This window comes from Bufo gargarizans, chromosome 6, assembly GCF_014858855.1.
Source record: "Bufo gargarizans isolate SCDJY-AF-19 chromosome 6, ASM1485885v1, whole genome shotgun sequence".
Lineage (NCBI taxonomy): Eukaryota > Metazoa > Chordata > Amphibia > Anura > Bufonidae > Bufo > Bufo gargarizans.
Genome location: NC_058085.1, coordinates 194,070,602 through 194,339,636, shown reverse-complemented (window position 1 = coordinate 194,339,636; position 269,035 = coordinate 194,070,602). Strand labels below are relative to the sequence as shown.

General features: G+C 45.4%; 1 protein-coding gene across 1 annotated transcript; it reads left to right on the top strand.

The window, feature by feature from the left end:
- The first annotated feature begins 31,048 nt into the window (after positions 1-31,048).
- On the top strand, positions 31,049-248,845 carry LOC122942326 (collectin-46-like). The gene is made up of 7 exons (XM_044299885.1): positions 31,049-31,152; positions 31,282-31,454; positions 71,877-71,966; positions 72,084-72,128; positions 127,174-127,212; positions 181,559-181,645; positions 248,325-248,845. The coding sequence occupies exons 2-7, from the start codon at positions 31,289-31,291 to the stop codon at positions 248,396-248,398; spliced, it is 501 nt and encodes a 166-aa protein (XP_044155820.1). The 5' UTR covers positions 31,049-31,152; positions 31,282-31,288; the 3' UTR covers positions 248,399-248,845.
- Positions 248,846-269,035: the final 20,190 nt, after the last annotated feature.

Here is a 269,035-nt window from a genome sequence, read left to right as displayed (position 1 = left end):
AAATTTCGGCCGAACTTCTCGAACCCGAACATCCAGGTGTTCTCTCAACTCTAGTTATAACAATGCTTTACATATTTAGAGAAGACAAGATGGAGACACATTTCTCTTCACTCCTCAGCTGAATAAACTCTTTTGGATAATTAGGATTCATTTTTTTCCAAAGAGGTGTTTAATATGTATGATTCAACATATGTAAAGTGTGTATACATTTTATTTATTCACAGGAGTGCATATGTAAAGCTGTTACACGTGAAGTGGCTGCAATAACTTCCATTCCGTGTTTCTCAATTCACTTCAATAGAGAAAATGCACCCAAAAACCTCAAAATCCAGTTGTGAATTATTCTTCTGCACTCCATATCACAGGATATATATGATATACAACTACAATACCAACACCTTCTCATAGCCAACAATGCATGCAAATACAGTTTGCATTCATCACAAAGCAAGAAAGCCTATGCAGGCTTGGACTGTCCCACAGGGGTACAGACAGGGGCATAACCACCATGGCGACAGACCACGCGACTGCTATGGGACCCAGGGCAAGAGGGGGCCTAGTCTTAGTTGGGATTATCTCCTCTTCTACTGGAGGTGAAAACTTGGTTGGGACTCTGGCCTCTAAAGGAACAACAAGGAAATAAGGCAGTGGAAAATGGCCCAAGGGTCATTGAAAAGGGTTTAGGCAGAAACCTTTCTGTCCTATGTGGGGGTTCTGTACTTCTCTATGTACGCCACTGGGTACAGGTGAATCCCTGGTGTGCCCCTGTACAAGTGGCACATAACACAGCAGATTTACTGCACTACATATAGATAGGCTGGTTGATGTGCTGTATACTGCCTATGTTAATATATAAAAAATATAAAAAACTTGGTAAATTATCTTAGAAACCATCAATTTTATTATTATAGATGCAATGAGGTGGCTGAGATGACTTCTAGGTATAGAGGCCACCAGCCAGTATCTTCTCTTCTCCCAGGAACGCACCTTCTCAAAGTCACTGCAGGGACCTCCATAATCAATCAATCATGTAGCATCTTGCAGCGGGGGGTAATATCAGGAGCAATGCCAGGAAATATTATTTTACTGAAAGAGTGGTTGAAGCTTGGAACAAACTTCCAGCAGATGTGGTTGGGAAATCTACACTCGGTGAATTTTAACATGCCTGGGGTAAGCACACACCTAGGATAAAAAGAAGTAATAAAAGTGCAGACAAGATGACATAGGTGGTCATTTTATGCCATCAATCTTCTATGTTCCTATGCTATGTAAGCAGGTAATATATAAAAGTAACCCTAAAGTGGGCCCCCAAAATAAATTTTACTGGTGGGCCCTTGGCATTCCAGTCCAACACTGAGCCTTTGTGCTTTCAAATGCTCTCTGCTATGGGACCTCTCTCCTCTGTCTGGGTGCCGGGGCCTAAATATCTGACAATGGCCTGTTCTTGTGGTGGGTGACGTGAAGCCTGATTCTCTGCTATGACATGAAGCCTGATTCTCTGCAATGGGACCTCTCTCCTCTGTCTGGGTGCCGGGGCCTAAATATCTGACAATGGCCTGTTCCAGTGTTGGGTGACGTGAAGCCTGATTCTCTTCTATGACATGAAGCCTGAATCTCTGCTATGGGACCTCTCTCCTCTGTCTGGGTGCCGGGGCCTAAATATCTGACAGTGGCCTGTTGCAGTGGTGGGTGACATGAAGCCTGATTCTCTGCCATGATACCTCTCTCCAATTTATATTGGTTAATTTTAATTTATTTTATTTTTATTTTTATTCATTTCCCTATCCACATTTGTTTGCAGGGGATTTACCTACAATTTGCTGCCTTTTGCAGCCCTCTAGCCCTTTCCTGGGCTATTTTACAGCCTTTTTAGTGCCGAAAAGTTCGGGTCCCCATTGACTTCAATTGGGGTTCGGGTTCGGGGTGAAGAATAAATTTTACTGGTGGGCCCTTGGCATTCCAGTCCAACACTGAGCCTTTGTGCTTTCAAATGCCAGGGCGCAGTACCCCCCCCCCCCCCCCAAAAAAAAATATATAAAATTAATAACCAGTATTAGTATATCACACTGTAATATTTAGAATTTCTCAAACAATTGAATTTTTTTAACTCGTAAAACATCATAAAAACTTGTAAAACATAATACAAAAATTGTATATCTTTGTATAAAAACAATATAAATCATACCAACCCTTAGTATAAGGGAATCATTAAAGTTGAGCAGACACCTGGATGTTTGGGTTCGACGGGTTTGGCCGAACTTCACAAAAAAGTTTGAGTTCGGGACCCGAACCCCGCTGAAGTGAATGGGGAGCCGAACTTTTGAGCACTAAAATGGCTCTAAAAATGTCATGCAAAGGGCTAGAGGGCTGCAAATGGCATCAAAATGTGGTTAAGAGCATGGAAAGTGCTCTTCAAACAAATGTGGATAGGGAAATGACTTTAACCCCTTAGGGACCCATGACGTACTGGTACGGCATGGATCCCGAGTCCTTAAGGACCCATGACGTACCGGTACATCATGAGTTTAAAGAGAGATTGTGGCACCCCAGGGGTTAATCCGCACAGGATGCCGGCTGAATGATTTGTCCCAACGCTGTCCCAACGCTGTCCTGTCCCAACGCTGGGGGGGGGTCATATGACCCCCCCCCCCTGTATCGGCGATCGCAGCAAACCGCAGGTCAATTCAGACCTGCGGTTTGTTGCGATTTCTGCAGTTTCTTATCACCGCAGTCCCTGGTTTAAACGGCTGACATCTGTGAATGGATGTCAGCCGTTTAAACCTTTCCATACAGCGGTCCGTACGGACCGCTGTATGGAAGGAGTTAACAGAAAGATGCGGCTCCCTCCCTCTCCCATCGGGGGGCTGCTGTGCCTTTGCAGCCCCCCGACAGGATGGGGTCACAAAAGGAGGGAGCCCCAGTCCTTACCCTTCCCCATCTGCGAAGTTCTGGCCACAACTTCGCAGATGGGGAAGGTTCCCATGGCAACAGGACGCCTTCTCAGGCATCCTGCTGTCCATGGTGCTGAACAGATCTGTGCTAAAGGCATAGATCTGTTTAGACAAAGTGTAAGTACAATACAGTACAGTACAATATATATTGTACTGTACTGTATTATGCAGACATCAGACCCACTGGATCTTCAAGAACCAAGTGGGTCTGGGTAAAAAAAAAGTTAAAAAAGGGAAAAAAAAGGAAACATCAAAAAACAAATTTATCACTGATTAAAAATGAAAAAAAAAATTCCCTACACATGTTTGGTATCGCCGCGTCCGCAATGACATGATCTTTAAAACAGTCATGCTACTTTCCCCGCACGGTGAACGCCATAAAAAAAAAACTATGAGAAAATTGAAATTTTGCTCACCTTACTTCCCAAAAAAGGTAATAAAAGTGATCCAAAAAGTCGCATGTACGCAAAAATAGTGCCAATAATCAAACCGTCATCTCATCCTGCAAAAAATGAGACCCTACCCAAGATAATCGCCCAAAAACTGAAAAAAACTATGGCTCTTAGACTATGGAAACACTAAAACATGATTTTTTTTTGTTTAAAAAAAGAAATCATTGAGTAAAACTTGCATAAATAAAAAAAAGTATACATATTAGGTATTGTCGTGTCCGTATCGACCGGCTCTATAAAAATATCACATGAGTTAACCCCTCAGGTGACCACCGTAAAAAAATTAAAATAAAAACGGTTTAAAAAAAGCTATTTTTTGTCATCTTACGTCACAAAAAGTGCAATAGCAAGCGATCAAAAAGTCATATGCACCCCAAAATAGTGCCAATAAAACAGCCATCTCATCCTGCAAAACATGAGACCCTACATAAGATAATCGCCCAAAAACTGAAAAAACTATGGCTCTTAGGCTATGGAGACACTAAAACTTTTTTTGTTTTAAAAATGAAATCATTGTGTAAAACTTACATAATTAAAAAAAATTGTATACATATTAGGTATCGCCGTGTCCGTGACAACCTGCTCTATAAAATTACCACATGATCTAACCTTTCAGATGAATGTTGTAAATAACAAAAAAAAACGTGCCAAAAAAGCTATTTCTTGTTACCTTGCCGCACAAAAAGTGTAATATAGAGCAACCAAAAATCATATGTACCCTAAACTAGTACCAACTGCCACCCTATTCCGTAGTTTCTAAAATAGGGTCACTTTTTTGGAGTTGCTACTCTAGGGGTGCATCAGGGGGGCTTCAAATGGGACATGGTGTAAAAAAAAAAACAGTCCAGCAAAATCTGCCCTGCCATGTGCCCGTACAGTGGTTTACAACCACAGAATAAGGGCCATAAATACAGAGTTTTGTTTGGCTGCTAACCCTTGCTTTGCTACTTGAAAAAAAATTATTAAAATGGAAAATCTGCCAAAAAAGTGAAATTTGGAAATTGTATCTCTATTTTCCATTAAATCTTGTGCAACACCTAAAGGGTTAACAAAGTTTGTAAAATCAGTTTTGAATACCTTGAGGGGTGTAGTTTCTTAGATGGGGTCACTTTTAGGGAGTTTCTACTCTAGGGGTGCATCAGGGGGCTTCAAATGGGACATGGTGTAAATAAACCAGTCCAGCAAAATCTGCCTTCCAAAAACCAAACGGCGCACCTTTCACTCTACGCCTTGCTGTGTGGCCGTACAGTAGTTTACGGCCACATATGGGCTGTTTCTGTAAACGGCAGAGTCAGGGCAATAAAGATACAGGCTTGTTTGGCTGTTAACCCTTGCTTTGTTAGTGGAAAAAATTGGTTAAAATGGTAAATTAGGCAAAAAAAAAAATTTCTCAAATTTCATCCCCATTTGCCAATAACTCTTGTGCAACACCTAAAGGGTTAACGAAGTTTGTAAAATCAGTTTTGAATACCTTTTCTATTATGTAAGCCTCGCAAAGTGACTTCAGACCTGTAGTGGTCCCTAAAAATTGGGTTTTTGTAAATTTCAGAAAAATTTCAAGATTTGCTTCCAAACTGCTAAGCCTTTTAACATCCCCAAAAAATAAAATATCATTCTCAAAATAATTCAAACATGAAGTAGACATATGGGGAATGTTAAGTCATCACAATTTTTGGGGGTATTACTATGTATTACAGAAGTAGAGAAACTGAAACTTTGAAATTTGCTAATTTTTCCAAATTTTGGGTAAATTAGGTATTTTGTTATGCAAAAAAAACAAGAATGGCCTGGATAAGTCAAAGGCCCAGATTCAAGAAGCACTTGCGCGGGAACAAGTGTGATTTGCGCCGCGCAAGTACTGATTTGCTCCTATGCAAATTTGCGGCTGATTCTGTAAACCAGTTAAGCCTGAAATGCGGCCATTTTCCCGCGCACGCAGCCTAGCTGTTCCTGCGCAATTTTCGTGCAATTTTGCGCGGGGTGTAAGTTGCGCCTTCATGGAATTCCCTCAGCGAATATGCAAATTAGGTACTGCCGATGATTCAGAAACATGCGCGTGTGATGCGCATCTTGCGCTGGAAGCGTGCAAGCTTTTTTCCCTGGGCAAACTTGCTCCTGTTAAAAGCAGGGGCAAGTTAGCAAAAGATGGCCAAATGTCATCTGAAGGAGCGCGCAACTTCAGCAGCACCTAGACAGACGATCTGAACAAGCAGAGCACCCACATTTTCGGGACCTCACATCTGTGCACCAACATGCCAGGGGCAGCTATGGTTCTTGATATTCTATTGACTGAGCCGACTCGTAGGAGGGCACGGGAGAGGATTTACAGAGGGCGCTACAACCTTTTTCAGATGACTGATACTGAGGTGTATCGCATGTTTCGCTTTAGCCCTGAAGTCATCCTTGAGTTGGTAACAATCCTGCAGGATGACATCAGCAGCCCGACCCATCGGGGACAGGCAGTGCAGCCACTGGTGAAGGTAGTGGCAACCCTTCATTTTTTGGCAACTGGCTCATTTCAGCGCACAGGTGGAGTGGTGGCGGGGATGTCCCAATCCAGCATGAGCAGGTGTGTGCACCAAGTGATCCCTGCAATACTCAGACGAATGGGCACACAATTTATCAAACCAACCACGGCTGACGTGCGGCAGAAGGCAATCAGTGATTTTTATTTATTAGCCAGATTTCCACGCACTGTGGGTGCAATAGATTGTACCCATGTGGCACTACGCCCCCCCCCCCCCGGCACCTCGAGCATATCTACTGCAACAGGAAACATTGGCATTCGATAAATGTGCAGATGATTGTGGATGCACATGGCCTCATATGGCATGTCCGTGCCAAACACCCAGGGTCAAGCCATGACAGTTTTATTTACCGACACAGCCCCATCCCAACCGAGTTTGACCAGAACATGTATGGAGACAGCTGGCTGATTGGTGAGTGACATGGGTGTCAGGTATGACTGCCCCCCCCCCCCCATGATGCACACATCACAAGGGGCACAAGCACGACTAACATCCTCCTGTCTTTTCCCTTCCAGGTGACTCTGCCTATGCCCTGGGACCTCACATGATGACCCCATTTCGTAACCCTCAAACACCAGGAGAGGAAAGATATAACGAAGCCCATGCACGTACCCCTGCGGTGGTGGAGTGCACATTTGGCATCCTTAAATCTCGATTCAGATGTCTGGATAAATCAGGGGGGACCCTATTGTATTCACCCAACTTTGTATGCCAAATCGTAGGGGCATGTAGTATTCTCCACAATTTAGCTCAAAGAAGGGGCATGCACATTGAGCTACGCAATGACCTTACCCCCGAACCACGCAACCCCCCCCCCCCAAGAAACACTACCGGATCTTCTGAGGGAAGAGCAATCCGGAATGGTCTTGTGGAACGTCTCTTTGCACATTAAACACACCCTGATCTTGTCACAAGTATAATGCATGTATGTACACCACTGTAGTCCCTAGCACACACCCGACACATGCACCCCCAATTGGATTAGACCCAACAATACCCCATGGTATTAGGGAGCAGCAACGCCGCGTCAAGGCTCCAATTATGTTGCTGTTCATTCATACACCTTTCACATGGCAGAGGGTGACACCCCTTTTCCAGCAGGAGTGCCACCCCCCCCCCCCCATTCACACACCAGTCACACTGTAGTATACACTCCTCACCGTGTGTAGGGACTACAAATAAATCTAAAAACTCATATCCTAAGCATATAAAAAAAAAATAATCTCATACCCTGAGCATATCGAAAAATAATAAAAAAATCATATTGTGTTGAGCAAAAAAATGTAGACATAAAATTATTTTTTAGTTTTTTTCTTTGGGCCAAGGGTGCCCCGGCTCTGGCTCCTCAATCTCCGTGGTGCGGAGGAGGCATGGGGTGGGGATGGAGGGGTGGGGGGAGGAGGGGGGGGAGGAGCATCAACCCCTACTTCCACACTCCTTGCAGGTGGTGGCTGCATGCCCTCCATGGCGTTGGCCAGGCGGGCAAGGATGGTGTTGGTCTGGGCCAACATCCGCATTTGGCGGGTGGTGGTATCCCGCTGATGCCGGCGGGTAACTCTCGCCTCCTCCTGCACTGCAGCGGTGTTGGCCTGCACAGCAGCGGTATTGGCCTCCACCGCAGCTGTCATCCTGCTTAACAAAGCTGGTGTGGTCTCCAGAGCCACCAAGCAGGTGACTATGGCCTTAGAGTTGCCACTAATTTCCCCCAGGCTCTGTGCCACATGTTTGTCCCGGTCCTCATGCAGGGTGAGGGCATGCTGCATAGAGGTGGATGCCATGCTGTCCGCCAGACGACGCACCTCTCCCACCATGGCCCCTATATGGCGGGTCTGCAGGGCCTGCTCCTCCAGCAGACCGTCACGGAGGCTGGAGGATATATGCCTCGTTTTGGACAGAGCCTTCCTGGGAGGAGAGGCTCGGCCACGGACAGAGGGAGAAGGGGAGGGGTCCACAAGGGAGGGGCTTGCCCTGGAGGGGCTTGCCCTGGAGGGGGATGACGTGCTGGGCGGGGGGGTGGTGGGTTGCACAGGGATGGTGGTATCCTCCTGGAGGGAGCCAGAGTCCTCCTGGATGAGGAAAAAGGAATCCTCCTCCAATACCACTTGCTCCTCCATACTTGGCCCCGGTATGATCTCCTCCTGGACCAGCATAGCCAGAATGTCCATGGGGCCTGACTGGACCCCTGGCTCTGGTCTGGATGGGCTTGGTCGAGCCGCAGCCGAAGACGGCCCAGCTTCTTCTTCCTCATCACCACCTGTGGATGACACCAAAACGACATATTTTGCTGGTGCAACACACTTCTCATATGTTCACTTGTACCCCCTCCCATGATGCACAGCAGATATGAAAGAAAAATAACTTACCAGTCCCCAAGTTCCCAACAGTGGAGTCGTACCCTTCAAGTCCCTCCACCTGCTCCTGCACGAACGTTTGTGCAATAAGCTGCTCCTCCTGATTGAGCCGGATCATACATCGCGGACCACCTCCCGTGCCACCGGTATGCTTCCTGATAAGAGCCAGTTTTTCACGGACCCTGCGCCTCATATCATTTAATTTCTTCTGGATGTCATCCCAGGTACGCACTTCATTACCCAGGGCATTGATGTCCAGGGCAATGGCTTCATATATAGCCCTCCTTTGGGCAATGGTGGTGTTTGCCCGCTGGGCACCATATAGGACTTCCTTATGCTGCTGGAGTGCAGCAATCAGGATGTCCATCTCTGCAGCCACAAAGTTGGCCTTCCTTATTTTGGTCCCTTTGGGAGGTGCCATGTCTTGCAAAAGGGCTGAATTTCCTTGCTCAGGGGGGGGGTAGGAAAAAGCAGGATGAAATTCAGCAAAGAACCTGCGCAAGTCTGCTCCTATTTATTTGCTCAGTGCAAGCAGCTGAGCAGGATTTGCCCTGAAATTATGCTAGCAAACCTCTGCTGAGCCGAAAATTCCTCATTTACATAGGGGCACACCCACTTTGACTTGCACGGCCTTGCGCCCTCAGCTTTGCCTTAAACAGGAGCAAATTAAATGAACAAACGATTCCTGAATCAGGTGGCAATTTGGCAAAATTGCTCCAGCGCAGAGAAATTCAGCTGAGCGGCTCAGGTGTAAGTAATGGGCAAATCTACCTGAATCTGGGCCAAAGTGTTTTAAAGTTATCAGCACTTAAAGTGACACTGGTCAGATTTGCAAAAAATGGCCAAGTCCGCAAGGTGAAATAGGGCTGAGTCTTTAAGGGGTTAACACTTGAAAATGGCACATGGGGGGTGTTTGGCACTTGAAACTGACACATGGGGGGTTTGGCACTTGATACTGGCATATGGGGGTTTGGCACTTGATACTGGCACATGGGGGGTTGGCACTTGATACTGGCACATGGGGGGTGTTTGACACTTGAAACTGGCACATGGGGGGTGTTTGGTACTTGAAACTGGCACATGGCACATATTTTTTTTTACTTCATTTTGCCAGTGTCATGAAGTACAATATGTGACGAAAAAACTATCTCAGAATGGCCTGGATAAGTCAAAGTGACACTGGTCAGTATTGCAAAAAATGGCCAAGTCCTTAAGGTGAAATAGGGCTGAGTCCTTAAGGGGTTAAAGAACATAAAATACGTAAAAAAAATAAATAATATAATCTTGATCTAGGAGGACGAGGTCCATATGGAATAGGAGGTTGAGGAGGCAGTGGCGGTGTAGGTGGAAGCGTCGATGAAGGAGGAAGAGGTAGCCTACACTCCTTTTTGGTTTTAAATTTATTTTTTTTTTTTTAAATTAGAGTACACACCAAAACATTGGGAAATATAACCTGTGATAAAACCCTCCAGTCGTGCTAAACACACATTCAGACAATATACTGGCTGCAGGGCAGGCCAGCACCTCCAAGACATAAAGGGCAAGCTAAAGCCATGTGCCCAATTTGGAGACCCAGAAGTTGCAGGGGGCAGACCCATCAGTCAGTTCGTGTAGGCATGTGCACACATACTGCCCCAGCATGTCGCATGTCCCCGTGATGTTCACGATCTAATTGGATATCTGCTCTATTAACTTTTGATGTTCTTTTCTGCGCCTACCATGTTGATCACGGTTAGCGGCAAATCAGCGTTCCACGCCAGAGAGGGAGCGTGAGAAAGAGAGACCATATCCAAGGGAGATAAATGGATGAAATGTTATTGTGATTGAGCGGAAATGTGGGAGAAGCTATTAAAAAGGGGTAGGTAGTGACGATAAATAACAATACAGGACTCTAAAGATGCCCTGTTATTTGAATGATTAATAATAAATTATAGAGAATGTCACTGGGGTATTTTGGATTTGGAAACGTTAGAGAGGAGAGGCCCTGCTGCTGCTTTGTTGACTCTAGATAACTTCTGCCTGATCGCACGTCACCGTGACGTCCACTAACCATTTGGATATCTTCTCTATCAACTTTCGATTTTCTTTTCTGAGCCTACCATATTGATCATGGTTATCCACGAATCAGGGTTCCTAGCCGGAAAGGGAGCGTGAGAAAGGGGTACCACATTCAAGGGAGGTCAATGACAATGTGATCGAGCTGAAGTGTGGGAAAAATTATTAAAGCAGAAGGATCGAATGATAGGGCCAATTATAGACAAATTTTGCAAATTTTCTTCCCTGTCACCTATGCAGAGCAAGGGTTTTTCATCACCAGAAATGGGTTAATGTCACCCACCAATAGTGATGTCCCGAACTATTCGCAGGCGAATAGTTCCCGGCGAACATAGCTTGTTTGCATTCGCTGCTGCGAACATAGCTTGTTCCCCTATACATCATCATTGAGTAAACTTTGACCCTCTACCTCACAGTCAGCAGACACATTCCAGCCAATCAGCAGCAGACCCTCCCACCTCCAGGACAGCATCCATTTTAGATTCATTCGGAATATGCATTCACAGAGAGAGGAGAGAGAGTACTGCTGCTGCTGATTCAATAGGGAAAGCGTTAGCTAGGGCATTGTTCTGTGTCCACAGAGTCATCTGCTGTAAGGACAGCTCCCCAAAAAGCCCTTTTTAGGGCTGGTACATCAGTCTGCATTTATTTTATTTTTTCATATATATATATATTGCAGTTGCCTGGCTGCCAGTGTGTGAGAGGCTGCAGGCTCAGTCATAGACAGCACTGTGTGCATAGTGCACACCATTCATACAGGGTGTGACAGAAAATACCTTGCAGATAAAAAAAAAATTCTATTTAATATTTTTCTGTGATCTAATTACATTTGCAAGCCCGTGTGTGTCAGGCGCCCACACATACTGTATTGTGTCCACTGGCTAGTGGCTAGGCCTGCACTCATACCGTTACAGGGTGTCATTCACCCAAATACCTTTCAGAAAAAAAAAAACAATTTAAAATGTAACTGTGATCTAATCACATTTGCAAGCCCGTGTGTGTCAGGCGCCCACACATACTGTATTGTGGCCACTGACTAGTGGCTGGCTAGGCCTGCACTCATACCGTTACAGGGTGTCATTCAGTCAAATACCTTGCAGAAAAAAATATTATATTTAAAATTTAACTGTGATCTAATCACATTTGCAAGCCCGTGTGTGTCAGGCCCCCACACATACTGTATTGTGGCCACTGGCTAGTGGCTGGCTAGGCCTGCACTCATACCGTTACAGGGTGTCATTCAGTCAAATACCTTGCAGAAAAAAAAATTATATTTAAAATTTAACTGTGATCTAATCACATTTGCAAGCCCGTGTGTGTCAGGCCCCCACACATACTGTATTGTGTCCACTGGCTAGTGGCTAGGCCTGCACTCATACCGTTACAGGGTGTCATTCACCCACATACCTTTCAGAAAAAAGAACATTTTATTTTAAATTTTACTGTGATCTAATCACATTTGCAAGCCCATGTGTGTCAGGTGCCCACACAGACTGTACTGTGCCCACTGCCCACCACTTATATAGAGTGGCACAGTACCTTGCACACATAGTAACACTTATCTATTGAAAAATGAAAGGCAGAGGCAGGCCACGCCGCAGGGGCCGTCGTATTCGTGGTGCTGTGATTTCCACTGGCCCTGGAATAATGCCCAGTGTTCAGAGGCCACGTACCCTAAACCCCAAAAATTCTGAGAAAATATTTGACTGGCTTACACAGGACACCCAATCTTCAACAGCTTCCGCTAAGAACCTTGACGCACCATCCTCCTCCAGCTCAGCTTTGGTCACCACTCTCCCGCCCGCCGCCACCACCACCACCACCACAGCCACCACAGCCGCTTCACTTGATCCCTCAGAGGAGTTATTTTCACATCAGTTGGATGAAATTAGTGATGCGCAACCATTATTGCCAGGGGATGTAGATAACAGGGATATATCTCAGTCAGGCAGCATTACACACATGGACGTACAGTGTGATGATGATAATGATGTTGTACCCGCTGCTGCTTCCTTTGCTGAGGTGTCAGATACAAGTGAAGTGGTTGATGATGACGATGTGTCCGTGGATGCCACATGGGTGCCTGCTCGAAGAGAAGAAGAAGAGGGGGAAAGTTCAGAAGGGGAGACAGAGAGAAGGAGGAGACGAGTTGGAAGCAGGGGGAGGTCATCGCAAGGAGCTAGTGGTACAGTCAGACAGCATGTATCGGCACCCGGGGTCAGCCAGACAGCACGCCAATCAATGCATGCTGTTGCCACCACCAGAATGCCGTCATTGCAAAGCTCAGCATTGTGGCATTTTTTTTGTGTGTCTGCCTCTGACAACAGCGATGTCATTTGCAACCTGTGCCAAAAGAAACTGAGTCGTGGGAAATCCAACACCCACGTAGGTACAACTGCTTTGCAAAGGCACATGATCGCACATCACAAACGCCTATGGGATCAACACATGATGACGAGTAGAAGCAGCACACAAGCTCAAAGCCACCATTCTCCTCCTGGTCCAGCATCTTCAGCCACGTCAACCACTGCTGTCCTCCTTGCCCCCTCTCAACCACCCACCACTCCGCCTCACACCTTCAGCAGTTCCATCTCATCTGCCCACAGTCAGGTGTCTGTAAAGGAAATGTTTGAGCGTAAGAAGCCAATGTCACAGAGTCACCCTCTTGCCCGGCGTCTGACAGCTGGCTTGACAGAACTCTTAGCCCGCCAGCTTTTACCATTTTACCATACCAGCTGGTGGAGTCTGAGGCCTTCAAAAAATTTGTCGCTATTGGGACACCACAGTGGAAGGTACCCGGGCGAATTTTTGTTTCTAATAAGGCAATCCCAAACCTCTACTCGGTGATTGAAAAGGAAGTCATGGCATCTCTAGCATACAGTGTTGGGGCAAGGGTCCATCTGACCACTGATACCTGGTCTGCAAAGCATGGTCAGGGCAGGTATATCACCTACACTGCGCATTGGGTCAACCTTCTGACGGCTGCCAAGCATGGAATGCGTGGCTCTGCAGCGGAGTTGGTGACACCACCACGACTTGCAGGGAGGCCTACTGCCACCTCCTCTACTCCTCCTACTCCATCCTCTTCCATAACCTCCTCGGCTGAGTCCTCTTCTGCTGCGGCATCTGGCTGCACATCAACTGAATCCCCCCAGCTCCCCAGGGGCTATTCCACATCCCGGATACGACAGTGTCACGCTGTCTTGGGGTTGACTTGCCTGAAAGCCGAGAGCCACACCGGACCAGCACTCATGTCCGCCCTGAACGCACAGGTGGATCAGTGGCTGACCCCGCACCAACTGGAGATCAGCAAAGTGGTGTGTGACAATGGAAGCAAGTTGTTGGCGGCATTGAATTTGGGCAAGTTGTCACATGTGCCGTGCATGGCACATGTGTTGAATCTCATCGTCTGACGCTTTGTGTCTAAGTACCCAGGCTTACAGGACGTCCTCAAGCAGGCCAGGAAGGTGTGTGGCCATTTCAGGCGTTACTACACGGCCATGGCGCACTTTGCAGACATTCAGCGGCGAAACAACATGCCAGTGAGGCGCTTGATTTGCGAAAGCCCGACACGTTGGAATTCAACACTCCTAATGTTCGACCGCCTGCTCCAACAAGAAAAAGCCGTCAACGAGTATTTGTATGACCGGGGTGCTAGGACAGCCTCTGCTGTCATGTTACTGGATGCTCATGCTCAATGCCTGTAGGCTCATGCGTCCTTTTGAGGAGGTGACAAACCTAGTCAGTCGCACCGAAGGCACCATCAGCGACCTCATCCCATTTGTTTTCTTCCTGGATCGTGCCCTGCGAAGAGTGCTGGATCAGGCTGTAGATGAGCGTGAAGAGGAAGAGTTGTGGTCACCATCACCACCAGAAACAGCCTTGTCATCATCGCTTGCCGGACCTGCGGCAACACTGGAAGAGGAGTATGAGGAAGAGGAGTCAGAGGAGGAATGTGGCTTTGAGGAGGAGGAAGACCAACCACAGCAGGCATCCCAGGGTGCTCGTTGTTGTCACCTATATGGGACCCGTGGTCTTGTACGTGGCTGTGGGAAAGAACAGACCGTCAATGACATCAGTGAGGAGGAGGAACGGGAAATGAGTAGCTTGGCATCCAACCTTGTGCAAATGAGGTCTTTCATGCTGTCATGTCTGTTGAGGGACCCTCGTATAAAAAGGATGAAGGAGAACGACCTGTACTGGGTGGCCACGCTACTAGACCCCCGGTATAAGCAGAAAGTGGCGGAAATGTTACCAAATTACCGGAAGTCAGAAAGGATGCAGCAGTTCAAAACCAAACTAAAAAATATGCTTTACAAAGCTTATAAGGGGGATGTCACAGCACAACGGGAATCTAACTGGGGAAGAGGTCAAAGTAATCCTCCTCCTACCACGACCACGGCGGCAAGGACAGGACGCTTTACAGATGTGTTGTTGATGGAGGACATGTAGTGCTTTTTCAGTTCTACACATCGCCACAGCCCTTCGGGATCCAGCCTTAGAGAACGACTCGACCGACAGGTGGCAGACTACCTCGCCTTAACTGCAGATATCGACACTCTGAGGAGCGATGAACCCCTTGACTACTGGGTGTGCAGGCTTGACCTGTGGCCTGAGCTATCCCAGTTTGCGATAGAACTTCTGGCCTGCCCCGCTTCAAGTGTCCTGTCAGAAAGGACCTTCAGTGCAGCAGGAGGCATTGTCACTGACAAAAGAAGTCGCCTCGGTCAAAAAAGTGTTGAATACCTCACCTTCATTAAGATGAATGAGGCATGGATCCCGAAGGGACTGACAGTAGGGGATACGTTTAACTAACAAAAGGCCTGAAATGCCTTGGCCTCAAAATGGTCGCCACGCTGCTGTATTTAATCTCTGCATACCGGATGACTTTCGTGATTTCTCCGCCACCAACTAGGGTTCAAGCCGCAATGTGGACCTTTCCACAGATGATGTTGCGCAGTACACACCTGATTTTGTCCCCCACTTGGTTGTGCAGGGAAAGGATGGCACACCTGGAAAAGTAGTGGTGGCTGGGCACGACGTACTGTGGGACAGCCACCGCCATAAGGCTTTTAAAACCATCCGTCTCCACCAGACGGAATGACAGCATTTCAAAGGACAGTAATTTTGAAATGCTGGCATTCAGGGCCAGGGATCGCAGGTGGGTAGTACTTTCACTTCTGCCTCAGTGTTTGGGAGATGGAGAGCTGAACGCTTCCTTCGGACATTGTCGAGATGCTTAGTGACCCAGGTGGTGGTTTTACTGGCAGATCCTCTGTTTGCGGGGTGGCAGGTGGCACTGTCACTCCAGAGGTGGATGAATAGGCAGAGATTGCAGCAGAAAAGAACGCAGGAGAAGCCAGAGACCTTTCTTGGTTTTTGAGGTGTCTAATCCACTGCAGCTTGTGCTTTGCACTTAGATGCCTGGTCATGCAGGTTGTGCTCAGGTTGAGAACGTTTATGCCTCACTTCAGGCTCTGATTGCACAGCGTGCAAACCACTTGTGTCTTGTCATCAGCACATTGTCTGAAGAATTGCCATGCCAGGGAACTCCTTGGTGCTGGTTTTGTTGTGCTCGGTCCCTTGCTGTGGTGGGCAATAGCAGGCGTACTGTATAGGGGACCGCCGCTCCGCTTTTGCACCCTGCTCCCTATTCTGCTGTGCTAGTGCCTCTTTGTGACCACCGCCTCTTCCTCCGAACTACAAAGGTCACTCGCAGGACCTTGATTCCATGTGGGGTCGAGGACCTCATCGTCCTCCACATAAACTTCCACCCTGTCTTCACCCCTGCCCTCCTTGTCGGTCTGCACACTTTATAAAGCCACAGCAGTTGGCACATGTGTCTTATCTGAGACATGCTGCGGTGGTCCTTCCATGTACTCATCTTGAAACATAAGAGGTTGGGCATCGATGCACACAAGCTCTTTTACTTCTAGGGCAGGGCCAGGTGGATGGCCCTTAAAAACCCTGCTAGCAGAGTCATCAAAAAGCAGAAGAGAGGGGGCGTGGCTAGCTGAGGAAGGAGGAAGACGTCCTGCAGCACAGCTCTGCTGAGAGTTTTACAATCTCGGCCCATCCGTTGCATATCAAGGCTAAAAAGCTCCCATCACACACATTTTGTGACTGTGGACACCTCCACCATCATTTAAAGACCTTTTTGGGGCTGTGAACTGGTCCCCGGCCTGGACTAACATTGCGGCCTAGTGGCGAGGTGCACCCGCGGCCTAAATTTGATCTGAGGTGGTCGTTCTCTGGGTCCCACGAACTGTCAGCGGCCGTACTGAGACATACTCAGCACCTGAACAGACGCCGCACCTCTGCGAGTTACCGCCCGCTACTCCGTGGAGCCTCTGTAGTTGGCGTGACATTGCGCCTGGACCCGTCCATCAGCAAGTGAGTGCCATTTTAAGTCCGGATCGTCCATCGGCAGAGCAGCCACCAACGGGCACTGACTCAAGCCTCAAGGTACCCCCCCCTGGCCCTCTCTGCCCCGATTTACCGAGTACCCATAAGCACTCACCAGTGGGACTTGTATCTTTGCGCAGGCCTCAGCCGCAGCATCAGCTCATTGCCCCGATCCTCTGGTGTTCAGCCAGATTCTGGCGCTTCCCTCTGAGCTGATTAGTAGGGCCACACTACCTCCACTGCCTCTGAGCTCATGAGCCTACCATAGGATCATATAATATCGCTCTCCTGCAAATCGGCTGATTTAAAGGGACAGCAGCCCTTTTTCCTTAGCACACAATTTGCAGCAGCAATACTCTGCATTGAGAAAATGGTTGCACAGCTTGAACCTGGGCACTGACTCTACTTCAATTCAAGTCATGTTCTCATTGTAATGAAGCTCTTTTCACCTGAGATGTTGTAGTGTGCAAAATTCGATATAAAGGCAAGATCGAACGCACTTATGGTCAAAGTGGGCAGATATAGAGGGGTGGAACAGGACTCTCATAAACAAGCCAAAGCCCCATCTCTTTCTCAATCTGATTTAGATAAATACGTGATGAAGAAGAACACTGCTAATCAGGGGATCCCTTCTTCTACTTCCAAAAATAACCCTCAAAAACAGCTAACATCTCAGCTTGACAGAGAGAGTGAAGATGAAGATTCTTATGAGACCGCCTCAGATTTACCCATCTCCAGATCCTTCATCTCACAGGCCTTATCTAAAGCTCTAAATCCTGTTTTAGAAGAGTTATCTGAAATAAAACCAGAAATGAGACAAGTGGGCCAAAGAGTTGAAGCTTTAGAGACCACCCAATCGGCTATGGCTGAATATACTAATAAAAACTCTGCCGCCCTGTCTGTATATCAAAACCACATAAACTTCCTATATGATTATATTGAGGACCAAGACAATAGAGGCAGGAGAAATAACATCCGCATCAGAGGCGTTCCAGAGTCTGTTGCTAATGAGGCCATCCCCAATGTGGTCAGTGAAATCTGCAAAGCGCTTCTGGGTGAAGAACATCCTGACCCAATCATAATTGAAAGAGCCCACCGTGCCCTCCGCCCTTGTCATGGTCTTACCTTCTTGCTGTTCTCCTTCGTTTGACATGTGCTGGCGGCCATCTTGGTTTCTGGGTTTCTTGTAGCCTCCCACCCTGCGGCTTCTCCTTCCCACTGGGAGGAGCTGGATGCCTAGCTCATATATATAGGAGGTCTGTGGCTTCAGTTCCCTGCTTGGTCCTCCTGTGTTCACATGCTTCCAAGACTGCTGCTCCTTCTGGTTCCTGATCCTGGCTTCGTCTGACTACCCTTCTGGTTCCTGATCCTGGCTTCGTCTGACTACCCTGCTGGTTCCTGATCCAGGCTTCGTCTGACTACCCTGCTGGTTCCTGATCCAGGCTTCGTCTGACTACCCTTCTGGTTCCTGACTTCTGGCTTCGCAAGACCCTGCTTCGGTTTAGCCATCCGCTTGGACTTTTTGCCTTACAGCTTTATTTTCAATAAAGCCTTCTTATTTCCACCTATCTCTTGTTGTACGTCTGGTTCATGGTTCCATGACATTAGGACCAAGCCATGAATTCTGACGGTACAGGGCCATCCTCGCTACCTATGCTGGTTGCCAGACTTGATCAGCAGGATCACCTGTTGGGTCGGTTCGCTGTGGCGTTGCAAACCCTGCTTGAACGCACGGCTCATTTAGCTTCCGTTGCCGATGGGTCGGTTGTCGCTCCTGGGCCCGCTCCTACTGCCGCTCCGGTTGTTGCGCCAGAGTCTACCCCGACACCTGTTGCTGCGCCTGCGGTGTTTCGGGGTATGACCGGTTCTGCCCCCCTTCCACAGCACTTTGGGGGAGAGCCAACTCAGTGCCGAGGTTTCCTTAACCAGGTGGGCATTTATTTCGAGTTGCTGCCACATGCCTTTCCTACTGAGAGATCAAAGGTGGGCTTCTTGATCTCGCTGCTCTCGGACAAGGCCTTGGCCTGGGCCAGCCCTTTATGGGAGAACAACAATCCGGTGGTTGCCGAGTTTTCCGGTTTTGTTGCTTCTCTTCGGAGGGTATTCGATGTGCCGGCTCGTGCTGCCTCTGCTGCGAAGCTCCTTATGTCCATCAGACAGGGTTCACGATCCGTAGCTGAATACGCCATTGAGTTTCGTACCCTGGCAGCAGAGGTGGGCTGGAATAATGAGGCCCTGGTCGCTGCTTTCTCTCATGGTCTCTCGGATGCCTTGAAGGATGAGGTTGCAGCTAAGGACCTACCAGTGGAGCTCGAGTCCCTTATTTCTTTCCTGATTTTGATTGACACCAGACTCAGGGAGAGACCTTCCTTTAAGGAGAGCCTGCGGAGGTCTTCTAACAGATTGGCGCCTACGTTTGCTGTCCCACCCGTGCCTCCCTCTCCTCCCACGCCTCCTGGGGATGACTTGTCTGGGGGTGAACCCATGCAGCTGGGGTTTGCTCGCCTGTCCGAGGGGGAGAGGGTACTCCGGAGACGCGAGGGCCGATGCATGTACTGTGGTCTCGGTGGGCATTTTCGGTTGGCATGCCCGAACCGTCCGGGAAACGCTCGCACCTGAGATCCTGTCGGGGGCAGATCTTGGGTGGAGTCTCCTCGTCCCCGGTTTCCCGTGTTGACAAACCACTGATTACTGTTGTCCTCTCCTGGGTCGGGGGCTCGGTGACGACCCAGGCGTTGGTGGACTCTGGTGCTGGTGGTTTGTTCATTGATAGTGTGTTCGCTGCCGCCAATTCCATTCCTCTGCAGCCTCGAGGTTCCCCACTGGCTCTTGAGGCGATAGACGGCAGACCCCTTCTGCCGCCACACGTGACTCAGGAGACCCTTCCAGTGGGGATGGCCATTGGTGCCGTTCACAGAGAGTCGGTCTGTCTCCAGGTTATTTCGTCTCCACACTACTCGGTGGTCTTGGGGTACCCCTGGCTCCAGAAGCATAATCCGACTTTCGATTGGAGATCGGCCGAGATCCTCTCGTGGTCACCGCAGTGTGGGGCTAGTTGCATCCATGGGCCTGTCAAGTTGCTGTGTACTTCCTCGGACTCTCTGTTGCCTCCTGAATACGAGGAGTACCGGGATGTATTCGATAAGGTGCGTGCGGTTGCCCTACCTCCGCACCGCCCATACGATTGTGCCATAGAGTTACAATCTGGTGCCGTTCCTCCTCGTGGCAAAGTCTATCCACTGTCGGTAGCGGAGAATGAGGCCATGGAGGAGTACGTGAGGGAGGCGCTTTCACGCGGACACATTCGCAAATCCTCGTCCCCGGCAGGGGCTGGATTTTTCTTTGTGAAAAAGAAGGGCGGTGAGTTGAGGCCTTGCATCGACTACAGGGGTCTCAATCGCATCACGATCAAGAACGCTTACCCGATACCCTTGATTTCCGAGCTGTTCGATCGCCTCAAAGGGGCCACGGTCTTTACCAAACTCGACCTGAGGGCGGCATATAACCTGGTAAGGATCAAGGCGGGCGATGAGTGGAAGACCGCGTTTAACACCAGGACCGGTCATTATGAATCCTTGGTTATGCCCTTTGGGTTGTGCAATGCGCCCGCAGTCTTCCAGGAATTCATCAACGATGTTTTCCGTGACCTGTTGCAGCAGTGTGTGGTGGTCTATTTGGATGACATCTTGGTATATTCTGAATCCATGGAGGCCCACATTCTGGATGTCAGACGAGTGTTGCAACGCTTACGAGAGAACAAGCTGTTTGGTAAGCTTGAGAAATGCGAATTTCACCGATCCCAGGTAACCTTCTTAGGTTACATCATTTCCGCTGAGGGGTTCTCCATGGATCCTGAGAAGGTTTCGGCTGTCTTACAGTGGCCCCAGCCCAGTGGGCTTCGTGCCCTGCAGCGCTTTTTGGGCTTCGCCAATTATTATCGGAAGTTCATCAGGGACTTTTCCATGCTAGCCAAGCCTCTCACGGATCTGACCAGGAAGGGCAGTAATCCCCAGGTCTGGCCGCTCGAGGCCATCCGAGCTTTTGAAGCTCTAAAGTCCGCCTTTGTGTCGGCTCCGATTCTGTCGCATCCCAACCCTGGGTTGCCTTTTGTCCTCGAGGTGGACGCGTCTGAGACGGGAGTAGGCGCCCTCCTGTCTCAGCGTAGAACACCAGAGGGTCCTCTGCTTCCTTGTGGGTTTTACTCCCGGAAACTGTCTTCCGCGGAGTGCAACTATCAGATTGGTGACAGGGAGTTATTGGCCATCGTGCAGGCCCTTAAAGAATGGAGGCACTTGCTCGAGGGCTCGGTGGTTCCGGTTCTCATCCTGACGGACCACAAGAATCTGACCTACCTCTCTGAGGCCAAGAGATTGACACCACGTCAGGCCAGATGGGCTCTGTTCTTGTCACGTTTTAATTACGTGGTCTCCTACCTACCCGGTTCCAAGAACATCAGAGCGGATGCCTTATCACGGCAGTACTCCGAGCTGTCCGGGGAGGAGTCGATTCCGACTTCGGTCATACCTCCGAATCAGATCCTGGCCGCTATTCGCACCAGCCTGACCTCTCCCCTGGGTGAGCAGATTTTGGCGGCTCAATCTGGTGCTCCCTCCGGGAGACCCAACGGCAGATGTTTTGTGCCTGAGGAGTTGCGCACTCGGTTGTTGCGAACCTACCATAACTCCAAGGCCGCGGGGCATCCTGGAAAGAATCAGCTGTCCTGGGCTGTTTCACGTCTGTTCTGGTGGCCTTCTCTACGTTCCGACATCGCCGCATATGTAGCGGCATGCTCCGTTTGTGCCCAGAGTAAGTCCCCTCGGCACCTTCCGTTGGGCCTTTTGCAACCCATAGCCACAGGGGAGCGTCCATGGTCACACCTGGGGATGGATTTCATTGTGGACCTCCCTGCATCCCGAGGCCATACGGTCATTCTCATGATTGTGGATCGGTTTTCCAAAATGTGCCACTGTGTTCCTCTCAAGAAGTTACCCTCTGCACAAGAGTTGGCCTCGATTTTTGCCAGGGAGGTCTTCCGGTTGCACGGTTTGCCCAAGGAGATTGTGTCGGATCGGGGGAGTCAGTTTGTGTCCAGGTTCTGGCGCGCCTTTTGCTCCCAGTTGGGGATTCATCTCTCTTTCTCCTTGGCCTACCACCCTCAGTCCAATGGGGCCGCAGAACGATCCAATCAGGCCTTGGAGCAATTCCTTCGTTGCTATGTCTCCGATCACCAAGACAATTGGGTTGACCTCCTGCCTTGGGCTGAGTTTGCCAGGAACACGGCGGTGAACTCTTCCTCTGGGACGTCTCCCTTCATGGCCAATTATGGGTTCCAACCTGCCGTGTTACCGGAGGTATTCTCTCCCCAGGACATTCCGGCTGTGGAGGATCACCTTTCCGTCCTACGTGCTTCTTGGGTACAGATCCAGAGGTCCCTTGAGGTCTCTGCGCAGCGCCAGAGACTCCAGGCTGATCGCAGACGAGCGCCCGCTCCTTCCTACCAGGTCGGAGACCGCGTATGGTTGTCCACCCGCAACCTCAACCTTCGAGTGCCCACTCCCAAGCTGGCGCCTCGCTTTGTTGGTCCCTTCCGAGTGCTTCGCAGGGTAAACCCGGTAGCCTATGCCCTCGCGCTTCCTCCTGGCATGCGGATCTCCAACGTGTTTCATGTCTCCCTGTTGAAGCCACTGGTGTGTAATCGTTTCACTTCCTCGGTTCCTCGGCCTCGTCCGGTCCAAGTGGGCAATCGTGAGGAGTATGAGGTGAGCAATATCCTGGACTCACGCCTGGTCCGCGGTCGGGTGCAGTTTTTGGTCCATTGGCGTGGTTATGGTCCAGAGGAGCGTTCCTGGGTTCCCTCCGCAGATGTCCATGCTCCTGCCTTGCTCCGAGCCTTCCACGCACGCTTCCCTCAGAAACCGTTCTTTACTCCGCGGAGGAGGGGCCCTTGAGGGGGAGGTACTGTCATGGTCTTACCTTCTTGCTGTTCTCCTTCGTTTGACATGTGCTGGCGGCCATCTTGGTTTCTGGGTTTCTTGTAGCCTCCCACCCTGCGGCTTCTCCTTCCCACTGGGAGGAGCTGGATGCCTAGCTCATATATATAGGAGGTCTGTGGCTTCAGTTCCCTGCTTGGTCCTCCTGTGTTCACATGCTTCCAAGACTGCTGCTCCTTCTGGTTCCTGATCCTGGCTTCGTCTGACTACCCTTCTGGTTCCTGATCCTGGCTTCGTCTGACTACCCTGCTGGTTCCTGATCCAGGCTTCGTCTGACTACCCTGCTGGTTCCTGATCCAGGCTTCGTCTGACTACCCTTCTGGTTCCTGACTTCTGGCTTCGCAAGACCCTGCTTCGGTTTAGCCATCCGCTTGGACTTTTTGCCTTACAGCTTTATTTTCAATAAAGCCTTCTTATTTCCACCTATCTCTTGTTGTACGTCTGGTTCATGGTTCCATGACAGCCCTAAACCCAAAATGGGCGACCCTCCAAGAGATATTATCTGCAAGTTGCTTAATTTCGCCCAGAAAGACCTCATTATGAAAAGAGCCAGAGAAAGCGATAACATTATCTACGAAGGAGCCCAAATCCTTCTTTTTCAAGATCTTGCCCCTGCTACTCTAAATAAGAGACGTGCCTTGAAACCACTCACAGACCACCTAAGGCACAAACGTATCGCCTTCAGATGGCTTTTCCCATTTGGAATGCTTATCACTTGGAAAGAAAAGAAATTCGTCCTCAGAACACCAAAAGATCTCCCCGACATTCTGGAAGCATTGGAGATACAAGACGTGGACATCCCAGATTGGTCTGCTACGAATGACGTTCTTATTCCACAGGACATCTTGCCTCCCACTGCTTGGGAAATAGCAGGAAATGTCAGACCTTCAAAGTCCAAGAAAAAGCACGGGAAACTAACCCCAAGACGTATCATTCCTGAGGAGGACTGAATTTCTGCTCTTTACAGTTTTACATTTGATATGTTCATTCATGCCTGCCTTCATGGCGAAAAGTGGGTGACGACTGGGGGCTGACCGCGTAGACCCTTTGTTTGACACACCAGCTCTCATACTCGGGCGCTGGTGTTGGGTCTGGGCGGTTGGTGGTCCCGGCTCGTTACACCTCTATACTATGGCGAGTATCAGATACTTCCTTTCAGTTCTTGCTATGTGGTCCTAGGTAACTGTTTTCTCTTTAGTAGTCATTTAAACACTACTCATCTCTTTTCTCATTGATGTGTTCAATGTTATTGCCTCTTATGCTGGCCCTGTACTGTTTCCAGGGCATAGTACTTCGGTTCTTGACCAGAAGTACGGACCTGATAGGGTCCTATACTGGGAAAATGAAATCCCTTGTTTCCTCTTTCAGCAGAGGTCTGTTACCACAATGTTGTGTATTGAGTTTGACGTTCTTTCCTTTTTATTTTAGTTCCTTCCCACCCCCTCAAAAAGGTAACCTTTTTGCGTCTATGACACCAATTTCCTTTCCATCAGACTACATTAAAGGAGTCGAATCAGGCATCCGACGGTATGTAAGTACTGCGTCCTCTCATCTCGAATATATCCATGGCTGACATTCACATAGCAACATACAACGTCAAAGGTTTTAAAAATCCAATTAAGAGGAGTCAGATTCTACACTATCTCCACAAAGAAAAAACGAAAGTTATACTATTACAAGAAACTCATTTTAAAAATAACAAGATCCCTAATCTCTATGGTTTCATAGTTCTTCCATACACTCAAACAGATTAGGTACTAGTATAGGTTTCCATAAACATATTGACTTCAATTTGACCAAATTGCTATCTGACCCTAATGGCCGTTTTGTTTTTGTAAAAGGGACTATTAATTCCCAAACTTACACATTCGCCAACTTTTACGCACCGAATATCGCCCAAAAAGTATGGTTCGAAAAGACCTGTAAAAAGTTTGAAGATTTTAGAGAAGGTACAGTAATCCTAGCGGGAGATTTTAATGTCGCCCTCAACCCTCTACTTGACACTTCATCTGGAAAGTCCTCTGTCCCATACAAAACTCTTAACTGCATAAAGAAACTTATACATAATAGCAATCTTATAGATGTATGGCGAGCAAACAATCCTAAAGGAAAATACTTTTCCTTCTTCTCCGCCCCGCATAATTCTTATCATAGAATAGACTACATTTTGGTACCTGCACCCCAAATACATTTATGCTCTCAAACGCATATTGGTAATATGACTCTCTCTGATCACGCCCCCATTTTTATCTCTTGGACCTTAGCCGACTCCCAACCCAAAACCTTTATATTGCGACTAAACGAGACACTGTTAGACAACACACAGGTCCGAGATAAGATAGAGAAGAAGCTGAAAGAATATTTTGCGCTAAATGAAGCAGATAGTTTAGCGCCGCATATACTATGGGAAGCACACAAATCTGTGATCAGAGGTGAGTTCATATCTACAGCCTCCTTTATTAATAAGAATAGACGTGCTAAAATGGCCGAGCTCTATGATAAAATATCCAAGCTTGAGACTGCGCATAAACAATCTCAAACAAACCAACTTTTGGTGGAACTAGCCTCAACCAGAGATGAGCTTAAAGAACTTCTAAACAAGCAATCAGCGAAGCTATATCTCGCCCTTAAGCAAAAGTTTTTTGCCCATGGCAACAAACCTACCAAATTTATGTTGGCCCTGATTAGACAGCGTAGCGAAAATCTAGGATCTCGGTCATTTTAAATGATAAGAAAGTTTTAGTCAAGGATGACATAGATATAGCAAATGCTTTTCAGGACTTCTATTCAGCGCTATACAATATTGATAGGTCTGATCCCGAAATCACCCGTAGAGAGAAAGCAGATCGTTCATCAGCATTCTTGAATAATCTTTCACTCCCATCTTTGTTACCTGAACAAGCCACTGCTCTTTGCTCCCCAATTACGCCTTCTGAAGTCTTGGCCACTTTAAAGCAAATGGCGAAAGGTAAGGCCCCAGGACCAGATGGTCTGCCTCTGCTATATTATACTTCTTTTAAAGATACGTTATTCCCACACCTACTTAACTCATTTAATAATGCTCTTTCTGGCAAGGCATTTTTACCACAAACTGTTAATGCCCATGTCACCCTGATCCCAAAACCACAGAAGGACCCTAGTCTGTGTTCAAGTTATAGACCCATCTCTTTGCTAAACCTTGACGTAAATTTTACGCCAGGGTCTTGGCTAATAGAATAAAACCTCTTCTGAAAGATCTGTTACATCCTGATCAGACTGGTTTTGTGCCTAACTGTGAAGGTAAAGATAACACCTACAAAGTTATTAACACTATAGCCTTGGCGAAAAAGACCGGGTCCCCCTTGGTGATTTTGGGTACAGATGCTGAGAAAGCATTCGACCGGGTGTCCTGGGCATTTATCAAAAAAACCTTAGCTAAATTTGGCTTCCCTGAACCCTTCATTTTAGCCATTTTCTCTATGTACGGCTCACCTAGTGCAAATATTAAAGTAAACGATATCCTCTCCCACCCGTTCCAAATCAACAATGGGACTAGACAAGGGTGCCCCCTCTCACCAATACTCTTCATCCTTACACTTGAACCACTTTTACAGTTTATTAGACAATCTGAGGAAATTAAGGGTCTGGACTGTGGAGGCTTGGAGATCAAGCAAGCAGCTTATGCGGACGACCTTCTGTTGTTGGTCTCCAACCCTCTACAGGCCTTTCCTGCCATCATCAAGGTATTCGCCGAGTTTGGTTTCATTGCCAACTTCAAAATAAATCTGCCAAAGTCAGTAGCAATGAACATAAACCTCCCATCCAACTTTTTAATTAAGCTTAAGGAAAACTCTCCATTCGAATGGACGCAATCATATATAAAGTTCCTAGGTATAAATATTACATCAGACTTATCTAAACTATATGAGGCTAACTTCCCCTCTCTACTAAAAGCCATACCTGAGACCTTGAATTCGTGGTCCCCTTCCTTCATCTCTTGGTTAGGTAGGCGTAAAATTTTTAACTCCCTGATAGTTCCTAAGATCACATACTTACTTCAAGTTCTACCTATAAAATTGCCTGGTAGCTTCTTCAACTCCTTCAGGAAGATCTGTTCGGCTTACGTCTGGGATAATAAAAAACCTAGAATCGCTAACAAGATCCTATTGCTCCCCTTTCCAAAAGGAGGAATCGGCTTCCCCTCCATCACAAGATACCATAGGGCGGTCCACATTAATAGAATCATTGACCTTTTGAGACAACCTACGCATAAACTTTGGATTCCTCTGGAAGAAAAGCTGATCGGATGCCCGATCAGACCTTTGCTACTGTCAGAGACGGTGAAGGCCTTTCCCCTGAAAAAAGATAACCTATTCATCTCAACCACTCTGTCTATTTGGAATATCCCAGAAGTTAGGAATATTTGTATGTCCTCCCCTTCCCCCCTCATGAATATTAAAGACTGTCTTGGCCTTAACACTGAGAGTTTTAAAATTTTACCTTCACAATTACGCAACTCCACTCTTCCAATAGATGAACTATTAGATAGTGATGGTACACTTCTAAGTGCTAAAGATATAATTACCAAGTTCCAATTAGTCAATCTAAGCCTGATGCAATATTCGAGTTTGAAAAACATTGTAAGCCCCATTTGTAAGAAACTAGGAGGAAACACAACTCTATCCTGGTTTGAGAAGCTGGTCACGCAAACCTTATACCCTACTAAGATTATCTCCACTGTCTCTAAGAATCTATTGCAAATAGAAATCCCCCCCCTCCTTATACTTTATAAAGGAATGGGAAAGGGATTTAAACTTAAAATTCACAGAAAAAGAAACGCAAACCTTGTTGTTCGCGCCTAAACTGACATCTAGGTGTGTGTCAGTGCAAGAGAACGCATACAAGATTCTCACTAGGTGGTACTTAACCCCTGTGAGATTGAGTTTGATGTATAGCAATGTCTCGGACAGATGTTGGAGATGCCAAGTGGGGAAAGGCTCCTTTCTACATATATGGTGGTCCTGTCCTCAAATTCAAAAATACTGGGAGAAAATTTTCGAATTAATTAGAGAAATTTTGGGATTAAAAACGGACTTACTCCCTACTTGCCCCAAGATTGCCCTTCTGTCCCTTTTTTCATGTCCTTTAGCTAAATATAAAAAAGCATTACTTAATGCTCTCCTGGCTGCTGCTAGATTGTTAGTTGCATCTAATTGGAAATCCACTTCATCTCCGTCAATCTCTCTCTGGAGAGGAAAGGTAGAAGCTATAGCCAGATTAGAGGAGTTATCCCACTGGGAATCACGCTCTCATCACAAGTACGAGGATATCTGGTCCCCCTGGAAAGAAAAAAAGAAGTATATCTCCACTCACCAGATCATAGAGCTAGACTCCTCCCTCTCTAGTTCTTAAATCTCTTGTGGCCATCGTTCGAACCTTCCCCTGTCTATAATCTTGATTCCTCAGTCAGATATACCATAAATTTCAAGCGTAGCATTGCAGTTGGATGCCTGATCACTCCGGTTAGCTCACAGATGGCTACCTCCTTTTCTCATGAATATTTTGCCTCCCTTTTATACATTGGTGGTCGGTGTACGTCAGCTCTACTTTATACTCCCCCCCCCCTCCTTTTCCCCACTATTCACGGTTTACGTTAATGTTTACTCTTTCTTTCCCTCTTACCTGGTATTCCTTTGCAGCATCTATTGGGTGTTATTCTCTGTGTCCCACCCTAGCCCGGCAGATGGTGCCTTTATAGCAGTGACAGTGTTAGTCTGCATGGAATCACGGCAGCAATAGTATTAACCTGCATAAAACTGTGTTCCACGCAAGTACTGTTTAAAAGAAGATATGCCCTCTTGATTTTCCCTCTCGCTGACATGGAGGTGCCGGATAGCAGGGTATGAGGGCTGGATTACTTTTGATTTTAATGTCTGTATACGTTTATATATCACCACATCAAGTTCTGTCCTGCTTCATACCGTAATAAACTTGTATCCCAGTTTTAACTGCTTCAAATTTCGTACAGACTTGCTTGTGTACCATTGTACAAATTGTCTTTATTGCAATACTGTTTTCTGAATACCATTATCTTGTCATAAAATCAATAAAAAGATTTTGAAAAAAAAAAAAAAGCAGAAGAGACTGCTGCATGACTTGGCGCTCAGAATGCTTGATTAATTTGCAAGGGGGTGAGGTGAAAGATTGATGGACATCGGCTGCAGGTGCCAACTCTGATCTTTCAGCAGGAGACTTGGTGAGATACAATGTAAAGGAACTGTAGGCACTTTCAAAACCCAATCTACTATCGCCTGTACTTGTTCTGGACTCACCATTCATAGAGCCGCATTAGGCCTGACCAAATACCTCTGCAGGTTCTGTCGCCTACTCGCACCTGAAGAAGGTGTTTTACCTGTGCGTGTAGCTGGCACAGATCGAACACGTCCTCTCCTTGCAACAGGAGCTCCACCAGCAGCACCATGACCAGGGCCACGTCCCTTATTTGACGCCCTCATAGTTCTCAAATTTAGGATCTTGCCCAAAATGCGTGTTTTTTTATTAGCAGAATAGAACAACATTATCTAAAGGATGTATCTCACAATGACAGATGCAGCAAAGGCTGCAAAATTTAGATTTTTGCCCTAAATAGGTGCTTTTTTAATAGCAGAATAGAACAGTCGTATCTAAAGCGTGTATCTCACAATGGAAGATTCAACAAAGGCTGCAAAATTACGATTTTTGCCCTAAATAGGTGTTTTTTTTCAATGGCAGAATAGCATAACAGTGTCAACATTATGTATCCCACAATGACAGGTGCAGACATGGCCGCAAATTAAGTATTTTTCCCAAAAAGGGTGTTTTTTTAATAACAGAATATGACAGCAGCATATAACGCTTGAATTTCACACGTACAGATGCAGCAAGGGCTGTAAAATTGAGTATCTTGCCCAAAAAAGTGTTTTTTAAAACCCTGAATGTTATAGCTGTATTTCTAGCTTAAATTGCACACTGACTAATGCGGCAGAGGCCCCAGATGGAGGGTATTGCCAAAAATTGGTGTTTTTTAAAACCCAGAAAATTATTGAAGTATTTCAAGCTTGTTTTTAACAATCACAGATGCAGCAAAAGCTGCAATATTAATTGGATTCTGTCACCTCGTTTTAGGTTATAGAGATGCGAACATGCACGGCTAGATCGCTGCTAGCATGTCCGCAATATACCTGTCCTATAGGGCAATTTAATTTTACTCTATTTAATTTTCACTCCTCTTCCATGAACTTTTGTTTGACCAAAAATCTATAGAGAACACTTCACCTTTGCAATGTAGCCTGATTGTGTAGTCTGGGATGTGGTTTTTAAAGTGCTTGCCTTGGAGCCAACGACTCCTATCATCTGAACCTGTGCCCTGACACAAAAAAAAGCAGCCAATCACAAACCTTAGTGTACACATCACTCTGTACATTACTCTACAGCTGTGATGTATCGTTCAAGGCCAGATATGACCAATGAGGCATGTGATTGGCTGCAGCAGTCATGGGACCCAGCCACTTCATGGTCCTGTTGAGACTAGAAGCATCTAGGAATGAAGTGCAGCTGGATCACGGGCAGGTGAGTCTGCTTTCTTAGGCTACATTCACACTAGCGTTTTGGCTTTCCGTTTGTGAGATCCATTCAAGGCTCTCAAAAATGGTCCAAAATGGACCAGTTTTGCCCTAATGCATTCTGAATGGAAAAGGATCCACTCGGAATGCATCAGTTTGCCTCCATTCAGTCACCATTCCGCTCTGGAGGAGGACACCAAAATGCTGCCTGCAGCGTTTTGCCCTCCGCCTGACGAAGCGGAGCCAAACGCATCCGTCCTGGCACATTTTCAACGGTGTTCAAGACAGATCCGTCATGGCTATAGAAGACATAATTCAACTGGATCCATTCATGATGGATTAATGCGGTTGTATTATTGTAACGGAAGTGTTTTTGCAGATCCATGACGGATCTGCAAAAAACACTAGTTTGAAAGTAGCATAATGTTCAGAGTCACAGGGTATTTTGCAGTTTTTTTCTCCTGATCAATGCAGTTTAAAATCTAATGAGTTTATAAAAATTATAAGTATTATAAAAATAATTTGCACACACAGGCATTTTTTTTCCATTTCTCAAGTTAAGCAGATTTTGAAAACAATTTTACCTCACGACTACATACAACATTTTATGAAAGCAAAAACAATTTTTGCTAAAAACGAAAATAATCAAAAAATGTTTATTGACCTTCACAATTCAAAGTTCACCAAGATACCTCCAAGTAATCGATAAACTGCCATATAAAAAGCAATGTACACGTTGCATTCATGTCATAACTGAGTTACTGCAGGCTACAGTCTTTGTTAAAAACATTATTTATTTTTAGGTAATTTGGGGCAATTTTTTTACAGTACCTGAAAAAGGTGAGTGAACATGTGAGCAGATACTTTGCTGTTGGTAGTTATATTCAATGTAATTTTTTTTATTTCTTATAAAGTCTTAAAGACATTTAATTTGTGTGAAATTATTAAACTAGATATCTTTCTATTTAGGTAAGCCATGATTTTCTTCGTCCGGACCTTCAGCTTCACATCAGCAATATTTCTAATGTTATTCACCAGGACTCTGTCTGACACATCACCAGCATGCTCTGTAATACAAGGGCTTCCAGGTCTCAATGGACGGGATGGAAGAGATGGCATTAATGGATTAAAAGGAGATCCAGGTAAGGAATAAAGACAAATGGAGTTTAGAGAAGGCTCAACTTTATAATTGAACATATTTGCATAGTTAACTTAAAACTAAATGTCAGATATTTCAAAACTGACAGCAACGATAAAATGAGAGATAGTAGATTGTCATTTTTATTTTTTATTTCTCTTTCTACTTTAGATTTCACTAATATGGTTTTGTCATATTTTTTTTTATAAAACAGAACAGAAAAAAAATGAAATGCATTGTTTCACATGAACATTAGTTGGTAAACTAAAATAAAAAAGCTCTAAATAAAACAAATTGAGCCTTCAATGTAAGAAATATTGAGCCTGTGATATAAAATATAAAGCTATGGTCAAACCTAGACTTTTTTTTAGCACTTTTAAGCTAAAAAACAACAACTTTTGAGCTAAAGCTGTAGTCCAGAGCAGTAAATTGACTTGTATGCAATCATATGCACTGCAGCTGTTATTCAACAGTAAAAATCTATGAAAAGTGGTACAAAAAGTGTAGCTCCAGCTTTACATTCTCTAGCAAATATTGTTACGCAAATTGTGGAATAAATAGTTTTTAATGAAAAAATTAATCTTTCAGATACTTGATTAACAACAAAATGATGCCTCTGCAGTATTCAATATTTATTTTTTTAATACTCTTTTTATTAACAAACAGTAACTCAGCATATTACAGAAATTTGTCACATATAAAATAGAGACATCCAGCTGTACAAATAGAAGCAAGAAATATATGTAACAAACAAACAAACTGCTGTTGGAAAAGAAAGTCACCAATGTGAAACTAACACAAAGGGAAAGAGAAGCAGAGATGTTTGTGTCCCTTCATAATAAAGGAATAAGTAAGCAAGCGGCAGTGATAAGCATGGCAGGTAGGTTATTGCCAGCTGGGGTAAAGCAGGGTCTAAGGCACCACAAAAGGAAAAGTTGCGGGTCTAGTGTGATGGCCGTTGAACATACATGATTAATAACCCTCTCAACTGCTGATCAAAATGGTCGTACAAGCGTACCAGAGATGCAACAACAAATATTTTCCAGTGTTACACTGCCAGCACGAGTCTAGGATCTCTGCATTGATCATGTGGAGGAACACTGGTGTCTCATACCATCGAGTTAACAGTTTATACACGTTCTCTTGTATTTTAATACACCTATTAAAACCATGTGAGTAAGTAAGAATAAATGTTTTTCAGGTTCAGTTAGATTGACTCCAAGTTCCAACTCCCATTTACCCAAGAAATATAAGTTTGGGGCTGTCATGGACAATAGAGACTGGTAACAAAGAGATAGAAGTTGTTAAGGGGTGGACGGAAGAGAAATGTACTGTTTGAGCCAAGATTGCATTGTAGTACGGTTATATGGAACAGTCACCTTTCTGAAATCCCTGAGAAAATCAAGGAGATGGAGGAATGTAGCTGAGGATACTCGTGGAAGGGAAAGGGATTTCTCTCATTCTGGAATTCCAGTATCTGAGATGACCTCTTTCATGGGAACTTCTGACAACAGCACCCACACCAGAAGTCTCTACAAATAAGCTTGTAAAAATCTCATAGTTATATTAGGGTGCGGAAAGCAAAGAACCTTATGTAGCAAAGACCACACTGCTAAGGTGCCCTTCATAATGGGAGTGGCAGTTGAGAAAGGGCACAATCCTCATAGAACAAGCCTTTCTTGACGGGACTGGAGTTCTAGGGTGGAGCAAAGAGTCGGAGAGGTGTGATAGACAAGAGACAGTCCTCTGCCCACCTGCATGGCTTTATAGTATAAATGCAAATTAGGGAGTGCAAAACCTCCAAATCTCTTTTCACTAGTAAGGATGGTATAAGCGATTCTGGGTAATCCAGTACCCCAGAAGAATGTGCAGCAGAGCCAGCGGACTTGAATGAGGAAAAAAAATGGGGAGCCAAATAGGGACTGTACAGGAATAAATACAGGAATCTGGGGACTACATAGGTCTTAAGAAAATTATTTTGTCCTATCCAGGAAATAAAAGAAATTGACAGCTTGTAGAAGGGGGGAATAACTAAGAGCATAAAGTTCCCCTAGGTCCTCGGAGATCTACGTTCCTAAATAGTGTGTCTTCAGTGTGCAGGAAAAGGGGGTGGAGTGTTTCAGGGAGCTGACAACGAAAGAGGAACAGGATATATTTATTTATTTGACTTATTGTACTTAATTTTAAAATTGGAAATTAAACTCTTGAAATATTCTATATTTATATTTCAGAAATTATTTCTTCCAGAATGGTAGTACTGATGAGTAGTGTTGAGCGAATCAAAGTTGGTATAGTGGAATTCGATCTGAATTTCAGGAAATATTTGATTCGTCACGAATCCAAATTTCACGGTGATTCGTAGAAACAAATCAGATTTTTTTCTAAAATGGCTGCTGCACATGTAACAATGTGAAAGTAAGAAGCCCGGGAAGGAGGGACCCATACACCCATAATGTTGTGCAGTCAGTCAATCATCAGATAGCCAGCCCCCATGATGTCACGACTAGAGATGAGCGAATCGAATCAGACGAAGTGGAATTCGATCCGAATTTCATAAAAAAATTGATTTGCAACGAATGCAAATTTCCTCACGCTTTGTGGCAACAAATTGTACGCAATTTTTCCTAAAATAGCGGCTACAATGGCGTCTACACGTGTGAGGACATGGGGCAAGGAACTCTGGGAAGGCGGGCTGACCCATTATGCAATGCATGCAGCCAATGAGCAGCCAGCCAGCCCTGTGATGTCACAGCCCTATAAATACGGTGGCCATCTTAGAGTCAGACATTTTCAAGCAATCTGAGTGCAGGGACAGATGTGAGAAGGTGCTAGGGACATCAATTGGAAAAACCTCATTATGAAAAAAAATATGAAAAAATTATTTATAAGTGCAGGGGAAGGATAGGGAGGAATCATTTCACAGCATCTTAGTGCAGGGAGAGAGACGTCAGAAAGCACTAGGAACAGTGCCAGAAAAGCGATTTACAAGTGCAGGGAAATGATAGGAAGGAATCATTTCACAGCATCTTAGTGCAGGGAGAGACGTCAGAAGGCGCTAGAGACAGTGCTAGAAAAGCGATTTACAAGTGCAGGGAAAGATTATTTGGGGATTCCAATAGCCATTATACAGCTCTCTAATTCCAACAATTTGTTCTTGGGGTGCATGTGCTATGTTGAAAAGTCTTTAGTGGCTTATATCTTTTCAAACAAGAAAAATATATACGCAGTTCACTTCTTCAGTTATATGTGTTGAAAGCATACATAAAGAAAAAAAATACACACTTCACTGGTGTACTTATTTGTGGTAAAAGCGTATAGTGGCCTATTTTATTATAGAAAGAATAAAATATACACACTTCACTGGTGCACTTATTTGTGGTAAAAGCGTATAGTGGCCTATTTTATTATAGAAAGAATAAAATATACACACTTCACTGGTGCACTTATTTGTGGCAAAAGCGTTTAGTGTCCTATTTCGGTACAGAAATAAAAATATATACGCACTTCACTGGTGCATTTATTTCTGCTGAAAGCATTTACTGGTCTATTTCAGTACAAAAAGAAAAATATATTCTCAGGTCACGTCAGCGGTTATATGTGTTGAAAGCATGGCTTTCAGTGGGAGGTCGGGAGCAGTGGGAGGTCGGGAGCCAAACATGCCCGGGGTAGACCACCAAACCACCTGCTTCGTAGCAGGCTATCTACCCGGGAAGTAGTGGTGCAGGGGTTCACAGAAGTAGCGGCTGTCGCAGTCAGTCAGTACGGCGGTTATAAGTGTTATTTTGTATTTTAGTAGAAAAATAAAAATATATTCTCAGTTCACTTGTGCAGTTAGATGTGTTCAAAATGTTTAGCCCCCTATTTCAGTACAAAAAGAAAAATATATACGCACTTCACTGTTGCAGTTTTTTGTGGCAAAAGAGTTTAGTGACCTATTTCAGTACAGAAAGAAAAATATATACGCACTTCACTGGTGCATTTATTTCTGGAAAAAGAGTTTAGTGGCCTATTTCAGTACAAAAATAAAAAATATATACACATTTCACTTCTGCAGTTATATGTGGTGAAAGCGTTGTGTCCTATTTCAGTATTTCAGTACAAAAGGAAAAAAATATACGTACTTCACTGATGCATTTATTTCTGCTAAAAGAGTTTACTGGCCTATTTCAGTACAAAAGAAAAATATATACGCATTTCCATCCTGCAGATATTATTATTTCTGTACAAAAACAAAATATATTTAGCGTTCACTGTTGCAGTTATATGTGGCAAAAATGTTTGTGATGTATTTTGGTCGTAAAACAAAATATATTAAGCGTTCAGAGCTGCAGTTATATGTGGTAAAATCTTTATTGCTGTATTTCGGTTGAAATTTTTTTTATTCAGCGTTCAGCACTGCAGTTATATGCGGTAAAATCTTTATTGAAGTATTTTGGTCGAAAAACTAAATTTATTCAGCGGTCAGCGCTGCGGTTATATGTGGTAAAATCTTTATTGAAGTTTTTCAATTGAAAAACAAAATTTATTCAGCAATCAGCGCTGCGGTTATATTCGGTAAAATCTTTAGTGACGTATCTTGGTGAACTTTGCGACTCTTCCAGGCTCAAAGCTATCTGGACGCTTTGTCTTCTCATTGTCTGTAGCTACTAGAGGCCTGTTCATGGCAGGCAGGTTGCCCCAGAAGTATCTGGGTCGATGAGCAGCAGATACCGCACTTGCATCAATCTTGACAGGATTCGTCTCCAGGTGGAGAGAAATTGTTTTTTGGAATGCTTTCTCCATTGTACCACGTCGTCGAATAAACTGAAGACTGGCAGATTCTCTCCTATCTTAGACTCCATTCAGATGTCCATAGTGCATTGTGGATACACAATGCACCCGGCTGGCACCCCCATAGAAATGCCTATTTTTGTCTGGACAAGAATGGGACATGCTCTATTTTCTTGCGGACCAGAAGAATTTTTGGGCAATATACAACATCTGGTGAATTTGCAGGATTAGTCAGTGTGCAATTTAAGTTAGAAATACAGCCATAATTTGCTGGGTTTTTAAAAAACACCCTTTTTGTGCAAAATACACAGTTTTACAGCCCTAGCTGCATCTGCACGTGTGACATTCAATCGTTATATACAGCTTTTATATTCGGTTATAAAAAAACCAACCTTTTTTTTGCCAAATACTTAATATTGCAACCCTTGCTGCATCTTTGATTATTAAAAACTAAATTTTCAAAAATGTAAATAATTTTCTGTCTTTTAAAAACCACCAATTGTTGGTAATATCCAACATCTGGTGCCTTTGCATAATTATTTAGTGTGCAATTTAAACTAGAAATACAGCCATAATTTGGGGTTTTTAAAAACAACCTTTTTTGGCAAAATACACAATTTTACAGCCCTTGCAGCATCAGCATGTGTGAAATTTAAGAATTATATACTGATGTCATATTCAGTTATTAAACAAACACCTGTTTTAGGCAAAAAAGTTAATTTTGCAGCCTTTGCTGCATATGTCATTGTGAGATACACATTTTAGATACTGTGGTTATATTCAGTTATTTGAAAAACTGCCATTTTATGCCCAAAATGTAATTTCCGGTCTTGTCTGGATCAGGAAATGTGAGATTATTTTCAAACATATCTTTCTCGAACAATAATCGCTTGAGATTCAGAAAGCAAAATATCAATAAAGGATCTCGCAGGATCCACATTGTCAGTGGCAATCAATGTATACAATTGAAGAAAGTATGCATACAAAACAAGAAAATTACAGAGAATAGTTTCAATAAAGCGGCATTATACATATCATGCAGCTAATTAGAAACCTATCGCCCTACCACTAAGGGATGCCAATAAATCGAGTGAAGTCAGCTCGCAGATAACATTTGTGAAATATAAACCAACCAATTAGGGCCCAGGAAAAGTGAGTGAAAAAGACCCATAAATGGAAAACATTATGTATGTGTCCCCAAGGTTTTCAATACGCAAGTTAGGAAAAGGCAAGTGTAAGAGGGAGTTATGTAAGCGTGCTGCAGTTCCATTAATCCCTGGGTCTCAACCCATCTTCTATATTACTGAGTTCTCCCACTAGTCTCGAAAAATTTGCAGAATGAACAAATTCTACTAAAGAATTCCATCTGCCATAGAACAAGCTCTCCACACTATGCGAGTGTGCTGTAAGTTCTTCCATTCTTAAAAAATATCTGAGTTTGGACGCCCATGCACAGAGAGAGGGAGCATCCACCTTTTTCCACTGTTGTGGAATTACCATGCGTGCTTCTAGAAGAAAGAACCGTAGTGGGTTCTTCTTTAGACTAGCTATCGAGCCTGGGATTAGCGATAGAAGAGCAATTTTAGCGGAGTTGGGAACGGTTTTGGCTGTGAATTTGCTGCAGATGAGGAACACCTGGTCCCAAATTTTATTATTATTGGACATGCCCACCAGATGTGTAAAATTGAACCTACCTCCGAATTGCATCTCCAGCATAGGTTAAAGACATTCGGGAACATTTTGTTGAGAGTCGAGGGGCAGTAATACCACCTGGCTAGGATCTTAAAGTTCTTTTCCTTCGCGTGGGCAGCTATAGACAATCCATGAGAGAGTGTACATACCTTAAGGACATCCTCCGATGAAAAGGTACACTGGAGATCAGACTCCCATTTTTTAAAGAACGGGGCTATTTCAGAATTGCTACAGTCCATTAGAAGCCCATACAATTGTGATATGAGCTTGTAATGAACATCAGGCTTCACATAGATGCTGTCAAAAGCTGTTAAGTCAGGACATGACCTTCGGTCGAATAAACTGTGTATGAAAGATCTTATCTGGACATATGCAAGCCACATGGAACCATTCCGTCTATCTTCAGGTACAAGGGAATCATAATTTTGTAAGTGTTTTTGTGCCATAGCATCCCGAACCCTGGGACATTGGGATTTGTGCCAAATCAAAAGATTAGATGCCTTTTCCCCTATCAGAGAATCAGGGTTACTCATGATTGGGGTCATAGGACCTTTTTTTTGCGAAATCTGAAATTTAAAGGTCCAATAATCCTAACAGGCCAAGGCGTGTCTCGTCAAGAAAGGCCAACCAACCTGGGCTGGGCGGTTGTTAACCCATGGTGCCACTGATAAGTTTATTGGGGAAAGCTCCCTCTCCATCTTAATACAAAGTTTCGGTGAGTTCCTATCTGACCAATTTATGATTCTCATCAGTAATGCTGATGCATAATATACCTTAAGATCTGGTAGACCCAACCCTCCTTTATGTTTAGTCAAAACTGAAGAGCTAATCCTAACTCTACTAGAATTCCAAATGAATCGAGTAATGGCCCTCTGAAGAACCATAAAATACCCCCTGGGTACACTTATTGGGACAGTTTGAAAAAGATACCGAAATCTCGGAAGAATGTCCATCTTAACGACTCCAAGTCTTCCGAACCATGAGATGTGCTTCACATAGTATTTCTGTAAGTCTTCCAAAACCTTCTTCTGTAGGGGTAGGTAATTAATAGGGTAGAGTAGATGGAGCTGCCTTCGGATTTGTTATACTGACGTTCTGCCATTGAAAGGGAAAGTTGCCTTGAGTTTGGGAAGCTACATCTGACGGGAGTGAAATATTGAGCATCTCACTTTAAGTGGGATTCATTTTAAAGTTACTAAGTAGGCCAAACCTTTGGAATTCCTGTAGAATAGATGGAACAGCAACGTGAGGATTTGAAATATACATGAGGAGGTCGTCAGCATAGAAGGCCAATTTATCATGCGCGTTTCCCAATCGTATGCCTTTAATATCCGTGTTAGCTCGTAAGGCATTAGCTAAATGTTCCATGGCTATCACATACAATAAGGGAGAGAGCGGACATCCTTGCCGAGTCCCATTTTTTATGTCAAAAGAAGAGGCCAATATGCCATTGGTTCTCACTCTGGCAGTGGGATTCGTGTATAAAGCACAAATTTTCCCTATTACCGTGGGGCCTAAACCAATCTGTTTCAGCACCGCAATCATAAATCAACAATTAACTCTCTACGCTTTTTCTGCGTCGACTGAGAAGAGACAGAGAGGATCCCTCATGCCTTTTGCTCTAGAGATGAGGTTAATCGTGCGGATAGTGTTATCCCTAGCTTCTCTACCGGGTATAAACCCTACTTGATCTCCATAGATAACACTAGGAAGTATTCTATTAAGGTGATTCGCTATGAGTTTGGAATATACTTTGATGTCACAATTGATCAGGGATATGGGACGACAATTAGTGCAAACTTTTGGGTCTTTATTAGGCTTCAGGATTACGACTATGTGAGCTTAAAGGGACTGTTTAGGAAAGGGACACGTAGGAGAAATGCTATTGAATACTCTTAAGAGAAAACGTGATAACAGCTCTTTAAAGTCCTTAAAAAAGGGTGCAGTGAAACCGTCTGGGCCTGGACTTTTCCCCCCTTTTAGTGATTTCAGAACTTCTCCTATCTCATATTCTGTAAAATCTCCCTCAATTTCTGTTCCCTTTTCTATGGGTATCGTGGGAAGAGCTGTATCTTCCATATATGTATTTATTTGGTTATCAAGCGTCTCTTCATGCATGTCCGCAAATTGCCCCTGTATGTTAAATAGACCCTCGTAGTATGCTTTGAAGGTTTCCGCAATTTGTCTCGGTTGATGCACCAGCGCGCCTCTAGCATCCAATATATTTGGGATAAAGCTAGCTTGTTGTCGAGGGTGTATATAACGTGCTAGCGCCTTCCCGGGTTTATTGGAATGCGCAAAAAGATAGCTTTGAAAACGTTCAGTGTTCCTAAAAACAAAGCCTGAGAGTAACTTTTTAAGCTGATCTCTAGTTGATGCGAGTTTAGAAAAGATATGTGGATCCAGTGATTGCTTGTGTGACTGTTCAAGATTAGCTATCTGCATTAAAAGTTGCCGTATCTTTGCTCCCTTCTCCCTTTTGAGTCTGTCTCCGTGGCTTACTAGAACACCGCACAGCACACATTTTAATGCTTCACACTGTAGGGGGAAGGGCCGTGTCATCTAGTGATTGATTCTAAAAAAATTGTTTAATCGTAGATTCTAAGTCGGCTCTACATACACTATCCCTCAACAGGGTCTCATTTAACCTCCATGTCCATTCTTTGGCTATCAGGCCCGGCAGTTCTAGAGATAAGAATATTGGTGCATGATCTGACCAAAGTGGGGTGCCTATATGTGAGCAAGGAGAAAGGGACAATGAATGGTGGGAGATCAGGAATCTATATAGTCTGCTGTATGATTGGTGCGCCGGGGAAAAGTAAGTGAAATCTTTATCCTTAGTATCCTCCAAACATCTACCAGTTGTCTGGCATGTAGCAGATGTTTGGATCTAGTGATTATTGACCATGGAACCGAAGTTCTACCCGAGGAGGAGTCCAATAAGGGCTCCATGATCATATTGAAATCACCACCCAGCAGCACCAATCTCTCAGCAAAGATGTCTAACTTATTAAGAATACCTGATAGAGCTCTGCTGTGTCTGGTATTTGGCAGGTAGAGATTCCAAATGGTGTACACTCTCTCATGGATCCGCAGCTTCAGGAACAGGAACCGACCCAGAGGATCCAATTGTGACTCAAGAAAAGTATAAGGTAGTGATTTATGAAGAGCAATTGAAACTCCCTTAGATTTAGAATCCGGATTAGTACTATGAGCCCAAAAAGTATAGTGTTTTGACAGGATTTTTTGGACATGTTCTCTTTTGAAATGCTTTTCTTGCAACAGCAGAATTTGCACCCTCTCCCTGTGCGTGCCATATATATGTATAAAACCCCTGAGCGTTTCTCCGGGGTGTTAAAACCTCGGACATTTAGAGATGCCAGTTTCACATTAGGCGGGCCCGCCATTCTGAGAATCTTAAGTTATTCACTCAAATATACGCAAGACTGTTGTAGTGGGGGATAGTCAAGGGATCACTCAAACCACCCCAAGAGTACACGGCATCTTGAGGAGGTCTGGCGCTCTCTGACTATGAGGGCAGGGAGGTAGAAGTAGAGGGGAAAGAAGGAAAAAGGAAAGTGAAAGGAAGGGGTAAGTTGCAATGTCAAGTAACTGTCCCAAGTAGAGGGACCGACTCGTCCTATACCTGATAGAACGAGGGTTACAATAGGGGACGGACTTCCAGTGACGGAACAAGAAAGCCACCACAAGGCTGAGAAGCCCCTGAGAGATTTGACTAATAGGTGAACATGAAAACATTCTTATATAACCTTCATCATTTAGCGAAGCATTGCCTAGATACTAAGCTTCAGATCACAGATAAACTCTGTAAAACTAAGGAGAAATAAAGGTAAGTTAGCCTTAAACATGAAAGCAACACAATTGGAGAAAAGAAAGCATAAGTGCATTTTCAATCCCACCAAATGATCTCTTGTTTCTGAGATTGTCTCTGGAATAATATGAGAGATGATTACATATAAATCTCAGCCTCAAATTCACGTTCACGTTGCCTGCTGAGAATGCACCCTCCCTGAAGTTGCTCTTCTCAAGTGTAAAGGGGGAATATGAATCACTAATATTTATGCAAATATCAATAATTAATATTCATAAATAGGAGGAGCCATATATCGATGACCCCGCCTATTTATACCTTTATATAACACAATACAATACTTTCACTATACTTTGCCTTACGCTAATCACTAAACTAGCTGCATGCGCCTTACTAAACTAACTATCTAATAACCACACATTACACAGATAGTTACAAGTAGAACACAGTATTTATTACTACAATACACTACGCACGCAATACACTAACAATACAGCACTAAATATACAGTACTAAACTACACTACACGTTCCCAAATTCCACCCATAAACTAACTATACAGTTCACACATACAAGTATTAGCAGCCCACCCACCTAGTTCTACTTACTGTCCCTATGGGGTACGACGAGGGTTAACGATGGCACTGCAGGGGTGTATGCAGGCCACAGACACAAATACAGTAATGAACAATGGGGGTGATCAGGGCTGTACAACAATGCAGGGGTTAATACCCTGCAAGTGTACAGTGAGGGGGTGTGTGGCAGGGATTATTCAGGGGAGTAGGGGTTTGGATCTACCAGGGGTGTAGGGGTTGTGGGTAGGTAGGGGTGAGGTCAATGCAAGGGTTAATACCCTGCAATTGTTGGTGGAATAGGGGTGTGGGGTTAGTAGTAGCGGGTCAGGGATCGTTGGTGGGATAGGGGTTAATACAGGGGGTGATACTTAAGGTTAGCTGCTCGTTCGTCCAGGGGTGGTCTCCTGGTGGGGGGCGGCACGGCTCCTCTTGAGCGCCGATCGCGCTGTCCTATCAGGGGGGTGTCTGGTAGGGGTCTCCTCTTTGGGGGGGTCCGCTCCCTTCTCCCTGAGTGCCGATTGCGCTCTCATGGGGGGGGCGGTCTCAGTCTCCCCACCGTGCAGGGCTGCCGGGCTTTATACCCTGCAGCCCGCACTCCCGGGTCGCGTGCATGAGCTGTGCGCGCGCGCCACAGTCCTAGACACGTGGGCCGGCGCAGTGATATGACGTCACCACGCCAGCCCGCACGCCCCTGCACGCACACAGCGGGGCCGCGACTTGCTGACAGGCGGGAAAAGTCTTTGATCTCCCTCCTGCAGCACCTCGCATAGCAATCGCGTTGCCGGAATGTGCATAATAGAAGGAGGGGAGGTTTCTCCCTCCCCTCTATCAAGCATAATTATCTCCATTACATTAGCGCTGGAGATAATTACAACAAAGGACTCAGATTCTGTTGAATCTGAGTTCTTTGTAGTTCTCAGGATGACTGGACCTTAGTCCGGTCATTCTGATGCAATTAACCAGATTGCATCAGTGTGGATGCTTGGGGCACATTCACACTGATGCACCTGGTTTCAGGTATAGGGGGGGGGAATATTGTATAATATACATGGGTATGGATGCTTGGGGCACATCCATACACATGTATACACTGATATTGAGGTATTATAAGGGACCTATACACTATATATATATGTATATATATATATATATATATATATATATATATATATTATAAGGGGGATTTTTAGGGGGCACAGCTTCCAGGGACCACATATTTTCCACAGGGGCCTCCATTAGCCCCTGTGGGCCACTAAGGGCAGATGTGCCCAGCATCATCCTATAAAGTTACCATTAATGCATGCATATATATCATATATGCATGCACGTGTTTGAATGCATATATGTATATATATGCATGTGTCTCAACCCTTCCTCAACATCAAGTAACCGCCTGTGGAGCGAGATGGTAGAGCTGGAATGACCTGCCAGTCAGGTAGATGGATTGGTGGCAGATTCAATGCAGACAGGAACATGTCAAGGTCGTCAGGATCCCACAGTTCCACTCAGTGACCATTCTTACGGACTACCAGTTGAAATGGAAACCCCCAAGAATACGGGATGTCCTTTGACCTCAAGAGGTCTAGTCAGGGTTTAAGTGCCCTCCATTGGGCTAAGGTGTTCCTGGATAAGTCCTGAAGTATCGTCAGAGTGGCCCCGTCAAAATCAATTGTAGAAAAGTTGCGCGCCTTTTTCATTATAGCCTCCTTTATCGTATAATAGTGGAGACAACAGATCACATCTCTGGGCCTAGAGGGGTCTGAGCTGATGGGGGTTAAAGCTATGTGTGCTCTGTCCATTTCCAACCGGTCTGTGACAGGTTCCCCCAGAATGGTACTGAAGAGTCCCTGTAATGTAGATATCAAGTCCTCCGTCTTGGTGGCCTCAGGAAGTACTCTAATCCTTATGTTGTTCCGTCTTTTACGGTTTTCAATGTCATCATGGAGACGGTAAAGGTGACCAATGTGACGGTCTCTTACTTCCCCTTGATTCATAAGCTCATCCACCTGAGCAGCTGTGTGATCATGCAGGGACGCCACTTCCTCCAACTTCTCTTCAATAGCTTTTACATTGGATTTGATTGTGGACAACTCTTGCTTATATGAGTTTTCTAGTCGCTCCACATACTTTTCCATATCTTGCTTATTGGGCAGGAGTTTAATATATTCTCTTACGTCCCAGCTTTCTCCTGAGTTCCCTCCTTCTGCCATTTCTACGGTACCTGGTGATTGTGCTGCAGCGTAGCAGTGCTGAGGAGACAGAGCTGCGTCCCAAGATGGCGACTGCCTCGTGGTGCTGCCTTGCAGGTGATCTTGCTTGGACCGGAGCGAGTCAGGTGAGCGTTTTGCCTCAATGCGTCTCTGGGTCTGATGTCGAGACCCCTGAGTGTTCGGCAGTACCTCTGCTTCCGAGGAGTTGCTCCGGTGCACTGGTGTGAGGGGAGCCGCTTTCGGCTTGCGGCCTGTTTTGTCACCAGCCGTCCCCGCCGCAAAGTACTTGGGTAGCCCGCTCCTTTTTCCGGGGGATCTTGATGAGGGATCACCCGCTAGTGACCCTTTACGTGTACACACCATAAGAGCTGCTTCGGGTGCATTAGAAGGAAAATAGCTCCTGGTTTCTCAGACCTGTGGCGGGAGCTCCACACCCGTGCGTCCTCGTGCGGCCTCGCCATAGTCAGGCCACTCCCACGAGATACACCCTTTAGATACTGTGGTTATATTCTTCTATTAAAAAAACACCCTTTTTGGGCAAAATACACAATTTTACCGCCCTTGCTGCATCCGAACGTGTGAAATTGAAGGGTTACATACTGCTGTCATATTCCGTTATTAAACAAAAAACAGTTTTGGGCAAAAAAAGTTAATTTTGCAGCCTTTGCTGCATATGTCATTGTGAGATACAAACTTTAGATACTGTGATTATATTCAGTTATTTGAAAAACAGACATTTTTGGCCCCAAAAAATTATTGCGGCCTAGTCTGCATCTGTATGTGTGAGATACACCCTTAGATAATAATTTGAAAAACAGCCATTTTGGTCAAAAAAAATATAATTGCAGCCTAGTCTGGATCAGGGTATGCGAGATAAACTCTTTAGATACTGTGGTTATATTCAGTTATTTGAAAAACACCCATTTTGGGCAAAAACCTTCAATTGCGGCCTAGTCTGGATCTGTACCTGTGAGATACACGCTTTAGATACGGTAGTTCTATTCTGATATTAATTAAACACCCATTTAGGGCAAGATCCTAAATTTAAGAAATATGAGGAGAGCGTCAAATAAGGGACGTGGCCCAGAACATGGTGCTGCTGGTGGAGCTCCTGTTGCAGGGAGAGGACGTTGTCGATCTGTGCCAGCTACACGCACAAGTGAAACACCTTCCTTAGGTGCGAGTAGGTGACAGAACCTGCAGCGGTATTTGGTCGGGCCAAATGCGGCTCTACGAATAGTGAGACCAGAACAAGTACAGACGATGGTAGATTGGGTTGCTGACAGTGCCTCCAGTTCCTTCACATTGTCTTCCACCCAGTCTCCAGCTGAAATATCAGAGTTGGTACCTGCAGCCGATCCAGTCCATCAGTCTTTCACCTCACCCCCTTGCAAATCAGCCAGCGCAGTCTAGGCCCCAAGTCATGCAGCAGTCTCTTCTGCTTTTAGATGACTGTTAGCAGGGTTTCCCAGGGCCATCCACCTATCCTTGCCCCATAAGTGGAAGAGATTGAGTGCACCAATGCCCAACCACTTATGTTTCAAGATGAGTACATGGGAGGACCATCGCAGCACGTCTCGGATTATGACAAAACACAGGTGCCATCTGCTGTGGCTTTCAAAAGTGTGCAGATTGACAAGGAGGGCAGTGGTGTAGACTGAGCACAACCTGCATGACCAGGCATTTAAGTGCAAAGCACGAGCTGCAGTGGAGTAGACACCTCAAAAACCAAGAAAGGTTCCTCCTGCTTCCTCTTCTGCTGCAGTCTCGGCCTCTTCACCCACCTCTGGAGTGACAGTGCCACCTGCCACCCCGTAAACAGAGGATCTGCCAGCAACACCACCATCTGGATCACCAAGCATCTCCACAATGTCCCACAGAAGCATTTAGCGCTCCATCTCCCAAACAGTGGAGAGGTAGAGGAAGTACCACCCTACCCACCCGCTATCCTTAGCTCTGAAGGCCAGCATTTCTATTTTACTGGCCTTTGAAATGCTGTCATTCCGCCTAATTGAGGTGGCTGTCCCACAATACGTCGTGCCAAGCCGCCACTACTTTTTTAGACGAGCCATCCCTTCCCTGCACAACCAAAAGGGGGACAAAATCAGGTGTGCACTGCGCAACGCCATCTGTGGCAAGGAGTACCTCACTTCAGATACGTGGACCAGTAAGCATGGTCAGGGACGTTGTCGTTCCATAACAGCACAGCTGGTAAATGCCGTGGCAGCTGGGCCTGAGGTGGATAGCAGTTTGGTGCATGTCCTTACACCATCGAGGATTGCAGGGCGCTTCAGTATGCCTCCTGTTGCTTCCTCCTCCTACTCAGCTTCCTCATCCTCTACCGGCTCCTAATCTGGTCAGCGTAACACCTTCACCACCAACTTCAGCACAGCCAGGGGTAAACGACAGCAGGCAGTTTTAAAACTTATCTGTTTGGGGGACAAGCCCAACACCTCGCAGGAGCTGTGGACGGGCCTTAAACAACATACAGTCGTGATCAAAAGTTTAAGACCACTTGAAAAATGGCCAAAAATAATATTTTACATTGTTGGATCTTAACAAGGTTCCAAGTAGAGCTGCAACATGCAACAAGAAGAAATGAGAGTGAGACAAAAAATTTTTTGAGCATTCAATTTATTGAAAATAACGATTAAACTGAAACAGGCTGTTTTTCAGCTGATCCAAACTTTAGGACCACATGCCTTTAAAGGCCAAATCTGTGCAAAGATGTGTGGATTCATTGTCATTTTCTGTCAGGTAGTCACACATTGTGATGGCAAAGGCAAAAAAAAATTCTCCCTTTTTTAACGTGGTCAGGTTGTTGAACTGCATAAGCAGGGTCTCTCACAGCGCCCCATCGCTGCTGAGGTGGGACGCAGTCAGACAGTCATTTGGAATTTCTTAAATGATCCTGAGGATTATGGAACAAGAAAGTCAAATAGAAGACCCCAAAAAATTTCATCAGCACTGAGCCGGAGGATCCAATTGGCTGTCCGTCAAGACACTGGACGATCCTCGACCCAAATTAAGGCCCTTACTGGTGCTGACTGCAGCTCCATAACCATCAGACGGCATCTGAGACCTCGTCTCCTTGAACTCCACAGATCTGCTCGTTTGGACTTTGTAACAGAGCACCAAACCTGGGACATTCAAAGGTGGAAGAAAGTTTTATTCTCTGATGAGAAAAAAATGTAACCTTGCTGGTCCTGATGGTTTCCAACGTTACTGGCATGACAAGCAGATCCCACCTGAGATGTTTTCTATGCGCCACAGTGGAGGGGGGCACCATAATGCTCTGGGGTGCTTTTTCCTTCAGTGGAACAATGGAGCTTCAGGAAGTGCAGGGGCGTAAAACGGCCGCTGGCTATGTCCAGATGTTTTTTTTTTTTTTTTTTTTTGGTTTCAAAATATTTTTATTCTGAATCATGAGCAGAAAATACAAAAGATACATAAACCCCACACTGGGGTACTTGCCATACAGCCAAAAATGAAAACACAGTTAAGTACCATCAATATAGGGGGAGGAAGGGGGGAGGGAAAAGAAAAGTAGGACGGTAAGGTGAGTAGTGGGGAGGGGTAGGGGAGGGGAAGAAAAAAAACCTACGACCCCGATACAAATACTGTATATAAATACTGTATAGCCCTAAGCACTATTAGGACGAAAAGCCTCTAAATTTTTTCCATGGGGACCATGTGGCTTCAAACACATGTGATCTCTTGGTTTCCCACCCAGCAATTTGCTCCAATCTGTAGAGCGCATCACATTTCGCAGTCCACTGGGAGATAGAAGGGGCCCTGCTACTCTTCCAGTTAAAGGCTATGAGGATCCTAGCAGCGGCTAATAATTGACCCAGCAAAGCGATGATATGTCTATTCCCTTTAAAGTCCCCCAACAACCCCAACAGACACCCTTTAGCTGAAGGTAAAAACTGTATCCCACTAATCTGTGAACATATAGTACATATCCTTTTCCAGTACTTGACAATATCAGGACACGTCCACCATATATGCACTAGCGAACCTTCTGCGTTAAGACATCTCCAACATCTGGAGTCACATTCTGGGTATATAAGATGCAATCTACGGGGTGTGAAGTACCATCTTGTAATCACCTTGTAAAGGTTCTCCTGCAATTTGACACATCTAGATACCTTTGGTGTGATTGAGCATATCTGTCTCACCTCCCTATCTGAGAAATGTATATCTAGATCTTTCTCCCATTTGCTAATGAAACCATATGTGTCAGGTCTGATCTGGGAGACCAACACAGCATATAGCCGCGAGACTTTTTTCAAAGGAGGGACCTTAGCGAGGACCATTTGCTCAAATTGAGTTGTAGAGGCCGACGCGGAAATTTTCTTTTTTCCCAAGTACTGTTTAATGTATAATTTGTGAATAAATGATAACTTTTGTAATTTAGGATGGCTGTCCCAACCCTCTATTAAATGACCTGTCGGATCCAATAGGTCAACCAATTGAAATGACAACTCCGTAAGATCACCTGGCAAAGTAGAGCCAAATAGATCTCCAGAGCTCCATAGGATGTCTCTAATCTGAAGCACCGGCGACACCTCGTGGCTTGAAAGTAGCACCCCCGATAGATCGGAGCGCCACAGGTTCAAAGTGTTCTTTGTCGTGAGGCTAAGTGTTCTAATCTGCTGAGGCATATCTCTAGGGGGAGAGAGAAGAAATGATCTCAGAGGGAGTTTCCTATCACCTGCTTCTGCTAGGATGTCAAGTCTATTTTCCGGGCCTCTAATCCATTCCAAGCATCTCATCCCTTGAATCGCCCTATAGTATTCTGCCATATCCGGCAGCCCCATCCCCCCCATCTTATTAGGCTGAATCATCGTCGCATGTGGAATACGAGGTCTGGATTTTTTCCAAAGAAATCTGGAAAAACATTGTCTCAGCTGGACAAAAAAGGATTTTGGCAAGTGAATTGGGAGTACTAGCATGTGATACAGGATTTTGGGGACTAACACCGATTTTATCAATGTGCGTCTTCCAAACCACGAGGTGAAGGGAATACACCACGCATCAATAGTGGCTGATATTGATCTATGGAGATTACTGAAATTCTCCTCAAATAGTTCTTCAGGATCTGAGGTCAAGTTTACTCCTAAAAATTTTATAGAACGAGTTGTCCAGCCATATGCATATTGCCTTTCCAGTGTCATCTGTAAGTCACTATCAGCTGTAACATTTAAAGCTTGGGATTTTGAGGGATTGATAAGGAAATTAGACAAATTCCCAAACCTTTGGAATAATTCCTGTACTGCAGGAAACGCCTCCAAAGGATTGGTTATTATGACCAAAAGGTCATCGGCGAAAGCCGCCAACTGGTGAGAGGCATTACCCACCCTCATACCCTGGATTCTATCCTCCTGACGGATCGCCTGAAATAAGCATTCCACCACAAGGATAAAGAGCAGGGGAGACAAGGGGCATCCTTGCCGTGTGCCGTTGCCAATGGTAAAGCTGGGAGATAGGGTGCCGTTAACCATCACACTAGCCGTGGGGGAAGCATACATAGCCATTGTGGCAGCAATGAACTGGGGCGGAATCCCAAACTTAGCCAAGGCCAGACGCATAAAGAGCCAATCAATGCGATCAAACGCTTTTTCTGCGTCTGTCCCCAGGAGAACCAAAGGAATGGATTTCTCCCTAGCTTGGTGTATAACATTCACAATCCTAACAGTGTTCATCCTACCTTCCCTGCCAGCCACAAAACCCACCTGTTCAGCATTAATTAAATTGGGTAAGAAGGGTTGCAACCTAAGAGCTAGCATCTTGGCATATAGCTTCAGGTCTGCATTCAAAAGCGAGATAGGCCTGTAGCTGGCACAGGAGGAAGGATCCTTACCCTCTTTTGGCAAGATAGTTATAAGGGCCGACAACATTTGTGATGGTAGCGGATTACCCTTGTACACCTCATTGTATACAGCCAGCATCCTAGGTAGCAACAATGTTGAGAAAGTAGCATAGTAACCCGCAGTTAATCCATCTGGCCCAGGACACTTATGTCTAAGGACCGTACTTAGTGCCTTATTCAATTCCAGCAACGTGAATGGTTGAGCCAGGGACAGGGCTTGAACATGGGAAATGACCGGGAGGCGCAACTCTGATAGCCACTTTTTAATGTCTACTGCTCTTCCAGCAATGTCCGCTTCGCTATCATTCTTCCTAAGATTATATAGGGAGCTATAATAATTGCAAAACTGTTTTGCTATAAGATCAGTAGACATAAGAGTTTTAGCTGAGGCATCCTTGATAGAGTGTATATACGATTTGACTCTACGTTTTTTCAGGCTTGACATCATAAACTTCGATGCCTTGTCCCCATGTGCGTAGTATTTGAACTGCGCCGACAAATAAAGTTTGGCCACCCGGTTATTCAGCACATTCTTAAGCTCTGCCCTCAATTTATTTAGTCTATCTAGGACTTCCGGCGTCATCCGTTTCTTGTGTAATACTTCCAGTTTTTGAATCTGGTCCTGCAACAACACAATAGAGGCTTCCCTCTTCTTTTTTATATGTGCATTCAGTGCAATGAAATGCCCTCTCACAACTGCCTTGTGGGCCTCCCAGACCAGACCCGGCGACATATCCTCCGTCTCATTTAAACTGAAGTATTCTTCCAAATGTCTACTGAAGCCTTTAATATATTCCTGTTTGCTCAACAAGGTCTCATCCAATCTCCAAGTAAACTGCGTTCTGGGTAGGGACTTAATCCTCATTGTCAGATATACCGGAGCATGATCCGACAGCAGGATATTGCCTATTGACGTTTGAGAGCAATCACCCAAAGACCCTGGGGTGACAAACATGTAATCCAACCTCTGGTAGGACACATGTGCCACTGAATAGTAGGTATAATCCTTTGAAGTAGGGTTCATAGCCCTCCATACATCCACTAAACCTAAGTCAGCTAACTTTTTCTTAATTCTCCTGATGGTAACCTGGGACATTGCCGAGGAGCCTGTTGATGTGTCTAGCTGGGGATTTAAAGCCACATTAATATCTCCTCCTACCACTACAGTACCTTCAGCGAATTCCTGCAGTTTAGTCAATGTTTTTTCCATCCATAATGCCTGAGCTACGTTGGGGGCATACAAATTGCCTATAGTGATGTTCTGATTACCTAATGACCCTTTCAAAAACAAATATCGACCTTCTTCTTCATCTTGGAGGGTTGAATGCACCACCAGCGGCACATTTTTGTGAATCGCTATAGAAACCCCTTTTGAGGCTCCAGAAGAAGATGTACCGTGGAACCATTGATTGTACATCATATGAGAAAGGCGCGGAACATGGTCTCTCTTAAAATGGGTTTCTTGCAAGAGAGCAATGCTCACTTTTTTCCTGTTAAGAAGCTGACAAATTTGAGTACGTTTGGGTGGTGCATTCAATCCTCTCACATTATAGGTACATATTTTTAATTCAGCCATAGTTTACCCATGGTAATGTTCTCTCGTTCATAGTACCTCGAGCCGCTAAACCTACTGGTTATTGCCTAGGGCGTAGGAGGGAGGGGAAGAAAAGGGAGGAAAAAAGAGAAATGGGGATCACATACAAAACATATAAAACACATTGAGATTTCTAGAGATAAAACCTCAAAAACCCACTGTCTGCTCCCAACAGTACCTTTGGAACTAAGCAACGCTACTGTGGGCATCTATAGGGGGTAGAGAGGACCAAGAAACGGGTCCTATGTGTGAATAACGAGTATCATGACATAAATGGTAAAACATAGTCATAAAATCAAAAAACCATAGTGAAGTCACCTTAGTGAAATCACCCTGCAGCCGACCGGAAGAGAGCGCATGTAAGGCGGTGCTCACACTGCCGCACCATAGCTACAAATTCCTTTCCAACTGGGAAGGGTTAAACTTTAGGAGTAACTGAACTCCTAATTGATCAATATAACAGTCAACCCACTGGAACACAGGCGACAATACCGGCCCAGATCGGCCCATTAAGAAAGTCCCATACCAGATGCATAACTTAGAAGAGACTTCTCACTCAGTGTCCATTCCTGGAGTAGCCAGCAAGGGGTCTCCGGACCTCCTACCCCTGCGGCGTTCCTTCGGGCGGCTCACCTGGATCCACGGTTCTCCTCCTGGTAAGTCCGGTAAATCGGTCAAATCCCTGGCCGCATGCCAGTTCGGGACCTCAACCGAGCCCACTCCCAGAACATCACAGACTAATGGAATGTCCGCAGGTGATCGCACTGTTAACTTTCTGCCGGGTGCGTTTATCAGCAGGCCGAAAGGGTGAAGCCAGCGATAGGTGATGCTCTTGTTCCTCAAGATGTCCAAGAGAGGTTTCAGCAATCTTCTTTTTTGTAGGGTAATTGGTGACAAATCCTGGAAAATCTGTACCTCCACATCCCCATAAGGAATCGATTTCTTAGCTCTGGCTGCTCTCATTATCTGGTCTTTGGACAAAAAGCTAGACAGCCGGCAAACCACATCTCTTGGGGGCTCCCCCTGTTTCGGGGGGGGACGCAAAGCCCTGTGAATCCTATCCATAGTGAGATCTCCCACAGAATCGGGGCCCACCAGAGCTGTGAACATCTCGGTCACCGCGTCACGCAAGGCTTCAGGCCCTATCTCTTCTGGTAGGCCTTTCAGCCTGATATTATTGCGGCGGCCGCGGTTGTCCTGATCCTCCACCATCTCATACAGGTGGTTAATATGGGCCTGTGTTCTGTCCAAACAGGTTGCCACCGCCGCGCTGTGCAGAACATGCGCCTCTTGTCGGCTTTCAACCCCTTCCACCGTCTCCTTCACTTGCCTTAGATCTTTCTTAAAGTCCTGTAGGTCTTTTCGGAGAGGGGAAATAGTGTCAGCCAGGAGTTCCTTCATAAATTTACGAGATAGCGGCAGATTATCACCTTCCCGCTCCTGTTCATGTTCGCTGTCTCTGTCAGATTCGGCCGAAGCCTCCGATGCTGCAGGAGTTTCCGCTCTCGGCGCCATCTTGGAAGCCTGCTTGCCTCCCGCCACGCTCTGCTTGCGGACAAATTTATCCATCTCTCCGTGTCTAGAGCCGGATTTGTTCGGTCCTGGTGTGTCCTTGGACCTATCTCTAAGCGTCTTGCCCATTTTCTGGCTTGGATCTGTGCAAAAGAACCTCGTTTTCACCGGACCCAGAGCAGAGCTCACAACGACATGTGTGTCTCGCTCTGCTGCCAAGCTCCGCCCCGGCTATGTCCAGATGTTGCAGAGAGCATTCCTCATGACTGAGGGCCCCCGTCTGTGTGGTAACGACTGGGTTTTTCAACAGAACAACGCTACAGTTCACAATGCCCGCAGGACAAGGGACTTCTTCCAGGAGAATAACATCACTCTTTTGGCCCATCCCGCGTGTTCCCCTGATCTAAATCCAATTGAGAACCTTTGGGGATGGATGGCAAGGGAAGTTTACAAAAATGGACAACAGTTCCAGACAGTAGATGGCCTTCGTGCGGCCGTCTTCACCACTTGAAGAAATGTTCCCACTCGCCTCATGGAAACACTTGCATCAAGCATGCCGAAACCAATTTTTGAAGTGATAAAAAATAACGGCAGAACTACTCATTACTGAGTTCCTTTTTTAAAAGTTGGATTTCTGTTTTGGAGGGGGTTAGTTTTTTTTGGGAGGTGTGTTCCTAAACTTTTGATCAGCTGAAAAACAACCTGTTTCAGTTTGTTCTTTTCATTAAATTGAATGCTCAAAAAATGTTTTGTCTCACTCCCATTTGTTCTGGTTGCATGTTGAAGCTCTACTTGGAACCTTGTTAAGATCCAGCCATGCTAAATATGATTTTTTGCCGATTTTCAAGTGGTCTTAAACTTTTGATCAGGACTGTATGATTGAGTGGTTGGTGCCAGTGAGCCTCAAGCCCGGCCTAGTGGTGTGCGATAATGGGCAAAATCTCGTAGCAGCTCAGGGACTAGCCGGTTTGACGCACATTCCTTGCCTGGCATATGTGCTGAATTTGGTGGTGCAAAGATTCCTTAAAAATTACCACAATATGTCAGAGCTTCTGCATAAGGTGCGGGCTGTCTGTGCGCGCTTTCGGCGTTCTCACCCTGCTCCTGCTCGTCTGTCAGCACCGCAGCGTAACTTCAGCCTTCCCGCTCACCGTCTCATATGCGACATGTCCACAAGGTGGAACTTCATCTTGCACATGCTGGTCAGACTGTGCGAGCAGCAGCAGGCGATAGTGGAGTTTCAGCTGCAGCACGCACGGGTGAGTCGCTTTGCGGAACAGCACGACTTCACCAATTACTGGGCCTCCATACGAGACCTGTGTTCCTTGTTGCACGGTTTTGAATACTCCACCAACATGGCCAGTGCCAATAACGCCGTTCTCAGCGTAACTATCCCACATCTATGCCTCCTTGAAAAAATGCTGCTGGCGATGATGGAAGAGGATATGGCACAGAAGGAGGAAGAGGGATCATTTTGTAGGGTTTCAGGCCAGTCATTCACAAGTGGCTCCGAGGGTGGGTTCCTGCACCCACAAACGCCAGGTACACTATTGTCCAGCCAGGGCACAGTTCTGGAGGATGACGAGGTGGAGGATGAGGAGAAGGAGGAGATAAAGGAGGAGGAACCATGTTCACAACAGGGTGGCACCCAGACCAGCTCATGGCCATCACTGGTGCATGGCTGGGGGGATACAGAGGACACAGACAATACACCTCCCACAGAGGACAGCTTTTCGTTGCCTCTGGGCAGCCTGCCTTCCAAAAACCATATGGCATTCCTTTCCTTCTGCACGCTGCCGTGTGACGTACAGCAGTTTATGACCACATATGGGGTGTTTCTGCAAACTACAGAATCAGGGTAATAAATATTGAGTTTTGTTTGGCTGTTAACCCTTGCTTTGTAACTGGAAAAAAAAAATATTAAAATGGAAAATCTGCCAAAAAATTCTCGTGAAACACCTAAACGGTTAAGAGAGTTTATAACATGAGTTTTAAATACCTTAAGGGGTGTAGTTTCTAAAATGGGGCCATTTATGGGTGATTTATACAGTCCTGATCAAAAGATTACGACCACTTGAAAAATTGCAAGGCTGGATCTTAACAAGGTTCCAAGTAGAGCTTCAACATGCAACAAGAAGAAATGGGAGTGAGACAAAACATTTTTTGAGCATTAAATTTAATGAAAAGAACAAATAAACTGAAATAGGCTGTTTTTCAGCTGATCAAAAGTTTAGGAACACACCCAAAACAGAAATCAAACTTCCAAACATGAACTCAGTAATGAGTAGCTCTGCTGTTATTGTTTATCACTTCCGAAATTTGTTTTGGCATGCTTGATGCAAGCGTTTCCATGAGGTGAGTGGGAACATTTCTTCAAGTAGTGAAGACGGCCGCACAAAGGCCATCTACAGTCTGGAACTGTTGTCCATTTTTGTAAACTTCCCTTGCCATCCATCCCCAAAGGTTCTCAATTGGATTTAGATCAGGGAACACGCAGGATAAGCCAAAAGAGTGATGTTATTCTCCTGGAAGAAGTCCCTTGTCCTGGGGGCATTGTGTACTGTAGCATTGTCCTGTTGAAAAACCCAGTCGTTACCACACAGACGAGGGCCCTCAGTCATGAGGAATGCTCTCTGAAACATCTGGACATAGCCAGCGGCTGTTTGACGCCCCTACACTTCCTGAAGCTCCATTGTTCCACTGAAGGAAAAAGCACCCCAGACCATTATGGCGCCCCCTCCACTGTGGTGCTTAGAAAACATCTCAGGTGGGATCTGCTTGTCATGCCAGTAGCGTTGGAAACCATCAGTTCCATAAATGATACATTTTTTCTCATCAGAGAATAAACCTTTCTTCCACCTTTGAATGTCCCAGGTTTGGTGCTCTCTTGCAAAGTCCAAACGAGCAGTTCTGTGGTGTTCAAGGAGACGAGGTCTTTGAAGACATTCTTTGTTTTTGAAGCCCTTCAGCCTCAGGTGCCGTCTGATGGTTATGGAGCTGCAGTCAGCACCAGTAAAGGGCTTTAATTTGGGTCGAGGATCGTCCAGTGTCTTGACGGACAGCCAATTGGATCCTCCGGCTCAGAACTGATGAAATTTTTGGGGGTCTTCCACTTGAATTCTTTGTTCCATAACTCTAAGGATCATTTAAGAAATTCCAAATGACTGTCTTACTGCGTCCCACCTCAGCCACGATGGCGCACTGTGAGAGACCCTGCTTATGCAGTTCAACAACCCGACCACGTTCAAAAAGGGAGAGTTTCTTTTGCCTTTGCCATCACAACGTGTGACTACCTGACAGAAAAAGACAATGAATCCACATCTTTGCACAGATTTGGCCTTTTAAAGGCATGTGGTCCTAAAATTTGGATCAGCTGAAAAACAGCCTGCTTCAGTTTAATCGTTATTTTCAATTAATTGAATGCTCAAAAAATGTTTTGTCTCACTCTCATTTCTTCTTGTTGCATGTTGAAGGTCTACTTGGAACCTTGTTAAGATCCAACAATGTAAAATATTATTTTTGGCCATTTTTCAAGTGGTCTTAAAATTTTGATCAGGACTGTACTATGTAAGCCTCGCAAATAGGGATGAGCGAACTCGAACTGTATAGTTCGGGTTCGTACCGAATTTTGGGGTGTCCGTGACACGGACCCGAACCCGGACATTTTCGTAAAAGTCCGGGTTCGGGTTCGGTGTTCGTCGCTTTCTTCGCGCTTTTGTGACGCTTTCTTGGCGCTTTTTGAAAGGCTGCAAAGCAGCCAATCAACAAGCGTCATACTACTTGCCCCAAGAGGCCATCACAGCCATGCCTACTATTGGCATGGCTGTGATTGGCCAGAGCACCATGTGACCCAGCCTCTATTTAAGCTGGAGTCACATAGCGCCGCCCGTCACTCTGCTCTGATTAGCGTAGGGAGAGGTTGCGGCTGCGACAGTAGGGCGAGATTAGGCAGATTAACTCCTCCAAAGGACTTGATTAACTGATCGATCTGCAGCTGTGGATCATTGAGCTGCTGATCCTCAATTGCTCACTGTTTTTAGGCTGCCCAGACCGTTTGTCAGTCACATTTTTCTGGGGTGATCGGCGGCCATTTTGTGTCTTGTGGTGCGCCAGCACAAGCTGCGACCAAGTGCATTTAACCCTCAATGGTGTGGTTGTTTTTTGGCTAAAGCCTACATCAGGGTGAAGCTGTCACACCAAGTGCATTTAACCAGCAATAGTCTGTTCATTTTTTGGCCATATACAAAATCAGGGGCAAGCTGCGCCTGTCACCAAGTGCATTTAACCCTCAATGGTGTGGTTGTTTTTTGGCTAAAGCCTACATCAGGGTGAAGCTGTCACACCAAGTGCATTTAACCAGCAATAGTCTGTTCATTTTTTGGCCATATACAAAATCAGGGGCAAGCTGCGCCTGTCACCAAGTGCATTTAACCCTCAATGGTGTGGTTGTTTTTTGGCTAAAGCCTACATCAGGGTGAAGCTGTCACACCAAGTGCATTTAACCAGCAATAGTCTGTTCATTTTTTGGCCATATACAAAATCAGGGGCAAGCTGTGCCTGTCACCAAGTGCATTTAACCCTCAATGGTGTGGTTGTTTTTTGGCTAAAGCCTACATCAGGGTGAAGCTGTCACACCAAGTGCATTTAACCAGCAATAGTCTGTTCATTTTTTGGCCATATACAAAATCAGGGGCAAGCTGCGCCTGTCACCAAGTGCATTTAACCCTCAATGGTGTGGTTGTTTTCTGGCTAAAGCCTACATCAGGGTGAAGCTGTCACACCAAGTGCATTTAACCAGCAATAGTCTGTTTATTTTTTGGCCATATACTACATCAGGGGCAAGCTGCGCCCGTCACCAAGTGCATTTAACCCTCAGTAGTGTGGTTGGTCAAGCTGTGACACCAAGTGCATTTAACCAGCAATAGTCTGTTCATTTTTTGGCCATATACTACATCAGGGGCAAGCTGCGCCCGTCACCAAGTGCATTTAACCAGCAATAGTGTGGTTATTTTTTGGCCATATCCCAGTCTAATTCTGTCACTAAATCCATACCGGTCACCCAGCGCCTAAATACTAGGCCTCAAATTTATATCCCGCTAAATCTCTCGTTACCGCTGTCCTGTTGTAGCTGGGAAAGTTATTTAGTGTCCGTCAAAGCACATTTTTTGTTCTGGGTTGAAGTACAATTCCCAATTTAGCAATTTCATAATTTAGTGGTTTCTGCTATATCAGAGCTATTTGAAATCTATCCCTAAAAGGGTATATAATATTCAAGGTGCACATTGGGTCATTCAGAATAACTTCACACACACCCGCTACTGTGTATTTTCAAGTCTAATTCTGTCACTAAACCCATACCTGTCACCCAGCGCCTAAATACTAGGCCTCAAATTTATATCCTGCTAAATCTCTCGTTACCGCTGTCCTGTTGTAGCTGGGAAAGTTATTTAGTGTCCGTCAAAGCACATTTTTTGTTCTGGGTTGAAGTACAATTCCCAATTTAGCAATTTCATAATTTAGTGGTTTCTGCTATATCAGAGCTATTTGAAATCTATCCCTAAAAGGGTATATAATATTCAAGGTGCACATTGGGTCATTCAGAATAACTTCACACACACCCGCTACTGTGTATTTTCAAGTCTAATTCTGTCACTAAACCCATACCTGTCACCCAGCGCCTAAATACTAGGCCTCAAATTTATATCCTGCTAAATCTCTCGTTACCGCTGTCCTGTTGTAGCTGGGAAAGTTATTTAGTGTCCGTCAAAGCACATTTTTTGTTCTGGGTTGAAATACAATTCCCAATTTAGCAATTTCATAATTTAGTGGTTTCTGCTATATCAGAGCTATTTGAAATCTATCCCTAAAAGGGTAGATCATATTGAAGGTGCACATAGGGTTATTCAGAATAACTTCACACACACCCGCTACTGTGTATTTCCAAGTCTAATTCTGTCACTAAACCCATACCTGTCACCCAGCGCCTAAATCCTAGGCCTCAAATTTATATCCCGCTAAATCTCTCGTTACCGCTGTCCTGTTGTAGCTGGGAAAGTTATTTAGTGTCCGTCAAAGCACATTTTTTGTTCTGGGTCGAAGTACAATTCCCAATTTAGCAATTTCATAATTTAGTGGTTTCTGCTATATCAGAGCTATTTGAAATCTATCCCTAAAAGGGTATATAATATTCAAGGTGCACATTGGGTCATTCAGAATAACTTCACACACACCCGCTACTGTGTATTTCCAAGTCTAATTCTGTCACTAAACCCATACCTGTCACCCAGCGCCTAAATACTAGGCCTCAAATTTATATCCTGCTAAATCTCTCGTTACCCACCGCTGTACTGTTGTTGCTGGGCAAGATATTTAGTGTCCGTCAAAGCACATTTTTTGTTCTGGGTTGAAGTACAATTCCCAATTTAGCAATTTCATAATTTAGTGGTTTCTGCTATATCAGAGCTATTTGAAATCTATCCCTAAAAGGGTATATAATATTCAAGGTGCACATTGGGTCATTCAGAATAACTTCACACACACCCGCTACTGTGTATTTTCAAGTCTAATTCTGTCACTAAACCCATACCTGTCACCCAGCGCCTAAATACTAGGCCTCAAATTTATATCCTGCTAAATCTCTCGTTACCGCTGTCCTGTTGTAGCTGGGAAAGTTATTTAGTGTCCGTCAAAGCACATTTTTTGTTCTGGGTTGAAATACAATTCCCAATTTAGCAATTTCATAATTTAGTGGTTTCTGCTATATCAGAGCTATTTGAAATCTATCCCTAAAAGGGTATATAATATTCAAGGTGCACATTGGGTCATTCAGAATAACTTCACACACACCCGCTACTGTGTATTTCCAAGTCTAATTCTGGCACTAAACCCATACCTGTCACCCAGCGCCTAAATACTAGGCCTCAAATTTATATCCCGCAAAATCTGTCCTTAGTGCTGTAGCTGGGCGAGTTATTTAGTGTCCGTTCAAGCACATTTCTTGTTCTGGGTTGAAATACAATTCCCAATTTAGCAATTTCATAATTTAGTGGTTTCTGCTATATCAGAGCTATTTGAAATCTATCCCTAAAAGGGTATATAATATTCAAGGTGCACATAGGGTCATTCAGAATAACTTCACACACACGCTTCTGTGCATTTCCAAGTCTAATTCTGTCACTAAATCCATACCGGTCACCCAGCGCCTAAATACTAGGCCTCAAATTTATATCCAGCTAAATCTGTCCCTAGTGCTGTAGCTGGGCGAGTTATTTAGTGTCCGTTCAAGCACATTTCTTGTTCTGGGTTGAAATACAATTCCCAATTTAGCAATTTCATAATTTAGTGGTTTCTGCTATATCAGAGCTATTTGAAATCTATCCCTAAAAGGGTATATAATATTCAAGGTGCACATTGGGTCATTCAGAATAACTTCACACACACCCGCTACTGTGTATTTCCAAGTCTAATTCTGGCACTAAACCCATACCTGTCACCCAGCGCCTAAATACTAGGCCTCAAATTTATATCCCGCTAAATCTGTCCTTAGTGCTGTAGCTGGGCGAGTTATTTAGTGTCCGTTCAAGCACATTTCTTGTTCTGGGTTGAAATACAATTCCCAATTTAGCAATTTCATAATTTAGTGGTTTCTGCTATATCAGAGCTATTTGAAATCTATCCCTAAAAGGGTATATAATATTCAAGGTGCACATTGGGTCATTCAGAATAACTTCACACACACCCGCTACTGTGTATTTCCAAGTCTAATTCTGGCACTAAACCCATACCTGTCACCCAGCGCCTAAATACTAGGCCTCAAATTTATATCCCGCTAAATCTGTCCTTAGTGCTGTAGCTGGGCGAGTTATTTAGTGTCCGTTCAAGCACATTTCTTGTTCTGGGTTGAAATACAATTCCCAATTTAGCAATTTCATAATTTAGTGGTTTCTGCTATATCAGAGCTATTTGAAATCTATCCCTAAAAGGGTATATAATATTCAAGGTGCACATAGGGTCATTCAGAATAACTTCACACACACGCTTCTGTGCATTTCCAAGTCTAATTCTGTCACTAAATCCATACCGGTCACCCAGCGCCTAAATACTAGGCCTCAAATTTATATCCAGCTAAATCTGTCCCTAGTGCTGTAGCTGGGCGAGTTATTTAGTGTCCGTTCAAGCACATTTCTTGTTCTGGGTTGAAATACAATTCCCAATTTAGCAATTTCATAATTTAGTGGTTTCTGCTATATCAGAGCTATTTGAAATCTATCCCTAAAAGGGTATATAATATTCAAGGTGCACATAGGGTCATTCAGAATAACTTCACACACCCGCTACTGTGCATTTCCAAATCTAATTCTGTCACTAAACCCATACCTGTCACCCAGCGCCTAAATACTAGGCCTCAAATTTATATCCCGCTAAATCTCTCGTTACCGCTGTCCTGTTGTGGCTGGGAAAGTTATTTAGTGTCCGTCAAAGCACATTTTTTGTTCTGGGTTGAAATACAATTCCCAATTTAGCAATTTCATAATTTAGTCGTTTCTGCTATATCAGAGCTATTTGAAATCTATCCCTAAAAGGGTAGATCATATTGAAGGTGCACATAGGGTCATTCAGAATAACTTCACACACACGCTTCTGTGCATTTCCAAGTCTAATTCTGTCACTAAATCCATACCGGTCACCCAGCGCCTAAATACTAGGCCTCAAATTTATATCCCGCTGAATTTGAATACAATACATTGGGCCAAATAATATATTTGTTGTTGTGGTGAACCATAACAATGAGAAAAACATCTAGTAAGGGACGCGGACGTGGACATGGTCGTGGTGGTGTTAGTGGACCCTCTGGTGCTGGGAGAGGACGTGGCCGTTCTGCCACATCCACACGTCCTAGTGTACCAACTACCTCAGGTCCCAGTAGCCGCCAGAATTTACAGCGATATATGGTGGGGCCCAATGCCGTTCTAAGGATGGTAAGGCCTGAGCAGGTACAGGCATTAGTCAATTGGGTGGCCGACAGTGGATCCAGCACGTTCACATTATCTCCCACCCAGTCTTCTGCAGAAAGCGCACAGATGGCGCCTGAAAACCAACCCCATCAGTCTGTCACATCACCCCCATGCATACCAGGGAAACTGTCTCAGCCTCAAGTTATGCAGCAGTCTCTTATGCTGTTTGAAGACTCCGCTGGCAGGGTTTCCCAAGGGCATCCACCTAGCCCTTCCCCAGCGGTGAAAGACATAGAATGCACTGACGCACAACCACTTATGTTTCCTGATGATGAGGACATGGGAATACCACCTCAGCATGTCTCTGATGATGACGAAACACAGGTGCCAACTGCTGCGTCTTTCTGCAGTGTGCAGACTGAACAGGAGGTCAGGGATCAAGACTGGGTGGAAGACGATGCAGGGGACGATGAGGTCCTAGACCCCACATGGAATGAAGGTCGTGCCACTGACTTTCACAGTTCGGAGGAAGAGGCAGTGGTGAGACCGAGCCAACAGCGTAGCAAAAGAGGGAGCAGTGGGCAAAAGCAGAACACCCGCCGCCAAGAGACTCCGCCTGCTACTGACCGCCGCCATCTGGGACCGAGCACCCCAAAGGCAGCTTCAAGGAGTTCCCTGGCATGGCACTTCTTCAAACAATGTGCTGACGACAAGACCCGAGTGGTTTGCACGCTGTGCCATCAGAGCCTGAAGCGAGGCATTAACGTTCTGAACCTGAGCACAACCTGCATGACCAGGCACCTGCATGCAAAGCATGAACTGCAGTGGAGTAAACACCTTAAAACCAAGGAAGTCACTCAGGCTCCCCCTGCTACCTCTTCTGCTGCTGCCGCCTCGGCCTATTCTGCTGCTGCCGCCTCGGCCTCTTCCTCCGCCTCTGGAGGAACGTTGGCACCTGCCGCCCAGCAAACAGGGGATGTACCACCAACACCACCACCACCACCTCCGTCACCAAGCGTCTCAACCATGTCACACACCAGCGTTCAGCTCTCCATCTCACAAACATTTGATAGAAAGCGTAAATTCCCACCTAGCCACCCTCGATCCCTGGCCCTGAATGCCAGCATTTCTAAACTACTGGCCTATGAAATGCTGTCATTTAGGCTGGTGGACACAGACAGCTTCAAACAGCTCATGTCGCTTGCTGTCCCACAGTATGTTGTTCCCAGCCGGCACTACTTCTCCAAGAGAGCCGTGCCTTCCCTGCACAACCAAGTATCCGATAAAATCAAGTGTGCACTGCGCAACGCCATCTGTGGCAAGGTCCACCTAACCACAGATACGTGGACCAGTAAGCACGGCCAGGGACGCTATATCTCCCTAACTGCACACTGGGTAAATGTAGTGGCAGCTGGGCCCCAGGCGGAGAGCTGTTTGGCGCACGTCCTTCCGCCGCCAAGGATCGCAGGGCAACATTCTTTGCCTCCTGTTGCCACCTCCTCCTTCTCGGCTTCCTCCTCCTCTTCTTCCACCTGCTCATCCAGTCAGCCACACACCTTCACCACCAACTTCAGCACAGCCCGGGGTAAACGTCAGCAGGCCATTCTGAAACTCATATGTTTGGGGGACAGGCCCCACACCGCACAGGAGTTGTGGCGGGGTATAGAACAACAGACCGACGAGTGGTTGCTGCCGGTGAGCCTCAAGCCCGGCCTGGTGGTGTGTGATAATGGGCGAAATCTCGTTGCAGCTCTGGGACTAGCCAATTTGACGCACATCCCTTGCTTGGCGCATGTGCTGAATTTGGTGGTGCAGAAGTTCATTCACAACTACCCCGACATGTCAGAGCTGCTGCATAAAGTGCGGGCCGTCTGTTCGCGCTTCCGGCGTTCACATCCTGCTGCTGCTCGCCTGTCTGCGCTACAGCGTAACTTCGGCCTTCCCGCTCACCGCCTCATATGCGACGTGCCCACCAGGTGGAACTCCACCTTGCACATGCTGGACAGACTGTGCGAGCAGCAGCAGGCCATAGTGGAGTTTCAGCTGCAGCACGCACGGGTCAGTCGCACTACAGAACAGCACCACTTCACCACCAATGACTGGGCCTCCATGCGAGACCTGTGTGCCCTGTTGCGCTGTTTCGAGTACTCCACCAACATGGCCAGTGGCGATGACACCGTTATCAGCGTTACAATACCACTTCTATGTCTCCTTGAGAAAACACTTAGGGCGATGATGGAAGAGGAGGTGGCCCAGGAGGAGGAGGAGGAGGAGGAGGAAGAGGGGTCATTTTTAGCACTTTCAGGCCAGTCTCTTCGAAGTGACTCAGAGGGAGGTTTTTGGCAACAGCAGAGGCCAGGTACAAATGTGGCCAGCCAGGGCCCACTACTGGAGGACGAGGAGGACGAGGATGAGGAGGAGGTGGAGGAGGATGAGGATGAAGCATGGTCACAGCGGGGTGGCACCCAACGCAGCTCGGGTCCATCACTGGTGCGTGGCTGGGGGGAAAGGCAGGACGATGACGATACGCCTCCCACAGAGGACAGCTTGTCCTTATCCCTGGGCAGCCTGGCACACATGAGCGACTACATGCTGCAGTGCCTGCGCAACGACAGCAGAGTTGCCCACATTTTAACCTGTGCGGACTACTGGGTTGCCACCCTGCTGGATCCACGCTACAAAGACAATGTGCCCACCTTACTTCCTGCACTGGAGCGTGATAGGAAGATGCGCGAGTACAAGCGCACGTTGGTAGACGCGCTACTGAGAGCATTCCCAAATGTCACAGGGGAACAAGTGGAAGCCCAAGGCCAAGGCAGAGGAGGAGCAAGAGGTCGCCAAGGCAGCTGTGTCACGGCCAGCTCCTCTGAGGGCAGGGTTAGCATGGCAGAGATGTGGAAAACTTTTGTCAACACGCCACAGCTAACTGCACCACCACCTGATACGCAACGTGTTAGCAGGAGGCAACATTTCACTAACATGGTGGAACAGTACGTGTGCACACCCCTCCACGTACTGACTGATGGTTCGGCCCCATTCAACTTCTGGGTCTCTAAATTGTCCACGTGGCCAGAGCTAGCCTTTTATGCCTTGGAGGTGCTGGCCTGCCCGGCAGCCAGCGTTTTGTCTGAACGTGTATTCAGCACGGCAGGGGGCGTCATTACAGACAAACGCAGCCGCCTGTCTACAGCCAATGTGGACAAGCTGACGTTCATAAAAATGAACCAGGCATGGATCCCACAGGACCTGTCCGTCCCTTGTCCAGATTAGACATTAACTACCTCCCCATAACCATATATTATTGGACTCCAGGGCACTTCCTCATTCAATCCTATTTTTATTTTCATTTTACCATTATATTGCAAGGCTACCCAAAGTTGAATGAACCTCTCCTCTGCCTGTGTGCTAGGCCTAAATATATGCCAATGGATTGTTGCAGTGGTGGCTGACGTGAAGCCTCATTCTCTGCTATGACATGCAGACTGATTCTCTGGTGACATGAAGCCAGATTGTCTGTTACGGGACCTCTCTCCTCTGCCTGGGTGCTGGGCCTGAATTTATGACAATGGACTGTTGCAGTGGTGGCTGACGTGAAGCCTGATTCTCTGCTATGACATGCAGACTGATTCTCTGGTGACATGAAGCCAGATCCTCTGTTACGGGACCTCTCTCCTCTGCCTGGGTGCTGGGCCTAAATTTATGAAAATGGACTGTTGCAGTGGTGGGTGACGTGAAGCCTCATTCTCTGCTATGACATGCAGACTGATTCTCTGCTGACATGAAGCCAGATCGTCTGTTACGGGACCTCTCTCCTCTGCCTGGGTGCTGGGCCTAAATTTATGAAAATGGACTCTTACAGTGGTGGGTGACGTGAAGCCTGATTCTCTGCTATGACATGAAGACTGATTCTCTGCTGACATGAAGCCAGATCCTCTGTTACGGGACCTCTCTCCTCTGCCTGGGTGCTGGGCCTAAATATCTGACAATGGACTGTTGCATTGGTGGCTGACGTGAAGCCTGATTCTCTGCTATGATATGAAGACTGATTCTCTGCTGACATGAAGCCAGATTGTCTGTTACGGGACCTCTCTCCTCTGCCTGTGTGCTAGGCCTAAATATATGCCAATGGATTGTTGCAGTGGTGGCTGACGTGAAGCCTGATTCTCTGCTATGACATGCAGACTGATTCTCTGGTGACATGAAGCCAGATCCTCTGTTACGGGACCTCTCTCCTCTGCCTGGGTGCTGGGCCTAAATATATGAAAATGGACTGTTGCAGTGGTGGGTGACGTGAAGCCTGATTCTCTGCTATGACATGCAGACTGATTCTCTGGTGACATGAAGCCAGATCCTCTGTTACGGGACCTCTCTCCTCTGCCTGGGTGCTGGGCCTAAATATATGAAAATGGACTGTTGCAGTGGTGGGTGACGTGAAGCCTGATTCTCTGCTATGACATGCAGACTGATTCTCTGGTGACATGAAGCCAGATCCTCTGTTACGGGACCTCTCTCCTCTGCCTGGGTGCTGGGCCTAAATTTATGAAAATGGACTGTTGCAGTGGTGGGTGACGTGAAGCCTCATTCTCTGCTATGACATGCAGACTGATTCTCTGCTGACATGAAGCCAGATCGTCTGTTACGGGACCTCTCTCCTCTGCCTGGGTGCTGGGCCTAAATTTATGAAAATGGACTCTTACAGTGGTGGGTGACGTGAAGCCTGATTCTCTGCTATGACATGAAGACTGATTCTCTGCTGACATGAAGCCAGATCCTCTGTTACGGGACCTCTCTCCTCTGCCTGGGTGCTGGGCCTAAATATCTGACAATGGACTGTTGCATTGGTGGCTGACGTGAAGCCTGATTCTCTGCTATGATATGAAGACTGATTCTCTGCTGACATGAAGCCAGATTGTCTGTTACGGGACCTCTCTCCTCTGCCTGGGTGCCGGGGCCTAAATATCTGAGAATGGACTGTTCCAGTGGTGGGTGACGGGAAGCCAGATTCTCTGCTATGGAACCTCTCTCCAATTGATTTTGGTTAATTTTTATTTATTTAATTTTTATTTTAATTAATTTCCCTATCCACATTTGTTTGCAGGGGATTTACCTACATGTTGCTGCCTTTTGCAGCCCTCTAGCCCTTTCCTGGGCTGTTTTACAGCCGTTTTAGTGCCGAAAAGTTCGGGTCCCCATTGACTTCAATGGGGTTCGGGTTCGGGACGAAGTTCGGATCGGGTTCGGATCCCGAACCCGAACATTTCCGGGATGTTCGGCCGAACTTCTCGAACCCGAACATCCAGGTGTTCGCTCAACTCTACTCGCAAAGTTATTTTAAACCATAACTAGTCCTTAAAAAGTGGGTTTTGGAAATTTTCTGAAAAACTTTAACATCCCAAAAAAGTAATTTTCAAAATAATCCAAACATGAAGTATACATATGGGAAATGTAAAGTAATAACTATTTTAGGACGCATCACTATCTGTTTTAAAAGCAGAGAAATTAAAATTTTGAAAATTGCGAATTGTTCCAAATTGTTTGTAAATTAGATTTTCTTTTTTTAAATAAAAATTTCATATTTTGACTCAAATTTAACACTGTCATGAAGTACAATATGTGACGAGAAAACAATCTCAGAATGGCTTGGATAAGTAAAAGCATTTTAAAGTTATCACCACATAAATTGACACGTTAGATTTGCAAAAAATGTCCTGGTCCTTAAGGTGAAAAATGGCAGGGTCCTGAAGGTATTAAACCTTCATTCTGTTACTGGGGTGAAATTGTGGTATAATACTACAAATTTTGTCGTGTTAACAGAGTTTTTTTTCCATACGTAATACCATTAATCTTTGATTCTGTAATTGGGGTGAAATTGCGGTTTTGATACTACTGATTTTGGGGTGTTCACATTGTTTTTTTTTACACAAATTATTCCATTCCATTCGCTCTGGTAGGTAGGGTAAGCGGACGCAGTACAGAGGCAAAAAACAAGGTTGTAAATCAAAGTTCAGTGTGTATTCACACATAGCAAGAAAACAAGCCAAAAGTAAGTGTTCAGTTTTGGTGCTTGTTCACACCACACAAAGTTCACAGTGCAAAAAGACTTCACCTGGTCAGCAGATGATTTTCACCCACAGTCCGCAGCAGGCTTTAGTGCCCTGTTTCCCCAGCCTATGGCTCTCACAAATAGATTCCTCAGTGTCTCAAACTACAGACTCCTCAGCTCCTCTGTCATGGAGGATAATCCACCCCACCTGAACGGCTGGGTTTTTATATTCCAGCCAAAACCCGGGAACAGCCACCCACCCTGCTCTTTGGTTGCTCCCAATAAGAACCGGCCTGGATTGGCTTTGCAGCCATTCTAACAGTTGAAGTGTCAGACTGCACTACAGACCTGACACTTCAGGAAAAAATCTGGTTCTTACCTCACCGAGGCCAGGAACCTCGGTGACACGTATCTTCCTTCAATGACGGCTCCTTGTTCCTTCTTACACATCATATATAAAAGAAAAATCACAGAAAATAATGCACTATAGATGCAAACACAATAGATGCAAACATTATATATAGATAAAGCCCTAATTCCGATATGATAAAAATCTGAGACTCTCGGCCAATATATCTTATCTGTTTCTGTGATTTTTTTTACTAGTTTGTTCTATACTCTTGGAGGTGAATTTTCTTTTAGGCCCCTTTCACACTAGCGAGTTTTACGCGCGGGTGCAAAGCGTGACGTAAACGCATTGCACCCGCACTGAATCCAGACCCATTCATTTGAATGGGTCTGTGTATATGAGTGTTGTTTTTCACGCATCACTTCTGCGTTGCGTGAAAATCGCAGAATGTTCTATATTCTGTGTTTTTGAAAAAGGCATTGCATCCTCAAGCAAGTGTGGATGAAATGAGTTTTTTAACTGATGGTTGCTAAGATATGTTGCTTGTAAACCTTCAGTTTTTTTATCATGCGTGTGAAAAACGCATCAAAACGCATTGCACCCATGGGGAAAAAACTGAACACAATTGCAGACAAAACTGACTGAACTTGCTTGCAAAATCGCGTGATTAACACTGAACACACCCTGAACACATCTGGACCTAAACCGTCACACTCGTGTGAATGGGGCCTTATAAATGTAGCCTTATAAATGTAGCCATGCACATCCGCATATTCATTTGTCATATCGTGCAGGATGATTTTTTTGGTTTCTGTGATTTTCTACTAGTTTATATATACCCTCACCTACTGTGTCCTTCCTCCATACCTTGCTAATTGTAAGCTGTCACGGGCAGGGCCCTCTCTCCTTCTGTACCAGCTTGTAAGTCGTCTTGTTCATGCTTATTGCAATTGTCTGTATTAGATAGGTACCCCTTTTCATATGTACAGCGTCATGGAATGAATGGCGCTTTAATAACAAATTATCCAGTAAAGTAAAAAAATCAACGTGGTTTATTCACCCAGTGTCAAATAGCAGCGACGTTTCAACCGCTTGTTGTGGTCTTTCTCAAGCTATGTGAACATGTGTTACAACAGCAGTATATAAAGGTGTACCAATTCATTACATAAAATATCCAATTAAAATAAAAAACAATCACAATTCATAGGAGCTATGTTTAAATAAATACATACTCATCAACATCAATGTGAAATTGCATATAATACAGATAAAGTGACAGTGCCTTGTGCAAAAATACATAGTACGTGACAAAAGTGCATGATCAAATATAATTGATAATTAAAAATACAAGTCTTTCCCAATGTGTGGTATTGATTAAAAACGTACAAAACCAGTTGGTAAACTGTGTCAGCCGAGCATCACGGTCTCGAGAGCGTCCACATTCAGTTAATTAATGAGCATGCGCAAAATTGCTGGATCCGGCAATATCCCAGGCGCAAAGGAACTCTATGGAAACCTCATCAAAGATGGCCAAATCTGAGGATATCTACATGTGCGCATGTCTGAGCAATGGTTGCCATCCAAAACAAGGTCATGTGATCATAGTCACATGATCCAGATCAAAACAAGTAAACATGGTCACTAATACATACAGGATCACAGCGACTGACAGCGAATATAGACTGTCAGCAGTCAACAATTCACTAATGGTAGGTGGTGGAGACACCGCCATGGATCCCCAGGGCCAAGCGTCCCCCCAACTTCCTACACTCTGTATAGACCCAAAAGTGATCAAAGTAAACTAATATAAAACGCAGGATTGAAAGTGTCTCACAGTCAAAACCGACCAGGTCAGCAGTCAGGGCATCACTGTTGTAGGGAAGAAAGTGTTGGCACGTGTCACTGTGTCAAACTGTCAACGGCGCCCAAAAAGACTTTGAACAAATCCAAACGCATGGCAAATATAAATAGAAAACTGACATAGTGTAACCCCTGGATCAGGGGGAAATACCATCCCAATATTTCCAGAGAATGTCACCAAAAAAACGGAATGTGGATAGCTGGTGTAAGGCCGCGATGCTCGAATCATCACACCGGATGCCCACTGGAGTTGTACCTCGTAGCTGAATCTAAAAATAGTGTTATAAGAAAGAGAAATTATTACTCAGTGTATAATATATTTATAAACTATAAGTCTAGTTGTTTACACACATATCCAAAAGAACTACACCAGGGAAGGAGAACAACACGACACATGGGGAGAGACACCACTAGTTCACCCTGAAGTCAACTTTCAGGCTGTTTGGTTTAGGTGTCTTCAAAGCGAATATCCAAAATAATTCTCGCTTTTTAAGTAGAGCTTTCCTATCACCACCACGTCTGCCCATCTGTACCTGCTCCAATAAACGAAACCTCAGGTCTTTTTCAGAATGACCTGCCTCCTTAAAATGTTTGGAGACTGGCAAATGCATTTTCTCCTTCTTAATGGAATATCTATGTTGGTTTAAACGTGTTTTGACATCTCACGTGGTCTCTCCAACATACCACGCCTCACATGGACATGACAGTAGGTAGACCACGTGGGACGAATCAATCAAAGTTCCGCCCCCTACTGTAGGAGAAAAGTGGGGGTGTCCGAAACTCCTCAATGTGAGTAAAACTGTTGCCAATAATCTTCCAATGTTTTCTGATGACAGACGCAATCATGGTTAGTGTCAACCCACAACCTGCTCTCTGCAATGAGTTTCTTGGGATACCCTCGAACTGCAAATTTCTTGCTCATTTCCATAAAACATAAGTCCCTGGTGGATTTATCCCTCACAATCCTCTTAACACGAAGGAATTGGCTGTAGGGTAATGACTGAACCATGGAACATGGGTGGTGGCTTTCAAAGTATTCTTAGCAGTATTTTTTACATACAAATCAGTGGTTAAACCCTGTCCATCGACCTGAACCTCTGTATCCAGAAATGTTTTATATATATACACATATATATACACATATATTCACTTTTCTCTAGGTCCTCCTGGAGCAGCAGGAACACCAGGAATGAGAGGCAGCCATGGACCACCAGGAAAACAAGGACCTAAAGGAGATCTTGGGCTAACTGGTAAAGGAGTTCCTGAAAATATTCTTTCAGATGTGTTCAATGTAACAGTGGAAATATTCTACTTGACTATTATATTTACACTTCCAAATAATTTTACTTTTATGTTTATCTGCATAGGATTACCTGGGCAGAAAGGTGAAAGGGGAAATAATGGATCACCAGGTATGTATCATTATTATTATTATTATTATTATTATTATTTATTATTAGAGCACCATTCATTCCATAGTGCTGTGCATATGAAAAGGGGTATACATACATAATACAGACAATTGCACTAAGCATAAACAAGATGAGTTACAAACTGGTACAGAAGGAGACAGGGACCTGCCCGTGAGGGCTTACAATCTACATGGTATGGGAGAAGGACACAGTAGGTGAGGGTGAAGTTAGTCATGGCGGTATAGAGGCAGCAGGGTCACTGGTTGTAGGCTTGTCTGAAGAGTTGGGTTTTTAGGTTTCTTTTGAAGGATTCCGCTGTAGGTTGAGAGTCTGATATGTTGGGGTAGCGAGTTCCAGAGTGTGGGGGATGCAAGGGAGAAATCTTGGAGGTGATTGTGGGAAGAGGTGATAAGAGGAGAGGAGAGAGGAGGTCTTGTGAGGATCGGAGAGTGCGTGTGGGGATGTATCGGGAAAGTAGCTCAGAGATGTAGGGAGGGGACAGGTTGTGGACGGCCTTGTATGTATTTGTTAGTATTTTAACTGAATTCGCTGGACAATGGGGATCCAGTAAAGCGATTGGCAGAGGGGAGAGGCAGAGGAGTAACAGGGTGAGAGGTGGATTAGTCGGGCAGCAGAGTTGAAGATAGATTGGAGGGGTGCGAGAGTACTAGATGAAAGGCCACAGAGGAGAATATTGCAGTAGTCTAGGCAGGAGATGATGAGGGCATGTACAAGCATTTTTGCAGATTCAAAGTTAAGAAAACCGCGGATGCAGGAGATGTTTTTGAGTTGGAGGTGGCAGGTGGTGAAAAGGGCTTGGATGTGCGGTCGGAAGTAGATGGCAGAATCCAAGGTCACTCCAAGGCGGCGGACTTGGTTGACCAGGATGAGTGTGCAGCCATTGATCGTGATAGATAGGTCTGTTGGGGGGAGGTTGAGCAAGATGGTGAAAATATGATGAATTCTGTTTTATCCATGTTAAGTTTTACAAAAAAGCGAGAGGAGAAGAAGGATGATATGGAAGATAGACATTGTGGGATTCTGCATAATAAGGTAGTGATGTCTGGACCAGAGAGGTAGATTTGTGTGTGTCGTCAGCATAAGAGTGATACTGAAAGCCATGGGACTCTATGAGATGTCCCAGGCCAAAAGTGTAAATAGAGAAGAGCAGGGGTCCTAGGACAGAGCCTTGCGGGACACCAACATAGAGGGAATGAGACGAGGAGGTGGTGTGAGAGTGGGAGACGCTAAACGTCTGGTCTGTGAGGTATGATGTGATTCAGGAGAGGGCCAGGTCAGTGATGCCAAGAGATGAGAGCGTTTGTAACAGAAGGGAGTGGTCTACAGTGTCAAAGGCAGAGGACAGGTCAAGGAGAAGGAGGACAGAGTAATGTTTTTTGGTTTTGGCTGTTAGTAGGTCATTGGTGACTTTGGTAAGGGCAGTCTGATTCGAGTGGTGGGGTCGGAAGCCAGATTGTAGCCAGTCAAAGAGGGAGCAGGAGGGGAGGTGAGAGGACAGTTCCGAATGGACATGTTGTTCAATTTAAACAAGTCCGCGCTACGCGCGGGTTACGGCCACATTGCCGAAGGCTCTTTGCTGCACGCATGTCATCAGTGGCGTGCAGCATACCTCATGTTAAAACGATCCTGAGTTCCCTGTCAACCGTCATACCCAGTGTAAGGGGATAATATCTAAACGGTGACAGTGAGCCTGGTGTTTGAAACAGTGCTGCATGTATGACATCAACTACATGCAGCTTATATATAGTCAGATGTTTTCAAATTCCCTGTTGCTCTGTGATACACCCGGTGTGAGGGGGTGATATGCAGTGACAGCAGTGGACTTATGAACCTGCTCCTGATGAACCAACAAACAAGTTGGACAAGAGAAACGCGTTGAGCAATATATTTCTGCTAACACAGCTACAGACTGACTTGCTGACTATAGGAGCCTAGTGGCTTGTTCCTGTGTATAAATCACCGACTGAGGGTTGGACTATCCTACTAGTGTTGCCTGACATTGGGTGGTGTGCAGTGTCTCCTTTCATCAGGAGACCTGTCACATTACACACTGTTTCAATCAGGTACACGTGTGTGGATGTCGCTATTTTGCCCCATGCTGGTAGAGGAACACGCTATACACTATTGACTCCCTATATTTTGGAGTTCTAGTGGTAGAGGTGATTGTAGGGATCAGCATCATCAGTCTGAGACATCCCCTTTCACCCTACCAAGCCTAATTTGTTACAGAGAATTTTAATATTTAATAGAATAAAACTAATTTTAGCGTACTTTATTTAGGCAGTAAAAAGATATATACTTTAGTCAGTACGTAAACGGCACCTTGAACATTTAGTTAATCAGATTTCAAGTAGCTTTGAGGCATACGCAGGGGTGCGATTCAAATTTTTAAGAACAGGTTCCCTACTCAACGGCAAATACGCGGGGTCACGACACATGTTTACATATACATACACCATATATATGCAACACACATACACATAAATACCCCATGTATACACTACACACATACCACAAAACTTTTAAAAAGCCTAAGGAGCTAAACTATCAAAGTTGAAGATTTTTTTTTACAGCGCTGGCCCACACCTCTAACTCCTCCCAATGTCTATCTGTACATGTCTCAAGCCTGCTTAGTCTCCATTGTGCCTCCCACACAGTAGTTATGCCAGATCTGGGATGGTTGGGAGGTATGCATACATAAACAGACTATATAGACACTACACTCATAATCACATATACGATATACACCATACAGTATATAAATGACCCCTAGGCTACACTTACAGTAGATTTACCTACACCATATACATTTTATACACATATTTGTACCTAGCACTAAATACATATTTGCATACATATTATATTCTGTGCTATCCAGAATACAGCATCACATACCTCTTGCATCAAGTGACTTCTCCTCTGATGCAGACCTTCTCTTTCTTCATCTTCTCCTTTGAGAGCAGACCACGATGATGATTTTTCACCCATCTCTTATCTCGGCAGTTTGACAAAAGACATTTTAGGTTCCTACTTTTCCATCATCCTCATACCTTCTTAACAACTCACCTGCCACCTTTAATAATAATAATAAAAATCATAATGTGCACTAGTTCAAAAATGCTCCCATTCTGTGTGCCAGTACAAAAAATCCCCTCAGTGCCCCCAGTTGAGCTAATGTCCCCATAGTGCCCCATAATGTGTGCAAGTATAAAACACCCCTATATAATGCGCCGGGTAAATGCTCACATAGTGCTCCTCTCCTCTTCCCAATAGTGCCCCCATAATGTGCCAGTATAAGATTCCCCCATAGTGTCCCCCAGAATGTGCTAGTATAAATGCTCCTTCTTAGTGCCCCCATAGTGTGCCTATATAATATGCCCCAATAGTGTTCTTCCTCCCCTCCAACACCATAGTGTCTCCATAATGTGCCAGTATAAGATGCCCCCATAGTGTTACCTATGTGCTAGCAATGCCCCCAGTAGATGCCCCCATGTGCCAGCAATGCCCCCAGTAGATGCCCCCATAGTGTCCACATGTGCCAGCAATGTCCCCAGTAGATGCCCCCCATAGTGTCCCCAATGATGTGCCAGTAGATGACCCCATAGTGTCCACATGTGCCAGCAATGTCCCCGGTAGATGACTTCATAATGTCCCCATATGCCAGCAATGCCCCCAGTAGATGCCCCCCATAGTGTCCCCCATGTGCCAGAAATGCCCCCGGTAGATGATTCCATAGTGTCCCCCATATGCCAGTAATGCCCCCAGTAGATACCCCCATAGTGTCCCCCATGTGTTAGCCATGCAGCCAGTAGATACTCCCATAATGTTGCATATGTGCAAACAGTGCCCCCAGTTTCGCCACAGAAAAGCTAAATAAAAGAAACCACTTACCTCTACCCTGTCAGCGATGCAGGCCTCTTCCGGCCTGTGTCTCACGCTGTACGGCTCAGGCGGCTCAACTTATGCCAGCAGCCTATCAGAGGAACAGGGAAGGGAGATGCCTCTCCCTTGCCCTGCTGCAGTGTTCATCTGCATCGCCGTCCTGAAGATGGTGATACAGATGAATGTAGGGAAATGAGCAGGGGTCAAGTCCTGGAAAAAAAATGTGTGGGAACTCACCCAAGATCCACTATATATATATATATATATATATATATATTTCGCAGAAAATTCAGTGCAACATAAAACGTAAACAAAAACTGGAATTTGCGCTATATGTCTGTTCAGACATAATACATCTCAGGCATGGCCTCAGGGGTGCTGGCTGGCATGGCCTCAGGGGTGCTGGCAGGCTTGGCCTCAGGGGTGCTGGCAGGCTTGGCCTCAGGGGTGCTGGCAGGCTTGGCCTCAGGGGTGCTGGCAGGCTTGGCCTCAAGGGTGCTGGCAGGCTTGGCCAGGCAGAAGGAGTGTGGGAGACTGTGAGGCCTTTTTTCTCCATATTTTTCATTATGACTCAGGTCAGACCACCAATCAGACACCCAATGTTAATAAGATCCCAACAAGACCTCAGATCACACCTCAGCTCAGACCCCAATATGAATGACCCCCAATCAGACCTCAGATAAGAGCCCCATGCCTCATAGCAGCCCCCAGTAGCCTCATAGCAGCCCCCAGTAGCCTTATAGCAGCCCCTAGTAGCCTCTCACCAGCCCCCAGTAGCCTCTCCACCAGCCCCCAGTGCCTCTCCATCAGCCCCCAGTGCCTCTCCATCAGCTCCCAGTGCCTCTCCAGGTATTAAAATCATTGGTGAGCAGTGCGCCCTCCCCCTTCCCTTCCCCAGTATTAAAAAAATCATTGGTGGGCAGTGTGCCCCCCCCCTCGGTAATCATTGGTGGGCAGGGCACCCTACCCCCCCTCAGTATTTTAAATCATTAATGGGCAGTGCGCCCTCCCCAGTATTCACCATGGGAATGCCTCGGATTTAAAGTATACCATCGGATCTGAGTTTTCTCCAATCTGATGGTATATTTTAACTTCAAGCGCATTACCTACAGAAGACCAGGAAGCGGTGAGTACAAAGCCTTCACCGCTTCCTGGTCCTTTTACCCTGAAAGGGAACGGCGTTCCTGCAGGACTCGAGCCCTGGAGAGGATCGCTTCCACAATGCAAGCGCTCATCTCCCGCTGCACCGGATCGGGATTCAGCCGGTTCTCCGATCCGGCTGTAATTTTAACAACCAGATCTGTAGAACCGGAGCGAACCGGCTGAATACTATGCCTGGGTATACCAAAGAAGTGATATGGGGTGATATCTGGACAAAGAAGATGGGTCAAGTGAAGGCTTTTTGAGGATGGGTGTAATGGTAATATGTTTAAAAGCAGAGGGGAAGACACCAGAGGTTAGTGATAGGTTGAAGAGATAAGTTAGGGCATGGATAAACACTGTGGTGAGGTTAGGGATGAGGTGGGATGTGATTGGGTCAAGTGCACAGGTGGTGAGATGTGATCTGGAGAGTAGAGTGGAGAGTTTTTCTTCTGTAATGGTGGAGAAGTGGGTTTTGGGAAAAGAGGACCAAGCAGTTGTGTAGAGGGTCTATGGGGACTGTGTACTGAAGCTTTCTCTAATGTTGACTACAGTATCTTTTGTTTGAAGTATGTGGCAAAGTCCTCAGCTGAGATGAGGAGAGGGTGTGCGTGCTGGGGGACGGAGAAGGGAGTTAAAAGTGTTAAAAAGTTGTTTAGGGCTCTGGGACAGGGAAGCTGGTGGAGTTGAGAAGTCAGGGGCAATCCAGACCTTGTTCATTTTTATAAGAGTCAATCTGTCAGCATTTTTAGTTGGCAGGCAGATGTATAGCCAAACCATTGTAGTGATATAATGACACCAGTAAGTATAATCCTATAGTTACCGGATTTTAATAAGCATATAACCCTGCACGTTTAAAATAATAATTGGTCTGGGAATTAAAGGGAACATGTACCTCTCCTGAGCCCTAACATGGCTGTTTTGTAATAACATTTCTGGAGCATCTATTCTCTATGTTGTACCATTGCTCTATTATTGCTTCTAGTTTCTGAACGAATTGCCAGCAGTTTGCAGTAAAAGTCCAACTGGGTGTTACCAGTTGTGGGTGTGTCCCTACACAGTATGCCACTGACTGGATAGTGCCAGACTGTGGAGGGTCACACCCACGACTAGTCACACCCATTTGTACCTTTATTAAATACTTGTTACTGCATGGGGAATGCAAGTAGATCCAAAAGAAGATATGTCAGTCCTCTTAAAAGGGGTTGGCTGCTTTCCTATATTGTTGACCTGTCCACAGGATAAGCCATCAATATCAGATCATAAGGAATCCAACTCCCAGCACTCCAGCCGATCTATTCACTGTTGAACTTCTCACCATCAACATTTAAGTCAGCTGGTGTACAGGTAATTGCAGCTCTTCTATCCTATTCACTTTAATGGGAAGGAGCTGACAAAGTGGAAGAGCTGCAATTATACCTCGATACTGGGAGTTGAACCCCAGCCGATCTGATATTGATGACCTATCGTGATCGGTCCTCAGGATAGGAAACTGGCCAACCCTTTTAGGAGTCGAGTCTTTTATTTTTTATTTTTATTAATGTCTTTTGAGACATATTTCCTTATATTTATTTATTATTTAGCACTGCACACTAATATGTTTTTGCACAGTGGCTTCTAACATTATGCAGGTTATTACTGAAAATTAATTGTGAAGTGGTTGTTTCCAACATTAATTATACTGATTGTAGGTGGCAGAATTGCACTGTTGGCGGGGTCATTAATTTTCCTCGAAGAGGATGTTTTGGTATAAACAGTAATGCGCTTGGGTAGAGAATTAATTTTCTCCAGTGGATAGCTGGATGAATTTGAATAATTCCTTGTGGGTGTTGTACCCACCATGTTCAAAGCAAGTGTGCATTTCAGAGGCAGGGTGTGATAGGATGACACTGAGATAATACACTGAATCTGAAGTGTTTCTTTCAAAAAAGAAAACAGCAAAAAAAAAAGCCCTCACACAGATCCATCGATGGAAATAATGATTAAACCTGTCACCATGAAATGCAGTGCATGCAGGCAGCATGTTATGGTTATGCCTACAATTTGTATATTTAAATTTCTACTTTGAGTTCAGTTGTACATGTGGGGGTCTTATAAATGATTGTGTATACAGTATGCAGAGATAGCTGTCAGTCACTGATAAGATGGCCCCCGTGTACAAGTGAAAGTACAGATATTTCAATGCATAAAGTTACAAGTTATAAGAAGGGATGAGTGAACCCAAGCCGGAATGTTCGGGATCGTACCGAAGATTACTGTGTCCAGGTCTGGGTTCAGATTTTAAATAAACTTGTTGAAAGGTTGCAGCAGAAATCCACAAGCTTTTAAGCTGTGGGAACTTGGAAGCCATCACAGTGATGCCTAGTATTTGGCATGGCTGTGATTGGCTGGTGCACCACATGACCCGGCATGCATAAATGCCAGATCACTTGTTGCGCAGCTATTCTGCTCTGGCTATTGTAGGGACAGGATGCTGCTGCACTGCTAACAGTGTTAGGTTTTTAATGTCGCTCTGTGGGTGACCTATAGGTAGTGATGAGTGGACTGGTGGATGTTCGGGTTTGATTGTTTTGGTTGGAAATTGTTTCAAAGTTCTGTTTGGGTTCCGAACCTTACCTGAACTTGATCCCAAACACTGAAACCCATTAAAGTCAATGGGGAGCCGAACTGGGGATGAAAAATGGCTGTAAAAAAGTCATAGAAAGGGGGCTGCAAAAGGAACCAAAATGGTGGTAAGAGCAGTACAATTGCCCTGCAAACAAATGTGGATAAGAAAATGACTTTAAATAACATAAAATATTGAAAAATACCAAGAGGCGGAGGTCCAAGTAGAGTAGGAAGTTGAGGTGGCTGTATCCGTGGTGGTGTAGGTGGAGTAGGTGGAGGAGGAAGCCAACACTGTTTTTGTAGCGGTTTTGTTCTTTAATTTTATAAAATTTGTCTGTTAGCCTTATTTTTGGGTGCGTCTGGAAAAGGCGGAGGAGACGGAGAAGGTAGCCAACACTTTTTATTATTTATTTATTTTTTATTCATTTTCATGTTTTTTGGTTTGTGTAGGCCCCAAATACATTGGGAAATAGTGAAGAAAACGCACAAAGTGTGCTGGAGTATATGAATAGCTAGGTGCGGCCGATATACCTCTCTACTCTGCCAAAGGTACAAACAAGTCCTGTGGGATCCATGCCTGGCTCATTTTAATGAACGTGAGCTTGTCCACTTTGGCTATGGACAGGCAGATGCACCTATCTGTGATCCTCCTCCACCTGGAGCTTCCACTAAACCCCCACTGTCAGGTGGGAACGCCATTAGTAGCGTGTCTACCAGCGTGCGCTTGTGCTCTCACATTTTCTGATCAGGCTCCAGTGATGGAAGTAAGGACAGCACCTTGTCCAGCAGGGTGGCCACCCAGTACTCAGCACTGAAAAGAATGAGGGCAACTCAGTAGTCATTGCGCAGGCACTGTAGAATGTAGTCGCTCATGTGTGCCAGGCTGCCCAGAGGCAACGATAAGCTGTCCTCGGTGCATGATGTATTGTCTGTGTCCTTTGTATCCCCCCAGTCACGCTCCAGTGATACTGTGAGCTGATTTGGGTGCCAACCTGCTGAGAACGCTGATCCTCCTCCTTCTCATCATCATCATCATCCTCCTCATCCTCCAAAACTGTGCACCTGACCGCTGTTGGTGGAGGAACCCACCCTCTGAGCCAGCTGTGGACGACTAGCCTGATAACCATGGGAATGATCCGTGTTCCTCCTCCTCTTCCTCCTGTGCCACATCCTCATCCATGATTGTCCGAAGCAGTTTTTCAAGGAGACATAGAAGTAAGATAGTAACACTGAGGATGGCCATGTTGGTAGAGTACTCAAAACAGCACAAAACAGCACAGTCTCTCCAGCATGTGCAAGATGAGGTTCCACCTTGTGGGTATGTCGCCTATGAGGCAGTGAGTGGGAAGGCAGAGGTTACACTGCAGAACAGACAGCAGGGTGAAAAAGCCGAAACTGCGCACAGATGGCCTGCACTTTCTGCAGCAGCTTTGAAATGCCGGGGTAATTTTTCAGGAACCTCTGCACCACCAAATTCAGCAAATGCATCGGGCAAGGATGTGCGTCAAACCGGCTAGGCCCACAGCAGCTACAAGATTTTTCACATTGTTGCACACCATCAGGCTGGGTTTGAGGCTCAGCGGCACCAACCACTCATCTGTCTGTTCTTCAATGCTGTCCACAGCTCCTACGTGGTGTGGGCCTTTTCTCCCAAACAGAGGAGCTTCAGAACAGCCCGCTGTTGTTTCCCCCTGGATGTGCTAAAGTTGGTGGTGCAGGTGTTGCACTGATGTGATGAGAAGGCGGTAGAAGAGGAACAGGAGAAGGAGGTGGAGGTGGAGGAGGAGAAGGCGCCAGGAGGCACCAAGTAATGCAATCCTTGATGGTGGTAGGACATACCTCAAACTGCTTGCCACATCAGACTCAGCCACCACTACATAGGGAGATATATCCTTTTTGCCTGTGCGTACTGGTCCACGTATCAGTAGTTATTTGTACCTTGCCACTGATAACATTGTGCAGCGCACACCTGATTTTTTTCCACCACTTGTTTGTGCAGGGTAGGGACAGTCAACCTGGAAATGTAGTGGCGGCTGGGAAACACGTACCATGGGACAGCCACTGTCATTATGTTTAAAAAACTGTCCGTCTCCACCTCTCCACCAGATGGAATGGCAGCGTTTCAAAGACGAGGAATTTGGAAATGCTGGCATTCAGTGCCAGGGCTTGCAGGTGGGTAGGGGGGTACTTCCTCTTTCTCTTCAGTGTTTGGGGACACTGGTGGTTGTGTTGTTGTCACAACCTCACTTTGGTAGCCCTGTCGCTCTAGATGGGGAGGAAAGGCTGAAACCACAGAAGAAGAGGGAGCAGGAGGAGCCGCAGATCTTTTGTGAATTTTCAGGTGTCTACTGCAGCTAGTGCTTTAAAGTTAGATGCCTGGTCATAGTATCATCGTTTATAAGGCTGAAAAAAATACATCTGTCCATCTAGTTCAGACTGTTATCCTGCAAGTTGATCCAGAGGAAGGCAAAAAAAAAAAACTGTGAGGTAGAAGTTACTTTTCCTTACTTTAGGGGAAAAAAATTCCTTCCCGACACCAATTAGGCAATCAGAATAACTCTCTGGATCAACAACCCATCTCTAGTAACTATAGCCTGTAATATTATTACACTCCAGACATATATCCAAGCCCCTCTTGAACTCTTTCAGTGAATTCACCATCACCACCTCCTTAGGCAAACAGTTCCATAGTTTCACTGCTCATACCATAAAGAATCCTCTTCCATGTTTGTGCACAAACCTTCTTTCCCCTAGATGCAGAGGATGTCCCCTCATCACAGTCACAGTCCACTGACCACTGATATACATATATACATATATATATATATATATATATATATATATACAGTACAGACCAAAAGTTTGCACACACCTTCTCATTCAAAGAATTTTCTTTATTTTCATGACTATGAAAATTGTAGATTCGCACTGAAGGCATCAAAACTAAAGTAGCCACCGTTTGCTTTGATTACTGCTTTGCACACGCTTGGCATTCTCTTGATGAGCTTCAAGAGGTAGTCACCTGAAATGGTTTTCACGTCACAGGTGTGCCCTGTCAGGGTTTAATAGGTGGGATTTCTTGCCTTATAAATGGGGTTGGGACCATTAGTTGTGTTGTGGAGAAGTTATGTGGATACACAGCTGATAGTCCTACTGAATAGACTGTTAGAATTTGTATTATCGGAAACAGGCGTCGTTCCACTATAGAACAAAAAAAAGAATGGCGCACCATAGGGTAATAACGTTAAAGATAAATAAAATAGGTATCTCCACTGGGGAGGCTCACCTGATAGAGTTGTGCTAGTTTAGGGGACATGTATCGAATTGCCATAAACTCCTTGCAACGGATGGTGTGCAGCCCGGGATGGATGCTTCTGTTCAGGGATGCCTGGAATCCCGCAGAAAGCCAGTAGTTCAAATAAAAGAAAAGGTATCCCACGGCGCAAAATCACCCAGTAGTTGGAGTAATAAAGATTCTTGTTTATTTAGGCAAGTGGTACAACGCGTTTCGGGGTTTAACCCCTTCTTCAGGTACAATTGTCTTGCATATACAGTCTTGCATACATTTAAATACAGTAAAAAAGACAAAAACACACAAGGGGCGGGGTGAGGCGGGTCAGTGGGCGGTACTGAATAAGCTCTCAAAGCTAGGTGAACAGAAGGGTTAAAACACTCAGCTACTTATCGAACTTATTTTTAATATGTGACTTTAATGTCCCTAATCAGAGGGAGATCTTTCACAGTGATGCGATTTCTATTATTTGTTGTAGTCTAGATACAATTAAGTGTAGGATTCCGGGTGGTGCAGGACCTTAAGATGTCATGTGATACGATCACATGACTATACCATGTGACCGCCGTCAGTGGGAGACCGCGGACGTCTGGGAAAAAGCGGCCGCTGGATGCAATGCCGCCGGTCACGTGTTGAGAGACGTCAAACTCCGTCTCTAGGTAACCAGACGCTACGGCTGCGTCAGAGAGGGGGAGTGTCAGGCCGGACTGGCTTGAAGAGCAGTGCATTCGTGCTGCACAGGCTAAACGCAATGAGACCTAGCAGTGCAATTCTTGCTGCACAGGCTAAACGCAATAGGACCTATTAGGGGGACATGATTTTGGACTAAACAATGATGAATATTAGATGAATATTAGAATGATAAATATTAGATAATTAAAATATTAGCTAAATAGCATTAAGAACCACTAAAACTGATATTAAGCTATATTAAGAAAAAATCTGAGGGTTAGAAGGTAAAAAATGTTCATTTCAGACAGCTGATAATCTAAAGTGTAATAATTGGAAATAAACTGAATTAAAAAAAATGTATAAATTGGAATAAATATATATATTTAATGTATATGACACATCTATTCATTTCATAGGGTGGCAAAAGGAACGGGATACGAGGAAAATAAATTAAATGTGATTTCAACGTCATTATAATGTCTGGTTTACTTAGATGACTTTATAATGTCTGGTTTATTAGATGCTATAGGGGGGAGGGTTGACGGAAAGTGGTTGTCCACTGTTGATATAAGAGAGGAAAAGGGACACAACATAGGTTAAACACGGAAGGGATTGTTGGGGCTAAGGTATTAGCATAACAGGGGGGGGGGGAATACTGGGTTTCATAATTGATTTCAAAAGCCTCATTCAGGCCATATGGTTTGAGGCAGTTTAATTTATATATCCAGAACATCTCGCGTTTCCTCAAAGTCTGGATGATATTATATCCGTTTGATCGGACTTGCTCGATCGGGGTCACCGTGAATCCCAAAGAAGAACCTTGGTGATGGATAGTAGCATGTCTGGAGATGCTATGCTGGAGGATTTTTTTTTTTCACATTGGATCTGTGCTTATTGAGTCGATTGCGCAAAGTCTGAATGGTGCGCCCTACATAACGGAGATTGCAAGGGCATGTGATAAGGTAAATGATGTTGGATGATCCACAATTTAGTTCGTCCTTAATTTTAAAAGATTCCTCATTTCGGCCCAAAAAAGAAGTGGTGATATTTAGGGATCTGCAGCAGAGGCATCTTGGTTGGTTACATCTATAGCTCCCCGGAGTCTTGATACCAACTTGGCTGGCTACATCTTCAAGTTTTTTCTTCAGTTTGCTTGGGGATAGCATATTTTTTTGTGTTTTTGCTCGTCTGAATACTAGAGACGGTTGTTTTGTTATCTCAGAGTTCAGGAACGGATCTTTTCTTAGGATATACCAATGCCTAGACAGAATTTTACGGATATCTATGTGGTTGCTGTTATAAGTGGTTAGAAAATTAGTATTGTGGTATTTGGTATCATTTTGTTTCTTGCTTCCTACCAAACATTCAAGTTGTGTCAGCGCTTTTGCCTTATTAAAAGCTGTATCTATGACATCTGTCGGATAGCCCTTTTGTAGGAATCTAGACCGAATTACATCACTTTGTGTAACAAAATCTTCGTTCCTGGAGCAGTTACGCCTAATTCGCTTAAATTGACTATACAGAATGTTTTTCTTCCACTTCTTGAAGTGCTCACTTGAATAGTCCAAGTAACTGTTACAGTCCACTTCTTTAAAAATTGTTTGTGTGTTAATGGATCCCTCATTTATATGCAATTCCAGGTCGAGATATTCAGCTTTGGATTTGTCACTTATGCCTGAGAAAGTGAGACCCCAATCGGTGGAATTCAGCTCCTTAATAAAATCGTTTATTGTTAAAAGGTCACCTTCACAAATTAAAATCAAATCGTCGATGTAACGACGGTAAAAAATTATATTCCGTGTCCAATATTTTGATTTGTAAATAAAAGTATCCTCAAAAGCCCCCATAAAAAGATTAGCAAAACTGGGTGCGAAACGCGTACCCATCGCGGTTCCTTTGGTCTGTAAGTATAAATTATCTTCAAACTTAAAAATATTATGAGTCAGAATAAAATCAATGCTCCTTAGGATAAAATCATTTTGTTCATCTGGTAATAGGTCATCAGTATCTAGAAAGCCTTTTACGCATTTTATACCCAGTTCATGCTTGATATTCGAATAGAGTGATGTGAACGTCTAGGGTCAGCCAATAGTATGTTTCTTTCCATTCGATACTCCGTAAGAGTTGTATTAGGGTAGTAGAATCTCTCAGATAAGATGGTAATTGCACTACATATTTTTGTAGAAGGATATCAACGTAGTGAGATAAATTGCACGTGAGTGATGAAATGCCTGAGATGATAGGACGGCCGGGGGGATTCGAGATACTTTTATGGATTTTTGGTAAATGGTAAAAGGTGGCAATAACTGGATTTGTGACATGGATATAGTTAAATTCCTTTTTACTCAGAATATGAGATGATGAGTTGATGAGAGCTTTGAATGACTGTTGATGTTCCGTGAGGGGGTTTTCGGTCAACTGTTGATAATATTCCGTGTCGGACAAAATCCGATTTGCCTCCTTGATATAGTCATTCCTATCTTGGAGGACAATGCCACCCCCTTTGTCCTCATTGCGGATTATTAAATCCGGATTATCCTGAAGCTGTTTGATAGCCAGTTTCTCTTTGGCACTGAGATTGTGTTTCTCAATTGGTAATTTGTCGACTGATCTAAAATCATCTAAGACCAGATCATAAAAAGTTTCTATAAAATTCCCCCTATGGTGTAGAGGGTAAAAATTAGACCGTGGTCTCAGATCAGTATTGATGAAACGATCTTGGGGTGTGGACTCTGCTAATGCTTCCATTTGCTCTGCCTCTTTTTTATGTTTCGTTGTGATGTTAAAGTGTCTCCTTAGAGTGAGGTTTCTAATAAAGTTGTGTAGGTCGAGGAAGAGGTTAAATCCATCTGCTTTTGCAGATGGACAGAATGAAAGGCCTTTGGATAGAACCTTTTCTTCTTCATGGTTCAATGTGTAACTAGAAAGGTTGAAGATCTTTCTCTCTTTCTTCTGATTGCGTGCTGGTTTCAGATTCTTCTTTTGGGCTTGGCCCCCCCTACTTCCTCTCCTACATTTTTTCTTTTTAGATTTTTGGTTCCCAACGGACGGAAGTAGTTGGTAATCGTGACCGTGGTTAGGCTTTTCAGTATTGGGTAGGCTGAGACTGGTGTAAGTAGGGGGGGTAAAGATAAAAAAGATAGCTGGCCCTTTGTCATCTGTAGAGAGAGATCAGAGAGGGCCTTGGCTCCAAGGTCTAGATCTGTATCTAGACAGGTTTGTCCTGTTGGTGGCGTTGTGATTCCTGTAGGAGCGGTGCCTGGTTTGGTGGGGGACTCAGTGAGTATTGTAAGTAATGAATCCAATTCTACTGATGTTGATCGTATCACATGACATCTTAAGGTCCTGCACCACCTGGAATCCTACACTTAATTGTATCTAGACTACAACAAATAATAGAAATCGCATCACTGTGAAAGATCTCCCTCTTATTAGGGACATTAAAGTCACATATTAAAAATAAGTTCGATAAGTAGCTGAGTGTTTTAACCCTTCTGTTCACCTAGCTTTGAGAGCTTATTCAGTACCGCCCACTGACCCGCCTCTACCCCGCCCCTTGTGTGTTTTTGGCGGTTTTTTATACTGTATTTAAATGTATGCATTTTTACCTGTATGTATGCAAGACAATTGTACCTGAAGAAGGGGTTAAACCCCGAAACGCGTTGTACCACTTGCCTAAATAAACAAGAATCTTTATTACTCCAACTACTGGGTGATTTTGCGCCGTGGGATACCTTTTCTTTTATTAGAATTTGTATTATGGCACAAAAAAAGCAGCTATGTAAAGAAAAACGAGTGGCCATCATTACTTTAAGAAATGAAGGTCAGTCAGTCCGAAAAATTGGGCAAACTTTGAAAGTGTCCCAAAGTGCAGTCACAAAAACCATCAAGCGCTACAAAGAAACTGGCTCACATGCGGACCGCCCAAGCAAAGGAAGACCAAGAGTCACCTCTGCTGAGGAGGATAAGTTCATCCGAGTCACCAGCCTCAGAAATCGCAGGTTAACAGCAGCTCAGATTAGAGACCAGGTCAATGCCACACAGAGTTCTAGCAGCAGACACATCTCTAGAACAACTGTTAAGAGGAGACTGTGTGAATCAGGCCTTCATGGTACAATATCTGCTAGGAAACCACTGCTAAGGACAGGCAACAAGCAGAAGAGACTTGTTTGGGCTAAAGAACACAAGGAATGGACATTAGACCAGTGGAAATCTGTGCTTTGGTCGGATGAGTCCAAATTTGAGATCTTTGGTTCTAACCACCGTGTCTTTGTGTGATGCAGAAAAGGTGAACGGATGGACTCTACATGCCTGGTTCCCACCATGAAGCATGGAGGAGGAGGTGTGATGGTGTGGCGGTGCTTTGCTGGTGACACTGTTGGGGATTTATTCAAAATTGAAGGCATACTGAACCAGCATGGCTACCACAGCATCTTGCAGCGGCATGCTATTCCATCCGGTTTGCGTTTAGTTGGACCATCGTTTATTTTTCAACAGGACAATGACCCCAAACACACCTCCAGGCTGTGTAAGGGCTATTTGACCATGAAGGAGAGTGATGGGGTGCTGCGCCAGATGACCTGGCCTCCATAGTCACCGGACCTGAACCCAATCGAGATGGTTTGGGGTGAGCTGGACCGCAGAGTGAAGGCAAAAGGGCCAACAAGTGCTAAGCATCTCTGGGAACTCCTTCAAGACTGTTGGAAGACCATTTCAGGTGACTACCTCTTGAAGCTCATCAAGAGAATGCCAAGAGTGTGCAAAGCAGTTATCAAAGCAAAAGGTGGCTACGTTGAAGAACCTAGAATATGACATATTTTTAGTTGTTTCACACTTTTTTGTTATGTATATAATTCCACATGTGTTAATTCATAGTTTTGATGCCTTCAGTGTGAATCTACTATTTTCATAGTCATGAAAATAAAGAAAACTCTTTGAATGAGAAGGTGTGTCCAAACTTTTCGTCTGTACTGTATATATATATATATATATATATATATATTAGGAAGCCGCAACGGTCCGTTGTTGACGGAAGGCATGTGTCACCGAGGTTCCTGGCCTCAGTGAAGTAAGAGCCGGTATTTTCAGGTGTCAGCGGCAGCTAATGCTGATTGATACTTTGCTATTTTAGTATAGCTGTATAGCTGATCCAGGACGGCTCTTACTGGGAGTAATCAAAGTAATGGATGGGTGACTACTCCCCACGTTCCAGGCCGGGGGCCGGGTCTTAACAGGCCTAAAAATTGTGATTACCTCTCTCTCACAGAGGAGCTCTGGCAATCGCTGGTGTGGGAAAAGCTGAGACATGTGTATTGTGAGAGCAGTCCGTCTAAAGCCTGCAATTTGACTGCTGGAGCAGAACCACCGACATGGCGAGTTTTTTTTTTTGTTATGCACAAACATTCTACTTGGTGTGAACAAACACCAACCTTGCAAACAGTGTTTTTGTTTGACCCCATGTGTGAATAAACACGGACATTTGAATTATGAACTTGTACTTTGCCTGTTCTGCACCCGCTTATCCCAACTACCAGAGTGAGTCCCCACAATTTTTTTTTTTATAAATATTTATATATATATATATATATATTTATTTATTCCCCTCGGCAACGTTTCAACTGCTCATTGCAGTCTTTCTCAAGCATGCAATTGGTGTCAAAGTATCCACATTCATACCCACAAAGCCTTGTGAGTGAATTAATAAATTCATAAGTGACAATTACATGATCAATTATACATAAAATATTAGGAATACATAATCCAGTGTGAACTAATTAGGTACAGCATATATCAAATCATTAGTGCATATACAGGGAGTGCAGAATTATTAGGCAAGTTGTATTTTTGAGGATTAATTTTATTATTGAACAACAACCATGTTCTCAATGAACCCAAAAAACTCATTAATATCAAAGCTGAATATTTTTGGAAGTAGTTTTTAGTTTGTTTTTAGTTTTAGCTATTTTAGGGGGATATCTGTGTGTGCAGGTGACTATTACTGTACATAATTATTAGGCAACTTAACAAAAAACAAATATATACCCATTTCAATTATTTATTTTTACCAGTGAAACCAATATAACATCTCAACATTCACAAATATACATTTCTGACATTCAAAAACAAAACAAAAACAAATCAGTGACCAATATAGCCACCTTTCTTTGCAAGGACACTCAAAAGCCTGCCATCCATGGATTCTGTCAGTGTTTTGATCTGTTCACCATCAACATTGCGTGCAGCAGCAACCACAGCCTCCCAGACACTGTTCAGAGAGGTGTACTGTTTTCCCTCCTTGTAAATCTCACATTTGATGATGGACCACAGGTTCTCAATGGGGTTCAGATCAGGTGAACAAGGAAGCCATGTCATTAGATTTTCTTCTTTTATACCCTTTATTGCCAGCCACGTTGTGGAGTACTTGGACGCGTGTGATGGAGCATTGTCCTGCATGAAAATCATGTTTTTCTTACCTTGCAGACTTCTTCCTGTACCACTGCTTGAAGAAGGTGTCTTCCAGAAACTGGCAGTAGGACTGGGAGTTGAGCTTGACTCCATCCTCAACCCAAAAAGGCCCCACAAGCTCATCTTTGATGATACCAGCCCAAACCAGTACTCCACCTCCACCTTGCTGGTGTCTGAGTCGGACTGGAGCTCTCTGCCCTTTACCAATCCAGCCATCTGGCCCATCAAGACTCACTCTCATTTCATCAGTCCATAAAACCTTAGAAAAATCAGTCTTGAGATATTTCTTGGCCCAGTCTTGACGTTTCAGCTTGTGTGTCTTGTTCAGTGGTGGTCGTCTTTCAGCCTTTCTTACCTTGGCCATGTCTCTGAGTATTGCACACCTTGTGCTTTTGGGCACTCCAGTGATGTTGCAGCTCTGAAATATGGCCAAACTGGTGGCAAGTGGCATCTTGGCAGCTGCACGCTTGACTTTTCTCAGTTCATGGGCAGTTATTTTGCGCCTTGGTTTTTCCACACGCTTCTTGCGACCCTGTTGACTATTTTGAATGAAACGCTTGATTGTTCGATGATCACGCTTCAGAAGCTTTGCAATTTTAAGAGTGCTGCATCCCTCTGCAAGATATCTCACTATTTTTGACTTTTCTGAGCCTGTCAAGTCCTTCTTTTGACCCATTTTGCCAAAGGAAAGGAAGTTGCCTAATAATTATGCACACCTGATATAGGGTGTTGATGTCATTAGACCACACCCCTTCTCATTACAGAGATGCACATGACCTAATATGCTTAATTGGTAGTAGGCTTTCGAGCCTATACAGCTTGGAGTAAGACAACATGCATAAAGAGGATGATGTGGTCAAAATACTCATTTGCCTAATAATTCTGCACGTAGTGTACATTGTGAAACCATAATAACTAATCCTCAAGAAATTGCTAACATTTATCCGGGCCAAAAACATGACGCCCGTGTGAAAGAGGCCTTAATCTATCCAGATTCATCTGTAGCAGTATACACACCTCTTCCGTGTTAATTACTTTTCACAGTTTAGTGTCATCTGCAAAAGGTATAAATCCAATAGTCTGAGCTAGAAATTTCAGTTTTTGGCCTATTACCTATAAAAAATAATAATCTTTATTTCGCTCTTAGATAAAATATCCAAAAAGAAAAGAAAAAACTACTTAGTGATTATTTACAGAAAAGCCTTATGTGAGATATAAAGTCATCAAAAGCATTAGTATTATCTCTTTTGTTTATAATATACATAATTTTAATCTCTTATTTTTTCTATATGTATTACTTATGAGAAGATTTGGACTTAATTCTGTATAAGAGCATTAGGATGTGTTATTTTTCACACTATCTTTGCTCTTTATTGATTGTCACTTTTTACCCTGTTTCTTGCTGCCTGATTACAGGGAAGACATATCATTGTCCTGGATATTCTTTGGTTATAACAGTTGTATCAGTTTTCAGCAACTGTATCCGTTTCAAAGTGTTACTCTGTGCACACAGAGTCTGTACTTCACAATAAAGTCGCTACATAAATTCTCCCCTGCTATCAGGGATTTCAGGCATACAGTGTTCATTTTAGGACATGGTCAGATATCATAGTCAAGTATCAAAACAATGCCAATGTGACACCTGACCCTGACACCTAACCCGGACACCTGACCCTGATACTTGACCCTGACACCTGACTCTCACATCTGAGTTTGACTTATGCTCTTCATAGGTCAGGGTCAAAGTGAGAACGAGTTATAGATATACTATGTATTTGTATGCTAAATCACACAACCAAAGTACGTCTATTGCTCAGCTTATAGTTCTGTGCCTAAAATGCTGTAAGCTAACACAATGCATTGTTTAATGAGTGCATAGCTGATAGCTCAGCGTTAAAGCAATTGCCTCATACCCAGTGTTTCTGTGTTCAAAACCCCTTTAAGCCTCAATTTTTTTTTTTTCATTTTTACATTTTATTAAGCCCTAAATAAGAGGCAAATTTAAATGATGACGCTGATATCGGACTTCCTTCACTTGTCAGTGTGACAAACAATTTTAGGTTTACCGTGGTTTTCAATGCTACATCACATAGATTAACAAAAATCCTAAGGTCATACAAGGCAAGCTGGTATCTCAGTGGTAATGTCATTGCTCCATGTCCAGGCTTTTGGTGTGCAAAACCCCTTTCAGCTTCCCCAAATTTTTTTTACATTTTATTAAGCCCTAGATAAGAGGCAAAATTTAAAAGATGTGTGACGCTGATATCTGACTTCCTTCACTTGTCAGTGTCGCAAAGGATTTTAGGTTTACTGTGTTTTTGGTATACTACATCTCATAGATCAAAAAAATCAACACCTTTGGTGTCTAAAGCTATAGCTTAGTGGTAAGATACTTGCTTTGCAACATCCGAAACGGTGACAACCACTACCCCATGATCGATACCTTTGTATTGTATCCCTAGCGCATTCCCAAATATACCCACCTGGGAGATTATCACCAACCTCCTAAAAATGACCAAGATAAACGTACGTGAGAACCAATGATGTGCAAAGCTACGGAATAGGCCAGGGAAATATCTCAACTGGGTCTCCAGCATCACCGCGCCCCTGGCACAACTCTATACCAACCACCTGGAATCCCGGATCCCGTTCCAGAAACTTCCACCTCTCGACAACCAAAAAACGCCCACCGGGCCGAGGTCCTCTCTCCGATCCCACAGAAGATAACCGAAAGGCCAACCAGCAAACCGCCGAACACCACGACCTGAAAGAAAAAACAATTAGCCTGAGCAGCCACCACTTAGAGGATCGATCATATAACTAGCCACAGAATACCTCTATCCCATACAAATGATTTTTTTTTTATTCTCACCTTCTAATTATGTATCAATTAGTTATATATTTTCATTTTCCTCATTTATTTATTCTTTGAAATGTAAAACCACAGAGGAAAAAACCACGCTGAGGAAAAGGAATTGAAGCCCCACCATAGTAAAGTCACAACCGAATAACCAACAAACCGCCGAATCGAAACCGGGCGGGAGAGGAGGTACACACCACCTAGATTCACTGGATCGTACTGTATAGACGGGCCCTAAGCCCAATAAAACTATTACCCCATAAAAAACAGGGATAAACCAAACGCTGTGCGGCCTAGAATGAAGAGACAAACATCTTGGATGAAATAGCAATAAGGCAAAACAAAGGCTGAAGGAGGCGAAACATGACCTACCAAAGTAAATACTCACTTATTACAACTGCATCGCCAGCCGTAAATTGGAACGATGCATGAAAATTATATTTTGGAGGGTCAGCATGCCGGCCTGTGAAGGCCACAAGAGGACCAATCAGCGTGTCTGATCCGCTCCAAAACCGACAAGAACGGGGATACGAAAGACTGCAGATAAAAAAGAAATTTCAAGAATTGCGTTCGCACCTATTTTAATGCTCTACCCTGAGCGACGAACAAACGGACCCGGATATACGCTTCCGTCTAACTTCCAGTTATACCTGAGACCCGGCTCCTGCAATATACACCCAAATAGAGGCAGCGGAGCCGCGTACAAACCCTGAACCGCTGCGCCCAATACCGCCGAGCCAAACAACACAGCTGCACTAGAATAAGGCCTCCTGTACCGCACACATCGCGGGTATCCCCCTTGGATTCGCCCCTACTGAAACCCACCGAACTGCAACTCCTATAACACTGGACCTGAGGCAATTGAAATACAAACAAGCAAAAATTTGTGAGAGAATCAGAACTCATCATAGCCCAGAGCTTAGAAAATAGTAAATATACAAAGTCATCTCTATTACTGAATGTTTCTGCCAGGATTCAAACACCGCCCTGGAATACCAGCAACAATTATGGCAACCACTACACAAGAGGGATATTTTTCCATTCCTTTTTTTTATTTTATTTTTTTGCCCCAGTATATATGAATAACCATGCCACATATGACAGTATTGAAAGCACAACTAGAACAGATTAAATAATTATTATTAGTATCATATATTTATATTTTAATTTCCATTTTTTTTTTTTTTTTTTTTTTTTTTTTTAAATACACACGGCATAGTGCCAAAGGTAGGAGCCCAACAGGAAGTACTACTTTACACAGGAAAGGAACCAAATATACTATTTTCATTACATTATTACGGAATATGCGAAATACCACCGCATATTATGTTTATGTCATCCCTTGTATATCTATACCATACTCCATCTTATTCTAATTTATTTATCATTATTATTCTTATTATTTTTTTTTTTATGTTTTCTTATATTATATTATTATATATATATAATTTATTTTATTTTTTTATATATATATATATACCCATCTACCGGGAATGAACCAGTGGGAGCTATACTCAAGGAGGGTCACTATACCGATGGCTAAAGAAGTACCTAGCCATAATCAGCTAAAATAAAACCCTTTGTATCGTGGGTAAAGAAATAACCGAAATTGAACCCCAGCCAACAGTAAAAACCTGCACACCACAGTATAGAATAACTCCCCGTATATAAAAAGTAACCGCTGGAGAACCAACGTGAAAACAAGTAAATGTTTTTTTTTTTATTATTTTTTTTCATTTTTTGAGGCTGAAAGCGGTTTGAATTAAGAAATCCTGAATGTTTTAGCTACCAGCTTGCCAAATATAACCTTCATTAATAGCCTATATGGGGTATTGAACCCAAGAACACTGCATGCAAAACAAGTGTCTCGACACTGAGCTATAGCTCTAGATACCCTAAGCATGTACCCACACAGCCAGAAGAGCGCCTAGAGTACAAACATACGCGACACTATATATCACAAATTAAAACCCATAGCATACCATCTATAGAACGAGCATACGGCGTACGAGATACGCGAGCGGATATAGAACTAAAGTTCTTAAACTCCCAACCCCATCCCTTAGGTAACGAACTAATTTTAACTATATTTTATTTAACAAATTATTATTTTTTGTATCGCTATATACTGTAACGCTATAAAGTAGGAAGCTAAAAGAAATACAAGAGTTATAAACCCCAAAACGTCCACATGAAATTACGTAACGCTGATATAAAAGAATGACTCGGGGAATTATTTTTATTTATTTTTTATTTATTTTTTATATAGGGTGCATGCATCCAAGCGTGCACCGGTACTCACCAGGCGTAGTGCAATCAGGGACGGCGCCACCGAAGTAGCAAGTACAAGAACTGCAACCCAAAGGGCCACTACAGTGACCAGGCTGAATAGATGGTAGGCACCTGCCTCTTACGGTTCCGAATGCAAAATCAGACCAGACTCCTCAGACGCACCCGACATACCATCAGAAGACGACGGTGAGCGCCGCCTGAAGGAACTGGGGCGCCTACTTCCACCAGAAGCGGCGACGGGCCCGGCGCTTGCGGGACCCACGTTGGCCTTGACGTTGGACACCTGCGAAGGAGGAAAAAACACAAAGCAACCCCTGCTCCTGGGGTTGGGAGAGGAGGGCGGGAGATACAAACAGGCAAAACCTGAGACCCATAGTGCCCCATGGTTTAGGAGGGCACTAATTAATAAATCCGCATCAGTAATCCGCTGTACAGGCAATATGAAATATGTGGCACAGTAGGCGGCAGCAGAGCTACAACACGAATTATGAATGGAAAGGGAGAAGCTACACAGCAACCCTGGCTACAGTAAGGGGCGGTGCTAGGGCCACCGTGGTGCTGGAGCCGGTCCTTGGTGCCTAGGGGGCCACATAAAAAACTGTTCATGTGTACAGAACCCCATGAGCCCCACTAGTGGGAGGGAAAGGGGTAGGGGGCGGTAAGGGATGCTTAGGTGTTGGGGGCGAAAAAACTCCCTATGCCCCCACCACCGATCATAATAGTCAGCCAAAGGCGATGTGTAGGGGCTAAAAAGGGGGGGGTAGGGATACAGTGCGGTGCTGCGAGACCCTGCAGGTCGATCAATAGAGGGACGCAGGTCAGATTAGGACTGCAATGTAGAGGGGGGAAGGAATGGGGGTGCCGTGCGGATCGCAGGTCCCTTGCTTAGGTGGTGAGGCTGCTCGCATAGTGCGGCAGCTCCTGGCCATGCCTGTCAAATGGAGCGGGAAGGGGGGGGCGGGAGCCACCGCCGGCACCACTGCCTAAGCGCCGGGGCTGCTCGCATGATGCGGCAGCTCCCGGCAAGTTCAGTAAAATGGACGCAGAGCAGGGAGCGGGGAGGGAGCGGGGAGGGGGCGGGGATCACCGCCGACCCCATCGCTTAAGTGCCGGGGCTGCACGCATGATGCGGCAGCTCCCGGCCAGAACCATGAATAGGAGCGGGGGGGGGGGGGGGGTGCCAGGGAGAGCCGGTAACGCTCACAAATGAGCCGGCCAACCCTCACCCTCCACATGCAACTCGCCGGGAGGCCAAGAGGCAGCAACTCCCGCAGAAACTTGGAGTGGACAGAGCAAAGAGGGAGCATACCTCTACAATCTTTGCTTCCACTTGCAAGAGGAAGTGCAGGAGCAGGGGGAGGGGTATATGTACCTTCAGGATTCCTGCACCGCCCCCATCCTGTCTAAGGAGATTCCACCAGAGAATTAACCCCTTAATGGCCGTCCTAATCCACGACTACTTAAACCTTAAATAACGGGGCCAGCTCCCAGAATGTCCTAAAGGGGGGAATGGGGGGGAGGAGGACCATCAGTCCCTAAGCACCCTCCCTATACAGTCGGGCGCTTGCCATGGGTTGAGCTGTGCAGGGAAAGAGGTCAGGAATAAGTTAGGAGGTGACCCTTCCCCCGTCTCTCGTCCAGAGCCTGGTTGGTGTGTTATCTTTTGTACTGAGTGCACGTCCGTCGTGACATTATAATCCGCCATACTGTGACGGCCATTGCTCTGCGCTTTTGTGATGGCGTCAATTGATGCACTGGTTGACCGCATGCAGGGTTCATCCCTAGAGGTTGCGGATCTGCGTAGTTCGGTCACACAGTGTCAGAGGGTGCTGGCAGCAGGTACAGGCCAAATTGTTGGGGAGCCTAAAGTCGCTCTTCCTGAGAAATTTGCAGGGGGTACTGATGATTTTTTCCGCTTCAAAGAGTCATGTAAATTGTACTTTCGATTGTGCCCATTTTCTTCAGGTAATGAAGATCAGAGGGTGGGTATCATCATGTCTTTGCTTAAAGGGGACGCGTAATCCTGGGCTTTTTCTCTGCCGCCCGGTTCTCTGGCCCTCCGGTCGGTGGAGGAATTTTTTAAAGCCCTGGGATTGATTTACGATGACCCAGATCGAGTTTCGTTGGCAGAATCAAAATGACGTAACTTACTACAGGGTAAACATACGGCTGAGGTTTACTGCACAGAGTTTAGGAGGTGGGCTACTGAGTCGGGTGGAACGATACGTATTCAGTTTTGTCAGGGGTTATCTGAAAGCTTGAAAGATGCCCTGGCTTTTCCTGAATACCCAGATACTTTGAAGAATGCAATGTCTTTGGCTATACGTTTGGATAGACGTATCAGAGAGAGGTGTAAGGGTCCCTCTGTGCAGGGGATTCCTCCCGCGTGTGGTTTTGCTTCACCAGCTGCCCAGGTTGATATTGCTTGTTACTCTGGGGTAGGAGAGGAACCCATGCAGTTAGGTCAGATATCTGGCCATTCTGATAGTAGAGACTTTCGAAAAGTGCAGAATCTATGTTTCTTTTGTGGGAAGAGGGATCATTTTATTTTTTCTTGTCCTTATGTTAAACCACAGGGTGAAGAGATAAAGAAAAAAGAGAAAAAGAAAACTCCCCTCACACTTGGTTGTATGAATGGTATGGATGAGCAGACTGGTATGCAAGCTCCCTGCAGTTCCCGTTTTCTCCTTTCAGCTATGGTGGCGCTAGAGTCTAGAAATGTGTTTGTTGATGTTTTCCTTGATTGTGGTGCTGGGGTAAATTTAATTGACTTTCTTTTTCTTCAGGGCCTGGGACTAAGTACTTGCACGTTAGAGAACGAGATTCGTGTTTTTGCAATTGATTCTTCCCCTCTTTCTCAAAGGAGCCTTACTCACATTGTTCATGGTATTCATTTAAGGGTGGGTGATTCACATGCTGAGATTATTTCTTGTTTTGTCATGAAGGATTTGCCAGCTCCAATAGTTTTGGGGTTGCCATGGTTGTCTAGACATAACCCAATTATAGACTGGCAAGCGAGACAAATCATTGGTTGGAGCAAGTTTTGTTCGGATAATTGTCTTGTCACATCTATCGCTGAAGTGTCCATTACGGCCTTGCCTCAGTATCTCTCGGACTTTTCAGATGTCTTTTCGGAGGGTGGGGCTCAGGAATTGCCCCCTCATCGAGACTATTATTGTCCAGTTAATCTCATTCCGGGTGCTAAGTTGCCTAAGTCTCGGCTTTACAACCTCTCTCAACCCGAGAGAGAGGTCATGCGAAAGTATGTCGCTGAGAGTTTGGCAAAGGGTCATATCAGACCATCTAAGTCTCCTGTGCCAGTAGGTTTGTTCTTCGTGAAGAAGAAAAATGGATCACTGAGACCGTGTTTGGATCTCCGGGAGTTGAAACGTATTACAGTCCGGGATCCATATCCCCTGCCTTTAATCTCTGATCTTTTTGATCAGATTGTTGGAGCCAAGGTGTTCTCCAAGTTGGATTTGAGAGGAGCATACAATCTGATCAGGATCAAGGATGGGGATGAGTGGAAAACGGCCTTCAATACGCACAAGGGTCATTTTGAGAACCTGGTAATGCCTTTTGGGTTGAGGAATGCGCCAGCGGTATTTCAGCAATTCGTCAATGATATTTTTCATCACTTGGTGGGGAGGTTCGTAGTAGTTTACCTAGATGACATCTTAATTTATTCTCCTGATCTGAAGACCCATCAGGATCATGTGAGACAGGTTTTGACGATCCTTCGGGAGAATAAGTTATATGCTAAACTGGAGAAATGTTTGTTTGCGGTGCAAGAGCTTCCGTTCTTGGGATACATGCTTTCTGATTCCGGTTTTTCTATGGACCCCGAAAAGGTCCGGGCGGTTCTGGAGTGGGACCGACCGGAGAATCAGAAAGCTTTGATACGGTTCTTGGAGTTTACAAATTATTATAGAAAATGTATTTCTATGCATTCTCGTGCAGCCGGATGTATCTCAGCCATTCGTGGTGGAGGTTAATGCATCAGAGGTGGGGGTTGGGGCAGTGCTTTCTCAGGGTTCTTCTCCTGGCAAGTGGGTCCCGTGTGCCTTCTTCTCCAGGAAGCTCTCGGTCGCCGAGAGGAATTATGATGTTGGAGATAGGGAGTTGTTGGCTATCAAGTTGGCCTTTGAGGAATGGCGTCACTGGTTAGAGGGGGCGTCTCACCCCGTTACGGTGTATACAGACCATAAGAATTTGTCTTACCTGCAATCTGCCAAGCGTCTGAACCCTAGACAGGCCAGATGGTCATTGTTTTTTACCAGGTTCAATTTCGTGGTTACCTTTCGCCCTGGGGTTAAGAACGTCAAGGCAGATGCCTTGTCTCGCAGCTTTCCTGGAGGAGGTGATTCAGAAGATCCAGTGCCGATTTTGGTGGATAGGGTGGTGGTCTCCGCTCTGTACCCTGAATTGGAGATGGAGGTATTGGGAGCTCAGGAGGGGGCTCCTTGTTCGTGTCCCCCAGGGAGGTTGTTTGTTCCTGAGGGCCTACGATTAGAGTTGAGCGAACACCTGGATGTTCGGGTTCGAGAAGTTCGGCCGAACATCCCGGAAATGTTCGGGTTCGGGATCCGAACCCGATCCGAACTTCGTCCCGAACCCGAACCCCATTGAAGTCAATGGGGACCCGAACTTTTCGGCACTAAAAAGGCTGTAAAACAGCCCAGGAAAGAGCTAGAGGGCTGCAAAAGGCAGCAACATGTAGGTAAATCCCCTGCAAACAAATGTGGATAGGGAAATGAATTAAAATAAAAATTAAATAAATAAAAATTAACCAAAATCAATTGGAGAGAGGTTCCATAGCAGAGAATCTGGCTTCCCGTCACCCACCACTGGAACAGTCCATTCTCAGATATTTAGGCCCCGGCACCCAGGCAGAGGAGAGAGGTCCCGTAACAGACAATCTGGCTTCATGTCAGCAGAGAATTAGTCTGCATGTCATAGCAGAGAATGAGGCTTCACGTCAGCCACCACTGCAACAGTCCATTGGCATATATTTAGGCCCAGCACCCAGGCAGAGGAGGGAGGTCCCGTAACAGAGAATCTGTCTTCATGTCAGCAGAGAATCAGTCTGCATGTCATAGCAGAGAATGAGGCTTCACGTCAGCCACCACTGCAACAGTCCATTGGCATATATTTAGGCCCAGCACCCAGGCAGAGGAGAGAGGTCCCGTAACAGACAATCTGGCTTCATGTCAGCAGAGAATCAGTCTTCATATCATAGCAGAGAATCAGGCTTCACGTCACCCACCACTGTAAGAGTCCATTTTCATAAATTTAGGCCCAGCACACAGGCAGAGGAGAGAGGTCCCGTAACAGAGGATCTGGCTTCATGTCAGCAGAGAATCAGTCTGCATGTCATAGCAGAGAATCAGGCTTCACGTCACCCAACATTGGAACAGTCCATTGGCATATATTTAGGCCCCGGCACCCAGACAGAGGAGAGGTTCATTCAACTTTGGGTAGCCTCGCAATATAATGGTAAAATGAAAATAAAAATAGGATTGAATGAGGAAGTGCCCTGGAGTCCAATAATATATGGTTAAGGGGAGGTAGTTAATGTCTAATCTGGACAAGGGACGGACAGATCCTGTGGGATCCATGCCTGGTTCATTTTTATGAACGTCAGCTTGTCCACATTGGCTGTAGACAGGCGGCTGCGTTTGAGGCCTAGTATTTAGGCGCTGGGTGACCGGTATGGATTTAGTGACAGAATTAGACTTGGAAATGCACAGAAGCGTGTGTGTGAAGTTATTCTGAATGACCCTATGTGCACCTTCAATATTATATACCCTTTTAGGGATAGATTTCAAATAGCTCTGATATAGCAGAAACCACTAAATTATGAAATTGCTAAATTGGGAATTGTACTTCAACCCAGAACAAAAAATGTGCTTTGACGGACACTAAATATCTTGCCCAGCAACAACAGTACAGCGGTGGGTAACGAGAGATTTAGAGGGATTTAAATTTGAGGCCTAGTATTTAGGCGCTGGGTCACCGGTATGGATTTAGTGACAGAATTAGACTTGGAAATGCACAGAAGCGTGTGTGTGAAGTTATTCTGAATGACCCTATGTGCACCTTCAATATTATATACCCTTTTAGGGATAGATTTCAAATAGCTCTGATATAGCAGAAACCACTAAATTATGAAATTGCTAAATTGGGAATTGTACTTCAACCCAGAACAAAAAATGTGCTTTGACGGACACTAAATATCTTGCCCAGCAACAACAGTACAGCGGTGGGTAACGAGAGATTTAGAGGGATTTAAATTTGAGGCCTAGTATTTAGGCGCTGGGTCACCGGTATGGATTTAGTGACAGAATTAGACTTGGAAATGCACAGAAGCGTGTGTGTGAAGTTATTCTGAATGACCCTATGTGCACCTTCAATATTATATACCCTTTTAGGGATAGATTTCAAATAGCTCTGATATAGCAGAAACCACTAAATTATGAAATTGCTAAATTGGGAATTGTACTTCAACCCAGAACAAAAAATGTGCTTTGACGGACACTAAATATCTTGCCCAGCAACAACAGTACAGCGGTGGGTAACGAGAGATTTAGAGGGATTTAAATTTGAGGCCTAGTATTTAGGCGCTGGGTCACCGGTATGGATTTAGTGACAGAATTAGACTTGGAAATGCACAGAAGCGTGTGTGTGAAGTTATTCTGAATGACCCTATGTGCACCTTCAATATTATATACCCTTTTAGGGATAGATTTCAAATAGCTCTGATATAGCAGAAACCACTAAATTATGAAATTGCTAAATTGGGAATTGTACTTCAACCCAGAACAAAAAATGTGCTTTGACGGACACTAAATATCTTGCCCAGCAACAACAGTACAGCGGTGGGTAACGAGAGATTTAGAGGGATTTAAATTTGAGGCCTAGTATTTAGGCGCTGGGTCACCGGTATGGATTTAGTGACAGAATTAGACTTGGAAATGCACAGAAGCGTGTGTGTGAAGTTATTCTGAATGACCCTATGTGCACCTTCAATATTATATACCCTTTTAGGGATAGATTTCAAATAGCTCTGATATAGCAGAAACCACTAAATTATGAAATTGCTAAATTGGGAATTGTACTTCAACCCAGAACAAAAAATGTGCTTTGACGGACACTAAATATCTTGCCCAGCAACAACAGTACAGCGGTGGGTAACGAGAGATTTAGAGGGATTTAAATTTGAGGCCTAGTATTTAGGCGCTGGGTCACCGGTATGGATTTAGTGACAGAATTAGACTTGGAAATGCACAGAAGCGTGTGTGTGAAGTTATTCTGAATGACCCTATGTGCACCTTCAATATTATATACCCTTTTAGGGATAGATTTCAAATAGCTCTGATATAGCAGAAACCACTAAATTATGAAATTGCTAAATTGGGAATTGTACTTCAACCCAGAACAAAAAATGTGCTTTGACGGACACTAAATATCTTGCCCAGCAACAACAGTACAGCGGTGGGTAACGAGAGATTTAGAGGGATTTAAATTTGAGGCCTAGTATTTAGGCGCTGGGTCACCGGTATGGATTTAGTGACAGAATTAGACTTGGAAATGCACAGAAGCGTGTGTGTGAAGTTATTCTGAATGACCCTATGTGCACCTTCAATATTATATACCCTTTTAGGGATAGATTTCAAATAGCTCTGATATAGCAGAAACCACTAAATTATGAAATTGCTAAATTGGGAATTGTACTTCAACCCAGAACAAAAAATGTGCTTTGACGGACACTAAATATCTTGCCCAGCAACAACAGTACAGCGGTGGGTAACGAGAGATTTAGAGGGATTTAAATTTGAGGCCTAGTATTTAGGCGCTGGGTCACCGGTATGGATTTAGTGACAGAATTAGACTTGGAAATGCACAGAAGCGTGTGTGTGAAGTTATTCTGAATGACCCTATGTGCACCTTCAATATTATATACCCTTTTAGGGATAGATTTCAAATAGCTCTGATATAGCAGAAACCACTAAATTATGAAATTGCTAAATTGGGAATTGTACTTCAACCCAGAACAAAAAATGTGCTTTGACGGACACTAAATATCTTGCCCAGCAACAACAGTACAGCGGTGGGTAACGAGAGATTTAGAGGGATTTAAATTTGAGGCCTAGTATTTAGGCGCTGGGTCACCGGTATGGATTTAGTGACAGAATTAGACTTGGAAATGCACAGAAGCGTGTGTGTGAAGTTATTCTGAATGACCCTATGTGCACCTTCAATATTATATACCCTTTTAGGGATAGATTTCAAATAGCTCTGATATAGCAGAAACCACTAAATTATGAAATTGCTAAATTGGGAATTGTACTTCAACCCAGAACAAAAAATGTGCTTTGACGGACACTAAATATCTTGCCCAGCAACAACAGTACAGCGGTGGGTAACGAGAGATTTAGAGGGATTTAAATTTGAGGCCTAGTATTTAGGCGCTGGGTCACCGGTATGGATTTAGTGACAGAATTAGACTTGGAAATGCACAGAAGCGTGTGTGTGAAGTTATTCTGAATGACCCTATGTGCACCTTCAATATTATATACCCTTTTAGGGATAGATTTCAAATAGCTCTGATATAGCAGAAACCACTAAATTATGAAATTGCTAAATTGGGAATTGTACTTCAACCCAGAACAAAAAATGTGCTTTGACGGACACTAAATATCTTGCCCAGCAACAATAGTACAGCGGTGGGTAACGAGAGATTTAGAGGGATTTAAATTTGAGGCCTAGTATTTAGGCGCTGGGTCACCGGTATGGATTTAGTGACAGAATTAGACTTGGAAATGCACAGAAGCGTGTGTGTGAAGTTATTCTGAATGACCCTATGTGCACCTTCAATATTATATACCCTTTTAGGGATAGATTTCAAATAGCTCTGATATAGCAGAAACCACTAAATTATGAAATTGCTAAATTGGGAATTGTACTTCAACCCAGAACAAAAAATGTGCTTTGACGGACACTAAATATCTTGCCCAGCAACAACAGTACAGCGGTAACGAGAGATTTAGAGGGATTTAAATTTGAGGCCTAGTATTTAGGCGCTGGGTGACAGGTATGGGTTTAGTGACAGAATTAGACTTGGAAATACACAGTAGCGGGTGTGTGTGAAGTTATTCTGAATGACCCAATGTGCACCTTCAATATTATATACCCTTTTTGGGATAGATTTCAAATAGCTCTGATATAGCAGGAACCACTAAATTATGAAATTGCTAAATTGGGAATTGTATTTCAACCCAGAACAAGAAATGTGCTTGAACGGACACTAAATAACTCGCCCAGCTACAGCACTAGGGACAGATTTAGCTGGATATAAATTTGAGGCCTAGTATTTAGGCGCTGGGTGACCGGTATGGATTTAGTGACAGAATTAGACTGGGATATGGCCAAAAAATAAACAGACTATTGCTGGTTAAATGCACTTGGTGTGACAGCTTCACCCTGATGTAGGCTTTAGCCAAAAAACAACCACACCATTGAGGGTTAAATGCACTTGGTGACAGGCGCAGCTTGCCCCTGATTTTGTATATGGCCAAAAAATGAACAGACTATTGCTGGTTAAATGCACTTGGTGTGACAGCTTCACCCTGATGTAGGCTTTAGCCAAAAAACAACCACACCATTGAGGGTTAAATGCACTTGGTGACAGGCGCAGCTTGCCCCTGATTTTGTATATGGCCAAAAAATGAACAGACTATTGCTGGTTAAATGCACTTGGTGTCACAGCTTCACCCTGATGTAGGCTTTAGCCAAAAAACAACCACACCATTGAGGGTTAAATGCACTTGGTGACAGGCGCAGCTTGCCCCTGATTTTGTATATGGCCAAAAAATGAACAGACTATTGCTGGTTAAATGCACTTGGTGTGACAGCTTCACCCTGATGTAGGCTTTAGCCAAAAAACAACCACACCATTGAGGGTTAAATGCACTTGGTCGCAGCTTGTGCTGGCGCACCACAAGACACAAAATGGCAGCCGATCACCCCAGAAAAATGAGACTGACAAACGGTCTGTGCAGCCTAAAAACAGTGAGCAATTGAGGATCAGCAGCTCAATGATCCACAGCTGCAGATCGATCAGTTAATCAAGTCCTTTGGAGGAGTTAATCTGCCTAATCTCGCCCTACTGTCGCAGCCGCAACCTCTCCCTACGCTAATCAGAGCAGAGTGACGGGCGGCGCTATGTGACTCCAGCTTAAATAGAGGCTGGGTCACATGGTGCTCTGGCCAATCACAGCCATGCCAATAGTAGGCATGGCTGTGATGGCCTCTTGGGGCAAGTAGTATGACGCTTGTTGATTGGCTGCTTTGCAGCCTTTCAAAAAGCGCCAAGAAAGCGTCACAAAAGCGCCAAGAAAGCGACGAACACCGAACCCGAACCCGGACTTTTACGAAAATGTCCGGGTTCGGGTCCGTGTCACGGACACCCCAAAATTCGGTACGAACCCGAACTATACAGTTCGAGTTCGCTCATCCCTACCTACGATACAAGGTGTTCAAGGAACATCACAATACTGTTCTCGCTGGACATCCTGGTGGTAAGTCCTCCTGTGATCTGGTGTCCCGGAGGTTCTGGTGGCCAGGGTTACGTAAGAGTATTGAGAATTACGTGACAGCTTGTGAAACCTGCGCTCGGTCAAAGGTTGCTCATACTCGACCGCCTGGTTCACTTCTTCCATTGTCTGTTCCATCTCGTCCTTGGACGCATTTGGACCTGCCGAGTTCCCCTGGGAGAACAGTGATTTTGGTGGTAGTCGACCGTTTCAGTAAAATGTCTCACTTTATACCACTAACGAGTCTGCCTAACGCTAAGACTCTTGCGCAGATCTTTGTGGATAATATTGTGAAATTGCACGGTATTCCTTCGGATGTGGTCTCTGATAGGGGCACGCAGTTTGTCTCCAGGTTTTGGAGGGCGTTCTGCTCTCGGCTTGGCATTCAACTTTCTTTCTCGTCGGCTTTTCATCCACAGTCGAATGGTCAGATGGAGCGTACCAATCAAAACCTGGAGACCTACTTGAGGTGCTTTGTGGCTGAGAATCAGGAGGACTGGTCCTCATTCTTGTCCTTAGCAGAATTTGCATTGAATAACCGTAGGCAGGAGTCCACGGGTAAGTCGCCATTTTTTAGCGCATACGGTTTCCATCCTCAGTTTGGTACCTTTTCTGGGTCTTGTTCCTCCGGGATGCCAGAGGAGGAGAGATTCTCTTCTGCCTCGTCCTCTATCTGGCGGAGGATTCAAGGGAATTTGGAGAGGATGGGTGAAAGGTATAAACGAATGGCTGACAGGAGACCTGTGTGTGGGTGATCTGGTGTGGTTGTCCACTAAGAATATCAAGTTGAGAGTGCCATCTTGGAAACTGGGTCTAAGATTTGTTGGTCCGTATAAGATTTCTGCAGTGATCAATCCGGTGGCGTTTTGGCTGGATCTTCCGCAGACTTGGAGGATCCATGATGTCTTTCACAGGCCTTTGCTAAAAAAATATGTTAAACCGGTGGTACCATCGCCATTGCCTCCTCCTCCTGTTCTAGTCGAGGGAAACTTGGAGTTAGAGATCTCCAGGATTCTCGACTTGAGAGTTCTTCAGGGCTCCCTCCAGTACCTGGTGCACTGGAGGGGATACGGTCCTGAGGAGAGGATGTGGGTTCCGGCGTCAGATGTCAACGCCAGCCGACTGGTGAGGGCCTTTCATAGGTCCCATCCGGATAAGGTTGGTCCGGGGTGTCCGGAGGTCACCCGTAGAAGGGGGGGGGGGTACTGTCATGCCCCACTCTGACGATGTGCGGAGGTCGGCCAGGATAGCAGCACGAAGTTAGTGGTTGCTTTGGAGCCGTGCTGGATCCGCCTCTCATCAGGTGCACTGGGTGGAGTCATTAGTTTAAATAGCACACTGCCCAGTGCCCTGAGTGGATTATACTGGGAAGCTTGGAGGGAAGGTTGGCTGTCAGTTCCTGCTCTCAGAGATAAGTGTCGTTTCTAATTTGGTTGTTTGTGTCATCTATTCCATCCAGGTTCTGTGCGAGCAGACTGCTCCTATCTCCCCACTTCACCATCTTAGGGAGTTCATGGTTTTATCAGCCCAGGCTGGAGGACACAGCACACCTACCTTCAAGGTCTTGTGGGCTGAGCAGTGCAGGGAAAGAGGTCAGGAATAAGCTAGGAGGTGACCCTTCCCCCGTCTCTCATCCAGAGCCTGGTTGGTGTGTTATCTTTTGTACTGAGTGCACGTTCGTCGTGACAACCCCTTAATCAGTATTTTTTGGAAGCAGGTATATCGCAGCCCTCACTCAATATTTGGTGAAAGCAGGTATATCAAACACCTTAATAAGTATTTTGGGGAAGCAGGTATATCGCAGACCTCAATTAATATTAGACGAAAACAGGTATATTGAACCCCTTATTCATTATTTTGTGGAAGCAGATATATCGTAGGTAGGGATTAGCGAACCCGAATTTTGGGGTGTCCGTGACACGGACCCGAACATTTTAGTAAAAGTCCGGGTTCGGGGTCGGTGTTCGTCGTTTTCTTGGCGCTTTTTGAAAGGCTGCAAAGCAGCCAATCAACAAGCGTCATACTACTTGCCCCAAGAGGCCGTCACAGCCATGCCTACTATTGGCATGGCTGTGATTGGCCAGTGCAGCATGTGACCCAGCCTCTATTTAAGCTGGAGTCACGTAGCGCCGCACGTCACTCTGCTCTGATCAGTGTAGGGAGAGGTTGCAGCTGCGACTGTTAGGGCGAGATTAGGCAGTGATTAACTCCTCCAAAAGACTGACTGTGTCAGTGATCGATCTACAGCTGTGGATCATTGAACTGCTGCTATTCAATTGCTCACTGTTTTTAGGATGCCTAGAGCGTTTTTCATTCACTTTTTTCTGGGGTGATCGGCGGCCATTTTGTGTCTTGTGGTGCGCCAGCACAAGCTGCCACCAAGTACATTTAACCATCAATAGTGTGGTTACTTTTTGGCTATATCCTACATCAGGGGCAAGCTGTCACCAAGTGCATTTACCATCAATAGTGTGGTTATTTTTTGGCTATATCCTACATATGGGGCAAGCTGTCACCAAGTGCATTTAACCATCAATAGTGTGGTTATTTTTTGGCTATATCCTACATATGGGGCAAGCTTTCACCAAGTGTATTTAACCATCAATAGTGTGGTTATTTTTTGGCTATATCCTACATCAGGGTCAAGCTGTCACCAAGTGCATTTAACCATCAATAGTGTGGTTATTTTTTGGCTATATCCTACATCAGGGTCAAGCTGTCACCAAGTGCATTTAACCATCAATAGTGTGGTTATTTTTTGGCTATATCCTACATCAGGGGCTTGGCTATGCTTGCTATTTTATTGAGGGGTGAAATACAATAGCCAAAATAGCAGTACCCTAAATCTAGTGTTTCAGCTGTGGCCAGCCAATTGTAATTCTGTCTGCTGTCTGGCAAAGGATATATTTTTGTTCAGGGTTAAAATACAATTCCCAACTTAGCAATTTCCTAAATTAGTGGTTTCTGCTGTATCAGGGCTACTTTAAATCTATTCATTAAAAGGGTATATTAGATTCAAGGTGCTGATAGGGTCATTCTCAATAACTTCACACACACGCTACTGTGCAATTCCAAGTCTAATTCTGTCTGTAAACGTATACCTGTCACCCAGCGCCTAAATAATAGGCCTCAAATTTATATTCAGCAAAATCTGTGGTTATTGCTGTGGCTGGTCAAGTTATTTAGTGTCCGTCAAAGCACAGTTTTTGTTCTGGGTTGAAATACAATTCCCAACTTAGCAATTCTCTAAATTAGTGGTTTCTGCAGTATCAGGCCTACTTTTAATCCATCCCTAAAAGGGTATATCAGATTCAAGGTGCTGATAGGGTCATTCTCAATAACTTCACACACACGCTACTGTGCAATTCCAAGTCTAATTCTGTCTGTAAACGTATACCTGTCACCCAGCGCCTAAATAATATGCCTCAAATTTATATTCAGCTAAATCTGTCGTTACTGCTGTGCCTTTATTAGTGTAATACGGTACCTAAATAGACAGCCAGATAGTGTTAGGTGTCTGTAAAAAAAGACCTGAATTTGAATTCAATACATTGGGCCAAATAATATTTTTCTTATTGTGGTGAACGGTAACAGTGAGGAAAACATCTAGTAAGGGACGCGGACATGGTCGTGGTTGTATTAGTGCAGTGCTTCTTAAATAGTGGTGCGCCAGGGGGGGCGCCAGGCTCCGTAAAGGGGGGCTCGTTCAGGGCCGGCCTTTGGGGTGTGCGTTATGCGGCAGGGAGATGAGCGCTTCCATTGTGGAAGCGCTCATCTCCCTTCCTCTGTACTGTACTATAGCCCCGCCCCACCGCTCCTTCCGGTATACTAATATAAAATGTATTATTAAATTCAAAGTTATTAAACATGTCCCCCTCACTCCTAATAGTACCGTATATCCGAATTTCTTCTGTATAATGCCGGCAGGCAGGGTGGCCGGCAAGTCCCTCAGTGATGTCACGTGCCTGCGCCGCCTGCTTTATGAATGAAGCAGGCGTAACAGACAAGTGACGTCACTGAGGGACGCGCCGGCCGCCCGGCCCGCCTGCCGGCATTATACAGAAGAAATTCGGATATACGGTACTATTAGGAGTGAGGGGGGCATGTTTAATAACTTTAAACAGCGGCGGCGGGCACACGGAATCTGTGGATGGCACAGTTATGGGGTGGGGGGTCTGTGGATGGCACTGTTATGGGGTGGAGGGTCTGTGGATGGCACATATATAACACTATTTACAGTCGCGCGGGGGGCGCAAAATGTTTTCTTCTTCCTAGGGGGGCATGACAGAAAATAATTGAGAAGCACTGTGTTAGTGGACCCTCTGGTGCTGGGAGAGGACGTGGCCGTTCTGCCACAGCCACACGTCCTAGTGTACCAACTACCTCAGGTCCCAGTAGCCGCCAGAATTTACAGCGATATTTGGTGGGGCCCAATGCCGTTCTAAGGATGGTAAGGTCTGAGCAGGTACAGGCATTAGTCAATTGGGTGGCCGACAGTGGATCCAGCACGTTCACATTATCTCCCACACAGTCTTCTGCAGAAAGCGCACAGATGGCGCCTGAAAACCAAGCCCATCAGTCTGTCACATCACCCCCATGCATATCAGGGAAACTGTCTGAGCCTCAAGTTATGCAGCAGTCTCTTATGCTGTTTGAAGACTTGCCGCCAAGAGACTCCGCCTGCTACTGACCACTGCCATCTGGGACCAAGCACCCCAAAGGCAGCTTCAAGGAGTTCCCTGGCATGGCACTTCTTCAAACAATGTGCTGACGACAAGACCCGAGTGGTTTGCACGCTGTGCCATCAGAGCCTGAAGCGAGGCATTAACGTTCTGAACCTTAGCACAACCTGCATGACCAGGCACCTGCATGCAAAGCATGAACTGCAGTGGAGTAAACACCTTAAAAACAAGGGAGTCGCTCAGGCTCCCCCTGCTACCTCTTCTGCTGCTGCCGCCTTGGCCTCTTCTGCTGCTGCCGCCTTGGCCTCTTCTGCTGCTGCCGCCTCGGCCTCTTCCTCCGCCTCTGGAGGAACGTTGGCACCTGCTGCCCAGCAAACAGGGGATGTACCACCAACACCATCACCTCCGTCACCAAGCATCTCAACCATGTCGCACGGCAGCGTTCAGCTCTCCATCTCACAAACATTTGAGAGAAAGCGTAAATTCCCACCTAGCCACCCTCGATCCCTGGCCCTGAATGCCAGCATTTCTAAACTACTGGCCTATGAAATGCTGTCATTTAGGCTAGTGGACACAGACAGCTTCAAACAGCTCATGTCGCTTGCTGTCCCACAGTATGTTGTTCCCAGCCGGCACTACTTCTCCAAGAGAGCCGTGCCTTCCCTGCACAACCAAGTATCCGATAAAATTAAGTGTGCACTGCGCAACGCCATCTGTGGCAAGGTCCACCTAACCACAGATACATGGACCAGTAAGCAGGGCCAGGGAGGCTATATCTCCCTAACTGCACACTGGGTAAATGTAGTGGCGGCTGGGCCCCAGGCGGAGAGCTGTTTGGCGCACGTCCTTCCGCCGCCAAGGATCGCAGGGCAACATTCTTTGCCTCCTGTTGCCTCCTCCTCCTACTCGGCTTCCTCCTCCTCTTCTTCCACCTGCTCATCCAGTCAGCCACACACCTTCACCACCAACTTCAGCACAGCCCGGGGTAAACGTCAGCAGGCCATTCTGAAACTCATATGTTTGGGGGACAGGCCCCACACCGCACAGGAGTTGTGGCGGGGTATAGAACAACAGACCGACGAGTGGTTGCTGCCAGTGAGACTCAAGCCCGGCCTGGTGGTGTGCAATAATGGGCGAAATCTCGTTGCAGCTCTGGAACTACCCGGTTTGACGCACATTCCTTGCCTGGTGCATGTGCTGAATTTGGTGGTGCAGAAGTTCATTCACAACTACCCCGACATGTCAGAGCTGCTGCATAAAGTGCGGGCCGTCTGTTCGCGCTTCCGGCGTTCACATCCTGCCGCTGCTCGCCTGTCTGCGCTACAGCGTAACTTCGGCCTTCCCGCTCACCGCCTCATATGCGACGTGCCCACCAGGTGGAACTCCACCTTGCACATGCTGGACAGACTGTGCGAGCAGCAGCAGGCCATAGTGGAGTTTCAGCTGCAGCACGCACGGGTCAGTCGCACTGCGGAACAGCACCACTTCACCACCAATGATTGGGCCTCCATGCGAGACCTGTGTGCCCTGTTGCGCTGTTTCGAGTACTCCACCAACATGGCCAGTGGCGATGACGCCATTATCAGCGTTACAATAACACTTCTATGTCTCCATGAGAAAACACTTAGGGCGATGATGGAAGAGGAGGTGGCCCAGGAGGAGGAGGAAGAGGGGTCATTTTTAGCACTTTCAGGCCAGTCTCTTCGAAGTGACTCATAAGGGAGTTTTTTTGTAACAGCAGAGGCCAGGTACAAATGTGGCCAGCCAGGGCCCACTTCTGGAGGACAAGGAGGACGAGGATGAGGAGGAGGTGGAGGAGGATGAGGATGAAGCATGGTCACAGCGGGGTGGCACCCAACGCAGCTCGGGCCCATCACTGGTGCGTGGCTGGGGGAAAACGCAGGACGGTGACGATACGCCTCCCACAGAGGACAGCTTGTCCTTACCTCTGGGCAGCCTGGCACACATGAGCGACTACATGCTGCAGTGCCTGCACAACGACAGCAGAGTTGCCCACATTTTAACGTGTGCGGACTACTGGGTTGCCACCCTGCTGGATCCACGGTACAAAGACAATGTGCCCACCTTACTTCCTGCACTGGAGCGTGATAGGAAGATGCGCACGTTGGTAGACGCGCTACTGAGAGCATTCCCAAATGTCACAGGGGAACAAGTGGAAGCCCAAGGCCAAGGCAGAGGAGGAGCAAGAGGTCGCCAAGGCAGCTGTGTCACGGCCAGCTCCTCTGAGGGCAGGGTTAGCATGGCAGAGATGTGGAAAAGTTTTGTCAACACGCCACAGCTAACTGCAGCACCACCTAATACGCAACGTGTTAGCAGGAGGCAACATTTCACTAACATGGTGGAACAGTACGTGTGCACACCCCTCCACGTACTGACTGATGGTTCGGCCCCATTCAACTTCTGGGTCTCTAAATTGTCCACATAGCCAGAGCTAGCCTTTTATGCCTTGGAGGTGCTTGCCTGCTTGGCGGCCAGCGTTTTGTCTGAACATGTATTCAGCACGGCAGGGGGCGTCATTACAGACAAACGCAGCGGCCTGTCTACAGCCAATGTGGACAAGCTGACGTTCATAAAAATGAACCAGGCATGGATCCCACAGGACCTCTCCATTCCTTGTGCAGATTAGACATTAACTACCTCCCCTTAACCATATATTATTGTTCTCCAGGGCACTTCCTCATTCAATCCTATTTTTATTTTCATTTTACCATTATTTTGCGGGGCAACCCAAAGTTTAATGAACCTCTCCTCTGTCTGGGTGCCGGGGCCTAAATATATGACAATGGACTGTTCCAATGTTGGGTGACGTGAAGCATGATTCTCTGCTATGACATGAAGACTGATTCCCTGCTGACATGAAGACTGATTCTCTGTTACGGGACCTCTCGCCTCTGCCTAGGTTCCTGGGCCTAAATATCTGACAATGGACTGTTCCAGTGTTGGGTGACGTAAAGCATGATTCTCTGCTATGACATGAAGACTGATTCTCTGCTGACATGAAGCCAGATTCTCTATTACGGGACCTCTCTCCTCTGCCTGGGTGCCTGGGCCTAAATATCTGACAATGGACTGTTCCAGTGTTGGGTGACGTGAAGCATGATTCTCTGCTATGACATGAAGACTGATTCTCGGCTGACATGAAGCAAGATTCTCTGTTACGGGACCTCTCTCCTCTGCCTGGGTGCCTGGGCCTAAATATATGACAATGGACTGTTCCAGTGTTGGGTGACGTGAAGCATGATTCTCTGCTATAACATGAAGACTGATTCTCGGCTGACATGAAGCAAGATTCTCTGTTACGGGACCTCTCTCCTCTGCCTGGGTGCCTGGGCCTAAATATCTGACAATGGACTGTTCCAGTGTTGGGTGACGTGAAGCATGATTCTCTGCTATGACATGAAGACTGATTCTCTGCTGACATGAAGCCAGATTCTCTGTTATGGGACCTCTCTCCTCTGCCTGGATGCCGGGGCCTAAATATCTGACAATGGACTGTTCCAGTGTTGGGTGACTTGAAGCATGATTCTCTGCTATGACATGAAGACTGATTCTCTGCTGACATGAAGACTGATTCTCTGTTACGGGACCTCTCTCCTCTGCCTGGATGCCTGGGCCTAAATATCTGACAATGGACTGTTCCAGTGTTGGGTGACGTAAAGCATGATTCTCTGCTATGACATGAAGACTGATTCTCTGCTGACATGAAGCCAGATTCTCTGTTACGGGACCTCTCTCCTCTGCCTGGATGCCGGGGCCTAAATATCTGACAATGGACTGTTCCAGTGTTGGGTGACGTGAAGCATGATTCTCTGCTATGACATGAAGACTGATTCTCTGCTGACATGAAGACTGATTCTCTGTTACGGGACCTCTCTCCTCTGCCTGGTGCCTGGGCCTAAATATCTGACAATGGACTGTTCCAGTGTTGGGTGACGTAAAGCATGATTCTCTGCTATGACATGAAGCCAGATTCTCTGTTACGGGACCTCTCTCCTCTGCCTGGGTGCCTGAGCCTAAATATCTGACAATGGACTGTTCCAGTGTTGGGTGACGTGAAGCATGATTCTCTGCTATGACATGAAGACTGATTCTCTGCTGACATGGAGCCAGATTCTCTGTTACGGGACCTCTCTCCTCTGCCTGGGCCTGTCACGGCTGAGGATGGGGGAAACCCTCAGCCGTGAGATGCCAGGTGTTGTAGTGGCTACTCGGCCATGAGCACAGGATAGGGAGCAGGTCACCTCCTACAGCATCCCTACCCTGACCCTAACTCCTAACCTGCATGGGCCGACCTTTAAGGTAGGAGGGCCCAAGCGCAGGAACCTTGGAGCCCTATCTTACCCTCCGCAGATCCCTGCGCTAGGAGCTGGGTAAGACGACCTACTCCTCCTTGACACGGAGGAGCAGGAGTCTCAACGGCCAAGCTGTTGGGAAGAGGGGAACAGAAACAACAATACGGAAATGGCAGGCAAACAATAAGTTCACCAACCTGCCACAGCCTTGCTGACTGGATCCCCACACAAACAGGGATCCAGAACCGTATGCTGCATAGAAACATATAAAGGTCCCAACAGAAACAACTTGCTACAACACACACATAAAGACATAGGCATACATTAAATCTATGACCACAGTGGTGGCTCTCACAGGCAGAATGGGAAACACAGGAGGCTGCTCCAGCTAGCAAGGCTGCAGCAACCTACTGAAGCCTGCAAGAGACTCAGGCTATATAGGCCCAAGTGGCCACACCCAACGGAAGGACACACCCAGTGACATCACACACACTGGAAAGGGAGTTAACCCTTCCAACACCACAGAAGGGGAACTCACCAAACAAACAGGGGAAGTAACCAAACTAAGATCACCCTGTGGCTGTTGCCGCTGGCAACGACACGGGTGGCAGCCGTCCTGGGAGACAGCCCGAAGGCCGAGACAGTGCCACCACATGTACATTACCAAACGTTGCCACGGGCAACCACAGTGAAAGGACGATGTCCGTGCGCACCAAACATACTACAGTGCACACCAGACATACAAACAAAGTGCATCCACACACGCACATAACTCCCCGGGAACCGCACACAAAGCTGTTGTCCGCGGCAACTGCACTGAGGCCAACTACATCATGCCTCAGCTGCGGTTGACACAACAAACACAACCGCGGGCAACTGTATGCGGCTCCCAAGGAGTCACGACCATAACCGTGGCCGTGACAGGGCCTAAATATATGATAATGGACTGTTCCAGTGTTGGGTGACGTGAAGCATGATTCTCTGCTATGACATGAAGACTGATTCTCTGCTGACATGAAGCCAGATTCTCTGTTACGGGACCTTTCTCCTCTGCCTGGGTGCCTGGGCCTAAATATCTGACAATGGACTGTTCCAGTGTTGGGTGACGTGAAGCATGATTCTCTGCTATGACATGAAGACTGATTCTCTGCTGACATGAAGCCAGATTCTCTGTTATGGGACCTCTCTCCTCTGCCTGGGTGCCTGGGCCTAAATATCTGACAATGGACTGTTGCAGTGGTGGGTGACGTGAAGCCTGATTCTCTGCTATGATATGAAGACTGATTCTCTGCTGACATGAAGCCAGATTCTCTCCATTATATTGCGGGGCAACCCAAAGTTGAATGAACCTCTCCTCTGTCTGGGTGCCGGGGCCTAAATATTTGACAATGGACTGTTACAGTGGTGGGTGACGTGAAGCCAGATTCTCTGCTATGTGACCTCTCTCCAATTGATATTGGTTAATTTTTATTTATTTTATTTTTATTTTTATTCATTTCCCTATCCACATTTGTTTGCAGGGGATTTACCTACATGTTGCTGCCTTTTGCAGCCCTCTAGCCATTTCCTGGGCTGTTTTACAGCCTTTTTAGTGCCGAAAAGTTTGTGTCCCCATTGACTTCAATGGGGTTCGGGTTCAGGACAAAGTTCGGGTCGGGTTCGGATCCCGAACATTTCCGGGAAGTTCAGCCGAACTTCTCGAACCCGAACATCCAGGTGTTCGCTCAACTCTAATCGTAGGTCTCAATAAATATTTGGTGGAAACAGGTCTATCGAACCCCTTAATCAGTATTTTTTGGAAGCAGGTATATCGAAGGGCTCAATCTATATTTTGTAGAAGCAGGTATATCAAACCACTTAATCAGAATTTCGTGGAAACAGGAATATTGCAGCTCTCAATCAGTATTTTGTGGAAGCAGGTAGTGATGGATAAACATCGGCCTGGACAGTTTGCAAATGCGATCAAATTTTTGCGAACCGCAAGTTCTCGTTGGGCGAAATTCACTTTAATGGCAGGCGAACCTGAAAAACCTTCAGCTCATATTTGCAGCCACCAAATACTTAGTAGAAATGTCTAAATAATCCCACAACATGGACAGTGACATACTAGAGTGGGATCAATGACAAAAATTCCAACAAAAAATATGTATCTTAAATCAGGGAAAATGTTTATGCTTCTTAAAAATTAGGCATTCACTTGACATAAAAGAAATTGTGATTATGTGGCTTGAGGTACATTATGCGGTCACTGAATAACAATTTTACTGTAGCCCACTTTTTTCCCCCACTTTTTTGTGTTCTAATGTTGTTTGTCCCTATCTGTAGCTGAGTTAATGCAGCTAAACCGCAAACAAATGCTACACTACCCAAATGCACTACATAGAAAGTATATAATTGGTATATAACGCCCCTGCTTCAATCACTTTTTGGGAGGGGCAACTGGCATATCACACCAGTAGAAATTATTTTTTCCAATTTCGTTTGTCACTGCATCAGAAGGGGCATAGATTCCCGTGATAAGAACATAGTCCTACCACTTTACAAATCGCTAGTCAGACCACACATGGAGTACTGTGTACAGATCTGGGCTCCTGTAAACAAGGCAGACATAGCAGAGCTGGAGAAGGTCCAGAGGAGGGCATCTAAAGTAATAACTGGAATGGGGCAACTACAGTACCCTGAAAGATTATCAAAATTAGGGTTATTCACTTTAGAAAAAAGACTACTGAGGGGAGATCTAATTAATATGTATAAATATATCAGGGGTCAGTACAGAGATCTATCCCATCAGCTATTTATCCCCAGGACTGTGACTGTGACGAGGGGACATCCTCTGCGTCTGAAGGAAAGAAGGTTTGTACACAAACATAGAAAAGGATTCTTTACGGTAAGAGCAGTGAGACTATGGAACTCTCTGCCTGAGGAGGTGGTGATGGTAAGTACAATAAAGGAATTCAAGAGGGGCCTGGACGTATTTCTGGAGCCTAATAATATTACAGGCTATAGCTACTAGAGAGGGGTCGTTGATCCAGGGAGTTATTCTGATTGCCTGATTGGAGTCGGGAAGGAAGTTTATGTTCCCCTAAAGTGGAGAAAATTTTTTTTTTTTTTTTTTTTTGCCTTCCTCTGGATCAACTTGCAGGATAACAGGCCGAACTGGATGGACAAATGGTTTTTTTCGGCCTTATGTACTATGTTACTATGTTACTATGTTACTGTCTATAGCTGAGGAAATGCCGCTAAACCGCAAAAGAATGCTGCACTACCCAAATGCACTATATATAAAGTATATCATTGGTATATAACACCCCTGCTTCAATCTCTTTTTTGGGAGGGCAACTGTTCTATCACACCAGTAGAAATTATTTGTTCCAATGTCGTTTGTCACTATTAGAGTTGAGGGGACACCTGGATGTTCGGGTTCGACGGGTTCGGCCGAACTTCGGAAAAAAGTTCGGGAGCTGAACTTGACCCAAACTTAACCCCAACTCGAACCCTATTGAAGTCAATGGGGACCCAAACTTTTGAGCACTAAAATGGCTGTAAAAATGTCATGGAAAGGGCAAGAGGGCTGCAAATGTTGTCAAAATGTGGTTAAGAGCATGGCAAGTGCTCTGCAAACAAATGTGGATAGGGAAATGACTTAAAATAACATAAAATAGGGAAAAGCTATTGAGATGCATTATTGAAATGCAAATGTGGAATAACTTGTTTAAGTTTAAGCATTGAATCAAAGGAGGTGGCGCGCATCAATTAAAGAAGCATTTCAGAAATTTTATTCCCCGTCACCTATGCAGAGCAGAGGTTTATTCACGTCTAAAATTGTGTAATGTCAAACTAAGAATATAACAGAAAAATTGAAGAAATTTATTAACCTGTCTACTTGGTAGAGCAGAGGTCTATGACAGAATAAAATTGTTTATTGTCACCCTAAAATGTAAAATAAAGATTATTGAAATATATTAGGCTGTCAACTTGGTTAGAGGAGGGGTATATTACACCCCAAAAATTTGTTAATTTCACCCAAAAATTTAAATGACAATATTTTTTTTTTTTACCGGCCTACTACTAGGTATAGCAGTGGTAATATATACCCAAAAATTGGTGAATTTCACCCGAAAATGTAAATGACAATTTTTTTTTTGTAAACCTGTGTGCTTAGTATAGCAGTGGTACTATACACCCAAAAATACAGAATTTCACCAGAAAATGTAACTGACAAAGTAGTAAAATATAAAATAAAATACGTACAAAAAAAAAAAATAATTTAGATTTATGAGGTGGAGTTCCATATGGAGTAGGAGATTGAGGAGGTGGTGGACGTAGCGGTGTAGGTGGAAGCGATGGTGGAGGAGGACGAGGTAGCCAACACAGGTTTTTGGTTTAAATATACATTTTTTTAATTAGGGTACACTCTAAAAGAGTGTGAAATATCCAAAATACAAGAATGAGCAATTGCACTGCAGTATAACAATGGCTGGTTAGTGCCGGTATACATGTCGATTCTGCACAAGGTATGGACAAGTCCTGAGGGATCCATGCCTGGTTCAATTTAATGAATGTGAGCTTGTCCACATTGGCTGTTGACAGGTGGCTACGCTTGTCTGTGATGACGCCCCCTGCCGTGCTAAACACACGTTCAGATAATACACTGGCTGCAGGGCAGGCCAGCACCTCCAAGGCGTAAAGTGCAAGCTCAGGCCATGTGCCCAATTTGGAGACCCAGAAGTTGAAGGGGGCAGACCCATCATTCAGTACGTGTAGGCGTGTGCACACATACTGCTCCACCATGTTGGTGAAATGCTGCCTCCTGTTAAGACGTTCCATATCAGCTGGTGGTGCTGGTTGTTGTGGCATGCTGACAAAGCTTTTCCACATTTCGGCCATGTTAACCCTGCCTTCTGAGGTGCTGGCGGAGCCCCAGCTTAGTTGGCGACCTCTTCTTCATCCTCTGCCTTTGCCTTGTGCTTCCACTGTGCCCCCGCTGTCAGGTGGGAATGCGACCAGCAGCGCATCTACCAGCGTGCGCTTCTACTCGCGCATCTTTCGATCACGCTTCAGTGAGGGAATTAAGGATGGTACATTGTCCTTGTAACGGGGTTCCAGCAGCGTGGCCATCCAGTAATCAGCACAAGTTAGAATAAGGGCAAATCAGCGGTCTTTACGGACACACTGCAGCATGTAATCGCTCATGTGTGCCAGGCTGCCCAGAGGCAATGAAAAGCTGTCCTCTGTGGGAGGTGTATCATCTGTGTCCTCTGTATCCCCCCCAGCCACGCACCAGTGATTGCCATGAGCTGGTCTGGGTGCCACCCTGCTGTGAACATGGTTCCTCCTCCTCCATCTCCTCCTCGTCATCCTCCAGAACTGTGCCCTGGCTGGACAATTGTGTACCTTGGGTTTTTGGGTGCAGGAACCCACCCTCAGAGCCACTTGGGAATGACTGGCTGGAAACCCTACGAAATGATCTCTCTTCCTCCTCCTCCTGTGTGTTATGGGCACTGGCCATGTTTGTGGAGTACTCAAAACAGTGCAACCAGGAACACAGGTCTAGCATGGAGGCCCAGTCATTGGTGGTGAAGTGGTGCTGTTCTGCCGAGCGACTCACCCGTGCGTGCTGCAGTTGAAACTATCGCCTGCTGCTGCTCGCACAGTCTGGCCAGCATGTGCAAGGTAGATTACCAACTTGTGGACACGTCTTATATGAGGCAGTGAGTGGGAAGGCCGAAGTTACGCTGCAGCGCTGATAGGAGAGCAGCAGCAGGGTGAGAATGCTGAAAGTGCGCACAGACGGCCCGCACTTTATGCAGCAGCTCTGACATGTCGGGGTAATTTTTAAGGACTCTCTGCACCACCAAATTCAGCACATGCACCAGGCAAGGGATGTGCGTCAAACCGGCTAGTCCCAGAGCTGCTACGAGATTTCGCCCATTATCGCACACCACCAGGCCGGGCTTGAGGCCGACTGGCACAAACCACTCATCGGTCTGTTGTTCAAGGCTAGTCCACAGCTCCTGCGCGGTGTGGGGTTTTTCCCCCAAACAGATACGTTTTAAAACTACCTGCTGTCGTTTACCCCTGGCTGTGCTGAAGTTGGTGGTAAAGGTGTTACGCTGACCGGATGAGGAGCTGGTAGAGGATGAGGAAGCAGAGTAGGAGGAGGAAGCAACAGGAGGTGAACTGAAGCGCCCTGCAATCCTTGGTGGTGGAAGGACATGAGCCAAACTGCTATCCACCTCAGGCCCAGCCGCCACTGCATTTACCTAGTGTGCTGTTATGGAGATATAACAGTCCTGACAGTGCTTACTGGTCCACGTATCCATAGTCAGGTGCACCTTGCCACAGATGGCGTTGCGCAGTGCACACCTGATTTTGTCCCCTACTTGGTTGTGCAGGGAAGGGATGGCTCGCCTGGAATAGTAGTGGCGGCTGGGCACGACATACTGTGGGACAGCCTATGCCATAAAGCCTTTAAAACTATCCGTCTCCACCATACGGAATGACAGCATTTCAAAGGCCAGTAATTTAGAAATGCTGGCATTCAGGGCTAGGGATCGCGGGTGAGTAGGGGGGTACTTCCTCTTCCTCTCCAGCGTTTGGGAGATGGAGAGCTGAACGCTTCCGTGGAACATTGTGGAGATGCTTGGTGACCCAGGTGTTGGTGTTGCTGGCAGATCCTCTGTTTGTGGGGTGGCAGGTGGCACTCTCACTCTAGAGTTGGATGAAGAGGCAGAGACTGCAGAAAGAGAGGAAGCAGGAGGAGCCAGAGACCTTTCTTGGTTTTTGAGGTGTCTACTCCACTGCAGCTCGTGCTTTGCACTAAAATGCCTGGTCATGCAGGTTGTGCTCAGGTTGAGAACGTTTATGCCTCGCTTCAGGCTCTGATTGCACAGCGTGCAAACCACTCGTGTCTTGTCATCAGCACATTGCATTACCTTGATTCCATGTGGAGTCGAGGACCTCATCATCCTCCACATCATTTTCCACCCAGTCTTCACCCCTGCCTTCCTTGTCGGTCTGCACACTTTCGAAAGCCACAGCAGTTGGCACCTGTGTTTCGTCATCATCCGAGACGTGCTGTGATGGTCCTACCATGTACTCATCCTGAAAATCAAGTGGTTGGGCATCAGTGCACTTAATCTCTTCCACTTCTGGGGCAGTACTAGGTGGATGGCCCTGGGAAACCCTGTTAACAGAGTCATCAAAAAGCAGAAGAGACTGCTGCATGACTTGGGGCTCAGACTGCTTGGCTGATTTGCAAGGGGGTGAGGTGAAAGACTGATGGACATTGGCTGCAGGTGCCAACTGTGGTATTTCAGCAGGAGACTGGGTGGGAGACAATGTGAAGGAACTGGATCCACTGTCAGCAACCCAATCTACTATCGCCTGTACTTGTTCTGGCCTCACCATTCGTAGAGCCGCATTAGGCCTGACCAAATACTGCTGCAGGTTCTGTCGCCTACTCGCACCTGAGGAAGGGGTTTCATTTGTGCGTGTAGCTGGCACAGATCGACCACGTCCTCTCCCTGCAACAGGAGCTCCATCAGCAGAACCACAACCTGGGCCACATCCCTTATTTGACGCTCTCCTCATATTTTTCGAATTTAGGATCTTGCCCTAAATGGGTGATTAATTAATAGTAGAATAGAACGACAGTATGTAAAGGGTGAATCTCACACGCCCTGAACCAGACTAGGCCTCAATTAAAGATTTCTTTGCCCAAAATGGCTGTATTTCAAATATACTGAATAAAACGCCTGTATGTAAAGGGTGTATCTCACATGGCCTGACCCACTGTAGGACTCAATTAAAGATTTCTTTGCCCAAAATGGCAGTATTTCAAATGCCTGAATCAAACCCCTGTATGTAAAGGGTGTATCTCATACGGCCTGAACCCCTGTAGGCCTCAATTAAAGATTTATTTGCCCAAAATAGCTGTATTTCAGATGCTTGAATTAAACCCCTGTATGTAAAGGGTGTATCTCATACGGCCTGACCCACTGTATGCCTCAATTAAAGATTTCTTTGCCCAAAATGGCTGTATTTCAAATGCCTGAATCAAACCCCTATATGTAAAGGGTGTATATCCCACGGCCTGAACCACTGTAGGCCTGAATTAAATATTGGTGCACCAAATGGCAGTATTTCAAATGCCTGAATCAAACCGATGTATGTAAAGAGTGTATCTCACACTGCCTGAACCACTGCAGGCCTGAATTAAAGATTGAATTGCCCCAAATGGCTGTATTTCAAATGCCTGAATCAAACCCCTGTATGTAAAGGGTGTATCTCACACGACCTGAACCACTGTAGGCCTGAATTAAAGATTTCTTTGCCCAAAATGGCTGTATTTCAAATGCCTGAATCAAACTCCTATATGTAAAGGGTGTATCTCCCACGGCCTGAACCACTATAGGCCTGAATTAAATATTGGTGCACCAAATGGCGGTATTTCAAATCTCTGAATCTAACCCAAATGTATTAAGGGTGTATCTCACAATGACAAAAGGCTGCCAAATAAACTTTTTTCGCACAAACGGGTGTTTGTTTAATAACTCAATATGGCAGCAATATATAACCCAGGAATTTCAAACGTGCTTATGCTGCAAGGCCTGAAATATTGTGTATTTTGACCCAAAAAGGGTGTTTCATTAATGAAAGAATATAAGCCCTGTATATACTGTACTGGCCTCTGTTACCTTACTTAATATCTGCGCTGTATCTTGCTTGTCACCGGTCTCCTTTCTCTTTGCAAAGTCTGCGGTCGATGCTTAAGTGGATGTACACGTGTGTTCTGCTGGGTCGGGCGGGCCTTTCTTTGGATGGCATCCCACGTGTGTGGCGCTGGATGCGCTCCGGTATTGCGTGGGCTTCTGGCGTTCACGATTGGGTGAGTGCTCCTGGGAGATCCTTCTTTGTTGGAAGCGCTTCCAAAGCAATGTTAAATGTTTGTCTATGTGCAGAATTACCAAACGCGTTTCGAAGTCTTAAGCTGACTGACATCAGTGGTAATCTGTCCAGATCTCCCGGGATTTTTTACAGTGGCACCCGACAACTTCCAAGATCCAAGGTGGATTTTGCTCAAAGTGTATTTTTTTATTTTTTATTTTGTTTTTTCTAAAAATGTTGTGATGGATTACATGGTATAGTGTGAGTGTCGAGGTGAGCTTGTAATATCACTTTGATTCAGAGAGCCTTGGTATTGCGTTTTTTTGGGTGCTCGCTACAGAGTAGACACCACCTACACAGGGTCGCTCTGTTCTTACTCCGTTCCTAATCCTTAATACCTAAACCATACAATATTGTGTGATTTTGTGTTCTTATTGCTCACCCTGCACTAACCCCCACCTGGTGCATGTACCATTGTTTTACTATGTTCAGCATTTAATAAATTCCTGCTTTTTTCTTTTATTTACAAAGTTGTTTTACATAAATACAAGACTTTTGAACATAGACAAAGACAAACAGTCAGATTTCCTTCAAAGCTGGCTACATCATGGCTGAATACATCACTGTTGAATACAGGATGGCTGGAGATACAATGCTGAGTACATATGCGGCTGCAGGCAGACTAACATACATGCAGTGCTAACACAAGTCAAAAGGCGACGGCTGTTTCGCGCTTAAGCGCTTCTTCAGGCCAAACAATATAGTGGCATCACCACGCCAGCTTTTTGAATGCCGGCGCTAGTCCCACACACGTGACGTCACCGGCAGCGCTGACGTATAGCGCCTGCTGATGACGTCACCACGAGCTCGGCACTCATTTAGTGTTACAAAACAAAATAATTTAAAAAACAAATCCTGTGGTAGGGCATACTATTTATCACAGAAACACACTCATGTTGATTTTTTCATTTAGTCCTAGAGCGCCCATTGCACATGAGTGCAGAATCCACCTACTTTCTCTTCTCAGGAGCTCTGTGTCTGTTTCCCCCTTGTGGTAAATGCGGTATGGTTTCAATGCCTGCAAACTTTAACACATCACCGTTTCCTCCATGTTCAATATTGACATGGTTAATGAGGCGTGGACACCCCTTTCCTGTAGTTATTGAATTTATATGTTCACGAATTCTTTCATAAAGGCACCTGATGGTCTTCCCTATATAAAATCTAAATACACAATATTAAACAAACTACTTAGGTTCAGTTTTCTTGTGGCCTTAAAAAGATCTATCTCAAAAACGACCGGGTCAAACTGTTTCACCAGGCTTTAATTGAGTCCTCGGTTAAGGACCCTCTCACAGTCCGGTGGTAACTCGGAGCCGGTCAAGTTGACTACTTGATTATGTATAACACAACTCTCGTCCTCTTCAATTATCGTCTCCAAGAGACTTGTTTTCTTTTGTAACTTTGCTTCATTCTTGGCTTTCCCTTTGCTTCTGCCCCTCCTGACGTTCCTTCTAAAGGGGATTTCTCTTGGCCGATCCCGGCAATATTAGATGTTCCATGGGTTACTGGATCGTCTGAGATACTGGAGTCAGAGTCCGTGGTCCAATAGTCGCTCCTTTTTTGGTGTTGCTGTTGGCATCTTTTTCCTTGTTTTTTGTGGCTTCAATCAAAAACTCTGCTTGAATCATAATCTTGCTTGTCCCTTAGGAACTTGTCCCTTTTCTTTTCTTTGATTTTGCCTTGGATTATTATGAGTTTTTTATCCAAGCGTTTATTAAATGTTTGAAACTGGTTATCTATAAGGCGGGTTTCTAGTTCCGTCTTTGCTCTCATCAATTTATCTTTGATTTCTATACATTCCTTTTCCTTTCTCTTTAGTACTGTCTCTAGTATCTTTAATGAGAACTCTAAATGTAGTTGTTGCCATTCACTCACAAACTGTGTATCCTCTTGTTATTGTGACACATCCTTGTATATTTAAAGGCCTCTAGGAACTCGGTTACTTTCTTTGTAAGATTTGAGGGAACTGACTGTCCAGTAAAGGCATACTTTTTCCGCCAATTGCGCCACCCTCATTTCTAGAGCCTTAGTGCTCAATGTTTCAAGTATATCCTTGTGGTTGCACTGCATAAAGTATGCGTCCGCCCCTTCTCTGCCTTCTGTCACCCCCACGTGTGTTTCTTCTATTGTGACTTCCATATTGAGGCTTGTTACACGCGTGCTCTACTCCCATATAAAATAGCAAAGTTCATGACCTGTGTCAGCACTGCATGTAGGTTAGTCCACCTCCAGCCGCATATGTACTCAGGGTTGTATCTCCAGTCATCATGTATTCAGCCCTGTGTATTCAGCAGTGATGTATACAGCCATGATGTATTCGGCCATGGTGTACCCAGCTTTGGAGGAAATAAAAGATTGCACCGATTGGGGAGTGCCACCTATACATTTTTTTGTTTGTATAATAAATAAGCTTCAAATTGGGCATAGCACCACCAGGTTGCTTGAGTATATACCCCATCTGCAACAAATGACAAATGCTAGTATTAAAAAGGCAGAGAAAAGTGGACGCAGTGCCACTCGGACTAATTTCTCATACACACCGAGAAAACAGTCAGATGTTTTTATGTACAAACTGAACAAAAGAATAAAAGTATAACGTATGCCATATAGTCAGGTGATGGCCCATCAAGGTACCACAGCACATATAAAAGTGGTATAAACAAAACAATTATAGGAAAAAGTGTATATATTGTACTAAAGGCCAGAGGGCCACAGCAATGGGTTATTACCTAACCCAAACACAAGCAAAACTAATCCTTAAAGGGAACCTGTCACCTGGATTTTGTGTATAGAGCTGAAAGCATGGGTTGCTAGATGGCCGCTAGCACATCTGCAATACCCAGTCCCCATAGCTCTGTGTGCTTTTATTGTGTAACAAAACCTATTTGATACATATGCAAATTAACCTGAGATGAATCCTGTCCCTGACTCATCTCAGGGATAGGACTCATCTCAGGATAATTTGCATATGTATCAAATCTTTTTTTACACAATAAAAGCACACAGAGCTATGGGGACTGGGTATTGCATTTGTGCAAGCGGCCATCTAGCAACCCATGTCCTCAGCTCTATACACAAAATCCAAGTGACAGGTTCCCTTTAAAGTATTTTTTCTGGTTTCTATATATTGATGACCTATCCTCAGGTCAGCAGCCAATGGCCGCAACGGTTGGGTGTTGGTTGGCTGGCATTTAAACCACATTTTGTAAATTGAACCTACTAATATAATTGACTATGTAAATCTTTCTCAAAACTCTTATTTTTTTATTTATGTTTGAAAGGAGAAAAAGGTGACAGTTCTGGACAATCAGGTAAATAAAATAAAAAAAAGTGTGCACATAGAGCAATAGGCACCAGGAAAATTGGGATTTGTGAATACAAGTTAGTAAATATATCTCAACTACTAGTGCTACAGAGAACTGAAATTTTGCTAGTATGTGGCTTTTATCATGTAACAGTATGAAAATGTACTCTTCTATTAATCATTAGTGATTCAAGTGAGGATCAACACATAGTAACTTGAAATGAACTGTACTGTTCTACGGTGATGTTGACTTTTTTGCTTTAGTAATGTTTGTCTGCTCTTACAACATAAAGTAGAACTTTGTAGTGCACTGCTCATAACTAGCACTCCCAATTTCACTTACCTGCATGTTCTCCTCTAAATCCCAGAGAAGTATGAGTGTCTAATGAAATAATTTGTTTGCACTATTGACCTGACCACAGGCAGCATAAAATTGTTTCAGATTATGGGGTTCATTTATTATCCAGAACTACGTCTATATTAGTCATATTTCTGGCACAGATTCGGTGGAACGGTTATTTGCGCCACAATCTGCAACTTTTCCCTGCTCACGCCAGGTCTAAAATAGTGAGTGTGGCACGGGCGGGGGTGGGCTGGCAGGCCTGTCTCATTCATCATTTTCTACGCCTGTTTTAGGCGTAGAATACGGTCTAAATGTAAGCCAGCTAGGCAGCTGGCTTACATTTAGACTGTCAGTGGATGCAGCGAAGTTATGTTGAGTCCTGCGCCTCTTCATAACTTTGGCGGATCCATCGCCAGGTATAGGGGTTATTAAGACCAGCGTCTAAAACGTCGTTCTTAATACATGACCTCCTATGTCATTACAACTAAGGCCTCATGCACACAAATGTTGTTTGTTTCCATGTCCGTTCCGTTTTTTTTTGCGGATAGGATGCGGACCCATTCATTTTAATGGGTCTGCAAAAAATGCAGACAGCACAAGGTGTGCTGTCTGCATCAGTATGTCCATTCCGTAGCCCCGCAAAAAAAAATTAACTTGTCCTATTCTTGTCCATTTTAGGCATTGTTACAATGGATCCACAAAAAAAAACACGGATGGCAGATGGAGGTCATCCATTTTTTTTTCTGCGGATCTGCAATTTGCGGACCACAAAACACATACGGTCGTGTGCATGTAGCCTAAATTTCACTCCACTGGGTGGCTCACTTATGACTTCTTCCTACCTGGTTAAGCTGGTTAAAATATTTTGTTCTATACAGAAATAGGGAGTGACCTGTCATTAAAGCCTAGTCAGAGTAAGGGCCCATGAGGACGAGCGTTGGTCACGCTGCGAGTCCGAGGCGCAGCTCCCGGCCTGAACTCCCAGAACTGACAGGGTCACATAGCATTATATTGATTTATGATGCTATGTTACCCTTACAGTTCTGGTATGTATTGGATAACACTGGCATAATGCTGTCAGTTATATACAATACATTCCATAACTGTAAGGGTTACATAGCATCATAAATCAATATAATGCTATGTGATCCCCGGCAGCGCTGGGCGTTCAGGCCGGGAGCTGCGCTGCGGATTCGCAGCGTGACCAACGCGCGTCTGCAAAGGCCCTAAGACATTGTTCATTGTAGCAGGGAAGCTTTCAAATGTTCTGCAGGGTTAGGACAAAGGATCGGAAGAGGAAGTGATTACCTAGGGTGCCAGAGAGGGTTGCACACACACACACACATATATATATATATATATATACATATATATTTGTGGTCAGGGCGACGGTCCTTGGATGAAGGAGCTAGCGCCGACCTCTGGCTGGTGAATGCCGGAAGCCTGTAACGAGGATAGGCCTAAAAGGGGGCCTATCCTTGAGGAAGAGCTATAAAAAGGGGAAGGGGGGGAGGGGTACCTGGCTGCACGTCCCGTCCCTTGTAAACCGAGGAATATATAGCAAAGGGGCGGGGCCTATGCCCCTCCCACAAATTCAGGCTGCACGGCAGCCTTATCTACTTGTGGTCAGGGCGACGGTCCCTGGATGAAGGAGCTAGCGCCGACCTCTGGCTGGTGAATGCCGGAAGCCTGTAACGAGGATAGGCCTAAAAGGGGCCAAAAAGGAGACACAATCGTACAGACAGATACTTTATTGTACCGTTACAGGGCAAGAGAACAGAAAGCATTACAGATTTCTGATTGGAGATTCGGAACATACCTAGCAAAACATGACGACCTCCAGCGTCCCATGCACCTGATGACATAAGGAGGTATCTGGTGCCTTGATGCCGCAGAGGCCGCCCCAATACGAAAGGAGTGTCCCAAGATGCCCTTCGGGTCTTGACCTAACCCCGCCACTAATGAACGCACATGTGACATGAACTGGGGCGTGGACAACGGCCCTCCTTTGAAGGGGAGTAGGGGACTATCTGCTGCTGCTGCCTGCAGGGCCACGGACAACTGACGCAGCACCTTGACCGGGCACCAGGCGTTATGCGAGGGGTAGAAAGGAACCAGGGTTGGAGGCCCTGTCTGAGCGGTCTTGGTAGATGGAATTCTCAGCACAAACAGGTCCTGATGCCAGGTCAAGTGCTGCTTCTGGAGATGACGGCCGTTGCGGACAGAGGTGGTGAATTCCCCTGGCTGAAGGAACCCGTAAAGCCCTAGGTAAAGGGCGGCTTTAATGATAGTGCTAATCAAGGGCCCAAAAGGATCACCATACAGCGCCAAGGACAATTGCCTAAATAAGGAGCCGGACATCGGTTGCTGGACCACCGGCCTGCTTGCACCGGCTTTCTCAATGCCCCGGAGCGTGGCCTTGATGGCCTGTGATGTAAAGAACTAAATCCGGGCCGGATTGTCCACGTGAACTGATGTTGCACCCCCGCTAAATACAGGCGGATGGTATTGTGAGCGAGTCCGAGGTTGGCATGGCAATGCGCGATGAAGGCCATAATGAAAGACACGTCATCCACGTCGCCCTGTGGATGACTCTCGGCAAATTTCTTAAACAGATTCCAGCCCGTACGATAGTTCCTGACTGTATTTTCAGACAGGCTCTGGTGCAACAGGTCCTTTGCTTTGCTGATCAATGATGTTAGTCCCACACCAGGTTGCTGTATGCCGGAACGTCTGCCCCCGTTGCGTCTGCGAGTGGCATGTTCTGAAAGAAGACATCAACGTTAAACCTGGACAGTGCATCAGCAGCCGTATTCTTGGAACCCTGAATGTGGGAGCACTCAATGCAAAAATTGTGTACCATGGACAACCAAACCAGCCTACGCATAAGAGCCATGATCTTAGGGGATTTGGCTCTGCCATTGCGGATGATGTCGACCAAGTCCTGACTATCGGTAATGAATAAGACCCTTGAGTTTGACCAAACGTGGCCCCATACATGGGCTGCTGCCACCACTGGATAAAACTCCAACAAGGGAGAAGACCGAAGGGCCTGCCCGCCCAGCATAATCTGGGACGGCCAGGCACCGGCCAGCCAGTGGTTGCCAAATATGGCTGTAAAGCCCTTGGATGCGGCCGCGTCAGAATAGACCGTGGGAGAGGATGTGTCCCGGAGGGGAATGAACAGCCTGATGCAATTCCATGAGGACATGAACGTGCTCCACATGGACAGGTCTGCCATGGCCTGTTGATCCAACCGAACGACACTGTCCTGTTCCGGGGCCGATGGCAGGAGCAGCAAGAGCCGAGACACAAAGGTGCGCCCCTGGGGCATGACCCTCATGGCGAAGTTCAGCCGGCCCAGCAAGGATTGGAGGCTTGTCTTGGTCAGGAAGCAGGATTTGGCAGCCTCCTGGATGGCTAACCGGATCTGCTGTAATTTCTCCTCGGGGAGCCTTGCTTCCAACTTAACCGAATCCAGAATGACCCCCAGGAAGGTGATCGTTGAAGAAGGACCGACCGTCTTCCCCGTGGCGACAGTGAACCTGAAGTGCCGAAAATAACTCCAGCAGGGAGGATAAACCGGAGGGCTGACGGGAGGGGTGCTCCACCAGCAGGAAATCATCCAGGTAGTGGATACACATAGGAGCCTGCCCATGTTCGACCAGGATCCAATGCAGGGCCTGGGCCAGCCGGTCAAACAGCCATGGGCTGCTTTTAGAGCCAAATGTTAGACGATTGGCAAAGTAGTACCTGCCTGCCCATTTGATGCCATAATATTGCCACAGTTGCGGGAGGATCGGGAGCAATTTAAAGGCATCGGCAATATCGGTTTTAGACAACCAGGCCCCCCTGCCTGCCTTGAGAACGAACTGAATGGCCTCATCGATAGAGGAGTACGTCATGCTGAACTCTTCTGATGGTATGAGAGAGTTAATACTAGGGATGTGCGAGGAATGAGGAGCCGAGAGATCGTAGATCAGCCTTTTTTTATTTGAGCCTTTCTTAGCCACCACTCCAATCGGGTTGACCCTCCAAACTTCAAAGGGGATCGAGTCAAAAGGGCCGATGATGAAGCCTTTATCCAATTCCAAGGACAATGCCGCTTGCACTGCCTCAGGATCCTGTCTGGCAGAGAGGAGGTTCTCACACTCCCAACTCGACTGTGGCAGGGCCACCAATCCCGTGTGGAACCCTAGTGACAGGCCAGTGATCAAGTGTTGCACGAACTGCCGGTCGTCATGACCTTCCAGGAGCGCCTCCAGGAGATCCACGTTGACGTCGGTTAGTCATGCCTGCTTGGCAGATTTTTTGGGACAGGTGGACCTGGGATGTGCCCGAAAGCAGACCGTGCACACATGAAGGGCCCTGCACCCACTGAACATGCAGTGACCGAAGTTGAAATTATTGCATATCTGGCTCTTGCCCAGATACACAATAGGCCTGCCAAACTTGTCCACGAGGGCCGGGACCCTGGGGACACCCGACGTTCCCGGAAGGGCTCTGTCCGGATGGGCAGACACCTCGTTGGGGCACCATTCCGTGGCATGGAAAATGGATTGGCATGTGCCACAAGTGGGGGCTCGGAGACCAGCAAAATGCCTGCAGAAAAGCTCCATGTCCAGCACAGCCCAATTAGTCATAAACTGGAACTGTGCTAGGGAGGCTGCGGCTTTAGCCGCGAAGGACCGGTGATAATCATAGAACGCCGAGCCCCCATACTTGTGACCCAAATCAGTGACCTGGTACAAATAGGCGTCCAGCTCCTCCCTCCTATTAGGCTGCGCCGAGCATATGACATCTCTGAACAAGCTGAATGCGAGAACAAATTCCGGTATGGACAGTTTGCGATTCAACCGGGCATCCTTTGACCTCATCACCACTGACACCTCCCCGCAATCAATGGTTTTGTGTTCGCTTGCATCGTGGGATGCTATGAGGATAGATGCCAGGTTGACTTCTTTGCCTGGCAGTATATCCCTCCTAATATTTTCTGCCACAAAATGAGCTGGGACAATGGCTGGCGGAGTAGCAGACATACCTGGGGAACCCGCCAACGGCCATGACACTGCTGTCACGGGCGCCACTGACTGCGAAGAGGTGGAGGCCCTGGACTCCAGCTCCATGACCCTGTGCTGGATGTCCGCTACTGAGGCAGCCAGACTCCCCATAGTGGCATTCAACTGAGCCAGTGATGACTGGATAGTAGGTGCTGCAAGCTGCTCGCTGGGTGGAGCCGGGCTAGATACCAGCAGCCTATAAAGTTCGGCTTTCCTGGCCGAAGCCGGGTGACTGATGGCCATTCTATTCAATTCCGCCACTAGTTTCGAAATAGTCCAGTTCCTCAGGGATCCATGACCAGCCAGACCGGAAACCACGGACCCGGAGATGGACGAGGCATCGTTGATGTCTGAGGCCTGGGACATGTTGACCGTGCTGCAATAACTCTACGCCCTCGAATTTACCTGAGGACAAAACCTTTGTTATTCGTGCGGACACCAGGCATGTCTTGGACATCCCGATGCCCCCCCCCCCCCTTTTGCCCCTACCCGAAATACTGTCCCTAGATTATGGCCGGCCTGACGGACCTGAATTGATACTCACCTGGTTATGGAATTTGATGAAAATGATAACGATACCGTACTGGAGGCCCGTACCACCGACCGAGGTGGAGGCCTTGTTTATGGGAAACCGAAGGCACTGAGACCCCAAACGTGCTGCCGTATAAACAAAGAACAAGTATGAAAAACGAAATGCACTGGGAATATAACCAACCTGGTTACGTCAGGCCGCACAACCTGCCCCTAAGGGTAAAAGAAAAACATGGCCTAAACGTTTAGTTGACAATGACGAGGACAGAAGAGCCAACAAAACCAGGATGACGTGCCCCCCCCCCCCCCCGGGCGTGCTGCTAGGTCATGCATGCTGCTATGGGCGGATGTGTGCCCAGATTGGTGAAAAAGACCCCTTGGACGTACTTAGACAGGACACCATGCCGCCGGAGCAGCTGACGCGACATTGCCTGAACGCTTCAGACAGACGTGCAACAAGAGACGAGTGAGACAACCTGGATGTACCAGGTAGGACCACGTGCCACCGGGGTGGCGGACGTAACATTGCCTGAATGTTTCAAGCAGACGTGCAACAGGAGACGAATATGACAACCTGGACGTTCCAGGCAGGACCACGTGCCACCGGCGTGGCAGACATACTTTGCCTGAACGTTTCAAGCAGACGTGCAACAGGAGACGAGTATGGCAACCTGGACGTTCCAGGCAGGACCGCCTGTCACTGGAGTGACCAACATAATAATGCTTGAACGCTTCAAGCGGACGTACCACATGAGGTAAAAGACACCCTCGAGATCCAGGCAAGACACTGTGCCACGGAGTGGCAGATGTAACATTGCCTGACCGCTTCAAGCAGACGCACCACAATAAACAAAATGACAACCTGGGGTTCCAGGCAGGACTACATGCCACCGGCGTGGCGGACGCAACAATGCCTGAACGCTTCAAGCAGACGTACCACAATAGACGTGACAACCTGGACGTTCCAGGCAGAATCATGTGTCACCGGGGTGGCCGACAGAATAGTGCCTGAACGTTTCAAGCAGACGAGCAACGAGAGAGAGAGAGAGAAACGGGTATGACAACCTGAACGTGCCAAGAGGGACCACATGCCACTGGTGCGGCGGACATCACATATGGGACGTGTGAACGTGCCTGCGGCCAAACCCCCGTGACACATACCATACCCGTATAGAAATCAGGACGTACCACTTACTGCAAGTAAGGAATCCTTGGCATGGAGTGGAGCGTCAGATAACCGACCAGAGGCAGACACTGCAATATGATGAAGCATGACAACAATAAAAAAAAATTTTTTTTATTTTTTTCCCGGCCCCAACCCAGCTTTTCCACAGAACGCTTGCACTGCTGTTCCCGCACGGAGAGCCCCACAACACCACTCTAGAGCAGGTAAAGTAGAAATATTTAGAAGCTTGGGGTCTTCATATCTGACAATCACAGACAGGCTCAGTGAGGCCGCTGGTTAAAAGTACAGTAGAAGCAGATCTATGTGGTATATAGTTGGACAGTGGAACCGTTGTGGCGAATGTTCACGTTAATTTTTTTAAATTTTTTTTTACGGCACATAACTAATACTATGCCAGCAAAAATGTCCGTGCGATGCACCAGGATGCCGCCACCCTGGCCAGGAACCTAATGTGCGCCGTGAAAGGAGCCTGTACATATGCCCTGCTGTATGAAGCAGGGTGATGACCTGTCATGCGGGGACACCTGCCGTGCTGCTGAGAGAAAAAACAGAATGGAGCACGGCCAAGTGAGAGTTAAATAGGACAATGATGCAACCGGACCCCCCTGATCGCGCCTTATAGGAGATCATACCGTGAATGTGGTAGCTCAATGCGTATAACCATGAATGACAGCGGCTCCCCCGGCTGCAGGAGGGGCCCACTGGTACGGCGCGTGTGTTGCCGGGGGGCGGGGCCGCCACGTGTGCCTAGCAACCGGCACTCGCGGCCGCCTCCTGAACATGTGCCTGCACGAGACTGGCCAGCGCCGCCCGACATGGATGTGAGCCGGCCAAGGCACTCCCCCAACGGACATCGGCTTCCCCCGCACCGGGGTAGGTACAAAACAAGCCGCGCGCCCGCCTCTGCTGCCGCTGCCGATGCCCAGCACCGACTTCCTAACTTACCTGAGACCGCACGAGCCGCTGGACGCCGACCTGTCCTAATACTCACCCAAATCCTGGCTTAAAGGTGCGGGACGTGCAGGAACCAGACGTAACCGGAAGTACCTGGCTGCACGTCCCGTCCCTTGTAAACCGAGGAATATATAGCAAAGGGGCGGGGCCTATGCCCCTCCCACAAATTCAGGCTGCACGGCAGCCTTATCTACATATATATATATTTATAACGTATAGGACGTATGTGTGTATGTATGTTCTGCGAAAACTCAAAAACGCAACCATCCATTTCAATGAAACTTGGTATACACATCCCTTGCTACCTGGAAATAAATCTCAGCTGGGGGTCTCAGCTCTGTAGGACGTACCATTCCCGAAATGTTCCCCCAAAATTACCTGCATTATCCAATACAAGCCTGCCAGCCTTTCACCTAAATCCTAACTGCCATACACACGGTCACATGTCCCTTATCAACCAAAAGAAGCTCGCAAGTCCTACTTCAGGTTGCCATAAAAATAAAGCAGTAACAGCCAAGGTAGAGAACTACATCAGCCTATCACAAGAAGGTCAGATAACTCTGGCCACTGTGAAAGTCACTGTTAAAGGGGCGGCCACTGTGAATGTCACTGTTGAAAATCTGCATGTACTTCATGCAGATTTTGTACTACAGGCAGATTTTGCTGGACTGGTTTTTTGACACCATGTCCCATTTAAAGCCCCCCTGATGCACCCCTAGAGTAGAAACTCCAAAAAAGTGACCCCATTTTGGAAACTACGGGATAGGGTGGCAGTTTTGTTGGTACTATTTTAGGGTACATATGATTTTTGGTTGCTCTATAATACACTTTTTGTGAGGCAAGGTAACAAGAAATAGCTGTTTTGGCACAGTTTTCATTTTTTGTTATTTACAACATTTATCTGACAGGTTAGATCATGTGGTATTTTTATAGAGCAGGTTGTAACGAACGCGACAAATATGACAACTTTTTGTTGGTTATTTGTTTCAGTTTTACATAACAAAGCATAAAAATAAAAAAAAAGATTCCTTAGTGTCTGCACATTATGAAAGCCATAGTTTTATTTATTTTTGGGCGACTGTCTTCTGTAGGGGCTCATTTTTTCGGGATGAGATGACGGTTTGATTGGCACTATTGTGGGGTGCGTATGACCTTTTTATCGCTTGCTATTACACTTTTTGTGATGTAAGGTGACAAAAATGCTTTTTTTACACAGTTTTTATTTAATTTTTGTTTTACGGTATTCACCTGAGGGGTTAGGTCATGTGATATTTTTATAGAGCAGGTTTCTACGGACGCGGCAATACCTAATATGTTTTTTTTACAAAATTATTATTATTTGATTGGAAATACACAGGGCGTACAGGTACGCCCTGTGTCCTTAAGTGTCCTTAAGTACCGGGACATCAGGGCGTACCTGTACCAGTAACAGGTTAAACAGGTAACAGGTTAAAGGGGCGGCCACTGTGAAAGTCACTGTTAAAAGGGGCGGTCACCTTTAAAGGGGCGGCCACTGTGAAAGTCACTGTTAAAGGGGTGAAACAGTATAAAAGCGAAAGGGTAGAGCAGCATCAACGGATCTCACCGACCAATCCCGGAATGCATCAGCCACAACAGGACCACAGATCAATAGTAGTCCACAGAACAGTAGAAAGAAGGGAGGTTATGGCAGCATCTCCGGTATATCCTTTATTGAGGCCATGAGTGTGTACAAAAAGTAAACAAATACAACGTATCGGCTACATAACAGCCTTTATCAAGCATGTGAACCAAGATTATAACAACCATAAATAGTAAAAATTAACTCCTCCCATCAATTGGTGGGACCAAACAGCGTGAAGCCACAACCCATGGATGTCATCTGTATAATTAAAAAGTGAACACAATCTGGTATCCAACAAAACACATCAGTACATAAAATAAGCCTTGTGTTTACCTTATATCAGATCATCGCAATCAGCCAAGGCAGACTACAACTGGACTCCATATTTGCAGAAATTCGCGTTCGCCATTCGCAAACGGAAAATTTTATGTTTGCAACCTCTCTATTCATTGACATGCGCAATGCACCCTGTTAGACACCGGTCTAACAGGGTGCATTGCGCATGTCAATGAATAGAGAGGTCGCGAACATAAAATTTTCCGTTTGCGAACGGCGAACGCGAATTTCAGCAAATGTTTGCGAACGCGCGAACCGCCATTGACTTCAATAGGGAGGCGAATTTTAAAACCCACAGGGACTCTTTCTAGCCACAGTAGTGATGGAAAAGTTGTTTCAAGGGGACTAACACCTGGACTGTGGCATGCCGGAGGGGGATCCATGGCAAAACTCCCATGGAAAATTACATAGTTGACGCAGAGTTGGATTTTAGTCCATAAAGGGCATAAATCACCTAACAATCCAATTTTTTTTTGAATAACGTGGTTTAAAACATCCAGTGTGTTTATCCGATCAGGTATGATGTTGTATCGATCAGGTAGTGTAAGGGTTACGCCCGCTTCACAGACATTGACAGACCAAACTCCCCTTTTAATGCACCGCAAACAACCGCAAACAGTCCATTTGTCCAACCGCAAACTTCCCATTTGCACAAGGTTGGATACCAAGCTAGCCATGTCCCGTTGATGTCATTGAAGGTTTCTTCCTCCACCCAGCCACGTACAACACCAAGGGACCCCCGATTATTCGAACGGGGAGATGGTTTAAAAAACGCTGGCTCCCTCCCCTTTGTTTGAATCCACGCCACGGTCACTGCGTCTGCACCGTGCAATTTACTGTCACACCCGATATGAGTGGTATTTTCTGTAGTACTATTCTCATCAGTTTAATCCCTGTTACGTCCCATATCAGGTTAGGGCACTCTGCCCTAACCCCTGAAGACGCCGGTAACGGCGAAACATGTCGGAGGGCAGCGTGAAGTTTAAATTTTAATACAGTTTAGTTTGCAGCTCCAAACAGCATAAGGGGAATCGCAAAACTGAACAAATAGCATGCTGGCAGCGGGCAGCCAGCGGCATCAGTAGAATCTAGCAGTGACCTGTACCCTATATTAATAGGGGATGCTGTACAACACTATAGTGAATGAAATAGAAGAGTGAGGACTGTGATGCACTGGAATTTTAATAATTAGTTAAGTTAGCAATATAGTTTTATTAGCATATCAATAAAAGCTAAGTATTAGGTAGTTTTGAGTAGGTGCTGGATTAACAGGTGTAAACTAGTCCTCCGGACATCAGTAATTATTATTTTTGAGTGCAAAACACCGCATCCAGCACAAAGGGAATGCCCAGTTTTTGCTAATCCCTGTATGGTCCCCAATCTGGGATCCATTTATAAAATTGATTTTTCGAATGGGGAGATGGTTAACAAAACGCTGGCTCCCTCCCCTTTGTTTGAATCCACGCCACGGTCACTGCGTCTGCGCTGTGCAATTTACTGTCACTCCCGATATGAGTGGTATTTTCTGTAGTACTATTCTCATCAGTTTAATCCCTGTTACGTCCCATATCAGGGATTGCCTTTTGTGAAAAAAAATTTAGGCCGGGTACCTTCGACTGCCTTCACAGTGACAGACCAAACTCTGATACACCAAACTAAATTTATTTTAGGAACCGGGAGATGGAAAAAGCAGCTTGGTCGGTCCTCTTACTCTCAACTTGGGGCACTGCGCGTGCACGGAGCAATGTGCTGTGACACCCTATATGAGTGGTGTCTTAACTAGTCCTATTCCTATCAGTTTAATCCCTGTTACATCCCCTATCCGGGGACATATGTCGAATTGATTGACCATTGTCGAATTAACGAACCATTACGACATCCTGAAATAATTTTGTTCTGAGCTATGTACTTGCTTTGTATTAGAATTGATGGGGATTTTTTTTAATTGTCTGCATTATTTCTAATAAACTATTAAGAGACTTTATTATGATTTTTTTTATTTTATGTATTAAAAACCCATACAACTTAAAAAAAAAAATTATGTATGTTTTTTCTATGAAAGAGGCCAGAAAAATTAGGCATGTACACATGCCTGAAAAACAATGTTATTGTTGCAGCCGCTGTTGTAGCAGCGGCCGGAAAAATTGATGTTTTCAAGGCAGAAAGGTGACTAAAACATTGCGGCTTGAACCCTAGTTGGTGGCGGAGAATTCATGAAAGTCATCCGGTATGCAGACATTAAATACAGCAGCGTGGGGACCATTTTGAGGCCAAGGTATGTCATCAGGCCTTTTGTTAGTCAAATGTATTCCCCACTGTCATCCATGCCTCATTCATCTTTTTTTTTTTTTTACAGTTTTTATTTTTGTTGTTTTAAAACAACGCAGGTACATATGCATATGACTTGCAAGTATCAGTTACACAAATATGTATGACAAGAAGAAGCAGTTATCTCTATCTCAGATTGCGAGATTAACAAGCATGGTGTATCTCAGCATTACAGTATAACATAAGATAAAGGTACAAGAGCAGGGGGGTTTAGACAAGGGGAAGGTGGGGGGGGGGGAGATGAGTTGAGGGGAAGGAGGAGGGGTGGAAAGAAACATCTAATCACATCATAAGATCCGTAAAATGTAAGAGAGAGAAATACTGTGCCTAAGGGTTTCAAGGAAAAAGCCTGAATTTTTTCCAGGGGTTCCAGATATTGCGAAAAGTGGACCTTGTTCTTGATTCTCAGTGGGAAATTTCTTGAAGCCTGTAGATCTGGTTAACTTTGGTGTACCAGCTCTCGAAACTGGGGATATCTGGAGTGAGCCAAAGCTTTGGGATCAATAGTCTAGCAGCTCCAAGCATAAGAGAGAAAAGAGATGATTGATATCTGTTGGTTTTGCAAATCCCTAATGTGAGTAGAACCAGTTCTGGGGAACATATAATGGTAGTTTGGCATATTTTATTAATCCTTTTGACTATTTCTATCCACCATGGTTTAATTATTTCACAAGAACACCAGATATGGAAGTAGGAGCCTCTTTCTTTCTTGCATCTCCAGCACACATCTGACGAATCTTTATTATACAGGCAAGTCTTATCTGGGGTTTTATACCACGAGAAAGTATTTTATATCTGTTCTCTTGGGTATAAATGCACCTGGAGATCTTGTGTGGGGCAATCAACATGGAAGAGACTTCTAAGCTAGACAGAGAGCGTTGAAGGTCCTTCTCCCATAGTCCCTCTATAGCTGGTTTGAGGTTGGGAATTAAAAATTTTTGTAAATCGTGGAAATAAGTTTGGGGGGATATTGGGGGCTACATAATAGTTTGTCAAACCAAGAGAGTTCACCTTTGGATGAAGTGCTTTTAAGGGAAACAAGGATCTCTTCCTTTAGAAACCTCAGTGGAATGGGATTGCACGTTTTTATCTTGAGTATCTCAAATGTTTTCTGATCTCCAAATAAAGCTACTTCTGGATCCACCAGGTCCCCTACGGGGGTGTCAGAGCCCCTAATGAAAGAGGAAAGCATTCTCTGAGTTCTTTAGGTGCAAGGGCTACTAAGTCCTTAATAAGTAATAGAGGGGAGGGAAGTGAAAAAGATCCCACACTAGTTAAAAACCACTTCCAAGTCTTTAGAGTAGCTCTAATCAAAGAGTTGGGAACGTGACCTCCTGTCGGAAGAAGGGTCTTGCCAGACAACAAGAGGGATCTTAAAGGTGAGTCTAGAAAGGAGTTCTCCAGGGTGAGGCAGGATTTGGTAGGGAGGGATCTAATCCAGTCAACAGTCCTGGATAAAAGGATGGATTTCATATAAATCTCGGGGTCTGGTAGGGCTATACCCCCAGCTCTCTTTGGTTTAGAAAGCGTGGAAAAAGAAATACGAGGGGCCTTCCCCTGCCAAATAAACTTTCCAATGTGCTTATTTAGGGAGGTGAAGAATGTTTTGGGAATTTCAATTGGAAGTGTTTGCATTAGGTAAGTCAGTCTTGGCATTATTAGGGACATTAGAAGATTTGTTCTACCGAACCAGGACAGGAAGGGGAAGTTAAGTGAGTCAAGTTGGGTGGTAATGGATTTCAATAATGGCTTATAATTCAATGCGTAGAGATCTAATAGGCGTGGGGTAAGTTTTACTCCTAAGTAAGTTAATTGTTGGGTATCCCAGTTGAATGGGGAGGTAGATTTGAGGTTATTTAAAGTCACAGCAGAAAGGCCCATGTGCAGGACTAGAGATTTGGCGGGGTTCACCTTAAAGTTTGATAAGGATCCAAATCGGTTAAGTAGTGAAAGTATAATGGGCATGGACTTGGAAGGGTTAGTAGAGATTATTAAAAGATCATCTGCAAAGGCAGCCAACTTGAATTCTGATCCCTTCACTCTCAGGCCTTTAATATTTTCCTCTTGTCTCAGTGCTTGTAGCAGAGTCTCCATTGCAAGAACAAAGAGGAGGGGGGAGAGAGGGCAGCCCTGTCTGGTCCCGTTTCTAATAGGGAAGCTAGAAGAGAGGGTCCCATTAACCGACACTGATGCTGAGGAATGGGTATACATTGAGAAAACTGAGTTAATAAAGGGCTCTGGGATTTGGAATTTATGCAAGGTAGCTCGAATAAAAGACCAATCCACCCTATCAAACGCCTTCTCAGCGTCCGTGCCGAACAGGATCAGTGGGGTCATAGGCGTGCGCACGGGGTGTGCCGGGTGTGCCTGGGCACACCCTAATCACACCTCTGTGCTCCTGCACCGCCGCCTGCCGCAGCTGCCTCTTAAACTCAGGCTGCCCCGCACACTCGCACAGCTTTAATGACATCTGCTCGACTGCTCCTGGGGAGTCCTGTGCTCTGTGTCCCGGCGGCCGGCTGCATAACGTCACTCACTCCGACGTCACGCGCCTGCTCCGCCTGCTTCATTAATAAAGTGGGAGGAGCAGGCGTGTGCGGCGTGAGTGACGTCACGTTACGCTGCCGCCGGCCTAGTTTGAATGTTTGAGCCTGCCCAGTGCCTGTACGAATACTAGCTGGAGGGAGTCCCACTGTCCCAGTAAGTTAGTAATAGTATTACAACTACAAGTTTACAACACTTTGCCAAAGGAACACGGCGGGGTCTATAGTTGCCGGCCTGAGGCATCCACCCCCCCCCCTGTTGGGGGTCACTGTCAGGGACACTGTTATGGGGGGGGGGTCTGTGGACACATATATAGCACAAGATGCTGCTATATATGTGTCATCCACAGATCCCCCCGGCCCCCCATAACAGTGCCATCCACAGATATCTCCTTAATAGACTGTTAAGGGGATATCTTTGGTCTGTGGATGACACTGTTTTGGGGGCATCTGTGGAATATGACACTGTTATGGGGGATCTGTGGATGACACTGTTATTGGGGCATCTGTGTGGAATATGACACTGTTATGGGGGATCTGTGGCTGATACTGTTATGGGGGGGATCTGTGGATGACGCACTGTTAATAACAGTGCGTCAGTCCACAGATGCCCCCATAACAGTGCCATCCACAGATATCCCTTTTAATTGACTGTTAAGGGGATATCTGTGGTCTGTGGATGACACTGTTATGGGGGAATCTGTGGAATATGACACTGTTATAGGGGATCTGTGTGGAATATGACACTGTTATGGGGGGATCTGTGGCTGATACTGTTATGGGGGGATCTGTGGATGACGCACACTGTTAATAACAGTGCATCATCCACAGATGCCCCCATAACCGTGTGTCATCCACTGATGCCCATAACAGTGCCATCCACAGATATCCCCTTAACAGTGCATCATTCACAGATGCCCCCATAACAGTGTCATCCACATATGCCCCCATAACAGTGTCATCCACAGATGCCCCCATAACTGTGTGTCATCCACTGATACCCCCATAACAGTGTCATCCACAGATGCCCCCATAACAGTGTCATCCACAGATGCCCCCATAACAGTGTCATCCACAGATGCCCCCATAACAGTGTGTCATCCACAGATCCCCCATAACAGTGTGTCATCCACAGATCCCCCATAACAGTGTGTCATCCACAGATCCCCCATAACAGTGCGTCATCCACAGATCCCCTCCATAACAGTGCACCTGCACACTATGGAGAGACTGAAAGGAGGGGAAGATCCGCGGAAGCAAGCAGAGGACGGCACAGCAGACTGAATAGCTTCTTTTATAAGTAAATTATTTTATTATAGCGCTGAAACTGCTTTAAACTCTAAAGAAAAGTTTTGGAGAGTGTTTCTCTCTTTCTCAGGTCTGAAGCAATACTGAGGAAGAAAGGAAAACTCTTGAAAGCTTGTCTTTTAAGTATTAGGATAGTACAATAAAAAGGTATCCCTGCATACCACAATACTCTCGTATTTTGTAATCTTATTTATATGTACTTATTTTGGTTTTTTTCAGTAGTATGATTAAGTGGTGAAAATTATTAGTGCCCCCCCCCCATTTTTGACTGTGGTATCTTATGTGCCCCCCCTATATATTGTTCCTAGAGTCGCCACTGCGCAGAGGGGTAGTCATGGCAACGCTAGGGTGAGGCCCGGCCTGTGTGTGTATGTATATAATATATATATACATACACACGTGCGCGGGGCGTGTGTGTTTGTACTTTATGGTGCACACCCTAATGCAATAGGCTGCGCACGCCTATGAGTGGGGTAGTCTTGTGGGAAGCATAATATAGGGCATTTAACACCTTGGTAGTATTGTCTTTACCCTCACAACCTTTGACAAAACCCACTTGATCAGAGTGGATTAAGGAGGGGAGGAAGTTATTCGGACGGAGAGCAAGCATTTTAGCGAATAGTTTTAAGTCAACATTGAGAAGGGAGATGGGGCGATAATTTGAACAGGAGGTAGGGTCTTTTCCTGCTTTTGGGATAATGGTAATGGTAGCCCTAGTCATGTCTGTAGTAATTGGGGAACCGCCTAGAGATGAATTATATATTGGGAGTAAATAGGGGGCGAGGATATCTTTAAAGGAAGAGTAGTAGGTTATTGGGAGGCCGTCTGGACCTGGGCATTTCCCCTTAGGGGTTGATTTGATAGCCGCATCCAATTCTGAGGCCGAAAATGGTCTGGAGAGGAGATCCTTTTGAGTGATTGATAGGGCTGGAAGGGTAAGAGAATCTAAGAAAAGTTTAATATGGGGTATTTTTTCCTCAGCAGTGTAAGTTAATTCTTGGGTGGGGAGGTTATAAAGGGATTTATAAAAGAATTGGAATTGTTCCGCTACATCTTCTGATTTATATAAGGGGGTACCTAGAGGGGATTTAATGCACTGGACATATCGGGACTCCCTCCTCTGTTTTATCCTTCTGATCATATATTTTGAGGCCTTATTGCCATGGGCATAAAACTTCTGTTGAGATGATAGAAAAAATTTAGCTAATCGTTCATTCAAAATGTTTTGGAGTTCCGATCTAAGGGATAGGAGTTCCGACAGGTGCAGAGCAAGGAGGGATTGCTTGTGTGATTTTTCAAGGGAGTGGATCCGCGAAAGAAGGAGATTTAATTTCTTATCCGATTCCCTCTTAAGAAAAGAGCAGAGGCTGATAAGTTTACCTCTAATATATGGTTTATGGGCGTCCCAGAGGGGGAAATTTCTGGAGATTTATTGAGTGCAAAGTATTCCTCTAAATAAGAAGCGATCTGGGTCTTATGAGTAGTGTTATCTAACAAGGATTCATTAAGACGCCAATTAGGAGTTCTGGGGTGGCCCTGGGGTGATTGCAGATCACAAAATACAGGGGCATGGTCAGATAACGTAATATATTTCCTATCTTGGTTGACTTACATAATTGTAATAGGTTTTTGGGAATAAACACATAGTCGATTCTAGTGTATGAATTATTGGCCGGGGAATAAAAATAGAAGTCCATCTCATTAGGGTGTAAGCACCTCCACACATCTACAATTCCTAAGGCCTCTTTCACACTTGCGTTGTCCGGATCCCGCGTGTACTCCACTTGCCGGAATTACACGCCGGATCCGGAAAAACGCAAGTGTACTGAAAGCATTTGAAGACGGATCCGTCTTCAAAATGCTTTCAGTGTTACTATGGCACCCAGGACACTATTAAAGTCCTGGTTGCCATAGTAGGAGCGGGGAGCCGGGAGCGGGGGAGCGGTATACTTACCATCCGTGCGGCTCCCGGGTCGCTCCAGAGTGACATCAGAGCACCCCATGCGCATGGATGACGTGCCATGCGATCACGTCATCCATGTGCCTGGGGCGCCCTGACGTCACTCTGGAGCGCCCCGGGAGCCGCACGGATGGTAAGCATGCTGCTCCCCCGCTCCCCACTACACTTTACCATGGCTGCCAGGACTTTAGCGTCCCGGCAGCCATGGTAACCACTCTAAAAAAGCTAAACGTCGTATCCGGCAATGCACCGAAACGACGTTTAGCTTAAGGCCGGATCCGGATCAATGCCGTTCAATGGGCATTCTTTCCGGATCCGGCCTTGCGGCAAGTCTTCAGTTTTTTTGGCCGGAGCAAAAAGCGCAGCATGCTGCGGTATTTTTTCTGGCCAAAAAAAGTTCCGTTCCGGAACTGGAGACATCCTGATGCATCCTGAACGGATTTCACTCCATTCAGAATGCATTAGGATAATCCTGATCAGGATTCTTCCGGCATAGAGCCCCGATGACGGAACTCTATGCCGGAAGACAATAACGCAGGTGTGAAAGAGCCCTAAATCAAATAGTTTAGTCTGGAGGGATTTAAGACCCCTAGAGGAGACTGAGGATTTTTTTGAGGAAGAATCTAAGAAGGTATTGAGGGTTAGGTTAAAATCTCCTGCTAGTATTAGAGAGTAGAGATGAGCGAACTTCTGTTTTAAGTTCGGCGTCTAAAGTTCGGGTTAGGATTAGCGGAGAATCCCGATCTGGAACCGGATATGGATTCCGACTTCCGTTGTGGTCCGTGGTAGCGGAATCAATAATGGCCGATTATTGATTCCGCTACCACGGACCACAACGGAAGTCGGAATCCATATCCGGTTCCAGATCGGGATTCTCCGCTAATCCTAACCCGAACTTTAGACGCCGAACTTAAAACAGAAGTTCGCTCATCTCTATTAGAGAGCCTTCCATATGTGTTTCTACAAGCTTCAGGAGAGAATGGAACCAATCAATCTGACTAGAATTGGGGGCGTAGACATTGACCAAGGTATAGGTCAGTTGGCCTATTGTACCCTTAAGGATAAGATATCTGCCATCTGGATCCAGGACCTGAGAAAGGAAAGTAAAAGGGAAATCCTTATGGAACCCTATGCTCACTCCTCTAGAAGCAGCGCCACCAGCACCACAATGATACCAGTTAGGGTATTTGGCATATGAGAGGTTGGGGTAGTGGTTATGATTAAAGTGAGTCTCCTGAAGGAAAATCACAGAGCTTTTCTCCTTCCTTGAAAGGGAGAAGATTTTACATCTTTTGGAGGGCGATCTTAACCCTTTAACATTATAGGAAATTAATTGAATATCCGCCATCATCTTGTATAAGAAAGTGGGGCAGGGGGTGCAGGATAAGAAATAGAATATACTTAGCTGCTGCTTGAGGGAACTGAATTACAAAAAGGAGCGCATAGGGTTGCACAAGAGATCTCTCACAAATGTGGTTGTAACTGCAAGAGTAAGGCATAATAAGCATTAGTGTAATATACCTGGTACAATATAAAAAGAATAAACATAACAAGAAACATAACAGGAGCTTGCTAGCAAGCTCAAATTAAGTGGTGGTGTTGGGGCAGTTTTGCTCAGTTAACAGCAATGGTAAGAATAAGTATAGAGGGGGGAGTAGACAAAATGTCATAGAGGTGAGTAGCAAAAACCCTCAAAGGCTGTAACTACTGAATGTAGGGGTCAGAGACCTGGATTAACAAGTGTTTTCACTTATCCGGCAATGAAAGCCTCTTAGGAGTTGTTGCCAGGATTCCTCTCCTATTCTTCTGTGACTTCGGAGTGCGCAGAGTTTCCCAGGGGGATACCACAGGTAGAGGTGGCAAGGATGATAGAGAACTGGGACACAGTCCAGAGCCTATGTCCAGAGGGGAGATTTTTAATTGAGCATATACTTTGTCTAGGTCAGCGAAAGAGGTGATGGTAATGCGCCGTCCTTCATGGGGGAACGACAGACCAAACTGGAAAGTCCAGTGGTAAGTGATGTTATGTTGCCGGAGCCATTCCGTCAGCGGTTTTAAGGAGCTACGCTTCTTCAAAGTTGATTGAGCCAGATCTTGGAAAACGGAGATGTTGTTATTTTCCCATCTCAGGGGTTCTGCTTGTCTAGCCCCAGACATGATGGCTTCCTTATCCGGGAAGTGCAAGAATTTGCAAATAACATTGCGGGGGGGCTCTGATGGTTGCGGTTTCTGGCGAAGGGCTCTATGGGCCCTCTCTATTATTACTTCATGAGCGGAGTCGGGTCCCAAGATCTGGAGGCATATCTGTATTACTGCCTGTGGAACGTCTATTGGAGCAACAGTTTCTGGTATCCCATGAAAACGTTAATTGTTTCTTCTATTTCTATTCTTCTGTTCTTCAATGGCTGAATATAAGGAGTTGAGATGAGTCTGACACTCGCCCAAGCTGCTGGCTGTCTCTGTTTGGTGCGATATAATAGTCGCTTGATCTTCCTCTAAGGTCTCCACACGTCTGCCAATATGGCGGATGTCCTCTTTAATAGAGGAGAGATCTTGGCTGAGGGGACCTAGGGCGTCTGCCAAAGCTTCCTTGAGGTAAGATCGGGAGATAGAGAGCTTTTCAGTATCGGGAGATGCATCCCTTACCTCCTCTGCATCGGCTGTCTCTCTCGATTGCTTAGCTGTGCCGCCTAGTGGAGTGCCTGGCGCCATCTTAGGTTCTCTGCTTGCAGCGATCGCAGCTGCTTTTTTAATAAAACGGTCCATGTCTCCTGGTTGACTGGAGGATCGGGCATTGCTCGCTTGGTCAGAGGGTTTTTGGCCACCTATTTTGACCATTTTTGACATCCAGTAGAGCGGTATAAACAAGCTTTTAGGGTTTAGTCAGCAGGAGAGCAGCACTTCACATTACCGATCGGCTGCGGTGCTAGCTCCGCCATGCCTCATTCATCTTAATTAAGGTGAGGTAATCAACACTTTTTTGACCAAGGCGACTTCTTTTGTCAGTGACAATGCCTCCTGCTGCACTAAAGGTCCTTTCTCACAGGACACTTGAAGCGGGGCAGGCCAGAAGTTCTATCGCAAACTGGGATAGTTCAGGCCACAGGTCAAGCCTGCACACCCAGTAGTCAAGGGGTTCATCACTCCTCAGAATGTCGATATCTGCAGTTAAGGCGAGGTAGTCTGCTACCTGTCGGTCGAGTCGTTCACTAAGGCTGGATCCCGAAGGGCTGTGGCGATGTGTAGGACTGAAAAAGCTCTGCATGTCCTCCATCAACAACACATCTGTAAAGCGTCCTGTCCTTGCCACCGTGGTCGTGGTAGGAGGAGGATTACTTTCACCTCTTCCCCTGTTAGATTCCCGTTGTGCTGTGAAATCCCCCTTATAAGCTCTGTAAAGCATATTTTTTTAGTTTGGTTTGAACTGCTGCATCCTTTCTGACTTTCGGTAATTTGGTAACATTTTCGCCACTTTCTGCTTATACCGGGGGTCTAGTAGCGTGGCCACCCAGTACAGGTCGTTCTCCTGCATCCTTTTTATACAAGGGTCCCTCAACAGACATGACAGCATGACAGACCCCATTTGCACAAGGTTGGATGCCGAGCTACTCATTTCCCGTTCCTCGTCCTCACTGATGTCATTGACAGTCTGTTCTTCCCCCCAGCCACGTACAACTCCACAGGTCCCAGATAGGTGACAACAACGAGCACCCTGGGATGCTTGCTGTGGTTGGTCTTCCTCCTCCTCAAAGCCACATTCCTCCTCTGACTCCTCTTCCTCATACTCCTCTTCCAGCGTTGCCGCAGGACCACAACTCTACCTCTTCCTCTTCACGCTCATCTACAGCCTGATCCAGCACTCTTCGCAGGGCACGCTCCAGGAAGAAAACAAATGGGATGAGGTCGCTGATTGTGCCTTCGGTGCGACTGACTAGGTTTGTCACCTCCTCAAAAGGACGCATGAGCCTACAGGCATTGCGCATGAGCGTCCAGTAATGTGGCAAAAAAATTCCCAGCTCCGCAGAGGCTGTCTTAGCACCCCGGTCATACAAATACTCGTTGACGTCTTTTTCTTGTTGGAGCAGGCGGTCGAACATTAGGAGTGTTGAATTCCAACGTGTCGGGCTGTCGCAAATCAAGCGCCTCACTGGCATGTTGTTTTGGCGCTGAATGTCTGAAAAGTGCGCCATGGCCATGTAGGAATGCCTGAAATGGCCACACACATTCCTGGCCTGCTTGAGGACGTCCTGTAAGCCTGGGTACTTAGACACAAAGCGTTGTACGATGAGATTCGACACATGTGCCATGCACGGCACATGTGACAACTCGCCCAAATTCAATGCCGCCAACAAATTGCTTCTATTGTCACACACCACTTTGCCGATCTCCAGTTGGTGCGGGGTCAGCCACTGATCCACCTGTGCGTTCAGGGCGGACAGGAGTGCTGGTTCGGTGTGGCTCTCTGCTTTCAGGCAAGTCAACCCCAAGACAGTGTGACACTGTCGTATCCGGGATGTGGAATAGCCCCTGGGGAGCTGGGGGGATTCAGTTGATGTGCAGCCAGACGCCGCAGCAGAAGAGGACTCAGCCAAGGAGGTTATCGAAGAGGATGGAGTAGGAGGAGTAGAGGAGGTGGCAGTTGGCCTGCCTGCAAGTCGTGGTGGTGTCACCAACTCCACTGCAGATCCACGCAATCCATGCTTGGCAGCCGTCAGCAGGTTGACCCAATGTACAGTGTAGGTGATATACCTGCCCTAACTGTGCTTTGCAGACCAGGTATCAGTGGTCAGATGGATTCTTGCCCCAACACTGTATGCCAGAGATGCCATGACTTCCTTTTCAATCACTGAGTAGAGGTTTGGGATTGCCTTTTTTGAAAAAAAAATTTGTCCGGGTACCTCTCACTGTGGTGTCCCAATAGCGACAAATTTTTTGAAGGCCTCAGACTCCACCAGCTGGTATGGTAAAAGCTGGCGAGCTAAGAGTTCCGTCAAGCCAGCTGTCAGACGCTGGACAAGGGGGTGACTCTGTGACATTGGCTTCTTACACTCAAACATTTCCTTTACAGACACCTGACTGTGGGCAGATGAGATGGAACTGCTGAAGGTGAGATGCGGTGTGGCGGGTGGTTGAGAGGGGGCAAGGAGGACAGCAGTGGTTGACGTGGCTGAAGATGCTGGACCAGGAGGAGGATGGTGGCTTTGAGCTTGTGTGCTGCTTCTACTCGTCATCATGTGTTGATTCCATAGGCATTTGTGATGTGTGATCATGTGCCTTCGCAAAGCAGTTGTACCTAGGTGGGTGTTGGATTTCCCACGACTCAGTTTCTTTTGGCACAGGTTGCAAATGGCATCGCTGTTGTCAGAGGTAGACACACAAAAAAAATGCCACACTGCTGAGCTTTGCAATGACGGCATTTTGGTGGTGGCAACAGCATGCGCTGATTGGCGTGCTGTCTGGCTGACCCTGGGTGCCGATACATGCTGTCTGACTGTGCCACTAGCTCCTTGCGACGACCTCCCCCTGCTTCCAACTCGTCTCCTTCTTCTCTCTGTCTCCCCTTCTGAACTTCCCCCTCTTCTTCTTCTCTTCGAGCAGGCACCCACGTGGCATCCACGGACACATCGTCATCATCAACCACTTCACTTGTATCTGACACCTCAGCAAAGGAAGCAGCAGCGGGTACAACATCTTCATCATCATCATCACACTGTATGTCCATGTGTGTAATGCTGCCTGACTGAGACATATCCCTGTTATCTACATCCTCTGGCAATAATGGTTGTGCATCACTAATTTCATCCAACTGATGTGTAAATAACTCCTCTGAGGGATCAAGTGAAGCGGCTGTGGTGGCTGTGTTGGTAGTGGTGGTGGTGGCGGCGGGCGGGAGAGTGGTAACTTGAGAGCAGGTGACCAAAGCTGAGCTGGAGGAGGATGGTGCGTCAAGGTTCTTAGCGGAAGCTGTTGAAGATTGGGAGTCCTGTGTAAGCCAGTCAACTATTTTCTCCGAATTTTTTGGTTCAGGGTACGTGGCCTCTAAACACTGGGCATTATTCCAGGGCCAGTGGAAATCACAGCACAACGACCATGACGGCCCCTGCGGGGTGGCCTGCCTCTGCCTGTCATTTTTTTTTAGATAAGTGGTACTATGCGTGCAAGGTACTGTGCCACCCTATATAAGTGGTGGGCAGTGGGCAGAGTACAGTCTGTGTGGGCCTGACACACACTGGCTTGCAACTGGGATTATATCACTGAAAAATATTAAATATAATTTTTTTTAATCTGCAAGGTATTTGAGTATGTGACACCCTGTAACGGTATGAGTGGAGCCCTAGCCACTAGTGAGTGGCCACAATACAGTCTGTGTGGGCCTGACACACACGGGCTTGCAACTGGGATTATATCACAGAAAAATATTAAATAGAATTTGTTTTATCTGCAATGTATTTGAGTGAGTGACACCCTGTAACGGTTTGAGTGGAGGCCTAGCCAGTGGCAACAATACAGTCTGTGTGGGCCTGACACACATGGGCTTGCAACTGTGATTATATCACCAAAAAATATTAAATACATTTTTTTTATTTGCAAGGTATTTGAGTGAGTGACACCCTGTAACGGTATGAGTGGAGGCCTAGCCACTAGCCAGTGGCTACAATACAGTCTGTGTGGGCCTGACACACACAGGCTTGCAACTGGGATTATATCACAGAAAAATATTAAATATCATTTTTTTTTTATCTGCAAGGTATTTTCTGTCACACCCTGTATGAATGGTGTGCACACAGTGCTGTCTGTGACTGAGCCTGCAGCCTCTCACACACGGGCAGGCAACTGCAATATATATATATATATATATATATATATATAAAAAGCAGACTGATGTACTAGTCCTTACAGCAGATGAGTCTGTGGACACAGAACACTGCCCTAGCTAACGCTTTCCCTATTGAATCAGCAGCAGCACTGTCCCTCCTCTCACTGAGAATGCAGATTCCGAATGAATCTAAAATGGATGCTGTCCAGGAGGTTGGAGGGTCTGGGAGGGAGGGTCTGCTGCTGATTGGCTGGAATGTGTCTGCTGACTGTGAGGTACAGGGTCAAAGTTTACTCAATGATGATGTATAGGGGGCGGACGCGAACAAGCTATGTTCGCCGGGAACTGTTCACCGGCGAATAGTTCGGGACATCACTATCAATGACATCATCACACTACTACTGCAACGTCATGACGAGCGCGCACCCAGCGCATACTCAGTGTACACTCAGTCGGCATATCAAAGCCGCTCCTGACTCGCAGAGGGTGCGCGACATGCGCGGCATCAGATTGAGTCACATGAAGGTTATGTGGGAATCGCAATGTACTTGTGAATGCCCGGATCCATACCGTAGATAAATACAATTACACAGCTACCTATAACCATGCAGAATAGGTTAAAAACGAATATTAGGCTATATGGGGATAAATCAAAGTATGTACTGTATATATTTTGGCCATAAACACGCCTATCTAAAATTGATATGATATTAAGCCCCATATTGCGAGTCCCTGCATGGCATTTCAGTTACCTATCCCATATTATATATATATATGTGGAATGATAAAAATTCTATAAAACAGTGTGTGTGACAAATTAAAACAATATTATAAATATAGAACATGTGCAGCCAGCCAGTCGCAGGGGGAGCACGTGAGGTTCATGCTGGACCGATGAGGGGACAAATAGTATAACACACAGTTCATCAGTTCACTCACGGTTAGCAGATAGCCTCCCGGAGCTGGCAGCACAGTGTTGAGGTGGACCGCCTGAAATCCTCCGGGGGACGCTTTGTGGTAGGAAGCATCAGCCAAGATGGTGGTTGAGGTGCCCTTGATGTTAGGGGGGCTTAGGGTGCTTGTTGCGGCTGAGTCCCTTGATGGTTTTTGTTGTGACGCCAATACCGTTAATGGTGGTACAACCATAGGTAGTAATAATAAGGTAAACAGTGGTAAGATGCAACTCACAACTTTTACTTTGGATGTCTTTTGGTTGCAGCAGTACAATTATGCAGTCTTTAGATCAGGGATGTCAAACTTGTGGCCCTCCAGCTGTTGCAAAACTACAACTCCCATCATGCCTGGGCATACTACAGCTATCAGGGAATGATGGGAGTTGTAGTTTTGCAACATCTGGAGGGCCATGAGTTTGACATCCATGCTTTAGATGATACAGAGGTAATTCTGCAAATCCACTGTTTTAGGCTGGTTAGGTTTTGTGTTTTTTTTTTTGGAGCAGTGGGTTAGGTGTACCTGGTTCCTTTAGATGCTTTGGATCCTATTCCTTGTCTTTCCCTACAAGCTAAATGTTTTTAGACAGGAAAACTCAACTGTCCCTTAGAAGGTTGGTGTGGCTGCCTGAAACTAATAAACCTCCACCATGCAAAGGTGTCTTTGGCCCTCAATAATGGCTCTTATCACCGATGAATTCCTAGGAATGCTTGTTTCTTTTCCAGGGAGGCAAACTCTTCTCCTACTGGTCAGGGATGCAAGTCTATAGTCAAGCTACAGAAGGAAAACGCTCTTCTGCGCCTAACATCTGAGTAAACACCTCTTAGCGAAGTTCGCTCCACTCACTAATCTGTGTTGCAAAGTCTTCACTCTATCTTTTCTCCCCACTAATTCTGATCTGACTACCTCAGATCTGCTCTCTTCTCTGACTACATCCTGGTCTCAACTCCCCACTGGTCTCAACTCCCTAACTAAGCCTGACTTAGGTATATATAGGACCTGAACTTTATCCCCAACTAGTGGTGGGATGTATAAATTGCACCTAATAGGCCTGTTAACAGGGATTTTGCAGATACATAAATGCAAAGTTATACATGACAACCTAGTGCTCTTAATAATATAAAAAAATGTTTTTAAGCAGTGCCCACACACATGCAGTGGGACGCTGCACAAGTAAAAATAGCCTATACTTAATTGGACAAATAAGTTATAAGGTACACTACCTATCAACACTATTCACATTGAATTCGATGTTAAGCCCATGGGGTTGCAGTGTTTGTAGAGTGAAAATCCATTTGAACTCTTTCTTTCTAAGCATACGTTCTCTATCGCCACCTCTTCTCAGAACGTCCACCGAGTCTATGACCCGGAACCTCAGCTGATTAACAGAGTGACCACATTCAACAAAGTGTTTGGTCACTGGTTTGTCCATCAGTTTTTTCCTTATTGTGCTCTTGTGTTTGTTGATGCGCTCCCTGGTCTTCCTAGTGGTTTCACCCACATAGACTAAACTACAGGGGCATTGGATCATGTAAATGACATATTTAGACCAGCACGCATAGAACTCCGTGATGTTATATATTTTTTCCATTATGGTCGTGGCTACGGATACTGGAGCTATCGTGGTGAACACGGAACCTGAACGTGTCATATGTTACCTAGGCCTGGATTGTGCCCGTGACCGTGAAACGAGGGTAGCCTATAAGGGGCCAAAAAGCAAGGCAAAAGGTTAGGTTTAATATTTATTGAAGGGTACGTGAATTACAAAGCCAGTTTTCGGAAAACGTCTGCTATTTCCTGATGCGGATTGGGAATGTACCTGGTGAAGCATGACGATTCCCAGCGTCCCATCTTCCGAATGATATGACTGGGGACGTTGTGCTTGGAGGCTGCGGAAGCCGCCCCGATCCGAAATGAGTGACCTGAAATGGTTTTGGGATCGACTCCCAGGCCGGTGACTAGCAGGCGAATGTGAGAAATTAATTGCGTGGTCGTGAGGGGCTTGGATTTGAAAGGAAGCAGCGGACTGTCTGGGGAGGAATGACCCAAGGAGCTGATTAATTGGTTGAACACCTGGACGGGGCACCATTTGTTGAAGGACCTGAAGTACTTGACTGGGACTGGGGGTCCTGCTTGCGACGTTTTGGTGGAAGGTAATAGCAGGGTGAAATGGTCGAGGTTCCACGTTAACTGGCTCTTGGTCAGACCCTTGGATTTTTGGGAAAAACCTGTGAATTCCCCTGGGCGCAAGAACCCATAGAAACCTAAGTACATGGCTGCTTTGATGATGGTGCTGGGAAGGAGCCCGAAAGGGTTGCTGTCTAGGGAATTGGAAAGTTTTCTGAACAGATCCCCTGAGACTGGTTGCCTGGTGGGAGTGCATGGCAGACTGGTTTTTTGAATTCCCCTGAGGACAGCCCTGATGGCCGGGGACGCAAATATTGCCTTACTACCGGGATGCTTGAGGGTGGAATGGTATTGCACCCCTGCCATGTACAATCTGATGGAATTGTAGCAATGAGGTGGTGATGGCAATGAGCTAAGAAGGCCATCAGATAGGTGGTCCTATCTGTGCCGCCGCTGGGGTGGAGACGTGAAAATTTTTGGAAGCTGTTCCAACCGGTTTTGTAGTTTCTAGCGGTGTTGGCTGATAGGGATTTTTGCATGAGGGATTTGGCGGATGAAATGATATGGGCTAGTTCATGCGTAGTGTGTTGAACTCCGGAGGGGACAATCCTGCTGGATCCGCCTCTGGCATGACCTGGAAGAAACGGTTGAAATGAAAGCGTGACAGTGCGTCAGCCGTGGAGTTCTGGACACCCTGGATGTGTCTGCAAGAAAATTGGAAGTTGTGCTGTAGGGACAACCAAACGAGTTTGCGGACGAAAGGCATGATGTGGCGGGATTTGGACCTACCTTTGGTGAGGATGTCCACTACCGACTGGTTGTCCGTGATAAATGTCACCGGGGAGTTGGCCCACTGCCTGCCCCAAACTTTGGCGGCCGCTACGATTGGGTAGATCTCTAGGAGGGGGGAGGATCTGAGGTACTCACTGAGCGAAGAGATCTCGGGGGGCCAGTGGCCCGTGAACCACTGGGTGTTGTAGATGGCCGCGAAACCCCGGGAGGCAGCGGCGTCGGAAAAAACCGTTGGAGAAGAGGGACACCATTGGGGGACGAAAAGGGAGATCCCATTCCAGCGGGTCAAGAAGGAATTCCACATGGCTAGATCCGCCATCGCGTGTGCGTCCAGGACTATCGGGGAGTCCTGCTCTGTGGCCGTTGGTAGCAGATCCAGGAGTCTGGACAAGAAGGCCTTGCCCTGGGGCATGATCCTGGCGGCGAAATTCAGCATGCCTAGCAGGGATTGCAAGTCCTGCTTTGAGACGACCCTGCAACCCACAAATCTGGAAATTACCTCCTTGATCTTTGACAGCTTGTCCTCGGGCAACCTCGCTTCCATCTTGCGAGTATCTAGGACCACGCCGAGGAAAGTGAGGGTGGTCGAGGGTCCCTCGATCTTGGTGGGAGCGACAGGGATGCTGAGGCTGGCGAAAACCTGGAGTAGGCTGTCGAGTTTGCAGGGTGGGACGTCTGGTTGCTCTATCAAGAGAAAGTCGTCCAGGTAGTGGATGACCATGGGGCACTCACAATGGTTGACCAGGACCCAGTGGAGGGCCTGGGCGAACTGGTCGAACAACCACAGACTACTTTTCGAGCCGAAAGTGAGGCGGGTGGCGAAGTAGTACGAGTCGTCCCATTTGATGCCATAGAATTTCCAGAGTTGTGGGTTGATGGGCAGCAGCTTGAAGGCGTCCGCCAGGTCAGCCTTGGACAGCCAGGCCCCCCTGCCCGCCAGGAGGATGAGAGCGATGGCTTCACCGAGAGAAGAGTACTTCATTGAGAACTCCTCTGACGGAACCAGGGAGTTGAGGCTGGGAATGTGAGAACCATGAGGAGCTGAAAGGTCATAAATTAATCTTTTTTTATTGGAAAATTTTTGGGTTACGATGCCGATAGGGTTAATCCTCCAGGATGCTGGAGAAAGGGCCGATGAGGAAACCCTTCTCCAGTTCCGCCCGGACCAGAGGACCCACCGAAGCGGCGTCGGAAATGGCGGACCTGAGGTTGGGGCCTTCCCAAGATGACTGAGGAAGAGCCACGAGACCAGTGTGGAATCCTTCCTTGAAACCGTTGATAAGGAAGCTGACTTGGTGGGGATTGTGATGGTCACGGAGAAGCGCTGCTAATAGGTCCACGTTGACTACGCCTAGTCACTTGTTTCTCCCTGATCTATTTGGGCAAACCGACAGGGGGTGGGCTCTGAAACAAGTGGAGCAGACGTGGAGTGCTCTGCATTGGTTGTAGTTGCAGGTTGCAAAGTTGTAGTTGTTGCAAACCTGACTGTTTCCCAGGAAGACTATGGGTCGACCCAGCTTGTCGGTGCCCGAGTTGTGCCTGGGCTGGGACCCTGAGGAGCCTGCCACAGATCTGGGCAGGGATGATGGAAGGCTGGGGTTTGGGCACCAGTCTGAGGCGTGCAGGATGGACTGGCATGACGAGCAAGCGGGGGCTTTGAGACCGGCGAAATGTCGGCAAAACAGTTCCATGTCCAGGGATGCCCAATTGGTGACCCGTTGGAACTGGGCGAGGGCCGCCGCGGCTTTGGCCGAGAAGGAGCGGTGATAATCATAGAATGCGTACCCTCCGTACTTATGCCCCAGATCCGTGACCCTGTACAGGTACAAATCCAGCTCCTCGCGCCTTTCGGGGAAGGCGGAGCAGATTATGTCCCTGAACAGGCTGAAGGCCAGGACGAATTCTGGGATGGATAGTTTCCTGTTCAATCGGGCATCCCTGGACCTGAGGACTATCGACACATTCTCGCAGGCTATGGTCCTATTCTCAACCGTGTCGTGGGTGGCAATGAGTATGGCGGCTAAGTTGACGTCTTTCCCTTCCAAGATGTCTCGTTTGAGGGTGTCGGTCACGAAATGGGACGGGGCTACCTCAGACAAGGCGGGAACCCTACCTGAGGATGTGGATTGGGACGTGGAAGCGACCGGGAGAGTAGGGACAGGGATGCTGGGAGACGGGTCTCTGGACTCTACTGCCGACAGTCTGGTCTAAATGTCCGATACGGAGGTGGCTAGGGAGTTGATAGTGGCGTGCAGCTGGGTCAATGACAACTGAATGGTTGACATTGACACCTGGTCTTCGGAGTGGGACGGATCGGACACGAGGAGTCGATAGAGCTCCGCCTTCCTGGCCGAAGCTGGGTACCGAATCCCTCGTTTGGTTAGTTCGGCTATTATCTTGGGGATGGTCCAGCTTCGGAGTGACCCCACGCTGGCATGGCTGGAAGCCAGGGAATACGGAAGGGATGCGGAGTCATCTAATTCGGAATGGTGAGACATGATGGGAAGCTGAAAGAGAGGACAAGGTTTAAAAATGTATTTTTTTTTTTGAGACGTAGCTTCGAGGACATGAGGGCCCTGATGGCCGGAGGTGCGTTGCGTTGGTGGTCCCCGGCTAAATGCTTTAAGCGACCTGGGGAAACATGATGATGCTTGTAACCGGATAAATATGAATAAAGAGGGGATCGGTACCTTGAAATTCCACCTGGTCTACCGAGGGCTCAGATTCTGATGCTTCGTGGCGGTGTAGACGAAATCGGTCTTTGACTGAGATGAAAGTAACAGTTTTAGTGGAGGTCAGTGGTTGGTGAAAAAAGGGGGCTGTGTGAGGACGAGACGTGGCCTGATTGGCGCAAACAGGCGTGAGACGTATGCGACAGACGTGGGCTGAGTGATGAAGGCAGGCGTGAGACGTAAATGACTGAGATGGCCTGAATAACGAAAACAGGTGAAGACGTGACTGATGGTTGTGATCAGATCATAAGACAGGCGTGGTACATGACGGACGGACAGAAACATTGAAGACAGATGGGAGCTGGATGATGTGGAGCGTGGGCAGACGTAGGCGGAGTGATGGCAACAAGCGGGAAACGTGACTGACGGACTCGGCCTGAATGGTGAAAAACAGGCGTGAAACGTAAAGACAGACGTGGCCTGAATAACGAAAACAGGCGTGAAAACGGAAATGACGGACGTGACCTGAATAACGAAAACAGGCGTGGGACGCGAAGACAGACGTGGCCAGAATCATGAAAACAGGCGTTCAACTTGAAGACAGACGTGGCCTGAATAACGAAAACAGGCGTGGAACGTGAAGACAGACGTGGCCTGAATAACGAAAACAGGCGTGCAACGTGAAGACAGACGTGGCCTGAATAACGAAAACAGGCGTGGGACGTGAAGACAGACGTGGCCTGAGTAACGAAAAACAGGCGTAGGACGTGAAGACGGACGTGGCCTGAATAACGAAAACAGGCGTGTGACATGAAGACAGATGTGGCCTGAATAACGAAAACAGGCGTAAGATGTGAAGACAGACATAGCCTGAATGATGAAAACAGGCGTAAGACAAGAAGACAGACGCGGCCTGGGGTTGAAAACAGGCTGGACAAAAGAGACGTGAAACTGGACGCGTATGACAAACAATGTTGTGACCATGAGACACGAATATGAAATACCAACCTGCAGATGAGGATTTGATGGACAAAAGAAAAAATGGGACAGGTAAATCCGTAAAACGGTTGACGTATAATGGCTCTTGTCAGAAGGAACCGCAAGGTAGCTCTGTAACATAAAGGGGTGGACAATATATATGATTTTTTTATTTATTTTTTGATAGCAATTGTGTGGCGGTGTTTTCCTTTTCATTTTTTTTTTTGTGGATGAGTGGCGGGTTTATAATACTTGTTGACTTTTTTTTTTTTTTTGCAAATGTGTGGCGGGTTTATGTATATATTTTTTTTTATTTTTTATTTTTTTATTCTGCTGGTGGGGTAGAAGACCATATCTGTGACTTCCTCCAGCAGCCTGCTGGGGAGCATGCGCAGAGAGACTTGCTGACAGAAGGGGCGTGAATGAGGAGTAGCCGGCCCCCGGCCCCCGGCCGGAATTGCGAGGAAGCCGAACGGGTGAACGCACCGGTCGAGGTGAGGGAGGGAATGGAGGGGCGCTGCACTTGGGGTGGCTGGGTGTGACGAGGAGCGGAGCTGTGTGAAGGAGGGCGGAGAGAAGGGGCGTGGATGAGGAGGAGCCGGCCCCGCCCCCCCGGGATTGTGAGGAAGCCGGACTGTAGAGAGGCCGGCCCCTGGAGCGCTCCGGTCGAGGTGAGAGCTGTGGAGGGGGGCCGGTGTGCTTAGGACAGGAGGCGCTGGGTGAAGGAGGGCGGGAGGAGGGTGGAAACGGGGGTTGGTGCCGGACCACTCTCCCCTGGAGACCGTGGAGCACAATGGCAGCGAGAATGAGGGTGGAAGTGGCCGGCAGGAGGTGGCAGAAGCAGCCGGTAATGTTGTGAGGAGCGTGGGTGGCGCAAGTACTTGAGGCCGGACGGCCTACAGAATTAGCCGTGATTGCGAGCGTGGGGGGACCAAACATACTTACCTGGCCGGAGCAGCGATCGTACAGGACTGACGAAACCAAAGTGGGATGCACGAGATGACGCCAGCGTCAAATGACCGTGGGAGGGGGGCTTATAAAGCCTACGCCCCTCCCACAATCACAGGCTGCAACAGCCTTGACAACTATATGGGACAAAGGTATTCCCTTTGATCATATTCCCCCAATAACCTCCCTTCTTTCTACTGTTGAAGGGGCGGTCACGGTTACAGGAGCGGCCTCTGTGAAAGTCACTGTTAGGGTCCATTCACACGTCTGCAATTTCGTTCCGCATTTTGCGGACCCATTCATTCCTATTCCAATGTGCTGCCCTGACACAGAAACGCGGATCTGCATGTCCGTTCCGCCAAAAAATAGAACATGTCCTATTCTTGTCCGCAATTGCGGACAAAAACAGGCATATTCTATTAGTTTCGGCAATGTGCGGTCCACAAAATGTGGAACGCACATTGCTGCTTTCCGTGTTTTGTGGCTCCGCGGCTCCATGGATCCGCAAAAAACGTTGCGGATGTGTGAATGGAGCCTTAAAGGGGCGGTCACCGTTAAAGGGGCGGCTACTAGGAAAGTCACTATTAAACGGGTGGTCACCATGAAAGTCACTGTGAAAGGGGCGGTCACTTTTAAAAGGGCTGTCACTGTGAAGGTCACTGTTAACTCCTTAAGGACACAGCCTTATTTCACCTTAAGGACCAGGCCATTTTTTGCAAATCTGACCAGTGTCACTTTAAGTGGTGATAACTTTAAAACGCTTTGACTTATCCAGGCCATTCTGAGATTGTTTTTTCCTCACATATTGTACTTCATGATACTGGTAAAATGAAGTAAAAAAAATAAATCTTTTTTATTTATAAAAAAATTTACTAAAAATTGCAAATTTCCAAGTTTCAATTTCTCTACTTCTATAATACATAGTAATAACTGAAAAAAAATAGTTATTACTTTAAATTCCCCATATGTCTACTTCATGTTTGGATCATTTTGGGAATGAGATTTTATTTTTTTGGGTATATTACAAGGCTTAGAAGTTTAGAAGAAATTTTCAAAAACACAATTTTTAGGGACCAGTTCAGGTCTGAAGTCACTTTGTGAGGCTTACATAATAGAAACCACCCCAAAATGACCCCATTCTAGAAACTACAACCCTCAAGGTATTCAAAACTGATTTTACAAACGTTGTTAACCTTTTAGGTGTTCCACAAGAGTTAATAGCAAATGGAGATAAAATTTAAGAATTTAGATTTTTGGGCAAATTTTGCATTTTAATCCATTTTTCCAGTAACAAAGCAAGGGTCAACAGCCAAACAAAATGCAATATTTATTGATCCGATTCTGTAGTTTACAGAAACACATCATATATGGCCATAAACTACTGTACGGGCACACAGTATGGCGTAGAGGGAAAGGTGTGCCGTGTGGTTTTTGGAAGGCAGATTTTGCTGGACTGGTTTATTTACACCATGTCCCATTTGAAGCACCCCTAGAGTAGAAACTACATAAAAGTGACCCCATTTTGGAAACTACGGGATAAGGTGGCAGTCTTTTTAGGACTATTTTTAGGGTACATATGATTTTTGGTTTATCGATATTACATTTTTGTGAGGCAAGGTTACCAGAAATAGAAATTTAGAAATTTCATCTCCATTTGCCAATAACTCTTGTGGAACACCTAAAGGGTTAATGACGTTTGTAAAATCTGTTTTGGATACCTTGAGAGGTGTAGTTTCTTAGATGGGGTCGCTTTTATGGAGTTTTTACTCTAGGGGTGTATCAGGGGGCTTTGAATGGGACATGGTGCCAAAAAAAAAAAAAAAAAGGCCATCAAAATCTGCCTTCCAGAAGCCATACAGCGTTCCTTTCCTTCTGCGCTCTGCTGTTTGGTCATACAGCAGTTTACGACCACATATGGGGTGTTTCTGTAAACTACAGTAATAACTAATAAATATTACATTTTGTTCGGCTGTTAACCCTTGCTTTGTTATTGGAAAAAAACTGATTCAAATGGAAAATTTAGCACCGTTTTTTTTTTGTTTAGTTTTTTTACTGTGTTCATCTGAGGGGTTCTGGGGGGCTATTTTTATAGAGCAGATTCTTACAGACACGGCGATACCTAATATGTCTACTAAAAAAATCATTTTAGTATCTCCATAGTCTAAGAGTCATTTTAATTTTTTTGTTTTTTAGCAGATTATCTTAGGTAGGGGCTAATTTTTTCGGCATGAGAAGACGGTTTTATTGGCACTATTTTGGGGGACATATGACTTTTTGATCGCTTGCTATTGCAATTTTTGTGATGTAAGGTGACAAAAAATATTTTTTTTGCACAGTTTTTATTTTATTTTTTGACCGCGTTCATCTGAGGGGTTGGGGGGGGGGTATTTTTATAGAGTAGATTATTACGGACACAGCTATACCTAATATGTTTACTTATTTTATTTATTTTAGTTTTACTAAATATTTTAGAAATTTGTTTTTGTTTTAGTGTCTCAAGTCTGTGAACCAGTTTTTTTTATCCGATTGTCAGTGGCTAAATTGGGATATAAATTTAGTACTCCATGGAAGTGTGGTACTCCCTGAAGCAACCAATAATGCAGAGGCCCGGATGATTGGGGCACGTGTCACACTGAGTAGTGGTGTCCTTCCGTATCCCCCTCCTGTGACACACTCTGCACCTTTTTTGGGTCCGTCCCTTCTTTCCAGTATGGGGGACCACACCTCGGTGCCTCCAGTTCCCGAGGTACTCCAGCCTGCTCTTTCCCGGCCAGAAAAGATCAGGTCCTTGAGGACTGCCTCATAGAACTGAAGGAATGTCCCTGTGTTGCCAGCGCTCCGGGACAGCACAAAAGAGTTGTACAAGGAAACCTGCACCAAGTAGACCGCAACATTTTTGTACCATGCCCGGGTTTTGCGCATGGCGTTATATGGCTTGAGGACTTGATCAGATAGATCAACTCCTCCCTTATATCGATTGTAGTCGACAATACAATCGGGCTTGATGACCGTTGCCGCGGTACCTCGCACAGGGACAGGGGTGATGCCGTTACCATGAATTGTGGACAGTACAAGGACATCCCTCTTGTCCTTATATCTGACCAGCAACAGGTTTCCACTGGTAAGGGCACGGGTCTCACCCCTGTGGATAGGTACCTGGAGGGGGTGGGTAGGGAGGCTGCGTTGATTTTTCTGCACGGTCCCACAAGTGGACGTGGATCTGGCGATGAGGGACTGGAACAAGGGGAAACTAGTATAAAAGTTATCCACGTACACATGGTAACCCTTATCTAGCAGTGGGTGCATAAGGTCACACACAAGTTTCCCGCTAACACCCAGAGTGGGGGGACATTCTGGGGGTTCAATACGGGAATCTCGCCCCTCGTACACACAAAACTTGTAAGTGTACCCCGAGGTACTCTCACAAAGTTTGTACAGCTTCACTCCATACCTTGCCGGCTTAGAGGGAACATACTGGCAGAAAAGGAGTCTGCCCTTGAACGCAATGAGAGACTCATCAACCGCGACCTCCCTTCCAGGTACATAGGCCTGTACAAATTTGGCCCCAAAGTGATCGATGACCGGCCTGATTTTGTACAGGCGGTCATAGGAAGGATCACCTTGGGGGATGGGGGGACGGGACATAGAAACATAGAAACATAGAATGTGTCGGCAGATAAGAACCATTTGGCCCATCTAGTCTGCCCAATATATCTGAATGCTATGAATAGTCCCTGGCCCTATCTTATATGAAGGATAGCCTTATGCCTATCCCATGCATGCTTAAACTCCTTCACTGTATTTGCCGCTACCACTTCTGCAGGAAGGCTATTCCATGCATCCACTACTCTCTCAGTAAAGTAATACTTCCTTATATTACTTTTAAACCTTTGCCCCTCTAATTTAAAACTGTGTCCTCTTGTGGTAGTTTTTCTTCTTTTAAATATGCTCTCCTCCTTTACCGAGTTGATTCCCTTTATGTATTTAAAAGTTTCTATCATATCCCCTCGGTCTCTTCTTTCTTCCAAGCTATACATATTAAGGTCTTTTAACCTTTCCTGGTAAGTTTTATCCTGCAATCCATGGACCAGTTTAGTAGCTCTTCTCTGAACTCTCTCTAGAGTATCTATATCCTTCTGGAGATATGGCCTCCAGTACTGCGCACAATACTCCAAGTGAGGTCTCACCAGTGATCTGTACAGCGGCATAAGCACTTCACTCTTTCTACTGCTTATACCTCTCCCTATACATCCAAGCATTCTGCTGGCATTTCGTGCTGCTTTATTACATTGTCTTCCCACCTTTAAGTCTTCTGAAATAATTACTCCTAAATCCCTTTCCTCAGATACTGAGGTCAGGACTGTGTCAAATATTCTATATTCTGCCCTTGGGTTTTTACGCCCCAGGTGCATTATCTTGCACTTATCCACATTAAATTTCAGTTGCCAGAGTTCTGACCATTCTTCTAGTTTTCCTAAATCCTTTTCCATTTGGCGTTTCCCTCCAGGAACATCAACCCTGTTACATATCTTTGTGTCATCAGCAAAAAGACAAACCTTACCATCGAGGCCTTTTGCAATATCACTTATGAAGATATTAAACAAAATTGGTCCCAGTACAGATCCCTGTGGAATCCCACTGGTAACATGACCTTGTTTTGAATGTTCTCCATTGACTACAACCCTCTGTTGTCTGTCACTCAGCCACTGCCTAATCCACTCAACAATATGGGAGTCCATGCTCAATGACTGCAGTTTATTGATAAGTCTTCTATGTGGGACAGTGTCAAAAGCCTTACTAAAATCTAGATATGCGATGTCTACTGCACCTCCACCGTCTATTATTTTAGTCACCCAGTCAAAAAAATCTATAAGATTTGTTTGACATGATCTCCCTGAAGTAAACCCATGCTGTTTTTCATCTTGCAATCCATGGGATTTTAGATGTTCCACAATCCTATCCTTTAATAGGGTTTCCATTAATTTGCCTACTATTGATGTCAGACTCACTGGTCTATAGTTGCTCGATTCCTCCTTACTACCTTTCTTGTGAATGGGCACGACATTTGCCAATTTCCAATCTTCCGGGACGACTCCTGTTACTAATGATTGGTTAAATAAATCTGTTAACGGTTTTGCCAGCTCACCACTAAGCTCTTTTAATAATTTTGGGTGTATCTCATCAGGCCCCTGTGACTTATTTGTCTTCACTTTAGACAGCAAACTTAGAACATCTTCCTCTGTAAAGACACATGCATCAAACGATTTAATAGTCATCCTTTCTAGTGGAGGTCCTTCTCCTTCTTTTTCTTTTGTAAAAACTGAACAGAAGTATTCATTAAGGCAGTCGGCTAGCCCTTTATTCTCTTCTACATACCTTCCGTCCTTTATTTTTAATTTAGTTATTCCTTGTTTTAATTTCCTTTTTTCATTTATATATCTGAAGAATGTCTTATCCCCTTTTTTCATAGACTGAGCTAGTTTTTCTTCTGCCTGAGCTTTAGAAGTTCTTATAACTTGCTTGGCCTCTTTCTGCCTAATCTTGTAGATTTCCTTATCTTCATTGCTCTGGTTTTTTTTATAATTACAAAATGCTAGCTTTTTATTTTTAATGATTTGGGCCACTTCTGCTGAGTACCACGGTGGTCTCTTCCTTTTTTTGCTTTTACTGACAAGTCTAATGCAATTTTCTGTTGCCTTCAATAATGCACCTTTTAAGTAGTCCCATTTCTCCTGGACTCCATGTAATCCGTTCCAGTCTGATAAGGACTCATTTATGACTAATTTCATTTTTGAAAAGTCTGTTTTTCTAAAATCTAAAACTTTTGTTTTTGTGTGGTGGGACTCTTTCACAGTTCTTATATTAAACCACACTGACTGGTGATCACTAGATCCCAAGGTTTCGCCGACAATGACATCATATACCGAATCCCCATTTGTGAATATCAAATCCAAAATGGCCTCCCTCCGGGTTGGCTCCTCAACCATTTGTTGTAGGGATAACCCCAGTAGGGAATTTAGAATATCTGTACTCCTGGTAGAACTTGCTATTTTGGTTTTCCAGTTTATATCTGGAAGATTGAAATCTCCCATAATGATAACTTCTCCTTTCATTGTCATTTTAGCTATTTCTTCAACTAGAAGATCATCTAGTTCTTTAACTTGATCAGGTGGTCTATATATCACACCTACACGAGTTACTGTATGATTAGCAAACTGCAACGTAACCCAAACTGACTCTATGTTGGCCTCACCAACTTGTATTAGGTTAGATTTAATGCTATCTTTCACATACAGGGCCACTCCTCCTCCTTTCTTGCCTTCTCTGTCTCTTCTGTATAAAGAGTACCCTGGTATGGTTATGTCCCAGTAATTTCTTTCATTAAACCATGTCTCCGTAACAGCCACTAAATCTACATTCTCAGATGCCATTATTGACCCAAGTTCATTGATTTTTTTACCTAAACATGCTGCATTATCTGAATAATACAGGCATTTCTGGATGGCGTCAAACCGGGAGCGTGTCATGGCCGTACTGTAAAGTGGGGTCTTGTAGAAGATGTCCCCCCTCCAGTAATGCCTGACACTAGGTTTCTTGACTAGGCCCATGTGCAGCACAAGGCCCCAAAATGTCCTCATCTTGGCTGCACTGACCGGGGTCCAGCCACCGGGCCTAGCCAAAAAGGAGCCCGGGTGTTGAGCAACAAACTGTTGGGCGTACAGGTTTGTCTGCTCCACCATCAGATTTACAAAGTGGTCACTGAAAAAAAGCTGTGCTGTGGACCCCAGACACCCGATTTAGGGTGATGCAATAAGTAATGTTTTTTTTTTTTTTTCTTCTCACTAACTTTCCCTAAAATATCCCTGCCTTATCTAACTTGTCCCTAGCCTTTGCCTAATTACCTGGATGCTGAGGGTGCTGGGGCACAGATGGGGGTGCTGGAGTGCTGGCTCTGATGATCTTTGTGGCGATCTGACGTGCAGCACTCCTCTCTCCTCGGCTCCCGGACACAAAAGGAGGAGCAGAGGAGTGCTGCTGTAATTTGGACCTCCCGCCCCTGCAGCCGGCCAATGAGTGCGATCCTGAGAGGTGACGTCACCATCACCACTCAGGATCTAAGGATGTGATTGGTGGTGTATTATCACACCACGATCACCATCCTGTTCCAGGTTATCGGGTCCCCAGAGACCCAAATAACCCGGAAACGCAGCAAACTGCAGGTCTGAATTGACCTGTGGTTTGCTGCGATCGCCAAAATTGGGGGGGGGGGGGGGTCACAGGACCCCCAGGCGCATTTAGCCAAGGTACCTGCTTAATGATTTGAACAGGTACCGAGTTCCGATCACTGCCCGCCGGTGATCGGAACTATACATGACGTACCAGTACATCATGTGTCCTTAGGTACCGGGAAAACATGCCGAACCGGTACGTCATGTGTCTGGAACAGGTTAAAGGGGCGGCCACTGATAAAGGGGCGGCCACTGTTAAAGGGACGGTCACTGTTAAAGGGACGGTCACTGTTAAAGGGGCGGCCACTGTGAAAATCACTGTTAAAGGGAACCTGTCATGTGGATATTTGATTATAATCTAACTAATTATATACAATCATTAACTACTAAAAAGTACCTTGGATGTATTCACTTACTGGTGTGACAGAGGGTTACCTCATAATATACACACAAAGATGCTGCATGCTAATGAGTTGATTTGAGTCCGGTGTGATGTCAGTGAGTCCAGCGTATATTTAATTCAGAGATATAGCCACTTCCCTGCCCACCTGCTGCTGATTCATATGGAAAAAAACTGTCATTCAGCAGCAGGTGGGCGGGGAGAGTCAGGAGCTCATGAATATTCTTGACTCATCATTATGAGCTGGAGCTTTTCAATACAAGATGTTGGCAGATTGACTGGGTCAATTAAAGTGACCCAACATTTTGCTAATAGAATCAATCACTTATTTATGTTGCCCTTAGTTAGGACACCATAAAACTGGTAAAAGGTTCCCTTTAAAGGGGCGGCCACTGTGAAAGTCACTGTTAAACGGGCGGCCACTGCAAAAGTCACTGTTAAAGGGGCGGCCACTGCGAAAGTCACTGTTAAAGGGGCGGCCACTGTGAAAGTCACTGTTAAATGGGCGGCCACTGTGAAAGTCACTGTTAAAGGGGCGGCCATTGTGAAAGTCACTATTAAAGGGGCGGCCACTGTGAAAGTCACTGTTAAAGGGGCGGCCACTGTGAAAGTCACTGTTAAAGGGGCGGTCACTGTGAAAGTCACTGTTAAAGGGGCGGGCACTGTGAAAGTCACTGTTAAAGAGTCAATTGCTAAAGTCACTGTGAAAGTCATTGCTAAAGGGGCGGTCACTGTGAAAGTCACTATTCAAGGGGCGGTCACTGTGAAAGTCACTGTTAAAGGGGAGGTCACTGTTAAAGGGACGGTCACCGTTAAAGGAGTGGCCATTGTGAAAGTCTCTGTTATTTAATATAAAATTGCAATAAATTAATACCCGAGCAATGCCAGGTCATCAGCTAGTGAATAAATAAAATAAATAGATACATGAATAAATTAATCTAATATATAAAGCTGAGTGTATATGTGTGTATCCGCTAAAGAAATCCGTACTGTGGCATTTACAATCACAAAATTTGGCACACAGGTACATCAGGTGTCCGGGAAGGTTTTAGGCCATGTCTCGGCTCTCTAGGACGTACCATTCCGGAGATATTCCCAAAAAATGCATTTCAATAGAAGCTTGGTCACATGACCCTTATCAGCCAATAGAAGTTCACAGGTCCTCAAGACTCCACATCCACAGTTTTGCTTCAGGTTTCCATAACATCCCAGCCTTTTTTCTTCACTGCTGTAGGAGATCTTTAAAGGAAATCTGTCACCAGGATAATCGCTATTTAAGTAAAGCTATGGCCTAATAGCACTTAGTACCTTATTTCCAGATGTGCCTTTGTTGCAGCAATAGATGTTTTTATCCTCTGAAAAATCCAGTTTATTTGGTATGCAAATGAGCCAGTAAGGTGCTTAGAAGGGCATCACTCTTGCATGAAGGAGCCCAGAAACCCCTGACCGGGATTGAAAAAATGAAGGTAAAAATCAACTTCTGTCAGGTGCAGGGGTGGGAGGGAGGGTGACTTTCTCCCTGCAGCTCACACTCAGACAGTACAGTGCTGCTGTCTTAGAGTAAGCTGTTAAAAAAGACACACCCCCGATCCAGTAAAGGCGGGTCACTGTCAACGGGGTGGTATGCTGTGAAAGTCACTGTTAAAGGGGAAGGCTGCTGTAAAGTTCAAAGTTAAGGGGGTGGGCTGCTGTAGAGCTCGAATTTTAAGGGATGGGGTACTGTGGGGGGGTCAGTGTTAAGGGGTGGGGGGCTGGGGAGGTTACTGTTTTAGGGGCAGGGTGCTGTAGATGTCACTGTTATAGTGGATAGTGTTTATCTTTTAACGACACACGAACATTAAATACAATTATTAGATTAAATATTCCCGAGCGAAGCCAGATCCTTCAGCTAGTCATATAATAGAAATGAGCAAACCGATTCTAAACTAATCAAATTCATAGAAAATTTCCTAAAAATTGTTTATCAAACAAAGCTGAAATTTTTGTCATATGACTCACGCAAATTTCTCACAATGACATCCTCCATCACAGTACGGTAGTGAACATAGCAGTAAAGCCAATCAGGACAGATGATAGGCAAATCCTAAGTGCTTTAATCTCAAACAAGACAATTATGTCATTCTGAGCTTGGACGTTGATGAACCAGGACCTCCCTGCCAGACATAAAAGAAAGAAAAACTGTGAAATTCCCAACAAGCTCTGCATTGTTAGAAATTACCACATCCAGCAAATCATGGCCCTGGTGGGATCTTTAACAAACTGACACATTGTGATCCTGCGGCAAGTTAGGCTAGGGCTACACGATGACATTTGTCGCATGACGATTTGTCACAGTAATGTCGCACGGTATTTTTTGAAATGATAGTCAATGGCAGAGAAGCCCAACATGTGTCCCTCCAACAACTCCAACTCCCAGCATGCCTGAACAGCTTACAGCTATCAGCCTATAGCAGGGCATGGTGGGAGTTGTAGTTTTACAATAGCTGGAGGGCCGCAGCTTGAGCATCCCTGGTCCATGGTGTTGCACTGCGACATGCAACATGCTGCAACTGCGACATGACAGTCACACTAAAATCCAACTTGTAGTCGTGTAGTTGTACCCTATTGTCGCGTGACAAATGTAGTCATGTAGCCGTACCCTTAAGGAATTTTCTCCCATTTGAAGTTGGCGAAGAATCCTGATCCCAGTCAATATGTAGAAAGTCTGTGCAGCCCTGTGTAGCCCTTCTGGTATACACACAGAAGCTTACGGGTTTTGCGCTTGCAGATGCCGTGGTCATGTTTGACCACAGCATCTGAGGGTTTAAAAGTTTTCGATCAATGTTATTGTCGATCGCACACATTCTTCCCAGGTGTTGTTGTTTACAACAGCAGGTAAACGGCGGCTGTGGTGCCCGCAGCACTAGCAAGGAGGGCAGGCACCATATTTAAAGTCCCGCCCAGCGCCATACAGGTGCTGGTCAGGAAGGGGGTTAAGGGTTAATATCTTTTTGTGATCCTAATTATGTATGATGTCATCTTATTTAACTTAAAGAGATGTGAAATAATTTCACAGCTAGTCAATGCATGAAAAGCCTCTTTGAATTTGCATCTGACCTGGTCGTGTTCACACAGGTGCATAAACTGTTACAGTGCATTGCTTACAGTTTTCTCTTGTAATGAGCAGTGTAGAGCGCGAATATTCGAATCACGAATTTTAATCGCGAATATCGCCACTTCGTGAAGATTTAGAATATAGTGCTATATATTCGTATTCGCAAAAATTCTAGAATTTTTTTTTTTCAACAGTAACCTCCCTTCTTGCTTGTGGGCCAATGAAAAGGCTACAATGTCTTTGTCTGAGCTTAGCAACATCCCTAGCAGCCAATAGGAAAGTTGCCTACCCCTTGAACCACCCCAGCAGCCCTTGTATGCAGTATTTTGCAGATCTGAGTGTGACAGCAGTGTCATTGCTCTTCTCTCTACTTTCCTGTGTCATTACATTAGACAGTTAGTTAGTTAGTTAGTTAGTTAGTTAGCTTATATATATATATATATATATATATATATGTATATATATATATAATTCAGATAATTAGTGGGAGAAAGTCAGTGTAGGTTAGAACGATCTATAGTGTAGCTGATAGGTTCTGCTGTCCATATCAAACATAGTGCTGTGATGTCGCAAGTTCACAACAATACGTATTGCACCAATCAGTAATATGTAGTCAGACCTGCTAAAATGAGAAGTTGCACATATTGCGCAAAAATATGCGCATCATTAATTGCAATCGCAAATATATTGGAGCACTCTATCTGCAAATAAAGCTACTGTATTGTGATGTTCTGCCATGCCAACCATTTTCTCCAGTCTCAGGAAACTTCTAGCAGCTTGAAAAATTTAGCAACAATGACCCACGCCTGTATTGCGCACACAATATGCACACATTACATTGGCGATTTTTGTAATCAAGAAAATTTGCGAATATATGACGAATATTTGCCCAAATATTCTCAGTATATAGTGAATTTGAATATTGCCCCTGCCGCTCATCACTAGTTATGAGCTGTATACCATCATACAACATACATTATAAGTAGAGTTGAGCGGACACCTGGATGTTCGGGTTCGAGAAGTTCGGCCGAACTTCCCGGAAATGTTCGGGTTCGGGATCCGAACCCGATCCGAACTTCGTCCCGAACCCGAACCCCATTGAAGTCAATGGGGACCCGAACTTTCGGCACTAAAAAGGCTGTAAAACAGCCCAGGAAAGGGCTAGAGGGCTGCAAAAGGCAGCAACATGTAGGTAAATCCCCTGCAAACAAATGTGGATAGGGAAATGAATAAAAATAAAAATAAAATAAATAAAAATTAACCAATATCAATTGGAGAGAGGTCCCATAGCAGAGAATCTGGCTTCACGTCACCCACCACTGGAACAGTCCATTCTCAGATATTTAGGCCCCGGCACCCAGGCAGAGGAGAGAGGTCCCGTAACAGAGAATCTGTCTTCATGTCAGCAGAGAATCAGTCTGCATGTCATAGCAGAGAATCAGGCTTCACGTCAGCCACCACTGTAACAGTCCATTGTCATAAATTTAGGCCCCGGCACCCAGGCAGAGAAGAGAGGTCCCATAACACAGAATCTGGCTTCATGTCAGCAGATAATCAGTCTTCATATCATAGCAGAGAATCAGGCTTCACGTCACCCACCACTGTAACAGTCCATTGACATAAATTTAGGCCCCGGCACCCAGGCAGAGGAGAGAGGTCCCGTAACAGAGAATCTGGCTTCATGTCAGCAGAGAATCAGTCTGCATGTCATAGCAGAGAATCAGGCTTCACGTCAGCCACCACTGCAACAGTCCATTATCATAAATTTAGGCCCCGGCACCCAGGCAGAGGAGAGAGGTCCCATAACACAGAATCTGGCTTCATGTCAGCAGATAATCAGTCTTCATATCATAGCAGAGAATCAGGCTTCACGTCACCCACCACTGTAACAGTCCATTGTCATAAATTTAGGCCCTGGCACCCAGGCAGAGGAGAGAGGTCCCATAACACAGAATCTGGCTTCATGTCAGCAGAGAATCAGTCTGCATGTCATAGCAGAGAATCAGGCTTCACGTCAGCCACCACTGCAACAGTCCATTGTCAGATATTTAGGCCCAGCACCCAGGCAGAGGAGAGAGGTCCCATAACACAGAATCTGTCTTCATGTCAGCAGAGAATCAGTCTGCATGTCATAGCAGAGAATCAGGCTTCACGTCAGCCACCACTGCAACAGTCCATTGTCAGATATTTAGGCCCAGCACCCAGGCAGAGGAGAGAGGTCCCATAACACAGAATCTGTCTTCATGTCAGCAGATAATCAGTCTTCATATCATAGCAGAGAATCAGGCTTCACGTCACCCACCACTGTAACAGTCCATTATCATAAATTTAGGCCCCGGCACCCAGGCAGAGGAGAGAGGTCCCATAACCCAGAGTCTGGCTTCATGTCACCAGAGAATCAGTCTGCATGTCATAGCAGAGAATCAGGCTTCACGTCAGCCACCACTGCAACAGTCCATTGTCAGATATTTAGGCCCAGCACCCAGGCAGAGGAGAGAGGTCCCATAACACAGAATCTGTCTTCATGTCAGCAGAGAATCAGTCTGCATGTCATAGCAGAGAATCAGGCTTCACGTCAGCCACCACTGCAACAATCCATTGTCAGATATTTAGGCCCAGCACCCAGGCAGAGGAGAGAGGTCTCATAACACAGAATCTGTCTTCATGTCAGCAGAGAATCAGTCTGCATGTCATAGCAGAGAATCAGGCTTCACGTCAGCCACCACTGCAACAGTCCATTGTCAGATATTTAGGCCCAGCACCCAGGCAGAGGAGAGAGGTCCCATAACACAGAATCTGTCTTCATGTCAGCAGAGAATCAGTCTGCATGTCATAGCAGAGAATCAGGCTTCACGTCAGCCACCACTGCAACAGTCCATTGTCAGATATTTAGGCCCAGCACCCAGGCAGAGGAGAGAGGTCCCATAACACAGAATCTGGCTTCATGTCACCAGAGAATCAGTCTTCATGTCATAGCATAGAATCAGGCTTTACGTCAACCACCACTGTAACAGTCCATTATCATAAATTTAGGCCCCGGCACCCAGGCAGAGGAGAGAGGTCCCATAACACAGAATCTGGCTTCATGTCACCAGAGAATCAGTCTGCATGTCATAGCAGAGAATCAGGCTTCACGTCAGCCACCACTGCAACAGTCCATTGTCAGATATTTAGGCCCAGCACCCAGGCAGAGGAGAGAGGTCCCATAACACAGAATCTGTCTCAATGTCAGCAAAGAATCAGTCTGCATGTCATAGCAGAGAATCAGGCTTCACGTCAGCCACCATTGCAACAGTCCATTATCAGATATTTAGGCCCAGCACCCAGGCAGAGGAGAGAGGTCCCATAACACAGAATCTGTCTTCATTGTCAGCAGAGAATCAGTCTGCATGTCATAGCAGAGAATCAGGCTTCACGTCAGCCACCACTGCAACAGTCCATTGTCAGATATTTAGGCCCAGCACCCAGGCAGAGGAGAGAGGTCCCATAACACAGAATCTGTCTTCTTGTCAGCAGAGAATCAGTCTGCATGTCATAGCAGAGAATCAGGCTTAACGTCAGCCACCACTGCAACAGTCCATTGTCAGATATTTAGGCCCAGCACCCAGGCAGAGGAGAGAGGTCCCATAACACAGAATCTGGCTTCATGTCACCAGAGAATCAGTCTTCATGTCATAGCATAGAATCAGGCTTCACGTCACCCACCACTGTAACAGACCATTATCATAAATTTAGGCCCCGGCACCCAGGCAGAGGAGAGAGGTCCCATAACACAGAATCTGGCTTCATGTCAGCAGATAATCAGTCTGCATGTCATAGCAGAGAATCAGGCTTCACGTCAGCCACCAGTGCAACAGTCCATTGTCATATATTTTGGCCCAGCACCCAGGCAGAGGAGAGAGGTCCCGTAACAGAGAATCTATCTTCATGTCAGCAGAGAATCAGTCTGCATGTCATAGCAGAGAATCAGGCTTCACGTCACCCAACATTGGAACAGTCCATTGGCATATATTTAGGCCCCGGCACCCAGACAGAGGAGAGGTTCATTCAACTTTGGGTAGCCTCGCAATATAATGGTAAAATGAAAATAAAAATAGGATTGAATGAGGAAGTGCCCTGGAGTACAATAATATATGGTTAAGGGGAGGTAGTTAATGTCTAATCTGCACAAGGGATGGACAGGTCCTGTTGGATCCATGCCTGGTTAATTTTTATGAACGTAAGCTTGTCCACATTGGCTGTAGACAAGCGGCTGCGTTTGTCTGTAATGACGCCCCCTGCCGTGCTGAATACACGTTCAGACAAAACGCTGGCCGCCGGGCAGGCCAGCACCTCCAAGGCATAAAAGGCTAGCTCTGGCCACGTGGACAATTTAGAGACCCAGAAGTTGAATGGGGCCGAACCATCAGTCAGTACGTGGAGGGGTGTGCACACGTACTGTTCCACCATGTTAGTGAAATGTTGCCTCCTGCTAACACGTTGCGTATCAGGTGGTGGTGCAGTTAGCTGTGGCGTGTTGACAAAACTTTTCCACATCTCTGCCATGCTAACCCTGCCCTCAGAGGAGCTGGCCGTGACACAGCTGCCTTGGCGACCTCTTGCTCCTCCTCTGCCTTGGCCTTGGGCTTCCACTTGTTCCCCTGTGACATTTGGGAATGCTCTCAGTAGCGCGTCTACCAACGTGCGCTTGTACTCGCGCATCTTCCTATCACGCTCCAGTGCAGGAAGTAAGGTGGGCACATTGTCTTTGTACCGTGGATCCAGCAGGGTGGCAACCCAGTAGTCCGCACACGTTAAAATGTGGGCAACTCTGCTGTCGTTGCGCAGGCACTGCAGCATGTAGTCGCTCATGTGTGCCAGGCTGCCCAGGGGTAAGGACAAGCTGTCCTCTGTGGGAGGCGTATCGTCATCGTCCTGCCTTTCCCCCCAGCCACGCACCAGTGATGGGCCCGAGCTGCGTTGGGTGCCACCCCGCTGTGACCATGCTTCATCCTCATCCTCCTCCACCTCCTCCTCATCCTCGTCCTCCTCCTCCAGTAGTGGGCCCTGGCTGGCCACACTTGTACCTGGCCTCTGCTGTTGCAAAAAACCTCCCTCTGAGTCACTTCGAAGAGACTGGCCTGAAAGTGCTAAAAATGACCCCTCTTCCTCCTCCTCCTCCTCCTCCTGGGCCACCTCCTCTTCCATCATCGCCCTAAGTGTTTTCTCAAGGAGACATAGAAGTGGTATTGTAACGCTGATAACGGCGTCATCGCCACTGGCCATGTTGGTGGAGTACTCGAAACAGCGCAACAGGGCACACAGGTCTCGCATGGAGGCCCAGTCATTGGTGGTGAAGTGGTGCTGTTCCGCAGTGCGACTGACCCGTGCGTGCTGCAGCTGAAACTCCACTATGGCCTGCTGCTGCTCGCACAGTCTGTCCAGCATGTGCAAGGTGGAGTTCCACCTGGTGGGCACGTCGCATATGAGGCGGTGAGCGGGAAGGCCGAAGTTACGCTGTAGCGCAGACAGGCGAGCAGCGGCAGGATGTGAACGCCGGAAGCGCGAACAGACGGCCCGCACTTTATGCAGCAGCTCTGACATGTCGGGGTAGTTGTGAATGAACTTCTGCACCACCAAATTCAGCACATGCGCCAGGCAAGGGATGTGCGTCAAACCGGCTAGTCCCAGAGCTGCAACGAGATTTCGCCCATTATCGCACACCACCAGGCCGGGCTTGAGGCTCACCGGCAGCAACCACTCGTCGGTCTGTTGTTCTATACCACGCCACAACTCCTGTGCGGTGTGGGGCCTGTCCCCCAAACATATGAGTTTCAGAATGGCCTGCTGACGTTTACCCCGGGCTGTGCTGAAGTTGGTGGTGAAGGTGTGTGGCTGACTGGATGAGCAGGTGGAAGAAGAGGAGGAGGAAGCCTGAGAAGGAGGAGGTGGCAACAGGAGGCAAAGAATGTTGCCCTGCGATCCTTGGCGGCGGAAGGACGTGCGCCAAACAGCTCTCCGCCTGGGGCCCAGCTGCCACTACATTTACCCAGTGTGCAGTTAGGGAGATATAGCGTCCCTGGCCGTGCTTACTGGTCCACGTATCTGTGGTTAGGTGGACCTTGCTACAGATGGCGTTGCGCAGTGCACACTTGATTTTATCGGATACTTGGTTGTGCAGGGAAGGCACGGCTCTCTTGGAGAAGTAGTGGCGGCTGGGAACAACATACTGTGGGACAGCAAGCGACATGAGCTGTTTGAAGCTGTCTGTGTCCACCAGCCTAAATGACAGCATTTCATAGGCCAGTAGTTTAGAAATGCTGGCATTCAGGGCCAGGGATCGAGGGTGGCTAGGTGGGAATTTACGCTTTCTCTCAAATGTTTGTGAGATGGAGAGCTGAACGCTGCCGTGTGACATGGTTGAGATGCTTGGTGACGGAGGTGGTGGTGGTGTTGGTGGTACATCCCCTGTTTGCTGGGCGGCAGGTGCCAACGTTCCTCCAGAGGCGGAGGAAGAGGCCGAGGCGGCAGCAGCAGAAGAGGCCGAGGCGGCAGCAGCAGAAGAGGTAGCAGGGGGAGCCTGAGTGACTTCCTTGTTTTTAAGGTGTTTACTCCACTGCAGTTCATGCTTTGCATGCAGGTGCCTGGTCATGCAGGTTGTGCTAAGGTTCAGAACGTTAATGCCTCGCTTCAGGCTCTGATGGCACAGCGTGCAAACCACTCGGGTCTTGTCGTCAGCACATTGTTTGAAGAAGTGCCATGCCAGGGAACTCCTTGAAGCTGCCTTTGGGGTGCTCGGTCCCAGATGGCGGCGGTCAGTAGCAGGCGGAGTCTCTTGGCGGCGGGTGTTCTGCTTTTGCCCACTGCTCCCTCTTTTGCTACGCTGTTGGCTCGGTCTCACCACTGCCTCTTCCTCCGAACTGTGAAAGTCAGTGGCACGACCTTCATTCCATGTGGGGTCTAGGACCTCATCGTCCCCTGCATCGTCTTCCACCCAGTCTTGATCCCTGACCTCCTGTTCAGTCTGCACACTGCAGAAAGACGCAGCAGTTGGCACCTGTGTTTCGTCATCATCAGAGACTTGCTGAGGTGGTATTCCCATGTCCTCATCATCAGGAAACATAAGTGGTTGTGCGTCAGTGCATTCTATGTCTTCCACCGCTGGGGAAGGGCTAGGTGGATGCCCTTGGGAAACCCTGCCAGCAGAGTCTTCAAACAGCATAAGAGACTGCTGCATAACTTGAGGCTCAGACAGTTTCCCTGATATGCATGGGGGTGATGTGACAGACTGATGGGGTTGGTTTTCAGGCGCCATCTGTGCGCTTTCTGCAGAAGACTGGGTGGGAGATAATGTGAACGTGCTGGATCCACTGTCGGCCACCCAATTGACTAATGCCTGTACCTGCTCAGGCCTTACCATCCTTAGAACGGCATTGGGCCCCACCATATATCGCTGTAAATTCTGGCGGCTACTGGGACCTGAGGTAGTTGGTACACTAGGACGTGTGGATGTGGCAGAACGGCCACGTCCTCTCCCAGCACCAGAGGGTCCACTAACACCACCACGACCATGTCCACGTCCGCGTCCCTTACTAGATGTTTTCCTCATTGTTATCGTTCACCACAACAACAAAAATATTATTTGGCCCAATGTATTGAATTCAAATTCAGGCCTTTTTTTACAGACACCTAACACTATCTGGCTATCTATTTAGGTACCGTATTACACTAATACAGGCACAGCAGTAACCACCGATTTAGCTGACTATGAATTTGAGGCCTAGTATTTAGGCGCTGGGTGACAGGTATACGTTTTACGGACAGAATTAGACTGGGATATGCACAGTAGCGTGTGTGTGAAGTTATTGAGAATGACCCTATCAGCACCTTGATTCTGATATACCTTTTTAGAGATGTATTTAAAGTAGGCCTGATACAGCAGAAACCACTAAATTAGGAAATTGCTAAATTGGGAATTGTATTTCAACCCAGAACAAAAACTGTGCTTTGACGGACACTAAATAACTTGCCCAGCCACAACAGTACAGCAGTAACGACAGATTTAGCAGGATATAAATTTGAGGCCTAGTATTTAGGCGCTGGGTGACAGGTATAGGTTTACTGACAGAATTAGACTTGGAAATGCACAGTAGCGTGTGTGTGAAGTTATTCAGAATGACCCTATGTGCACCTTGAATATTATATACCCTTTTAGGGATGTATTTAAAGTAGGCCTGATACAGCAGAAACCACTAAATTAGGAAATTGCTAAATTGGGAATTATATTTCAACCCAGGACAAAAACTGTGCTTTGACGGACACTAAATAACTTGCCCAGCCACAGCAGTACAGCAGTAACGACAGATTTAGCAGGATATAAATTTGAGGCCTAGTATTTAGGCGCTGGGTGACAGGTATACGTTTTACGGACAGAATTAGACTGGGATATGCACAGTAGCGTGTGTGTGAAGTTATTGAGAATGACCCTATCAGCACCTTGATTCTGATATACCCTTTTAGGGATGTATTTAAAGTAGGCCTGATACAGCAGAAACCACTAAATTAGGAAATTGCTAAATTGGGAATTGTATTTCAACCCAGAACATAAACTGTGCTTGGACGGACACTAAATAACTTGCCCAGCCACAGCAATAACCACAGATTTAGCAGGATATAAATTTGAGGCCTAGTATTTAGGCGCTGGGTGACAGGTATACGTTTTACGGACAGAATTAGACTAAGAAATGCACAGTAGCGGGTGTGTGAAGTTATTCTGAATGACCCTATGTGCACCTTGAATATTATATACCCTTTTAGGGATAGATTTCAAATAGCTCTGATACAGCAGAAACCACTAAAATCTGAAATTGCTAAATTGGGAATTGTATATCAACCCAGAACAAAAAATGTGCTTTGACGGACACTAAATAACTTGACCAGCCACAACAGTACAGCAGTAACGACAGATTTAGCTGGATATAAATTTGAGGCCTAGTATTTAGGCGTTGGGTGACAGGTATAGGTTTACTGACAGAATTAGACTGGGATATGGCCAAAAAATAACCACACTATTGATGGTTAAATGCACTTGGTGTGACAGCTTGACCAACCACACTTCTGAGGGTTAAATGCACTTGGTGACAGGCGCAGCTTGCCCCTGATGTAGTATATGGCCAAAAAATAAACAGACTATTGCTGGTTAAATGCACTTGGTGTGACAGCTTCACCCTGATGTAGGATTTAGCCAAAAAACAACCACACCATTGAGGGTTAAATGCACTTGGTGACAGCTTGCCCCTGATGTAATATATGGCCAAAAAATAACCAGACTATTGTTGGTTAAATGCACTTGGTGTGACAGCTTCACACTGATGTAGGAATTAGCCAAAAAACAACCACACCATTAAGGGTTAAATGCACTTGGTCGCAGCTTGTGCTGGCACACCACAAGACACAAAATGGCCGCCGATCACCCCAGAAAAAAGTGACTGACAAACGGTCTGGGCAGCCTAAAAACAGTGAGGAAATGAGTATCAGCAGCTCAATGATCCACAGCTGCAGATCGATCAATTAATCAAGTCCTTTGGAGGAGTTAATCTGCCTAATCTCGCCCTACTGTCGCAGCCGCAACCTCTCCCTATGCTGATCAGAGCAGAGTGACGGGCGGCGCTATGTGACTCCAGCTTAAATAGAGGCTGGGTCACATGGTGCTCTGGCCAATCACAGCCATGCCAATAGTAGGCATGGCTGTGATGGCCTCTTGGGGCAAGTAGTATGACGCTTGTTGATTGGCTGCTTTGCAGCCTTTCAAAAAGCGCCAAGAAAGCGACGAACACCGAACCCGAACCCGGACTTTTACGAAAATGTCCGGGTTCGGGTCCGTGTCACGGACACCCCAAAATTCGGTACGAACCCGAACTATACAGTTCGGGTTCGCTCATCCCTAATTATAAGAGGTTTACTCTAAGGATTTCTACAAAGAGACCTCACAACATTATTAGGGTGCATGCACCAAGAGATTATTTGGCACCAGGTGGAAGTGAGTTTCCGCACAGAGCGGTACTATGACAGCACTGATATTGTATGGGCACCGAAGCTATGCCCACAGGGACATGTTAAGTGGTTTATTTATATGTTATTATTGGCAAACATATTGTGTTGAAATTAAAGTATACATGAAGTACTAAACTTATTCAATGTCTCTTCCTTTACAGCATTGCTTACAAATATACAAAACAAATTATCTTCTCTTGAAGCCCAGGTGAATCAATTGCAGCTCATTACATCAGCAAGGACTAAAGGTTTGTCCAGTTATAATGCATACTTCTGTCATATTAACAATCAGCTTCAGTATTCAAATTATAGAAATGTTTAAGAGAAACTTCATAGACAGTATGAAATAGTTGCCATTGCTGCTACTGTAGGTAGCGGTCCATTATAAAGGGGTTTCCCAAGAACTACACTACTCACTAAAAGTTAGGGATAAGGCTCCATTCACACATCCGTGGTGTGTTGCGGACCAGCAAATTGCGGATCCGCAACACACCCGGCCGGCACCCCCTATAGAAATGCCTATTCTTGTATGCAGCTGCGGACAAGAATAGGACATGTTCTATCTTTTGCGGAGCTGAGGACCGGAAGATCGGGGCCGCGCTCCACAAATGCGGATGCGGACAGCACACTGTGTGCTGTCCGCATCCATTGCGTTCCCATAGAGAATGGATGGGTCCACACCCGTTCCGCAAAATTGCGGAACGGATGCGGACCCATTTTCGGACGTGTGAATGGAGCCTTATTGGCTTGTGGGTGAAATTTCAGGATGAACCTAAGATGCACTCTAACCTTTACAGGTGAACTTCTCTAAACTTTTAAATGCACATATCCAACTGTTCAATGTTTCAGTACTTTTTGTACAAGGGTAGCTGCTCTCTAACAAGCAGCTTAATGGAAAATTTCACAAGTGTTTGATCCATGAATAGTCTAATAAATTTCCTGGCTGAATTCAAATTTCTATTTAAATAGTCCTCCTCATCATGCTGTTCACATTTTGACATCATGAGACTAAGACAACACCTAACATTTGATCAACAGTACCTCACCAGTGCGAGGCTTCAAGCAGGATGTTCTCAGATGCAAGTGACTACTGAGCTTAGAGTGTCACAGAGTGTCATTAGCAAGTTGCAAAAGAGATACAGAGTATTGGGTTCGAAGGGTTCAGCCGAACTTCATTTCAAAGTTCCATTTGGGTTCCGAACTTGACCCAGAACAACTAACCCTATTTAAGTCAATGGGGACCCGAACTTTGGGCCACTAAAATGGCTGTAAAAAAATCATAGAAAGGGCTAGATGGCTGCAAAAGGCTCCAAAGTGGGCGTAAGAGCATTACAGTTGCACTGCAAACAAATGTGGATAGGGAAATCACTTAAAATAACATACATACAAATTAAAATGGCAATCTTGATCCAAGAGGCAAAGGTCCAATTGGAGAAGGAAGTTGAGGAGGCTGTGGGTGTGAAGGTGTAGGTCGAAGAGGCTGAGGAAGAAGCCAACACTCAGTTTTTTTTTAAATGTGTCTGTCAATTCTGTGTGTGACCTTTAGCTAATTTTGAGGGCGTGGTCAGTATACTTCTCTACTCTGCCAAAATAAGATGTAATAATCTTGAGCCAGATGCTGGAGGTCCAAGTGGAGGAGGAGGCGGATGTGGAAATGTAGGTGGAAGAGACAGAGGCGGGGGAGGAAGCAAACACTGTTTCTGTTTTCCATGTGTCCATCAATTCTGTGTCAGGTTGCTAAGGGCCACGGCGTGACAGTTTGGTTCTTGTATGTCCTGAGTTAAAACTGGGTAAAAATGTTTGCCTCAGTTATAGATCTCATACTGCAGACTATACATTAAAATAATTTTTCTCCAACTACAGTAAGAAAGATGCCAAAGGAGTGTTCTACATTTTAAAAAATTGCAGGAGTGTCAGACACACTCCACAAAATAATTTCCTCTCCCACAATAGTTAGACGGGTGTTCCTAATTTAAAGAAAATTCATAAATTTTATTGACACACTCCACAGCAGAATTTCCTCATTTTTATTTTTTTTTAAATTTTTTTTATTCAGGACTTTCACGGACACAATCCGCAGAAGAATTTCCTTTCCCACATTAGGTGGGTGGATGCAAAATGGGTTGTCTTATTACAATTCTTATATATATTTTTAGGAGATGGCAAAGAGAATGCGCAAAGTACTCTGCAATATAAAAATGTCTGGGTGTGGTATACTTCTCTGCCAATATGACATAATGATATTGAGGCTAAAAGCGGAGGTCCCAGTGGGGGAGGAGGCAGACGTTGGGGTTGCATATGTAGGAGGCAGACGTGGCAGTGCAGACAGAGGAGACAGACCTGGTGGTGCAGGCGAATGTGGAGGTGCAGACAGAGGAGGCAGACGTGGTGGTTCAGGCAGAGGCGGACACCACCTTTTTTTTTTTGGAGGCCATGGTCCCAGTGGAGGAGGAGGCGGACGTGGCGATGCAGGTGGAAGAGGCGGACACGGGGGTGCTGGCGGACATGGCAGTGCAGGTTGAAGAGGTCGGAGGCCTTTCTTTCTTTTCTTTGGTTTTTGGAGGCCCCAAAACATTGGGAAATAGCAAAGAGAACTCACAAACTGCGCTGGAGTACAACAATGGCTTGGTGCGCCCCGGTATACTTCTCTACTTTGCCAATATAAGAAATAATAATCTTGAGTCTGGAGGCGGAGGTCCAAGCGGAGGAGGAGGCGGATGGGGCGGTGTAGATGGAGGAGACTGACGTGGTGGTGTAGGTGGACGTGGCAGTGCAGATGGAGGAGGCAGATATGGCGGTGAAGGTGTAACATCAAGAGGAGGACACCACATTTTTTTTGTATGCTCCAAAACATTGGGAAATAGCAAAGAGAACGCACAAACTGCACTACAATACAACAGTGGCCAGGTGCACCTGGTATACTTCTCTACTCTGCCAATAAAAGACAATCTTGAGCCTGGAAGCGAAGGTCCCAGTGAAGTAGGAGGCAGACAAGGTGGTGCAGGCGGAAGAGGTCACAAAACGTATTTATTTATTTTTTTTGTATTTATTTAACATTTTTCGTATATGTTTGTTTTTTGGTTTGTGGAGGAACAAACTGTGCTGGAATATAAAAATGGCTGGGTTCAATCGGTATACCTCTCTTCCTGGCCAAGGTAGGGACAATTCCTGTGGTATCCATGCCTGGTTAATTTTAATGAACGTGAGCTTGTCCACATTGGCTGTGGGCAGGCGGATGTGCCTGTCCATTATCAACCCCCCCCCTGCCATGCTAAACACACGTTCAGACAATATACTTGCCACCAGCACCTCCAAGGCGTAAAGGGCAAGTTAAGGCCATGTGCCCAATTTGGAGACCGAGAAGTTAAATGGGGCAGACACATCAGTTAGTACATGCAGACATGTGGACTCGTAATGTACCACCATGTTGTTAAAAATGCTGCTTCCTAAGACAGTCCATATCACATGAGAGTGCTGTATATTGTGGCATGCAAACAAAGTTTTTTCACATTTTGGCCATACTAACCCTCCCTTCTGAGGTGCAGACGGTGCCCCTGTTGCATTGTCGACTTCCTCCTTCTCCCCTTTCTCAGCTTCGTGCTTCCACTGAGCCCCTGCTGTCTGGTGGGGACACCATCAGTAACGCCTCTACCAGCGTTCGCTTGTACTCACGCTCCAGTGATGGAAATAACGATAGCACGTTGTTCTTGTAGTGGGGATCCAGCAGGGTGGCCACCCAGTAATCAGCACCGGTTAGAATGTTGTGGACAACTCGGCGGTCGTTGCAGCAAGTAGTTGCTCATATGTGCCAGGCTGCCCAGAAGCAGCGACAAGCTGTACTCGGTGGGAGGTGTATCATCTGTGTCCTCTGTATCCCTCAGCCTTGCTGCAGTGATGCCTGTGAGCTGATTCGGGTGCCATCCTGCTGTGAACGGGGATCCTCCTCATCATCCTCCTCATCGTCCAAAACTGTGCCCTGGCTGGACAGGTGGGTATCTGGCCACTGTTTGTGCAGGAACCCGCCCTCTGAGCCACCTTTGCACAACTGGCCTGATAACTGTAGGAATGATCCCTGTTCCTCCTTTGTCACATCCTCATCCATCAGCGCCTGAAGCATTTTTTTCAAGAAGATAGTAGTGGGATAGTGAGGTTGATGACGGCATCATCATCACTGGCCATCTTGGCGGAGTACTCGAAGCAGAGCAACGTGGCACACAAGTCTCGCATGGAGGCCCACTGGTTGGTGGTGAAATGGTGCTGTTTCGCAGAGAGACTCACCCGTGCGCGCTGCAGCTGAAACTCTGCTTGCACAGTCTCTCCAGCATGTTCAAGATGGAGTTACACCTTGTGGGTACATTGCATATGAGGCGGTAAGCGGGAAGGCAGAAGTTATGCTGCAACGCAGACAGACAGACATGCAGCAGCAGGGTGATAACACTGAAAGCGCACACAGAATGCCCTCACTTTTTGAAGCAGCTCTGACATATCGGGGGAATTCTTCAGGAACCTCTGCACCACCAAGTTCAGCATATGCACAGGCATGGGATGTGCGTCAAACGGGCTAGGCCCAGAGGTGCTACAAAATTTTGCCCATTGATGCACATTACCAAGCTGGGCTTGAGGCTCAGTGTCACCAACGACTCATCGGTCTGTTGTTCCATGCCCGACCACAGCTCCTGCAAGGTGTGAGGTTTTTCTCCCAAACATATAAGTTTCAAAACAGCCTGCTGTAGTTTCCTCCTGGCTGTGCTGAAGTTGGTGGTGCAGGTGTTGCACTGAAGTGATGAAGAGGCGGTAGAGGAGAAACCGGAGGAAGGAGCGGAGGAGGAGGCAGCAACACGAGGCACCGAGAAACATCTAGCAATCCTTGGTGGTAGGGATGAGCGAACCCGAACTGTATAGTTCGGGTTCGTACCGAATTTTGGGGTGTCCGTGACACGGACCCGAACCCGGACATTTTCGTAAAAGTCTGGGTTCGAGTTCGGTGTTCGTCGCTTTCTTGGCGCTTTTTGAAAGGCTGCAAAGCAGCCAATCAACAAGCGTCATACTACTTGCCCCAAGAGGCCGTCACAGCCATGCCTACTATTGACATGGCTGTGATTGGCCAGAGCACCATGTGACCCAGCCTCTATTTAAGCTGGAATCACATAGCGCCGCCCGTCACTCTGCTCTAATCAGCATAGGGAGAGGTTGCAGCTGCGACGTTAGGGCGAGATTAGGCAGTGATTAACTCCTCCAAAAGACTTCATTCAGAGATCGATCTGCAGCTGTGGATGATTGTAACTGCTGCTATTGAATTGCTCACTGTTTTTAGGCTGCCCAGAGCGTTTTTTAGTCACTTTTTTCTGGGGTGATCGGCGGCCATTTTCTGTCTTGTGGTGCGCCAGCACAAGCTGCCACCAAGTGCATTTAACCCTCAATAGTGTGGTTGTTTTTTGGCTAAATCCTACATCAGGGTCAAGCTGTCACACCAAGTGCATTTAACCATCAATAGTCTGGTTATTTTGTGGCCATATACTACATCAGGGGCAAGCTGTCATCAAGTGCATTTAACCCTCAATGGTGTGGTTGTTTTTTGGCTAAATCCTACCTCAGGGTAAAGCTGTCACCAAGTGCATTTAACCCTCAATGGTGTGGTTGTTTTTTGCTAAATCCTACATCAGGGTCAAGCTGTCACACCAAGTGCATTTAACCATCAATAGTCTGGTTATTTTTGGCCATATACTACATCAGGGTCAAGCTGTCACCAAGTGCATTTAACCCTCAATGGTGTGGTTGTTTTTTGGCTAAATCCTACATCAGGGTCAAGCTGTCACTAAGTGCATTTAACCCTCAATGGTGTGGTTGTTTTTTGGCTAAATCCTACATCAGGGTCAAGCTGTCACACCAAGTGCATTTAACCATCAATAGTCTGGTTATTTTTTGGCCATATACTACATCAGGGGTAAGCTGAGCCTGTCACCAAGTGCATTTAACCCTCAATAGTGTGGTTGGTCAAGCTGTCACACCAAGTGCATTTAACCATCAATAGTGTGGTTATTTTTTGGCCATATCCCAGTCTAATTCTGTCAGTAAACCTATACCTGTCACCCAGCGCCTAAATACTAGGCCTCAAATTTATATTCAGCTAAATCTGTCGTTACTGCTGTGGCTGGTCAAGTTATTTAGTGTCCGTCAAAGCACAGTTTTTGTTCTGGGTTGAAATACAATTCCCAATTTAGCAATTTCCTAATTTAGTGGTTTCTGCTGTATCAGAGCTATTTTAAATCTATCCCTAAAAGGGTATATAAGATTCAAGGTGCACATAGGGTCATTCTGAATAACTTCACACACACGCTACTGTGCATTTCCAAGTCTAATTCTGTCAGTAAACCTATACCTGTCACCCAGCGCCTAAATACTAGGCCTCAAATTTATATTCAGCTAAATCTGTTGTTACTGCTGTGGCTGGTCAAGTTATTTAGTGTCCGTCAAAGCACAGTTTTTGTTCTGGGTTGAAATACAATTCCCAATTTAGCAATTTCCTAATTTAGTCGTTTCTGCTGTATCAGAGCTATTTTAAATCTATCCCTAAAAGGTTATATAAGATTCAAGGTGCACATAGGGTCATTCTGAATAACTTCACACACACGTTACTGTGCATTTCCAAGTCTAATTCTGTCAGTAAACCTATACCTGTCACCCAGCGCCTAAATACTAGGCCTCAGATTTATATCCAGCTAAATCTGTCGTTACTGCTGTGGCTGGTCAAGCTATTTAGTGTCCGTCAAAGCACAGTTTTTGTTCTGGGTTGAAATACAATTCCCAATTTAGCAATTTCCTAATTTAGTGGTTTCTGCTGTATCAGAGATATTTTAAATCTATCCCTAAAAGGGTATATAAGATTCAAGGTGCACATAGGGTCATTCTGAATAACTTCACACACACGCTACTGTGCAATTCTGTCAGTAAACCTATACCTGTCACCCAGCGCCTAAATAATAGGCCTCAAATTTATATTCAGCTAAATCTGTCGTTACTGCTGTGCCTGTATTAGTGTAATACGGTACCTAAATAGATAGCCAGATAGTGTTAGGTGTCTGTAAAAAAAGGCCTGAATTTGAATTCAATACATTGGGCCAAATAATATTTTTCTTATTGTGGTGAACGGTAACAATGAGGAAAACATCTAGTAAGGGACGCGGACACGGACATGGTCGTGATGGTGTTAGTGGACCCTCTGGTGCTGGGATAGGACGTGGCCGTTCTGCCACAGCCACACGTCCTAGTGTACCAACTACCTCAGGTCCCAGTAGCCGCCATAATTTACAGCGATATTTGGTGGTGCCCAATGCCGTTCTAAGGATGGTAAGGCCTGAGCAGGTACAGGCATTAGTCAATTGGGTGGCCGACAGTGGATCCAGCACGTTCACATTATCTCCCACCCAGTCTTCTGCAGAAAGCGCACAGATGGCGCCTGAAAACCAAGCCCATCAGTCTGTCACATCACCCCCATGCATACCAGGGAAACTGTCTGAGCCTCAAGTTATGCAGCAGTCTCTTATGCTGTTTGAAGACTTCGCTGGCAGGGTTTCCCAAGGGCATCCACCCAGCCCTTCCCCAGCGGTGGAAGACATAGAATGCACTGACGCACAACCACTTATGTTTCCTGATGATGAGGACATGGGAATACCACCTCAGCATGTCTCTGATGATGACGAAACACAGGTGCCAACTGCTGCGTCTTTCTGCAGTGTGCAGACTGAACAGGAGGTCAGGGATCAAGACTGGGTGGAAGACGATGCAGGGGACGATGAGGTCCTAGACCCCACATGGAATGAAGGTCGTGCCACTGACTTTCACAGTTCGGAGGAAGAGGCAGTGGTGAGACCGAGCCAACAGCGTAGCAAAAGAGGGAGCAGTGGGCAAAAGCAGAACACCCGCCGCCAAGAGACTCCGCCTGCTACTGACCGCCGCCATCTGGGACCGAGCACCCCAAAGGCAGCTTCAAGGAGTTCCCTGGCATGGCACTTCTTCAAACAATGTGCTGACGACAAGACCCGAGTGGTTTGCACGCTGTGCCATCAGAGCCTGAAGCGAGGCATTAACGTTCTGAACCTTAGCACAACCTGCATGACCAGGCACCTGCATGCAAAGCATGAACTGCAGTGGAGTAAACACCTTAAAACCAAGGAAGTCACTCAGGCTCCCCCTGCTACCTCTTCTGCTGCTGCCGCCTCGGCCTCTCTGCTGCTCGCCTCTTCCTCCGCCTCTGGAGTAACGTTGGCACCTGCCGCCCAGCAAACAGGGGATGTACCACCAACACCACCACCACCTCCGTCACCAAGCATCTCAACCATGTCACACGGCAGCGTGCAGCTCTCCATCTCACAAACATTTGAGAGAAAGCGTAAATTCCCACCTAGCCACCCTCGATCCCTGGCCCTGAATGCCAGCATTTCTAAACTACTGGCCTATGAAATGCTGTCATTTAGGCTGGTGGACACAGATAGCTTCAAACAGCTCATGTCGCTTGCTGTCCCACAGTATGTTGTTCCTAGCCGGCACTACTTCTCCAAGAGAGCCGTGCCTTCCCTGCACAACCAAGTATCCGATAAAATCAAGTGTGCACTGCGCAACGCCATCTGTGGCAAGGTCCACCTAACCACAGATACGTGGACCAGTAAGCACGGCCAGGGACGCTATATCTCCCTAACCGCACACTGGATAAATGTAGTGGCAGCTGGGCCCCAGGCGGAGAGCTGTTTGGCGCACGTCCTTCCGCCGCCAAGGATCGCAGGGCAACATTCTTTGCCTCCTGTTGCCACCTCCTCCTACTCAGCTTCCTCCTCCTCTTCTTCCACCTGCTCATCCAGTCAGCCACACACCTTCACCACCAACTTCAGCACAGCCCGGGGTAAACGTCAGCAGGCCATTCTGAAACTCATATGTTTGGGGGACAGGCCCCACACCGCACAGGAGTTGTGGCGGGGTATAGAACAACAGACCGACGAGTGGTTGCTGCCGGTGAGCCTCAAGCCCGGCCTGGTGGTGTGCGATAATGGGCGAAATCTCGTTGCAGCTCTGGGACTAGCCGGTTTGACGCACATCCCTTGCTTGGCGCATGTGCTGAATTTGGTGGTGCAGAAGTTCATTCACAACTACCCCGACATGTCAGAGCTGCTGCATAAAGTGCGGGCCGTCTGTTCGCGCTTCCGGCGTTCACATCCTGCCGCTGCTCGCCTGTCTACGCTACAGCGTAACTTCGGCCTTCCCGCTCACCGCCTCATATGCGACGTGCCCACCAGGTGGAACTCCACCTTGCACATGCTGGACAGACTGTGCGAGCAGCAGCAGGCCATAGTGGAGTTTCAGCTGCAGCACGCACGGGTCAGTCGCACTGCGGAACAGCACCACTTCACCACCAATGACTGGGCCTCCATGCGAGACCTGTGTGCCCTGTTGCGCTGTTTCGAGTACTCCACCAACATGGCCAGTGGCGATGACGCCGTTATCAGCGTTACAATACCACTTCTATGTCTCCTTGAGAAAACACTTAGGGCGATGATGGAAGAGGAGGTGGCCCAGGAGGAGGAGGAGGAGGAAGAGGGGTCATTTTTAGCACTTTCAGGCCAGTCTCTTCGAAGTGACTCAGAGGGAGGTTTTTTGCAACAGCAGAGGCCAGGTACAAATGTGGCCAGCCAGGGCCCACTACTGGAGGACGAGGAGGACGAGGATGAGGAGGAGGTGGAGGAGGATGAGGATGAAGCATGGTCACAGCGGGGTGGCACCCAACGCAGCTCGGGCCCATCACTGGTGCGTGGCTGGGGGGAAACGCAGGACAATGACGATACGCCTCCCACAGAGGACAGCTTGTCCTTACCCCTGGGCAGCCTGGCACACATGAGCGACTACATGCTGCAGTGCCTGCGCAACGACAGCAGAGTTGCCCACATTTTAACGTGTGCGGACTACTGGGTTGCCACCCTGCTGGATCCACGCTACAAAGACAATGTGCCCACCTTACTTCCTGCACTGGAGCGTGATAGGAAGATGCGCGAGTACAAGCGCACGTTGGTAGACGCGCTACTGAGAGCATTCCCAAATGTCACAGGGGAACAAGTGGAAGCCCAAGGCCAAGGCAGAGGAGGAGCAAGAGGTCGCCAAGGCAGCTGTGTCACGGCCAGCTCCTCTGAGGGCAGGGTTAGCATGGCAGAGATGTGGAAAAGTTTTGTCAACACGCCACAGCTAACTGCACCACCACCTGATACGCAACGTGTTAGCAGGAGGCAACATTTCACTAACATGGTGGAACAGTATGTGTGCACACCCCTCCACGTACTGACTGATGGTTCGGCCCCATTCAACTTCTGGGTCTCTAAATTGTCCACGTGGCCAGAGCTAGCCTTTTATGCCTTGGAGGTGCTGGCCTGCCCGCGGCCAGCGTTTTGTCTGAACGTGTATTCAGCACAGGCAGGGGGCGTCATTACAGACAAACGCAGCCGCCTGTCTACAGCCAATGTGGACAAGCTGACGTTCATAAAAATGAACCAGGCATGGATCCCACAGGACCTGTCCATCCCTTGTGCAGATTAGACATTAACTACCTCCCCTTAACCATATATTATTGTACTCCAGGGCACTTCCTCATTCAATCCTATTTTTATTTTCATTTTACCATTATAGTGCGAGGCTACCCAAAGTTGAATGAACCTCTCCTCTGTCTGGGTGCCGGGGCCTAAATATATGCCAATGGACTGTTCCAATGTTGGGTGACGTGAAGCCTGATTCTCTGCTATGACATGCAGACTGATTCTCTGCTGACATGAAGCCAGATTCTCTGTTACGGGACCTCTCTCCTCTGCCTGGGTGCCTGGGCCTAAATATATGCCAATGGACTGTTACAGTGGTGGGTGACGTGAAGCCTGATTCTCTGCTATGACATGCAGACTGATTCTCTGCTGACATGAAGCCAGATTCTCTGTTACGGGACCTCTCTCCTCTGCCTGGGTGCCTGGGCCTAAATATATGCCAATGGACTGTTCCAATGTTGGGTGACGTGAAGCCTGATTCTCTGCTATGACATGCAGACTGATTCTCTGCTGACATGAAGCCAGATTCTCTGTTACGGGACCTCTCTCCTCTGCCTGGGTGCCTGGGCCTAAATATATGCCAATGGACTGTTCCAATGTTGGGTGACGTGAAGCCTGATTCTCTGCTATGACATGCAGACTGATTCTCTGCTGACATGAAGCCAGATTCTCTGTTACGGGACCTCTCTCCTCTGCCTGGGTGCCTGGGCCTAAATATATGACAATGGACTGTTACAGTGGTGGCTGACGTGAAGCCTGATTCTCTGCTATGACATGCAGACTGATTCTCTGCTGACATGAAGCCAGATTCTCTGTTACGGGACCTCTCTCCTCTGCCTGGGTGCCTGGGCTAAATATATGCCAATGGACTGTTTCAATGTTGGGTGACGTGAAGCCTGATTCTCTGGTATGACATGCAGACTGATTCTCTGCTGACATGAAGCCAGATTTTCTGTTACGGGACCTCTCTCCTCTGCCTGGGTGCCTGGGCCTAAATATATGCCAATTAACTGTTCCAATGTTGGGTGACGTGAAGCCTGATTCTCTGCTATGACATGCAGACTGATTCTCTGCTGACATGAAGCCAGATCTCTGCTATGGGACCTCTCTCCAATTGATATTGGTTAATTTTTATTTATTTTATTTTTATTCATTTCCCTATCCACATTGTTTGCAGGGGATTTACCTACATGTTGTTGCCTTTTGCAGCCTTCTAGCTCTTTCCTGGGCTGTTTTACAGCCTTTTTAGTGCCGAAAAGTTCGGGTCCCCATTGACTTCAATGGGGTTCGGGTTCGGGACGAAGTTCGGGTCGGATTTGGATCCCGAACCCGAACATTTCCGGGAAGTTTGGCCGAACTTCTCGAACCTGAACATCCAGGTGTCCGCTCAACTCTACTTGGTGGCGGTAGGACATGCGCCAAACCACTGTCCGCCTCAGGCCCAGCCACCACTATATTTACCCAGTGGGCAGTTAGGGAGATATTGTCCCTGCCCATACTTACTGGTCCAAGTGTCGGTGGTTATGTGGACCTTGCCACTGATGGTGTTGTGCAGCGCACACCTGTTTTTTTCCGCCATTTGTTCATGAAATTTTTTAAACTGTCAGTCTCCACCAGACGAAATGGCAGCATTTCAAAGGCTAGCAATTTTGAAATGCTGGCATTCAGGGCCAGTGCTCGTAAGTAAGCAGAGGGGTACTACCTCTTTCTTTTTAGTGTTTGGGGGATGGACAGCTGAACGCATCCATAGGACAGTGTGGAGATGCTCAGTGACGGTGGTGGTGTTGTTGCCACATCCTCTGTTTGCAAGGTTGCAGGTGTGAACCGAGAACAAGGCAGGTGATTTAGCTCCGCCACCAGAAAAGAGTGCGTACACAGAAGTCAAGATTAAGAAAATTGAATTTACTATAAATTAATAAAAGCAGGTTAACAGTGAAGTTACAGAGGTAAAGACAAGCAAAATATTCAAAACAGTATAAACAATACAAGTCAAATACTGTAACAATTTTCACCTTTACTGTGTCCGTATTCGCAGTGCGGACACTAAGAAATAACAGTCCCAGAAACTGTCCCTAACTGACCCTAACTTTCAAGCGGGTGCACCCCACCCTTATCCCAGTGGTCCAAGTGGACCTCTTACAGTTTGTGGAAGTGCACGGTGGGGCCCGATGTCGTCCTTTTCCTTTTCCCAGCGCAGGATCCGCAACAAAGAAGTCCTCCGCAGCAGGCTGGAAAACCAGTTGAATATAATCAAGAATTTTACAGTTACTGTCCGGTACCTCGACAGCACTGTGAGTCTCTTTACTGTTTGGGGCAATCCACTCAGCCCAATGTCGGCTCCGCAGGTTAGTTGCTGCACACAGTCCTTTTTAACTTGGCTTCACTAAATGCACGGTTTCTTTATACTCCATCCGTCTCTAGACTGAAGTTCACACAGCTTGGCTGCACAGGGAAGTCCTTTAGTATCTCCACACACGTCTTACACAGCACAGAACTTGTTTTCTATCTTGCCAATATGGCAGCCGTTGTAGTTCCAGTCCTTATTTCTCTTTCTTTCTGCTCACACTGAGGCAGGCTGACATCATAAGGGGCGTGTCACTTCAACACTTAGCTGCTGCCTTAAAGGACCAGTATCACAGTAATACACTTTCTCTATGGTAAACTTCAATGCAAATTGGTCCAATGCTGCCATCTACTGACCAAAAGAATACTGCAGGCATTTTATATTTATCTGTATTACTGAAACATCATTATACATTCAATTTTAACACAGTTTACCAGGATAATGAAACGTAGAGACATTACATGACTGTTTCTTACACAGGTGCCACAGTCGCTCCAGAGGGGCAGGAAGAGGCCAAGACCGCAGCAGAAGAGTTAGCAGGAGGAGCCTCTGGCATTTTGTGGTTCTTGGTGTCTACTCCACTGCAGCTTGTGCTTTGCAGTTAGATGCCAGATCATGCAGATGGTGCTGAGGTTTAGAACATTCATGCCTCGCTTCAGTCTCTGACTGCACAACGTGCAAATCACCCGTGCCCTGTTGTCAGCACAGTGCTTGAAGAACTGCCACACCAGGGAACTCTTTTGCCCTGCCTTTGGTGTGCTATGTCTTTTGGTGCATTGGGCAGTAACAGGCGTACAGGCTGGGGGATGGCCGCTCTGCTTTTGCACCCTGCTTCCTCTTTTGCTGTGCGGCTGTTGCTGCATGCCCCCCTCTTCCTCTGAACTGGACACGTCACTGGCATGACCTGGATGCCATGTGAGGTCTAGGACCTAATCATCCTTCACATCATATTCCACCCACTCCTCACCACTGCCCTCTTGGCCGGTCTGCACAGTGCAGAAAGCCCCAGCAGTTGACACCTCTGTTTCGTCATCAGAGACGTGTTACAGTGGTTCTGGAGGCAACTCTGTGCTTTCAGCAGTGGACCGGGTGGAAGACAATTTTGGTAATCGGGCCTACAAAATGATGCAGAATGTCCTGTCGCCTGCGTGCACCAGAAGAAGGTATTTCATTTGGGTGCGTACCTGGCACAGATTGACAACGTCCTCTCCCTGCAGCAGAAGCTCCAGCCACACCATGACCACAGCCACTCCCCTAGTTGATGCTCTCCTCGTTTTGTTACAGTCACTCACAAAATTGGCTGACAGACGGACAATTGTATATCCATTAGTGTTGAGCGAACATGCTCGTCCGAACTGCTGTTCGGCTCGAGCATTGCTATGCTCGGCACATGGCGGTACTCGGCCGAGTACCACATGTGCTCGAGCGCCATGCTCGAGTCCTCTTCCCGCCACATGTTGGCTTATAGCATTACAGTGATTGGCTGTCCGGAACACGTCATCAGGTGTTTATAGCACCCAATGACGCATGTTCGGCTCATTTGTAGTCAGGGAGAGCTGCGCTTCGGAAGGGACAGATAGTGTAGGGAGTGTAATCGCAATCTATTTTGTACAAAAACGTTTCAAAGACCCAAAAGTCTTTTGTGTGTGCAGGACCATTGTGTGTGGTGGCAGGCTGGCAGTATTTTATAGCTACAGTATAATTTTTTCTCCAGCATTTTCAATACTTTTTCTATAGAGGGTGTCTGCAGTGACTTGTGACATCTGTCCAATACCTTCTGTGTGTCAGGGACAGAGATTGGAGAAATAGAACTGAAACTTAATATATTTTTTCACTGTGGAAACATGTTGAAAGGGAACAGTTTTGTTCACCCATACAGTGGTAAGAAATTTTACATTAGAGAGTACTACACATGTCGATCCAAGTTTGTCATCTACATGATCGGCTGTACCTGCAGTTTAATCTATGTGGGGGCATTAACAAACACAAAAGTACTATAAGGAAAATAATCCTGGACAAGCCAGTGGCCAAACATTTTGCTGATTGTGGACACTCTGTCAGCCAACTGAGATTCCGGGTCATTGACTCGGTACAGATTCCCAAGAGAGGAGGAGATAAGGGAGCATATGCTAAAGAAAAAAGAGTTTAAATGGATTTTTACTTTACAATCCTTACAACCCCAGGGATTGAATATTGAGTTTAATGCAAACAATGTAGATAGGTAGAAGACTCTTGTAGGATGATGTCCGATTCAGTATATCATGTTTTTACTGGGTATTTTAAGGTATATATATATATATATATTATTATTTTTTTATACACCCCTTTATTCACATGAATTTTTTTCTCCCTAAGTACATCCTTTTCATGATCATCTGCCCCTTAATATACACTCATACTCATTGTCTCATGTATAGCCTTCTTTTCCCAATTTTAGTGATATTTGTGGATAATGATAGTGTCATTGGTCCCTTATAAGTTTATACCGGCGCTCTGTTCAATAATCTACTCTATTTTTAAATCATGAATTGACACATATGGGACGCACTGTTGGTCCCTTTTTGCCACGCTGTTGGATCCCTGTTACAAGGACAATGTACCGTCCTTAATTCCAGGAGCTGCCCGTCCACAGCTCCTGCGCGGTGTGGGGTTTGTCCCCAAAACAGATAAGTTTTAAAACTGCCTGCTGTCGTTTACCACTGGCTGTGCTGAAGGTGGTGACAAAGGTGTTACGCTGACCGCATGAGGAACCGGTAGAGGATGAGGAAGCGGAGTAGGAGGAGGAAGCAACAGGAGGCAAACTGATGTGCCCTGCAATCCTCGGTGGTAGAAGGACATGCACCAAACTGCTATCCGACTCAAGCCCAGCCGCCACTGCATTTACCCAGTGTGCTGTTATGGAGATATAACGTCCCTGACCGTGCTTACTGGTCCACGTATCTGTAGTTAGGTGGACTTTGCCACAGATGGCATTGCGCAGTGCACACCTGATTTTGTCCCCCACTTGGTTGTACAGGGAAGGGATGGCACGCCTGGAAAAGGAGTGGCGGCTGGGCACGACGTACTGTGGGACAGCCACCGCCATAAGGCTTTTTAAACTCTCGGTCTCCACCAGACAGAATTACAGCATTTCAAAGGACAGTAATTTTGAAATGCCGGCATTCCGGGCCCTGGATCACGGGTGGGTAGGGGGGTACTTCCTCTTCTGGGAGATGGAAAGCTCAACGCTTCCATGAGACATTGTGGAGATGCTTGGTGACCCAGGTGGTGGTGTTGTTGGCAGATCCTCTCTTTACGGGGTGGCAGGTGGCACTGTCACTCCAGAGGTGGATGAAGAGGCCGAGACTGCAGCAGAAGAGGAAGCAGGAGGAGCCAGATACCTTTCTTGGTTTTTGAGGTGTCTACTGCACTGCAGCTCGTGCTTTGCACTTAGATGCCTGGTCATGCAGGTTGTGCTCAGGTTGAGAACAATTATGCCTCGCTTGAGGCTCTGATTTCACAGCGTGCAAACCACTCATGTTTTGTCGTCAGCACATTGTCTGAAGAACTGCCACGCCAGGGAACTCCTTGGAGCTGGCTTTGCTGTGCTCGTCCCTTGCTGCAGTGGTCTAGGGGACGGCCGCTCTGCTTTTGCGCCCTGCTCCCTCTTCTGCTGTGCTGGTGGCTCTGTGCGAACACTGCCTCTTCCTCCGAAACTACACAGGTCACTCGCATGACCTTGATTCCATGTGGGGTTGAGGACCTCATCGTCCTCCACATCATCTTCCACCCAGTCTTTACCCCTGCCTTCCTTGTCGGTCTGCACACTTTTGAAAGCCACAGCAGTTGGCATCTGTGTTTCGTCATCATCCGAGACGTGCTGCGGTGGTCCTCCCATGTACTCATCTTGAACAATAAGTGGTTGGGCATCGGTGCACTCAATTTCTTCCACTTCTGGGTCAAGGCTAGGTGGATGGCTCTGGGAAACCCTGCTAGCAGAGTCAACAAAAAGCAGAAGAGACTGCTGCATGACTTGGGGCTCAGACTGCTTGGTTGATTTGCAAGGGGGTGAGGTGAAAGACTGATGGACATCGGCTGCAGGTGCCAACTCTGATCTTTTACAGGAGACTGGGTGGGAGACAATGTAAAGGAACTGGAGGCACTGCCAGCAACCCAATATGCTATCCCCTGTACTTGTTCTGGCCTCACCATTCGTAGAGCCGCATTAGGCCTGACCAAATAGCGCTGAAGGTTCTGTTGCCTACTTGCACCTGAGGAAGGTGTTTCACTTGTGCGTGTAGCTGGCACAGATCGACCAAGTCCTCTCCCTGCAACAAGAGCTCCACCAGCAGCACAACAACCGGGGAAACATCCCTTATTTGACACTCTCCTCATTTCTCAAATTTAGGAACTTGCCCAAAATGGGTGTTTTTTTTATTTTTTATAACAGTATAGAACAGCAGTATCTAACGCATGTATCTCACTGACAGATGTAGCAAATTTAGTTTTTTGCCCAAGATGGGTGTTTTTTAACACAGAATATTGCTGCAGTATTTCTAGCTTTTACAGTATGTCACACTAACAAATGCAGCATAGGCCCCAGATGTAGGGTACTGCAAAAATGTTTTTTGTTTTTTTTTAAACCCTGAATATTATTGCAGTATTTCAAGCTTCTATTTCACACTGAAAAATGCTGAAGATGTAGGGTCTTGCAAAAAATGGGAGATTTTTTAAACCCAGAATATTATTGCAGTATTTCAAGCTTGAATTTGAATGTCACAAAAGCACAGATGCAGTGCTCTGAGTGCACTGAGCTTGCATAAAATGGCCGCCGCCACCCACCAACTAACAGACATATAAAAATGTTATTTTCCTGTGTTCCTGGGCTCAGGACAGGGTAAAAAGATTGTGCACTGCACCCACAAAAACTAAATCTAGGTAGATCGCTGAGTTAACAAGCACTTCCGATTAAAGATTCTTTCCTAATCTCTCCCTCACAGCAGCATCATCCTCTCCCTACACTAGTAACAGCAGAGTGACGTGCAATGCTACTTGACTCCAGCTTATATAGAGGCTGGGTCACATGCTGCACTGGCCAATACAGCCATGCCATTAGTAGGCATGGCTGTGATGTACAGTGTTCCTTTTAGGACATGGTTAGATATCATAGTCAAGTATCAAAATAATTCCAATGTGACACCTGACCCTCACACCTGAGTTTGACTTATGCTCTTCATAGTTCAGGGTCAAGTTAGAATGAGTTCTAGATATACTATGTGTGGCAAAACCAACCTCGCCACTGGGTTTTGGAGGGGCCTGGTTGCCAGCCTCTTGCCCCAGGATTATGGCCCATACTAACTTTGAATATAAGACAGCCCGGCTGCACAGCTTAAATCTGTGGAACTGTTTTGGGCAGGAAAGCCATGCTTGCGGCCGCCCAAATGTGTCTTCCATGGAATTCGGGAACCCCTGCTCGGATCTGGGTGATTTTTGGATATGTTCCAAATCAGAGCTATCCATAGATGTATACATTATGGTGATATGTGGGGTTTTGGGGTGTTTTCTGTGTTTTGGGGAAAAATTTGTGTTTTCTGTCTGTGAGTGATTAAGTTAGCCCATTACGTTTGGTCATTGTACAAACCGAATTCCCAAAAAGTTGGGACACTATACAAATCGTGAATAAAAACTGAATGCAATGATGTGGAGATGCCAGCTTCTAATATTTTATTCAGAATAGAACATAAATCACGGAACAAAAGTTTAAACTGAGAAAATTTACCATTTTAAGGGAAAAATATGTTGAATCAGAATTTCATGGTGTCAACAAATCCCCAAAAAGTTGGGACAAGGCCATTTTCACCACTGTGTGGCATCTCCCCTTCTTCTTACAACACTCAACAGACGTCTGGGGACCGAGGAGACCAGTTTCTCAAGTTTAGAAATAGGAATGCTCTCCCATTCTTGTCTAATACAGGCCTCCAACTGTTCAATCGTCTTGGGCCTTCTTTGTTGCACCTTCCTCTTTATGATGTGCCAAATGTTCTCTATAGGTGAAAGATCTGGACTGCAGACTGGCCATTTCAGTAGAGATTGTTCCAGATTCTCTGAATCTTCGGATGATGTTATGCACAGTTGATGATGATAGATGCAAAGTCTTTGCAATTTTTCGCTGGGTAACACCTTTCTGATATTGCTCCACTATCTTTCTGCGCAACATTGTGGGAATTGGTGATCCTCTACCCATCTTGGCTTCTGAGAGACACTGCCACTCCGAGAAGCTCTTTTTATACGCAATCATGTTGCCAATTGACCTAATTAGTGTTAATTGGTCTTCCAGCTCTTCGTTATGCTCAAATTTACTTTTTCCAGCCTCTTATTGCTACTTGTCCCAACTTTTTGGGGATTTGTTGACACCGTGAAAATTTGAATCAACGTATTTTTCCTTTAAAATGATACATTTACTCGGATTAAACGTTTGATCTGTCATCTACGTTCTATTACAAATAAAATATTGACATTTGCCATCTCCACATCATTGCATTCAGTATTTATTCACAATTTGTTTAGTGTCCCAACTTTTTGGGAATCCGGTTTGTATTTTGTTGATTGCGTCTCAGACAATGCCAGTGTGTTAGTTAATTGCATCACAGACAATGCTCATTGTATTTTGTTGATTGTGTTACAGACAGAGGGAAGGGGATTTTGTGTACAATTGCTGGGAAGGTTTCAATACTGTAAATGCATGTGATTGGCTAAAATATAAACTGTCACAGTCTTTTACAAGGGCCCCAGGGGGAGTGTCCCTTGCTAGGAGACCTGCATAAAAGGCTGAAAAATAACCCATTAAAGAGTTCCTGTTTTTACCCTTTACCAAGTTGAGGCTGGTGTTTGGGTAACTGATCGACACTGGGGGATTGCTATACGCTAAAGATTTGCTATACTCCCCTGGCATAACTACTAGCTCTTGTAAGATCTGTTCCTGCTCTCTGGATGTAGGAGAGGTTCATCCACTGGAGCCTTATCGTAGGTCCAGGGTGGGTAGGAGACGGTGAGACCTCAACCAAGCTTCGGCGGTTCGTGGGGTCTGCAGCGCTTACGGTGTCAAGTGGAGTCCTCGGGAAGCACTAGGAGCATCTATCAATGGAGGTACCCGGGGTGCTAGGAGATCGGTTACACTATGTATTTGTATGCTAAATCACACAACCAAAGTATGTCTATTGCTCAGCCTATAGCTCTGTGCCTAAAATGCTGTAAGCTAACACATTACACGGTGTTATATGAGCACATAGCTGATAGCTCAGTGGTAAAGCAATTGCCTCATACCCAGTGTTTCTGTGTTAACAAAAACTAATGTTTACATTTTATTAAGCCCTAGATAAGAGGCAAATTTAAATGATGTGTGACGCTGACATCGGACTTCTTTCACTTGTCAGTGTGACAAACGATTTTAGGTTTACTGTGGTTTTGTGTGCTACATCACATAGATGAACAAAAATCCCAAGCTCATACAAGGCAAGCTGGTGGCTCAGTGGTAAGTCTGCTCTCCTCCACTCTCTTACATGGCTTATAAATTGATTCACCTCTCTCAAGTGTGTATGCTGAGTTCCATATTAGCTAGAATCACTGTATTTCTGGGACCCCTGAAAAAGTTGATTAGTCACTGTATACAGAGCTGTGTCCTGGATTATACATATCTACTGTATATATGTGTATTATAACCACAGTGTGCTATAGCTTCACCACACTGAGATTTGCTCAGAAAGCTGATATACATATTACTGCTTTATCCACAGACACAATATATGATCATACAGATCGCAGTACAATGTGATAGCTTCTAAGTAAAGAAAAATCATGTGGTAATGTCCTTATGTGGTTATGTTATAGCTTGAAGGTTACATTAATGGCTTTTCATGTAGATATCCCAGGTTGAAGTCCCCAGAAAGACATATGTTTTTTTTTTCTTTAATAGCATATAGTATAATACAGTGGGATGCAAAAGTTTGGGCAACCTTGTTAATTGTCATGATTTTCCTGTATAAATCATTGGTTGTTGCAATAAAAAATGTCAGTTAAATATATCATATAGGAGACACACACAGTGATATTTGAGATGTGAAATTAAGTTTATTGGATTTACAGAAAGTGTGCTATAATTGTTTAAACAAAATTAGGCAGGTGCATAAATTTGGGCACCACAAAAAAGAAATGAAATCAATATTTAGTAGATCCTCCTTTTGCAGAAATTACAGCCTCTAAATGCTTCCTGTAGGTTCCAATGAGAGTCTGGATTCTAGTTGAAGGTATTTTGGACCATTCCTCTTTACAAAACATCTTTAGTTCATTCAGGTTTGATGGCTTCCGAGCATGGACAGCTCTCTTTAAGTCACACCACAGATTTTTTTATTATATTCAGGTCTGGGGACGGAGATGGACATTTCAGAATGTTGTACTTGTTCCTCTGCATAAATGCCTTAGTGGATTTTGAGCAGTGTTTAGGGTCGTTGTCTTGTTGAAAGATCCAGCCCCGGCACAGCTTCAGCTTTGTCACTAATTCCTGGACATTTGTCTCCGGAATCTGCTGATACTGAGTGGAATCCATGCGTCCCTCAACTTTTACAAGATTCCCAGTCCCTGCACTGGCCACACAGCCCCACAGCATGATGGAACCACCACCATATTTTACTGTAGGTAGCAGGTGTTTTTCTTGGAATGCTGTGTTCTTTTTCCTCCATGCATAACGCCCCTTGTTATGGCCAAATAACTAAATTTTTGTTTCATCAGTCCACAGCACCTTATTCCAAAATGAAGCTGGCTTGTCCAAATGTGCTTTAGCCCACCTCAAGCGGCACTTTTTGTGCTGTGGGTGGAGAAAAGGCTTCCTCTGCATCACTCTCGCATACAGCATCTCCTTGTGTAAAGTGCGCCGAATGGTTGGACGATGCACAGTGACTCCATCTGCAGCAAGATTATGTTGTAGGTCTTTGGTACTGGTCTGTGGGTTGACCCTGACTGTTCTCACCATTCGTCGCTTCTGTCTATCCGAGATTTTTCTTGGTCTGCCACTTCGAGCCTTAACTTGAACTGAGCCTGTGGTCTTCCATTTCCTCAATATGTTCCTAACTGTGGAAAGAGACAGCTGAAATCTCTGAGACAGCTTTCTGTATCCTTCCCCTAAACCATGATGGTGAAAAATCTATGTCTTCAGGTCAATTTGAGAGTTGTTTTGAGACCCCCATGTTGCTACTCTTCAGAGAAAATGAAAAGAGAAGGGAAACTTACAATTGACCCCCTTAAATACTCTTTTTCATAATTGGATTCACCTGTGTATGTAGGTCAGGGGTCACTGAGCTTACCAAGCCAATTTGAGTTCCAATAATTAGTTCTAAAGGTTTTGGAATCAATAAAAGGACAACAGTGGCCAAATTTATGCACCTGCCTAATTTTGTTTAAACAATTCTAGCACACTTTCTGAAAATCCAATAAACTTCATTTCACTTCTCAAATATCACTGTGTGTGTCTCCTATATGATATATTTAACTGACATTTTTTATCATAACAGCTAACGATTTATACAGAAAAAACATGACAATGAACAAGGTTGCCCAAACTTTTGCATCCCACTGTAAATAATATGTCATTAACCCGTAGGATACCAGCGCTGTACATGTATGTCGCTGGAAACACGGTCACAAATCCCAGCGCCGTACAGGTACAGTGCTCTGAACGGGCGGCCACAGGAGCTACTCCCTCCCGATCAGCTGCAGGGGTCGAGCAGTCACTGATAGTTGGACCCCTGCTGTATGCACCGGCATTGGTGAAAACAATGATGCCGGCTCATAAACCCTTGCACTGCCGCTGCCCCCCCCCCCCACACACACACACTAAATAAAGTTTTACACACACGCACTCCCCTTTAGCGTTCTAAGATGGGCCGCCGGATGTTCTCGGCCAAGGAGGCATACGCCCAGCTTCTCTCCGACTCCGAGAGCCACAGTGAGGACGAGGATGACCCTACTTTCCTGTTGTCATCCTCGTTCTCCTCATCATCTAGTGATGATGATGAGCCCCCAAGGCGGCAGAGATGCCGCCAGGCGGAGCCAGGAGCCCCCCATGCCAGGGACACTGTGACCCACACTAGTATGAGCAGCCCTGGGGCTCGTACTAGTTTGCTGGCCAACCAGGCAAGTTCACCTGAGCCCCATACCGGTGAACTTGGCTCTAGTACCCCAGAGTATTTTGAGCCCTTGATTCCTGACTTTGTTGGTCAACCAGGAATCCAGATTTGCACAATGGGCTTCACTGAATATGACTTCTAGTTTTTTTTTTTTCATATTACACCACCGAGTACCCTCCTATTCCAGGTCATCGGATCACCAGAGACCCAAATAACCCGGAAATGCTGCAAACCGCAGGTCTGAATTAACTTGCGGTTTGCAGTGATTGCCGATACGGGGGAGGGGGGTCACAGGACCCCCCTCGGCATTGTCACAGTGTGCCTTCTGAATGATTTCAGCAGGCACACTGTTCCGATCACCGCCGCCACACAGCGATGATCGGAAATACATAGGGCGTACCTGTTCGCCCTGTGTCCTTAAGGACTCGGACATCAGTTCGCCCTGTGTCCGTGCAACACGCCAGACCTGCAGGGTATAGCGAAGTGAGGTCATGGTTATGGGCAATCGAGGGTTACTCACTATATTTGGAGAACCCTGGGCAGGCGCGTGGCAGTGAAGGAGAGGTAGACACGGTTCCTCTGGGGCACACTCTGTATATAGGGACCAGGCCTGATGGTGGCTGAGGTGCCCTGGATGTTACAGGTATTTTGAGTGCCTGGGGCAAGGTCCCTGTTGGATTCGTGACTAGGGATGAGCGAACTCGAACTGTATAGTTCGGGTTCGTACCGAATTTTGGGGTGTCCGTGACACGGACCCGAACCCGGACATTTTCGTAAAAGTCCGGGTTCGGGTTCGGTGTTCGTCGCTTTCTTGGCGCTTTTGTGACGCTTTCTTGGCGCTTTTTGAAAGGCTGCAAAGCAGCCAATCAACAAGCGTCATACTACTTGCCCCAAGAGGCCGTCACAGCCATGCCTACTATTTGCATGGCTGTGATTGGCCAGAGCACCATGTGACCCAGCCTCTATTTAAGCTGGAGTCACATAGCGCCGCCCGTCACTCTGCTCTGATTAGCGTAGGGAGAGGTTGCGGCTGCGACAGTAGGGCGAGATTAGGCAGATTAACTCCTCCAAAGGACTTGATTAATCGATCGATCTGCAGCTGTGCATCATTGAGCTGCTGAAATTCAATTGCTCATTGTTTTTAGGCTGCCCAGACCGTTTGTCAGTCACTTTTTTCTTTTGTGCGGTGCTGCGACCAAGTGCATCCAAGCTGCGACCAAGTGCATTTAACCCTCAATGGTGTGGTTGTTTTTTGGCTAAAGCCTACATCAGGGTGAAGCTGTCACACCAAGTGCATTTAACCAGCAATAGTCTGTTTATTTTTTGGCCATATACTACATCAGGGGCAAGCTGCGCCTGTCACCAAGTGCATTTAACACTCAATGGTGTGGTTGTTTTTTGGCTAAAGCCTACATCAGGGTGAAGCTGTCACACCAAGTGCATTTAACCAGCAATAGTCTGTTAATTTTTTGCCCATATACTAAATCAGGGGCAAGCTGCGCCCGTCACCAAGTGCATTTAACCAGCAATAGTCTGTTCATTTTTTGGCCATATACTACATCAAGTGCAAGCTGCGCCCGTCACCAAGTGCAATTAACCCTCAGTAGTGTGGTTGGTCAAGCTGTCACACCAAGTGCATTTAACCAGCAATAGTCTGTTCATTTTTTGGCCATATACTACATCAGGGGCAAGCTGCGCCCGTCACCAAGTGCATTTAACCCTCAGTAGTGTGGTTGGTCAAGCTGTCACACCAAGTGCATTTAACCAGCAATAGTCTGTTCATTTTTTGGCCATATACCACATCAGGGGCAAGCTGCGCCTGTCACCAAGTGCATTTAACCCTCAATGGTGTGGTTGTTTTTTGGCTAAAGCCTACATCAGGGTGAAGCTGTCACACCAAGTGCATTTAACCAGCAATAGTCTGTTAATTTTTTGGCCATATACTAAATCAGGGGCAAACTGCGCCCGTCACCAAGTGCATTTAACCAGCAATAGTCTGTTCATTTTTTGGCCATATACTACATCAGGGGCAAGCTGCGCCCGTCACCAAGTGCATTTAACCCTCAGTAGTGTGGTTGGTCAAGCTGTCACACCAAGTGCATTTAACCAGCAATAGTCTGTTCATTTTTTGGCCATATACTACATCAGGGGCGAGCTGCGCCCGTCACCAAGTGCATTTAACCCTCAGTAGTGTGGTTGGTCAAGCTGTCACACCAAGTGCATTTAACCAGCAATAGTCTGTTCATTTTTTGGCCATATACTACATCAGGGGCAAGCTGCGCCTGTCACCAAGTGCATTTAACCCTCAATGGTGTGGTTGTTTTTTGGCTAAAGCCTACATCAGGGTGAAGCTGTCACACCAAGTGCATTTAACCAGCAATAGTCTGTTCATTTTTTGGCCATATACTACATCAGGGGCAAGCTGCGCCCGTCACCAAGTGCATTTAACCCTCAGTAGTGTGGTTGGTCAAGCTGTCACACCAAGTGCATTTAACCAGCAATAGTGTGGTTATTTTTTGGCCATATCCCAGTCTAATTCTGTCACTAAATCCATACCGGTCACCCAGCGCCTAAATACTAGGCCTCAAATTTATATCCCGCTAAATCTGTCGTTACCGCTGTCCTGTTGTGGATGGGCAAGTTATTTAGTGTCCGTCAAAGCACATTTTTTGTTCTGGGTTGAAATACAATTCCCAATTTAGCAATTTCATAATTTAGTGGTTTCTGCTATATCAGAGCTATTTGAAATCTATCCCTAAAAGGGTATATAATATTCAAGGTGCACATAGGGTCATTCAGAATAACTTCACACACACGCTACTGTGCATTTCCAAGTCTAATTCTGTTAGTAAATCCATACCGGTCACCCAGCGCCTAAATACTAGGCCTCAAATTTATATCCCGCTAAATCTGTCGTTACCGCTGTACTGTTGTGGATGGGCAAGTTATTTAGTGTCCGTCAAAGCACATTTTTTGTTCTGGGTTGAAATACAATTCCCAATTTAGCAATTTCATAATTTAGTGGTTTCTGCTATATCAGAGCTATTTGAAATCTATCCCTAAAAGGGTATATAATATTCAAGGTGCACATAGGGTCATTCAGAATAACTTCACACACACGCTACTGTGCATTTCCAAGTCTAATTCTGTCACTAAATCCATACCGGTCACCCAGCGCCTAAATACTAGGCCTCAAATTTATATCCCGCTAAATCTGTCGTTACCGCTGTCCTGTTGTGGATGGGCAAGTTATTTAGTGTCCGTCAAAGCACATTTTTTGTTCTGGGTTGAAATACAGTTCCCAATTTAGCAATTTCATAATTTAGTGGTTTCTGCTATATCAGAGCTATTTGAAATCTATCCCTAAAAGGGTATATAATATTCAAGGTGCACATAGGGTCATTCAGAATAACTTCACACACACGCTACTGTGCATTTCCAAGTCTAATTCTGTTAGTAAATCCATACCGGTCACCCAGCGCCTAAATACTAGGCCTCAAATTTATATCCCGCTAAATCTGTCGTTACCGCTGTACTGTTGTGGCTGGGCAAGTTATTTAGTGTCCGTTAAAGCACATTTTTTGTTCAGGGTTGAAATACAATTCCCAATTTAGCAATTTCATAATTTAGTGGTTTCTGCTATATCAGAGCTATTTGAAATCTATCCCTAAAAGGGTATATAATATTCAAGGTGCACATAGGGTCATTCAGAATAACTTCACACACACTCTACTGTGCATTTCCAAGTCTAATTCTGTCACTAAATCCATACCGGTCACCCAGCGCCTAAATACTAGGCCTCAAATTTATATCCCGCTAAATCTGTCGTTACCGCTGTACTGTTGTGGATGGGCAAGTTATTTAGTGTCCGTCAAAGCACATTTTTTGTTCTGGGTTGAAATACAATTCCCAATTTAGCAATTTCATAATTTAGTGGTTTCTGCTATATCAGAGCTATTTGAAATCTATCCCTAAAAGGGTATATAATATTCAAGGTGCACATAGGGTCATTCAGAATAACTTCACACACACGCTACTGTGCATTTCCAAGTCTAATTCTGTCACTAAATCCATACCGGTCACCCAGCGCCTAAATACTAGGCCTCAAATTTATATCCCGCTAAATCTGTCGTTACCGCTGTACTGTTGTGGATGGGCAAGTTATTTAGTGTCCGTCAAAGCACATTTTTTGTTCTGGGTTGAAATACAATTCCCAATTTAGCAATTTCATAATTTAGTGGTTTCTGCTATATCAGAGCTATTTGAAATCTATCCCTAAAAGGGTATATAATATTCAAGGTGCACATAGGGTCATTCAGAATAACTTCACACACACGCTACTGTGCATTTCCAAGTCTAATTCTGTCACTAAATCCATACCGGTCACCCAGCGCCTAAATACTAGGCCTCAAATTTATATCCCGCTAAATCTGTCGTTACCGCTGTACTGTTGTGGATGGGCAAGTTATTTAGTGTCCGTCAAAGCACATTTTTTGTTCTGGGTTGAAATACAATTCCCAATTTAGCAATTTCATAATTTAGTGGTTTCTGCTATATCAGAGCTATTTGAAATCTATCCCTAAAAGGGTATATAATATTCAAGGTGCACATAGGGTCATTCAGAATAACTTCACACACACGCTACTGTGCATTTCCAAGTCTAATTCTGTCACTAAATCCATACCGGTCACCCAGCGCCTAAATACTAGGCCTCAAATTTATATCCCGCTAAATCTGTCGTTACCGCTGTACTGTTGTGGCTGGGCAAGTTATTTAGTGTCCGTTAAAGCACATTTTTTGTTCAGGGTTGAAATACAATTCCCAATTTAGCAATTTCATAATTTAGTGGTTTCTGCTATATCAGAGCTATTTGAAATCTATCCCTAAAAGGGTATATAATATTCAAGGTGCACATAGGGTCATTCAGAATAACTTCACACACACGCTACTGTGCATTTCCAAGTCTAATTCTGTCACTAAATCCATACCGGTCACCCAGCGCCTAAATACTAGGCCTCAAATTTATATCCCGCTAAATCTGTCGTTACTGCTGTACTGTTGTGGATGGGCAAGTTATTTAGTGTCCGTCAAAGCACATTTTTTGTTCTGGGTTGAAATACAATTCCCAATTTAGCAATTTCATAATTTAGTGGTTTCTGCTATATCACAGCTATTTGAAATCTATCCCTAAAAGGGTATATAATATTCAAGGTGCACATAGGGTCATTCAGAATAACTTCACACACACGCTACTGTGCATTTCCAAGTCTAATTCTGTCACTAAATCCATACCGGTCACCCAGCGCCTAAATACTAGGCCTCAAATTTATATCCCGCTGAATTTGAATACAATACATTGGGCCAAATAATATATTTGTTGTTGTGGTGAACCATAACAATGAGAAAAACATCTAGTAAGGGACGCGGACGTGGACATGGTCGTGGTGGTGTTAGTGGACCCTCTGGTGCTGGGAGAGGACGTGGCCGTTCTGCCACATCCACACGTCCTAGTGTACCAACTACCTCAGGTCCCAGTAGCCGCCAGAATTTACAGCGATAGATGGTGGGGCCCAATGCCGTTCTAAGGATGGTAAGGCCTGAGCAGGTACAGGCATTAGTCAATTGGGTGGCCGACAGTGGATCCAGCACGTTCACATTATCTCCCACCCAGTCTTCTGCAGAAAGCGCACAGATGGCGCCTGAAAACCAACCCCATCAGTCTGTCACATCACCCCCATGCATACCAGGGAAACTGTCTCAGCCTCAAGTTATGCAGCAGTCTCTTATGCTGTTTGAAGACTCCGCTGGCAGGGTTTCCCAAGGGCATCCACCTAGCCCTTCCCCAGCGGTGGAAGACATAGAATGCACTGACGCACAACCACTTATGTTTCCTGATGAGACATAGAATGCACCCGCCGCCAAGAGACTCCGCCTGCTACTGACCGCCGCCATCTGGGACCGAGCACCCCAAAGGCAGCTTCAAGGAGTTCCCTGGCATGGCACTTCTTCAAACAATGTGCTGACGACAAGACCCGAGTGGTTTGCACGCTGTGCCATCAGAGCCTGAAGCGAGGCATTAACGTTCTGAACCTTAGCACAACCTGCATGACCAGGCACCTGCATGCAAAGCATGAACTGCAGTGGAGTAAATGTAGTGTCCCACTAGGTAGGGTTGGGCACTACACAAGGGTCAATTGGTGTGCGCGTTACTCCTACTCACAAGGAACAGAAATGTTATATTTAATTGTGCATTTAATGTATTTTCTAATGTGTTTTTATATGCAATGTTCCCCTGTATGATGCAATAGCAGGCCTAGTTGGGTGTAGTTAGACATCCCAGACACTAGAGGGAGATAGGGAGCCCCTAGTATAAATGTCCAGGCCTAGACAGGGAGAGTGAGTGCAGAGTCAGGAGTCTGAGAAGACAGAGGTTAGAAAGCCTTCTCCTGCAGTACGTGGCCCTGGGAGGGCAGAGGGGGCGTTGCGGCATGACGTGAGCAGACGGGTGTGCAGTGGTCCGCCCCCTCCCACGGCTCCGGCTCCCGCTCCCGCTTCCGCTGCAGCACGAGCGATGATGCCGCTGGTGATGTTACCCGACCCCTGTTGAGAGAGACTGACCTGCTTACCTGCTTTCTCCGCACATTGAAGCGCTGCTGTTCACTCCGCTGAGCCGGCGTTGGAGGCTAGCTATTCGGGATCCTATCCGTACCAGGGGTCCTTGCTGACCTGGGCTGTTCCATCTGTGCCTGCTCTGAGCTGGAGGCTCCATGTGGAGTTCACGTGATGTCCGGACTCTGGTAGCCGCGGTGCGGTGAGGTGTGAGTAGACGTCCCCCTGCGTGTTGCCATTCTGGGGAGCCCCATCCGCTTGGTGCTGCCTGCAAGGAGCGGTTGTTTTTGAGCTTGACTGCCTTATTAGCGCTGTTTTTGATGCCCTATCTGCCCTGCCGCCTTGTTTCCTGGGGGGGCCCTGAAGAGAGGGGTGTTGTCCGGCTGGGAGAGGCTGGTTCCCCCTTCTCCATCAGCTGACGTTGTACCGGCCGGTTTTCCCATACGCTGCCTCATTTGCTAGCGGTTCTATCTGATTCATTTGTGGGACTGCTGTGATAATTGTTGTGCTTAAACGGCAATCTTTGGGTACTATACCAGGAATACTAGGGTACATTAGCGCTGCCTTTACACCGCCGCTGGACACTGCACTGTATCGCTCCGGGGTGAAAACCTCTCCACTACTCCTTTGAGCCCCAGAGCCCGGAATCTATGAGCCCTAGAATCAGGGCAATCACATTTCTGGAGCCTTCAGTGATTTAGGATATCGGGGCCTTATATGCAAGATCCCCCGGATCTATTTACTCTGCCTGGGTGTCATAAGACGTTTTTGACTGTGTGCATAGTAATACCGTGACTTATACAATACTGATTCTGAAGTAACCCTGTAAAAGGGGGAAAGGGGTAGGGAATATATATAAAAAAAAAAAAAAAAAAATGGCTCCCAAATTACAAAACAGAAAGTCTATCGGAACCTCCTCACCCAAAGGGGGAGCTGTAAGGACGCAGCTTGATAAATACCTCAAATCCCCACCTCCATTAACCAAAACAAGGGGAAATCAGAAACAAATATCACAGATGGGGGACGATGAAGAGAGTGAAATCCCGCTAAAGAAGGCGGGAGGAAATCAGGCAGCGGAAGCTGATAATCAGATGAGTAATATAGACCACAAACTAGCGGGTATACTGGATGCCGTTAAAACAACTAATCAATCATTAAGTACGTTGACGACAACGGTGGCAGCAGTGCAGTCCGATATTTCGGTAATCCGGGACGATTTAAATAAAATGAGGCAACGCATTAAAGAGTACGAAACTCTGACTACAGAATTGCAAAAAGAATCCAGGCAGATTAAAAAAAGGATGGCAGCAGTAGAGGGTGACAATAAGGCACTGAAGGAAAAAATGGCGGATTTAGAGGACAGATCCCGGAGAGACAATCTTAAATTAGTGGGATTCCCGGAAGGAGCAGAAAAAGATGACCCCATAAGTTTTATACAAAAATGGCTGTCAAATAATGTAACAGGCACAGGAGTGGACATAACACCCATAGTGGAGAGAGCACACCGCATTCCAACAAGAAAACCTCCACCAGGGTTGGCACCAAGGCCTATGTTAATTAAAATGACCTCTTCAAGGGATCGGGACAATATTCTTAGGTGGAAAAGAGAGATACAAACGGTGAAATACAACGACGCTAATATAGAGATATACCCGGACTTTTCTAAAGTTACGCAAGATAAAAGAAGAGAATATAAAGACGTTAAAAAGAGACTGATACAAGCTCAAGTAAAATACTCTATGATGTACCCCGCGAAACTACGGGTTATTTACAAAGAAACCGTTCAATTCTTCTCCAACCCAAGTGATGCAGCTGACTGGATGGACGCTCAGGGCATTAAATAATCCGCTCGTGGTTGCGGTGGGGGGGGAGCCGGGGGGGTCGTCGGTGGGGAGGGGGGGGATAGCCTACAGTTAGAGACCTATGAGCCGCAGTTTGCGACTCGCAGGTCAGAATGGGATCGGGGGGGGGGGGGGTTTCTTTCCGCGGGGAACTGTCGAGGTCTTGAGTGTACATAGTTGGGGGGGCTCCTGCTCCTCCACCCAGTGTTGTCCCACTACTAAAAAATGTCTAGAATATTGACTTGGAATATCCGCGGTTTCGCGGATAAAACTAAGAGATGTGTAGTGTTTGATCTTGTCTCTAGACATTTACCAGCAGTGGTGGCTTTGCTAGAAACCCACCTTACAAGTGAAAAAGTGGCGGCACTGGGTGGAAGGAGATGGGCATCTCACGAATATCATTCCTGTTACTCCACATACTCTAGGGGAATCAGTGTCTATATTCATAGACAGGTAGACTATGATCCAATAGAACAGTTAATTGATCGGTATATTTTTCTGCACTGTAATTGGCAGGGGCAGAGGAGAATTATTGCTTTTATATATATTCCACCCCCTTTTACAACAACTGTATTACGTAAATTGATGGAATATATTGCAGCACGAGAGGAGTGCCCGGTGCTGGTGATGGGCGATTTCAACTCGGTCATGGACATAAAAAAAGATAGGATCTCTACCATAACTAATTATGAATCCAATTCTGGTCTAAGTACTGTACTATCCAGAATATGTAAAGAGATGGCATTGGTTGACATATGGCGATCTCTTATGGAGATAAGCAAGTTTTCTCATGTTTCAGCAACACATATAGGTCCATGTCTTGAGTTGATCTGGCCCTCGCCAGCCCCGGGCTCATTAATAAGATTAAAAAAATGAATTATGAGTGTCACGGGGTCTCTGACCATAGCCCGGTTACGGTAATACTGGATAGTCCTAATAAACCAAATCTAAATAGAATTTTTAAACTTAACCCCCACTGGATGACATTAATAAGGGATCTGGATAAGATTAATGAAGAAATAAAGCTCTTTTGGAGCAATAATGTTCACTCAACAAACATCCATATGGTCTGGGACTCGCTTAAGGCATACCTTCGGGGTATATATTCACATGAAATCAGGAAACAGAAAAATGCCTTTGCCCAAACTCAAAAAGAAATAGAAGGGAAGCTCAACCAGATAATGAACGAGAGTACTAATGTAAACACTCCAGAGAAACAACTTCAACTTAAAAAAGTACAAGATGAATATAAACAATATTTATATAATAAAGCACAGAACAAAATGTTCTTTTCAGGGCTGAGAAGCTTCAGCGAGTCCGGCAAACCTAGTAGACTGTTATCCATGATAGTACAAAACCAAAGAGGGAGTAATAACATCATTGGAATCAGGACAGAGGCAGGAAATATCCTACGAGACTCAGATGATATCTTAAAGGAATTTACCCGATACTTCTCGACGTTATACCAAGCCGGGCCCAAAAACCAAGGAGAAAAAATGGACCAATATTTAGATAATATTAAGATCCCCGAATTTGACCAACCAGACATTGATTGGCTGAACAGGCCGATTCAACTGACCGAGCTACAGACCACGCTGCAATCAATCAAGGGTAATACATCCCCAGGGGTGGACGGTTTCCCATTTGAACTATACCGGAAACATGAGGGAACTATCCTTCCCCAAATGTTGGAGGTACTAAATCAATCTTGGATAATGGGGTCCCTACCACCCTCATGGATGGAAGCAACCATCACATTAATCCCCAAAAGAGGGAAAGACCCGCTGTCAGTTACATCCTATCGCCCCATCTCTCTGTTGAATACAGACTATAAAATCCTAGCCAAATTGTTAGCCAATAGATTAAAAACAGTTATCCACAAAGTCGTTCATGTAGATCAAACGGGGTTCATCCCCAAAAGAAACATACAGGATAACGTAAGGAGGGCTTTTTTGAATATCCAGATGGGGGATGGGGGGGACTGCTCCATCCTGTCTTTGGACGCCGCTAAGGCTTTCGACAGGGTGGAGTGGCCCTTCCTCTGGAGGGTGATGTCGCGGGTGAAAATAGGGGAATATTTCTCCAGATGGGTCCGCATTCTGTATCAAAACCCGGTATCCAGGGTCCGAGTCAATGGTGAATACTCTGTCCCCTTCCCCTTGACCCGTGGAACATGCCAGGGTTGTCCCCTCTCCCCCTTGCTCTTCTCGTTGTTTCTGGAGCCAATTGCGTGCAAAATTAGAGCAGACGGGGAAATATCGGGCTTTGGGTGTGAGGGAGAAGCCGACAAAATAAGTCTATACGCAGATGATATGCTGCTTTTTCTGGGGAAGGGGTACAAGAACTTGCCAAGGGTCATGGAAAATCTGGACGAGTTTGGATACCTATCTGGATACGAGATAAACTGGGAGAAATCAAAATTCCTTCCATTAAGACGTCCGGTCCCACTGGGCCATAATTTTCGGGTTAGTATATTGACCCCAGCAGACTCCCTACTTTATCTGGGTATTCAGATGGGGACCAAACTGAAACATTACACGAAATTTTATATACTCCCAATAATAGACAGAGTTAAGGAAAAAATTAGAATATGGCTAAAACTTCCCCTATCACAAATTAACCGTATGGCACTCATAAAAATGACACTGCTACCAATGCTACTATATGTATTCAATGCTAGCCCAATTACGATAGAAGATAAATTCTTCAATAAATTAGAGACCCTCTTCAACGAATTGATATGGGGCCGCAAACGAGTTAGAATTAAGATACAATATTTGTATAAAGAGGAGGGCGGAATATCCATCCCTTTTCTAAAAGGGTACTATCTAGCTGCCCAATTGAGATGGTGTGTGAGGAATCGAAGGAATAAATGCATGCGGTCTCTATATGGGGAGCAATGCAGACCCCGGGAGGATCTATTTCACATTCTCGAAACTAGTATTTTTAAGAAGAAAACAATAATAAACCCGTTCAGTAGAATGCTTGGATATATTTGGCAACAAGTTAGAGATATGGTGGGCGTTTCTGAAGCAGTCCATTATACCCCACTGTGGGGGAATGTAAACTTACCACAAGTTATGCAACTGGGTGACGTTGAATACTGGGAAAAATATGGGATATATTTAATTGCACAAGTTTTTTATAAAGGACAGATTAAGCCCTTAAATGAAATTTTACCAGACATTGAATTAGGATTTATCGATCAATTTCGATATGAACAACTTCGTCACGCTATACACTACACGGAGAATAAGAATTATTTGAATATTGTAAAGAACACTTTTTTAGATTTCTGTCAAGATATGACTGTTAATACCTCTATATCGCACATTTATGCTAAGTTAAAACATGAACACACAAATAGGATCACATTTGGGGGAGAGGCTAAATGGGAAAGAGATTTACAAAAGGGGGAACCCATCCCGTGGAACATAGTGTATAGAAATATAAAAAAATCAACTATTTCACCCGCCCATGCATGGATCCTTCTAAAAATCATACACCGTCTCTATTATACACCAGCATTACTGCATATCATTTATAAAGACAGGAAACAGAACTGCTACAAATGTAATAAAGATAGAGGAGATTATAAACATCTGCTGTGGGAATGCCCAGGGATAAATGAATATTGGTTCCGAATATTTCGGAAATTGCAGGACAGCTCCCCTATGAAGTACCAAGCCTGCATCGACTATGCCATCCTGGGCACATTCCCAGAGACAGATATAAATAAAATTGAGCAGACACTTTGGCTTCGGGGCACTGCACTGGCCAAAATAATAATTGTTAAATACTGGGGCGCCATAAAACACCCCAATTTTCAGGAGTGGATGGAATGGATGAATAGGGTTAGGCAGTATGAATATATTTTAGCTCAAACTGCGGGAAAAAAGGCAGCTTGGTTGCGGATCTGGGGCAACTGGAAACAATGACAGCTGGTGTAGATACAGTGACTCCGCGGAAAGAAACGGGGGGTGGAGGGAGGGATAGGGGGGGTAAACTTAAGTATAAAATGAGATGATTTCATTATTGTATTTCCATTCTGTTGTTGGGTGATATTGAAATGGAAGATTGTTGATACCTATTTCTTTATTAGAAAATAAAACATATTTAAAAAAAAAAAAGAAAAAAAAAAGAAAGCCTTCTCCTGACATGCAGCTTGATAGCCCTGGCTGCTAGCTATGACCAGGAGGCTAGTGAGGAGATCCAGCCTGCCTGAAGCCAAGAGAGCCTTAGTTAGCTCTGAAGACACCCCAGTTGCAGGACAGAACCTCCTGGGAGAAACCCACAGTCATCCATCAGACAAGTAAGGAAATCCCAGGGAAAGATAAGTAACCCTGATGGGCAGATGCAGTAGAAAGTAAAGCAAGGATTTAATTAATACCAGAGGAATAGATATTTACCAAGGATTTAAGCCACCATTTAGGCATCCGGGCCTTGGGATAGAAAGCCAGACAGAGTTCTAGAAAGAACAGTGTACGCTATTTCTGAGGAAAGGTACAACCTGTTTCTGAGTGTATTGTGAATTTACCGTCTGCGTATCTTGCATAGTTAATACCTGCCATTTTGTGGAGAAAGCCTACTTGTGAAGCTGTGAACTAAGAGACTGTGTACCACCTGCATGTACAAAGATGGACTGTTTAGTAAAGCAACGTTTGGTTCACTATACTACCTGTGTACCTCAATCATTCCAACTACCAACCGGTGTGCCACCGTCAAAGGCACTGGCGTCACGAAACCAAAAGGGACCTTGCCCCAGGCACTCAAAATACCCGTAACATCCAGGGCACCTCATCCACCATCAGGCCTGGTCCCTACATACAGTGTGTGCCCCAGAGGAACCGTGTCTACCTCTCCTTCACTGCCACGCGCCTGCCCAGGGTTCTCCAATACAGTGAGTAACCCTCGATTGCCCATAACCGTGACCTCACCTCGCTATACCCTGCAGGTCTGGCGTGTTGAATAAACACCTTAAAAACAAGGAAGTCACTCAGGCTCCCCCTGCTACCTCTTCTGCTGCTGCCGCCTCGGCCTCTTCTGCTGCTGCCTCGGCCTCTTCTGCTGCTGCCGCCTCGGCCTCTTCCTCCGCCTCTGGAGGAACGTTGGCACCTGCCGCCCAGCAAACAGGGGATGTACCACCAACACCACCACCACCTCCGTCACCAAGCATCTCAACCATGTCACACGGCAGCGTTCAGCTCTCCATCTCACAAACATTTGAGAGAAAGCGTAAATTCCCACCTAGCCACCCTCGATCCCTGGCCCTGAATGCCAGCATTTCTAAACTACTGGCCTATGAAATGCTGTCATTTAGGCTGGTGGACACAGACAGCTTCAAACAGCTCATGTCGCTTGCTGTCCCACAGTATGTTGTTCCTAGCCGCCACTACTTCTCCAAGAGAGCCGTGCCTTCCCTGCACAACCAAGTATCCGATAAAATCAAGTGTGCACTGCGCAACGCCATCTGTAGCAAGGTCCACCTAACCACAGATACGTGGACCAGTAAGCACGGCCAGGGACGCTATATCTCCCTAACTGCACACTGGGTAAATGTAGTGGCAGCTGGGCCCCAGGCGGAGAGCTGTTTGGCGCACGTCCTTCCGCCGCCAAGGATCGCAGGGCAACATTCTTTGCCTCCTGTTGCCACCTCCTCCTTCTCGGCTTCCTCCTCCTCTTCTTCCACCTGCTCATCCAGTCAGCCACACACCTTCACCACCAACTTCAGCACAGCCCGGGGTAAACGTCAGCAGGCCATTCTGAAACTCATATGTTTGGGGGACAGGCCCCACACCGCACAGGAGTTGTGGCGTGGTATAGAACAACAGACCGACGAGTGGTTGCTGCCGGTGAGCCTCAAGCCCTGGTGGTGTGCGATAATGGGCGAAATCTCGTTGCAGCTCTGGGACTAGCCGGTTTGACGCACATCCCTTGCCTGGCGCATGTGCTGAATTTGGTGGTGCAGAAGTTCATTCACAACTACCCCGACATGTCAGAGCTGCTGCATAAAGTGCGGGCCGTCTGTTCGCGCTTCCGACGTTCACATCCTGCCGCTGCTCGCCTGTCTGCGCTACAGCGTAACTTCGGCCTTCCCGCTCACCGCCTCATATGCGACGTGCCCACCAGGTGGAACTCCACCTTGCACATGCTGGACAGACTGTGCGAGCAGCAGCAGGTCATAGTGGAGTTTCAGCTGCAGCACGCACGGGTCAGTCGCACTGCGGAACAGCACCACTTCACCACCAATGACTGGGCCTCCATGCGAGACCTGTGTGCCCTGTTGCGCTGTTTCGAGTACTCCACCAACATGGCCAGTGGCGATGACGCCGTTATCAGCGTTACAATACCACTTCTATGTCTCCTTGAGAAAACACTTAGGGCGATGATGGAAGAGGAGGTGGCCCAGGAGGAGGAGGAGGAGGAGGAAGAGGGGTCATTTTTAGCACTTTCAGGCCAGTCTCTTCGAAGTGACTCAGAGGGAGGTTTTTTGCAACAGCAGAGGCCAGGTACAAGTGTGGCCAGCCAGGGCCCACTACTGGAGGACGAGGAGGACGAGGATGAGGTGGAGGAGGATGAGGATGAAGCATGGTCACAGCGGGGTGGTACCCAACGCAGCTCGGGCCCATCACTGGTGCGTGGCTGGGGGGAAAGGCAGGACGATGATGATACGCCTCCCACAGAGGACAGCTTGTCCTTACCCCTGGGCAGCCTGGCACACATGAGCGACTACATGCTGCAGTGCCTGCGCAACGACAGCAGAGTTGCCCACATTTTAACATGTGCGGACTACTGGGTTGCCACCCTGCTGGATCCACGGTACAAAGACAATGTTCCCACCTTACTTCCTGCACTGGAGCGTGATAGGAAGATGCGCGAGTACAAGCGCACGTTGGTAGACGCGCTACTGAGAGCATTCCCAAATGTCACAGGGGAACAAGTGGAAGCCCAAGGCCAAGGCAGAGGAGGAGCAAGAGGTCGCCAAGGCAGCTGTGTCACGGCCAGCTCCTCTGAGGGCAGGGTTAGCATGGCAGAGATGTGGAAAACTTTTGTCAACACGCCACAGCTAACTGCACCACCACCTGATACGCAACGTGTTAGCAGGAGGCAACATTTCACTAACATGGTGGAACAGTACGTGTGCACACCCCTCCACGTACTGACTGATGGTTCGGCCCCACTCAACTTCTGGGTCTCTAAATTGTCCACGTGGCCAGAGCTAGCCTTTTATGCCTTGGAGGTGCTGGCCTGCCCGGCGGCCAGCGTTTTGTCTGAACGTGTATTCAGCACGGCAGGGGGCGTCATTACAGACAAACGCAGCCGACTGTCTACAGCCAATGTGGACAAGCTGACGTTCATAAAAATGAACCAGGCATGGATCCCACAGGACCTGTCCATCCCTTGTGCAGATTAGACATTAACTACCTCCCCTTAACCATATATTATTGTACTCCAGGGCACTTCCTCATTCAATCCTATTTTTATTTTCATTTTACCATTATATTGCGAGGCTACCCAAAGTTGAATGAACCTCTCCTCTGTCTGGGTGCCGGGGCCTAAATATATGCCAATGGACAGTTCCAATGTTAGGTGACGTGAAGCCTGATTCTCTGCTATGACATGCAGACTGATTCTCTGCTGACATGAAGACAGATTCTCTGTTACAGGACCTCTCTCCTCTGCCTGGGTGCTGGGCCTAAATATATGCCAATGGACTGTTGCAGTGGTGGCTGACGTGAAGCCTGATTCTCTGCTATGACATGCAGACTAATTCTCTGCTGACATGAAGACAGATTCTCTGTTACGGGACCTCTCTCCTCTGCCTGTGTGCTAGGCCTAAATATATGCAAATGGACTGTTGCAGTGGTGGCTGACGTGAAGCCTGATTCTCTGCTATGACATGCAGACTAATTCTCTGCTGACATGAAGCCAGATTGTCTGTTACGGGACCTCTCTCCTCTGCCTGTGTGCTGGGCCTAAATATATGACAATGGACTGTTGCAGTGGTGGCTGACGTGAAGCCTGATTCTCTGCTATGACATGCAGACTGATTCTCTGCTGACATGAAGCCAGATCCTCTGTTACGGGACCTCTCTCCTCTGCCTGTGTGCTGGGCCTAAATATATGCCAATGGACTGTTGCAGTGGTGGCTGACGTGAAGCCTGATTCTCTGCTATGACATGCAGACTGATTCTCTGCTGACATGAAGACAGATTCTGTGTTATGGGACCTCTCTCCTCTGCCTGGGTGCTGGGCCTAAATATCTGACAATGGACTGTTGCAGTGGTGGCTGACGTGAAGCCTGATTCTCTGCTATGACATGCAGACTGATTCTCTGCTGACATGAAGACAGATTCTGTGTTATGGGACCTCTCTCCTCTGCCTGGGTGCTGGGCCTAAATATCTGACAATGGACTGTTGCAGTGGTGGCTGACGTGAAGCCTGATTCTCTGCTATGACATGCAGACTGATTCTCTGGTGACATGAAGCCATATTCTGTGTTATGGGACCTCTCTCCTCTGCCTGGGTGCCGGGGCCTAAATTAATGATAATGGACTGTTACAGTGGTGGGTGACGTGAAGCCTGATTCTCTGCTATGATATGAAGACTGATTATCTGCTGACATGAAGCCAGATTCTGTGTTATGGGACCTCTCTCCTCTGCCTGGGTGCCGGGGCCTAAATTTATGATAATGGACTGTTACAGTGGTGTGTGACGTGAAGCCTGATTCTATGCTATGACATGAAGACTGATTCTCTGGTGACATGAAGCCAGATTCTGTGTTATGGGACCTCTCTCCTCTGCCTGGGTGCTGGGCCTAAATATCTGACAATGGACTGTTGCAGTGGTGGCTGACGTGAAGCCTGATTCTCTGCTATGACATGCAGACTGATTCTCTGCTGACATGAAGACAGATTCTGTGTTATGGGACCTCTCTCCTCTGCCTGGGTGCTTGGCCTAAATATCTGACAATGGACTGTTGCAGTGGTGGCTGACGTGAAGCCTGATTCTCTGCTATGACATGCAGACTGATTCTCTGCTGACATGAAGATAGATTCTGTGTTATGGGACCTCTCTCCTCTGCCTGGGTGCTGGGCCTAAATATCTGACAATGGACTGTTGCAGTGGTGGCTGACGTGAAGCCTGATTCTCTGCTATGACATGCAGACTGATTCTCTGCTGACATGAAGCCAGATTCTGTGTTATGGGACCTCTCTCCTCTGCCTGGGTGCCAGGGCCTAAATTTATGACAATGGACTGTTACAGTGGTGGGTGACGTGAAGCCTGATTCTCTGCTATGATATGAAGACTGATTATCTGCTGACATGAAGCCAGATTCTGTGTTATGGGACCTCTCTCCTCTGCCTGGGTGCCAGGGCCTAAATTTATGACAATGGACTGTTACAGTGGTGGCTGACGTGAAGCCTGATTCTCTGCTATGACATGCAGACTGATTCTCTGCTGACATGAAGACAGATTCTCTGTTACGGGACCTCTCTCCTCTGCCTGGGTGCCGGGGCCTAAATGTCTGAGAATGGACTGTTCCAGTGGTGGGTGACGTGAAGCCAGATTCTCTGCTATGGGACTTCTCTCCAATTGATATTGGTTAATTTTTATTTATTTTATTTTTATTTTTATTCATTTCCCTATCCACATTTGTTTGCAAGGGATTTACCTACATGTTGCTGCCTTTTGCAGCCCTCTAGCCCTTTCCTGGGCTGTTTTACAGCCTTTTTAGTGCCGAAAAGTTCGGGTCCCCATTGACTTTAATGGGGTTCGGGTTCGGGACGAAGTTCGGATCGGGTTCGAATCCCGAACCCGAACATTTCCGGGAAGTTCGGCCGAACTTCTCGAACCCGAACATCCAGGTGTCCGCTCAACTCTAAATGCAACCATTAGGAACCCAGCAGCTCTAAGTTGAATTCGCAATGCGATTAATGTAACCTGCATTAATCGCATTGCGATTACAACTTAGATCGAATATAGCACTATATTCTCAATCTTCGTTATATTCTAGCAATACAACCATTAGGAACCCAGCACCTCTAAGTTGAATTTGTGTACGAATAAAACTTAAAGATATATTAACGAAGTTAATGAATATGGAATATAGCAGTGCTAATTTGAAATCGCAGTGCGATTTCAGCTTAGAACTTCTGCCGACTTCCGCGCTCATGGAGCGTCCCCATCACCATGGGAACGACTCCATGCTAGAATGTACTGTCGGATTTGAGAAAGTTGAAATCGCAATGCGATTAATTCAAGTTCTATAAATCGAATTGCGATTTCAACTTACCACACTCTGCGTCAACTACGTAATTTTCCATGGGAGTTTTGCCATGGATCCCCCTCCGGCATGCCACAGTCCAGGTGTTAGTCCCCTTGAAACAACTTTTCCATCACTATTGTGGCCACAAAGAGTCCCTGTGGGTTTTCAAATTCGCCTTCCTATTGAAGTCTATTGCGGTTCGCCCGGTTCGCACGTTCGCAAACATTTGCAGAAATTTGTGTTCGCCGTTCGCGAATGGAAAATTTTATGTTCGCGACATCTCTACTTGGGACCGGCCGGGCCCCCCCAGGGTCCAGGCCCCTTACTGGGGTATCGGCTTTACCCCCCTGATGGCGGCCCTGACTGTGTGTATAATACACATATATACAGTAGATATGTATAATCCAGGACACAGCTCTGTATACAGTGACTAATCAACTTTTTCAGGGGTCCCAGAAATACAGTGATTCTAGATAATATGGAACTGCATACACACTTGAGAGAGGTGAATCAATGTATAAGCAATGTAAGATAGCGGAGGGAGAGCAGACTTACAGTAAGATAATTTGGTTTGCTGTGAAGAAGCAGTGAATCTGGCAAGTCTCCTCATCAGCTACTCCAGAACACGCCCCAAACTTCCTCCTACTTGTATTTGCTGGGAGAGCTGAAACATGCCTAACCACAGTGGACTAGCGAGACCCCTAGTGGTTATATCTTTGCAGCCAGTGTCGGACTGGGGTACCTAGGGCCCTCCAGAAAAATGTATTTTGGGGGCCCACCATGCAGATACATTCAAATATAATAAATAATCTAACAAGTTTTTTTTATATGAACATAGGCTGGTTGAGGTGCTGTACATTGATTATATGTGTGAAGTCCAGTAAGTCTACTGTATTATATGCCACTTGTGCAGGGGGTGGGAGACTAGCGGCTCACTTTGCTCAGGGGCCCACCGGTGGATTCCTCTGTAGCCCTGTGGGCTAGTCCGAGCCTGTTTGCAGCTTATGTTTGGGTGGATGCCGACAAATAAAGTGATTTTCAGATCTGATAATTAGACTCCTTCCTAAGAAATAAGAATACATTATTATATTGTGCAGTGACTGTTTCAAGACAACAACAAAAAAAGTCACCTGGAAATAGATGAAGATACAGTAAATTAGTGCCCCTTTATTATAGTGCTGCCCTTGTACTCTTAATAAAATAAAAAAGGAATACTTATGTCATACACGAATTGAATTTGTCTCTGATCTAGAGCTCTATAAAATATTAATAGCCTGTTAGGGGTTTTGAACCCATGAACACTAAATCCAAAGCAAGTATCTTACCACTGAGCTATAGTTTTAGAGTACCAAAGGTGGTGATTTTTTTGATCTATGAGATATAGTATACAAAAAAACACAGTAAAACTAAAATCCTTTGTGACACTGACAAGTGAAGAAAGTCAGATATGACACATCATTTAAATTTGCCTCTTATCTAGGGCTTAATAAAATGTAAAAAAAAAAATAATAAGGCTGAAAGGGGGTTTGAACACCAAAAGCCTGTACATGAGGTAACAGTATTACCTCTGAGCTACCAGCTTGCCTTGTATGAGCTTGGGATTTTTGTTCATCTATGTGATGTAGCATATAAAACCACAGTAAACCTAAAATCGTTTGTGACACTGACAAGTGAAGGAAGTCCGATATCAGTGTCACACATCATTTAAATTTGCCTCTTATCTAGGGCTTAATAAAATGTAAAAAAATGTTAGTGGCTTAAAGGGGTTTTTAACACAGAAACACTGGGTATGAAGCAATTGCTTTACCACTGAGCTATCAGCTATGCAGTCAAATAACACTGTAATGTGTTAGCTTACAGCATTTTAGGCACAGAGCTATAAGCTGAGCAATAGACGTACTTTGGTTGTGTGATTTAGCATACAAATACATAGTGTATCTATAACTCGTTCTAACTTTGACCCTGACCTATGAAGGTCAGGGGTCAGGGTCAGGCGTCACATTAGCATTATTTTGATACTTGACTATATCTTCTGATCATATCCTAAAATGAACACTGTAGTGATTGCTTCTAAGGGCACACGAGTTAAACACTTGTTGATTGGCTGCTCTGCAGCCTTTCAAAAAGCGCCATTAACTCGCCAAACAGCTAACTCGAACTTTTACTGAAAAGTTTGGGTTCGGGTCCGGGGTCCAAATATCCTAAAGTTCGGTACGAACCCATTTATAGTTCAAGTTCGCTCAACCCTAGTCAGCGTCCTCAGTGATCCCTTACAACTTGGACAAGTGGCACGAACTGGCATTCTACGCTTTGGAGGTGCTGGCCTGCCCTGCCACCAGCATTTGTCTGAGTGGGTATTTAGTGCTGCTGGTGGCATTATAACAGATAAGCGTATCTGCCTGTCAACTGAAAATGCTGACAGCTTGACTCTTATTAAAATTAACAAGGGCTGGATTGCCCCAGACTTCTCAACTCCACCAGAGGAAAGTGAATGAACAAAGGCACTTTAAATGTGTTGTTTATTGTACTCAATATACTGTATTCCTGCACCTCTTCCAGCATAAAAAAGGGTATATGGTTAAATCTTCCTTTTCTCATCCTCCTCCTCCTCTTTCATCATATCAACATGCTTATTTTTCACATATAATGCCCTCGCATATATGCCCTTCGCATATAATGTTTTACAAGGTCAACTCAGCTGCAGGCCCTCGTATATAATTTTTTGGGATGTCAGCTCACCAGCAATATACCCACTAGCCCTAGTGACTCCCTACTTGTCCTAGTCCACCCTAATAATGTATCCAAGGGACGGGGTCCAAAAAGCCCCGCTAAACCTGCAGTGGAAGCCCTAGTAAGGCCCTAACCAGTGAGGAAAAAGATCATGCCAATTGGAATAACACATTAATACAAGTCGTTAAAAATATGCCCCAACCAAAACCAGAAAGGATTAGATAGGGAATACTCAAGTGTCCTGATGCGTTTCCTCGATAAAGACCCCAAGATTCTTCAGGAGAAACGGGGCGTAAATGATGGTTACCCCAGCGGCATATGGCCCAACAGCTAGGAAATAACCTGTACAGTTGTGTCACGGACGGTGTACAGGAAACAAGGCAAAACAACATGCATAAATGACTCGCTGGATCCAGAAGCTAAGGAACAAAAGGGGGACCCCTGTAGAAGACCTGGGACTTTCCCTGGCTGCTCAGCCTATGCATAGATCCGAATGGTGGAGGTATGCATATCCACGTACCTTGACTATATAACCCCTGAGCACCCTGCAATAGTGAGGGGACACGACCACCGGCTCCCTACACCAGACACGGAGGGAGTCAGGGTCACCTGGGATCCAGCAAACAGAAAATAACAGATAAAGGTACAACACTTAGCTTTGTAGAGGAGAGGAGAACCAGATGGGCATGCACACATACTCCAGGAAGAAATATAAGCCGCTTAGAAAAGCCTTCTGGGGAAGAATTTAAAGGGAAGCAATTAGTCCAACACATAACAGCTGAGAGAGGCTAATGAGAGGAGGAGCTGAATACCACAACACAGAAACTCAAGGAGGAGGTTCTGAAAGGCCTCTGTCAGAGCTTCTCAGCTGTCTGGTTGTGACAGTACCCCTCCCTCTACGAGTGGACTCCGGACACTCAGAACCCACCTTCTCAGGATGGGACCTATGGAAAGCCCTGATGAGACGAGAGGCTTTAATGTCCGTCACTGAGACCCACATCCTCTCCTCAGGACCATACCCCTCCCAATGAACAAGGTACTGAAGAGAACTGCGGACAAGACGAGAATCCACAATCCTAGAGACCTGAAATTCAAGATTCCCATCAACCATAATCGGAGGAGGAGGCAAAGGCGAGGGTACAATGGGTTGAACATAAGGTTTCAATAAGTACTTATGAAAAACATTATGGATCTTCCAAGTCTGAGGAAGATCAAGACGGTATGCAACAGGATTGATGACAGACAGGATTTTGTAAGGCCCAATAAACCTAGGACCCAACTTCCAGGAGGGAACCTTCAATTTGATATTCTTGGTAGACAACCACACCAGATCACCAACATTCAGGTCCGGACCAAGCACACGTCTCTTATCAGCCACACGCTTATATCTCTCACTCATGCTCTTTAGATTATCTTGAATCTTTTGCCAAATAGATGACAAAGACGAGGAGAATCTGTCCTCATCAGGTAAACCAGAAGACCCCTCTCCCGATAAAGTCCCAAACTGTGGATGAAACCCATATGCACCAAAAAATGGTGACTTATCAGAGGACTCCTGACGACGGTTATTTAAAGCAAACTCAGCAAGGGACAAAAAAGAACACCAATCCTCTTGATTCTCCGCCACAAAACAACGCAGATATGTCTCCAGATTCTGATTGACGCGCTCTGTCTGGCCATTCGACTGCGGGTGGAAAGCAGAAGAGAATGACAACCGAACCCCCAAGCGAGAACAGAAAGCCTTCCAGAATCTGGAAACAAACTGCGTGCCCCTATCAGAGACTATGTCTGAAGGAATACCGTGCAATTTGACAATGTGATCAACAAATGCCTGCGCCAGCGTCTTAGCATTGGGCAAACCAGGAAAAGGGATGAAATGCACCATTTTGCTAAAACGGTCCACCACCACCAGAATCACAGTCTTCCCCGAGAACACAAGGCAGGTCCGTGATAAAGTCCATGGACAGATGTGTCCAAGGACGGGAAGGAATGGGTAAGGGAAGGAGAGGACCTGATGGCCGTGAATGAGGGACTTTGGCACGAGCGCAAGTCTCGCAGGCTGCCACAAAACCCTCAACCGACTTACGAAGCGCAGGCCACCAGAATCTCCGAGCGATGAGATCCAGTGTGGCTCTTACCCCCGGGTGCCCAGCAAGGACCGTATCGTGGTGTTCTTTAAAAATCTTGTGTCTTAAAGCGAGAGGCACAAACAAGCTCCCAGGAGGACAAAGATCAGGAGCCTCTGACTGGGCTGCCTGTACCTCTGCCTCCAATTCAGGAAAAAGAGCAGAGACCACCACACCTTCAGCCAAAATGGGACCCGGGTCTTCAAAATTCCCGCCTCCCGGAAAACAACGTGACAGGGCATCTGCCTTCACATTCTTAACTCCAGGGCGGAACGTGACAACAAAATTAAACCTAGAAAAGAACAACGACCATCTGGCCTGTCTCGGGTTCAGACGCTTGGCTGACTCCAAGTAGGCCAGATTTTTATGGTCAGTAAATACGGTAATAGGGTGTCTGGCTCCCTCTAGCCAATGGCGCCATTCCTCAAAAGCCAACTTGATGGCCAACAATTCCCTATCTCCCACATCGTAATTTCTCTCTGCGGAGGAGAGTTTTCTTGAGAAAAAGGCACACGGTCGCCAATTGGCAGGAGAGGAACCCTGAGACAAGACCGCCCCCACACCCACCTCAGAAGCATCAACCTCAACTATGAAGGGTAACGAAACATCAGGTTGCACCAAGATGGGAGCGGAAGCAAAACTCTCCTTGATATCAGAAAAAGCCTTACGCGCCTCTACTGACCAAGAAGAAAAATCTACCCCCTTTCTGGTCATATCAGTGAGTGGTTTAACAATAGAAGAATAATTCAAAATGAACTTCCTGTAATAATTGGCAAAGCCCAAAAAACGCATCAGCGCCTTTTGATTCTCAGGAAGCTCCCACTCAAGCACAGCGCGGACCTTCTCGGGGTCCATGCGAAAACCAGAAGCGGAGAGAAGAAACCCCAGAAATTGAATTTCTGGAACCGCAAACACACATTTTTCCAGTTTCGCATATAATTTATTCTCCCGCAGGATGAGCAAGACCTGACGTAAATGTTCCTTATGAGTTTTGAAATCGGGAGAAAAAATCAAAATGTCATCCAAATACACCAATACAAATTTTCCCATCAAATGATAAAAAATGCTGTTCACGAAATGCTGGAAAACGGCTGGGGCATTCATCAAACCAAAAGGCATAACCAAATTTTCAAAATGGCCCTCAGGGGTATTGAAGGCTGTCTTCCATTCGTCCCCTTCTCTGACCCTGACCAGGTTGTATGCCCCTCTTAAATCTAATTTGGAAAAGACTTTAGCCCCAACAACCTGGTTAAATAGGTCCGGGATCAGAGGAAGCGGATAAGGGTCACGAATTGTGATATTGTTCAGCTCCCTGAAATCCAGACAAGGTCTTAAAGAACCATCTTTTTTCTTAACAAAGAAAAAACCAGCGGCAACAGGTGACTTCGAGGGTCATATGTGTCCCTTTCTCAGACTCTCAGAGATATAAGCACGCATAGCGATCCTCTCAGGTTGGGAAAGATTGTATAAACGAGATTTAGGCAGCTTGGCGTCTGGGATGAGATTAATAGGGCAATCGTACTCCCTGTGCGGGGGCAAATCCTGAACTCCACTCTCAGAGAAGACATCCGAAAATTCAGAGAGAAAAGATGGTATAGTCTTAGTAGCAACCTCAGAAACAGATGTCATGAGGCAATTCTCTCTGCAAAAGTCACTCCAACCATTTATTTGCTTCGCTTGCCAATCAATGGTGGGGTTATGCTTAGTGAGCCAGGGCAGCCCCAACACCAGAGGGGTGGGCCAACCGCTAAGGACGAAACATGACACATCCTCAACATGAGCATCACTCACAATTAAACGGATATTGTGAACTATGCCCTTTAATGATTTCTGAGAAAGTGGAGCGGAATCGATAGCAAAAACAGGAATATCCTTTCTCAAAGCGCAAACCTGGAAACCATGAGTTATCGCAAAGTGATTATCAATGAGATTGACCGCTGCTCCACTATCCACAAAAATCTCACAAAAAATGTTCTTGCTCTCTAGCGCCACCCTAGCCGGCAGGACAAAACGGGAACTACAAGCAAACGGAAAATCTTCAATCTCCGCCTCAATCCTGCCAATAGTAACAGACGGAACATTTTTCAAAGATTTTTTCCTCTTTGTTTCTTTATTATACCCAGAGAACTGCCTGAATCTCCTAGAGGGACAAATATTTGCCAAATGATTAATACCTCCACAACAAAAACAAACCCTCCCATGCGGGCTGAATCTTCTATTGTCAGAAGCAATCAACCTCAGCTGCATGGGCTCCTGCTCAGAAGGGGCTGACAGCGACTGAGACCCCTGCGCAGAGAATGGGACCGCTGCACAGTCCTGGGACCGAGTATGACAGGAAGGAGAGATCTCTCCTCTCTCTCTAAGACGCCTGTCAATACGAACGGCCTGAGACATAGCAGAGTCCAAAGAAATAGGCCTTTCATGAAAGGCAAATGAATCTTTCAATCCCTCTGAAAGACCATGGCAAAATTGACTTCGGAGTGCAGCATCATTCCAACCAGTATCAGCTGCCCATCTCCGAAATTCTGAGCAGTATATTTCTGCGGATTGTTTACCCTGGCATAGGAGACGTAGTCTAGACTCCGCCAGAGCAATACGATCCGGATCATCATATATCTGACCCAGGGCTAAAAAGAATTCATCCACTGAACGGAGAGGCCGTGCCCCCTCCGGCAGCGAAAAGGCCCAGGACTGAGCGTTACCCCTGAGCAGCGATATAATGATCCCCACCCTCCGTTCCTCATCACCAGAAGAATGGGGAAGAAGGCGAAAATGGAGTTTGCAAGCCTCTCTAAAACGCACAAAATTCTCACTACCCCCGGAGAACGTATCCAGGAGCGAGATCTTAGGCTCAGAACAAACTCCATGAACGCCAGCTGAACCGGTCACTTGAAGCTGAGAAAAAGTCCTGCGGAGATCAGCTACCTCCAATGAAAGACCCTGAAGGCGTTCAGCCAAAAGTGAAACCGGATCCATGCTTGAGACGGTTATGGCGGCTTATAATGTCACGGACGGTGTGCAGGAAACAAGGCAAAACAACATGCATAAATGACTCGCTGGATCCAGAAGCTAAGGAACAAAAGGGGGACCCCTGTAGAAGACCTGGGACTTTCCCTGGCTGCTCAGCCTATGCATAGATCCGAATGGTGGAGGTATGCATATCCACGTACCTTGACTATATAACCCCTGAGCACCCTGCAATAGTGAGGGGACACGACCACCGGCTCCCTACACCAGACACGGAGGGAGTCAGGGTCACCTGGGATCCAGCAAACAGAAAATAACAGATAAAGGTACAACACTTAGCTTTGTAGAGGAGAGGAGAACCAGATGGGCATGCACACATACTCCAGGAAGAAATATAAGCCGCCCAGAAAAGCCTTCTGGGGAAGAATTTAAAGGGAAGCAATTAGTCCAACACATAACAGCTGAGAGAGGCTAATGAGAGGAGGAGCTGAATACCACAACACAGAAACTCAAGGAGGAGGTTCTGAAAGGCCTCTGTCAAAGCTTCTCAGCTGTCTGGTTGTGACAAGTTGCTACAGTCAGCGTATGGCTGTGGACCCAAACACGAGCGACCGACCCATCTACTCCTGCAGACACCACCACCCTGGGTCTTGCTCGTGTTTGGGTCCACAGCCATACGCTGACCGCAGCCATCAAACAGACAACAAGAAGTAAGGGGAAAGACACTAGGCCTCACCTCTAGGGAAGGAAAAGGGTCACCTGCTCCTGGCCCTAACTCCTATCCATATGGGCACCTCTCGATGGTAGAGATACCCATACACAGGAACCTAGAAAACCCTGGTGACCCTCAGATGCCATGAAGATAATGACAGGGCAGAGACCACCCATTCCTTCCCTGATGAAGGAACTAGCATCTCACTGAGGCCTAGTAAACAACCGGGAGGGGGGGGGGGGGAAGAATACAAAACACAAGCGGAACACTTAACTTCAGAGGATGATGGATGAACAGGACTTCAACACGAACCACACTCCAGCTCTTCCAAGACCAAATGAAGCTATCCCAAGCAAGGAGTGATGGGAAAAGCCAGACTAAATAGGACGAGATAAAGGTCACATGATCCACACCTGAACAGGAGGTGTGGACATACCAGCAACACACAAAGTGAAACCGAAAGAGGCTGTCAGATCATTAATATGTAGATAATCTTTGAGACCGTCTGAGACCTGTCACAGATGTGACAGTACCCCCCTTCTACGGGTGACCTTATCAGGATGAGCTGTGTGGAATGCTCTCACCAGATGACTAGCATTAACATCAGTCGCTGGAACCCACATCCTCTCCTCTGGTCTGTACCCTCTCCAATGAACGAGATACTGGAGGGATCTCTGGAGAACTCGGGAGTCCACAATCCTGCTGATCTGAAATTCTAAATTGCCGTCCACCATGACAGGAGCGGCAGGCAAGGAGGATGGCTCAACAGGTTCAACACATTTCTTTAGCAACGATTTATGAAATACGTTATGGATTTTCAATCCCTGAGGAAATTCAAGACGAAAGGCTACAGGGTTAACAATGGCAGTGATCTTATATGGACCAATAAATCTTGGGCCCAACTTCCAAGAAGGTACCTTAAGTTTAAAGTTTCTTGTAGACAACCACACAGAATCACCCACTCTCAGGTCTGGACCACTCATACGTCTCCTGTCAGCCGCACGCTTATACCTGTTGCCCATCTTTTTCAGGTTATTTTGGATTTTCTGCCAAATAGAAGACAAAGAAAAGGAAAATCTTTCCTCCTCAGAAATGCTGGAATTTTGAGTACCAGAAAATGTACCAAACTGTGGATGGAACCCATATGCCCCAAAAAACTGAGACTTATCAGTGGATGCCTGTATGCGGTTATTTATAGTAAACGAAGCTAACAAAAAAAATGAAGAGCACTCTTCCTGATTCTCTGAAACAAAACATCTCAAGTAAGTCTCCAGATTCTGATTAGTGCGCTCCGTCTGTCCTTTCGACTGAGGATGAAAAGCTGAAGAGAAGGACAATTGTACACCCAGAAGAGTACAGAATCTTTCCAGAATCTGGAAACAAACTGAATCCCTTTATCGGACACCACATCAGAGGGAAAGCCATGTAGTTTCACAATGGTGTTGACAAAGTGCAACACCATTGCAAGAGTTTTAGCATTGGGTAGACTAGGTAATGCAATAAAGCGTGCCTTTTTACTAAAACGATCTACAACCACCAGAATCAGTTTTTCCCGAAGAATTCTATAAATCCGTGATAAAATCCATGGACAAATAGGTCCAAGGTCTGGACGGGATGGGCAATGAAAGCAGTGATCTGGAAGGCCGAACATGTGTCACCTTAGCACGTGCACAGGTACCACAGGCTGACACATAGTCCTCGACACACTTACACAACCCCGGCCAACAAAATCTGAGAGAGATGAGATCGAGAGTGGATCTGCTCCCAGGGTGCCCAGCAAGTACCGTACAGTGATGTTCCTTAAACACCTTGTGACGTAATTTGGAGGGAACAAACAACTTCCCCGGAGGACAAAAGTCCAGGGCATCCTCCTGTGCCTCGACACCCTGGCCTCGAGATCAGGATAAAGAGCAGATATGACTACCCCTTCAGATAAAATGGGACTAGGGTCATTAGACTCACCCCCCTAGGAAAGCTACGCGACAAAGCGTCCGCCTTGACGTTCTCAACCCCAGGGCGGTAAGTGACGATGAAGTTAAATCTGGTGAAAAACAATGACCATCCAGCCTGCATTGGGTTCAGTAGCTTAGCCGACTCCAGGTAGGCCAGACTCTTGTTATCTGTAATTACCGCAATAGGGTGAATTGCTCCTTCCAACCAATGCCGCCATTCCTCGAATGCCAACTTAATGGCCAGCAATTCCCTATTCACCACATCATAATTCATTTCAGCAGTAGAGTTTTTTAGAAAAAAATGCACATGGGCGATATTTACTAGGTGAAGGACCATTGCCACAAGATTGCTCCTACCTCTACCTCGGGCGCATCAACCTAAACAATAAATGGCTGAGTTACATCTGGTTGCATCAGAATAGGGACCGAAGCAAAAGATTCTTTCACAGCAGAAAAAGGTCTGTAATGCCGCATCAGACCAGACAGAAATATCCGCACCCTTCATAGTCATGTCTGTTAAAGGTTTAACCGCAGATGAATAGTTAAAGATAAATTTACGGCAGTAGTTGGTAAACCCCAAAAACCGCATAAGCGCTTTGAGATTTTCGGGTCGATCCCAGTCCAACACAGCACGGACCTTCTTGGGATCCATACGAAAACCTGAGGATGAGAGCAGGTAACCCAGAAATTGCACTTCCTGTATAGTGTTGAGCGCGAATATTCGAATTGCAAATTTTTTCTCGAATATCGTAACTTCGAGATTTCGCGAATATTTAGAATATAGTTCTATATATTCGCGAAATCGAATATTCGTTTTTTTGAATTCTCCCTGCTTCTTGCTTGTGGGTCAATATGCCATTGACCCACAAGCAACTTAAGCAGGGGGGAATCGTGTTTTCATATGGAAAATAAAATGACCAATATTCTAAAAAACGAATACATAGCAATATAGTGAATATATTCGTTATTTTGAATTTTGGCATTATTTTTTTCCTATCTGTACAGTTGCTCGCATACTCCTCCCCGACAAGCGTCCCCGTCACCATGGGAACGCTTGTGGGTTAGAAAATACCATCGGATCTGAGTTTTCCCTGAGATTGTGAAAGCTCAGATCCGATGGTATATTCTAACGCACAGGTGTTCCCATGGTTACAAAATTACAATCTATATGTGTATTTTACGAATATTCTTAATATTGCTCTAACTTCGTCTTTTAGAATATTACGAATATTCTAAAAGACGAACTTAGAGCAATATTAAGAATATTCGTAAAATACACATATTAGCCTAGCCATAGTCATAGGAATGTTGCCTTATACAGGGAAAAAATAGCACGATTAATTTAATCACATATTATTCGCGATAAATGAAATAATTACAAATATTCGATTTCGACGAATATAATACGAATATTTAATTGAATATTCACGAAATATCACGAAATCGAATATGGCACCTCCCGCTCATCACTATTCCTGTACAGCAAATACACACTTTTCCATCTTAGCATATAACTTATTCTCTCTTAGGATCTGTAACACCTGTCTCACATGATCCTGATGAGTCTCAATATTAGGCAAATAAATTAGTATGTCATTAAGGTATACAATGACAAACCTCCCCACCAGATGATGAAAGATGTCATTGACAAAGTGTTAAAAAACCGCAGGAGCATTGGTTAACCCAAAGGGCATGACCAGGTTTTCAAAAGGACCCTCAGGGGTATTAAATGCGGTCTTCAACTCATCCCCCTCCTTGATCCTTACCAGATTGTATGCCCCCCTCAGATCCAACTTAGAGAACACCTTGGCACCGACAATCTGACTAAACAAATCCGTAATCAAAGGAAGGGGGTAAGGATCAATTAAGTTAACTCCTGCCGCACTGTCGATAAATGCTTCGATTTTCACAGTTTTGGACTCTGGCGCCACCTCGGCAGACAGGAGAAAATGGGTACTACCAGTAAAAGACAAAAGTAGGTTTTCTTGCTCCCCATCGACACCACCAATAGCAATTTGAGGATTCAAAGTTTTTTCCTTTTTGTTTACACCTTGATGCTGAAAGTACGGACAAATATTCACAAAATGTCCCTTCTTGCCACAATAAAAGCAGACTCCTTTCACATGACACAAGCTTTTGCCAGGAGTAGCTCCTCCTAACTGAATAGGCTCATCACAAGGCACAATTACCAGTGTCTCTCCACCAAAAATGTCAAAGGAAGCAGTACCCATATTGGACAGTACCTGAAGGTGAGGACCCCTAGATCTCTCCCTCAGGCGTCTATCTAGACGTACAGCAAGGGACATAGCTACCTCCAATGACACAGGATTTTCATGAAAAGCCAACGCGTCCTACAGTCTCTCAGAGAGACCCTGACAGAATTGGCTACAGAGAGCAGGATCGTTCCACTCAGTATCGGTAGCCCATCTCCTAAATTCAGAGCAATAGGTACCGCGGAACGTTCTCCCTGCCGCAAACTCCGTAACTTGGTCTCAGCCTGAGAGATCCGATCCGGGTCATCGTAGATGAGACCCAAGGCTCTAAAGAATTCATCTACAGACCGGAGGGACGGTGATCCGGTCGGCAGAGAAAAAGCCCAAGATTAGGCGTCCTCTTTAAACAATGAAATAATCATACCCACACATTGACACTCATCCCCAGAAGAGTATGGATGCAGCTTAAAGTATAATTTGCATGACTCCCTGAACCGGATGAAATTGTCACTACCCCTGGAAAACCTGGGTGGGAGAGCCACCTTCGGTTCAGGACAGGCCTGGGACCCACCAACTGAACCAGCAACCTGTGGACTCTGAATCTGCAAGACAGTTGCACGGAGGTCTGCTACCGCCAAAGTCAGATTCTGTTGCTTTTCGACCAGTGCAGACATAGTATCCATAGCTGCATAGATAAGAACAAAAACAGCGGTATCGGCTTGGGATAATGTCACGGATGTAGTAGGAGAGAACACCAAAAGACAACAAGAAGGAAGGGGAAAGACACTAGGCCTCACCGCTAGGGAAGGAAAAGGGTCACCTGCTCCTGGCCCTAACTCCTATCCATATGGGCACCTCTCGATGGTAGAGATCCCCATACACAGGAACCTAGAAAACCCTGGTGACCCTCAAATGCCCTAAAGATAATGACAGGGCAGAGACCACCCGTTCCTTCCCTGGTAAAGGAACTAGCATCTCACTGAGGCCTAGTAAACAACCAGGGGGGGAATACAAAACACAAGCGGAACACTTAACTTCAGCGGATGATGGATGAACAAGACTTCAACACGAACCATACTCCAGCTCTTCCAAGACCAAATGAAGCTATCCCAAGCAAGGAGTGATGGGAAAAGTCAGACTAAATAGAGCGAGGTTAAGGTCACATGATTCACACCTGAACAGGATACCAGCAACACACAGACAAAGTGAAACCGAAAGAGGCTGTCAGATCACTAATGCGTAGATAATCTTTCAGACCTTCTGAGACCTGTCACAGATGTGACAGTCTGGTGCAAACCCAACACATCACATCGCCCAAAGAACACCATCCCCACAGTTAAACATGGTGGTGACAGCATCATGCTGTGGGGATGTTTTTCAGCAGCCGGGACTGGGAAACTGGTCAGAGTTGAGGGAAAGATGGATGGTGCTAAATACAGGGATAATCTTGAGCAAAACCTGCACCACTCTGCGCGTGATTTGAGGCTAGGACAGAGGTTAACCTTCCAGCAGGACAATGACCCCAAACACACTGCTAAAGCAATACTTGACTGGTTTAAAGGGAAACATGTAAATGTGTTGGAATGGCCTAGTCATAGCACAGATCTCAATCCAATAGAAAATCTGTGGTCAGACTTAAAGATTGTTGTTCACAAGCACAAACCATCCAACTTGAAGAAGCTGGAGCAGTTTTGCAAGGAGTAATGGGCAAAAATCTCAGTGGTAAGATGTGGCAAGGTTATAGAGACTAATCCAAAGCGACTTGGAGCTGTGATTGCCGCAAAAGGTGGCTCTACAAAGTATTGACTTTAGGGGGGTGAATAGTTATGCACATTGACTTTTTCTGTTACTTTGTCCTATTTGTTGTTTGTTTCACAATAAAAAAACAAACAAACATCTGCAAAGTTGTGGGCATGTTCTGTAAATTAAATGATGCAAATCCTCAAACAATACATGTTAATTCCAGGCTGTGAGGCACCAAAATATGAAAAAAGTCAGGGGGGGGGGGGGGGTTAATACTTTTGCAAGGCACTGTATATCTCTGCTGGGGAGTGCCCATCTCTTAAAGCATGTATGTCCCTCCTACTTACAGTTTCTACAACATACGCCTTTCTGACAATTCTCCTGAGTGTGTCCAAAAGAATAGCATTTTTTACAGGGTACATTAAGTAACCTCTCTCTTGGCTGATATCTGTAGCCCGGTTCTGCCGTTATGCCCTAAAGCATTTGTGGGTGGAGGATTATCTGTCATTCCACCTACCTTCTACATGACCTACCCTGAGATCATCTATTAAGATCCTGAGTCTCTGTCCCCTGATAATTATGATGCAAATATGATACATGCATGTCGGGAATAGAGTAGGGAAATATAGGGCTCGAGTTAGGGACAGGTTCCGGACTGGGTCGCCCTTTTAAGGACGAGTGCCCTGTGGTGAGGCTGCTCTGAAACATTAGGCTAGGGCCACCACAGGGGCTCATTTAGGGGCAAAAAGGTGCAGTCAACCACCCCGACAACGCATGATTACTATAGCCCATGTAAGCAAGTATCCGTTTCTAATTGGACCTGGGCTGCCAAATCAAGGGACCTGTTGCCAGAGTGGTAGGACCACGGTTTATTTATATCAGTGCCACCGTGCACTATGTGTTCCAATTGACTACAATAATTTGTTTCACATCTATATGTATCTTGGTTTATCTAAGGGTAATCTATTTTAGATAATTAATTAATTAATTAATTAATTACAAGTTATATTTTAATAACTACAATTGATCACTCCTATAATACTGATCCTCATACATTGGTGATCCACATTTGAGCATTAGACATCTATCTACTCTGCTGCTAACTTTGTTAGAACCTCTATTCTCCGCCACCGAAAAATTAGCCGGCAGGTGACTTAAACCTCCCACACGCTGTGGGTCCTTTTTCAACTTAGCTTTGTAATGGTATTTACAATTAAAGATATCAAGATGATTCTTCTGAGGCACAGGTTTCCCCACATATTCACAATATTTCAGAAAAAAGTCCATAATCAAATTAACTTCAGTAAAAGGATTATAAATATGTATTACAATTGAAATTTCATGAAGACCAAACAACAGTGTTATCTTCACTCCCATTAATTCAGGATCTTCTGAAATGTTTCTGAACCATTCATATGCCTACAAACAAAGGTTCTCATTAAGAAAAGTTACATTGTACACACCTGTTTTAGGTAAGTTTGGACATTATAAATTAGATGTCTCCGAGTTCCAGCCTTCTTTTCCATGAGCTCAATCATAAAAAATTCCAAAGTATTCTTTCTTGTATCCTTCGGGTGCACTTCCAAACAAATGGTGTGCAGGATTCCAGCCATTTTTAGGAACTGTCAGCCAAAGGCACAAAAAATAAATTAATAAGTGTCTCCCTTAAGAAAGGAAACCAGATCACCTCAAACCTCGCACCCTCTGACCACATGCAGGCATGCCTTGATCGTAATCAGAAGATCAAGATGAAGGCACCCAAGACTCATCTGAATGATAGCCAGTAAACCTCAAACTTGCTTGATTTAAGTTGAACAGTTGGGGGGACCTGTGCATCTAGATCATTATCATTAGGGTGACAAAAATTTTGATTTTTTTAGGATGCCAGCTAACTCTTCTCTCACTGCTTAGGAGGGCTGCATAAAAAATTTTCAGTTTTCTAATTGTCCTAATATTATATTCAATAACCTTTGTATACTGTTTTGTCATGTAAAATCATTTGCATAAACTTGAATATGGGAAAGACATGCAAATAGTGTTTCAGTTGCAAAACAAGACAGATTCTGCTAATTTGCATGTGTTTCCCATATTCAAGTTTATGCAAATGAGTTTACATGAGAAAACAGTATAGAAAGGTTATTGCATATAATATTAGGACAATTAGAAAACTGAATTATAATTTTTTTTGCAGCCCTCCTAAGCAGTGAAAGAAGAGTTAGCTGGGATCCCCCCCAAAAAACATAAATAAATAGTTTTTTGCCACCCTAATGATAATGATCTAGGTGCACAGGTCCCTCCAAGCCATTCAACTTAAATCAAGTAACTTAGAGGCTTACTGGTTCTCAGTCAGATGAGAGCTGGATTTAAATGTCTCATAGTGCACAAGGCTGCCATTGTAAGGTATGCTGACTGTACCTGTCTTATGGATAGGTTATTGGCATACAGGCTTTGTGTAATTGTCTGTTTATTATAGGTAATGAAATTGCGTTTGCAATATGTGCATATTACATTACAGATTTTTGCTATTATAATTCTTGAATTTGTGAACTAATGGCGCATTCAAATATTGCCTATGCCGCTCATCACTACCCTTCAACAATTATTATTGGCACACAGTGCTCTAAAAATAAATAACTGCGCCCAGCGGGACACTAATAGTATAAACAATGTCCCCAAGAATAGTTCTGCTAAGCTGATACTATGCCAGGTTTCCCCCCACAGTAACAGTGCTCTCCAAAATCCCACCAATAGAAATAATTCTCTGCCAGAGCACACTTAGTAGTAATAATGCCCCCATAGTGCACATACTAGTAATCATGCTCCCCATAGTAAAGCTCACCATAATGCCCTGTTATAGTAATAATTCTCCTTATATTATGACAGTACAAGAAATACCCCCACTTAGTGCCCACAGTTGAGCTAATGTCCCCATAATGTCTGCCAGTATAAAATACCCTATATAGTGCCCCAGTAAATGCCCCCATAGTGCTCCTCTCTCCCTTCCACATAGTGCCCCCATAGTGCGACAGTATAAAATACCCCATCTTAGTGCCCACTGCACATGCCCCTATAGTGCTTATCTCCCCCATAATGTGCCAGTAAAAATGCTCCTTCTTAGTACCCCCCCCATAATGTGCCAGTAAAAAATCCCCTTTCTTAGTGCTACCAGATACCCCCATAATGCGACAGTAAAAAAAATCCTCTTCTTAGTGCCACCAGATGACCCCATAGTTATCTCTCCCCCATAGTGCCCCCATAATGTGCAAGTAAAAAATTCCCCTTCTTAGTGCCACTAGATGTTCCTATAGTGATTTTCTGTCTAATAGTGCCCCCCATAATGTGCCAGTAAAAAATGCCCCTATAGTTCCACCAGATACCCCATAGTGCTGCTCTCCCCTATAGTGCCTCCGATGTACCAATAAAAATGCCCCCTTAGTGCCAGATACCATAGTGCCCCTTATAATGTGCCAGTAAAAAATGCCTCTTTTGAGCCACCAAATGCCCCCAAATAATGCCTCTATAGTGCTACCAGATGCCCCATAGTGTCGCGCTCCCGTATAGTGCCTCCCATAATGTGCCAGTAAAAAATGCCCCCTTAGTGCAACCAAATGCCATAGTGCTCTCCATAATATGCCAATAAAAAATGCCCCGTTAGAGTGCCCAGATGCCCCCAAATAATGCCCCTATAATGCCACCAGATGACCCTTAATGCCCCCAAAAATAGGTCAGTAAGAAATGCCTCCAATAGTGCCACCCCAAAATGGGCCAGTGAAATCCCCCCCCCCCAATGGGTTAGTATGAAATGCCCTAGTGTCACCAGGAGCCCCCTATAATGTGCCATCTATAAAAAAAAAAAAAAAAACACTAATACTTACCTCCATGCAGCTGTCAGAGATGTGATGCAGGCCTCTTCCGGCCTTGTCCTGCGCTGTGTGCTGCCCAGCTCAGGCAGCCCGATGATAATGACGTCATTGCGCTGCCTGAGCCGGCCTCTGAAAGGCTACAGGCAACTAGTGCCTGCAGCCTATCAAAAGAACAGGGAAGGGAGACGCCTCTCCCACCCCTGACCCGCCGCAGCAAAGCCATCTTTATTGCTGTCCTAAGGACTGCGATACAGATGAATATGGAGATGAGTGCTTCCACAATGGAAACGCTCATCTCCTACATGTCCCCCCACCGCCGCCTGCAATTAGAAACAGGCCGCGCCGCCTGTGGCGATCATAAAAAAATTAAAATAAATTTGTATGGTTCTAGGGGGGGCCCAGACCCATTTCTGTTGCACTGGTGCAAAGGCCTAACACTCTCTTTGCCTGCAGAAGCACCCTGTCCTTACACTAGGTAGAGCAGAATGGCGGCGCACCATGTGATCTAGCATTTATTCATACATGGTCACATGGTGCGCCGACCAATCACAGCCATGCCAATACTAGGAATGAATGTGATGGCTTTCAAGTGCCCACAGCTTAAATGCTTGTTGATTGGCTGCACTGCAGCCTTTCAACAAGTTTTATTAAAAGTACAAATAACGAACCTGGACATAGACTTTGACGCCAAAATCCGTGTTCGGGTTCGGTGCATGGACACCAAAATGTCCGGCACATAGAGAATGGAAGAGTCACAGAAAAGCATAGAAGTGGACATCCTTTGGCCAAATGCCAAACTGATGTCCGCTTCTTTGTGAACAATGCCCTGTGGAACTGGATTATGAATGCCACACAACTTTAGGCACATTTAATGGAGGTGAGAGGCACCCAAGTGTCACGTCAGACCATTTGCAACCGTTTAGATCAGCGTGGTCTGCATGCTAGATGACCTGCAAAGGTAACTGACCACATCACCAGGCATAGGCGTCATCACCTTCCTTGGAAATTTGACTCACGATGAGCATAAATGATGTCCACCAACGTATAGACTGGGAAACTGAAACTTGTATATCTCATAAGGGAAACAGGTTCTTGGCAATAACCAAAGACAATTACCTCTCTCAACTGGTTCAGGACCCGACTAGAGGGACGGCCATACTGGACTTAGTATTAACCAATAGGACTGACAGAACAACAGACGTGCAGGTTGGTGGACACCTGGGAAATAGTGACCATAAAGTAATAACCTTCCAATTATCATTCAAAAGAGCGTTTCTACAGGGAGGAACAAAAATACCAAACTTTAGCCAACTAAGAGAGACCATAGGCCTAACTAACTGGGACAAAGTCTTCAAAAATAAAAATACAGCCACAGAATGGGATATCTTTAAAAACATCCTAAAATCTCATTGTGAGAGGTACATACCGTATGGGGATAAAAGGTTAAGAAACAAAAAGAAACCAATGTGGATAAATAGAACTGTAAAGAAAGCAATAAATGACAAAAAGAAAGCATATAAATCACTAAAACAGGAGGGTAGCACGGAAGCACGGAAAAACTATAAGGAAAAAAATAGAACATGTAAAAAACAAATAGAAACCGAGAGATTAATTGCCAAAGAGAGTAAAATTAACCCTAAAATGTTCTTCAATTATATAAATGTTAAAAAGTATAAATCTGAAGGTGTCGGCCCTCTAAAGAGTAATGAGGGGGGAGTCGCAGAGAGCGACGAGGAGAAAGAAAAGCTGTTAAGTATTTTTTTCTCCAATGTATTCACTGAGGAAAATAAACTGTAAGATGACATGCAGAATGTAAAAATTAATTCCCTATTAAAAGTGTCCTGTCTGACACAGGAAGAAGTAAATCATCGGCCGGTAAGTTTAACATCTGTTGTGGGTAAACTGTTTGAAGGTTTTCGGAGAGATGCTATCTTAGAGCATCTCAACGGAAATAAGCAAATAACTCCATATCAGCATGGCTTCGTGAGGGATCGGTCATGCCAAACTAATTTAATCAGTTTCTATGAGGAGGTAGGGGAGATCTAATTAATATGTATAAATATATCAGGGGTCAGTACAGAGATCTATCCCATCATCTATTTATCCAAAGGACTGTGACGAGGGGACATCCTCTGCGTCTGAAGGAAAGAAGGTTTGTACACAAACATAGAAAAGGATTCTTTACGGTAAGAGCAGTGAGACTATGGAACTCTCTGCCTGAGGAGGTGGTGATGGTGGTGAGTACAATAAAGGAATTCAAGAGGGGCTTGGATGTATTTCTGGGGCGTGATAATATTACAGGCTATAGCTACTAGAGAGGGGTCGTTGATCCAGGGAGTTATTCTGATTGCCTGATTGGAGTCGGGAAGGAATTTTTTATTCCCCTAAAGTGGGGAAAAATATTTTTTGGCTTCCTCTGGATCAACTTCCAGGTTAACAGGCCGAACTGGATGGACAGATGTCTTTTTTTGGCCTTATGTACTATGTTACTATGTTGTTGGAGACATGAAGGAGAGAACTATGCATCAGCCACTGTTGTCACCAGATGAGCTTTTGGTGGTGTTACAGTATGGGCAGGTGTGTCTAGTCAATACAGAACTGCCTTTCACTTTGTGAATGGTACAGTGACAAGCCCATAGTACTTGAATAATATAATTAATCCAGTCATTGTGCCTCTGCATGAACAACACAGGCTTATTTCATCTTCATGGACGAAAATGCGCAGTTCATTGAGGTCGCATCATTAGGGCTACTGGACACTGGAGTACCTCAAATGGAGTTGCTTGCACTTTCTCCCCACCTGAATCCTATTGAAAACCTATGAGATCAGCTGAGTCTCCATGTAGAGGCTCATAATCTCTGTACTCTAGAACCTCAATGCCCGTCCAGAAGAGTGCAATGCCATTCCTCAGCAAACAATAAGTCAACTTGAACTTGAATGTGTACAGGGAATTCTTCTCGGTGTCACATTACAGTCTACTCTCTGTTATGCAATTAAAACAAATTTATTTTGGCGCATCTACTGTATTCACCACTGCCATCCTATGCACCACAATTATTAAGAGGCACACACCTTTGGATAATGGTGGCGCATCTCTGCAGGTATGTGTTTGAGAACTTCAATATACGCATGCAAGGGAGCATACTTAGACTTCAGTTATAATTAGTGATGAGCGGCAGGGGTAATATTCGAATTCGCAATATTTCGCGAATATTTTTTAGAAATGCGAAAATTCGCGATTTTTTTTACTTGAAAAATTGGCAAGGTAATGATTGTGTAATATGCAAATTTTCGTAATTCGAATTTTCGGATTCGAATTTTTATTGCAAATTTTTCAACTTACAACTATTAGACAAAGAAGATTATAGCACTATATTAGCTAAATTGCTCTATATTCGATTTTTTTTTCGAATATTCGCTATATTGCTATAACAGTTTTTTCAAATATTCGTAATATTCTAAAACAAGAATATATAGCAATATAGCGAATATTCGAAAAAAACGAATATAGAGCAATTTAGCTAATATAGTGCTATAATCTTTTTTTTATAGTTGTAATTTTTTTCCAATCTGAACTTTTGAGAAAAAAATTACAACTATTAGACAAAGAAGATTATAGCACTATATTAGCTAAATTGCTCTATATTAGTTATTTTTTCAAAATTCGCTATATTGCTATAACTTAGTTTTTTCGAATATTCGTAATAATCTAAAACAAGAATATATAGCAATACAGCGAATATTCGAAAAAACGAATATAGAGCAAAATTCGCAAACACTACTACTCCTAAAGTCAAGTATATTGCAGCCTTCTTATTGGCCCACAAGCTAGAAGCAGGGAGGGATCATGTGTACTGATTACAAAAAAAAAAATCGAATAAAAAAAAAAATGGAAAAAAACATTTTGAATATTCAAAATTACGAATATATAATACTATATTCGAAATATTTGCGAATTTTCGAAGTACCTATATTCGCGATAAAAATTTGAAATTCGAATATTCGTGATCAACACTAGTTATAATCTACTTCAGTTTCCTGGCATAGATCAAAATAAATATGCTGAGTGACCTTCTAGATGCCTAGACCCACAGGGCCCAGTATCCACCCCGCTTATTGTGACTGATCGCCTGCCAACCCGACTGGGTGCCTCCACCAATTGATGCTTCCTAGTGCTCACCGAGTACTTCCAAGCACTTCACCACACACCATCAGCACTGTAGTCCCCACTTCCAGCGTTACAGCTTGGCTGGGGTCTCGTTGTCCTCCACTCTCCCCCCTGGCCCCAAGACCAGGATTCATCTTCCAGTGGGTAGAACCGTGTTGTAATCCCAGGGGAGTATAATACCTATAGCAATCCCCAGAGTAAATAAAGCTGTTACCCCCACATATGAGATGAGACTCTATTTTGAGGGTGAAACAAATAAAGAACTCTTTATTGAAGACCAACTCAGAATATATACAGTTCAAGAAGTCTAACAACATAACTCAATCAAACATGAACAGCATGCAAACAGACATCCCCTCCCCAGTGTCTTAAAGAAAGAAGAGTGTATCATAGGATGATCTACTCCTCTATACCAGAGTCGGTTACTCCTAGAGTCAGCTATCTTAATCCCATTACTAACACAATAGAACAAAGGGACAAATAAACTAACACATGCATTGGGAGTCTCAGTGCAGAGTTATCCCTTTTTGTGTTGCAGGATTCACACCCTGCACCTTTAATGGGCAATAGGAAAGATGTGGCCTGTAACTTCACTCATAAATCTGGGTTAATAGTTCCTTGTAACCCCAAGAGGTCTGAGTGGGTCTCCATAGTTCTGGGTCCATAGTTCATAGGAAGGAGGCTAACCCTCAGGCTTCTCCAGCAGCTCCAGTGATGCTTCAGTCCGTCACACTTATGACAACGAAAAAAATTAACAGAGTAGCAAAGCCAGCATGAAGCACAGAACACTCAAAAACCTCACATGAATTACAAACAGCTCCAGTCCCATGCAGTAACAAAACCTAAATAGCATCAGGAGAAGTTCCACCCTCCACACACGTTTCTTGTTCCTTGCTTTATGCTGGCTTTTATACCCTCTGTTTTTTACTTCTTTACCCAGGCATGTACTTTTTGATACACATTATAGGCATTTACCGGTATTCTAAACTCTGCCTACCAAAATTCCCTCTAAGTTTTTTTCTCTCTGTTTAGATACAGAAAATATACAGGAAATATATTTTATTGGAATTTGATTTAATACTAATACTAATAAAGATACATATTTTCAGGGAGATTGCTAGGGTCTCAAAAGATCCGTGGCTCAAGCCCCAATCCATATGGCCCAAAGTCACCCCCTTGCGCACTCTAGCACTAACAACATTTACAAATAAAATTGATGGAACTCAGAGCAAAATGTCTTCAAATATATTATCTATGTTTATTATGTTTTTTTTTTTTTTTAACTCTCACCGAAAACTCCTCAGCGTGCTTGCAGTGCTCCTTCCAATAAGCCTAAAACACCACTCTGATGTCGGCTGTATCACAACCAAAATATCCTTCTCCTTTCAATGTAACTTGTCCTCTTCAGATGCACAGCATCTTCAGGCCTATGTTCACACTAGTAGTGTTCCAAAAAATACCTGAATGAGCAATGGCAATTGGTAGGATCCAGATACACTTTTAAATCTTCATTTATTTTTATACTCACAAGATTAAAACTTGTATAAAACAATCTGTGTAGTTCACCTAGCAAATTTTGAACGGATATAAAACCGCAGCATGCTATGGTATTATCTCCATCGTGAAAATGCAAAAAGACTGAACTGAAGACATCCTGATCGGATTCCTCTCCATTCAGAATGCATTAGGATAAAACTGATCAGTTCTTTTCCGGTATAGAGCCCCTAGGACGGATCTCAATGCCGGAAAAGAATAACACTAGTGTGAAGGTACCCTAATGGTAGGTGCCCTCTGTCCCTATCTAGGCCTAAAAGTATGTAATGATAATACCAATACCCAAAATTTCTGATGCGTTTCCATCAACATAGAACAATGGTTACTGATTAACCATTGTTCTATGTTGGGAAAACGCATTGAGATTTAGGGTATTGGTATTATCATTACATGTGAGGGCATATAGGGGTACTTTGAGCCCTTGGTATGGGGACAGAGGGTACCTACCATTAAGGTGTTCCTCTGGGCTGAGCCTGAAAATATGGATTAGTCAGGGATAGATTCCCCCGATACCTGCACCCTGGTCAATTATTATTTCCCCTGCCCCCTCTTTAATTTGCGCATCTATCAGCAGCAATATTTTGGGGTATTTAACATCAGCTCTGTGTGGGCTTTTTTATATTAATAATCTATTAAAAGTTATGCTTTAATGGTATGCTTTCTATGAATTAATTATTGGAATAATTGTTTTAACATCTTAAACTGAGCCTTGAATGTGAAAGTTTACGAAAAAGGTAAAGTTAATTAGCACATTATTGATCCTAAATTGCCTGAGAGAATGGCACTGAGGTTCAGATGCTCTCATAATAGCATCAGCCACAAATGCTCAAATGATAGCAATAACCCAAAAATAACCCATATACCAGTGACAGCCACAGACACCCCATAACAGTAACATTTGACAGATGCTTCCATAACATAGATAACCCACATATGAGCCCACAGATGACCCTCATAAGAGTGACAACCACAGATATAAATCCTTCTCATGAGCATATTTTTAGTTAAACTGTACTTATTATCCTTTTTCACATTTTTACAATTTCAAATTTCCCAACAAAAAAGTTTAATAGTTGATGTTTATGGTATTTTTCCATTTCTTTTAGCCCTACTGTTTGCTAGAGGGGCCTATTGCTGGAGAAAGAATATTTGTTACAAGTGGGAAACAGCTAACATATAATGAGTCAAAAGCAATATGCCTGAAAGCTGGTGGTCAGTTAGCCACACCAAGAAATTCAGAAGAGAATAATGCTATTTTAAATATTGCACAGAATTACAACATGTTTCCATTCCTGGGAATCACTGACATTCAAACAGAAGGTACTTTTCGATACTCAGATGGAAAATCAATTACTTATTCAAACTTGGAATATTAGAGAACCTAATCAAGCAGGAGAAGAAGACTGTGTTGAAATGCAACTAAATGGGAAGTGGAATGACAAACAGTGTCAGGAAAAGAGACTGAATGTATGTGAATTTTAACAGCAACATGAATGTTGGGATAATAGAAATTCTGTAATCATTCTTTTTCTTTAATTGAGCAAATAATTTACCTATTAAAAGTGCATTTAGTCCAATACCATTAATATGACATCGTAAAGAGCAATAAACATTTGGTTAAGTGTGATGATGATATAAACTGATTGATGACATAAGCATGATTTTCATGACTTAGCAGACCGAAGGCATTGTGACAAGTATATGGTATGTGATCAAGAGTGGAAAATTGGCTGCAATACATGGTCAAAATTGTGCTCTAACTGAAGAGATTAGAGATTCTTCTGATCTCTGACATTTTATCCACTGTACAGTATATCACAATCAATGCTGATAGCCTGGTTATCCTGAGGCCTGAGATTTTGCCTAGTGGATTCATTTGTGAGGTTCTAGACTGAATCAGTTTATTTCTGAAAAGAGTTAGTGTGAATGTGCAACGGGCCACCCCATGGGGCCCTAAAGGAAAACGCCCCATGTGCCCAGGTGCAAGAATGGTCGAGTGGTATGGGGTGGCCTAAATGTCCCTTTATATGTGTAATGGTGCTTCTACCTGGATACCGCTGGACCCCAGGCATTGGCCCCTAAGCAGACAAATAGGGGGGAATAATTTAGGAATTTGAAGAAATAATTGAGTCCAGACCTTGTGATGAAGTTGAATAGCATCTTTACTTTGATAAACGGTTCTCCAAAACAGATTTCAGGCTTTATATTGGTTCCAGCAGGCTTTAGCATTAAACTCTGGCAGGCAAACTCAACTCTGCTACATGTGTTGTTCTCTGGCTCTGATATGCTGACAGGCTGGCTGTATAACTCAGCTTATTCTTTATGCTGCAACTTCTCTCTATGTCGTCTGTCTCTTAATTAGGCCAGGGAAATCTATTCCTGGCTCCTGAGGCTCCAAACTGTGGCCTCCATATCCAGCAGAGCTGAAGGTGCTCTGGCTGGCTTGGCTTGGCCTGGGCACATCCAGCAGAGATGTGTCCAGCACTTACTTCCTTCCCCTTGCAGGGGGGAAACTAGACTGCTCCTAGAAACTAGTCCCCACCCTTCCTGCATAAAGTGGGACTTGCCCACTCCTCCACAGAGGGTGGTGTTAGAATGGAATGGAAAGCTCCATTCTACCTAACTGTAGCTCTGCCATATTTGTTGCCACCTTCTGGTGAACCAGGCACATTACACTTGAACATAGCAGTTACATAGAAAAAGGAATGCACAGTGTTTGGACCTGGAATAAATACACATGATGACATGAGGTTAACCAGTATAGACAGTAGTGAGGTGCAGAAGCGGTAATGCCACTCTGGGGCATTACAAATGGGGCCCTTGTTAGAAAGGAACAGGGAACTAAAGAGTGAGACCTCAGAGTAAAAGGGCTATAGAGGAAAAGGCCTGGGATAGAGCAACACCAACTTTGTTTTCAGTAGATGGTGAATTAAGAGTGGTGGCCTGTGTGAAATAACTTGGTTCTGTGCATGGCTCCTGTGGAGTGAACACAAACCTAAAATGATGGTAATACAATTGTTCAGTTATATTTTGTTAATTTATGCAACATTAACAGGTTCTCCAGGATTTAACAAATGATGATCTATCGCTAGGAGAGGTCATCAATATCAGTTCACCAGGGGTCTCACACCTGGCACCTCCATAGTTCCATAGGTCAGCTGTTTGAGACTAGCTCTAAATGCTTTGCAATGGACAGAACTGGTTACTGCAGCACTGCTTCATTCACGTGTCATCTTCTGTGTTGCATTAAAGGGTTTCTACCATCAGATTTTGCCATATGTAGCTGACTGACACTAGCGATGTGTTAGTGTCAGCAGTACATGACATTCTTCTTTGTTCACTTCTGTCTGCGGCCGTTCACCTAAAAAATGTACTTTTATCCATATACTAATGAGCCTCTAGGTGCTATGTGGGCGTCGATTCAGCACCTAGAGGCTCGTCTACTGACCATTTTCGCCGCCCATGTAGTTCTTCAAGCCCGCCCCGCAACTCTTGATTGACGTCTGATTTGCCTGCATCTGTCTAAATCCCGTGCCTACGCCGTGCGCTTCTGTATTCGGCGCAGGCGCAGTAAGTGAATGCCACGCTCATGGTGCCGGCTTCCTCACTCTTGTGATATACAGCATGAGACCAATGAAGCCAGTGATTGCAGTACTCATGTGAGGTATGCAGCATGTCACTACTGCAGCCATGTAAACAAAACCTGGTCAGGAGGTCTGGAGCAGCAGCACTGGAGTGGAGGGGGATTGAACCAGCGAGTACAACTTCTGTTATTATTTTAGTATCATTATACCATTTTTATTAAAAACCTCAAATTCAAAAAAGTTTGAATGCTGTGAAAAATGTAAATGCATAAATAGGGTTGAGCGAACCCGAACTGTAAGGATTTTTGGACCCCTGACCCAAACCCGAACATTTCAGTGAAAGTTCGGGTTCAGTGTTCGGCGCTTTCTTGCCGCTTTTTGAAAGGCTACAGAGCAGCCAATCAACAAGCGGTTAACTGTCTGCCCTTAGAAGCCATCACAGCCATGCCTACTAATGGCATGACTGTGATTGGCCAGAGCAGCATGTGACCCAGGCTCTATATAAGCTTGAGTCACGTAGCGCTGCACGTCACTCTGCTGTTACAAGTGTAGGGAGAGGATGCTGCTGGACTTGTGATTTCAGGGAGAGAATAGGAGAGAATCTAAATCAGCGATCTACAGACAAATAGTTGTGTGGGTGCAGGGCACAATCATTTTACCCTGCCCTGGGGCCATTGACCATAAAAAATATAACTTTTATAATTCTGTTAGTTAGGTGGGCAGCGGCGGCCATTTTATGCAAGCTCAGTGCACCAGCACTGCATCTGAGCTTTTGGGACATTGCAAATCACAATTTTTTGAGCAAACTACAACATCTGGATTAGTCAGTGTGCAATTTAAGCAAGAAATACACCCATCATTTTCTGGTGTTTTAAAAACACATTTTTTCCCGCCAAAACAGTATCTTCCTGATCTGAAAGTGTTAAATTCAAGTTTAATATATACAGCTTTCATATTCTGTTACCAAAAAAAACACTTTTTTGGCAATCTACAACATCTGGATTAGTCAGTGTGCAATTTAAGCTAGAAATACACCCATCATTTTCTGGGGTTCGAAAAACACACTTTTATGTCAAAAACATTATTTTCCTCATCTGCAAGTGTTAAATTCTAGTTTAATATATACAGCTTTCATATTTTGTTACCAAAAAAAATCACATTTTTGGCAATCTACAACATCTGGATTAGTCAGTGTGCAATTTAAGCTAGAAATACAGTCGTGGCCAAAAGTTTTGAGAATGACACAAATATTAGTTTTCACAAAGTTTGCTACTAAACTGCTTTTAGATCTTTGTTTCAGTTGTTTCTGTGATGTAGTGAAATATAATTACATGCACTTCATATGTTTCAAAGGCTTTTATCGACAATTACATGACATTTATGCAAAGAGTCAGTATTTGCAGTGTTGGCCCTTCTTTTTCAGGACCTCTGCAATTCGACTGGTCATGCTCTCAATCAACTTCTGGGCCAATTCCTGACTGATAGCAACTAGAGTTGAGCGGACACCTGGATGTTCGGGTTCGAGAAGTTCGGCCGAACTTCCCGGAAATGTTCGGGCTCGGGATCCGAACACGATCCGAACTTCGTCCCGAACCCGAACCCCATTGAAGTCAATGGGGACCCGAACTTTTCGGCACTAAAAAGGCTGTAAAACAGCCCAGGAAAGGGCTAGAGGGCTGCAAAAGGCAGCAACATGTAGGTAAATCCCATGCAAACAAATGTGGATAGGGAAATTAATAAAAATAAAAATAAAATAAATAAAAATTAACCAATATATATTGGAGAGAGGTCCCATAGCAGAGAATCTGGCTTCACGTCACCCACCACTGCAACAGTCCATTGTCAGATATTTAGGCCCAGCACCCAGGCAGAGGAGAGAGGTCCCGTAACAGAGAATCTGGCTTCATGTCAGCAGAGAATCAGTCTGCATGTCATAGCAGAGAATCAGGCTTCACGTCAGCCACCACTGCAACAGTCCATTGTCATATATTTAGGCCCAGCACCCAGGCAGAGGAGAGAGGTCCCGTAACAGAGGATCTGGCTTCATGTCAGCAGAGAATCAGTCTGCATGTCATAGCAGAGAATCAGGCTTCATGTCAGCCACCACTGCAACAGTCCATTGGCATATATTTAGGCCCAGCACCCAGGCAGAGGAGAGAGGTCCCGTAACAGAGAATCTGTCTTCATGTCAGCAGAGAATTAGTCTGCATGTCATAGCAGAGAATCAGGCTTCACGTCAGTCATCACTGCAACAGTCCATTGTCAGATATTTAGGCCCAGCACCCAGGCAGAGGAGAGAGGTCCCGTAACAGAAAATCTGTCTTCATGTCAGCAGAGAATCAGTCTGCATGTCATAGCAGAGAATCAGGCTTCACGTCACCCAACATTGGAACAGTCCATTGGCATATATTTAGGCCCAGGCACCCAGGCAGAGGAGAGAGGTCCCGTAACAGAGAATCTGTCTTCATGTCAGCAGAGAATCAGTTTGCATGTCATAGCAGAGAATCAGGCTTCACGTCAGCCACCACTGCAACAGTCCATTGTCATATATTTAGGCCCAGCACCCAGGCAGAGGAGAGAGGTCCTGTAACAGAGGATCTGGCTTCATGTCAGCAGAGAATCAGTCTGCATGTCATAGCAGAGAATCAGGCTTCACGTCAGCCACCACTGCAACAGTCCATTGGCATATATTTAGGCCCAGCACCCAGGCAGAGGAGAGAGGTCCCGTAACTGAGGATCTGGCTTCATGTCAGCAGAGAATCAGTCTGCATGTCATAGCAGAGAATCAGGCTTCACGTCAGCCACCACTGCAACAGTCCATTGGCATATATTTAGGCCCAGAACCAAGGCAGAGGAGAGAGGTCCCGTAACAGAGGATCTGGCTTCATGTCAGCAGAGAATCAGTCTGCATGTCATAGCAGAGAATCAGGCTTCACGTCAGCCACCATTGCAACAGTCCATTGTCATATATTTAGGCCCAGCACACAGGCAGAGGAGAGAGGTCTCGTAACAGAGAATCTGTCTTCATGTCAGCAGAGAATTAGTCTGCATGTCATAGCAGAGAATCAGGCTTCACGTCAGCCACCACTGCAACAGTCCATTGTCAGATATTTAGGCCCAGCACCCAGGCAGAGGAGAGAGGTCCCGTAACAGAGAATCTGTCTTCATGTCAGCAGATAATCAGTCTGCATCTCATAGCAGAGAATCAGGCTTCACGTCACCCAACATTGGAAAAGTCCATTGGCATATATTTAGGCCCAGGCACCCAGGCAGAGGAGAGAGGTCCCGTAACAGAGAATCTGTCTTCATGTCAGCAGAGAATCATTTTGCATGTCATAGCAGAGAATCAGGCTTTACGTCAGCCACCACTGCAACAGTCCATTGTCATATATTTAGGCCCAGCACCCAGGCAGAGGAGAGAGGTCCCGTAACAGAGAATCTGTCTTCATGTCAGCAGAGATACAGTCTGCATGTCATAGCAGAGAATCAGGCTTCACGTCAGCCACCACTGCAACAGTCCATTGGCATATATTTAGGCCCAGCACCCAAGCAGAGGAGAGAGGTCCCGTAACAGAGAATCTTTCTTCATGTCAGCAGAGAATCAGTCTGCATGTCATAGCAGAGAATCAAAATATTTAGAAACCACGGCACTCGATATTAGATAGTCAAAGTTAATTCATTTATTAATTGTCCATCCCTGGTAGGATCAATTATAATGCAAATGGCCAACGTTAACGTTTCGGACAAGCAGGACCTTGATCACGGCCTTACTGCAGGTGATCTGGAGGCATCGGGAGTCCATTTACCCAGTGTGCAGTTAGTAGTGTTGAGCGCGAATATTCGAATAGCGAATTTTTTTCGCGAATATCGGCACTTCGCTAATTCGCAAATATTTCGAATATAGTGCTATAAATTCGCTATTTCGAATATTCTTTTTTTTTTTTTTTTTTTTTTTGTTGTTATATTTTTTCCTTTCCCACTTCCCTAAAGTTGTTCTTACCTGTCCTTTGGATTCCTGGCTTCCTGGCTGCTCCAGTCAGTGCCCGTTGCCGCTTCTGCCGCCTTCCGTGCTCATGGAGCGTCCCCATCTCCATGGGAACGTCTCCATATACTAGAATGTACTGTCGGATTTGAGAATTACGTTGAAATCGCAATTGCGATTAATATAACACGAAATAATCGCATTTGCGATTTCAACGTAATTCTCAAATCCGACAGTACATTCTAGTATATGGAGACGTTCCCATGAGCATGGAATATAGCATTACTAAGTTAAAATCGCAAATGCGATTATTTCGTGTTATATTAACACGAAATATATTCGTCATATTCGCTAATTCTACCATTGAAGCCAACCATAGTAAAAAAAAAATAAAAAAAAAATAAAATTTATTAATGTAACACGAAATAATCGCATTTGCGATTTTAACTTAGTAATGCTATATTCCATGCTCATGGGAACGTCTCCATATACTAGAATGTACTGTCGGATTTGAGAATTACGTTGAAATCGCAAATGCGATTATTTCGTGTTATATTAATCGCAATTGCGATTTCAACGTAATTCTCAAATCCGACAGTACATTCTAGTATATGGAGACGTTCCCATGGAAATGGGGACGCTCCATGAGCATGGAATATAGCAGGGATCAGCAACCTTCGGCACTCCAGCTGTGGTGCAACTACAACTCCCAGCATGCACACCTCCATGGCTGTTCTCAGGACTCCCAAAGAAGTGAATGGAGCATGCTGGGAGTCGTAGTTTGACAACAGCTGGGGTGCCGGAGGTTGCTGATCCCTGGAATATAGCATTACTAAGTAAAAATCGCAAATGCGATTATTTCGTGTTATATTAATCGCATTTGCGATTTTTTTTTTTTTTAACTATGGTTGGCTTCAATGGTAGAATTAGCGAATATGACGAATATATTCGTTATATTCCACAAAACGAATATACGAATATATTCGTTATATTCCACAAAACGAAGATAACGAAGTATTCTGCATCTCAGTTATATCTACCTATTCATCAACTTCGCTAATTCTAGCAATCATATAGGAAAGTTGACTATAGAGACAGCTAAGTATAATTCGCTATGCGATTATATTACTGCTTTTTTATATAAATAGATTATAATAATTATCAGGTATTATAATTATTCTAGACCATGGTAACGTCTCCATATACTAGAATGTACTGTCGGATTTGAGAATTACGTTGAAATTGCAAATGCGATTATTTCGTGTTATATTAATCGCATTTGCGATTTCAATAGGAGAGTAGCCTTTAAGTTTAAAAAAATAAAAAAATAAAAAAATCGCCTATGCGATTTTTTAAATCGCATATTATTCGCGATAACTAGCATAATGACGAATATTCGATTTTCGACGAATATAAAACGAATATTCTATCGAATATTTGCGAATTTCGTCGAAATCGAATATGGCACCTGCCGCTCATCACTAGCAGTTAGGGAGATATAGCGTCCCTGGCCGTGCTTACTGGTCCAAGTATCTGTGGTTAGGTGGACCTTGCCACAGATGGCGTTGCGCAGTGCACACTTGATTTTATCGAATACTTGGTTGTGCAGGGAAGGCACGGCTCTCTTGGAGAAGTAGTGCCGGCTGGGAACAACATACTGTGGGACAGCAAGCGACATGAGCTGTTTGAAGCTGTCTGTGTCCACCAGCCTAAATGACAGCATTTCATAGGCCAGTAGTTTAGAAATGCTGGCATTCAGGGCCAGGGATCGAGGGTGGCTAGGTGGGAATTTACGCTTTCTCTCAAATGTTTGTGAGATGGAGAGCTGAACGCTGCCGTGTGACATGGTTGAGATGCTTGGTGACGGAGGTGGTGTTGGTGGTACATCCCCTGTTTGCTGGGCGGCAGGTGCCAATGTTCCTCCAGAGGCGGAGGAAGAGGCCGAGGCGGCAGCAGCAGAAGAGGCCGAGGCTGTAGCAGCAGATGAGGTAGCAGGGGGAGCCTGAGTGACTTCCTTGGTTTTAAGGTGTTTACTCCACTGCAGTTCATGCTTTGCATGCAGGTGCCTGGTCATGCAGGTTGTGCTAAGGTTCAGAACGTTAATGCCTCGCTTCAGGCTCTGATGGCATAGCGTGCAAACCACTCGGGTCTTGTCATCAGCACATTGTTTGAAGAAGTGCCATGCCAGGGAACTCCTTGAAGCTGCCTTTGGGGTGCTCGGTCCCAGATGGCGGCGGTCAGTAGCAGGCGGAGTCTCTTGGCGGCGGGTGTTCTGCTTTTGCCCACTGCTCCCTCGGAGTCTTCAAACAGCATAAGAGACTGCTGCATAACTTGAGGCTCAGACAGTTTCCCTGGTATGCATGGGGGTGATGTGACAGACTGATGGGCTTGGTTTTCAGGCGCCATCTGTGCGCTTTCTGCAGAAGACTGGGTGGGAGATAATGTGAACGTGCTGGATCCACTGTCGGCCACCCAATTGACTAATGCCTGTACCTGCTCAGGCCTTACCATCCTTAGAACGGCATTGGGCCCCACCAAATATCGCTGTAAATTATGGCGGCTACTGGGACCTGAGGTAGTTGGTACACTAGGACGTGTGGCTGTGGCAGAACGACCACGTCCTCTCCCAGCACCAGAGGGTCCACTAACACCACCACGACCATGTCCGCGTCGCGTCCTTTACTAGATATTTTCCTCATTGTTATCGTTCACCACAACAACAAAAATATCATTTGGCCCAATGTATTGAATTCAAATTCAGGCCTTTTTTTACAGACACCTAACACTATCTGGCTATCTATTTAGGTACCGTATTACACTAATACAGGCACAGCAGTAACCACAGATTTAGCTGAATATAAATTTGAGGCCTAGTATATAGGCGCTGGGTGACAGGTATAGTTTTACTGACAGAATTAGACTTGGAAATGCACAGTAGCGTGTGTGAAGTTATTCAGAATGACCCTATGTGCACCTTGAATATTATATACCCTTTTAGGGATAGATTTCAAATAGCTCTGATACAGCAGAAACCACTAAATTAGGAAATTGCTAAATTGGGAATTGTATTTCAACCAAGAACAAAAAATGTGCTTTGACGGACACTAAATAACTTGACCAGACACAACAGTACAGCAGTAACGACAGATTTAGCTGAATATAAATTTGAGGACTAGTATTTAGGCGCTGGGCTACAGATATAGGTTTACTGACAGAATTAGACTTGGAAATGCAAAGTAGCGTGTGTGTGAAGTTATTCAGAATGACACTATGTGCACCTTGAATATTATATACCCTTTTAGGGATAGATTTCAAATAGCTCTGATACAGCAGAAACCACTAAATTAGGAAATTGCTAAATTGGGAATTGTATTTCAACCCAGAACAAAAAAATGTGCTTTGACGGACACTAAATAACTTGCCCAGCCACAACAGTACAGCAGTAACGACAGATTTAGCTGAATATAAATTTGAGGCCTAGTATTTAGGCGCTGGGTGACAGGTATAGATTTACTGACAGAATTAGACTTGGAAATGCACAGTAGCGGGTGTGTGAAGTTATTCAGAATGACCCTATGTGCACCTTGAATATTATATACCCTTTTAGGGATAGATTTAAAATAGCTCTGATACAGCAGAAACCACTAAATTAGGAAATTGCTAAATTGGGAATTGTATTTCAACCCAGAACAAAAAATGTGCTTTGACGGACACTAAATAACTTGCCCAGCCACAACAGTACAGCAGTAACGACAGATTTAGCTGAATATAAATTTGAGGCCTAGTATTTAGGCGCTGGGTGACAGGTATAAATTTACTGACAGAATTAGACTTGGAAATGCACAGTAGCGTGTGTGTGAAGTTATTCAGAATGACCCTATGTGCACCTTGAATATTATATACCCTTTTAGGGATAGATTTAAAATAGCTCTGATACAGCAGAAACCACTAAATTAGGAAATTGCTAAATTGGCAATTGTATTTCAACCCAGAACAAAAAATGTGCTTTTACGGACACTAAATAACTTGCCCAGCCACAACAGTACAGCAGTAACGACAGATTTTGCTGGATATAAATTTTAGGCCTAGTATTTAGGTGCTGGGTGACAGGTATAGGTTTACTGACAGAATTAGACTTGGAAATGCACAGTAGCGTGTGTGTGAAGTTATTCAGAATGACCCTATGTACACCTTGAATATTATATACCCTTTTAGGGATAGATTTAAAATAGCTCTGATACAGCAGAAACCACTAAATTAGGAAATTGCTAAATTGGGAATTGTATTTCAACCCAGAACAAAAAATGTGCTTTGACGGACACTAAATAACTTGCCCAGCCACAACAGTACAGCAGTAACGACAGATTTAGCTGAATATAAATTTGAGGCCTAGTATTTAGGCGCTGGGTGACAGGTATAGATTTACTGACAGAATTAGACTTGGAAATGCACAGTAGCGTGTGTGTGAAGTTATTCAGAATGACCCTATGTGCACCTTGAATATTATATACCCTTTTAGGGATAGATTTCAAATAGCTCTGATACAGCAGAAACCACTAAATTAGGAAATTGCTAAATTGGGAATTGTATTTCAACCCAGAACAAAAAATGTGCTTTGACGGACACTAAATAACTTTCCCAGCCACAACAGTACAGCAGTAACGACAGATTTAGCTGGATATAAATTTGAGGCCTAGTATTTAGGCGCTGGGTGACAGGTATAGGTTTACTGACAGAATTAGACTTGGAAATGCACAGTAGCGTGTGTGTGAAGTTATTCAGAATGACCCTATGTGCACCTTGAATATTATATACCCTTTTAGGGATAAATTTCAAATAGCTCCGATACAGCAGAAACCACTAAATTAGGAAATTGCTAAATTGGGAATTGTATTTCAACCCAGAACAAAAAATGTGCTTTGACGGACACTAAATAACTTGCCCAGCCACAACAGTACAGCAGTAACCACAGATTTTGCTGAATATAAATTTGAGGCCTAGTATTTAGGTGCTGGGTGACAGGTATAGGTTTACTGACAGAATTAGACTTGGAAATGCACAGTAGCGTGTGTGTGAAGTTATTCAGAATGACCCTATGTGCACCTTGAATATTATATACCCTTTTAGGGATAGATTTAAAATAGCTCTGATACAGCAGAAACCACTAAATTAGGAAATTGCTAAATTGTGAATTGTATTTCAACCCAGAACAAAAAATGTGCTTTGACGGACACTAAATAACTTGCCCAGCCACAACAGTAAAGCAGTAACAACAGATTTAGCTGGATATAAATTTGAGGCCTAGTATTTAGGCGCTGGGTGACAGGTATAGATTTACTGACAGAATTAGACTAGGAAATGCACAGTAGCGTGTGTGTGAAGTTATTCAGAATGACCCTATGTGCACCTTGAATATTATATACCCTTTTAGGGATAGATTTAAAATAGCTCTGATACAGCAGAAACCACTAAATTAGGAAATTGCTAAATTGGGAATTGTATTTCAACCCAGAACAAAAAATGTGCTTTGACGGACACTAAATAACTTGCCCAGCCACAACAGTACAGCAGTAACGACAGATTTAGCTGGATATAAATTTGAGGCCTAGTATTTAGGCGCTGGGTGACAGGTATAGGTTTACTGACAGAATTAGACTTGGAAATGCACAGTAGCGTGTGTGTGAAGTTATTCAAAATGACCCTATGTGCACCTTGAATATTATATACCCTTTTAGGGATAGATTTCAAATAGCTCTGATACAGCAGAAACCACTAAATTAGGAAATTGCTTAATTGGGAATTGTATTTCAACCCAGAACAAAAAATGTGCTTTGACGGACACTAAATAACTTGACCAGCCGACAGATTTAGCTGGATATAAACTTGAGGCCTAGTATTTAGGCGCTGGGTGACAGGTATACGTTTACTGACAGAATTAGACTGGGATATGGCCAAAAAATAACCACACTATTGATGGTTAAATGCACTTGGTGTGATAGCTTGACCAACCACACTACTGAGGGTTAAATGCACTTGGTGACAGGCGCAGCTTGCCCCTGATGTAGTATATGGCCAAAAAATAAACAGACTATTGCTGGTTAAATGCACTTGGTGTGACAGCTTGACCAACCACACTACTGAGGGTTAAATGCACTTGGTGACAGGCGCAGCTTGCCCCTGATGTAGTATATGGCCAAAAAATAAACAGACTATTGCTGGTTAAATGCACTTGGTGTGACAGCTTGACCAACCACATTACTGAGGGTTAAATGCACTTGGTGACAGGCGCAGCTTGCCCCTGATGTAGTATATGGCCAAAAAATAAACAGACTATTGCTGGTTAAATGCACTTGGTGTGACAGCTTCACCCTGATGTAGGATTTAGCCAAAAAACAACCACACCATTGAGGGTTAAATGCACTTGGTGACAGGCGCAGCTTGCCCCTGATGTAGTATATGGCCAAAAAATAAACAGACTATTGCTGGTTAAATGCACTTGGTGTGACAGCTTGACCAACCACACTACTGAGGGTTAAATGCACTTGGTGACAGGCGCAGCTTGCCCCTGATGTAGTATATGGCCAAAAAATAAACAGACTATTGCTGGTTAAATGCACTTGGTGTGACAGCTTGACCAACCACATTACTGAGGGTTAAATGCACTTGGTGACAGGCGCAGCTTGCCCCTGATGTAGTATATGGCCAAAAAATAAACAGACTATTGCTGGTTAAATGCACTTGGTGTGACAGCTTCACCCTGATGTAGGATTTAGCCAAAAAACAACCACACCATTGAGGGTTAAATGCACTTGGTGACAGGCGCAGCTTGCCCCTGATGTAGTATATGGCCAAAAAATAAACAGACTATTGCTGGTTAAATGCACTTGGTGTGACAGCTTGACCAACCACATTACTGAGGGTTAAATGCACTTGGTGACAGGCGCAGCTTGCCCCTGATGTAGTATATGGCCAAAAAATAAACAGACTATTGCTGGTTAAATGCACTTGGTGTGACAGCTTCACCCTGATGTAGGATTTAGCCAAAAAACAACCACACCATTGAGGGTTAAATGCACTTGGTGACAGCTTGCCCCTGATGTAGTATATGGCCAAAAAATAAACAGACTATTGCTGGTTAAATGCACTTGGTGCGACAGCTTCACCCTGATGTAGGATTTAGCCAAAAAACAACCACACCATTGAGGGTTAAATGCACTTGGTGACAGGCGCAGCTTGCCCCTTATGTAGTATATGGCCAAAAAATAAACAGACTATTGCTGGTTAAATGCACTTGGTGTGACAGCTTGACCCTGATGTAGGCTTTAGCCAAAAAACAACCACACCATTGAGGGTTAAATGCACTTGGTGGCAGCTTGTGCTGGCGCAACACAAGACACAAAATGGCCGCCGATCACCCCAGAAAAAATTGACTGAAAAACGCTCTGGGCAGCCTAAAAACAGTGAGCAATTCAATAGCAGCAGTTCAATCATTAACAGCTGCAGATCGATCACTGGATGGAGTCTTTTGGAGGAGTTAATCAGCCTAATCTCGCCCTACTGTCGCTGCTGCAACCTCTCCCTACGCTAATCAGAGCAGAGTGACGGGCGGCGCTATGTGACTCCAGCTTAAATAGAGGCTGGGTCACATGGTGCTCTGGCCAATCACAGCCATGCCAATAGTAGGCATGGCTGTGACGGCCTCTTGGGGCAAGTAGTATGACGCTTGTTGATTGGCTGCTTTGCAGCCTTTCAAAAAGCGCCTAGAAAGCGACGAACACCGAACCCGAACCCGGACTTTTACGAAAATGTGTCACGGACACCCCAAAATTCGGTACGAACCCGAACTATACAGTTCGGGTTCGCTTATCCCTAATAGCAACCCATTCTTTCATAATCACTTCTTGGAGTTTGTCAGAATTAGTGGGTTTTTGTTTGTCCACCCGCCTCTTGAGGATTGACCACAAGTTCTCAATGGGATTAACATCTGGGGAGTTTCCAGGCCATGGACCCAAAATGTCAACGTTTTGGTCCCCGAGCTACTTAGTAATAACTTTTGCCTTATGGCACGGTGCTCCATCGTGATGGAAAATGCATTGTTCTTCACCAAACTGTTGTTGGATTGTTGGAAGAAGTTGCTGTTGGAGGGTGTTTTGGTACCATTCTTTATTCATGGCTGTGTTTTTGGGCAAAATTGTGAGTAAGCCCACTCCCTTGGATGAGAAGCAACCCCACACATGAATGGTCTCAGGATGCTTTACTGTTGGCATGACACAGGACTGATGGTAGCGCTCACCTTTTCTTCCCCGGACAAGCCTTTTTCCTGATGCCCCAAACAATCGGAAAGAGGCTTCATCGGAGAATATGCCTTTGCCCCAGTCCTCAGCAGTCCATTCACCATATTTTCTGCAGAAGATCAATCTGTCCCTGATGGGTTTTTTTTGAGAGAAGTGGCTTCTTTGCTGTCCTTCTTGACACCAGGCCATCTTCCAAAAGTCTTCGCCTCACTGTGCGTGCAGATGCGCTCACACCTACCTGCTGCCATTCCTGAGCAAGCTCTGCACTGGTGGCACTCCGATCCCGCAGCTGAATCTTCTTTAGGAGACGAACCTGGCGCTTGCTGGACTTTCTTGGACGCCCTGAAGCCTTCTTAACAAGAATTGAACCTCTTTCCTTGAAGTTCTTGATGATCCTATAAATTGTTGATTGAGGTTCAATCTTAGTAGCCACAATATCCATGCCTGTGAAGCCATTTTTATGCAACGCAATGATGGCTGCACGCCTTTCTTTGCAGGTCAACATGGTTAACAATGGAAGAACAACGATTTCAAGCATCACCCTCCTTTAACAGGTCAAGTCTGCCATTTTAACCCAATTAGCCTGACATAATGATCTCCAGCCTTGTGCTCGTCAACATTCTCACCTGAGTTAACAAGACCATTACTGAAATGATCTCAGCAGGTCCTTTAATGACAGCAATGAAATGCGGTGGAAAGTTTTTTTGGGGATTAAGTTAATTTTCATGGCAAAGAAGGATTATGCAATTCATCTGATCACTCTTCATAACATTCTGGAGTATATGCAAATTGCTATTATAAAAACTTAAGCGGCAACTTTTCGAATTTCCAATATTTATGTAATTCTCAAAACTATTGGCCACAACTGTACACCCATCATTTTCTGAGTTTTTGAAAAACACACTTTTTGTCAAAAAACTGCATTTTCCTGATCTGCAAGTGTTAAATTCAAGTTTAATATATACAGCTTTCATATTCTGTTACCAAAAAAAAACACTTTTTTGGGCAATATACAACATCTGGATTAGTCAGTGTGCAATTTAACCACTTCAACCCTGCTAGCTGAAACCCCCTTAATGATCAGGCCACTTTTTACACTTCTGCACTACACTACTTTCACCGTTTATTGCTCGGTCATGCAACTTACCACCCAAATGAATTTTACCTCCTTTTCTTCTCACTAATAGTGCTTTCATTTGGTGGTATTTCGTTGCTGCTGACATTTTTACTTTTTTTGTTATTAATCGAAATTTAATGATTTTTTGGAAAAAAAATGACATTTTTCACTTTCAGTTGTAAAATTTTGCAAAAAAAATGACATCCATATATACATTTTTCACTAAATTTATTGTTCTACATGTCTTTGATAAAAAAAAATGTTTGGGTCCAAAAAAAAATGGTTTGGGTAAAAGTTATAGCGTTTACAAACTATGGTGCAAAAATTTGAATTTCCAAAATATTACATAGTAACATAGTAACATAGTACATAGTATTGCCGAAATATCTTGGCAAAAGACAACTTTTCCCATTTCTTTATACAAAGTTGGCATTTGACCAAGATATTTATCTCACCCAGCATGGGTATATGTAAAATGACACCCCAAAACACATTCCCCAACTTCTCCTGAGTACGGCGATACCAGATGTGTGACACTTTTCTGCAGCCTAGGTGGGCAAAGGGGCACATATTCCAAGGAGCACCTTTAGGATTTTACCGGCCATTTTTTACAGATTTTGATTTCAAACTACTTCGCACACATTAGGGCCCCTAAATTGCCAGGGCAGTATAACTACCCCACAAGCGACCCCATTTTGGAAAGAAGACACCTCAAGGTATTCCGTGAGGGGCATGGCGAGTTCCTAGAATTTTTTTTTTTTTGTCACAAGTTAGTGGAATATGAGACTTTGTTAGAAAAAAAAAATTAAAAAAAATCATAATTTTCCTCTAACTTGTGACAAAAAATAAATAAATTCTAGGAACTCGCCATGCCCCTCACGGAATACCTTGGGGTGTCTTCTTACAAAATGGGGTCACTTGTGGGGTAGATATACTGTCCTGGCATTCTAGGGGCCCTAATGTGTGGTAAGTAGTTTGAAATCAAAATGTGTAAAAAATGACCTGTAAAATCCTAAAGGTGCTCTTTGGAATGTGTGCCCCTTTGCCCACCTAGGTGGCAATAAAGTGTCACACATGTGGTATCGCTGTACTCAGGAGAAGTTGGGGAATGTGTTTTGGGGTGTCATTTTACATATACCTATGCTGGGTGAGAGAAATATCTTGGCAAAAGACAACTTTTACCATTTTTTTTATACAAAGTTGGCATTTGACCAAGATATTTATCTCACCCAGCATGGGTATATGTAAAATGACACCCCAAAACACATTCCCCAACTTCTCCTGAGTACAGCGATACAACATGTGTGACACTTTTTTGCAGCCTAGATGCGCAAAGGGGCCCAAATTCCTTTTAGGAGGGCATTTTTAGACATTTGGATCCCAGACTTCTTCTCGCGCTTTAGGGCCCCTAAAAAGCCAGGGCAGTATAAATACCCCACATATGACCCCATTTTGGAAAGAAGACATCCCAAGGTATTCAATGAGGGGCATGGCGAGTTCATAGAATTTTTTTTTTTTGGGCACAAGTTAGCGGAAATTGATTTTTTATTTTTTTCTCTCACAAAGTCTCCCTTTCCGCTAACTTGGGACAAAAATTTAAATCTTTCATGGACTCAATATGCCCCTCACGGAATACCTTGTGGTGTCTTCTATCCGAAATGGGGTCACATGTGGGGTATTTATACTGCCCTGGCATTTTAGGGGCCCTAAAGCGTGAGAAGAAGTCTGGAATATAAATGTCTAAAAAATGTTACGCATTTGGATTCCGTGAGGGGAATGGTGAGTTCATGTGAGATTTTATTTTTTGACAAAAGTTAGTGGAATATGAGACTTAGTAAGAAAAAAAAAACAATTTCCGCTAACTTGGGCCAAAAAAATGTCTGAATAGAGCCTTACAGGAGGGGTGATCAATGACAGGGAGGTGATCACCCATATAGACTCCCTGATCACCCCCTGTCATTGATCACCCCCCTGTAAGGCTCCATTCAGACATCCGTATGATTTTTACGGATCCACGGATACATAGATCGGATCCGCAAAACACATACGGAGGTCTGAATGGAGCCTTACAGGTGGGTGATCAATGACAAGGGGGTGATCAATGACAGGGGGTGATCAGGGAGTGTATATGAGGTGATCACCCCCCTGTCATTAATAACCCCCCTGTAAGGCTCCATTCAGACGTCCGTATGTGTTTTGCGGATCCGATCCGTGGATCCGTAAAAATCATACGGACGTCTGAATGGAGCCTTACAGGGGGTGATCAATGACAGGGGGGTGATCAATGACAGGGGGGTGATCAGGGTGTCTATATGGGTGATCACCCCCCTGTAAGGCTCCATTCAGACGTCCGTATGCGTTTTGCGGATCCGATCCATGTATCCGTGGATCCGTAAAAATCATACGGACGTCTGAATGGAGCCTTACAGGGGGTGATCAATGATGGGGGTTTTCAGGGAGTCTATATGGGTGATCACCCCTCTGTCATTGATCACCCCCCTGTAAGGCTCCATTCAGACGTCCGTATGCGTTTTGCGGATCCGATCCATGTATCAATGGATCCGTAAAAATCATACGGAAGTCTGAATGGAGCCTTACAGGGGGGTGATCAATGACAGGGGGGTGATCAATGACAGGGAAGTGATCAGGAAGTCTATATGCGTGATCACCCCCTTGTCATTGATCACCCCCCTGTAAGGCTCCATTCAGACGTCCGTATGCGTTTTGTGGATCCGATCCATGTATCAGTGGATCCGTAAAAATCATACGGACCTCTGAATGGAGCCTTACAGGGGGGTGATCAATGACAGGGGGTTGATCAATGACAGGGGGGTGATCAGGGAGTCTATATGGGGTGATCAGGGGTGATCAGTGGTTCATAAAGGGTTAATAAGTGACAGGGGGGGTGTAGTGTAGTGTAGTGGTGTTTGGTGCTACTTTACTGAGCTGCCTGTGTCCTCTGGTGGTCAATCCAAACAAAAGGACCACCAGAGGACCAGGTAGCAGGTATATTAGACGCTGTTATCAAAACAGCGTCTAATATACCTGTTAGGGGTTAAAAAAAATCACATCTCCAGCCTGCCAGCGAGCGATCGCCGTTGGCAGGCTGGAGATCCACTCGCTTACCTTCCGTTCCTTTGAGCGCGCGCGCCTGTGTGCGCGCGTTCACAGGAAATCTCGGCTATCGCGAGATGACGCCCGAATGCGTCCAGGAGGAATGAATCAACCACCTTCCGGACGCATCCGTGCGTTAGGCGGTTGGGAGGTGGTTAAGCTAGAAATACACCCATCATTTTCTGGGGTTTGAAAAACACACTTTTCTGTCAAAAAACTGTATTTTCTTGATCTGCAAGTGTTAAATTCTAGTTTAATATATACAGCTTTCATATTTTGTTACCAAAAAAAAACCACTTTTTTTTGCAATATACAACATCTGGATTAGTCAGTGTGCAATTTAAGCTAGAAATACACCCATCATTTTCTGGGGTTTGAAAAACACACTTTTTTTGTCCAAAAACTGTATATTTCTGATCTGCACGTGTTAAATTCAAGTTTAATATATACAGCTGTGATATTCTGTTACAAAAAAAAAAATTTGGGGCAATCTACAACATCTGGATTAGTCAGTGTGCAATTTAAGCTAGAAATACACCCATCATTTTCTGGGGTTTGAAAATACAGACTTTTTTGTCAAAAACAGGCCTACACTGGTTCAGACTGTGTGAGATACTCCCTCTACATACAGGGGTTTGAATCAGGCATTTGAAATACAGCCATTTGAAATACAGCCATTTTGGGCAAATACATATTGAATTCAGGCCTACACTGGTTCAGACCGTGTGAGATACCCCCTCTACAAACAAAGGTTTGAATCAGGCATTTTAAATACAGCCATTTTGGGCAAAGAAATATTTAATTCAGGCCTACACGGGTTCATAACATGTTAGATACATTCTCTACATACAGGGGTTTGATTCAGGCATTTAAAGTACAGCCATTTGAAATACAGCCATTTTGTGGAAAGAAATATTTAATATAGGCCTACAATGTTTCAGGCCCTGTGAGATACACTCTCTACATGCAGGGGTTTGAATCAGGCATTTAAAATACAGCCATTTTGGGCAAAGAAATATTGAATTCAGGCCTACACTGGTTCAGACCGTGAAAGACACTCCCTCTACATATAGGGGTTTGATTCAGGGATTTGAAATACAGCCATTTTGTGCAAATAAATATTTACTTCAGGCCTATGCTGGTTCAGACCGTGTGAGATACCCCCTCTACATACAGGGGTTTTAATCTGGCATTTGAAATACAGCCATTTGAAATACTGCCATTTTGGGCAAATACATATTGAATTCAGGTCTAAACTGGTTAAGACCGTGTGAGATACTTCCTCTACATACAGGGGTTTGATTCAGGGATTTGAAATACAGCCATTTGAAATACAGACATTTTTGGCAAAGAAATATTTACTTCAGGCCTACACTGGTTCAGACCCTTTGAGATACTCCCTCTACATACAGGGGTTTAAATCAGGGATTTGTAATACAGCCATTTTGTGCAAAGAAATAATTACTTTAGGCCTACACTGTGTCAGACAGTGTGAGATACCCCCTCTACATACAGGGATTTGAATCAGGCATTTGAAATTCAGCCATTTTGGTAAAAGAAATATTTACTTCAGGCCTACACTGGTTCAGGCCCTGTGAGATACACCCTCTACATACAGGGGTTTGAATCAGGCATTTGAAATACAGCCATTTTGGGCAAAAAATATTGATTTCAGGCCTACACTGGTTCAGACCGTGTGAGATACTCCCTCTACATACAGGGGTTT

What these genes read in the sequence shown, in the direction of transcription:
- LOC122942326 (XM_044299885.1), top strand. Translation starts at nt 31,289, where the DNA reads ATGATTTTCTTCGTCCGGACCTTCAGCTTCACATCAGCAATATTTCTA. An exon ending in TGGATTAAAAGGAGATCCAG is followed by an intron (nt 31,455 to 71,876) that starts GTAAGGAATAAA and finishes ACTTTTCTCTAG; the next exon opens with GTCCTCCTGGAGCAGCAGGA. An exon ending in GGGAAATAATGGATCACCAG is followed by an intron (nt 72,129 to 127,173) that starts GTATGTATCATT and finishes TTTTTTATTTAT; the next exon opens with GTTTGAAAGGAGAAAAAGGT.